This window comes from Meriones unguiculatus, chromosome 3, assembly GCF_030254825.1.
Source record: "Meriones unguiculatus strain TT.TT164.6M chromosome 3, Bangor_MerUng_6.1, whole genome shotgun sequence".
Taxonomy (NCBI): Eukaryota; Metazoa; Chordata; class Mammalia; order Rodentia; family Muridae; genus Meriones; species Meriones unguiculatus.
In genome coordinates this window covers 124,779,948-125,023,740 of record NC_083351.1, presented here as the reverse complement: position 1 = coordinate 125,023,740, position 243,793 = coordinate 124,779,948, and the positions used below count along the sequence as shown (strand labels likewise).

The 243,793-nt window shown below is 37.0% G+C and overlaps 1 protein-coding gene across 2 annotated transcripts; it reads right to left on the bottom strand.

Annotated features, from left to right (window-relative positions):
• Positions 1–17,812: 17,812 nt before the first annotated feature.
• Nipbl (NIPBL cohesin loading factor) lies at positions 17,813–186,868 on the bottom strand. Of its 2 annotated transcripts, none has more exons than XM_060380491.1 (47): positions 186,574–186,868; positions 118,769–118,910; positions 116,816–116,981; positions 114,022–114,149; positions 109,796–109,895; positions 108,970–109,121; positions 103,573–103,733; positions 102,780–102,876; positions 99,924–100,550; positions 91,738–93,378; positions 81,736–81,918; positions 77,144–77,341; positions 76,849–76,920; positions 76,678–76,767; positions 73,856–73,959; positions 71,452–71,538; positions 67,761–67,992; positions 66,398–66,549; positions 65,791–65,871; positions 65,183–65,283; positions 63,643–63,781; positions 61,898–61,980; positions 61,227–61,359; positions 60,479–60,622; positions 58,490–58,579; positions 56,011–56,225; positions 55,820–55,922; positions 55,166–55,264; positions 54,932–55,078; positions 53,968–54,102; positions 50,880–50,978; positions 49,335–49,388; positions 43,425–43,533; positions 42,091–42,227; positions 37,381–37,521; positions 37,078–37,171; positions 36,372–36,526; positions 35,399–35,489; positions 33,227–33,400; positions 32,684–32,874; positions 30,786–30,893; positions 30,097–30,297; positions 25,079–25,225; positions 23,135–23,409; positions 20,610–20,784; positions 19,324–19,512; positions 17,813–18,777 (listed from the first exon to the last, which is right to left on the bottom strand). In XM_060380491.1, exons 2-47 carry the CDS (start codon positions 118,830–118,832, stop codon positions 18,412–18,414), a joined length of 8,430 nt encoding a protein of 2,809 aa, XP_060236474.1. In that variant the 5' UTR covers positions 118,833–118,910; positions 186,574–186,868; the 3' UTR covers positions 17,813–18,411. The 2 variants fall into 2 exon arrangements, with proteins under 2 accessions (XP_060236474.1, XP_060236475.1); XM_060380492.1 differs by having other exon boundaries at positions 18,635–18,777; positions 19,283–19,512.
• Between the last annotated feature and the right edge of the window lie 56,925 nt (positions 186,869–243,793).

Genomic DNA, 243,793 nt, shown 5'->3' with positions numbered 1-243,793 from the left:
TTGAACAGCTCACCTCTGTAAGTTCAGTGTAAGGAATTACGGGGACTATGCCACAAGCAAGACCCCAGCTCCCACCTGACTGCATTAACGCAGAGGACAGCAGTTTCTGGCCAGATCTCACCTGCTTCCTATTGTTGCTCCTACAAATAAGGTTTTCATAGATTGTTGCTCTTACAAATAACGTTTCCAACAAATAAGGCTGTTTATATGTGACCCAGGGTTGTGTGGTTAAACACAGGCCATAGTCATGCGAAGCTTAAAGGATTTTCTAACTTTACAGAAAGAAAATTTCTAACCACTGACCTTAAGCGTAACCTCCACATAGAAACCACATGCTTCAATTTAGTGCCTTTCTCTAATGCTTAAAATGACAGATAGTCATCAGCAGCATCAGAGGAAAATCTGTAGCATGAAAGGGATAATCCCAATCCCAGAGGGAGAGGCTCAGTTTGTTGTGAGCGGAGCCATCCCTGGTCTGGAGGTCCTGGGTTCTATAGGAAAACAGGCTGAGCAAGCCATGTGGAGCAAGCTAGTAAGCAGCATCCCTCCATGGCCTCTGCCTCAGCTCCTGCCTCTTGCCTGCCATGCTTGAGTTCCTGTCCTGACTTCCTTTGATGATGAACTGTGATGTGGAAACATAAGCTGAATAAATCCTTTTCTCCCCAAGTTGTTTTGGTCATTGTTTCATCACAGCAACAGTAACCCTGACTACATATATCATGAGAACACAGAGTAGATTTCATGAGAGAATAGATGCACACAGGAGAGCTAGGAAAGAACCAACCATGGTAACTTGGGAAACAAGCACACCATGACATAAATAGAGGAGGAAGAAAAGAACAAACAATTGCAGGAAGTCTGAGAACCTTCAGTTTTAGCCCTGTCAATAGTCTGAACTGTCAACTAAAATATACAAACTAGCTGGTTATATTAAACAAGATCCAGTAATCTGCTGTGCCTGGGAAACATTCCTCAATGGCAAAGATACCCAAGAACTGAAAGTTAAAAAGGCATCAACATATCAAGAAAACAGAAGCCCAAACAAGCAGACATAGCTATTCTGACACTGTCAAGTGGGCTTCAAACCAAAGTTAGAAGAGATAAAAAGGCAACTAAGTATTATTAAAGCAGCCCTCTACCAAGAAGTTATAACAACTGTAGATTTATATGTACCAAACATCAGACTTTGAATTTCAAAATCCAAAACAAAACAAAAATACAGATACAATAATAACGGAGGTCTTTACATTTCTTATAATCAAGAGGTTCTCTAGAATAAACTCCAACAGAAAACCTCAGAGTTAATCTGTACCATAGATGAAGTGCACATATTAGATAGCTATAGAATATTCAACAAACAGTTAAGCTATATAAGCTTCTCAGTGGCTCATGGAACTTTCTCTGGCACAGACTACATTTTAAGCCATAAAGCAAGTCTTAGCAAATACAAAAGAGTTGAAATAACTTCTTGTTTCTCAACTACCAAGACTCACTCTAGGGAGCCATTATCACCCTGTTAAAACTAGATAAGGAGGCAACCACTCCATAGTGAGGGCAGATTGGCTGCTCCGTGGTTAAGAGCACTCGCTCTTGTAGAAGAGCCCAGTTTTGTTCTAGGCACCTGCAGAATGATTCACAATTTCTCATAACTACAGTTCCAGGGGATCTGATGCCTTCTCTTGGCCTCAAAGGCACATAAACACGCAGGCAGAACACCCACAGGCATAAAATAAAAATGAATTTAACATTAACAGCAAAAACTATGGCCCAATTTCCCTGATGAACATAGATGCAATTGAAAAAAAAAAACTTTCAAGCTGGATCAATAGCACATTGAAAAAGAGTATAACCATCACCAAGTTGGTTTCATTCAAGGCATGCAAGAATACTTCAACACATGCAAATCAATGTAATACAGTGTATAGATTCAGTCACAGAACCATGTTGATCCCAACAGTTGTAGAGGAGACCCCGAACAAAGATCAACACCCTTCACATTGAAACACTGGAAGAAGGGTTGTCTAGATGGCACAGTGAGCAGAGTAATTCTCACACACACACACACACACACACACACTATATATATATATATACATATATATATAATTTAGAACATTTTTAACTATTCTTTTTTAAGTAATTTATTAATTTTTATTTTTATGTGCATTAGGGTAAAGGTATCAGATCTGTTACAGTTGTGAGCTGCCATGTGGGTGCTGGGAATTGAACCTAGGTCCTTTGGAAGAGCAAACATAGCTCTTAACCATTGAGCCATCTCTCCAGACCCCAATTTAGGACATTTTTAAAGCTGAATAAAATTCAAAGTAATAAAGGCTGTGTATGACAAAATTAGAGCCAACAATTCTATTAAATGGGAAAAACAAAGCATTTGCTGTTTTAAGTCTTATGACAACAATAAGGTAAACAAAAGAAAGAGAAAGGCTACAAATAGGAAAGGGTCAAATATGCCCTATTTGTAGATGATGTGATCCTGTGTCTAAAAGACCCTACAGACTCCACCAGAAGATTTGAGCTCTGATGGATACGTTCAGCAGAGTGGTGGGATAAAAACTCACCAGTCTCTTCAGACCCAGTTAGGCCTCTATTGTGACAAAAACACTGACTTTTTAGTGTTTTAGCAAGCTGGGAAGGAAAAGGTTTATTTCATTTTACCTCTTACAGTTGGTCATAAAGGGAAGCCAGAGCAGGAACTCAAGGCAGAAGTTGGAGGCAGGAAGAAAATCAGAGTCCATGAGGATCACTGCTTACTGCCTTGCTCGTTATGTCTTAGAGATTTTACACATAAGCAAGGACCACCCATGTGAGCTGGGCCCTCCCCACATCAATCATCAATCAAGAAAACGATCCACAGATTTTCCTACAAGCCAACCTGATAGAGACAATTCCTCAACTGGGCTGCCTCTCCCCAGATGTGTCTAGGTTTGGCTTAAATTGACAAAACCAACAGCACACTTTCCTTTTTGCTCCTTTTTCCTTTTGATTTTTTGAGACAGCTATTTCTCACCCACTGCTGGCTGTCCTCAAGCTTGCCATGTAGACCAGGCTGGCTCTAAATTCACAAAGATTCTCTTGCCTCTGCCTCCTGATTAAAGACATGAGATTAAAGACATGGGATTAAAGACATGCTCCACCATGACCAGCTGGAGACAGGCAGTCATATAGAAAAGGCAGGCCTTAACTCATTTTGTAGTCAAGGCTGGCTTTGGACTGCTATCTCTGCCTTTATATCCCAAGGCTAAGACTCTAGGCCTCAGTACCACGCATGGCAATAAATAAAATAAAGTAAAAAATAAAACTAGTGTGGTTTTTCTAAGTATCAATAATGAACTTGCTGATTAAGAAATCAGGAAGAGCATCACATTCATAACAAAACTAAGCAGCAAGGTGAAGGTCTTACAGTGCAAACTTTAAAACACTGAAGAAAAAATTTGAAAAAGAAACTGGTAGATGGAAAGAGCCCTTCACTGACAAAATTGGCAGAATATTCTGTAAATGGCTATATTACTTGTTGCCAGGGTTCTCTAGAAGAAAAGAGTCAATGGGATGAATACACACACACACACACGTATACACACATGCATATGCACATGCACACTTGCCCACACATCTGTGTGAATTTATTAGGTCAAGTTTAAAATAGTAATAGCTAAACCATACCTGAGCTGCTGAGAACCTGGTTCTTGAGGCTGAATGCCTAAGCAGTCAATAGTCCCACCAGAGCTGTTTCTTACAGGGTGAGGGGACAGGGGACGCAGTCCATAAGGCAAGATGCCTTGGAAGTTGCTTCTGGCTCCAGACATTGGGGAGCTCTCCCATTGGTCTGTCATCCAAGATGAAGGCTTGTTGATGCGGTGCTGCTGGTGGTGAATGAACAGCAGCAGCAGGTGGATCAATGCCAGGCAAGATGGAGGCCAGCAAAAAGGGAGGCAAGCTGATCTGCCTTCTGCCACACATTCTACAGCTGGCTGCCAATGGAAGGTGCAGTCCACCATCCAGGTGAGCCTTCTGGCATCAATCAGGGCAGTCAGGCTACTTCTTCAGGTGAGGCTCCCTGTACAGGTGATTCTAATTTGTGGCAACTTGACATTGAAATCAACTACATTACTGACAGTGACCCAGAAATTCAATGCAGTCCTCATCAAAATTTTGACAGTTTGGGATGGAGAGATGGCTCAGAGGTTAAGAGCACTGGCTGTTCTTCCCAATGTCCCGAGTTCAATTCCCAGCAACCACATGGCGGCTCACAACCATCTATAATGAGATCTGGTGCCCTCTTCTGGTGTGCTGGTGTACATGCAGGCAGAATACTGTATATATAATAAATGAATAAATCTTAAAAAAATTCTGACATTTTTCTTAGGAATAGAAAAGTCACAAAAATTCATTATGCAGGCATAAAAGATCCCAAACAACCAAAGCAATCCTGAGCAGAAAGAGAAAGAGGTGTCATAACTGATCCATTCATAACAGAGTCAGAACAAAAGCAGCATGCTACCATCACAGAAATAAACACAGACCAGTGGGATACAGTAAAGGGGCTAGTAAAGGGGCCCCATTCACCTAAAGTCACCTGAGTTTTGACAAAGGATTTAAAAAACACACTTGTCAGGAAAAAAAAAAGCCTTTTCAATATATGGTTCCCAAACCCTGAATATTCACATATATAAGAATAAAATTATATCCCTATCATTTACCCTGAAGAAAAATCCAATCAAAATGAATCGAGGACATTGATAAAGACCCCAAACTCTGAAGCTGCTAGAGGACAACACAGGCAGAGTCCTAAGATGTGCACAAGTAAGGACTTCTTCACGAATTAATAGCCAAAATTGGCAACTGGAGGGCCAGAGAGATGACTCACTGGTTAAGAGCACTGATTGCTCTTCCAGAGGATCTGGGTTCGATTTCCAGCATGCGCGCGCGCGAGCACACACACGCACACACACACACACACACACACACACAGCAATTCACAACCATCTTTAACTCCTTTAACATCTTTAATTTAAGGGGATCTATCATCCTCTTCTGGTCTCCACAAGCAGCACTGGGCATGCAAGTGGTGCACAGATATACAAGCAGCAAAACCACTCATTTAGGATTCTGTGAAATGAAAAAGGTTCTGCATAGGGTGTAGTGAAGAGGCAACCTATAGAATGAGGGAAAATGTTTGTCAACTTTACATCTACAGGGTCTATAAAAACCCAAAAACTAAATGCAAAAACAAACTGGGCTCAGTGGTGCACACCTATAATCCCAGCACTTGGGGAGGCAGAGACAGGTGGATCTCTGTGAGTTTGAGGCCAGCCTGGTCTACAAAGTGAGTCCAGGACAGCCAAGGGTACACAGAGAACCCTGTCTTGAAAAACCAAAAACCAACCAACCAAACAAAAGACAAAAACAAAACAAACAAAAAAACAAACATAAAAACAAACAAATAAAAACCCATGTCACATCTAATTAATAAAACCTGTAAAGGAAGAAATACAAATGACTAGTGAATATGAAAAAAAAAAGCTCAATATTCCTAGATATCAGAAAATGCAAATTAAATTAAAACCCCAGTAACAAATAGCTATATGAAGAAAATAACTGATAACAAATGCTGGCAGGGATATAGGAAAAAAAGGAATCCTTATTCACTGCTGGTAGGAATCCAGACACTGTGGGATTTAGTGCAGATGTTTCTCGTCAGACTGAAAGCAGAACTACCATATGATCCGTCTGCGCAACTCCCACAGGATTCTAAACCAGCGTACTACAGGGAATTCCACATCCTGAAGTACCTGTCACACTAGTCAAGATATGGGGCCAGCTTAGATGTCCACAAACAGGTACATGCATAGAGTGTTCAAGAAGAATAAAATTCGGTATTTTCCAGGAAAATGGATGAAACTAGAAATCATGGTAAGCAAAGTAAGCCAGACAAAGAAAAGCAGCACACACAGAAGCAGCAAAAGAAAACACCTCTTTTTCTTGAGTATGGCTTACTTCGTTCAATGTGATTTCCAGTTCTGCACCACGAGCATGTGCGTGTGTATATATCGACATTAAAACCAATGGATATGTACAAAGTACAATCAATGACAAATACACATAAAAATGTCACAACAAACCCAGAGAGTGGTGGTGCATGCCTTTAATCCCAGCACTCAGGAGGTAGAGGCAGGCAGATCTGTGAGTCTGAGACCAGCCTGGTCTACAGAGTGAGTTCTAGGACATCCAGGGCTACACAGAGAAACCCTGTCTTGAAAAACAAAAACAAAAGAGAAAATTTCATAACAAAACTCATTCTTATGCAAGACAAGCCCAAAACTACAATGTTAAAAATGAAAACAAATCATAATGTTTAGAAAATGACAAAGGAAACCCTGTTCTACATCTGTCAGGTTGCTTGCATTGTAATAAGCATTTTTAGTTCTGATTGGTGGCTAGCCATGAGTTGAACATAAATTGTTTCCCATTTCCTGAGAGGGTTCGACCAACAGATTACAGGGAGAGCAGATCTGAGCCCACTTTCTCCAACGGTGCTTAGTGCTGACAGGGGAGCAGCCGTTTTTCCTGCTGAGCTGACCAGGTGAACATGTACCCAGGGAATGCTGGACTTTATGCAGGGGCATTCTCAGTGCAGATTTGGGGATGTTGGCAGCAAGCTTGGTAGGCTCAGGTCTGGTCTACAATATTTTGCCCATTCTTGCTTTCTTGACAATAAAGCCGTTCGACTACAGTTTATAATTGTAATCAGAGTTCTGAGACAGAGAGCCTCTGATTGCCCTGCTAGCTAAACCTGAGATGTGTGTTGTGTGTTGAGCTCAAGCCAAATAAAAATGAAAATTCTCTTTCAGATGTGAGGTGTTGCTTTCATAACTCACTGTGTATGAGGAGCAACCAGAGAATGAGAAAAAAAAATACTCCAAAATTTAAAATATAGCTGAAATGTAAACCATTTATAATAGACCATACAGTTAATTCTCTAAATAAAGTCCAGGATTCATGCATTATAAGTTTATTTCGTAGAAATATAGATAAATCAGTAGGAAAAGTTGCTTGGCACCAAGCCTAATGACCTGAGTTCAAACTCTAGTATCCACATTATAGGAGAGAATTGATCTCCATAATTGTCCACAGTTGTTCAGGGACAACTGATCTTCATGTGTGTGCCATGGCACATGTGTGCTCAAGCACACCTGCACACACACACACACACACACACACACACACACACACACACACACAAACGTAAAAAATAAGAACCAAAAAGGAACAGACATACTTATTCTATTTTTGGGTTTTTTGAGACAAGGTCCCCCTGTGAAGCCTTGCCTGTCCTAGAACTCATTCTGTAGACCAGGCTGAACTTGAATTCATAGAGAGCTCTTGCTTTTTAAAAAAATGAAAATCTAAATGTTATTTTTAAAAAATACAAACCCCAACTGTTCTATTTTACCAATAAAGACTCAGGCGTGTAGAGCATACCTGTCTTTCTGTTTCTGGTTAGCTCATTCAGGATGATCTTCTAGTTCCATCCATTTGCCTTCAAATTTCATGTTTTCTTTGTTTTTAATGGCTGGGTAGTATTCCACTGTGTAAATGTATCACAATTTCCATTCCTCCACTGAGGGTCATGTAGGTTGTTTCCAGATTCTTGTTATTACAAACAAAGCAGCTATGAACATAGTTGAGCGAATGTCCTTATTGAATGGTGGGGCATCTTTTGGCTATATGCCCAGGAGTGGTATAGCTGGGTCTTGAGATAGCACTATTCCCAATTTTCTGCGAAAGCATCAGATTGATTTCCAAAGTGGTTGTATGTTTGCACTCCCACCAGCAATGGAGGAGGGTTCCTCTTTCTCCACATCCAATCCAGCATGTGTTGTCACTTGAGTTCTTGATCTTAGCCATTCTGATTGGTGCAAGATGTAATCTCAGAGTTGTTTTGATTTGCATTTCCTTGATGACTAAGGATGCTGAGCATTTCTTTAAGTATTTCTCTGCCATTTGATATTCCTCTGTTGAGAATTCTCTGCTTAGCTCTGTACCCCAGTTTTTAATTGGATTAGGAAGACCTTAGGGAGGATGCTTAAATCTCATTTAGAATGGCAAACAGGATAGACACCTGAAGCAGTGGAAGACAGGGAACAGGATGGGAGCCTACTATAGAGGGTCCTCTGAAAGGCTCTACCCAACAGGTGATTGAAGGAGATGCTGAGACTCATGGCCAAACTTTGGATAGAGCAAAGGGATTTTACTGAAGAAGAGAGGGTTGGGGATAGAGGGTCATGGAGGGAACAGGAGCCCCACAAGGAGACCAACAAAGCAAAAAGTTCTGAGCCCAGGGGATTCTGCAGAGACTGATGCACCAGCTGAGGACCATGCATGGAGAGGACCTAGAACCCCTGCTCAGATGTGGCCAATTGGCAGCTCAGTCTCCATGTGGATCTCTGAGTGAGGGGAGCAGGGGCTGCCTCTATCATGTACTCGCTTGCCTACTCTTTGATCACTTATCCCTGGTGATGTGGCCTTGCCAGGCCACAGAGGAAGAGGATCCAGGTAGTCCTGATGAGACTTGATAAACTATGGGCAGATGGCAATGGCGGAGAACGCCCCCTTTCAGTGGACTATGGGAAGGGGATAGGGAGAAAGAAGGAAAGAAGGTGGGACTGGGGGTAGTTGAGGGAGGGGGCTTCAATCGGGATACATAATAAATTGTGAAAAAGAAAGTACCTGGCTGACCTTCCTTCTCAGCTCAGGTCTGAATGGAAAAAATCCAAAAGGCTCACCTGCATAAATGAAGCTCAGGAGGAAAAGGGCAAAAATCCCAAGGCCAGAGTCTTGCTAGTTCAAAGCTCAAAAAGTCCCAAAAGCTAGAGAGGTAGAGAGCTGAAGACTAAGCTAAAGCCAAAGAGCTAAAGCCCCTTCTACTTCTACATGCTATCTTAAATACCCTTCAACTCAAAGTCTCCTCCTAATCTTTAGTCCCCTGTCAGTTGGTTTCTTGCCCTGCCTCTTAAACTAGGTGAACTTTATTAAACTCTGTGTACAGAAAGCTATTGGATTAAAGGTGTGTGCTAGGGCTGGCCGCACCACACCAAAATTGCCTGTTTATAATAAACAGAAAGTTCTTGAATTAAAGGCAAATGATAGGGCTCAAACACACCAAACAAGAGACGGTGTTTTATCATTCACAATTTTGGGGTTCATAATGGGATCAAATATCCTGCAACAGAGATCCACCTGCCTCTGCCTTCTGAGTGCTGGGATAAAAGGCATGCACCACCACTGCCAGGTGACATAATGATTCTAATAAAGAGCGAGGTTCAAAGTGGTTGCCTCTATAGAGAAAAATCAGATGGAAGGAAAAGCATTAGTTTTTGTGTGTGTGTGTGTAAAAATTAAAAGAATTAACAGTACAAGGTTTATGCATGAATTAAAAGCATGTCTTCAGAGTTGCTATCTTAAAATCATTGAATATTACAAAGAGCTGGGTCTTCAAGTTGCTGCTGACTGTTTTAAGGCATGCAAAAATCACCACAACTTTTCTTCTGGGTAATATCGTCCTTTGATTTTTTTAAAATATTCTTTAAATAATGGTTGTTATCCACAGCTATTCTCTAGGTAAACCAGGGACTAGGTCATCTCATCTCCTATGTGGATCCACACCCAGGAAGACGTGTTTTAATCTTACCAGTGAAATTCAAATTTCCACCTCACAGCTATGAACTGAGGACCAAGCCTTCAACACACAAGCCTTTGAGGGATATTTAAGATAGAAATCCTGGGGCTGGAGTGATGGCTCAGTGGCTCCTGCAGAGGTGCTGCATTTGAGTCCCAGTAACCACATGGCATGGCTTATAATCACCTGCAACTCCAGCTCCAGGGGATCTAATACTCACTTGGCCTCTGTGGGAACTGCAGTCAAGTGCACATACCCACACATATACACTCATACTCACATAATTAGAATTTGAAAAAAAGCTTAAATAAAAGACCCAAGGTTTAGAGAGGTGTTTCTGTGGATAAGAGCACTTTTACAGATGACCTGTGCTCAGTTCACAGCACCCACATTGTGGCTCTCAACTATCCATGACTCCAGTTCCTGGTTTGATGTCCTCTTCTGACTTGCAATGGCACCAGGCATGCATGTGGCTCACAGATACATATGCAAGCAAAACACTAATATACATTAAAGAGAAGTGATTGTGAGCATCATGTAGTTACTGGGAATCAAATTCAGACCATAACACATCTATTTTTTTTTTTTTTATCCCCAAACTTGACACCCCATCATAATGAGTCTAAGAAATTAACTGACTGCTGAAGGGAAAATTCAGTGTGTATATACCTTCCCATTTCCCAGTATTGTTTGGTGTAAATGTCATTTTTATTTCCTCAGATAGGGGGGATGAGATGAGATTCATACCCAAGCTTTAAGTCCAGAGCATTTCCATCTAACTATCCCTAGGCCTGTGCCTGGAAGCTTCTGACCCCTGTACGTTCTAGTCTTCTGTAAACCCAGACTTTGAAGGCTTCACCTTCCAGCTTCCAACTGCTAACCTAGGCCTAGAATGTTTTCAGCCTCTGAGACTTACTTACCCTTTCTGGTTCTTTCTGGATTCTGGTTGTTTCAACTCAGCTGTTCTGGCTCAAAACTCCTCTCCAAGCTGACCAGTTCAAAGCAGCTTCTCTAAACTTCTCACTGAATTGCTCTGCTTGGAAAAGCTGCCCCTGAACTCCACAAACTAAACTGCACTCAACTGAACTGCAACAAACTACCAACAAACTAAACTACTCCCAAAGTCTCCTGCTCTCTTTCCTGTCTGTTCTCATGAGAGCTGGGCATATCCTATCTGACTCATTCTATCAAATCTTCCTCTGATTCATCACTTTGTCAGTCCCTCAATTAGATGTCACTGTTTGGGAGTAAAGGTGTGTACTAAAGGCGTGTCTGTGTTCCAGCCAGAGGAATTAAAAGTGTATACTAAGATGGTGTCTGTATTCCAGCTGGATTACACAGACCCAGGTTTTTGGGTGTGATCCCTTGCCAGAGCAGCCATGCTGCTGGATTTTATGCCTGTTGCTTTTCAGGCTTCATCTGAGGTCTAATTAGACATGGAATAAAAAGCCTTTCGGAACTCCTCAAAACCTCCAAACTACTTCAGTCCTACATACCTTTCTAGAATCTACTTTCTATTTAAGCAGTCAACTGAAATTAAATATTTGTGTACTTTGTGTTAATTCTCTGCCTCTTCTACAATAATGAAATTTTATTTGCTAATGTTTTCATAGCTCATACTCAGCAAATACTTGTCAAAGTGGAATGTGCAAAACTTAGAAATAACGAACCCAGCAGCAATACCAACTCATCCTCAGGACAAACTATTAGCACATAAGGAAAGAGTAAGCTTAGGTCTTTGCTCACTCCCTGACCTCTTCAACGCTAAGACTTTGCACTCATTGTCATACTCTACACTTTAGCCCCTACTCACTCTTAGAGAACTCATAACCATCTATTTCTGATGCATTATCACATGATCCAACTCCTGCTATTCTCATTACACTCTGCTTTTCCAAGTCATGGAGACTTGTGAACCTCAACCCTCCAATTTCCTCTTACTTTAGTTCTCCACAAAGTCCTGTCTCCATGACAAAGCAGCTGAAAACTATCGGAGAAAACAAACATAGACACGTAGCTTGGCATTACAATTGCTTAAGGGGAAGCCAGTGTTGACCTGCAACTCTGAGCATCCACACCTTATCAACCTTAATCAAGACTTTCCAGAGTCTTGATGTGGCATGCGAGGCCCTTTCCTGTCCCCTCCCTAGCTTCTCAGAATTTCACTTCTCCTGTTCTGCCATTCTTCTAAAGATTTTCATGCATTTCTTAATTACACCTCACATGCAATCTGCTTTTTGGTCTCACTCTCCTTGAAATCACTATCCTTGTTACAGTTTTCAACAGGAATAGAACACCTAGCATTTTCCATCTTCGTTTCATCAACACTATTTTTCCTCCACAAAGTTCTTTTTCTCCCATCAGACCTTAAATGCTGGCAGCCTCTGCAGTCCCGCCTTGGCTCCATGCTACTTTTCCCCTACTGCATGTGTACTGAGACTCACAAACACCGCATGGCCAAGGATTCCCATCTTAAAGTGCCATACATGTGTGGATCTTACATTTTGGCATCACCCAAATGTCCCACGGGTACAAACTTGGAGCATGTTGAAGCTGAACATTGCCATTTGTGCTAGAGGAACTTGCTAACTATCCTTGTTTTGATTTAACCCATTCAGACAACTGTCTAATTCGTTTTACTTTCTAAACATGTTTGTAACTCTGCCAGTCTTCTCATTTGATAGCACTGCCACCTGGGTCAGTGGCTGTCTTTGAGACTGTGATGTTCTTATCTTGACATCCTTAAATCTGTGTGTAGTAAACTGAGTTTTGATTTGCTCCAATTCCAGGCAAGGAATCTATCCCTTTAATTACTTTTACACATATATGGTCAAAAGATATATTACTATTAAAGTTGTTTAAATTGTCACAATGCATATCCTCTTTGTGAGAGGGTCTCATTATGTCTGTTTCCCAAGGGCTAGGATGGCAGAGTATGATACCCTAGCCAGGTTTTCCTTACTTGTTTTAGCTTCATCTTTTGATATTGAACTCCATACACACCCATTTCTCTATCAATATGCTGTTTCCATTCAAAGGCAGAATTCACTCTTCCATCTCCCCAAGTACAGCAAACACTAAAGGTCCACCTGTATAAACCATACAAGAAAGTTAGGGATTTAAGCTCTCACATAATATGCTAGGTGATTTTTATTTATGAAGCTTCATTTTACACTGTTTCAGAAACACATGGCTTCATTCTATGTCTTCTGACCTTAAACGTAACACTTGAAAAAAAAAATCCAAGTTTTAGTCCTCAATTACTAAATTAAAAAAACAGTAAAAACACATTTTACATTTTCCAATTATCTAATATTATGGCAGATACCACAAAAATCTGGGAAATGTAGATCTTTTTGGAAAAAAAGCAAAATTGCGGTTTAGTCATTAAGCAGCCTATATTTACAGCTTTATCAGGGAACTGAATAACCAATTTCCAAGATGGAGCTTCCTTGTACAGATCTGGGAGGAAGCCTCATACAGCATCTGGGTATCACATGACCTCATTCTCCTCATAAGAAATGCTTTTGTTATGATCTCTAAAATGACAAATTTGGAACCAGGTTGGGGTGACTGAATTTCTTGAAATTATGTGTATGATACAGAGCATGAATTAATTGCATTACTCAGTATGGATTAATTGTGCTACTGAGTATGGACTCATTCCACACTAAAGTGCTTTGCTAATGCATCAGATTCCTAAGACAAATTGTGAATGAAGAATGCTTAAGCAAGAATAAGCGATTTCTCAGCTATCTCCCTCATATATTCATATATATTTTAAAACTATGGAATAAAAAAATTCAGTATGGATTTAGGTTTTATGATAATATTCTTTTTCTGTGTAATTTCAAGATCTAAATGTGAGAAAGTTAAGCTTAAATTGATAAACTTATGTTGCCATTTCTTAGTGGAAGAAATGTGAAATTTCAGTTGAATAAATAGAAAATAACTGCTTCCAAGGTCATGACAGATTCAACAGTGTCTGAGAAAAGTCCCAAGTGAAAGGCTCAAAGTCACATTCCCCAGGAAGCAAAGCGCATGTGGACAATACTTATAAACCATAGTCTGAAATCCACTTACTCTCTATGCAGCAATTATCAACTCAGACATCCACCTGCCTCTGGCTGCAAGTGCTGGTATCCGGGTGCATGCTTGGTATTTGCGGTTCCAATGCAAAGAGCCAGATAACAACTGGACCTTGCTCACATTACAATTTCTACAGTACCTCTTTTCTAGTCATATAAGCTCAAGCATTAGTGAACTTGGAGATCTCTCAAACCTACAATCTAGTTAAGAAATAGAGAAAAACCACAAAATAACTATAGTGCTCCATTTAAAATGAACTATTTTCTTAATCCAAGAAAACACTATTCCTTTATGAACACATTTTGCAAGTAAAATAATAAAGATGAAGAGACCCAAATGTGTGAGGAAGTTGCATTTTCTTTTTGGCTGAGGTTTTACCGTTGTCTTGACCTGAGCTCATATGATCCTCCTGCCTCAGCCTCCTCAGAGTTGGGGCTGCAGGTGCTCATCATCCAGCCAGCTAGACAGTTAGAGACTCAGCACTAAGTGGTCACTTGCTAGCAAGAGTATTAAATTTAAAGATAACACAGTTATAAACAATGTGCCTACATTCTCTCAAGTGCCTGTGTGAGGTGATGTATGGCATATTTAAAAGTGGTCTGAAATTCAGTGTCTGAGATTGAGCACTGGGTACATGGAATTTCCTACCAATTTACTTTTTTAATTAAAAAAATTCTAAATAAGAAAAAATGGGGGGGGGACACAATGCCCTACTTTCAGCAGTTAAGCCACAGATTATTGTTAAAGGAATGGTGTTTGATGGTAGTCATTTATTGTCAATAGAAAACTTACACCATAGTGTAACTGAACCTAGGGCCTCCTAAGACAGGCTAGGCAAGTGCTTACACTATAGTGTACACTTTACTTCTGGCCTAGTTTTCTGAGCCAGGGTCTTGCTAAGTTGTTTGGGTTATCCTCAAGTGATATCCTTCTGTCTCAGTCTCCAGAGAAGACAAGATTATATGAGCTACTCACTAGGTTTTTAATGACCACTTAGTCAATACATTTCACAAACAGATTTGTTTGGTTAGATATATCATATCAAATTATCATTCAATTATTTTAATCCAGTTTCTCATAAAGGACCAGTAAAACAAGGGGTATGCTTAGGAAAAGAAATTCAAATTTAGTAAAAATCAATGTGCAATAAATATACTTACACTGATGATAGTTACATAGAGCATTAAACAAACTAGCCCAAAACGAACATGGCAAACAGTTTTTTTTTCCTTCCCCTTTATCCATGCGAGGCAGATTCTATGTTATGGCATAACAAAGATCACTGTAGAGCACGACTATCAAATGCTTCACATATTAGTATTTCATTTCCTGGAAGAATGAGTTGAGTTTTAAATGTGGCGAGTCACACTTTAATCCCAGCACCAGGGAGGCAGCAGTACATAGCCTGATCCCATCTGTACTAACAAGTAAGAGCTTATTCACACTAGTGACCAGGATTCTTTTGTGAAGCTAAAAGCGAGGGGATAGAAAAATGTCAGTTCCTTTGTTTACTTCCTACAATTAAACTCTGAGAAGCTCATTAGAGAAAACTCAGCTTCCGGGGCCGAGAAGATGGCTCATTTAAGTGTTTGTTAGACAAGCATAACAAGGTCCTGAGTTTGGGTCCCCGGCATGCATCTAAGAGCTTGACAGCACTCACCTGCCTACACACACACACACACACACACACACACACACACACACACACCTGCATATGTAATAAGCAAACAAATTAAAGAAAAATCTGTTTAACTTACCTGTCTTCATCAGACAAACCATTCAAAACTGCTGGTGTTTGAATTACTGGCAAACAAGTCAATCAGTCATACTTAGCAGTAAGCTATACGCTACTGAATTCTAGAAAACTGTATGGACTTCTCTATCATGTATATTTTTATATGGGCATCTTTTAAAAACTAGATATTCTTTGTTAAAATATTAAGATAATTTAAATGTGCTAAAATATAGATTAATGTGTCTAAAAAGAAGTATATTTAAAAAAAGTTTTCTTTTTGTTCAACAGGGTTTCACTATATAGCACTGGCTGGTCTAGGACTCACTCTGTAGACCAGGCTGGCCTTGAACATAGAAATCTGCCTGCTTCTGCCTTCCAGGTGCTGAAACTAAGGTGTTCAACCACTATGCCTAGTTGCAAACAGTTTCTCTTGGAGGGGTACTGCAGACAACACAGAGCCTCACACATGCCAAGAACACCATCTGTCCCGTTCTTAACCCTGAGCATTTCTATTAAAAATGTATCTTCAATACAAGTCAGTATGATTTACTAATCTATAGTTGTCAATAAACAAAGTAGATTAAGACTGGCTTTGTTTTAAATCCCCATATACTTGTAGTTAATTTTCTATGCTCGACTGCCAAGGCTGTAACTTCAGTGCTAAGTAAACACCTAAAAAGGGCCCCAACTTTCTGAAAGTTTCAGTTACACATTTAAGAGTCACACTATCATTATCCCATTTACATTACTAACTCCCCCAAATTCCAATAAATGGCAAACAGTAGCCAATCTCTGACCAATGTGACAGATATCTTTAGGATATTTGCTCTAAGGCTGACTTTCAATAGGACCCCAGCCAGGTATGGTTGTATGCCTGCAGTTCAAGTACCTGGGAGGATGAGATGGGGTGCTGAAGGTCAGCCTGGGCATCAAAGGTAGATCAAATGTAGCCAGCATGGGCTATATAGTGATGCAGTGTCTCAGAGAACAAAATGAAAACCCTTGTATTCCTACGGACAAGCTACCTTCAGGAAAGGGTGTCTTTTCCATAGGATCCTCAGCTTAATGCTTGCCACACATGTAAAGTAGTGTAGCATAGGCGTGCCAATTCCAGATTTCAATTCTGTTGAGACTAAATGCTCTATGCCTGTCATCCTCATCTTTAAAATGGGAACAAAATATTGCAGCATTTTTCAAGAAGTGAGTGATAGCAAGCATTGGCAGACACAAAGCACTTAAGAGTTGGCTTTTAAACTCACATTTTATTTAGTATTCTCTAGGCTGGATTTTTCTATCTTCTCTAGATGGTATTTTACCCTTACTTATAGAGTGCTGCTTTATAAGCTATCTCAGGTCTACTTTTGACTTAAACTCCAGGGAAAATGCACTCTAGCCTCCTCATAAAGAATTCAAAGAAGGGGGAAGAGCCATGTAGTCATGAAAGAACCAACATGGCCTTCAACAAGACTCTGAAAGACCCCACATAGGAAGTAGAGCATGGAGGTATTTTCATAGTATTTAATAGGAATTCACAAAGACGAATTTTTGTGGCAGTCACTCTTCCTCACAAACTGAGTTTGTTCATTTACTTGCTGGTATCATAAAATTTAATGTTTTTGAGGCCATTTTTTCCAAAGTCATTTAAAAATCAATACATATGTCCTTCTCCTAATTTAGTTGAGGTATTTGTAGTAACTAATCTATATGACAATTGTTCTGAAAACATGTATAAAACTCGTAGGCTACAAAATGGATATCCCCACTAGTAAAATCACTCTCAGCATTAAAAAATAGTGTGTCAAAATGTAGTGTGTTTAACTAGGAAGTATCATACTTATTTCAACTGTTTCTAAAATAACATGGCATCACTTTAAGAGAAATACTGTTTTTCCAAAATAGCGGGATTGTCACCTCTCCCCATGGTTTATAATGTAAGTATTAACACCATGACATCACTAGAAAGAAAAGGAAACATACAAGGGATAAACTATAGTTTCTTTTTATATCAAAATGTACTCTTGAAAATGTGTTTGGCACAGTGCTAAATCATATATAGTTAATACTAAATATTGCAGGATACAATAAAACCCTGGACTTGTTTACACCCTCTTATGGGAATGAAAATAATAGATACCAATTATTCAGAAGTCAGCCTGTACAAACTGTATAAACAATATTTTATGTTTTGCTTCGAAAACCAATGATATAATAAATTTTACATAAAAGACTGTAAAATAATATAAATGGATTTAAACAGATCTTTACAATAATAAATTCAAATGGAAACAGACAAGTAACAAAGAGAAGTAAAAAAATTTATTGCAGTATTCGCTCCACCAGATTGCCTGGGGATCCCTTTTCTTGTATTGTTTTCAGGGTGACCTAATACAACAAAATCTACATTTACAAAAACTCCTTCTGCAGATAGGTCATAGATACTGCATGCTTTTTTTTTCTCAACAGAATAAATTATATATCCAGGAGATTCTGCCATTTTACAGCCTGGAGAAAACAATGCTTCCCTGGAAACTGGGCTAAGCTAAAGAAAGCCATCCGCTGCTAGGTTCAACTCCAAGAACACTTTATTAAGAACATTAACAGACTAATTTCCAACATTCACTTGTTTATTTTTTAAACAGAAAGTTTTTTCCAAGATATAAACAATTTTGTTAAACTATAGTACAGTGGGAGTAAAAACGAACCGAGAGACGTTTCTGCTGCACAACAGCGAAGGGAGCTCCCACAAAAATGTCTGCCCAACATTCCTTCCTTTGTTCCTGCATCCCAGGTTCCACTCTTCAAAAAACTTTTTTTTTTTTGCCAGAATGTTGATATTTCAAGTTTTTTGCCTTTTAAAAAAATTCCTGTAAATTTGGCTGAATGTACAAATTCATTAGCTGGAAGTCCCATCCTTGGCGGCATACAGGGATCGTAAAGTCTGAACAACTTTATTAGTCAGCTTATTAGCACTCGTTAGAGCAATTTTTTTGTAAATAATGTCTGACTCTTTAATAGTGTCTACCCAAGGCACCAGTTTGCGGCCATCTCGGCGCTTAGCCTCCGTCCAGGAGCCACTGTAGGAGCCTGCCATCCACTGAACACTGAAGCCACTGCTGGTTTTCTGTACTACTCTTGCAATTTGTGGTCGATCTTTGTACTTTGGACAGCAAATAGCGATGACATCCATGACGTCAACACTTTCATTCATCTGTGCTGCCAACTCCGTAGAGTCTGAATTTCGTTTTGACCTTCTCAATGACTAAAACATTGGGAGGGGGGAAAAAAGACCAAGTGTTACACAAAAGAATTTTAGTGAAATTATTGTTTTTATTGCTTTTAATCCCTTGACGCCGGGAGTTGGGATTTCCCAGCACACTTCCATTGCCGGCAATGAGACGCACCGTGACCGCCAGCGCCAAGGGGTTAACATATACTTGTAAAACCATATAGCTTTTAATTTGTACCCGTGTCTTTACTCTTGATATATAAAATTATATATACATATAAACCATAAAGCTACATAAAACTTAGCAACAATAAAAAGGATAGCACACATTAATACAATTGAAAAAATTATTAACCCTTTTGCTGGATAAATCTCATTTCTGTTTTTTTATTATCTTTTATGTTAAACTTTCTACAAAAGGATGTATAAATGGTTAAGTAGAGAATCTCTATCTACAAAATGTTTTTTTTGTAAGTATTACATTACTTGGTGTACATTTAATAGACTGACACATATAAGCACATAAAAATCATTTTACGTAATACGCTGGGAAATACGCTGACTCCTCCTCCGCCTCACCCCTGAAGCGCCTCCTCCTCTATCCTCCCCATCACTTTCATCGTCTTCTGTCTCTGCTGCTGTGTTATTTTTAGGGCTGCCTCCTCCAAGTAGCGAGGTAATTGCTTTGTTCCGAGCATTTGTGCTAGCTGACACCTCTCCTTCTTCTTCTTCTTCATCAGGGTCTAGATGTTCCATGAGAAGTTTAAACTAAAAAAAGATTGAGAGTTTTAAGTAAATATTTTAAACATTACCATCAAATTCTTAGATGTTTTCTATGGCAGTCGTTCAGAGAGAGTAAAAAGAGACCATGGCTACTGTGCAAATCAGGGATTGGGAGTATTTTCTGTAAGGAGGCAAAATGACAAGCAATGTATCTGGGGTTGGTGGCCATATGGTCCCTGCCATAATTACAACTCCCACTGTTGTATGAAAGCATATAGACCGAATATGGCTGTTTCATTAAAATTTTAGGCAACTGGGTAGATTTGGTTCAAGACCCTTGTTTATTAAGAGGTGTGTCCAAGTCATCAAGCATTTAGGCAATAAGTATTGACAGACTATTGACTGTCTCAGTGCTGGAATTAAAGGCATGTACTGCCACAACGCAGGATTTTCTTTATTCTAGAACACTTTTGTTTTGGGATGGTAGTTTTTGAGACAAGGTCTTAAAAACCTGCTTGGAACTTGCTATACAGCCTAGGTTGTTCTTGAATTTACAATCCTCCTACCTCAGGCTCCTACGTGCTGGAGTTATAGGAAATACGCCACCAAGCCTGGATCTTTAAAGACATTTTAAAAAGGTGCACTTACTTATTTGTGTCACACACGCACAGCATCCAAGCATGTATGCAAGAAAAGCTGGGTGTGGTGGTACACACCTTTAATCTGAGCACCTAGGTAGGCTACAAAGGCATGTGATCCCTGAGAGTTCAAGGATAGCCCAGTATACATAGCAAGTTCCAGAACAGCCAGGACTACACAGAGAGATACCACTGAGAGAGAGGGAGAGATAGACAGACAGAGAGAATGAATATGAATGGAATGAATACAAGAAACAATTAGTAGCATGAAAGGAGACCAACAAAATGGCCATGAAATGTGAGAAATATAAGAGGAAGCTATTCATGGTTTTAACTTCTAAGACTATAAGCCATGTAACTGTTGAATAATCTGTTACTTGCTACAATAATTAGTAGATTGTTTACGAAGATAATGGAGCTATACTGCAGGGGTGCAATGGGAATGATAACCCTGACAGCCTGGGACACTGACTTTTTTTTAGTGCATCTCAGTTTGGTACTCACGTCTAGATACTGCCTTACTATGCTCCTCTTCACATCCTCCGTCAGTTTGGAGTTAGCCATGTCACTTCGCAGGAAGTCCAGTGTTTGTTTGGGATGGAAATGAACCCCTGTTTTTCGATTAATGGCTTTATCATACACTTTTGCAGATTCAGATGGAGAATATTTCTGAATTTTACTGTGTTGGAAATACAAAACCAGAGTTTTAAAAAAGTTCAGGTATGTTCTTTAACTGATTCTAATTCTTTCTTACTTAGTAATGACTCAAGTTTTAAATTATACAAATTTCAACCAATGAAAAGAGAAAAGAAAAAGCAAATATTAATATGAAGTTCTTTTGTTTTCATCAATGTCTATACTGATAGGGATGGAAAAAGATACGTGGCTCTTAGGAAGGAGCAGATCTGGAGAAACCCAATTACAAGTAAAAGTCATAATTTTAATGAAATTAGTTGCCCATGTCGTATTTCTACAGTGTGACTACAGTAATAAGGCAGCTTTCTTGCAATTGATTCCATTTAACTGTTTTGCCTGCTAACTTTTAATTCTTTTCTGCAAAAACAAATTTTAACATTTATTTGGGCACTTTTGCTGGTATGTGTGTTTACTTCAGCATTGGTGGAGGCCAGAGGACAATTTAAAGGAGTCATTTCTCTTCTTTCACTGTATGGGTCCTGTAGATTGAGTGTGGCTGGCCAGGCTTGCGTGTAAGCACTTTTATGCACAGAGTCATCTCACTGATCTTACTTCCTGTTTTACGTTTATTTAGTTATTACTATCTTGTGTATGTGTGTGTACATGCATGCCAAAGCACACATGTAGATGTCAGAGGGTAACTTGTGGGAGTCAGTTCTCTTTCCATCATGTTGGTTCTGGGGATGGACCTTTCATTGTCAGGCTCAGAGGTAAGTACCTCTTTATCCACTGAGCTATCCTAGCAGCCCCGAATTTTGACTTTTGCTTATTTACTGTCCACATGGTAACCAGAAAAAACTGCTTGTAAACCTGTTTCAGACTTTTAGTAACTGCTTAAAACTCTTTCCAGCTCCTTACCAATATCCCAGGTTGTCACAATGTTTCAAATTAGTTACCAATATCCAAGTATTTCTCTTAAACACTTAGATTTCTAGGGCTGGCAGCAGAGCTCAGGGAATACCTTGCACACTGCAAACAAGGCTCTGGCTTCATTTCTGGTGCTGTATTAAGACAGAGGGGCTGGATTCTTAGCACTTTTTGAAAACAGTGGGAGCTACGGCTTCATAGTGTAACCTCTCCTGTGATGAAAGCTGACAAATGAGAAATGTGCCTTATTGGTGTTAGAGATAGAACCCAGGGCTTTACACATGCAAACTACATGCTCCGTCACGAAGCTAAAGTTCAACAGTTACAGAAATGTTCATCTTCACATTAAAATGCCTTTTACATGAAAAATACTGTGTTGGCTGGTTTTGTGTCAACCTGACATAAGCCAGAGTCATTGGAAAAGTCATAGGAGGAAGCTTAAACTGAGAAAATCCCTCCAGAAGATCCATCTGTAGGTAAGTCCATTAGGCATTTTCTTAAGTTAGTCACTGATGTGGGAGGGTCCAGCCCATTGTGGGCTGTCCCTGGATGGGTGGTCCTGGGTCCCATAAGAAAGCAGACTGATCAAGCTATGAGCAGCAAACCAGTAAGCAACACCCTCCATGTCTCTGCATCAGCTCCAGTCTCCAGGTTCCTGCCTTGCTAGACTTCCTCAATGATGAACAGTAGTGTGGAAGAAGCCAAATAAACCTTTCTTCCAGCTGCTTTCGTCATGGTGTTTCATCACAGCAATAGTAACCCTAACTAAGACATATACTCTTTCCATTTGGTTGCTGATATTAATATTTGGCTTGGTGATTTTAAAAAGTATTTCTAAAATTTATATGTGGAATATGTGTTGTGCCTGCTGGCGCCAGAAAAAGCTGCCAGATTTGGAGATGGAGATACTTTGTGAGTGCTAGGAACTGAAGTTGAATCTTCTGTAAGAAGAGTAAGTGTTCTTAATCCCTAAGTTATCTTTCTAGCCCCTACGTGGTTATACTGTTTTTTTAAAAAATCCAAGGTTATGACTGTGAAGTGCTCTGAATCCCCTCAATGACTTCAGACAACACTATGTATCTTTACTTCACAAAGCCTATTTGGGATCCTATTAAGAATTCTAATGTAGTCAGTCTACATTTACTCCTATCAAAAAAGCACTTCACAACTGATAATTTGTGATATATTTTAAAAACAGACTGATATTCTAATAAAGCATTTCAATGGAAATCAATAAAATTAATAAGTCCTTTAAATCTTGAATGCACTGAGTAAAGTATGCTTTCCCTTCTTTTAGTATTGTAAAAAAAACCCAAAATAATGGTTTACAACAAAGAATACACAGCAATAAAACGACCCAAATCTGACCTCGCACCCACCTGTCCTGCAGGTTCATATGGTGCATGTCTTAACGTACTCTGAACAGAGTCTGTTTTTTTTTTTTCTTATTGCTTATGTAAGCTTACCTATCAGAAAATCCACAGAGATTCTTCAAATGTTGTTTTAACATAAGGAGTAATAAAATACCCTGGGAAACATTTGCAAATTCAATTAAAGGGGCTGAATTTTCTGGTAAACATTTCATCACTGAATTTATATCATCTTCTGAGTCTGAATCTGAATCCGAATCTACCCGCTTCCGAGACTTCCGAGGCCTGGCAACTTCTTCTTCACTCTCACTGGACTCGTTTTCTTTAGTAGGGGATGTTTTTCTCTCTTTCCTTTTGTCCTTTACCATAGACTGAAAGAAAAGAGGAAATTGTTCTCTTTCAAAAACAATAAAAACAAAATGCCGCTAACAAATGTAAGTATCCTCTATCTAACAGCTGCCAAAAGCTTCCTTTAGTAAGTAGTTGATAAGCCACTGACTTTCTATTAGCAACAAGAGATGTAAGCCTTAAGGAAAAGTTAGTCCTAAGACTAAATGATATTCAGCACCCACCCTACCTCCCCCATCCAAACAAGTTCTCTACAGCACTGAAAGAGAAATGACTTTCTCCAACGAAAGCAATGAGCTGGCTTAGTTATAAAAATATGACTTGCCACACATGCAAGCCAGTGCAGAATAACAACAGCACCTATACTTTAAGTGAGATTCTGATGGGCTTAAACAGCCCAATATCCATCAAATTATCCCTTTCAAGAGTTTTTATCAAGATAATATGCAACTTTTCACTTTCTTTGAAAGAGCTAATTAACAGTAGTGGAGGTCACAGAGAGAGAACCAAATTATAAGGCAATTATTAAAAATTTTAACTGTTGAGAAAGAATAGGAGACACACTTCTAAGTACATCCTTAAAAAATATGATAAAGAGATCATGACAGCTAAAACTGCTAGGAAATTACTAATTTCTCAAACTTTTTTGTGCACACTCATGCCAACTGTTAGAACAGATGCAGGGTGAGCTTTGGACTATGTAGCTGTAATAAGCTCAGGTAAAACCAGCACCTCTGGTCTGTGGTCCACAGAGATGGGTACTCCTTTGATTTCTTTAGGTTTCTAAGATAATTTCTCTCAGTTACTAGTTTCATTAGGCTGAGTTTTGAGTACTACAACTTTGTAAAATAAGATATAACTGGATTAGCAGGCATATAAAACTACTTCATTCAAGTTTAAAGAATGTATCATGCCTAATGCTATACCAGGTACTTTTATAATTAATTATATTCCTACTTCTGAGTCATGACAAAAAAGACAAACTTCATAAGAAATTTAGTAGAACTTTGAGGTACACATGCCAGCTCCAATAAGATGCTTGTGTTGAAGGATAAGGACATCAACAATTTGTTTCATTTCCACTTACACACCAGATATATGCCTATCCATACCTTTTTATGTGCAGCGTTATGACCTATTATAACACCAGAAAATTTACAAGAATAGTAATGGACTCATTACTATTGGGGTTCAAGTAGACACAGGAATGAATGAAAGAATGAATGAATGAAAACACTGTCACTTCTTAAAGTGAGACAAAAAAGTGGGATGACTTCTCAACAGAACAGCTGAAATATATGTAGAAAGTACCTAGAAACGTATGTAAAAATGGTTTTAGATCTGAATAGAAACAAAATAGCAACTCACTTCTCCCAACTCAAGTACAGCCAGATTTCAATAAGTTCATCTAAAGAAATTTTATAAACTTATAGAAAGAATAATGAGAAACAAAACAATAGAAACAGTGAGCTTGCACTTGGGCAGATGCATTTAAGAACAGCAATGTGCCGGTGTGGTGGTGCATGCCTTTAATCCCAACACTGGTAGACAGAGGCAGGTAGATCTCTTGAGTTTGAGGCCAACTTGGTTTTCAGCATGAGTTCTGGGACAGTCAGGGCTACACAGAAACAATCTGCTGTGAAAAAAACAAAACAAAACAAAACAAATTGATTAGCAACACGTGTCACTCACCTCCTTGAATGACTGTAACAGGTTACTCCCAGAAACAGAGAGGGTAATGTCTATGTGATGCATTATAAACAATGGCTCTTCCTGAGTCTGGTATGGAAAACAGGCTAGATTGTCTGCTATGTACAAGAGCATAGTCACTTCTGTTTTCTGCAAATTTTAAAAGAAGGTACACACGTTTAGTGGTAAGCTAGAAACCCACCCAAAGAACTTTTAGAAAAAATATCACAGGGCATTTTCACCTTATTTAGTATTGGAGAGAGATAAAGAGAAGTACAAAAGGTGAAAGACAAAGGAGGGAGTGAGAAGAAAACAAGCAAAGAGTCAGAAAGTAGACAACATGTAACAAGACAGAGACACTTCAGTAGGTTTCATAATGACCTCACCATACTACTGCAAGAAAAGGTAAAGTTTTTAAGTACAGCTAAGTAAAAAAATCTTTCGTTTTCTTATAGATTATATGAGACCTTTATGATAGATACATACTGTACCAGAAACTACACAGATGAAAACATAGTATTAGTCATGGTCTTCTAAAAGTTTAACACAAATGGCGATCATACAGTTACATACAGTTAATTTTCATCCTCTAAAAAAAGTATATGTAACAGACTATTAATATGTGGATTAACCCACACCTGATCATGCACTGATGAACTTGGTAGCGAACACCTTTAATCCCAGCACTGGGAGGCAGAGGCAGGAGGAGTTCTGTGACTTCAGGGTCAGCCTGATGTATGTGGTGATTTCTGGAATACCTAGAGCTACACAGTGAGGCCTGTCTCAAAAAACCAAAACCAAGCAAACCTAAAAGCTATGAAATACACAAAATCCAAGAGAAGTCACAGTTGACATTGTTGTTGTCTTTACACAGAAACCTAGGCTGCGACATGATGGGATGTGACCTAGCACCAGGGAGGCCGAGGCAGGAAGATCACTTGAGCTAAGGTGTTTAAGACCAGCCTAGGGAACACAGTGAGACACACACCCCAAATAAATAAGGAAGCAAAAAGGAAGATAGGTTATTTAAATTTATTTTTGAGATTCTAAAGAAAATCATAAAATTAGTAACCAAGGCAGTTATTTATAGATCTTCACCACTAAGCTTACTTACTTTCTGAGTCTTAACTTGGAAATTATTAACTTTCCTTTTTCTTTTTAAAATCTTCATGCATGCTCTGTGCATGCCTGAAGTGTATGAGGGGCAGATGACAACTGTGTGGCAGATGACAATTGTGAGTCTCTCTTTCTGCCTCTAGAGAGGTCCTAGGAATTTGATTCAGGTTGTCAGACATGCACAACAAAAGCTTTACCTGCTGAGCCACCTGACTAGCCCCTTTTGTTCTTTTCTTTTTCAGATTTATTTTACTTTAGGAGAATGGGTGTTTTGGCTGCATGTATATATGTGCCTGTGTGTGCCTGGCTCATTAGATCCCCTAGACCATGACTTGTGAATGATTGTGAGCTGCCATTTGGGTGTTGGGAATTGAGACCAGGTCCTCTGCATATAAGGGCTCTTAACCACTGAGACATCTCTCCAGTCCATTTCCTCTTTTTTATCTTTTCTTTGGCTACTGCCCAAAAGCTTAAGCTTGTCCTGATTTTCTGGGCTAGCCAGTACTGAAGCACACACCTTCATTCCCGGAACTCTAGGAGGCAGAGGAAAAGTATCAAAGTGAGTTTCAGGACAGCCAGGCCTACATAGTGAGACCCTATCTCTAAAAGCCAAGAGTTTCTGTCTGCCCAATAGAGCTGCAAAGCTGCATGCAGAGTCTCCTGTCGAGCCTTCCGGCTATCTTGGACCTAACTCCAAGGCTCGCTCTCCTCTTCTCAATCTCCTTCCTTCTAGCAGCTGCATGAGAACACAGTTTACCTGCCTACTGTTTTCTTCTCAAATCCTACAGAAATGGTGACCAAATGTCAAAACCCAAACCAAATTAGTAATTAAAACTATGTTATTTTCTCCTATCTACTCTCTCTACATCCAAATAACATAAAACATAACAGAAGCAACAAGAGCTCATAAGAGATGCAATAAATTTACTACTAATAAGAGACTCTCTTTTATTTTTACTTTGTTTCTTTTTAAAAAGATTTAATTTTTATGTGTGAGACTGTTTTGCCTGCTTGTACGTATGTCCACTATGTGCACGCTCGATACTCGGAAGCCAGAAGAGTGTGTTTAACTCCCTGAAACTGGAGTTATAGGTGGCTGTCAGCATCTTCATGGGTGCTGGGAACTGAACCCAGGTACTCTGCTAGAACATCAAGTACTCTTAATCACTCTCTAAGTCCTCAATCTATTTGTAAAGTTGTATACTGCTGTCTAAATATGAGGAAATACAGAACATGGAACTCCACTCCACCTTAAAAAAAAAAAAAAAATTCCTCTCTCCCTTCTCTGACCTCTTCTCTGACTGGCCTAAAATACTAGCATGTGGACTAGGCCAGCCTTGACCTTATGCTGATGACCATGGCCCTGCCTCTGAAGGCTGGCATCACTGGCATGAGCTACTACACCAAGCTTGCCTATCAGGTATTTTTTGTTTGTTGTGTGTTTTGTGTTTCAAGCCAGGGTTTCTCTGTGTAGCACTGGCTGTCCTGTACTTGCCGTCTCCCAGAGAGCCGCCTGACCCCGCCTCAACAAGCGCTGAGGTTGCAGGCGTGCGCCACACTGCCCAGCTACACCTATCAATCATAATACCATAATTTATACACTATTTTTCCCCACGTGTGAAAATTTCAGAACTGGGAAATCAAAATCCTAATAGTTCCTTTAGCGACAGCCACGTTATTTTCTCAGGTCCTCAGGACAAAAATATTCCAGTTATTTACTGTCTATTCTCACACAGTCTCAATTTATCCCTTCCCTACAATTATTTCTTCTTTGTTCTCCCTATACCGATTTTTTTTTTCTACTGTAGCCATAACAGATCACTTCCTATGACCTGTATTGTGAACACAATGCTGGAAAACCTGTGTTCCTAAAATGTTCTCTGCACATGCTGCCCATCATTTTGCTTAAACATTTTCGCAGTGTTCCAATGCTTGCAGCTGCCTCTGCTGTCTATTTGCGGTGCTCAAAAAGATTCGTTTGGTGATCTGCATACAGTACCCCCATCCTCCTCTACTCCATGTAGTGGATTTAAGGCATCTCATCTCTATAGGCCTTTGGTGACTTGTTCTTTTCCTGACATCCTGATAGGATGTGTACCTTTTCTGAAACCCTGTGTTGGAGGCCATCAGTGTAAAGCTGTGTGAGAGCTAGATTTCCAGTGTTAAAGGCTGTGATAATATAACACTCAAGTCAAATTATCAGAGATTATGCACTGAAATCACAGGAATGAGCCCCAGCTCAGCAAGGACTGGAGAAATCCCAATAGAAATCTTATTCAATATATGCTAACCATAATCATTATTTATTTTCCTAATTTGTATTTTTTCCTCTAAAACTGTAAATAAGCCCTTTGTAGGCAAAGTACCACATCATACCATCCACAGTCTTAGTAGTGTCATATGCAGTAAAAGCTGTACATAATATAGTGAGGATGATGAGGAAAATGTCAGGCATTTCTGAAATACAAACTTGGGACATTTATTTACCATGTCACATACAAATTTTTTTCATGTAGTACTTTAAAGAGAACACATGTAGTAAGGTATCCATGCTCTGGTAATTAAAATTTTAATTTACTATAAAACTGTCGAGTGATTAAAATATGAAAGATGTTCACATTGTTTATTTACAAGCTTCTATATAGAGAGGTAGTCCGTGTGCTCTACACAGACAGGTAGGTGTTACAGCTGTTATTACTATTTTATCTGGCAATGTTTTATACAATGGCTGGTACTGTAACAGGTACTAAAGAAGTATTTGTATAAAATAAATGAGTATGGGGCTGGAGAGATGGTTCAGAGGTTAAGAGCACTGGCTGCTCTTCCAGAGGTCATGAGTTCAATTCCCAGCAACCACATGGTGGCTCACAACCATCTATACTGAGATCTGGTGCCCTCTTCTGGCCTGCAGGTGTACATGCAGGCAGAACACTGTAAACATAATAAATAATGAATCTTAAAAAAAAAAAAAAAGAAAAAAAAGAAACCCTACAAAATAAATGAATATATAAAAAAATAAACCTAAAGAAGAGGGTTTTTTGCTTTCTTGACTAGTATGTTAACTTGTAAGTACATAAAAGTGTAATTTTCTTCATGAAGAAAACAAACACAAAAAACTTAGCAGCTAAAAATCTGTATTATTTTTAAGCCAGGTATTGATGCACGTCTTTAATCCCAGCATTTGGGAGGCAGAAGCAGGTGGATCTCCAGGTTTGAGGCCAGCCTGGTCTACACAGTGAGTTCCAGGAAAACCAGGGCTACACAGAGAAACCCTGTCTTGAAAAACCAAACCAAACCAACCAAAATCCTCTATTATTCTCTCATAATATTTAAGTCCCATAGAATGAAAGAAATAATCTTACGTATGTATACATGTATATATGGAATCTATTCCCAAAGTGACAGTTTGAACGCTGCAGTCAACTTTTGCCTACAAGAAACTGTTACTGCACTGGTGAGACAGTTTGGTAGATAGAGAGGCTTGCTGCCTTTCCTAATGACTTAAGTGCAATTCCTGGGATCCACGGTGGAAGAAGAGAAGTGACTCTCATAAGCTCTCCTCTATTTCCACACCCACAATGTGGCAACCCCCCTCAAAAAAAAAAAAAAAAATCAAAACTCCATAAAATAAATAATTAAATGTAAAAAAGTTAAGGAAAAAAGGTGATAAATTCCCAAGATATTCAGTATAGAAATAGAATTATATTTTATTCCTCAATACATTTTCTCATGTAAAATGCCCCCTTTGATTGTGACCATAAACTTTATAAGTAACTAGTAGAAGTTAAGGACACACTTAATATAGTCAATGACATTTATGAAAATGGTACTATTTTAAGTCATGGCTCCTTTAGCCACAGTTTCTAGGCCATTTATCTTTTCATGATAATAAAGTTTATGCTTACTGCTGTGTCATCAAAGAGGTTGAGTAAAGAAATAAGAAAGGCGCGTCTGTGTTGGCGATTCCCGCGGATCATGGAGTAAAGGTGTGAGCACAAAGCACTAGATGACTCGTCTTGTCTGAAGCCCCTTACAGGGTCTTTTAGGCATGTGTTGATTGCCTGCTGTACCTGGTAAGACATCTTCATGCCAGCCACTGCTTTCATCTGAAATTAATAAAGGCCTCTTTTGCGTTAGGGATAATGGATAATGAATAATGGATAAAGTATACCCTGAACAATACATCTAAAGCTAACTTCATTTGGTTTTCCTTATTCAAAGTAACAAAAAAATTACAGAAGGAAGTACTGCAATAATAGAGATCATCTATTGCAACCCCATCACTCTACACATACAAAAACAGACAACCAACCAACCAACCAACCAACAACAAAACAAAACAAAACAAAAAACAAGGTCTAGAAGTCACTGCTACCCAAAGTTCATATAGGTTCTACAATGCATGATTCCTAAGTCCTAATGTGCTGGGCTTCTTGGATTGTTTCCCTGGCACAATCTCAGAATAAATACCCTGGGGAATAAACTTGGTTATAAATTAAGAAAAATATTAAGCAAATGATTCTAAAATAAAGACCTAGAGGAAGTAGTGGTTTATTAAAACAATACATTCTGATAAACTATTAAAAGCACTTACATGAATGAATCCTGCATATTTTTTGTCTATTTCCACAAGCTGCTGATCAGCCTTGTTCCGCATAGCAGGTTCTGGATCTGTGCCCATGGCAATTAAATATGGAACACACTGGTAGAAAAAAAAAAAAAAAAAAAGAGGGCTTTATAAGACATTATAGCAGTAAAACTATATGCATCTCAACATGTCAAGCTTGTACATCAGAAATATAAAAATGTAGCAGTATAGATTTTCCTATGATTGCTATGTTTTAGTGTCCTTTTAAAAGCTCCCTTGATCACCTCCCGAGGGAGGAGCAGCCTTACCAGGCCACAAAGAAAGACAATGCAGCCAGTCCTGATGAGACCTGAGAGGCTAGGGTCAGAGGAAAGGGGAGGAGGACTTCCCCTATCAGTGGACTTGGAAAGGGGCATGGGAGAAGATGAGGAAGGGGGCTATAGCTGGGATACAAAGTGAATGAACTGTAATTAATAAAAAAATAAATAGGTGGGATTGGGAGGGAATAAAGGAGGGGGCTATAGCTGGGACACAAAATGAATAACCTGTAATTAATAAAAGAATAAAAATCTAATTAAAAAAATAAAGGAGCTGGCAAAAAGTTAGTTTTTCTTTGACTTAACTTAAAGCAAGGAAACACCAATTCCAACACAAATTTAAAATTATTTATAGGTTCCAGGTTAAAACTATCCATATAGGTGGCTCAATGGACAGGTTAATGGCTGTCAAGCCTGAGGACTCAAGTTTGATCAGAATCCATATGGTGGAAAAAGAATACCAAGTTCTGCAAGTTGTCCTCTGACAGACTCATATTCTCTACCTACCTGCCTACACACACACACACACACACACACACACACACACACACACACACACACTTCCTTTACCCACCAAACTGTCTTGTGGGTCCTGTCTCTGAATGTTTAAAAAAAAAAGGTGAAAGTCTCAATATGCTGCTCTATGTAGTAAAGTGATTTTAGCATCTGAGTGACAAAATAAAGAATATTTGTATTTGTGCTGTTAAGTAGACATTTAGATATATATTAGAAAATATCGGAAAAATTCATTTTCTTACATATCAGTGTGCATTAGAATAAGCTCTATGGAAGAGAAAGAAATAAACAACATTCTTTGGCAGTTTCGTAGCCTGTGGCCTTCCCATGACCATTTGACATTAGTTAATACGTCAGGAGAGAAAGACAGTTTTCAGGACCAGTAAACATTTTACGACATTATTTTTCATCTTTGTCATGCGAGGGTCAAATACATGACTTGAATATCTGAATATCATAGGCAAGCATTCTACTACTGAGTTACAAACCTGGCCCTTTATGCTATCATTTCAACTGTTCTGCGAAGTTCTTATAGCTGATGTTACTCCAATTTAAAATGAAAAATACAACTCAGATAACAGAATATCCTTTTTTTTGTGTTGGAGCAAAGCTTTACCCTATTTAGCTTACTACACTCCTAAATCTATTTAATTCCATTGATATTGCATATTGTCGACTGTCAGGGATCGAAGTAAAATTGGATTACAATGAATTTTATGAATGCTATGAGAAAAAAGAACATTTTCTATTGTTAGAGACTTTAAGTTTAACATAGAACCTTATAGATATATAGGTATTTTGTATCAATGGCAACATCACAGATTATCCAAAGTTCAGGAAGGCAAGGCAGGAGGATACTTAAACTCGTAAGTTGAGGACAGCCTGGGCAATGTTATAAGACTAACTCTTAGCAAAAGGAGGAGGAAAGAATAAGGGGAGGGAAAAGAAAAGTAGTAGCAGTAGTTTACAACACACATTTTACAAAGCAGAATAAAGAGTGACTGGTTTTCATCACGGGGTCATCAGTTACACTAGCTGCCAGTGAGGACTGCTATTATAAAACTCGCTTACCTGAACTGGGTGAATAAGACCTTGGTTTAGAGTCAGTGCAATCACATTTAGGGCAAAATGTCGAACACTTGACTGGGTGTGGAAAAAGGCCTCAAGCACCTGTTTCAGGTAAAGCTGCATGATGGAGCTACTCATCCCCGAGGAAACATCACCCATTTCTTTTAAGTCTTCCTGTTTTGCAACTTTCTTCCCTACAAAAGAGGTCAAACACATGTTACAATCATATTAACTTTGCTTACTACTCCTGACTGAGTCTACAACTCAAACCCACAAAATGGTACAGTTCATGGTCAAGCTCAACCTTTTTTCCTCAATTGTGTTAGAGGCTCTTTGAGAATTTATTAAGAACTGTAATCCTGCCTCTTCCTGGAAAGTGCTAATACTTGTAGACACCTAAAATTTTATAACTACTTTAGAGAGGTAGCTTAATAACTACTACTTAAACGAATCCTGTCATCCTTTCTAGGATGAGGAATGCACCTATCTGAAGTAAAGAAGAACATCCTAACTACCCTGTCAAGTAACAGCCATGTTTTCACTTACAGTCTCTGTCTGCTTGCTGCATTCGTGTATCTTCTTCTTGTAGGTAAGTCTGGAGGTTTTTTAACACTTGTATTTTCAAATTCACTGAGGAGTTCTTATCAGATAAAATATTATTATACAGATTCTTCACTTCTTGCTCAAACATTAGACTTGGATGCTGTATAAAGGCAAATCCTAAGAGAAAGGGGGAAATGTCTTTAGATATTCCTACTAAAGGTGAATATAACACAATGAAAATGTCAAATTATACAAAGAGCTCCTTATTTCAAAACTTTAAAACTTAAAATGACTGGAAGAATATGCGGGTGGCCTTACCTAGAGAAGCAATACAGCAGGTACTTCTTTCCCCATGAATTAAAAACAAGAAATTGCATTTCAAAGGAGAATTTCACACAAGAGGAAACCTTGAGGAGGGAGCAGGGCCTAGTGGCTAGGGGAGTGGATTAGGAGTCAGGAGTCTTGGGTTCTATTCCTGGCTCCACCACTGACTTGTAGTGTGACCTTGGGTGAGTCACACAATCTCTCTTTGCCTCAATTCTCCATCTGTAAAATGGGGACAATAATATTTACCGCCCGCCTACCTCAGAGGGATGTTGTCAGGACTTAAGATGTAATGTCTGCAAACATTTCCCTAATAGAAGGTACTACAGTGACAATGTAAAAATATTGAAATATATCCACTGATGAAGCAGAATTTAAAATAGAGCTAAAAAATTATCTTCCTAATTCTTTCTCAAATGGCCCTAAATTGAGGCCTTGATGCTAACTTATAACCACTAATTAATAAGTAGCAAAATGAAGTTATTATTAATGTACATCAGATAAATGTTTAATAAAAATTAAGACTCTTGATGACAGCAAGCATTATTAATACCCAAACCAAATCAGACAAAGTAGACAGTGATCAGGCAACTGGTCCAAGGTCACACAGGGTAATCATGTCCCACGTAACTTCTTATTGACTGTTCTACAGTGCTGTTTTTCTTAAATTAAAACTTCACTTATTGCTCTCTGAAACATCTGTAATACCACTGACTATGACATTCCATAAAACTTATTATCTACACTTAACATTTAAAGATATACACAAAGGTGAATTACACCACAAATTCTCCGGGAGATGATGTTACTGTTTGTACACTTAAGTACTTTTGTTTTCTCTTCTGGTTTGACAGAAGACTTCACTAGGCAGTCCTGGCTGTTCTGGGAATCACTATGAAGACCAGGCTGGGTCAAACTCAGAAATCCACCTGCCTCTCTGCCTCCCGAGTGCAGAGATTAAAAGCGTGCACAACCACACCTGGCTTATAAGTAATTAATGAAAGGAATAAGGAAGAATAATGCAACTATCTTTAAGTATTTATAAATACTGTCACATGATTTAATAGGGTTTGGATAACTCAGAATTCTTACCACTCACTTTTTTCCCAAATACTAATGTCAGTGACTACTCATGAATGCTAAATTACAAATCTTGACAATGCTATTAAAATACTTCTAAATAAATTAAGTTACTGAGTATTTTTATACTCAGTATATGTTCTTGTCTTTTATAAATAAGAAAAAATTTTATTACAGGCCTAAGGCATGAGTTCTAGATTTTGTTTTTTAAAAAAAGAATATTTAATTCAGGCACTTTAATACTTTCTTGTACCTAATTCTCTATACTCCAATTCATTTCCAGGAAAGCTGTACAGAGATACTTGCAAAACATGTTTTTATTACACCAGTGCTTCTGGAAAATTAATATGGACCAGGTATGTATCCCAACTGTTCCTGTAAGTAACAACACATTTGCAATGGAAAAAAACAATTCTAAGAAGTGCAAATTGCACAAAACTTTCAACATGTCCTTAGTCTTACAGTGCTTCAGTGAGCATTCTTAACGTAACTCTAGGAAGCGGGGAACAGTATTGCTATCTCCACTTTACTAACAATGAAACTGATGGAAGGAGAAGTGGCTTGATCAAAGTCACCTTGAAAGGCCACAGGCTGACGCAGGAACAGAATCCAGCTGTTCGTTTTAAACCCCAATGCTTCACTCTCCACAGCAGGTCATACAGCCAACAGAAACATGTCTAAATAAGCCACAACTTAGATTCACAATGGTCAAAAAGCTTACTCCACTCCTCAAAGACCTAAAAACTACTAAGAAATTTAGACTTAACTTACCTAGACCAATGATGGCTTTTGTTTGTACTTCTTCATCTGAGTGTTTCGTAAAATACATCAATAGCTCAAGTACTTTATCCTTTATGTTAACCTGCGGAGGGCATATTAAAGGTATTCAAGAAGAATACTCAATGCAAAGGTAAGTTTTCAAGTATGTGTTAAAGAATTACTTCTAAGGATGTGGTTATCTCCTGCCAACCTGCAGGATCTAGGGATAAAAGTCAGGTAGTGAGTCTTCTGTGCAAGTAGAAGCCCTCAATTTACCAGCCCTCAATTCTTAACTATTAGGAGAGAAAAAGCCTAAAAGAAAACAGTGACAATTTTCATGTGGACTCTGCTATGGCTGTAGTCAGCTGCAGAGCACTGGCCTGGTATAAATGCAAGGCACTAGGTTTGATTCACAACAATGGAAGAGTAAAAAAAAAAAAAAAAAAAAAAATCCATTTATTTTATTTAATTAATTTATTGAAGCTTATTAAACTTTTATTTGTATGCATATTGTGTGTGCTTTGTACTTGTGGAGGCCAGAAGTGGGTGTCAGATCCCTTCAAACTGGAATTACATAAGGCTGTGAGCTACCATGTGGGTGCTGGGAACCGAAACCAGGTCCTCTGGAAGAGCAGACAGTGCTTTTAACTGCTGAGCCATCTTTCCAGTCTCTCTATTTATTTTAGAATAGTGGCATTTGATGTGATAGTCTATGACATGTGCAACAGCCTGTTGTTCTAAATAGTGGGTCTATGTTAAGGAACTGATAAAATTGGTTGTGGAAACTCCAAATCTGTCACAGACCAGTAAGAAACTACTCACAGATCAACAGGAAGTCTAGACAATGACTTTGGACTAGCCCTCATTCCAAAATTCTCAGTAAAGTATTCGAACGCTACCTTCTTCCAAGATCATTATAGTGATTCTTAGCTCAGGGCCACATAAGTGTGTTCTACAGCAAACCAGGTAATACTATGATCTTTACCTTACTGTTGCCTTTAAAATCTTCCAGATCAAAATCAAAATGCCGACAGAGTGCTCCAACAGTGAAGAGGGACCTAAGAAGCGCTGGTTTATTTGTTAAAAGTGAAGTGTTATTTGGGTCTTCTTGGTGCTGACTTTTTAATTTTGAAATGGCACCTAGTAAAGATAAATACTAGTTATTTACAGTAACCTTTTTATCGCTGAATTATGTTTAAACAATTACTAATAAAATACAATTAGTTTTTATTAACAGTTTAAGGTATTGAATAAGTTTATAGTGTGTGTGTGTGTGTGTGTGTGTGTGTGTGTGTTTTCCCCCAAGACAGGGTTTCTCTGTGTAGCCTGCCTGTCCTGGAACAAGTTCTGTAGACCAGGCTGGCCATCAACTCCTGCCTCTGTCTCCAAGTGCTGGTACTAAAGGAGTGCACCACCATCTGGCTTGTGCGTACTCTTTAGAGCTAAAATAATGTAACCAAAAAAAAATTTTTTTTACTTTACTTAGGGGCCAGAAAGTTTACAGAGATACTTTTTTTTTTTTTTTAAAACAGAGATACTTTTAAACTAATGAGAATACAAATAACCCCAGAAAAATCCTGAGTGTGGACAAGACACACTTATTTCCTTATTGCTCTCCCTTATCAGATGTATTAATGATGTGGATGCACTTGAAGAAGTTAACAACTTGAAAGCTCAGGCACTGAACTTACCATAGTATCTATTGAAACAGGCCCACACAAATTTAAAATTTTGTGTCACTTTATTTACAACAGCCCCAAGACAGCTCACACAATGCTGTACTACCTAAAAGATAGAGAAAATGTTACTTTAAGAAAAACAAAACAAAACAACAAAAACCAAAACAAGGATGAAATATATGCATATTTTTTCCTTCTTATATATTTGTCTTGAAATGTAATAAAAGATCTTGGGATTTAATATTATATACCAATATTTTACAAATCATCACTTATGTACTACATACTAAAATACAGAGATGGTTAACTACTCACAGTCATGCCATATTTGATGATTAGCTTCATCAGATCTTCTTCAATAGTGGCAAGGAAAGTTTCACTTGGGTGTTCCATTAGTGGCACAACTAACTCAAGGATTTTTGCAACATTGCAGATAACCATGAAGTCATTTTGTGTCTGTAAGGATAAAATTAATGCTATCTTAAAAAGAAACTATGCCCTCCCAGCACCCTGTGTAGGAAAAGAGCAGCATCTGAGAGACCATTAGGAGTCTACATTTTAGCTCTCACACTAATTTACTATGTGACCGTGGGGCACTTACTAATGTTAAAGCTACTAATTTAAAAAAATTTGGGGTTTCATTTATGATTGTTTGCTTGATGTATGTCCGTGTACTATGTTGCTTGCAGCCAGTGCTCTTAAGTGTATTTTTCCCTAAAACAAAATGCAAGTCAATTCTAAACAAAATATTTAATTTTACCCAGTGTTTTGCAATGTCAAGAACATTTCTAGTAGGAACTGTCCAACGATTGGACAGAGACCAAAAGACGCTGTTGAACAACCCACAATACAAACAACAGATCTTACCAAGAGTGAATTATCCAGCTTTGTCAATAGGAGTTAGAAATCATGTGTTAAATATATTTTATTTAATAACTGTAGTTTTTACCCCAGAACTAGATAAAAGGCTTCTTAATTTTATCCTTACAGATTTTTCTTTGATTAAAAAAAGAAACCTAAGCACATGAAGACTCTTTTGATTTGATTTACTTTGTTATGTGTATCAGCAGTTTGCTTGTATGTATGTATGTATGTATGTATGTACCATGTGTACGTTTAGTGCCCATGGATGTCAGAAGAGGACATGGGATACCCTGGAACTGGACTAATCTACAGATGGCTGTGAACCACCATGTGGGCACTGGGAACTGAACCTGGGTCCTCTGGAAGAGCAGCCAGTACTCTTAACCACTGAGCATCTCTGCGGTAGCACAATAGTCTTTCTCCTACTTATTCTACAGTCAAGTTATTTCTCTCTCTAAAAACAACATTATTAGCTTCTTTGGGGTTGGGGATAAAAAAAACTAAGTTTTTTTTTTTTTTTTTATGTATGTCTTTAATCCAGTGAAGTCAAAGATAACTGGTATTTGTTTTTGGGAAAATTATTTTACTTGCTAAAACTTTCCTATACCACATCTATTTTTATTTTTGGGAGATGTATAAGATTTCAACATAAAAATTTAAAAGAAAGGTATGATGAATACTTTAAAAACAACAAACTCCTGGAGACACTGTCTTTCCATGGAGCCTTGGCTGTCCCGGAACTTTCTATGTAGATCAGGCTGGCCTTGAATTCAGAGATTTGCCTGCTTCTGCCTCCAGAGTGTTGTGATAAAAGGCACCTATCACTATGCCTGGTTAATACCTAAAATGTTAAAATTATTCAAAGAATTTTCAGACTTAAAAGGCACACAATTTAAAAAAAATAAAATAAAAGTTATATGAACACTCAATTTCTAAAACTGAATGTTGAGTTCAAATAGTAAATATCACACAAAAAAGAAAAAACAAAACAAAACAAACAAAAACCACTTAACTTTCTTGGAAGTGAAGTTACAAGGAATTGTTCCTTGACACCTGTGAGATTACCAAAGGGTACAAAACAAATGATTCCAATAGTCAGGGCTTTTCAAAAGGGCTAAAGATCATATCCAATGCTCCCAATCAAATAAAAAAATTAAACCAAGCTCATGAAGAAGAAATCAAAAACAACAAAAAAATTGGCTGGTGTGGTGGAGCAGGCCTGTAATCCCAGTACTCAGGGAGGCAGAGTCAGGCATATCTCCATGAGTTCGAGGACAGCCAGGCCTAGAAAGGGAGTCCAGGACAGTCAAGGTTACACAGAGAAACCCCATCTCGAAAAACCAAAACAACAACAACCCCCCCCAAATTTCCTCAGTGTTCCAGTAAGTCCATCCCTAAGAATCTAAGTCCATCCCTAAGAATCTGTACAATAAAATAAATGCAATAATGTTTTTAAGCGTACGTCAAGAGAATTATAATATACATTATATTCCAGACTCTAGAGGGAGAAAATGGCAGTGAATTACAATGCTGGGACTGAGGAGCTATGTGACAAGGGGTAAGCTATTTGTATTCACTATACTTTAATTTCCTTTTCTTTAAAAGGAAGAATAAATAGTGCTTGACAAACTTAATGAGATAATACATATAAAATTCTTCAAACTGTCTGATTATAGTGTTTTACAGATGTGAGTTAACTATTAGCTACAGATTATATATGAAGCTAAGTTATTTCTGGATCCTAAGGTGGAATTAGTTTCTTTTTTTTTTATGTCACTTTATTATTTTATTAAGTTTTTAAAAGAAAAATCACAATGCAGAGCATTAAGTTTCATTCTGTCATTTGCTAACAAAATTTGTTTCAGTAGAACCCATTCCCTCCATCTTCCTGTTCTCCTTAGTACCCTCTTCCACACAGCCTCCTTTCCACCTTGACATCTCATATGCCCTATTTCCCTCTATCCTCTTCCTTAGCTCATCTGTTTCCTTCTCTTGATCTCCTATATAGAAAGGAAATGCAAACAGCCTTGAAGCAAACCAACAAGTGAATAGATAATTTTAAAATGACATCTATATGCAATAGAATTTTATCCAGTTGTAAATAGATGAAATTTTCAGAAAAATAAAAACCATGTGGAGTATTATAATAATCCCGATAACTCAGATTCAGAAAGACAAAAACATTCTTTCTCCCATGAGCCCTAGCTTATGTTTCTTAGCATGTATATAAGCTGGAATGTGTACAGATAGGCTAAGCAAGTCTATACCTAGGACTAGAAAGGTGTCAAGGGCTTCCTACACACAGGTACATTTGTGTGCATGTACATGTGGCAAGTCTACTAGTATGTTACATATATTAAATACGATGTCTGCAAAGCTGTAAGCTGACCATTTAGGTCCTTTATTCTTGTTTGTCCAGTTACATACATTCCAAAATAGAAATAGTGGAACAGAAGGGAACATTGTTCTTTTTCTTGGATTGAGGGGGAAATCCTGTTTTGAGTTCTAAAAACCTTATTTTAAAGAACAGAGACCTTTCAGGGTTGGGTAATGGCAGGCAAGTGAAGGGGACTGGTCATGGGGGACCATTTATGTTTTTTTCTTATTCAACGTGTTTACATTTATTTAATTACTATTTCTTGCTTTCTTTTTCCATGGAATTAGTTTCTTGAAACAGTTTTTTTTTTTTACTTCTTATTCTCTATTACTTTTCTTGATCTTTAAAAATTTCTCAGTAAACCCTGATGTTTTCACATAAAATGTTAAATTAGGGAGGAATTGCTTAACACATTGTAACGGAAAAAAAAAAAACCCAAAACAATCTGCAACAAAACAAAATAAACCTAGAAGAGAAACCTATTAATCTTTATAAATAATGGAAACACAGTATATAAAAAAATTTAAGAGCAGTAAGCTTTTAGAACATTTTAAAATAAGAAATCACTATGAGGACCTCTCCTATCAGTGGATGTGGGGAGGGGCATGCGTGAAGAAGGGGGAGAGAGGGTGGGACCGGGAGGAGAGGAGGGAGGGGCTCATGGGGGGGATACAAAGTGAATAAAGTGTATTTAATAAAAAAAGAAAAAAAAAAGAAATCACTATGTTGTCATACATCCCCTTTCAAAAATATCATTTGATTTACACTATTACTTTTATTTAAGAAATGTTTTGTCATTTTTATTTAAGAGAATGTAGTGTATGCTAATATATCAATGTCTCTAATATATTAGATGTTCTATATTCAACATATTGCTCTATAATAAAAGTATTAAAAAATCTATTAGAAAAATGAACTGCAAATTAAGAATCCCAAATACATTAAGTTTCTTCAAGTTACAATTTCTGCTTTATTCACTGTTGGGTTCTTTTTTTTTTAATTTTTTAAAGTAATTTATTTAATTTTTATTTTATGTGCATTAGTATGAAGGTGTCAGATCCCTTGGAATTGCCGTTACGGACAGTTGTGAGCTTGCCACGTGGGTGCTGGGAAATGAACCCAGGTCCTTTGCAAGAGCAGAGAGCGCTTTTAACCACAGCCCCACACTTTTGGGTTCCTTTTTTTTTTTTTTTTTAAAGATTTATTTATTATTTATACAGTATTCTGCCTGCACAACAGAAGAGGGCACCAGATCTCATCATAGATGGTTGTGAGCCACCATGTGGTTGCTGGGAATTGAACTCAGGACCTTTGGAAGAACAGACAGTGCTCTTAACCTCTGAGCCATCTCTCCAGCCCCCCACTTTTGGGTTCTTAATAAGATCTGTATTAAACAGTTATAGAGGGGTAAGAATTAGCGTAAGAACTAGCAAAAGGATGTAGAAACTGAATTTTAATTATAATGTGTGAGAAAGCTGATGTTTTTAGAAAACCTGTAATAAGCATTTGAATATATATTTGAGTTGATGACACAGATTATCTGTCAGTGAGAACGGGACTAACACATGTGAATTATTACCTGTTGTATGCAAGAAGGAAAAAACAAACCACACAAGCAGGGTGTGGTGGTACATGCCTTTAATCTCAGCACTTGGGAGGCAGAAGCAGGCAGATTTCTATAGAGCGAGTTCCAAGACAGCCAGGGCTGTTGCACCTATAAACCCTTTACCAACAAACCAACCAATCAACCAATGAGCAAGCAAAAAGACAGCACTTATACTTACACTACATTTAGTGGTAAGGTATGGCTGCATAGTCATGGCATGTTTAACCATGAGTTGGGGTCTTATTTTGCTGAATAAGAACAAAGTGGTTATACAAGCTACCAATCTCCCAGAATTCACACCTTTGTTGTCTGAGTCTGAAAAACAAAAAAAGAGAGAAGATATTTGTAGTTACAAGTACCAATGAGAATATTAAATAATGGAAGAGACAAAAAATGAATTTGGATCAGTGCTTTATGCAGTTAAACAAAACACTGTTCAAAGGAGGCTAGTTAGGAGATAGTTTGGTTCTTAAAAAAATACTTATTTTTAGAGATTAGTAATGTTGAACATTAGCAGATATTAAAATCATCAATGAAGCCTATAATAAGAAAAATAGAAAAAGAAAAAAAAGAGGTACACATGGAAAATAGAAAAAAACGTACAGAAAAATGACAATAGGCCCTGTGTAAGAAAAGAATGGGCTGGAGATATGGCTCAGTGGTTAAAAGCACTGGCTGCTTTTCCAGAAGTTCTGAGTTCAATTCTCAGCAACCACATGGTGGCTCATAGGCATCTATAAGATCTTGTGCCGTCTTCTGGCACACATGCAGGCAGAACACTGTATACGTAATAAACAAATCTTTAAAAAAAAAAGAAAAAAGAAAACACCTGCAGTTCCCTTGGGTGGTATAAATGCCATCTCAGCTAGAGGCATTCAGTCCTAATGGAGTAACTGAGGGCTACTGCTGCTCTTCAATACGCACATCAGAAAATGGGAAGCGATAGTAATAGTCTGTGCTTTTAAGTAATAGGTACCAATTATACTTATGATTTTTAGTAATTACTGAGAACAGAGGATTTCAGATGGGACTGACAATTATATTAAAAATTTCAACAGATTAAAAACTAGGATTAAAAATATTCAACACATTATCAAACACGAAAATTAAGAGAATTTTGCAAAACTATAAATAATATTAGAAATACAGCATAATAGTAAAAAATATTTTAATATTTAATATAATTTCTTTCAAAGTTTTCTGTAATTTAAATAATACCAAATAGGTTTGTGATGACATTAAGAAAACATATTGGACTATGGACTTCATTCATATTCAATGACATCTAAAAGTACATATTGAAAGATGTGTAGAAGAGACAAGATTTACGCTTTTACTACACTGTTTTATCTAGTTAATCTTACAGTATAATTAAAATGAATCATCAAACATAAATTCATATCATGAAAACCAAATTACCCTTAAACACAATGTAGCTAATTATTAGGCAAGCAAAACTAGAGGTAAAACTGAGAAAAAGTCCAAAATAGACTAATATGTAAAATTTCTTACCAGCTAGAGATTCCTCATATTTAAGAATATGCTCAACTAGGTTATCAACAAGTTGAGTACAAGCCTTCTTCACAGGTTTATATGAGGAATCCTCTTCAGACTTCAACAACTATATATGTACACATATAAAAAAAAATCCCAGCAAAATTATTCATCAGGCAATAATAACATTCATTAAGTGCCAATAAGCATTTTCAGTTCTTAATATTAAAATACAAATAAAGCAAAAATACATGACATATTTAAAAATATCCTATATCAATAATTTGCAAAGGCAACAATTTTAGTATGAAGTATTTAAACTGCTGTGCATAGGGTCTGATATTAGAGAGATGCAGGAAAAGTAACTTTTCTCTTTCATGTCAGCCAGGTCCACAGAATATTACCCAGTGCTAGCTAAATTATTTTAAACAATAAATGTATCTGAATTATACATTAAGCTTTTAATTATAAAACATAATGACATATTCTTTGAGAGATTTCTTCTGCTTCATTCTTTGCCAAACCATTAAACTGTGCTTAAAAATACTATGAAGAACAATAAGGAGGATAGAGAGAAGCCTATCTCTAGTCAAAAAAGTAAAACCAATTCAATCTTACAACCACAGGCCACTGGAAAAGATGACATAAGGTCTATCTGTTCTGGTAATAATCATTAAGTGAATATTCCTAGGGATATTTTAAAAAGGCACTTCATTTCTGTGGATAGTTTCCCAGAGCTATCAGACATAACTTTCTGCAATAACATAAACACTGCATCTTCATGTTGTCTGACAGAGTTGCAACAAGTCATGAGGATCGTATGAGAGGAACTAAAATGATGTAAGACAAAAAATTCAAATTTAAAAAATGCATTATTTTACTTTTATTATCCATGCACTATTTTTACTATCCATACAAGATGCATGGACCAGGAAGCATTTACATACAAAGAGCACTGGGTTGCCTGCTTTTCTGAGTCTTAGTGCAGAAAAGTATAAGTTCCTTTCTTGCTGTTTGTATGTATGTATTTATGTATGTGTGTATGCATGCATGTACACATGCATTTATATGTATGTGAGTGTTTTGCTTTTAAGTATGTCTGTGTACCAAGTGCATGCTTGGTGCTCGTGGAGGTCAGTGGAAGGTGTTGGATCTCTAGGAACTGGAGTTTTGGGTGGCTGTAATTTGCCATTTGGGTGAAGGCCTGCACTACCATGTCGAACACTGGTAGTTTTTGTTTGTTTGTTTGCTTTTGAAATTTCCAACTTCAACAAAGGTAACTTGAGTAGTGTTTTGGGACTTGTGTTATTTCAGACAGTAGATTTTATTATTTCACTGCTATACAGCAAGTCCTCTTTGTATACTGCAAGCTATGTACTCAGTCTCTGGCTGAAGACTAACTCAGATGTTAATAATTGTATGTACTTATGTATGTATTCTAATTCACATACACAATTTTTTTGAATATGCATTTTGGAGTACAAATACTGGGCCACAACACATATGAATATTCAACTTTTAAAGAAAATATTATCAAATAGTATGTCCCAAAGTGATTGTATAGTACGAAAAAAAAAAAAAACCCTCTTATGTGAAATGCTTGAGACTAAAAGTCTTCTAGATTTTAGTATCTTTGCACAGAGCAAGGGAAGATACCTGGGCAAGGAACAGAAATCTAAATATTAAAACTCATTTAAGTTTCATCTACTCACATAAGTTGCTTGAAAGTAATTTTTATATGTTTTGAGTTTTGAGTTTCCAGGTGTGGAATTTTCTTTTTTCTATCTTGGTGTTTGAGACAGGCTCTGGCCATCCTGGAAGTCACTCTGTAGACTAGGCTGGCCTTTAAACTCACAGAGCTCTGCCCGCCTCTGCCTGCTGAGTGCTGGGACTAAAGGTGTGCACACTGCCACCAGAGCTGTGCAATTTTCAATCTGTGCAGTCACCCCAGTGCTCAAACATTTCCAACTTGGGAGTATCTCAGATTTTAGATTTCTAGAGGAGAAAGGCACAGCCTTAACTGAGTGGCATTGTTTACAGACACTATTGTTTTTGTTATTTAGATCTATTTGTTATTATTTTATGTGCATGAGTTTTTGCCTGCATGTATGTGTTTCTATCACCTGCATGTCTGGGGACTTCAGTGGTCAGAAGAGGGTGTCAGATTCTCTGGGACTGGAATTACAGATGGGTGTAAGCTGTCATGTGGATAACGGGACTTGAACTCAGGTCTTATGCAAAGATCAAGTCTCCTTAATTCTTTCTTTTCAACTGGGTGCCACTTGGGAGGCAGGGGCAGGAAGATCTTGAGTTTGAGGCCAGCTTGGTCTACAGAGCTGAGTTCCAGGACAGCCAGAGCTGCACAGAGAAACCCTGTTTTGAAGAGACAAACAAACAAACAAACAAACAAACCTCTCTCTTCTTTTGTGTTTGACATTCTTTCTAGGTAGCCTGTTGTATCTGAATTCAAGATCTTAATGTTTTTAATCCAAGCACTCTGAAAGCAGAGGCAGGCAGATCTTTTGTAGAGTTCCAGACCACCAGGTCTACACATTGAGACCCTGGCTTCAAAACAAAAACAAAAACAAACAAAAAAATTGGGGGGGGGGACTAGTTATAAGTGAACTCATATAGTATGCTTGCTTTGCACTCAGAAAACTTTTAACTTCAACTCCCAGCAACACAAAGGGAAACATGTTAATAGAATCTTAAAAACATAACATAAATTAGGAAAACGTATACAATATTCATAGCAATAACTCTTCTCAACAATTAATGTTAAGAACTTTTAGTTCTTAATTGAAGATGAACATATCACAAATACAGACAAGGGCTACATTTTACACTGTTCACTTGGCAAAATTTGAGAGATCAGATGATAAATATTAAGTGACAGAAAAGTTAATGAACTAAAGGCTAGAAATGTTGATTTGCGCTTGTTTATAAATATATAACAGAAATAATGATAACACTTTTCTGCAGAAGTCTTTCTTTCTCTAAAAATTGGTGTATGTGTGAATTTGAAGCTAACTAATTTAGTACTTTGATTCCCTAAGAAATTATTTCCCATATACTGATTGTTGATTTACAAAAAAAAAAAAAAAAAAAAAATCAATTCTATACAAATGTAAGTTTCTGAGATTTGTTAAATGGGACATATGCTCTATCTCTGGAAGTATGAGAATGTTCAGTGTGCTATGTACTCTCCATCCATGTATTCTAAGAAAGGTTTTGGGCCTCCGGGTGGGGAGAGTGAGTTCAGAGGAGCATTTATTGCTCTTCCAAAGGACCTGAGTTCAGTTTCCAGCACCCATGTTGGGAGACTCAAGCATCTTTAATACTAGCTTCAGGGGCTCCAATGCTTTCTCCTCTGGCACATGTGCACACATATACACACAATTTAAAAAGGAATCAGTCTTTAAAATTTCATTCATTAAATGAAACTGTTATATACTGAACTAATCACAAAGTCACAAGTAAATTAAACTGCTGTAATTAAAGTAGGACAATACAAAAAAGGAAACTGGACAACTAATTAAGCAGGACTAAAAAGCAAAGACAAAAACTAAGTGAAACTATCATTCAGAAACTACAGATCTGGCCACCTCTCTTTATTCTAGTTGGCTAAATAATAAATAGCAAAATTTTTATTTTTCTGTAGTAATCCTAAAAAAATACCAGTTACTTATTTAATAATTTCTTATAATCATAAGAAGAAATATGTGGTTTTAAAGGTTTTAGAAATGATTATGTCGTCTTTGGATTGGCTGACACAACTTTACTTGGAAGACTGCAAGGCTGTGTAATTCAAAACTACTTCTTTGATTTAGAAAAGAAATGCTCCCAAACAGATCTTAAAAAGAAAAGAAAAAAAAAAAAAAGAAAAAAAAAAAAAAAAAAAGAAACACGAATTACAAAAAGATCCTAAGATATTAGATAGGAAAAACAGGCCAATACCACAAATACATTTATGAGAATATTTTGAAATTTCAAAAGAATTAATTTGTCATTATACACTACCGTACCAAAATGGCTTAGGTCTAAAAAAAATTAACAGTACCAAGAAATCTTAAAAATATGGAGCAGGTAGAATGCTCACACATTGCTGGTAAAAATGTAAAAGAATTTAGACATTTTTGAAAAATACAGTTTAGCAGTTACTAAGTCACCATATGACCCAATAATCTTTTTTTTTTTTTTTTGAGACAGGGTTTATTCATGTAGCCTTGGCAAACTTGATATATATATATATATAAATAAACTTGACATATATATATATACACACACACATATACATACTACATATGTATATATTTTATATACGAATATATAAAATATTAATATATAAAATATTAAGGTCTGGAAATTAGTTCAGGGTAGAAATCGTCCTCCTTATGTATGAGGTTCAGGGTTTGATCCCTAGCACTGAACAAGTAAAAAAACCAGAATCTCTTCTTTAAATAAAGAAAAAAATGTCTCTGTCTCTCTCTCTTTCACACACACACACACACACACACACACACACACACACGTGTGTGTGGTAGTCAGAAGGATCTCTGACTCTAGAGTTTTGAAAGCAATCTTGAGGAAAAAAGTGAGATGTTGCCTCCAAAAAAGTAAAAAAGCGAAGGATTGGAAAAATGATTCAGCAGTAGAAGAACTGGCGAGTTTGACGACCGTGGTTCAAATCCTGAATACCCACAATAAAAGCTGAGCACATGTCTGTGACCTCAGCACTGACTGGTGGAGGAAATACGTGGAGATTGGGAGCTTGCTGGTTAGCCAGCCTAGGCAAATTGGTGAACTTCAGATCTGGTGGGCTCAAGAGAACAAGACTGAGAATGAAAGGACACTTAACATTCTCTTGTAACTTCCACACATACGCACACATCTTTATACCACACATACTGCCTATCTCCTACTCACGGACTGCAAACATGCTGATAACGCTTAGAGATGGGAGATGAATACTCTTATTTGAGAATTTCTGAAAGCACCAATTGTGGTTATATTTTGTAATATGCCCAATACTTATATATTTGTTATTTCTATATCTACTTATAGATCTCATAATACTCTTTACATCAGCAGATCTCAACCCATGGGTCCAGACCCCTTTGGGGGTCAGACATACCTGGCATGCCCAATATTTACATTACGATTCATAACTGTAGCAAAATTACAGTTATAAAGTAGCACAGAAGTAACTATGGTTTGTGGTCACCATAAAATGAATAACTGTATTAAATGGTCATAACATTAGGAAGGGTGAGAACCATTGCTCTAGATTAAAGGGATAAGAAAAAAAATTATCTGAGAACACAAGGAACTTCCCAGAGACTCATACTCCAACCAAGGACTATTCATGGAGATAACCTAGAACCCCTGCACAGATGTAGCACATGACAGTTCAGTATCCAAGTGGGTTACATAGTAATGGGAAGAGGGACTGTCTCTGACATAATCTGATTGGCCTGCTCTTTGATCACCTCCCCCTGAGGAGAGAGCAGCCTTACCAGGCCACAGAAGATGACAATGCAGCCACTCCTGATGTGATCTAATAGACTAAACTCAAAAGGAAGGAGAAGAGGACCTCCCCTATCAGTAGACTTGGGGAGGGGCATGCGTGAAGAAGAGGGAGGGAGGATGGGATCGGGAGGAGCTTATGGGGGATACAAAGTGAATAAAGTGTAATTAATAATAAATAAATAAATAAATGAAAAAATTATCTGAAAGTGGGGGTAGAACTTCAATGAGTAATTCAGGAAACTTTTTTAGAAACTGATTCAATAAGAAAATTAAAAGACATAGCTTAACATACTCAAATATGTTTTCCCTATTGAAACACAAATATTTAATAACTGAAAAATTCATTTAAAAATGCTAAAGACCCTTTATTAAATTTTATGTTATCAAATTTACACTCACATTTTGAAGGAGTTGCTCAAACCAGTCATATCCAGTATCTCTACATGCTGCAACCTAAGGCAAAAGATGATAAAACTATTAGGATAAAGCATTTATACATTATAAAGGCCGAGCAGGTTATATTGAAAAATATATATGCATATACATATATACATGTAATAAAGAGGACAAGACATTGAAATAGAGCAAGGAGGGGTACATGGGAAGGTTTGGAGGGAGAAAAGGGAAGAGAGAAAGGTTGAAATTGAATTACATCTCAAAATTTTAAAAAAGACATTTATTTTAAAACAGATATTTTAGTTATATTATGGCATGAAATATGTCTTTTTTAATTTGGAAGATTATAAAGTTAATTATTTTTCTCAGTAATGCAAAGACTTGTCAATTGGAAAACATTAAAAAATTAGTTTAATTATTAAAAAGACTAATATGGTATCAAATCATAAAAAATAGCTTATGCCATATTCTATCATAAAAATCTGTGAGGTTTTAAACAATGAAAATAAAAATGTTTCTTTTTTTGTTTATTTTATATTAATTATAGTTTATTTACCTTGTATACCAGCTGTAGACTCCTCCCTCATTCCCTCCCAATCCCACCCTCTCTTCCTCATCTCTTCCTTGCCCCTCTCTAAGTTCACTGATAGGGGAGGACCTCCTCCCCTTCCACCTGACCCTAGCTTATCAGGTCTCATCTGGACTGGCTGCAATGTCCTCTTCTGTGGCCTAGCTAGGCTGTTCCTCCCATGGGGGGTGGAGGTCAAAGAGCCAGCCACTGAGTTCATGTCAGAGACAGCTCCTGTTCCCCTTACTAAGGTAACCCACTTGGATACTGAACTGCCATGGGCTACATCTGAGCAGAGGTTCTAGGTTATATCCATACATGGTTCTTGGTTGGAGATACAGTCTCATAGAAGACCCCTGTGCCCAGATATATTTGGTCCTTGTGGAGCTCCTATCCTTTCCACATCATACTAACTCCCCGTTCTTTCATATGATTCTCTGCACTCTGCCCAAGGTTTGCTTATGAGTCTCAGTATCTGCTTTGATAGACTGCTAGGTAGAGTCTTTTAGAGGCCCTCCTGTCCTGTTTCTTGTTTTCTCCTACTCCCAATGTTTCTTAACCCTCCAGATGATAGATTTATTGCTAACAGTGAAAATGGAGATGATCATGTAACTGAGTATATAAAATAGCTAATATTCAATACACAGAAAGCATTCTGGGTCAGAAAATTATAGTTCAATTATGTAATAATAATAACTACTTAATGCTATGTGCAGGTTGCTAGCCCAGGAATATACAGCTCTCCTGTTTTTTCCCCTCTGTTTTCAATTATTGAAGAATAGGAAGACATCAGTATCAGTGCTTGTATGTATAGGAATCAAGAAATTGAACCATGTGCAGTCTCCTTTTACTTAAACCCCAGAAATAGATGGTAGGCACAGCTAGGTACTTCATCATTGCCTCTCCCCTTCAGAAGATGGAGTGGACTTCAACTAGCATTGCACTCACAGTGACCACACACTTGTGTCCATCCTTCTTACCACATCAGTGATGTTTAAGATTTTCCTTGTCATTGCTTCTTTGTCATTATGTGGAGTTGGAGTAAACCAGAGTTTTTGGAATGTTTCATTTACTAGTTTCTAGAAGAAAAAGAATACCAATCAATTACTAACAAAAACAGCAAACTTTTATGGCCCAACACAAAAGTATAGCTAGACAAAAGAAAATTTCAGGACTTTATTATAAATTTCCTCATGATTAAAACAACCAATTGATTTTCCGAATTATAAACTTTTCCAAATGGGTGATTTCAAATAATGGATGGGTAAAACTATGTTTAACCTACAGCTTCTGCATAAAATACTTAAAAAAAAAATAAATAAAAAGAAATGTCTGTTGTGAGCCTGTGTGCAAGCACCTGCAGGAGCCAGAGGAAGTTTTGGATCCTGTGGAAGTGGAGTACAGGTGGTTGAGAGCCACCTGGTACAGTGCTGGAAATCGAACCTGGGTTTTCTTTAAGAGCAGCAAACACACTGATAAGTCATCTCTCCAGCCCTTGAAATGTTTTTGATCAGACTAAAACCACTTTTATGGCTGTGTGTGTGTGTGTGTGTGTGTGTGTGTGTGAGAGAGAGAGAGAGAGAGAGAGAGAGAGAGAGAGAGAGAGGAGAGAGAGAGAGGAGAATACTCATTAGTGCACATAAGCAACCAACAGGAAGGACATCAGGTGTCTATCAGTGTGCCACCTCGCTGCCGTGAGACGCGATTCTCACTGAACTGGAAGCTGTTTTTGCTGGATCAGCTAGGCATTGAGCCCTCAGAGTCTGCCTATCTCTACCTGCCGAATGCTAGGGTTACAGGCACATCTTTTTATGTGTGTGCTGGGGATTTGAACTCAGGGCCTCATGTTTGCAAAACAAGTGTTCTTACCCACTGCTATTTACATAGCTTCCTTTTATTGTTTTAAAAGGGAGAAACGTGTGGGATAGTTTTCTATGAACCTGACAAAGCTAATATTATCAGAGAGGAGGGAACCTCAATTAAGAAAATATCTCCCGAGTTCTATAAGAAAGCAAGCAGAGGGAGCAAGCCAGTAAGCAGCAATCCTCCATGGCCTCAGCATGAGCTCATGTTTCCAGGTTCCTGCTCTGCGTGAAGTTCCTGTCCTGACCTCTTCCAAGGATGAACAGCAATGTAACTGTGAGCCAAATATGCCCTTTTCACCCCAAAGTGCCTTTGTTCATGGTGTTTCATCACAGCAATAGCAACCCTAACTAGGACAGAAATTGGTACCAGGAAAGTGGGGTACTGGTGTCACAGACCTGGCCGTGTTATTTGGCAGGAAGGACTTCAGAACTTTAGGCAAGTAAAGCCAGGGAGGCTTGACTTATGAAGTTTTAGAAGGAATGATGAAAGTACCTACTGACTCTATCAGGGCCATCTGCTTTTTTGAATTAAGAATGTGTGGTTCTGGGGCTGAAGAATCAGCCGCTACTAACAATATACCAGAACCACTGAAGAAAACCTTTGCTTTACTCAATTGATGTTGGTCAGCTGGCACTGAAAAACTGGCATTGATTGAAAAGAGAACAGCGCCAGGCTTGGTGGCCCATGCCTGCAATCCCAGCACTCAGAGAGGTAGAGGCAGGAGGATCACTGTGAGTTCGAAGCCAGCCTGGTCTATATGACGAGTCCAAGACAGAGCCAAGGATACAAAGAGAAACCCTGTCTTAAAAACAAAACAAACAAACAAAAAAACCCAAACAAACCCAAATGGTGAGACTATCATCACTGAGGTAGACTCTTTTGGAATGTGTTTCCTCAGAGTCAGCACTAGCAAGCACTGTACTCAGAGGCGGCCAAACTTAGTCATGTCTAAGGGTCTCCCAGGTTGTACTGGTTTTGAAGACATGAAGGGTCCACAGAAGAGCAGGTGAGGTCTGGCACTGTTAAGAGGCAAGGAGAGGCCTCTTGACAAAGTGTTCCCAGAGTAGCAGTAGCCCAGGACCAAAGGGGTGCTGGAGAAGAGTTAAGGTTTTGCACCGTGAAGACAGCCTATTGGTGAAAGTGCAGCTAAACTGCAGAAGACCCCAGCATTTTGAAGACACCAGTACCATGGGATGACTGCCAAGAGCAGCAGCAGCCATACAGTGGACCCAGCCTGAGTCTAGAAGAAAAGCTGTGTGTGTGTTGCAGCGTGGGGAACCTGAGATGCGACCAGACCCTTTGGAGGAGCCCAGAATATTGTGAGTAAGTCCGATATTAGAGATTGAGTGATTTACACTGGTGAAGTGTGGTTTTGCATTTATCTGATAGTTGACTCTGCCCTGGTTTTCCCTCTTGAAACTAGAAAGTATTTAACTTAATTTTGAGGCTTTCTACTTTAAGAGACTTTGAATTTTTTTTTTTTTAAAAGAGACTAAATTTTTAAAGTATTTGAATTTCTAAGACTGTGAGACTTTTTATGTTTGTAATGTGATGTTTCTATTTTGATGTGGTGTTTATATTAATGTGTTACCTTGAAGATGAACAAGAAAGTCAAGGTTGGGACTTTCCAGCGATTTGTTTATGTGGCAAGCTGACAAGGAGTCGACTCTGCCGGATAGTTTTACATCAGCTAGATACCAGGTAAAGTCCTCTGAGAGGAGAGAACCTCAATTAAGAAAATGCCCTATAGACTGTAGGCAAGTCTGTAACTGAAAACCAAGAGCATACTATTTAAAAAAATCAAGATAATTTCAATTTAGTTATTTTTTGGATAGAATACAGTTTGTATAGTTAAATACATAAACACTGTATTGGCAGAATAAATTGGAACATATCACATTTTATTACTATAACATCAAAAAACAAAATGAAAAAAAATCAGGCTCAATAAGCATCTAAATAATTTTAAACATTAAAAAAAAAGTTCAGACTGGAGAGATGGCTCAGAGGTTACGAGCACTGGCTGCTCTTCTGGAAGTCCTGAGTTCAATTCCCAGCAACCACATGGTCTCTCACAACTATCTATAATTAGATCTGGTGCCCTCTTCTGGAGTGCAGGTATACATGCAGACAGAACATTGTATATGTAATAAATAAATATAGCTTAAAAAGAAATTCTATATGATCAGATTTTCATCTTACCTTAATGCCCTCTTCATCATTGACTCTACGAATCATTTTTACACACATTTCTGTAATTTTTGGAAATGTCGGTTGTTCAATACAGATGTCTCTTAAAATCTTTATTACTCTTTTCCTGACACTGATACCAGTATCCTAAGAATAAAATGTATTTTCAAATGTTAGGAAAATCAGATGTTTTAGGTGTGTGAAATCTGACATAATGAAATTAAAGATTTCCTATAAGTATTCCCTATTTGTTAACTAAAAATTATGTTTCATATATTTTTAAAGTATGATACGTGAAAATATCTATAGTTAGTAATGAACTCAAGACCAGAGAATAAATTTAACGGATTTGAATAAGAAGATAAACTTTTAGAATAGTGTCTGCTATTTCAAAATATGTCTATGATGTAAACAACAAAGTGTTTAAACTAAGTCAAATAAAATTTTTGGCACTAACTACTCCTGTATATACTAATGGTAACAAATCCTTGTCATTGCAGTAATACAAAATTTTGTGTGCTAATGCATCTATGTATAGTTCTATAAGAAATCAACATGCTTGACGTGGGTGTTGTGTCTGTCATGGAAGTAATTCTTATACAGACAGACAGACAGACACACACACACACACACACACACACACACACACACACGCACATGCATACACATTCACTACAATGACCATGTAATTATTCTAGAGTCCTGTCCAAGAACAGTTGATTATCATGTATAATTACAATCAATTATTGATTACAAACTGGATAACATTAATTGAAAAATGGATTTTATTTTCACCAATGATTAAGTTTATAATGAGTAGCTTGCCTCTCTTCTTTAGAATAGTGCCATAGTTCACAAAATAGGTAATACATATAAAAAGGTAATTGGTATTTATACTTTTAGATTAATTTAAAACAAGGTGTGTTGTTTAAGGCAAATTATATTCATAAATTACTATAAAATATAAGAAAAATACCAATATTCTTTCAATCAGCATATCATAATACTGCTCAGCAAGCTGAGGTCGACAAAGGACAAATCGACCTAGTAATTCCACTGCTGCCTCTCGAACACTAGTGGAGTTATCCATTAATCGTCCATGAACTCCTCGCTGCATGTCAAGCTAAAGCAGAGTGAGAGAAATGTCATTTACAGCAGCAGAGATAAGCTTCAAATCTGAGGAGAAACGCAAAAAAAGTTCTGCTCTTACCCTTGCTAAAATACTGGGGTCTACAGCAACAACCTCAGACAAACACTTCATGGCTTTTGTTCGAACGGCAATTGCATTTTCACCAAGAACTCGTAGTATCTACCAAGCAAACATTAACATACTCATTCATTTTAAAATACTTAAAAATTAACAAAATATAGTATGAAAACATGAAAGAACCCTATCTACAACTTACTTTTATTTTTTGTGTGAGTAAACTATACATCACCTTACTGGTCCAAAATCTTAACTTAGAAAACTAGTACACCTGGAAACGCATACTGCATTTTGGGGTATTTTTCTTTTACCTTGGTATTTTCATTAAACGTACTGCTGGGTATACATTTAAGAACACAGAGCTCCACTAAAACCTATGTATAACTTTTATCAAAGACAGTATTATTTGCCATGACTTGATAACTGAACAATTTATTTCTATGTCATACCAACACATGCCCATTTGTTTATACAACAACATCAGTATGTAGAAGGCAGAATCACTCACTAAAGACACATGAACATCAAGGACAAGAGATAAGTGCTGCTTACACAATCCTTTAAAACTACCCTCAGCAATGATCACATACTGTCCACCATCTCCAAAAGTAACCAGAATTTAAAAAAAAAAAAAATCAGTCAGATCAATCAATTTACCTGTGTCAAATAAATATCAAAGCTCTGGGCAAACGGCCTCATAGAGGCCAAGTATCGAACAATCAAGCACGCATCATCATAGTCCACAGTATCAGAGTTCATCCTACAAGAGAAGGCACTAACTTTATAGGTTCTTTTGAATGGACATCCACGGTACAAACATATCTAACACTTTTTTCCCTGTATCTTACTTTAATGTGCTGAACTGAGAAGGTGTGGTTTTGATAATGCTTCTAAGAAACTTTTTCCGGTTCTCAGCTCTATGCATTATTTGACCAGTTGTCTCAATTTCTTTTGCGTGATGTGTTCCATCAGACGATTCTTCATCTTTTTGTGATTTCATTGCCTTTTCTGTTTCCAGAGTCGTGTCACGGAACCACTGGGCTATATAGAATTTACGAGAAAACTGGAAAGACATTAGACAGTTTGAGTTGATGCAATTAATAACATTTCTAATTAGGAATGGAAGGAGTAAGATCTTTAAAACAACCTCTATCAGACAGAAGCGGATTTAGAGACATAAAATTCTAAAATATCCTGACTTGCAGAATTTTTCATTTTTTACATTTAACTATAAATTTAATTGTTAATGTAAACGACTAATAAAAAAACTATTAAATATATAGTACTAGTACCAAATACTTAAGGTAGACATTCATATGACTCAGTAAGATTCAATGATAAAACTATTTGGAAAGTTTAGAATAAATGTATAAAAGACTGCCACCTGTTTTTAACTCTTGTCTCATCTGTGCAAGAAATACACAAGTTAATAAATACATGATTGAGCACTGCAGCCCTTCTATATATCTGTTCTATGACTAAAGATTAGAAATCTGTAGTCACAGAATGACTTATTGTAAATATACTTACCATATATTTTGTACATTAAGAATGTACACCAAAATTTTAATCTAGAAATAAAAAATTGTTAACAGGTAAAATAAAACAGGTTGTTGTAACTCTTTTATCACACCAGCTTAAAAGAAAGTTGAAAACAGCCCATTACGGGCACAGTATTACTTATGAACTTATGGCGGGCCTACAAAATGTACACATTGTATGTGTGACCTATAATATTCTGAATATATTAGTTTTCAAAGAATTATATAGATGTGACAGCTTCTTTGTATGTACTGCCAGATCATTTACAGCACCAGGTGGCCTATACTCATTTTTAGGATTTAGCCTAGACTTAAAGATAATCTATAAGCCAGGCTGTGGTGGCGCATACCTTTAATCCCAGCACCCAGGAGGCACAACAGGTGGATTTCTGAGTTTAAGGCTAGCCTGGTCTACAGAGTGAGTTTTAGGATAGCCAGGGATACACAAAAAAAACACTGTCTCAAAAATCCAAAAAAAGATGGTTGTTGCCGAAAAACTCAAGTGACAACACATAATGAAGAGGATGTGGAGAAAGGAGAACCCTCCTCTATTGCTGGTGGGAATGTAAACTTGTACAACCATTTTGGAAATCAATCTGGCGCTTCCTCAGACAATTAGGAATAGCGCTTCCTCAAGATTCCAGCTATACCACTCCTAGGCATATATCCAAAAGATGCTTAAGTATACAACAAGGAAATTTTGCTCAACCATGTTCATAGCAGCTTTATTCGTAATAGCCAGAATCTGGAAACAACCCAGATGTCCCTCAACTGAGGAACGGATATAGAAATTGTGGTACATTTACACAATGGAATACTACTCAGCAATTAAGAACAAGGAAATCATGAACTTTGCGGGGAAATGGTGGGAACTAGAAAAGATCATCCTGAGTGAGGTATCCCAGAAGCAGAAAGACACACATGATATATACTCACTTATCAGTGGATATTAGACATATAATATAGGATAATCATACTAAAATCTGTACACCCAAAGAAGCTATGCAAGAAGGAGGACCCTGGGTAAGGTGCTCAATCCTCATTCAGAAAGGCAAGTGGGACAGACATCAGAAGAGGGAGAAAGCAAGGAGGACAGGACATGATAGCCTACTACAGAGGGCCTCTGAAAGACTCTACCCTGCAGACTATCAAAGCAGATGCTGAGGCTCATAACCAAACTTTGGGCAGAGTGCAGGGAATCTTATGAAAGAACAGGGAAATAGTAAGACCTGGAGAAGAGAGGAGCTCCACAAGGAGAGCCACAGAACCAAAAAATCTGGGCCCAGGGGTCTTTTCTGAGACTGATACTCCAACCAAGGACCATTCATGGAGATAACCTAGAACCCCTGCACAGATGTAGCCTGTGGCAGTTCAGTCTCCAAATGGGCTTCCTAGTAAGGGGAACAGGGACTGTCTCTGACATGAACTCAGTGGCTGGCTCTTTGATCACTTCCCTCTGGAGAGGGGTGGGGGCAGCCTTATCAGGCCACAGAGGAAGACAATGCAGCCAGTCCTGATGAGACCTGAGAGGCTAGGGTCAGAGGAAAGGGGAGGAGGTACTCCCCTCCCAGTGGACTGGGGAAGGGGCATGAGGGAGGGAGCGTGAGATTGGAAGGGGATGAGGGTGGAGGCTACAGCTGGGATACAAAGTGAATAAATTGTAATAAACAAATAATTATATTAAAAAATCCAAAAAAGAAAGAAAAAATCTTTCATTTTCTTTCCCTCTAAGTTTTCAATTTACTTTTAAAACATAATTTAATTCAAAAGGCAAAATGAATCTCACCACTAGTGAAGGGTCAGTCTCAGTGTTCTCATCCAAATAATCAAGCAATGCCTTTTGCAATTGTTGGATTTCATCTTCTCCCCCGGAAACCTAGACCACAGTAACAACAACCACAAAATTAGCTTATTTGTCTGTTACTGATCCCTTACCTACTTCTGAAACAGCGTTTCACTATGGCTGGTTTCCAATTCGTGAATCTCTGCTCTAGCCTTCCAAATGAAGGGATTACAGAGAGTAATCGCTAAACTACTGCTGTGTTTTATAAATTGTGTAGACATAAATACAAACCTGACGGGAAAAAAAAAAATCAGAATGAAAACTTAAGGATAGTCATTATAAAGAAACAAAAATAGGATTTCTGAAAAACATAAACTGCTAATCTAAGTCTGGCTTTATGAACTCTATGCCATCTTAAGAAAGCTCATAAGTGGCCAATGTAAATATTATCACAAAAATGTCCTATCCAGGCCCTTCTATGGAATTTACATTAATAAAAATAAAAGATCATTTTTTTCCCCCGGAGTCTGGACTCACATATCTGAGTACTGTTTTGAACTTATTGTATATTTTTTACATTGTGAATGTACATCAAAATTTTAATCTATTAAATAAAAATGTTACCAGATATATGTACTACACATTCAGATAGCTTTATAGTGACTATGGAAGTAATACTTCAGATGTAGAAAGGGAGTGTGTTTGCAGGCTCTGGGAATACAACTGCATTTGCTTAGTGTGGATCTGGGGAATTTGAATTCAGATCCCCATGACTGCATGGTACTTTGTCACTGACTACCTCTCTAGTACTGTTCCCATCATTCTCTGAAGACTATTTCATGATATAACAGGCACTTTAGTGATTTCTTTTACTTTCAGTGTCTCATCTGTGGAATCTTTTATTTCTTCAAGGGAATCCTAGCCCTTTAACTAAAAAATAATAATAAGGTAGATAATAATTACAGAAAAACACCTGAACTGACCTCAGGCATCCACATGCTCATGCACACATGTAACCTTATGCCCATGTGCACACAAACTAGCAAGCACACAAACCACAAATAACATAACATATACCTCCTGCCTCACCCACGCGCAAAATAAAATACAGGGAAAAAGTAAAAAAGACACAAAAGTTAGCTCAAAAGGGGATCTGACTAGTCAAATATAAGAACAATTTGATTATTAAAATAATAATGGGTTGGAGAGATGGCTCAGTGGTTAGAAGTGCTTACTGTCTACTAGAGAACTGCAGTTCAGATCCCAGCACCCACATTTAGTGGCTCATAAATGTCCAAACTCCAGCTCCAAGGAATCCAATGAGCCTTTCTGTTCTATGTGGACACCTGCATTCATACGTATGCATACAAACTGACACAAATAAATAAAATAAAACCAATCTTACAAAAAAAAAAAGAGATGGTAATGGATTCTAATCTAAGTATTATACTCACCAGTAATATAGTAATAGGAAGTTTGCTTTTTATAGGGTATTATATAAATATTTATATATCATATTTGTATTTCTATATAAATTAATTAGTATATAAACATTTACGTGCCAATTCTTATTTGTACAAATATGTACCAAGCAGTAGCAGTCAAAATTGTCACTACTTCAGAAGATTTAACAATCTTTTGAAGACTGTTAAATCATTGACTATTCTATTTCTAGGGCTCTGGATTCAGCAAGGTGGACCTAAAATTTTATTATTATGACAAATTCTTGAGGACTGTCAATGCTGATGCTGCTTTTGCAGGCAATCACATTTTGAAAATCATAGCACTAGAGAATTAAGGGGGAAGGATGGCATAGGTAATGGACATTATGAATTCAAGGTTAGCCTGGAATATACTGAAGGCTCATCATACTCAGGGCCAAATAAAAAAACAAACTTTCCTTGAATCTATAAAAACTATTCTTCTCCCAGACCAAAAGCAAACACGCAAGCCAACTATTTATATATTATTTTAAATTCTTTATTTCAATACCTGTTTTAAAATTCGTTCTATCGACCCTTGATCCATCTTGCTGGTAACAGCATCTTTTCTTAGCCGTGCGGCAACAGTTCCAAGGTAATCAAGAGATGCCACTCTTAAAGCCATTTCCGTTGACTTATTACTAAACTGATGAACCTAAACATCAAAAGTAGGATATTGCTGGGTAAGAATTCATAAAGACAAAAATTCTGTTGCCTACAAACCATTATCATAGTTTCAGAATAGTACTATTGATTACATTTTACAGTTCACAAAGTTAGGTTTCAAAAGTTTTCTAACAATTTATATTATACAACACCACATATACTTTAAAATGAAAAGAGAGATCACAATTCTTTCCATTCCCATATTTTAATGAGGAATTAAAAGTGCCATATGATTTTAGAAATAATCTTTAAAAAATGACAAAATGTTAGTTGCATGCTTTCAAATGGGTAACTGCAATAACTTAGGACTCAATGTTGAGATGTTTTGAACCAATTAACATACCAAATACAACCCCCCACCCTGTAAAACCATCTTAAAAAGCACTGCTATTATATATATAATGAAGTGCTAAAATTTACATTTTTGTTTTCTACAGGTATCAACAATATAATGTACAGTTATACACATGCAAAAATAGATGCAATGTTCATGTTCTTACACATTTTTAAAGAATTCATCATCTGTGAATCAGAGTATATCCTCATTATGTTGTCTTCTAGTAATTAATAATCTTTAAATGCTATACTCTTACCAACAGTCTCCCTAACAAACTAAGGAGTAGTTCAGCAGCTGGCCACTCAGGCTTATTGACTGTTGAAAGAAGGTCTTGAACAAAATTTTCAAAAAGTGGTCTGTAATCTTCTTCACCTTGCTTACTACCACATCTAGTCAAAGAAAAACAATGAAAAAGATGTTAATTTACATAATGTTTGTAATTTTGTTAAAGAGAGATTCCCCTGTCCCTGCATATAGTAACAACGTATATAAGAGTACATTAAATAATATGAGGTCTAAACAAACAAACACAACCTATTTTGTAAATTACATTTTGCATCAGTTATAAAGAATATTAACTGATATTATCATTACTCTCGAAGTTATAACTCTTAAATTTTTTTTTCTATAGTTATCATTAATTCTCATAAAGCTTGAGTAACCTTTTTCCATAAACTTTGCTTTAGAAGTAGAATGCATCAAACTTTTGTAAATAAAAATTCTAGAAATCCAACAATACAGTACTTAAATTCTGGCGGTGTAACAGAAACAAATTCAAATATTTTTAGATTTTTAGCTCTCTTCCTCATTTTAAAAGTTCAAGTGTATTCAAGGTTTTGGTTATGGCAGGAAACTCGAATAACCTTATTCCTATATGGAACACTCCAAACTACGGAAAATAAAAACCACACCATTAATCTTACTTACTTTTTAAGGAAGATGGAAAGAAAGTTTTGGGCTGTTCTCATAGCTGTTTCATAAGAGTTAGTAATGACAACATCTTGATCAACCTAGAATGAAAAATTAAATTTATAAAGATAGAAGAAATAATAAATAAATGAGGCCAGCTGCTACTGCCATGCCACACTTTACAGAGATAATACAATCGAGTATTTAGATATGCTTCTTAACAAAATGGAGGAGCTAAAATTGGCAGACTAAACACATTTAAAAACATCACAAAGACATAGAAATGGTAGTGTTCATTTAAGTTTATTAAAATAATAATTCACGTAACTAAGAAATATACTATCAAGTAGTTTTTTAAAAATCATGATCATCATAACAAGAAGGAATGGAGTCAAAATACACAAACTATTTTTCATAATTGGAGATAATATAGTTCAGTGTTTGGATATTTGCCAGTATACCAGCTAAAACAGATAAATAATTCAATCATCAAAGAATACAGCAATTTCAAAGTTTATAAAACCACTATAACATAAACAAAAATTTGAACCTTTCAGTAGAAATTTAAAGATTAAGATACAAAAAGGCAGTCTACAGCTGAATCGATAAATACAGGAATGGGGTTAATCAGTAACAGTAACCAGAAAACTACAAAAAGAACATGTAGACCTTCGCAGTAACTATAATTAGAGCGATCAGAATACAGGAATGCAAATGCAACTATCACTGGGGTGAAAATATGGATAGCTTTCAGTAAAGTCAATGCATATAGCTTGTAATAATCTTGCTTCTAAGCACCTTAAAGAGACTCTTAGCTTTAGGTTATGATGGAATTGTTGTGTGTCAAACTCCAGGCAAAAAGAATCTAACAAAAAATGCTGATTAAAAAAATTAGCCATAAATATTAGTCACTATAATGTATGTGTAAATAATAAAATAAAACAAGCCTCTTCAAATCTCTCTATAAAAACAGAAGAAATAAACATATTCATGACAACAGTCACCAATGATCGAAAGGGAAGGTTAGATTCATCTAACCTGGAATGGAGAAAAACAAAGAGCCTCAATATTTTGAGCTACTTTGTTAATTTTGTGTGGAACATATGCTCTGCTTATACTACAGATCAATTATTCTTGTTTCTTTAGAATTTAAGTCAAACAATATAATCTAGAACTGGACATTGCAACACACAGCTTTAATCTTAGTTCTGGGGAGGTAAAGATTTCCTTGAGTTTAAGGCTAGCCTGGTCTATAGAGTGGGTTCCGGGTCAGGCAAAGCTACACTGTGAGACCCATCTCAAAAACAAAAGACGAACAAACCATCCCACAGATTCTAAAAATAAGTACTGACATAATGTATAAAACCAAAAGCAAACCTCACGTGTTATTTACTCATCAGAGAATATGAAGTCAGGTCCCATGTAAATTCCATATTAATTATATATATGCAAAGTAAATAAATGAAAAAAATTAAATGTACTCACATAGACACCGACTCTAATATTTACTCTGACATTCCATTCTCATTTGAGTTTTAAGCTGGTATAATGAGCCTGCTGGGTGTTGTCATGATATATGTGCTTTATGGTATATAGATTAAAAGTCAGAAAGAGAACTCATTTTCTGAGTTCTGTGTAATGCTCTAAAGAAACCTGAAACCCAGTCATAAATCCCTAATTAAGCATTTCAGTTTTAGAATTATGAAAAATGAAGGTGTCTCCAATCATTAAAGTACAAAGTTATAAAACCTTTATTTCCTTACTTTCTTGTTTGAGTCTTCTTCTGAATTAGGGTCCTTCTCTGATGATGGTAAATGAACTACACACTGAATAAGTTGTAAAACTAGAGCTGTAACCATCTGAATATACATAGGCTCTCCATCCACATCACTACTATTTAACCTTTAATAAAGAAGAAACAATTTCAGTCACTGAGTATGAAGGTCATCACATTTTATATGATCCATTACCACCTGATAGTTTCAATATGCTTTCTTTACCATCCATTAGTGCTCTATGTGGCCTCCAGGGTTTGGAATCAGGTTATCATGCTTGGTGGCAAGTGCTTTTACCCACTAAGGCATTTTGTCAATTCTCAATTCTCAATTATCTGTGCTAGAGCATGAGGTCTGTGACACTGATTACATAAACTCAATTTCCAAGTGTTTTTGTTCTATAGATACTGTAGAAATGTAAAAATTCATTTGTATGTTGAACACTCTTCTTCAGTTGAACAGATATTTATCAATGCACACTTATTTCAAAATATAAAAAAGATAAAAATAATTATTTTATGGAATCAACCAAAAAAATAACACTCCCTCCTTACCAGGCCAATGCATTTAACCATCAGGAATAATATAACTTATAATGTTGATGATTACTTATGACAACAAACAATAAAGTTGACTATAGCAGTGATTAACTCATTTATGAAGGTGCTTAGCAATTAAATAATATTTAGTCTGTGTCCGTTCTCTATGTTACTTTCTTTAAAGTAATTTATTTTCATGTGTATTGGTATTGACATTCTGCCTGAATATACACCTGTGTATCAAGCACGTGTCTGGTGCCTTTATATATGTATGGGTGTTTTGTGTGCATGTATATTTGTGCACCATGTGCATGCCTGATGCCTTGCAGAAGCCAGAGAGGGTGTTAAATCCCCTGAAACCAGGGTTTCAGATGGTTGTGAGCAATCATTTAAGTGATGGGAATCAAATGTGGAATCCTTTTCTGGAGGAGTAGCCAATGCTATTAACTGCTGAGCAAGCTCTTCTATATTGTTCTTAAAGCCATCTTTCAGCTCTCTAAAATACTACTGAATAGTTTAACACTGTCTAAGAGATTAAGTTCAACTTTCTTATTACTGCTCATAAAGTCCTTTTAAAACTGTCTCACGTCTTCTGAACCACATTTCTTAACATTTTTCATGTAACCTTTTTTTGACCTCTAGTGCTTAGAAATAATTTTGTTGTTGCAGATGAACGGAGAGATTGTGTTAGGAGTGCTCCTAAGCACATGTAAAGCACAGGGCAGCGCTGGACATGAAGACATTAACTGGTCCAAATGTTAATAGTGCTTAAACTGCCTCCAATCCTTTTATTTCAGGACCAATTAATTTCTTTAAGTCTCCTAATATGCTTTATTACTTCACAAGTCCAAGCTACCTATGCAGTTCTGATTGAAGTCCTTTGTTCATATAATCATTAAAAGATAATCCAGACAGAAGTGATGAAAAGTAAATATATGAGTTAAAATATAGCAGAGTTCTTCACTGTAGTTAAATTCTACTATAGTTACCTGAAATTCCTTAAACTTCTCTTGCTAGTTGGTAATCTTGCAAGTGAAGTAAAAATTTCTTCCAATATTAACTGCCTATGCTTTTCATATCTTGAGAATACCTGTTTAGTAATTATAAAATTACAAATTAAACTTACTATGGCAGAAAACAAAGGTATTATTATAAAATAAGGATAAAGATTTGTATTATCTGAAGAGAAACCAGAGCATACATGCTATTCAGAATAAAAATGTTTTCAACATGTTAAGCATTAACAACCTAAAGAAATATGTTCAAATTTTGTTATTAATTATCTAAGTGAGAGAGTATAAAGTTTTGTTTAGAGGATATGATACTTTGGACAGGTAAGTAAGACAAGATTTAAGAGATTAGAAATCATTCTGGCTTTAACCGTAATATTAAAGTAAGTTTTTTTTAAAATTCAATAAAAACAATCAATGAAAGTAAATCCTCAGTGAATGAAATCTAATAGGAGTAAAATTATCCTTATTTTGAAATAAACCTAATGGAAAACAGAAATGTGTCATAATTTTTGGAAGTTTAGAGCAAGTGAGGACAATCTTATTTCATTCGTGGGAAACTGAAATTATGAAGTGATTATACTTACTGCAGTGACTAACTTAATGGCACACAGTTGTAATTCACTGACATTTTCCACAAAAAATGGTGTTATTCCCATTGATGAAACCTGAAATTCAAGATCAATGATTTAGTCTTTGTCTCTAAGTTGACTTCACTAACATTGTACCTTAGTATATTCTAACAGTCATATTTCAAAACATCCAGAAGCATTTTTTCTGTGACCTAATTAGCATATTTCCTTCTATAGTTTTCTCAATCATATTAAATAATTTGCTGCAATTTCTCTAGTCTCTACATTTTAAACTTAATATTATAGGAGTTTAAGGATCAAAAACCATTTTATTTTCAGGGATGAAAATATCCCAACTTTAAAAAAAATTAACTTATTTTTCATAGACATTTAATGACCTTTATGTAGTTATTCTTCCCTATTCAGCTCAGGATGCTGCCTTTAAAATGCCAAGGAATCTACTTCTTCAATTTACATATGAAATTCTCTGAATGGGTATGTTAGTGTTTGTGTTGGTATTTCTACAGAGTGACCAAGATTACACTACACTGAAAAAGATTTTGTTGTGTCCAGAAATTTATAAAATGCTTCATAAAAACAAAATCAAAGAAACCAAACTCACCTGAAGAATCGTCGTGTCTGTAAGAAGCTGTATCTCTAGCAATTCTGATAAGCTGCTAACAATGTCACACACTTTGTTATAAAGCATTACTATTACTCTCTGCTTATGAGTAGAACATTTAGCCCTCTTGGCCTTTGAACTTAATAACCCTCCTAAAATAAAAAAAAATTCAAGATAAGAGAAACATTAACTTTCAACATCCTTCCATGGACGTTACTAGCACTATCTTCTAAACTGAAAGAGCACAAACATTTCAGGGTGCTGCATAAAAATACAGCAACAGCTAACGATGAGCATTAACTAAAAGACGACATCATTCCTCAGTAGTACTGTGCTGGAACATTCTCGTAACTCATTTATGGCACACTGCAGCGGTTACTGTACTGAATTTTTACCCCCCAATCAAGCAGGATAGTAAGATTATATTTCTCCTTTACATTACTTGGAATTATTAGACAGTAAGTACTAAAATGAGGGGATGCACATTCAACCATTTCACTGATTATACAATGCAGGCTATGATAAGAGTATACTCTTATCTTGAATCAACTCATTTTGCAGATAAATATTATTTTGAGCTAAATTAGAAGGTATATGGAACCAAAAACTATTATTATCTGGATTTTTTTTCTCTAACTGGAAAAAAAATTACTTCAATTATAAATATTGGTTGAGTATCACTTGTTTAAAGTTTTTCAGATTTTATAATACAAGCACAGATTCTACCACTTGAATATTTTTAATCTAAAAGTCATAAACTCTGGAAAGGCAAAGCTTTTCCTGCACCATGCTAGTCCTTGCAGCTTTTAAAGATTCACTTCAAATGTATGTGTACATATGTATATGCCGTGTGTCTGGGAGCCCGCAGAGGTTAGAAGAGGGCCTTAGATCCTACTGAACTGAGGGAAGAGTGGTAACTGCAAGGTGCCCAGTATGGGTCCTGGGAACCAAATTTAGTTTTCTAGAACAGAAAACACTCAACTGCTGAGCCATTTCTCTAGGCCCTCAAAGAGTTTTCAGACTTCAAAGCATTTTGGATTTTCTTTTTCTTTTTTTTTTTTTTGCATTTTGGATTTTCAACCTATAGATGCTAAAGTATTGTAATAGTTATTAAAGATTTTACATTCCAGTCAAATACAAAAATCAAAATCAATGTTCATTATAATATACATAATTTATTAATTTGGGCCAATTAAAATCATTGTATTCTAGTTTTCTAGTATTCTGAATTTTCACCTCACACTGAAAATTCACAATGGATAATTCTTATAGTATGCTAAAAAAAAAAAAAAAACAAAAAAAAAAACAAAAAACAAACAAACAAAAAAAAACACTCCACAAAGAAATAAAAGGGGAAACTAACCTCCATGTGGATCTAATCTGTAAACAGGGTCATACTGGGGATAGAGTGTGTTCTGTAAATGAAATTTAGTGTACTGTATAACTCTTTCAATTACATCTTCAATGTACACAGCTTTTGGCATGTTAGGAGATGTCATAATGTTGATAGTTGTAAGACAGGCATCTGCTGACTTTGTAACTCTCTCCATAATAAGGTCTCTCCACAGTCTTTCTTCTTCTTCAGTATCATTATTCTATAAAACAGATCATTGTTAATAAAGTGGAATAAAAGATACATACAGGTTTATAATATTAACTAAAAAAGATATATGCTTTTCATTGGTGGGAGGAACAATCTAGTATCTACAACTTTTTCAGAATAGTCTAGAACCATGTCTAGAACAAAGTACAAATAATGTATCCCTACAGCCAAGATTAAAATAATGCTTTTTGAGATAAGATCTCACTCTATAGCCCAGGCTGGCCCAAAATTGTCCAAGATGACCATGAACTTGTTGCTTCTGTCTCCTGAGTACTGGGGTTATAGGCATGCACCACCATGCTTGACTTAGGCAAGATTTTTGTTCATTATTTTTGTGTTGTTTTTGCTATTGTTTCAGCACTTTCAAATATTTCTTTCTATTGTATCACTAGATGATACTCCAATGGCAAAGCCATAGTTACCTTTATCTTTTGTGTGTTTCATCCAGATCTAAGATTTTAACTTAAACGATACTAAACATAAATTAATTTTGTGACTTGGGTATAAACATGATAATTAAGCTACTTGAGCACAAAGAAAGAATTAACAGGTATAGAGCTTTTATTAAAAAGTAGTAAAATGTTACTGACTTATTATTCCTAATACCTGTCTTTATTTGTTTATAAATAAGGTCTCATTATGCATCTCTGACAAGCCTGAAACTTGGTATGTAGTCTAGGCTGGCTTTGAACTGTCCCCGAGTGCTTCCATGCCCAGCCAAGTATCTTTCTTTTTTTAAAAGATTTATTTATTTATTTTATGTATTTGTGCTCTATCTGCATGTACACCTGCATGCCAGAAGGAGACATCATATCACATTATAGATGATTGTGAACCACCATGTGGTTGACTGGGAACTAAACTCCTGACCTCTAGAAGTGCAGCCAGTGCTCTTAGCCACTGAGCCATCTCTTTAGCCCTCAAATATCTTTTTTTTTTTTAAACACTAATTTTGAAACAGATTGAAAAGTAAATATACACAAAGCTGGTGGTATAGCTCTATGGTAGAAATGTGAACTTGATTCAGTCTCCAGGACTTCCTCCTCTATCTTCAAATTAGAAAGTGCAGTATGGCAATGCTTGCCCGTAATTCTAGGCCTTGGTAAGTTAAAACAGGAGGGTACTGTGTTTAAAGGCAAGTCTGGGCTACACAGCAAGTTTCAGTCCTGTCTGGGTTACACATCAAGATTCCCGTCCCAAAAACATTAGACTAGAGATATGCAAAGTACTTATGATCTGTCATTTTCTAAAACGGATGCTTTAGCAATTGATACAAGTCTTCCTTTTACTGTACACATTAGCAACTCGACATTACAATAAGGATGGATTGCTTTAGGCTTGCCAGAGTGTAAATCTTTCCATCACATTCTTTTTTTAAAACGAAATACAAACTTTATAGGAGTTCTTCTGAGTTTCGTCTGTGCAATTCACGCTCTATCACGTAACTACACTGCAATCACAGACTTCTTCTCTTCATTAAAATTTCTTGGTAAAGTGTCTTCCCCTTTTCCTATCTTCAAACACCTTGATTCAAAAACTGGTTAAAGATGTAGCACAGAGGATACAGTGTTCTGTTCAATACACGATACTGATTACATATACTCTCTTACTCTCTATCAAACAAAAATGCAAAATAAAAGTCCCTTCTTTGACTAGTTAAAAAGGGCACTAAATATAGATCAAATGAGCACATGCCTGCAATCCCATCACTCAGGAGGCGTGAACTAGAGAATGGAGAGTTCAAGGCCAACCTGGTTTATATGATACTCTTGTTTTAAAAAAAAAAAAATCATCAACAACAAAATCAGTTTGTCTAGTTATACTTAATAATCCAGAGAACATCACATTATTTTTCTATAGATTTTTTTATTTCATGAAGATCACAGGGAATCCTAAACAGTCTATAATAATTTTCTCATGAGACAAAAGTTTAGTGCATGTATTAAAGATAGACTTGTACATACATAGTCTATGAGAGAAGTACATATGTATCAAAAGTACTAAATAAGTGCTATTGCTTACTTGAGAATAGGTTTTTTAATGTTTTAGACACTTCAACAATAAATACACTACTTTTGTTATCAAGCCTGTTTTAAAGACAGAATATCCTTACATAGCCAAAACCAGCCTACAACTTGTCATCCTCTTGCCTCAGACTCCCAACTGATGGTATTCTAGACACATATCACAACATTATCCCCTTAGGCTTTTAAAAATGAAGTTAGCTTAAAACTTTCCACAAATTCTTATAGCTTCTATTACTTGCCTATCAGTATCTGTTTGCATTCACTGATGTTAAAAACGCCAAGGTGAGAGCACATGTGGTTTGTCAAGTGTACTACAACGGTAGGTAGATTACAGTCTACAACTGTAATCACATTGCATCTACTTTGATAGGATCAAGTTTAGATGCAGAAATCGGTAATTGATATCTATTTAGTTATAATGCCCTACTGTTTTAAGCACTTTGCAAAGTTATGATTCAATGTGTTAGCTATAGAAAGTTCCATTTGTCTTTGTTGTTCTTTGTGACAACTCTTTTTTGCACGTGTGTATACATGTTTGTGTGGAAAAGGGACAAGTGCATGTACGCCTGCCTAAAGTTGATGTCTTCCTTGATCATTCTCCATTTTACTTACATGAAGCAAGGTCTCTTGCTGAACCCAAAGTTTGCAAAATCTAGTTTCATTTGCCAGCTTACTAGGAATGTCCATCTCTCCTCCCAAGAGGAAATTACAGGCAGTCAGTCATGTTTGCCTGGCTTTTATGCTGATTCTGGGGTCACACTCTGGTTCTCACGTTTGTGAGGCAAGAACTATCTACTGAGCCATCTCCCCAGCCCTATGGTAACACTGTAAGTCAACAACTTACAGTAATATCAATAAACATAAAATTCTAGTAGAAATGTTAATGAGTGTAATTAGTAACATGTGGTAACAAACTTAAACAAAAGCTTGAATTTTCTGAGTAAATAAGGAGTTGTTTATGAAAAAACTGTATGCATCAAAGTGCTAATTAGCTTTCACTGTCAATCTGAAACATCCTAGAGAAACCTGAGAAGAAAGTCTCAATTAAGCAATTGTCTTTTATCATGTTGGTGTAGACATATCAGTAAGGGATAGTCTTGATTATTAACTGATGTACGACTCGGCCCACTGTGGGCACCACTTCTAGGCAGGTAGTCCTTGGCTGTAAATGAAAAAAAGCTGGCTAAGCAAGAGCCTGTGAGTTAAGTCAGTAAGCAGTACTCCTTCATGGTCTCTGCCTTTAGTTTCTGTTATGACTTCCTCCAATGATGATGGACTGTGACTTGAAGTACAAGATGAAATAAACCCTTTCCTCCCCACTAAGTTGGTTTTGGTCAGAGTATTTTTTATCAAACCAACATAAAGAAAACTAGGGCATTCAACAATATCAGGTGTAAAATTATTAATACAGGTCTTACACTTACATGATTTAACAAAGTGGAAAGCTTTGATCCATCCTGAATATTCTTCTCCAATATATTTAGGACTTTCACAGTTTTGTCAGTTGAAAGCTAAAAGGAAATACAAGTTGTTTTATCATTCATTGGTAAAATTTCGAATCACTCAAGAAACAAATCTAAATATTTGTTTTCTTCAGGCTGTGGAAGATGAAGTTTGCTCTTTAGAACCTCTACTCAATTCTGACCTAAAAGAGTTAATCATCTCTTTGTAAAGACAGATAATTGAACATGAAGTCAGCATGCGTGCATGTGCATGGTTCACAGCTCAACACTTATGCCATCTAGCTGGGCAAGACTGGGTTTATTCTGATGGCTTTTCCCTTTGGTCTTTGGCAAGGACCAAAGTGATTCAAAATGCACATGGAAACACACATACAAATGAAAGAGTTTTATCCAGGATTTTCTTACCATCCAGTGCTAAACATTAACCTGCAGGTTTGAAAATTCAAGACAGGAGAAAAGAAATCTAAGTACTTTGAACACCAACTATGAAACTGTGAGTGACAAAGCGAGAAATGTGGAAGGGCAGTGGTGGTGCACACCTTTAATCCCAGCACTAAGGAGAGAGAGGCACATGGATCTCTGAGTTCAAGACCAGTTTGGTCTAGAGTGAATTTTAGGACAGCCAGGGTTACACAGAGAAACCTTGTCTTGAAAAACCAAAAAATTAGGAACGTAAAGTAACGTTCTATTCACTGAATAGTATTTTTCAAGGTTTCTAGCATGCTGGCAGCACATAAACAAGCCAGAAAAGTCAAGCAGATTCAAAAAGAAATTAGCATTGTTTCTAGCTTGGTAACTTATGCTGGCTTACAAAAGACTGTTCCTCAGCATACTGCTTTAAATTATCTTGGAACATTAAAACAGATTTTTTGATAAAACGTCTAGATTTAGTCAGTAGTTAATAAATTTGCCTTCTGAAAGAGAAATATCAGCTGCATGTACTTACCAAACTTATAAAAAAATTAATGACTAAGGCTGGTACTGGTATCTCAAAAAAATGTTGAAATGGTCATACGTACAAAATTAATCAATATGTCTTTATATATATTACCAATACAACCTAGAAGCCCATTAATTCTTTCCTTTTAGATTCATTTATTTTTATTTATGTGTATCAGTGTTTTCTTGTGAAGAGGGCGCTGGATTTCCCTGAAAATGAGTAACAGAGGCTGAACTGCCATATGTGTGCTAGGAACCAAGCAGAGGCCCGCTGCAAGAATACTGAATGTTCTTAATGGCTGAGCCATCTCTCTAGCCCCACCTCTAAAATTTTAAGTTATTTATTTTTAAACAGATAAATTCTTGGTTCACTATAACGGAATTTCTAGCTTGAAAAGTCAATTTCATGGTTCCCCCGATTATTTGGAAAGTAGGTAATATTATTTGAAAAGTAGGTAATACCTTAGCAGTAAAAAAAAAAAAAAGTAATTGACCTTGAAGTTCAATACCGGGCCTCACTCATGGAAGGAGAGAACAAGTTGCCTGCCCTATGACCTCTACACTCATGCCACAGAGTATATGGATGTCCCCTGACCACACACAAAATAACAAACAAAAAAGGTAATTTAAAAATTAAAAACAAAACAACTACCAAAGTATTTTCCAGGCCATGTTAAAATTATGAAATTGAAAAACTAAGTAAATAGCCTTAAGGCATGTAGAATCAATTCCAATGTGAAGATAATTGTTACTAACTCTTACTAGTCTAGAAGGAATGTAGATTATAGACCAGGAAACTTAAAGACTAGAGACTGGTCATAAGAGGACTGTATCTGTATATACAGTCGGGCAGTTATTTAGAGGGTCAATGGTAGATGATAAATGCAATGGAAGGCTACCTCTTGATGTTGCTGTAACGGACAGAAGTTAGTATCACACCAGAAATAATTTGCTGTTCCATCAGTGGAATGAGATACCTTATTAACACAGAGCTTCTAGGAAAGAGGAATGACCAAAGCCTACAGCAATGATACTATAAATGTAACAGCAACTAACCAAACATTGCCACATTCTATTAGCACTGGAAATCATGTTGCTTTTACAATCCTAAGGGACTAAAGCAATGACAAAGAAAACTTTAGTTACCTCTACACTAAATAATGTAAATATTTGACAAAGTGAATCACAGTCCATGCTTCTATCAATGCATACATAATTTTGTTTAGAATAACCTGTAACCTCCTTTGGTAATAGATTTTTCTAAGACATAATTTATTTAGCTCTTAGATGATAATCATGAGTTTTCTTTTCAATATGTACTACTAACTTTGTAATTTACCCTGAAAACTTTAAATTAATTTCACATGCCATATACTAGAAAAATTTTACTTTATATTAGAAAAAAAGTTTTACTTTGCTGAGATACCTTGTCCATTATACCCATGGCTTTAATTTTAGCAGATTCACTCCCAAGTTCATTAAGCTGATGTTTTCCTAAGAGCAGTTCCTGAGGAATTTCATCATCATCACCTGAAAAATCAAGCCAATCAAAAACAGTTATGTTAAAGAAATAGCTAAAACTGCTAAGTTAATGAGCTTTTTAAATAAAATTCTGATCACTTATATATAAAAAAAAAAAAACCTTAAACAGTTTAAGAGGGTGCTGTAAATCTCATATAAGGTATAACTAACAGAGAAACTAGAGTTCTAAAAGGGGAAGACAGGCAGTTATCCTGTCTTTACTATTGTAACAGTGTTGACACTTGTCAATCATGCTCTCTGCCTCAGGGGCTGACCTGGATGAACTAAATCAACAATCTCTCATGCCCTCTGGCTTTTCTGTGGGTTCAGCCAGGAGGGTGACTGTTAGATCACAGAGGAGAGAGAGGTCAGGCTATTTCTATCCTCATTCTATCCTTCAAAGTTTTCTCCACTGCACTCATCCAAAAAGTACTGCTTTTTTAAAGGTAGGATATAAGTTTTTCTTACGGAGGGAGTTTTGAATAATTCTTTTAATTCACTTAATTCTTTTGGGGAAAAGGGTAATAAACAGCTCCATGACTATTAACCCTTAAGTTCTGGCACTATCTTGCCCAATATTTATAATTACTTTTTTTGATAATTTATTTAATTTTATTTTATGTGCATTAGTGTGAAGGTGTCAGATCCCTTGGAATTGGCTGTATAGACAATTGTGGGTGCTGGGAATTGAACCTGGGTCCTTTGGAAGAGAAGACAGTGCTCTTAATCACTGAACCATCTCTCCAACCCCTTATAATTACTTTTTTTAAAAATAATTATCTCTTTGGTAAATAATTCTTCTCCACAATATCCTAATTTGAGTTTCTGTTTTTGTGATTCTAAATTATATAGAAGACAATTTCTTAGCATAGAATTAAAGTTTTTGAAATGATGAAGCAGATATTCTAAATAATTCGAATAATGATACTTATACTTCTCAAAACTGTAAAAAAAAGTCAATACACCTTTTAAAAGTAACCTCCTATCAAAATATTGGAATCTGTATAGCTGTCACATACACACTAGTGCAGGTGGTATATGATGCCTTAGATAGGTCAAGCAATATATTCTTCTTTTTTCTTCTTTTGTTTTTTCAAGACATGTTTTTTTTTCTGGGCAGCCCTGGCCGTCCTAGAATTTGTTCTGTAGATTAGGCTGGCCTCCACCTCAGAGATCTGCCTGCCTCTGCCTCTTAAGTGCTGGGATTAAAGGCATGCACCACCATGCCTGGCTCAATCAAATGTTCTAATAAGTATTTTTAACATATGCTGTTATATTTACAGATATAATTTTTACATCTTAACAAACTAAATAAATATAACAATAGCTATCCTATGTTTTAGCTGGTGTTCTACTTTACAAATTGGATCCTCTAGGTTATATCCATACATGGTCCTTGGTTGAATGTCAGTCTCAGAAAAGACCCTGTGCCCAGATATATTTGGTCCTTGTGGAGCTCCTATCCTTTCCCCATCAGACTAACTCCCCTTCTTTCTTATGATTCCCTGTACTCTGCCAAAGGTTTGGTCATGAGTCTTTGCTTTGAAAACACTGCTAGTTAGAGTCTTTCAGATGCGCTCAGTAGACTCCTGTCATACGTTCAATGCACATCCCATCTGTCTTTCTAAACGAGGATTGATCATCTTAACCCATGTCCACTCAATTGATTATCTTTTTTAGGTGTATAGATTTCATTATGTTTATCATATCTTATAGGTCTATATAAGTGAGTATATCCCATGTTTGTCTTTCTCCTTCTGGGATATTTCACTCAGAATGATCTTTTCTAGATCCCACCATTTGCCTGCAAATTTCATGATTTCCTCCTTTTTGATTGCTGAGTAGTATTCCATTGTATAAAAATACCACAATTTCTGTACCCATTCCACCGTTGATGGACATCTGGGTTGTTTCCAGGTTCTGGCTATTACAAATAGAGCTGCTATCCTAGAACCTCCACTCAGATGTAGCCTGTGGTAGCTCAGTAACCAATTGGTTTCCCAAAGTGAGGGGAACAGGGACTATTTCTAACAGGAACTCAATGACTGGCTCTTTGGTCTCCCCACCCCCGAAGGGAGGAGCAGTCCTGTTAGGCCACAGAGGAGGGCTTTGCAGCCAGTCCTGAAGATACCTGATAAAACAGGATCAGATGAATGGGGAGGAGGTCCCCCCTATCAGTGGACTTGGAAAGGGGCATGGTGGAGATGAGGGAGGGAGGGAGGGACTGGGAGGGAATGAGGGATCGGGACACGGCTGGGATACAGAGTTAATAAAATGTAACTGATAAAAAAAATAAAAAAAAATTATTTAAAAAAACAAACAAACAAACAAATTGGATCCTCTGTTCTTTATACCAAAGGTTCAGGTCATGTTTTTTTATACCTAATATCCTTATACCTAATATATATAATATCCTTATATAGTTGACCACTTTAATGAATGAACTGATAAAGTGATACCTATATCTGCAAGTTTCTCACCATCTGGGGATACGCAGGAATCACATGCAGAAATACTTCCTGCCTGCTGTGGTACAGTGTTCTCAGGACTTAAGACAATTTAAGACCAATTTGGAGCCTATGTTTTACAGTAGTTTTAGTTTGATAACATGAACTCACACTAGATTTCAATTTTCTTAATAGTATAGGTTTTAAGACTGTATTTTCTAGAGTAACTTGCAAAAAAACTAGCTATAAAGGGATTAAAACATCTGTAAATTGATTTTACCAAATGCAGTAAAATCCATATCTTCTAAGTTATCCAAAATATTCTCTATTGAGGCTGTAAATCTCTTAAAAGTTGATGAATCCATCATTTCTGCAAGAGAGAAAAAAATTACGTTCACGTTCTAAGTAGGTAAGAAAAGTTGAATATTACAAAAGTTAAACTAAATGTTACCTTCGGGTGTTAGTTTTGGCTCATAAGCTTTCCTTTTCTTTTGTTTTTCTTTTTTCTTCATTTTTCTAGCAACTAAAATAAACAAAAAGAAACACTGAAACTCAAGAATGATAACAAAATATTTCCACTTGTATAGTTTCTGATCATTAAATGCTTAAACAACAATGACTGTAAATCTAAGTGTATACTTTTATTTTAATTAAAAATTAGATGTAGTTAATTAGCTTATAACATGATACAAATGTTCTTTAAAGTTAGAACCCAACATTGAAATCCACTGGAACTGATGAATTACCCTCACTAAGGCTGGGAGGAGGAGAGTAATCTTCCATATCAGAATCTGACGGACTTCGGTTTCGGTAACGACCACCACCTGAACTCCTCCTTCCTTCATGTGAGTGGCCACTTCTCCTATGATCCCCAGAGCTTCTTCTGTCACGCTCTTCATATTCCCAAGCTTTATCGTCATCTTTTTTATGCCGCTTCCTAGAGGCTAGAAGCAAATCCCCATGACAAATAATTTACCTCACTTTAAAAGACTGTTAAAACTTGTACTTTACAATGAACTACATCTGCATTCAGCTGGTCTATGAAAGTCTGAGCCATTCGTCTATCCAGAAGATTAAACTATGGCATAGAGAGGATATCATGAATTTTAGCATTATTCAATCTAAAACTAGAGATTTTTACATGAAGTCAGCTTGCTAATAAACCAATAGGAAGGTTCTGAGAATTAAAACACAGTGTACATTTCAGTGAAAGGTTTCAGCACATCAGTAAGTATACGTAGAATTCAGATTAATTAAGACTTATAAAACAACCTTTATTTAGAATTTGGTTAAAAAAACAACCACCATTTATATTTTTTGTGGGGAGAAGGGTTTGGGGGAAAATAATCAACTTTTCAGATAGTGTTACAGAATATACGTAACCAAGTTTTCCACCAATTAAGAGCTAAGTTATACTTACAACTTAGCAGTAAATTCCACAGACTGAAAACCTAATATTACAAACCTACAGAGATAGTATATATCAGAACTGCAAACAAGCACAAACTGAGAGAATTCTCTGACAATTAGCGTGCTAAACTCAAGGAAAGCTTCTAAGCTTACGCATTCTCCATAAGCATGTTTATATATATTACCTTCAAACTTCCCCCATCTTCCCAAAGTTTATATGCATTCTGCTAAAATCATCAATACTGACAGGAGCCTCTGTGGCAAACAATTTTATCTGACATATCAACTGATAAATTAAGTTGAAAATAATTCTGAGTTCTAGGAAACAGTTAACATTCAGTAAGAAAAATGACAGTTCTGCAGTGAAAGCTAGAGGGCAGTGCAAGCGAGAAATATACACTACACTTGTCTTTGGTGTAGGCACCACCAGTTAAAAACAAAGTAGGACTGACATGTCTGTCCTACCTTGAGATTATTAAAACAATATTTCAAATATTTACTGTTATTTTGTATGTGGTATGCATGTATTCGTGTAGCTTAGAAGGCGCTCTGTACAGTCAGTTCTCCCATATACCTTTCATGTGGGTTCTGGAGTTGAACGCAGGTTGCCAGGCTTGTGTGACATGTGCCTTTTCACTGGTGAATCATCTAGCTGGTCCCTCTACCAGTTATTATAGTGACAAGCTGCTGATGACAAAGATAAACTCTCTAGTCCATTTGGTTTTTTAACCCCTTCCTTCCTCTGACTGGCTTCTCTGAATTCCTAAGTATGATCAATACACAAATATTAAGACAAATCTCTTGAACCCACTATGTGGCTTAGATTTAATGATGTCAGTCTGGCTTACACACCCAATTTATATTTGTGTAGCTATCACTATGTGTGGGCAACAAATGTCTAAATCCTGGTAATCTTGCCCCATATGCTGCTATAATTATTCCTACTCATGCTCTGGTTTGTTTCCCGGTACTGAACTCTAGTATGGATAGAACAGGGTATTTGCTCTTAACTTCTTTAGGGCCTGTTTTGTCATAGAAAGAGTTGTTACTGAAAACAACTGTACATGAGTGAATATATTAAAATCTTTAACAATTTACTTCATAATTGGGTGTGAATTTGGTTTGGCTATAAAGTATGTGAGGGGAGGCAGGACCTCCTCCTCACATTTATAATTAGGGCATGCTCAAGAACACTGTTTAAACAACTTGTTTAATTTATTAGAGAGAAAAGGGGAGAGAGATTCACTGAGATGGGTCATGTGTTTTATATAATACCCATTAAACATTCTGCAACATTTCAACAGTTACGGAATTGTCTATCAAATAAGGATCTGTCAAGTAACAAACTTGCTCAGAAGGAAGCATGCTTTCATGTCAAGAAGGACACCTTATACTTTTGACCAAAACTACACAATCTACTTCACTCTTTTTATGTTTTAACTAATTAAAAAACTATATTCAGCCTTCAGTTCTATCACTAGAAATGTTTGATAAATCTTGTGGTTATTAGAAATTGTACAATAAGCTGCACTCATCATTCTTTATAAGCCTTAGAGCATCTTAATGTCCTATTCATTAAACTTTGGGCAGTTTGTGAAATAACTCCACAATGTTTATAACACACTGTTTGTTCCTTGAGGTTAGCAGGATTCCAATTTGTTGTCTAGCTTGTAATTTCTCTCTGCTCTAGAGAGAGCACAGAAAGGATAGGAGTGGAAATGAGAGATACATAAAGTATGAATTCAGTGTTTTCTACCTCCCCTTTCCGAATTTTAGTGTCCCATCTGACCCCATTTCCTTTATCTTCCGCCGCTAACTTTTCCAGGTACCAGTGACCTTATATTTGTACTTTGGTTGTTAAGTTCGTATCTGTTAAGTTCGACTTTCAAAGATACCCTTTAGCTATTTATTTAAATATTTATTTATTTACAACAAAACTATTCCCTTAAGCCTTAGATTTTATTTTAGTAAACCAATTTGATTAAACTGTTCATGTGGTACTTTTTAATTCTGTACTATGCACAAAATTTTGATTACCATTATAGCAAAATGCCAATTTAGTTCTTTATGTCAACTACCAATTAAACATTTTAACACTCAAATCAGTAGACCCTTGTTTTATACTTAACTAGATTGAAATAAAGCAAGTAAGACATTAAACTACTTGGATATTTTTAAAAAATATTCTACAGAAGAAAATCCTTTTTCTTAGCAGAGGTTAAAGCCTAAATTCTCTAAATAATATTAATATTAGCTTTCAATAAACTTGGGCACAGCTATAATGGCATCCATGGTTTTAGAGTGATGCTTTACACTTCCATAAAATGAGACAATATCTCTCATAACAGAAAGAAAAAAAAGGAATTGTGTCTACATTGATGACAAATGTATGGCTCAACTCTTCTATATTTTACAGTTAGTGTACATTTCTGATTATGTTATCCTTTCATTGTTCAGTAATTTCATAATCTGCACCAACTTAGCAATGCAGGCAGCCACGATCAAGCAACTAGAAATGAAGCGAAATTTATAATGAAGCTGCAAGTAAGGAGTTTAGAAATGATGAAAGAATAGGGGGAAGGAGAAGGAGTAGAGACAAGCAAATAAAAGGGACTGAGTTTCGGGCCCAACACGCTTCCTTTCTCTTCTTATTTTCCAGAGCTAACCATGTCCTTATATCAGCAAAATGTTTGATTATAATTTTAAAAACTTTAGCCACTTTAATATACTGTATTGTTAATACATCTCATGATAATACAAATTATAACAATCACACATATGTCAGATTATCTTTGTTGTATATTCCAATTTTAAAACTTAAAATTTGTTCAGTATCATAGTCTAGCTGAAGAGCTCACAATTTTAAAAGGATGAGTAAATGAACATTGATTAAAAACTTTGGAGGAGGTGAAGCGCTTCCATCGGCAATATACACTTAAAAATGGCAGCATGCATCTGTCCTTCCTGCCCTTGCTTGTCACACCTCAATCTACAGACACTAGGTGGAAAAAGTAGAACACTGGTGGTCTTCCCACTTCTTTTGGTCATTATGACTAAGTCAGTTGGCACACAAGTGAAGATCTCCCATAGTCTGTTTCCACTGAATGCCGTTTAAGTCAAACAAGGTTGCTGACCCCTCTTGGCTAGGCTCAATTCTCTTGCTCCAGAAGAAGGAAGATAGGGATAAAAGAGAAGAACTTTTTCAGTGGACCAGTAGGAAGACAGGCGAGGTATAGCAAGTCTAGTGCAAAGACAGGTGATCACAGTGTTGTAGAGAGGTAGCTGTGTAGTGAAGAAGCCAGCTCTGGAAAACAGTGAAACAAGGGAGGAATTCCAGGACACAGCTGGGCAAAAAGGAGAAGCCAGGTCCAAACCACACAGATAATTCACAATGTGGCTAAGCCATTCATAATTTAGTGATAGTATGGTTTTAAATATTTCTTTATCTGGCTATCTCCTACGTGTCCTTCCAGACTCAACTCAAGTGTCACCTCTTCCAGTAAGCATTCTCCGAACCCCCACTGATATTGATGCCAATGTGCTCCCACAGCACCCTTCATTGACTATCACATTGTACTACAATTCTTAATTACATATTTCCCCCCCAATAGATTGAGACTGTGAGATAGGGGATCACATTTTTATTTGTATTTTTTTTCCAATGCCTAATATATATCAGGAGTCCAGTACAGGTTAAATACAATAGACACATAATTTGTGTTTTCTCTTACTAATTACAACTCATCTAAATTTTTTCTTGGTGCCAACTGATCTCATCTTTCATACAATTTTAAAGTATAAAGAAAAAAAACTTGCTATACTAAGTAAGTTATTAAGAATTAAGGTAACTGTGCTCTTGTTAACCCCCAATTTATGTTACACATATTAATCTGCCTTTAATTCCTAAAAAGAGTTAAATGATACTTACATTCAAAAGCTTCATCACTATCATTATCTTCATCTGAACTGATTTCAGCATATTTTGGCTTTTCATTAACTGTGCTACGCTTGCGTTTGTTCATTTTCACACGTTCACAAAGTGGCATGGTAGATTCAATTTCTGCCAGGAGTTCAGGGGGCAATTCTTTTAACACTGATTGATCTATACTACCTATTAATGAAAGGCAAGAAAGAAATTTAAATCTGAAGATAAAAACTTTAAGCAAATTAGCACTATAAAAACAAATCGTTTTACAATCACAACTGAAATATTAAACCTAAACATAATAAACTTATATATGTATATAATTACATAATAACTAGAAAAATTGACTTTACTATTATAATAACAAAGATTACTCATATAGTCACTTTTCTAAAAGGTCCTGTTAGGCAAGCACTATACCATGAAGTAACATCTAAAGTCTTCACTTGGTCTACAGCAGGCCTCCATAGCCGGACACTAATGCAACTCTTCAGGAAACATGATAAGACAGAGGACACTTACCACCCCCTAAACGTCCTCTATAATCCTGACAGTTTGACAGTTGTCTGATGTTGGTGGGATAAGAGCTTTATACATCTTTACCTGTTACTGTCTATTTGAGAAGCAAATCAGTGCTTTCAGTATTACAAAAAAAAAAAAAAAAATTCTTGTAAGGACAAAACAGCAAACAATTAATTAAATATAACATTAATCTGTACAGTAGAATAATAGACCAAAATAGTAGACTTAAAATAGTAATTAAATTCAAGTCTATTGAAAAATAGTTTCACTTTCCCATAAAAGAATGACCAAAAAAAAAAAAAATCTATCAACAAACTATATTAAGAATCATTAACACTCTACCATGTAAACCTAGAGACATAAAGCATTCATATAGTTTCTATGAAGAAAAAGTTTGTCAGTATTATTTTGGCAATTTAAAAATAATGAAGAAATAGCAAACACAATTTTTTCAAGACAATTTATCCTTGATGACTAATAATGGTGATAGACGATTATACCTAATTTTATATACGCTTGTAAATCTTAGTATGGAAGACTAGAATTAATTACCTTACATGAAAGATTTTACAAAATGGGATCAAATAGTTCCTTACTGGTTTATAGCAGGAAACATTAGCACCTTATAGCCAACATTAACACAAACTCTTGGAACATTCAAATAATAGTCCTTATATAAAAGAAAATATAAATCACGGCAGAAAAATTGGTATCAAGATGTATTTCCTAGTTTATGAAGAATCTATGACATTACTATTTATGTTTATGACAATCTATGACACAGAATGCAACACCAAATTTGGGAATTGCTGTTTTGAAGGTTTTACGCAGTATTACAAAGGCTCTTGAAGTCCTCTTAGTCTTCTGCTTTGCTACTAACAGACAGCAAGGTTTCTGTGTAAGAAATGCAATATTAGTGAATGGCAGGGTAAAGAAGAAGACTTGGCTAGGGACTGAAATTCCCAGTGAGTGCACGGCTATGGAGAGTTCATGAATACAAAAGGCTAGCTTCAGAGAAAGAACTGTTGACACACGTTGAAGCACCAATTTGAGAAAAATAAAAATAGAAAACTGGGAGAAACACTAAATACTTTTGGCATAGAGGCTTGTAAATTGAGCCAAAAATATGTAAGTGAGCTATGTTGGTGAGCCGTCAGTATAATAGGAAAGAGGATTTCTTCATAATTCAGGACACAGGGCAAGGTCTTAATTTAAGGTAACAGAGGGGTACTGCACCAGTGTATAAAGCTGCCTTAATTCTGCTTAAAAATGTAGGTCTTAAATGCTGTCAGAGTAAACTGTGCAAGTGCGCTCTTTCTGATCACATCTAAGCAACAGTCTTGAAAGCAACAGAATTTAGCAATTATGAACTGCTACTGTGCCTTCTTTGTAATTTCTTATTTAAAAATTATTTTTAGGGGGTGGAGAGATGGCTCAGAGGTTAAGAGCACTGGATGCTCTTCCAAAAATCCTGAGCTCAATTTCCAGCAACCACATGGTGGCTCATAACCATCTATAGTGAGATCTGGTGCCCTCTTCTGCTGTGCTGGTGTACATGTAGGCAGAACACTGAATAATCAGTCAATCAATCAATCAATCTTTAAAAACTTATTTTTATGTAGTGACTGTGAGTGTGTAGGTGCACAAGCAGAAATATGCACACCACAGTGCATGCGTGGAGGTCAGAGGACAACTTCATTCTCTTCTTCCACTACTTGGTTCCTGGGGATTGAACTCAGGTTTTCAGGTTTGGTGTCAAGTACCTTTACCTGCAGTGCCATGTCACCAAGCCCTTATCCAGTAATTTTTAAGTTTTGACTAATAAGCAAGCTGCAAATTTAGTTTTATAGCTGTTTTTTTTCTTTCATGTAACTACGTAGCTTTGGTTGGCCTGGAGCTTGCTTGCTATGTGTATCAGGCTCGTCTCCATTTCATAGAGATCCATCTGCCATTGCCTCCCAAGTACTAGGATTAAAGGCAAGTCCCACCTCACTGGGAAGTTTTATGGTTCTAAGATTATTTTTAGTAACTCAGGTTCTCCTTCCAAGTTCCTTATGGATCTGTATCATCTTCTGACCTGTGCTCATTCAGACTCTGCTGAAAGTATAAAAATACAAATACAGCAAATAGTGTTCAAATTCTTTAGAAATTCCATGGTTGAATATTTATTTAATAAAATGAAAGAGCCACGCTAAACATTTTAGCCACTATAACTTTAAAATGTCCCCCCAAAGCAAGGAAATACAAAGAAAGAGCAGATCACACTGAAAGATAATTACAAAGACAGTTGGTACTGAAATAGCAATAGTATTTATAGTCATTAACAAAAAAATGTTTGCTGGCCTCCCATCAATATCATATTATATTTTATTTAAAACAAAACAAAGTGATGCCTATCGTGATGGTGGAATCAACACAAAACTAATCTGCAAAGCCTGGGTCATTATAAAGTCATCCGTTATTTTTTTGTGGGGAGTTACTGGGCATTGAAACTAGTATCTTGATCATGCCAGGCAGGTGTTCTTGTAAAGTGGCTTACTTAATAAAATAATAAAGACATATACCAAGAAATATGTACCAATTGAAAGATCGTACCAATTGAAAGATCACTGCTATAAATGACACAGGCTAATAATAATAATAATAATAATAATAATAATAATAATAATTCAGTGTCAGCATTATTTTAGTTTTCATTTTGATCCCAGTATTACAAAGATTTCAATGTTCAATTGCCAAATTACTACATGAAAAACTGTCAGAACATGTTTTCTGGTAAGTAATTATATAAATAACAACATACTACTCAAGACAGTAAAGTAGGAATTAGGAGTCATATGACCCTTTTTCTGCTATGTACATATAATGATAGGAATGAAGAGCAGCAGGAATATCCTAAATATATACTGCTTACAAACAATACATACACAAAGACATTTAAAAATTGTATTACATAATTTAGTAAAATTAGATTGGCCACATTTCTGAATATACAGTGTAGCTTTTATTACAACATTCAATTGTTCCTTATAACTGTACAAAGCAGAAGAAAACTGGTTTCTCATTTTTCAAAGATGAATATATCAAGCTTTGAAAGGTTAGTATTTAGATTTTGTATTCCACTATTTTCAGTACTATAATTTATAAAATGTGAATTAAAATGAGAACCTCAAAAAATTGAAACGTTAGAAGCCAGAAAATTTTGGTGGGAAAAGAAGGAAGTCCTATATATATTTAAGATATCCATTTATAGTACCACTTCAAGTAAATATTGAGACTCTTTCTATCAAGGTTACATGAAAAATTTTTTTTAGAATAAGAATTTAATATGTTAAAGATCATTTTTTTCATAAATAGAAGTTTTTATGAGAGTTACTTGATGGCGCTTCCTGTCATCAAATATACAATGGTAATATTACCAGAACTTGGTAAGTTTTAGAATCAGCATGAGACAGACTCTGAGCACCAGTGAGGGATTATTTAGATTAGGTCAGGGATATGTATGTATGTAGATGTGTAATGGGACTGACCTGATTGGGTAAATATGAGGTGGGAAGACCCTTCTGAAGACTGCTGTGGGCATTCCCAGGACTTGGGTCCTGGACTACAGATAAAGGAAAAGGCTAGGTGAGCACTAGCATTCTCTGCTCCTCCCTCCTGAAAGCTGCAATATGACTGGCTGGCTGCTCTAAGTTTGTACTATGTTGACTTCTCTGCAGTGATAGACTTGAACTAATCAGCTCTTCCTTCTTAAGAAGTTTGCTCAGAGTATTTTATCACAGCAACAGAAGACTAACTAAGACACATGCCTATTTCTTCATGTCTGAGAATTGTAAACTATACTGTGGGGTGACTTAAAATACAAATGGTTAAGTAGTAAGAACACCTTCAGCAAATGTTCATGTTTCTCACTGCAGGACTAAAACCGAGCCTATAACCTCCGGTATCCTAGAGCAAACACCATACAGGGCTCAGTCTCCAGCTCAGTACAGTTATTTAATTTGTATGAAAAAAGTTTCTATTCAACAAATCTCTTTACATTAATAATAACCACTGCATAAAATTTGACCAAACATTTCAACAAATAGAAATCATGGGCACAAAGTTAAAAACATATTCTAAAAATCACACTTAGCAAGTAGTTACAAGCGAGAATAACTTCTATAGCATTCTCCCAACACTTTCTAAAGATATCATCAATACTAAAATCTTTATGTGGGATTTTTGAAACATATATTATAAAACTGCTAAAATAAAACAAATTACTACTGTAGTATTATTAACAATTCATAGTATTAGTAAAGATCCTTGAAAGTATGATCTATTGTGAAGAACACACAATTGTCTAAAATTCAAACTATGCTACAAACTCACTCTCAGAAACAAGTCTCCACAGAAAGCTGAGTTCAAAGCACATCAACTAGATTAGATAGTTAAGAGCTTCAGTAAAAGATAGCAATTTAATGGTACCACTCAGTAGTTGGATGACTGCAAAAGATAACAAATACTAAGTACGTCTATAAGAACTGCTATCATCAGGCCACATGACACTGATTAAATCATTAGTAGCTGTTAGAACTACTAGATACATTCTAGAGTCCTACCCAGTAACTTAGGTTTTATAAGACAATCATAGATGGGACAGAGGAGGCAGCTCAGTAGATGAAGCTCTTGCCAGGTAAGTGTGAGGCCATTCTCAGATCTGAGTACTCATGTAAAAGAGCCAGGTGGCTCAACTACCTTATCAGTGCTTGAGAGGCAGGGACAAGTGATTTCTGAGGCAGACTGGCTAGTCAAACTAGTATAATAGGTAAGTGGGATCCAGGTTCAGTGAGAAACCATGCCTTAGTAAATAAAGTGAAGATCCATTACAGAAGACACCTGATATTAACCTCTGGCACCCACAACCAAAGCGCACACACAAGTGTTCTGTGCACATATGTGAACATGCATATGCACCCCCAAATTAAAACAGCACAGGATATTCTTGGAGGCACAGTATTAATAGTTGGAAGAAAGTTAGAGGGAAGGAGAAAAGAAAAAAAACACATCTGATAAAACAAGTGTTTTGGTATTTTACATACTGATATAAACATAAGAGATTAAAACTTTCTCCTCTGTATCACAGGAACAAAAGATAATGTTAAAAGGAAACAGGACAGCATGGAACCTATTGTACAAGGACTACAAATCAAAACAAGGCTGAGGAGAAGTGAATATATAAGAATATGAGTAGGTTTCTTTTGTATTACAACAGAAGTCAGGCAGATGCAGGGCAAAGAAAGTTAATACAAAGTTCAGGAAACAAGAATCTGGAAATTAAGTAGCTCTTGTTATAGAGTTTGTAGGAACATAAAAAGGTCAGTATATACTTTTTTTGTTGTTTGTTGTTGTTCTTGGTTTTTAGAAATAAGGTTTCTCTATGTAGCCCTGACTGTCCTGGAATTTATTCTGTAGACCAGGCTGGCCTCAAACTCACAAATCTGCCTGCCTCTGCTGGGATTAAAGGCATACACAACCACTGCCTGACTGATCTATACAGAAAAGCTTTTTCTGAACATAATAGTGACATAGTCCAATTCACTTATTAGGCACTTAAGATGCTCTTATTATGCATGATATCTAGATACTAAGGCTACATGCACATATATAACCTTAGTGGTCAAATGTAACAAGTATCAGTTTACATTCAGAATCTTCATATAAAGATTAAATTATGTCAGTAACCTTTATATATTGAAAATTTATTTGCCTAAAGCATATTCAAAGAACTTAGAATTATCCCAAACAATGAGTATTAACTATGTAAACATCCTCTCCTTACCCCTGGCCTCAGTGCTGGGATTCAAAGGTGCACCAGTATTGCTCAGGAAAGTTTTTAAAAAAGTTTTATTTTATTATTATTATTACTTGTGTGAGAGGGTTTCTCTGTGTAGCCTTGCTTGTCCTGGACTCGCTTTGTAGACCAGGCTAGACTTCAACTCAAAGAGATCCATCTGCCTCTGCCTCTCCAAATGCTGGGATTACAGGCATGCACCACTGTGCCCAGTTAAGTAAAATATTTTAAGGGTAATTTAAGGCTTTTCAACAAAGAAAAAGTTACTAAGAATTTTTGTGCTGGGACAAAATTAACTGTAAGTGTATCCCAGCAATATTCAAAATAGTTCTTCTTAAGTGCTTTAACTACAAATAATAAGAAAATTCAAAACTGTGTAACTGTGTAACTTAGTAGCAGAAATCTAAAATATACTGAAAAATAGACTACCACTAAAAATAGAACAAATGATATGGACTCTGAGATATAGCTCAACACCTCCCAATCTAATATGTTGTCTGGAAATAAATCTGAGATCTGAAAGATATTTTTTTAATAAAACTTTGACCAGGCTTAGGTAGTGGTGCACACCTTTAATCACAGCACTTGGGAGACAGACTGCAAGTAGATCTCTGTGAGATTGAGGCCAGCCTGGCTTACATGGTGAATTCTAGGACAGTTAGGGCTACATAGTGAGACCATGTCTCAGAAAATAAACAAACAAAATATCCCCAAAACTCTGCTTATTGCAATTGCAGATACATATTCACATATTCCCATATTAACATACATATATTACTCTGTAATAGGTAGTCACCTAGTCTATTTACTAACATGACCATTTCAAGCATACATTTATATTAGTATATGTATAAGAAGAAACATGCATTAAAAAGATGAAAAAAAAACCATGCAAAATAATATAGTTATTTATTATCAATTTGGCATAGCTCCCATTCTCCTTTTCAGTAAATGCTTCTGAGCCTTCTCACTGCCCCCATCATATACTCTTTTTGCTTGTTTTGTGTTTTTGAGACAGTGTCTCACTATGGAGCTAAGGAGCCTTGGCTGTTGTGGAACTCATTATGTACACCACGTTGGACTACAGCTCATAGAGACTCTCTTGCCTCTACAAGAAAGACCCTCTCTGCAGGACCTCATGATCTAGCTCTGGCTGGCCAGAAGCTCCCTATGTAAAGCAGGCTGGCCAACAGCTTGCTTAGATCCTTCTGTCCCTGCTGCCCAGGTGTAGAACACTGGGATCACAATGATTACACTATCACATCCACCTCTATACTCTTGTTAATGTTCTTTAGCAGCTGTACAAGACTTTGTTAGAACAGAGCTTAAAAAGCAAGACAGATGATGGAAGGAAGGGAGAAAAGGTGGTCTAGATCAAGGAAAGAAAATGGGATACCACTTTCCAATTCCTCTATTAAAATGAGAGAACATTATTTCTCAATTTTATATTTTTGGTGTGCGTGTGTGCATGTGAGCACAAACACATGCATGTGCCTATGATGTGTGTGTATACTTGCACGCTTGCCACAGTATTCATGTTAAGAAGGTGAGGAATATTTGTGGACTCGATTCTCTCCTTCCAAATTTATGGAGATTTGGGGACTCAAACACAGGCTAGAGGCTTGTGCATCAAGTGCCTTTATTCTCAGAGTCTTTTCACTGATTTTGTTTGTTTATTTTGTTTTTGTTTGTTCTGTTTTTGAAACAGGTGCTTGCTATATAGCCCTGGCTATCCTGGAACTCACTGTATAGACCAGTTTGTCCTGGAGCTTATGGAGATCTGTATGACTCTACTTTAGTGCTCAGATTAACGGTGTGCACCACCATGCTCAGCCCCTAAACTACATTCTTTATAAATACAAGCTGTCCCCAAAACTTTCACTGAGAAATATTTAAAGGAAGTCTTCACTTAGCATGGTGCTGCTTGCTTTTAATCCCAACAACTGGGAGACAGAGACAGGCAGATCTCTGAGTTGGAGGCTAGCTTGGTGTACAGAGTGAGTTTCAGGACAGCCAGCACTACAGAGAAACCTTGTTAGGAAAAACAAACAAACAAACAAACAAACAAAAAAACAAGCAACCAACCAAAACCAAACAGAAAAACCTAAACCAACAACAAACCCTATTAAACAAACTTCATTTAAAAGAAATAATTCTTGTGCCAGTCACATATTCTATACCTCTTTGTATTATTTTAAGAAGTAACTGCAAAGACACATTCAAGTTAAACAATAACCGTGACCTTTTAATTTGTAGTTCTGACTGCCCTAACAGAACCTAGAAGTGCACAAATATCAGTGAATTAGTAAGCAAGCTTTGTATTTGAGAAACAAAACAGAAGTAAAAAAAAAAAAAAAAAAAGATAATGTTTGGTACAAATCAAGTAAAAGTAAAACAGACTAGCCACAAATCACTTTGAATGAAGAGATTTTTGTAATAATAATTTCCTTGGTAAACAAGCTACAACAGTATGATACAAATAGTAATAATTATACCTTAGGTTTTGATTATACTGCAATGTTACACAGTTGAACTTTCTGTGATGATACAAATTTTCTCTACTATGCTGAACAATACAGTGGGCAACAGCCACATGTTACCACTAAGAAAAGATTTTAATATTTAATTTATATTAATTTCAACTAAAATAGCCAGAAGTCAATAGCCAATAGTCAGTACCATACTGGACAATAATTCTGGAGTTCATATATTTGTTTGTAAGTATAAAGTTAAGTTTTAAGTGAAGGTCACAAAATGAAAACCTAAAATCATATAAACTTTTGGCTCTACTGCCTTCAGAACTATAATTTATTTAGATTATATCAGAAGAAACACAGGCAAAGTAGGTCTTGCCACATAGCACCATTAAAAAACAAACAAACAAACAAAAAAACCCCCATACCATATTTTAAACACAGGTATACAAAGGAATACAAGATTTTATTTTATCTTCATAAACTAATTATATTGTCAACACTTAATTTTAGTCAGGTAATTAGAGAATTTAATTCAGCAACCATGCAAAAACAATACCAACTTCAACTCCACATACAAAAAATTTAAGAAGTAACATCATTCTTTACCTTTTTATATGTTTTAAGTTATAAAATCTATTTTCACAACTACCTGGCAGAAAACAACCTTTTACATAATTATAAATAATAAAAATTCAAATGATTTATTAATAATTAAATCATAAAGTCTATAAGGAAACATTGTAAGACAACTAAAATTTATAAACTTGGTCTTGTATACTATATATAATTTTACTGAGACACTAGAGATTAAGTACTTGATAGCAGAGTGTATCTCTATAGTCAAGGTATCTTTTTAGAGCTAAATACGTCTACCACAATAAATCATTTACTTGATTAACACACAGTTTTCAGAAATACCTAAAAGAACAGAGAAAGAATGTCTTTCTATACCAAGACAGAAAAAAAAATCATAACTATTATGACTAGTTCAAGTACAGGTAGGAGAAAAAAGTTTACTAAAATTTTTAATATATATTCCTGAAAAAAAAATTACTGTTGCTTTATATAAATGTTGCATTGTCATGTATCAGCTTTTTCAATTTTGTAGATTTCCATTGCTTATATTTAGCAAACATATAGAATACAATGACAGTGGAAGAGTATTCTTACCTTTACTTGACTTTGATGGCTTATTCTTGAGAGACTTAAGGGAACTTCTTGATTTATCCTCTCTATCTTTAATTAGCTTCTGGACATCATCCAGTGATAGTTTTTGCAGAACAACTACAGGCTTAGCTCCTTTGTTTAGATCTTCAACTAATCCCATTTTTTCTACTTTGTCTTTCTGCTCTCCTTTTGTGTCCATTTTCTTAGTTTCCTGAGTAATATTGCCATCTTTATCCCTCTTGATTTTTGGAATGACGAAATTTTTCAGTGCACCAGACCTGCCCCCCAACAAATAGCTTGGAAATTCAGCCTTATTGTCAGTGTGCGCTTTATTACTGTCTACTTTACTTCTGTTACCCTCTGTCCTTTTGTCATCTTTACTATTTGGTGACTTAAAACCAGGTCTTGATTTATGTGTATCTCCTTGTTTTACACGAGGGCTGTCTGGTCTTGATTTTTGTTCCCCAGAAGGTCTATCCCGTGAGTCCCCTGATTCATGCCTGTGTTTTCTTTCTAGCTTTTCAGTTTTTGAACCATCAGATTTAATGTTGTGTTCGTTTCTACTAGAAGATCTCAATGTTTCTGGTCTTCGAACCCTTGACTGATCCCCCCGATGTCGTTCTGACTCAGCCCTGTCATCTGATTTCTGTTTACTATCGTGGTCACGTCTTAGTGACTCAGATCGCCCATCAGGTCTCTGCTTTAAGGCTTCAGCTCTTTCTGATTTTAAGCGAGGTGAGTCAGATTTGATATCTTGTTTATGTTTAGACACATCAGGTTTTTTCTCTGTTGATGGCTTTCCAGAATCCCTCCTGTTTTCATGCCTATGTTTTGGGGTTTCAGGCCGACCTTCACCCTTTTGCTTTGGAGTTTCAGGCCGGCCTTCACCTTTCTGCTTTGGAGTTTCAGGCCGGCCTTCACCCTTTTGCTTTGGAGTCTCAGGTCGTCCATCACCCTTCTGTTTTGGGGTTTCAGGCCGACCTTCACCCTTTTGCTTTGGAGTTTCAGGCCGGCTTTCAGCTTTCTGCTTTGGGGTTTCAGGTCTTGATTTTGTTGTTTCTGACCTGGTATTATTTTGTTTGTTGTCATTTGGTTTTGTGTCACATAGTTTATTTTCATTCTGTTTAGGCTCAACTACAGTGCTCTCATTTTGTTTGGATTCTGTAGTTTTGTTCTCATTCTGTTTAAGTTCTTCTGTTTGGGTCTCAGTTTTAGTTTCTAACTTACTTTCATTTGACTTTGATTCCACCAGTTGGTTTTCATTTGGTTTAGAGTCTGACAACCTACTTTCATTTTGTTTCATTTCACTTTTTGAGAGCTCAGGATCAGACTTTTTTTTAGGAGTCTCAGGATGGTTTTCTGGTATAGACTTAAGACTTCCAACACTATCTTCCTGAAGAACAGAAATGGATGCATCATTACACTGTTTGGTTTCTTCAGGCTTTTTTATGGAGTCTGAATCCTGAGTTATAGAAGCCTGAGAGTCCACTCTTCCTGCCTGATGAAGATCAATGCTAACCATTAATGCTGGCCTTGACCCATTTCCCGTAGAACCCGTCTCCTGAGAAGCTGGTCTATTACCTCCTGTAGCACCCCCAGCCTCCTGTGGGTAAGAATCTTGTTTCCTTTTTTTCAAAGGCTTATCTGAAATTTAAAGATAAATATTCAATATCAGTAACAGAACAAATTCTTATCTTACTAAATTGTTTTTAATCATAAACTTTTTCAATGTATTGAATATAAATATGAGTACGCAGATATAAAACAGCATTGATGAATATCTTTAAAACTAAGATTTGAGGAGATCTGTATGTTTACTGAACTTCAATAATGGAGAATATTAAAAGTAATCAATAGCATTACTTAATAGCATTTTTTAAGTATGCAAGTATAAGAATACAAATGAATAGAACTTATAATAAACACATGGATTTGTTTATATATAAAAGACCCAAGTTGTTTTATAAGGCTAGCTGTAAGTCATATTTTTCATTGAAGATCATATTAACTGTTAAAAGAATTAAGAGTCCTAAATCTACCAAATACAAGTGGAAACACAATCTTTTACTAAATGTAAAACAGAAGAGAATAAAAATAAAAAGTAGATCTAATATCACTGAAAAAACATAAATGATGGGAAAGTAACAAAACACTCTGATTTTGCCATTATATTTTAATATAGAATTCAAATTCTCCAGGTGTTAACAATGCATGTGGAACTTAAAAGCTAATACAAAATATTTGAAGTAAAATCAAGTAAGAACTCTGTATCATGGACATACTCAGAAAGCATGGAAATTTTTTTTTTCTTAGATAAATCTTGTCTTTCTGTTTGTGTGGTTGAGTCAGGGTCTTGTTATATATATTAATCTGGGTTGGAACTTACAGTGTAACCCAGAGTGAACTCTGAACTCTGGATCCGCCTACCACAATTTCCTGAGCAGAATATTAGTATGTGCTTTACTTTACTTGGATAAATATTGCTTTGACTTCCATGGAAAAAATGTCTTTAGGCTTTTCATTCTAGTGGTTTATATTATTACCACTGTGAGGAAGGACAACTACTGTATTCTGAAATATAATGACAGATGTATACTAACACAAATCTACTATTCGATAGACTGTGCAGCACTTTTAGCAGCTACGTATGTCTATGTTTGTTTGATTCTAGTTTTTAAATAATTTGTTTAATTTTATGTGCACTGGTGTGAGGGTATCAGACCACCTGGAACTGGAGTTACATAGTTGTGAGCTGCCATGTGAGTGTTGGGAGTTGAACCCAGGTCCTTTGGAAGAGCAGACAGTGCTCTTAACCACTGAGCCATCTCTTCAGTTCCATTTGATTCTATTTTTAACTCAGATTTCCTGGTTCACTGCCTATGAACTGAATCTCTAGTTCTTAAGAACACTTAAGTAAGTTATAATACATTCTGGATTCTGTCTATTCAACTTGTTTGCCAAACTGTTTGACTATGTTTTAAGTCATTATTGGTTACTTTAAAAAGACAATTTGTAGATCCTCTGAATTATCCATCAATGGGATACATTATCATAAGGTTAAAACTTCAAAGTGATAGATGAAATAAAATCCTGAAAATATTTTTAAGTTTGTAATGCTTCGCTTATATATCAGTATTATATACCACTGTTTCATTATCAAAGACAGAGGAGCAGCTCATTCTTATTTAAAGTCTAACCAAATGTAATGAAAATGTACTTCAGGGCTGAAGATGGGTCAGTGGTAGAGTGCTTGCCTAGAACGTATGAGACAATACATTTCATCTTCATTGTTTTACTCCTATCCCAAATATCAGTACCACTATTTTAAAGAATAGGAGGTAATACTGGTTGATTATTCCTTATAAATGAAGTATTTGGGACGGAAGCATTTCTGATTTTGAGTTTTTCAGACTCAACATATAAACTGTTCTTTCTATTACGCAGAAGTAAAACCCATAGTCACACATGCTCCACTTCCAAAACAATATTAAGTTATTATCATTGTTACCATTACATTGTTTTCCCAAGTTCCAAAAAGCTTTCCAGATAAGACTGTATATGAAGTTCTTTGCATAAATGCCTAAGGAGAAAATTCTCAGAATACTAAAATTATGTTTTATAGAAGAATCCCTTTAAAACACTTTTACATAAGACAATTACTAGAACACAGAATGTCTTAATAAGCTTATCCTTTAAACCTTTATGACAAACAGAAATTCATATAACTTAAGACAACTTTATTTTCAAGGCAAAAGACTTTTCTTGTTGTTTGCTTATTTGTTTTTGTTTTTTTTTTGTTTTTTTTAGACAGGGTTTCTCTATACAGCCTTGGCTGTCTTGGAACTCACTCTGTAGACCAGGCTGGCCTCAAACTTAAGAGACCTGCCTGCTTCTGCCTCCAGAGTGCTGAGATTAAAGGCATATGCCACTATCACCTGGTACAGCAACAGACTTTGAATTTGTTGTCAAAATAGTAACTTATACATTTTTTCAGAACTAATATGATTAATTACAGGCATCTGAAGAATTTTGTTAAGTCTGTGATTCATTCTTTTACACACTTGCACATAGATACACACACTTTTATATACATGCATGCATACACAAAAACACACTTTTTTGGAAATAAACATTAGCTTAGCAGGTAGAGTTTTAAAGGTCTATGAATTGTAACAAAAATGATAATTTGTATATAAAGCAATGCAGTAAGACTATGAAAGATCTTACTTTTTCTATTATAAAGAAAATACTGTTTGGATACAAAGTTTTAAAATCAACCCTCTCTCTCCTGTGCATTCCCTTTCTTTCAGACAGTCTCATGCTGGTGTGAGTCTGGTTATGGTGCCCAGGCTAGCCTCAAATTTTTTTCTTCCTGCCTGCCCTCCCGACTATTGAGATTACAGGTATAGACCACCAAACTAGATCTGAATTTTTCATCTGTTGAAAAATACTTCACTTTTTCTATAAAACTAGCAAAAATTTTATCACAGTTGCAGGAGTTGGGTTACAGGAAGAATACTGATTTTTCTGATTTCAGCATCTAATTTGGTTCCCCACAGGTTTATCCCTGTAAAGAGACTCTACATACACAGCTCTGCCCACTTCTGTTGTGTCTTCCCTATATCATGACTTTCACCTAGTGGAAGCCCTCACGTCTAGAGTGATTTTAGTATCTGGAATACCAACGACCTTTAATTCCTCTTTGGTATAAGGAATCTTAACATTAGCTATCAGAATTTACCATATTCCTGAAAAAAAAAAAAGTGTACAAAGCATAATTTTGAAACCATTTGTCATCTAGCTGTGAATATTTTGAAAATAAGAGCCAAGCTTCTAAAAATTCTTATGCTTATAAAAAACAAACTGAACAGTTACTAAATATATTTTTAAATAAAAACTTAAAGCACTTACATCTGAAGTGCTTGGGACTGAAGCATTTCAGATTTTGAGTTTTTCAGACTTTCAAATATGTTCATGGACTTTGCTAGATGAACACACTTAATCTCAAAATATAAAATTCATAATACTCTGGAACCTGAAAATTTGATGCTTTTATATGAGAGCATTCTAGTTTTCTTTTTTGAGGGAGGAGGAGAATCAAAGATGCTCAATCTATACTTCTTATAAGAGTTACAGGCAGAGTATTTTAACAATATGACAAATATTAGAAAGATAGGCCATGTCTTACATTTGCCGATATGGAAAACAGACCATGGAAAAAATAAAATATACAAATATTCTAAAGAATTCCTTTAACAAAAAGAAAGCAGGAATATTCAGCACATGAAAGATGGAAACAATTCTGATAGGTCATCCTAGAAGCAAAATAAACAGTCTTTAAAATTAATGTATACAATTATAGATGCTACAAGTATGAGCAAGACAGACTGAAAAGAAACTTACTTTTGGAACAGTGCAACATTGGGTTGTACTCAGTCTTATAGTGAATGTCCTAGCAGGCAGAAAAGGTTCTGCCTCTGTGCAGAAGCAGGTAATAATATTAGGTTTAAGCACAACTGGGGTAAAATATATAAGACTAATATAAAAGACTAATTTCTTTTCTTGAATTCCAGTTATCAGCTTCTATATTTACTTATAAGATATAGGATTTTAGAGAAATCTTGCTCTCATAACAAGTAAATGTCACGGCAAACAACTCAGACCCTAGAAAGGGTCTACAACAAAACTACAGACTAGACAAGCAGTTCAGAGTGCTCCTTGTTACCAGCGATACAACAAAAGTTCTCAGAACCCTATTCTAGAATACATTAAAAGTCAACTTTAGAATTTAGTCTTAAAATAAAAAACAACAGACGAGATGATGAATAATTTCAGGTGAGTATTATATCTTTTCAGGGTGCACTTAACAAAATCAACCTTCAGAAGACTCACACTTTTATTTATAACCTTACCTACAACCTTGGAACACCGTAATACACAAGTTTAATCTCCCCAAATCTCCATATAATTTATCTATGGCATAATAGTAACTGGCATCAGAAAACAACTTAAAAGTGACAAGTGATTGATATGAAGTTTGTATGACCTACTTAATTTTTATAGTCACCATACGTGTGTGAACCTTCACTAACACTGTATGCTAGCTTTGATCTCTGAGTTTCAGTTACATTTGTTTTAGCTATATAACCACAGATTATGGAAAAACCTATTTAGATGATTCAAAGTAAAATATATATTACAATTTTCTGGAAGAATAAAAAACTGCAATTGCTTGGTTTTATTTTCCCAAAGAACTTAGGACTAAAAAGTAAGTTTACTAATAGGCAAATTATGCATAGTATTAATTACCTTTATCTTCACCCCACTTTTTAAAAATATTTCTTTTCTATGAATGAACGGGGCAACAGAACCCCTGGAACTAGAGTTATGAAAGGTTGTGAGCCACATGTAGGTTCAGGGACTCAAACTTTGCTGAGTCATTCTGTAGCACCTTCACTTCACTTAGAAAAAAAAATAAATCTTATTTTGTTTATGTGCGTGTACCTATGTTCATATGTGTACAGGTGCCTGCAGAAGACAGAAGAGGGCACTGAACCCCCTAGAACTATAGTTATAGGCATTTGTGAGTGCTAAGAACCAAACTCCAGTCCTCTGTAAGAACAGAATGTATTCTTATCCACTGAATCATTATTCAAGCCCCTCATTCCTCTTTTAAAAATAAAAACTCTGGTTTCAATAAATGTGATATAATGACAATACAGAGAAGGTAACAAAAGTATTTGCTATTTTTTGTTTTTGTTCCTTTCAGCAATACTAAAAATCATTTAAAAACAAACCCCCACTTTAATCCCCAGAACAGAATCTGCCATAATATAGATTAAATGTCACATAGAAATTTAGTTCTCTACATTACTACTATTTTTGGTCAAGCCAATCACAATTTTGAATATTTGCTGGAAGACTGTCACAGTAGTCACAAAATTTATGAAAATCAGTATTATCGAAAAGCTAAAAAACTTAACATGCACATATTTTAATAAGGTCAGAGGGTACAATGCACATTACAATCTATACTGAAACCCGTATCACATACTAAAGTAAAAAAAAGAATCAGTAATACTCTATTTTTAACAAAGGCTTATGACCAAAGTTTTCTAAATGCCAAAAAGAAAGACCATAAAAGACTCCAGTTCTCAACCCAGGAAAATAAGGAACCTATGGCTCCTATTTATGATTTAGACTTCAAAATTGTAATAATTTATAACTATATAATATCTGTTTTCAAAAATGTTAAAATTCATCATGACAGGAGAGATAACACGAACCTTTCAGTTTTTTTTTTAGTTATGAACCTATCACACAGAAGATAGGCAAATAGGAGTTCTAACTAATATCAGGAAATAAAATTAAACAACAAAGCATGCTTTAAATATGGATAACCAAATGTAGACACATTTGTAAATACATCAATTTCATAAGTTATTATTAGTTATTTCAGTAACTCATGCCATCTTGCTTAAAATTTTTCAGGGATTTTGTGTCTAGCATTCACAAAATAATTAAGCACTAGAGACTCACTTTTATTTGGTTATGAAGGATGAAATAAGCCTACAAGCCCATGATAAAAGTATACCTTCAAGCTGTGCCCTGCTATGTATTAGTCTGGTAAAAGAGAACACGTAAGTATAATCTCCATCAAAAGATCTTTGATCCTTAGGGTTTGTTATGTAATATTAGCTTAAAACTTTCCAAAATTTACTATAAAAAACCTGTATTATCAAAATAGAGTAATTTAAAACCAAATAATATGTAATTGTTTAATAAACATACATATAAGTTCTACTAAGACAAACCCCTTGTATTATTATTATTTTATTGTTGTTAGTCTCACTCTGTACTCCCAAATACTGAAATTACAAGTATCACCTATCACAACTGTATCTGCTTTGACATAATTAAATGGTAATGAATCTTGTTTTGTCAGAAAAAAAAATTATAGTGTGTAATTCTGTCAGGGTAACTCAGAGAAAATAAGTGCAATAATGAATGGTAATACTTATTTTAGTAGGAAAGTACAAATAAAGTTATAGTTTAAAATTGGTAATATGTGGTACAGAATTATCAAATCTAATAGAGTTGCTTTAGATAATGAACGGAATCCATGAGAAAAGATGTAAGGGTTAATCACACACATGCCCTGATGCTGAAGTAGTAAAGAGATTCCTTACCTTTATCTTGAACTTCCTTTGAGAAGCGTTCCCTTTCAATGGCTGATTCTCTCTCTATCCGTTCAATTTCAGCCAATGCGTCCAATTCCACCTCATCATATATCTGCCCCTGTTGCGACACCTGTTGCTGATTCTGTACTACAGAAGTCTGTGGTGGTTTTGTAGCAACTGAAGTGTTCTGTTGTAAAACAGGCACTTGATTTGCTGGAAGGAATGCTGTTTGTTCTTGCTGCGACAAACACTGAGCAGCATTTAGTGGGCGGTTTACGTCCTGTGGAGTAATGGGTGTTTTTGAAGTCTGTCCTGGATACTGCACATTAAAAGGAATATCATTTTCTGAAACATTGCTATTTTCCATACCAGATAGCATATCCTCTTGCTGGTCCATATCTGAAGATCTTACACGAGAAAGTCTTAACGTAAGTTTAGTAGAGTCCTTGGTTGGAGAACTAATTATATCATACATTGCAGCTTTCTCATTCTGGTCTTTTTCATCCTTGCCTAATTTCATTTTCTTCTGCTTTTTTTGTTTTCTCTCTGGAGAATCTAGCAAGATATCCGGAGGAACATCTCGGGGTGACGAACAAGGTAAAGACTGAGATTGTAGAATCAAAGGTGGTCTTGATCCTAGTAAAACAAACAATTCAGCAGAAATCAACAGCTGTGCCACTTCACATTTTATTTTAATATAATAAAAATATTAAGTGATAACACAGTTAACTTGAGTCAAATACTAAGAAATCACCCAATCCAAGTTATTTTGAAACTGTATCTTGAACTCTATAAAATATTTTATGTAACACTTCATTTAATTTTTGAGACAAAGACTCACGCTACCCTGGCTGGCCCTGAATCTGCTGGAAAACCAACAATGACGTAGAACTCCTGATATTTCTGTCAGCTTTCTAATGCTGGAATTACATGTGTGTACCGCCATGCTTGATTAATTCATTTATCTTGAGCATTATTTTCACAAATCTGCTAAAAAGAAAGCTAAGAATTTTTTATAAAGTTAAGTAGCTAGCAAGCAAAAAAGCTAGGGATCATATTTTTCTGTCTGAATTTTTACATGGTACTATGCTTTTCTACTTAGAGTTTATGTGGCAAATTATATAGACTTTTGAGAAAGCTATGAACTTTTTATAAACAATTTAAGCCAGGCACAGTGGCACACACCTGTAATCCCAGGATTCACATGAGACTACTCTGGCTGGAACTCATAGGCGGATCTCTGTGAGTTCGAGACCAGCCTGATTTACAAAGTGAGTCCAAGACAGCCAAGGCTACACAGAGAAACTGATGTTTAATGTATTTGTGCTTTTGTTTATGTTACTTCAATTTAAAGTTTTTTACTGTTTATCTATCTACCCACCATTTATCTTCCCTTAAGTGTCAGAAGAAAAGTGGACTGGTTATTTAGACTAACTATTACAGTTATCCCTATATATTTTGTTATCCCTTCCTGTAAGTCATAAGTAACTTCTTACCTTGACAAAATTTGAATGATAAATATCTGTGATGACTAATCTATAAATAGTTAACCTGGAAGTTGTCTTCTTTTTCAATAGCTGGGCTTTTAAACCACTCAAAACATATACATTTATTGAACTACAATACCATACAATGCTGCTGCTTTCTCAATGTTTTTTTTTTTTTAAGATTTATTTTTTTATTACTTATAAAGTATTCTGTCTGTATGTATGCATACACACTGGAAGGGACCACCAGATCTCATTATAGATGGTTATGAGCTACCATATGGTTGCTGGGAATTGAACTCTGGACCTTTGGAAGAACAACTAGTGCTCTTAAGCTCTGAGACATCTCTCCAGCCCTTACTCTGGTCTTTTTTAATGACTCTTGCCTAATTTCATTTTCTTTTCTTTTCTGTAAAGAATCTACTAAAACATCTGGTGAAAAATCCCGAAGAGATAGGTTCAGCCTCTGCTTTATAAAGAATGCCTTTGAGTTGAAACATTAACTGCAAATACAAAGTACTTTACCATATGGGGCAGAACAGCACTAGCAGATGCTGAGACTCATAGCCAAACTTTGGGCAGAGTGTAGGGAATCTCATGAAAGTAGGGGAGATAGAAAGACCTGGAGGGGATAGGAGCTCCACAAGGAGAACAACAGAAACAAGAAATCTGGGCCCTGGGGTCTTTTCTGAGACTGATATTCCAACCAAGGACCATTCATAGATATTACCTAGAACCCCTGCACAGATTTAGCCTATGGCAGCTCAATATCCAAGTGGGTTTCCCAGTAAAGGGAACAGGGACAGTCTCTGACATGAACTCAGTGGCTGGCTCTTTGATCACCTTCCCCTGATTGGGGAGCAGCCTTACCAGGCCACAGAGGAAGACAATGCATCCAGGCCTGATGAGACCTGATAGGCTAGGATCAGAGGGGAGGAGGACCTCCCCTCTCAGTGGACTTGGGGAGGGACATGGAAGGAGATGGACGAGGGAGGGGGCTACAGCTGGAATACAAAGTGAATAAACTGTAATTAATAAAAAAATAAATAAATTAAAAAAAGAAATTCACAAGGAAATGATACATTGTTAACTATCTTGCAACTTACTGCCTTTTTTCTAAAGATGTGGTCTCACCATGTAGCCTGGGCTGGCCTGGAACTCAGAGATCCACCTGTCTCTGCCTCCAAAGTGTTGGGAATTAAAGGTCAAAAAGAGGACACTGATTTCTAATGATAGAAATCTTGAAAAAGGAGAAAAGAAAAAGGAGCCTGTAGAGATTCATTAATATTGAAAAAAAAAGTCAATGAAAAAAAGCAGTAGCAAAACTGTTTAGTTCAATATATGAAATACACAGAAGAAATTCCAGTTATAAAAATACCTTTAGGAGTTCCATCACTTCCAGCAGGGGAACACACTGGCTGCGGCGATCTCAAAGGAAAAGATGCAGCATTCCTCATTGTTGAAGAATCTCCATCCTAACAATAAAACATAAAATTTCTACCTTGACTACTAGGAGATGCTTTATTGAAGTCTTAAAGAAAACTAATAAGAGATACAAATTAAATTCAACAGCATAATTCTGCACTTTCCTGATTTCGTCATGGTATATCTTAGAAGAACTGAAATTATATCCAAAAGAATCAATATATACACGGCAATGAATAAAGCAAACTGACACTACGAGTATGCTCCATTTTGGTTTGCCTTCTATAAAAGGAGATGTGAAGAGCACGCTATAAGGCTGTAAATGTCTTGAGAGCTGAGCCCACTATCATCGCTGTCATCTTTGGATATGGACAATTTACATAAAAGGGCAGTGACATTCACAATAAAAATTTTCTATATGTAAACTATTTTAATGAGAAAATATTAACTATGAAGAAAGGAAGAAGTCTAAACATATCTTAGGGGAAAAAAAAGCCAAATACTAACAAATAGAAGTTTGCTACTAACAAACAAAAGTTTGCATAAGTACCATTAAAACTGAAATTTAATCTCACTCTATGGATTAAGCCTTATGAGAACAGGAGCGATGGTGTTTATACCTAGACTCTCAGAATATAGTCTAATTCTCAAGGTAGAGCAGATATCCTTCACCTGTGCTATGAAAATGCTGGGCTACAAGACAGACATCAAACCATTACCACATTTGTAACTGACACATTACATACATCACTACTTAGCCTGTGCACCATGTGTAGGTAGTCGTCACTTGAGCCATGTCTAGGGTTGTCAGCATGATGATTAGCTGAGTTGCCAGATAATGGACCAGAAACTTTGTTATCATGGATGTTTCTCAAGCCACCGGCAACAATAGGACTTGATACCGATGCTGGAATAAAATAAAATTTAAAATATAAAAATTAACTAGATAAATTCTTAGAAAAAAGTTACAAGAATATTTAAACACAGAGAAATTACAAAAGATATAATGAACACTTACTTACTGATCCTTGACTACATAGCAAGTTTGAAGCCAGCATGAGCTAACTTAAGAGCCTGAGTCAACAAATCAAAACCAAACCAAAACAGCCACAAACACTGACTACAAATCTTAATACTGTGACAGCTGTCATTCAGATCCATTTTTAAAAGAACTGTACCATGTGTAACGGCAGGCATAAATACTGTTTTGACTATACTGTTCTAAATGGTCTGTGTATAAGTCCATTTATAACTTGTTTTTCATCTTTCAAACAGGGCCTCATGTAGCTCAGGATGGCCTCAAACCTGCTATGTAGCTGAGAATTTCTCTGAGCTTCTGATATTCCTTCTTATACCTCCTAACTTCTGGGATAACAAGCCTGAGTCACCTAGTCTTATACAGTGCTAAGGACAGAATCCAGGGCTTCATGAATGCTAGGCATATAACTTCTTTTTAAATTAGGTATTACGCTCTGGGTTTTCCATTTCTTATATATGGTCTTAAATGCATCTGTTTTAAACAATTACACATATTCTACTATATACCTACAAATGTATTTATTCACTTTTATATGGGAACAGTTAGATTATTTGAACTATTAGGCATCACTGGTGTTTATGACATATATACACTGAGTCTTTTTATAAATGTATAGATAGCTTCAAAGACTTAGACAAGTAATTAAGATTTCTAGTTATACACATTTGTAAATCTTTCTGAATGCTACCAAATAACTTCACAAATTACTTAAGTCTCTTAATTAATCAGTAATACATGAAAATTCTCACTGCTTATAGGTATCTACTTACCTACAAGTTTTGTTACTCTGAGGGTGAAAAATATTTTTGATAGTCATTTTACATTTCTTAATTAGTAGCAAAGTATTCCCTCTTTACTGAAGTCATACAAAATTTTTCTGTATTTTTGAAGTTTTATAAAAATAAAATTTATTTTAAGTATATTGTGGGTAAATAACCCAATTATGCTTCCTTTCCCAACTGTTGCAGCACAATTAGTTAAACAAAAACATTCCCCTATTATAAAACACTATTATGTACTATACAGTATATAATCATATATTATCCCGTTGAGACATGTATGAAGCTTTCATTTGCTTTGAGTATGTTTCTACACACTTTATCATACTGCAGGCCTTTAATTCCAGCACTTAAGAGGCAGAGACAGGCACACTGCTGTGAGTTAAGAGGCCAGCCTGCTCTACAAAGCAAGTCCAGGACAGCCAAAACTACACAAGAGACATCCTGCATTGAAAAACCAATCCCCACCCAAAAAAGCTCTGTAAAAGTGATAAAAATGTTTTTTTTTTTTTAATCTTTTAGCCCCCTTTATGGAAGTTTTAACCTACTGAGCAAAGTAAATAATTTATAAATTATGCAAATTGATCTCCAGAAAACTTGTATAAACTTTTATCCTTATTTAGAATGTAAAAGATTTATCAACTCCATATAAATTTTTATTTTTACTATATCTGTCTACTTGTTACTTCAAGTTAACCATTATTTTAAATAGCGTTAAACTTTTCTGTGTCTGTTGGTTATTTAATAAAAAAGCCTATTCATCTAGTTCATAAGTTAATTTTATATTTTTGTTCTCATAAAAATTAAGGTTAATCTTTTCCTCTTTTCTCAAATCTAGGTGTTCATTTTGCTCAGACATTGGTTTTTCTCATTGTCCTAACTATCAATTTGTACTTTTATTATATGATTTAAAAATGTACAGTTAGCCAGGTGTGCTGGTACATACCTATAATTCTAGTACTCAGGGAGGCAGAGGCAGGTGGATCTCTGTGAGTTTGAGGCCAGCCTGGTCTACAAAGTGAGTTTCAAGACAGCCAAAGCTACATAGAAAAACCTTGTCTCAGAAAAAAAAAAAAAAAAAAAAAAGTACAGTTTATCAATTTAAAGATTTTTTGTTGCAGGGATACAGCTATCATTTAAAAATTAGTAGACATCAACCAAGATTATTTATTAAATAAGTCATTCTTAGATACTGATTTTAAGGTATCATCTTTGAAATGAAAATTAAAACTATTACAGTATTCCAATAACCAGTATTAAAAAAAAATCTTAAAAACAGAATCACAGGATGCTAATATTGCTACAAGATAATGGAAAATAGGATATTTGTAGTATCTGCCCAGATTATTTAGTAATTACAAAGTAAAAAATACATTTAGATCAGTGAATACATCAGATGGTGATGCCATCAAAAAACTACAAATAGGCGCACAACCGGGCCCTATGTACTTCTGGATGTAATACATGACAAAGTATATATAACTTATGGAATATTCTTGCAAAAAAACACATAACAAATAAATCCGTTAAAACATTTCCAGATGATAAAAATATAAGGAATATGAGAACAAATTGAGCCATATTATGGTAAAACAGTGAAGTCTAGACTATGAGATATTTCAAAATCAGTAGAGATCGCTACCTCCCACCACATATAAATTAGAACGAGGCCTAGTTACATAGACCTGTAATCCAGGTACTCAGGAAGAAGGAAGGCAAGTTCAAGGCTTGCTTTGGAAACAGAACAAGTTTACTGCCAATTTGGGTAGATTAGATTCTGTCTCAAAATAATAAGTTTGGAACAATAGTTCAGTGGTAGAGTGTTTGCTTAGTACACATGACACTATACACTGAACCGCCAGCATCACACACAGAAAACAAAGCAAAATTAATACAATGAAGGAAAAAAAAAGTACAGAACTGGTTTTAGACTGAGAGCTGAGAGAGCTGGTGAGTTCATGCATACTTACTAACTCCAGTAGCAGATACTATGCTAAGAAGATCAGGGATTCAAGGGTAGCCTGATCTATACTTTAAAACCTTATCTCAAAGAGAAAAAAACTGGGATAAAAATATATATATAACATTTAAAAAACTAGTTTATATCTTGAAAAAGAATGTATGTATGTTAGAGACATATTATGACAAAACTGGTGAAAAAAATACAGGATGTGTGTTAGATGATGTTAGAAACTTTTTTAGAAGTAAAATAGTCTAGTGAGTACTTACTTAAACACCAGGCAGTGTAGAGCACAGTTTATTCCCAGCACTTGGGAGGTAGAGGCAGGTGGATCTCTGTGAGTTCAAGGCCAGCCTGATATACAAAGTGAGTTCCAAGATAGCCAAGCTATACAGAGAACCTTGTCTTGAAAAAAACAGACAGACAAAAAACCTCAACTAATCAACCAACAAATCAACCAAAAGAATGAAAAAAAAAATCTTTCTTGGATGGTGCTGATGAAGGGGTTCATTGGGCATGATGAGTTTTTTTCTCTATTGCTAATTTTTGTTGTTTTATTTTGTTTGCTTATTTGTTTGTTTTGAGACAGTTTCTCTGTGTAGCCTTGGCTGTCCTGGACTCACTTTGTAGACCAGGCTGGCCATGAACTTACAGCTATCCGCCCGCCTCTGCCTCCCTGAGTGCTGGAATTACAGATGTGCGTTACCGTGCCTGGAATTAAAATTTTAATATGAAGTTAAAAAACGTTTTTAATCTTAGCTTTCCCATTCTCTAAATTCTCCTATCACCAATTCTTTTCTGTCCTGCTAACTTACAGTGTATTTTGTGCTGGAGTAATACCTAGGAAATGCTAACCCCTGAGTTAGCATTTTTTTTCTCTCCACCCTTTTAAGTTCCTCTGGTGTCTAAGCATTCTAAGAAATGATCCATTACTGAACAGGGCCTTAAACTATATTTTTCCTTTGATTCATTTTGAAAAGTAAATCTATTTTGCTCAAAAAATGGGGAGGGATCTACCACCCAACACCATATGTGTATTTTCAAGCACAAAATTATGTACTTTTCTATATACAGCCCTACATGGCTGTTCATACGTTAAAAGTTCTCTTTGGGTTTTTGTCCTGACTTACTACATTTAAAATGTTCCCAAAGCAGGGACTGTCTCTGACATGCACTCAGTGGCTGGCTCTTTGATCACCTCCCCCTAGTGGGGGCGGGGAAGCCTTACCAGGCCACAGAGGAAGACAATGCAGCCAGTAGATGAGACCTGATAGGCAAGGTTCAGATAGAAGGGGAGGAGGACCTCCATCATGGACGAGGGGAGGGGCACAGGAGGAGACAAGGGAGGGGGCTGCAGCTGTGATACAAACTGAATAAACTGTAATAAATAAATAAAGAGAAAGAAAGAGAGACAGAAAGAAAAAGATAGATCTAGGGAAAAAATTAGTATTAAAATGTTCTCAATACCTTTATGTGCAAGATTATACTAATGCATAGCAAATGTTAAGATTACATTTATACACATGAAATATGTTCTGCACTTACATTCAGTACTTATTCCAAATATGTGATTTGCCTCCAAGTTTCTCTTCAAGTTAGTGTAAAATAATCTCAATATAACGTTATCTAGTTTTGAAAACTAGAAGTTGCTGTTTTGATAGATGACTAAAAGTTTGAATGTTAAAATGTTTTCAAATAAATTGAGTTTGGCTTTGTACATAAAAATAATAATAACAAGAATAACGGCAGCACAATATAATCAGCTTCACATATACAGAAACTAAAACTTGTTATTAATTATGGGAAACAAAACCACTGATATTTGTCTTTTTTTTTCCTTAATAATTTCTACTCTTTAAATACTTAAAGAGTATAAAAATTTGTACTGCTAATATATTATTTGGTAGTCATGAAACATTATAATCTTTAAAAGATAAATGATATATGCATATGTTATTGAGAATTGGCAATAAACTGAAATTAGTAATCCAATTCAGCAAATTCTGTATCCAAACCTTTAATTTTCTTTATTTATACATAAATATCTAACTAAAAGTTTTTCATAATATATACTTAATTAAAATACTATAAAAACTCAATTAGGAGTCCATAATTTCATGACAAAATAAAACTACATAGTAACCCAATCAAAGACCCAAAGGCAATGCCCTACTTACCCCAATGATAAATCACCAAAAATATAAATGTAATGTGTTTAAAAAAATTTAAGCCATAGTTAAATTTTTTTTTTTGCCAAGGTGTACATTATTATTTTAGTCCATGCTTAAAAATTATCTTTAAAATGAATGTGCTTGGAGGTAGAGCCAATATTTACAATTATTTAGGTAAACAACAACTTTCTTACCTTGCTGCATCTGTGGATGTGTTGTATAACTTGAAGGATGGGAATATGGCATGTATCCTGCAGGGCTCTGTGGGGCATATGGACTAGGCACTGGGCTATTTTGTTGTGGCATAAATCTGTTCCCAGAGCTTGTCTGTGGTGGCACAAACCGGCTAAAATCCAAAACCCAAATGAAGTATATCAGGAAAGAAATCAACAGGCTACTTCTTGAAATTTAAACATGACAAATTCTTTAAACTCCAATTTATATATTATAAAATTTACACAAACAGAAAACAGCAAAATAGCTCTATAACACATAAATTATTACTAATACTCATGAGTCACATCAAATAATTAAAAATTCACTCATGTTAACTACATAAAAAAATACCATTCTACTCAGGAATACTAATCAATGTCTCTTAAACTCTGTCTTCTAAATATTGTTATTTATATCAGTCTTACAAACATGCTACGTTCTTTTTTTTTTTTTTTTGGTGGTAGTACTGCTGGGAATTAACCCAATAAACCCAGGGCTTGATACATGGTAGGTGAGCACTCTGCCAGTGAGCTACATTACCACTACAAACACATCATTTACTTTATCAAGCTCATTTTCCATGTAAAATTCAATTTTTAATGTGGTAGCTCCTGTAGTAGTATATTGTAGTAAAACCACAAGAAACACTTTTAGATGAACGTTCATAGGATAACTAGGCGTGGAACTACTTATTTATATACAATTCATGAATATTTAAATGTATATACTTGATACTCAGAAGCATATTCATTTACCAAAGAACATAATATTTAATAAATGGCATATATGTAACTATCTATTTACCTGGAGGGGCTATGTGAGATAGTGGTTTGTTGGTAATTGGAAGATGCAGGACTACTGTGCATGGAATTCTGAGAAAGTTTATATTGAGACATCATCATTCCTGTGTAAAAGATAAAAAATTAAATATTATTTTCTTCTTACAACAAAAAGCCAACTCATGCTTTTAAAATTGTTTAAAAGTTCCTTTCGTCCAGAAACAGACTTGTTTTGAGAAGTACTATATGGCTACTAGGAAACCTAAATTTCAAGCACCATCAATTTTATAAAAACATAATTATAATGCCACTAGTCTAGTACTGGAAATAAAAGATGATGCTAGCTATTTTTATAGAGCTTGGAATTGAACACAGAGAACCATACACACTAGGCTGGTGCTTTAAAGACTGAGCTACATTCTCAATCTTATGTATATATTCTGGTATCATTTAGCCTTACAACTAAAAAAAGATTTTTAAACCAGTTCATCTAGCTATTGTTAAAACACTATATACTTTCTTTTAATATAGGCCTCTAACTGGTTTATTATTGTTGTTATTATATAGAAACATTTTAAACATATACTTCTCTTGTGCTTAGGAACTTAATTTCACAATGTTAATTGTTTCACACCTAAAGTTTTGTTATTAATTTACCTATGCTCCAAAGTTTGTGTTCCTGTAATTTCCACCCAAAATTCTATTTATAAAGCATAATTTTCCTATTTCTTCTTCTAAAATAACTTTTTGCTATTCAGTAGAGATTAAAAGAGTATTTAGTAAATGAAAACACGACGATAGCTTTCACTTTCTTTTTTTAAGGTTTATTTTTATTTTATTTATGTGTATGATTGTTTGTTTGCCTGTACATATGTGTACCACATGTGTGCCAGGTCTCCATGGAGGTCAGGACACTGGATTCCCTGGAATAGGAGTCAGACATTTGTCCGCAACTATATGGGTATTGGGAAACAAACATGGAGCATATGTAAAAAGCACCAAGTGCTGTAAACCACAGAGCTATCTCTCCAGCTACAGCTTTTTCTTCTATTTCTTTTAAATCTGGACATTGCTCTAACATGGTATTTGTTAGAAAATGTATCAGAAAAATTCAGTTAATTAAATCAGAGAGAAAATTCTGCAACTAACCCTGAATTTTCTTATATGACTTTCTGGGAACTGTAATTAATAAATTAACATTACTAAATTTCATTTTTTACTGACCTTCCATTAGAAATTCTCAAAGAGATGGTATATATGTTTACTTGCCAATAAGACTACAGAAGGCATTATAGTTCTACAGTCATGAGCAGGGTGAGATTAGGGCTCAAGATCACTTCAAAGACTATCACGAAGAATGTGAATCTCAGGACTTTCCATGTAAAACTCAGTACAAAGTAGTTTTATTCCATAACTTAATAATTTAATGACTATAATTACTGTTCCTGTTTGTCCTTTTCTTTTTTCTTTTTTTTTTGAATTGGGAAGGCAATACCATAAGACAGGAATTAGAATTTTTCTCCCTCTCAATTAACAGTCACCACTGAGGCAAAGCTGAAATTACTAGTTTGAAAATGGTGGCTATATAAATAAAGGGGCAAATAAAATCAGAACAGTTTCTTCACATGTTAATCAATTTACATTTAGCAACAAAAAGCTATCTTTTTAAGGATGAGAGTTGGTAAAGTACTTGTTCTGCTGCACAAATATGAGGGCTTGATTTGGAACCCCAGAATCCACATAAAATGCTGGCTGTGGCCACACTGAGAACCCTAGCACACTGGGGTAGTGGGTAAAGGGGAGTGGAGATAGGTGAGTCCCTGAAATTCAGTAGCCAGCTAGCCTAGGCTAGCCGATGAGAATCAGGTTCAGTTAGAGATTCTGTCTCAAAATAAAGTTTCAGAGTGACCACAGTGAAATGCATACACATAGGAACATACCCACAGCACAAATCCATAAAAAGTAACTTATAAAAATTTATTCTTATCTTAGGAAAATGCTTTGAAAAATGACAAGTACTAACAACCTATTTTTAAAATTCTACTTTATCTATTCAGAAGATAGGATATATAGTAAAAATAAATTTTAACTAACAATTATGCAGAATTAAACATAAAATAGATTAATTTTAAGGTGAATGCTGTAAAACTTTATTACAGTGATTTACTAATAAAATTCATATTAAAAAATATAAATTACAAAAACTATAATTAGTATTATTATCTTTAGATTATTTTACTTATCTAAAATTATATAGTCTCTTAATCTTATTAATTCTATTAGGCCTTCTTTTAAAGTTTTATTATTATTTAAAAAATTGTTTATGCATATGTTTTTGTGTGGGGGTTACGTACACCTGAATGCAACTATCTGCAGCGGCCAGAAGAGGGTGTGAGACCTTTTAGAAATGGAATAATAAAAAAAAAAAATTCATGGCACCCAAGGTTTTAATTAACTACTGAGCCATTTCTCCGGTTTCCTACTGTTTTTTAACCAGGCAATTTTATATTCTCTTTTAACTACAGTGCTTTTAGAATGCTTTACTTCCTTCCACCACCACTGTCTTCTAACTGCATTCTAGCTGACTGGTTCTAGTACACCCATAACCAGACTCTGCCTACCTGCTTTTAATTTGCTGAGAGGTAAGAGGAGAATAACTGAGTTGTGAGGAATGGGTAGGAAATATGTAACTGCTTTGACAAAATAAAACAAAAAAGAAAATTGGATTCATACAGAAAAATACAAACAAAATAAAAGGCAGTATTATTTAATAGTCACACAAAAAAAGCACTAACAAACAGAATGGAGCACTGCATTGCTGAAAGTAAATCAGAATGATTCTGACGATATTCTTACATACAGCTAATCAGTCAGCTAACTTCTGCCTTCGAGACTTGCCTAAACTACTTTAATACCAAGAGCCAAGGTTTAATTGGATTTACTAAACAGTTAAATTCCAGAAGACAATGCTTCTCTAGCTTGAAGCTACCACTTAGATACAACAATTGTATCTGTAATGGATACTAATTTTTTTTTTCAAACAAGATAATTTTCTATTTTATTTATTTTTTATTTTTTTCTTATCAGTTACATTTTATTAACTCTGTATCCCAGCCGTGTCCCGATCCCTCATTTCCTCCCAGTCCCTCCCTCCCTCCCTCATCTCCACCGTGCCCCTTTCCAAGTCCACTGATAGGGGGGACCTCCTCCCCATTCATCTGATCCTGTTTTATCAGGTATCTTCAGGACTGGCTGCAAAGCCCTCCTCTGTGGCCTAACAGGACTGCTCCTCCCTTTGGGGGTGGGGAGGCCAAAGAGCCAGTCATTGAGTTCCTGTTAGAAACAGTCCTTGTTCCCCTCACTTTGGGAAACCAATTGGTTACTGAGCTACCACAGGCTACATCTGAGTGGAGGTTCTAGGTTATATCCATACATGGTCCTTGGTTGAATGTCAGTCTCAGAAAAGACCCTGTGCCCAGATATATTTGGGCCTTGTGGAGCTCCTATTCTTTCCCCATCAGACTAACTCCCCTTCTTTCTTATGATTCCCTGTACTGGATACTAAATTTTTTATCACCCTTATAATACTTAGAATAAATCAAAGTTTAGTTACTAATAATATAAACTAATTTTTACTTGTAAGACAAAATGAGTATTATGTCAATCCATAGATAAGCATAAACATCATTAATAAAATACTTAATCATATATGTATAAAACACATGACCAAAAGTTTTTTATATATTTTCATTATTACATAAAGATTTCAGGCTGGAGAGATGGTTCAGAGGTTAAGAGCACTGGCTGCCCTTCCAGAGGACCTGGGTTCAATTCCTAGCACCCACATGGCAGCTCACAACTGTCTGTAGCTCCAGTTCCAGGGGATCTGACACTCTCACAGACATACATGCTGGCAAAACATTAATGCACATAAAATTAAATTTAAAACAATATACTGAAAGATTACGAACTTTCTGATTTTCTAAAAGCAAAATTTCTAAAGTTCACTTAAATACATTTCAAGATACCTCAAAAAACAAAACAAATAAACTCTCCAAGTTTTGTTTAATTCCACATTAAACCACAAGGATATTAACTATTAAGTTTCCTTCTCCCTCTTGGTGTGATTTAAAGTATAAACAGACATTTGTAAGTGACAAGCCAACTAGTTAAAGACACTTGAATTTAATAATGTATAAAACAGGTTCTGATACAGGATTCACAAATATGCACTATAAAAAAGAACCTCACCACTTTGTACATATCTGTTCTGCATGCTTTTCTCCCTGAAAACATTAGGACTCCTTGCCAGGACGGCCTGCAACAAGACCGGTATATCTCCTTCGGGATCATCACTGCCAAGGTTATCTTTCAGTTCTCTGGCATTGAAAAAAAAAAAAAAAATTATAACCATGATTGATTTCTTAAGATTTACAAATAAAAACGTGTGACTTCAGTAGCCCAAAGGTATGACTTTAATTACTTTTTTTGGGGGGAAGTGGGGGTTCGACTTTCAAAAATGCAATTTCCAGAAGTGAATTAACAAGGAATCCCTAGGCAACCCCTCCCCCCCCCTTTAGTTTTCTAGAGCATGGGGAAAGAAAAGCTGAAATTATGCTTTTATGGAACTATAAGTTTATTTAAGAATGCTTATGTTTTAATTTTAAGACAGTCTATTACATACTACTTAATAATTAAAAACACGGAAACGATGATGTTAAAACTCCTTTTTTTGGACTTGGAATATACTGACTATCCCTCATGCGTGACTTTCTTGGAATTGTTCTTCCAATGAAATATTCAATGCTGGCATACAGGTTATATGATTTTCCTATCTTATCCTGGGTTTTCAAATAAAACAATGGTGTGCAAAGTATAACCAAACAAGTGATAAACTAAAGTACCAATTCTCAGCAAACATCTAAATAATTAGCAAATTAAATTCGATATGCCTGTTTAGAAACAGTGTCTTAAATTTTACATTCTCCTATCCAAATACTACGGCCAACCCTGCCTAGCTTCTGAGGTCAGAGGGCATTGGGTGTGGTCATGGCGGTATGGTACTAGACTCAATTTTACTTTCTAAATATCACTTTTCAACATGGAGTAAGCTGAGAACTGATGTCTGAAAGTTGTCTCTGCAGCAACACACTTACTCATCCTGGCAAGTACATGGGCATGCAAGCATGTATGTATGCACAGAATCTCATTGTACCCAACAGTAAGAGTCAATAAATTCCAGGAAATAATCTTAAAGGAATTTCCTATAAAATAAATCCTAAGTTTTTATTTTCCTTTTTCCTACCTCCTTAAATAGTTAGAAAATACTGAAGCGTGTGCACAGCCATAAGCAGCTGTTAGCATCTAGACAATGAAATTTCTGGAGTGATTCAAATATGAACATTATACTTCCTTCTGGCTGTAAGCAATCAATTCTTAGTTTCTCCACCAGAAAAGCCACATTTAATAAGTAGTTCAACTGAGTCAATTTGGAAATTGTTCCCCAAATATGTACTGTATCTAATTTGCTTCCTCTTTGCTCTGAATAATGAATCTTTAAGTTTTAAAAATTAATTAAGAATGGAAGAGTATATAAATACTATTTTAACAGTAGGTTATAACAGGATAAAAGTGATAGGTCTTGAAAAAAATTGTTATTATATGTGTATATGATGTGTATGTGTGTATTTGCAGGTATGTACATGACAGAGATAAGGAGATCAGAGGACAACCTTGTTGAGTTAGTGCTCTACTTTCATTTTTATGTGTTTTCTAGGAACTGAACTCTGGACCATGCTCTTTATCCACTAAGCCATCTTGCTGGACCCAGATTTTACATTTAAATACATTTTTATGTTGTTAAGGTTATGAAATATGCATTGCTTTTATATGTTTAACAAACATATAAGTACACTCTTGTTAAGCTCAATTTTATTTTTAAATTCTCCTGTATGAAAAATAAACACCTATGTTCAACTGAAAAAGAATTACTTTACTTTCCATGTAATTAATTTTTGAGGTCTTGTACTCAGCATCATATTCCAGTGTCTAGACAATTTAATTTCTAACAATATTAGAACAGGAGTGATAAGTTTTATGAGCACATTTAAATCTTTGTGCAGATGATTCAAGATCATTTCTATAAGTTGAAAAGATCTACAAAGACATGCATGGCTCAAAACTGTTGTCACAAATTGACTATGGCCTACCTAATTCTCTTTAATGTTATATCAAAATTGGCTATACTCTCACTTGGTTATTGATGTTTTCTTTTTTCTTTTTTTGAGTCGAGGTTTCACTAAGTAGCCTTGGCTGGCCTGGAAATTGTTAGGTAGACCTAGCTGGCCTCAGATTGATAAAGATCTGCCTGTTTCTGTCTCCTGAGTACGAGGACTAATGGCATGTGCCACCAACTCCCAGATGGATAGTGACATTTAAAAAAAAAAAAAAAAGTATGAATCTGCATGATGGGTCCTAAGTAATTCTGGCCTTTGGGTGGCTAGGGGAGAGAAGGGCAGTAGGTCCAAGGCCAGGCTGGATTATAGGGTAAGACTCTCTTCATAACCAAAGGTAGGCTGGGGCTCTCGGGAGCTCTACTTATACCGTGCACACCTACCATGCATGAGACTGCATCTGACTGCCAGCACCAGACAACCTGTGCATGGAGGTGCACACATGGAACCAGACAACCTGTGCATGGAGGTACACACATGGAACCAGACAACCTGTGCATGGAGGTGCACACATGGAACCAGATAACCTGCACATGGAGGTGCACACATGGAACCTGCTCATGGAGGTACACACATGGAACACCCGCACTCAAGTAGCAGCAGAACAGAAGTTCTAGAACCTCATCAGCTGCACAGCAAGCTCAAGGCCAGCCTGGAATATGAGACCTGTCACAAATAACAATGAAAAAAAGAGAAACAGAACCCCTCAAAGTACAAATCTGAAATTTTGAAAATTACATTAAAAGGAATGTTTATTTTTCTTAGTAAGATCAAAACTTTTTAATTTTAGATGTAAAACTGAGTGTACTTACATGTGATCTGTTGATACCTGGTTGAGACTATGGACAAGCTGTGAAACCAAATTGTCATCCCTACAGGCCAAAAGGCAGTTCACCTCTTCTGCTATTCGTGAATTAAAGAGCAAGCTCTTTGTAGTTGTAGCAGGTAAAGGAGATGGAAGAGGCAGCTGGTTCAGGACTATTTAGAAAAAAAGCAGATTATTAGAAATTGACTGACTGTAAGAAGTCTTCACATACATGCGTTTTTAAGTAAACTGTCTAAAAACAATTGTTAAGTATCAATGTGACAAATGACTGAAAAACATTACTTTGCTCTCTGAAAAAAATAACAACCAACCCAAGAAACCACCCTTTTACCACAGGCCATTATAGACTATATTATTAGGGATTGGTTTCTTCATATTCATGCTTATCTTTCATTTAAATTTTATTAACTAAATAAAGCACAACTTTGAGAAAGGTTGGAAAGCAGCTTATCTATAAGATGGATCAGTAGCACTCTTAGAAAATTAAACCAAAAACAATACCTGATTCTACATTACACTGACAAACATTTTTAAAAGCTTGAGCATAGACAGAAACAAACAGCTCAGAGTAGTAGAATACTCAGAGTACAACATTCCTGAAGAACAATGAAGAATTCTTGTCATAAATTCCTAGCTAGTTCTTTTTTTATTCTACTCTAATTAGTAAACAAACAAATAAATATTTTGCACTTAAATTCAACTATTTAATATAAGCACATTTAATGGAAATGTGTTTATTTGCCTAAAAGTTAAGAAATCCAACTAAAATACAGGTATCATGCTTTTGAGTTAATTTTGAAACCACATCACAGTATAATTATCATACTGCTCATGGCATAGTTTTCATTAATAAAACCACAAATTAATCATTAATAAATCAATCATTAATAAAACCACAAAATACTCAATTACAGTATGATTGAGTTTACCAGGAAGAAAAGCATTAAAAAATATAAGTATACCAGATATGAAAGGCAGAAGACCCAAAGAGAAGTCTAGCGGCATAAATAATTTTCCGTCCATACACATTTGTGCTTTTGTCTTAAAACAAACAACAAAAACTAAAGCCTATTATCAAAGTTTTCTTGCAGAGTAATGATAATCCAACTACCCACTTTCTAGTGATTCGAGTTTCCTAGACTCAACTGAAAACATACACAAGCAAAACTCAGGGAGGGACTGAATACAGATGAAAACAGTTCTGGAAGCCACTTAAGTTATTTTTGAGTAGATTATTACAAAGTTCCATAATGCTATAGAAAAAGCTATTTTTTTTCATTTGTTTTTCTTTTTTATCCTTCCTTCTGTCTCTACTCCTATACTTAAAGTAGGATGACAAAGGGACAAATATTTGGGCAGATTCTGCATCAATACCCAAGAAAAAGAATAGTTGTGTTTATAAAAACAAAAATCCTTAAAATTTTGTTTTAATTAAATTTCCAAGTATTGAAAATAATTTTTTTAACTCAGAGTAAGGTAGGCTCTCGTATTGATGATTAGCTCGTATCTGTAACAAACTCTTAACACATAATTCAACATGATATTAAAAAAAAAAAAACCAAAAACAGTACCACCAGAATTTAAGTAAGACGAGCTGTCAAATTCTCATGTAAAAAAAAAAATTCTCATGTAAATGCGTTCTTTAAAAGTCCTTATTCTTGTTTGTTAACCCATGTTTCTTTTTCAGTTTTAGCATTTCTTAAATCTTTGTATAATTTTTTTTAATTTCTTATTTTTAAGGTCTTTACAAATTATCACACTACCATTTCCTTAGGGGTCCACAAAAGGAAACAAATTTATGAATTAGGTGGCAACATTAACTTTTCGATTCCTTTACACCAATCAAACATATTATATTTTCTGTTATTTATGACATTAAAGATAATTTTGTGTCGCTAAAAACAACAGAACTTAAATCAAATAAATTATCCAAACTTACGGTCCGTGAGACTAGCAATCCCCGCAAGAGTAGTTATGGGGACATGGGGCATATCCCCATTCATCCTGAAGTTCTGGAATGGTGTTGCCTATGAAGTATTTAGTTCAGGTGCCAGCTGTCATTACTTCCCATTTCCCAAACTCTGCAATACACACACACAAAGAGAAAATAACACAATTATCCATGGAATTGTGAAAAATATATGACTAGCAGAGCGGTGCTTAATCATTTAGAAACAAACAAAAAAAATCTCAGCTTCTATTTGTTCAACGTGTTTAACAAGTTACCCATTAATACCACTTGCTATACACTAAGCACTGTAAAATGCTTTGTATACATTAAAATTTAGGCCTTACAACAACCTAGGTACAGCAGAGTACTATTGTTTTCTTAATATTACTAATAAGAAAGTTACTGGGAGTTTAAAGTAACTAGTGGAGCTGGAATTCAAATGGTGCGATCTGGCTCCAGAATCTGTTTCTTAACTTCTGGTCTACACACTGCTAGAGTAGGTTACTCTCTGCATCATAAACACTCCATAAACAGTAATTTCTTTCTGAACTCTAAAGCTATACAATTTTTACTTAATTATCTGGCTTCAGGTTTTTGTCTAGTTAATTCTCTTTTCACTCTTTTTAAAAAATGATTTATTTATTACATATACATGGTTGTGAGCCACCGTGTAATTGAACTCAGGACCTCTGGAAGAGTAGACAGTGCTCTTAACCTCTGAGCCATTTCTCCAGCTCCCACTTTTCACTCTTTTAAATAGGCTTTACTCTTCTACCAAGACAATCTCATCAGAATCTCCTGATTTCTTGTGTTTTCTTGTGTGTGTGAGTCAGTATCTCCTTAAGATAGTATCCTTTATTCCAAATCCTTCAATTCACTCCACAGATCAATTTCACTCCACAGCTATTTTAACTTAGAATAACTATGAATTTATGACATTTGTTGCCTGAAATTCTCTTGGTAAACCACTATATATTACTTTGTGACACATCTGATGTGTCCCTTACCCAGTTTGTTACGTTGTTACTTATTATTTGTTCATGTCGTGTACATATGTAATATGTATTGGTGTGTGCCTGCCATGCTCTTTGTACAGGTCAGAGCATAATCTGCAGATGTCAATTCTCTACTTCTACCATGTGGGTGTTGGAACTCAGGATCTCAGGTTTGGGGTTGGTGCTTTCCCCCTGCTGAGCCATCTCACTAGTTAGCCAGGTTAGTCTCAAACTCATGATTTTTCTATGCATGCTCTTAAGTTCTTGAATTACAGTCAGATGTCAAGTCACATGTGGCTTGTTTTATATCATTTTTGCATGATTACCTGATTTTCATCCCCTTTAGTCTTCCTAACTGACTGTACATTACTAATAAAAATCAATCGTACAGCTGGGTATGGTGGCACACTCCCAGCACTTGGGAGGCAGAGGCAGGCAGATTTTTGTGAGTTCATGGCCAGCTTGCTCTTCAAAAGGAGTCCAGGACAGTCAGGACTACACAGAGAAACAAAGCCTCAAAACAAACAAACAAACTTAAAATCAATATGCAACCACATAAAAAGCCAGGGAAAAGTATAAACTAGTGTTTTCTCACACTCCTTTCTTTAAGAAAAAAAATATTTTTATGTATGATTGTGCCTGTGTGTATGCTTACCATATGAGTGTCTGGTGCTAATAGAGATCAGAAGAGGGTGTTGGATCAGAACCTGAACTGCCAAATGGTTGTGAACCACCATTTGGGTGCTAGAAACTGAATCTGAGTCTCTTGCAAAAACAGCAAGTGATCCTAATTGCTGAGCCAAAATCCCAACTCCTTTACTGTTCTTTGCAAATAATTGGTTCAAGTATTTAGTATTTTGATAAAATTCACCCTCTTTCTCTAAAAATAAATGTATCACACATACATAAAAGATACTCTGAAAAACGGAACATTTCCCTCTTTGAGTAACCCAGAATTTTTTTTCATCTTAGTTTTAACTTATGGCTTCAGTTATGTTTTTGTATGTAGGATAATATAACATTTCAATAATCTGTGCATTAATTAAAACATGCTTTTATTAAATTACTTTAGTATATCCTACACCAATTATGGCACAGGCCTAAATTAGAAAACTAAATTGTTTAGTTTTTATTATATATTATTATTGAAGTTGGTTTTTCTTTTTCAGTACTGGAACTGAAACCTATGCCTCAAGCAAGCCTCCACCACTGAGCTATACCTCTCAGAAACTGTTTCTAGTTTAAATGTTTCCAATTTCAACACTGTACTTGTTAGTTACTTTTAAGAGAACCTCTAATTTGAGTTTTATAAATGGCTTCTTGATATAAATGGCTTCCCTTATTCATACATCTTATTGACTTTGAAAGCAAAATGGTTCAGCAAGTAAAGGCAAGTGCCCAAAAGCTTGAGTACGTGAGTTCCAGTGAGGTCCTTGCCTGGAACTCACATAGTTGAAGAAGAGATCTAACTCATGTTGTTCTCTGATATGCACACATGCTGTAGCCCAAGTATGTGTGCGCGCACACACACACACACACACACTCCAAAAGAAAAAAAAATTGAAGTAGATATGTAGTACTAAGAGTCGCACATTTTAAATTATAAATATAGGTAAAAAAGCTAGGTAAAATATAGATGTATGTCTTGGCAGTTCCAAAGTAAACATCCATAGGACCACCAAACAGAACGGTATCACCTAATTCCTTCTAGATGTAATAGCTACCTTATCTTGTAACCTTTTCTTATATTCTTTCAATAATTTTATATGTATATACTTTATTAATGGGCAGCTAAGTAACAATCCCCCCCTTTCCTTAATGGGTAACTAAAAAAATTTGTCAGTAGAAACCTACTGAAAGAAATAGCACAAGAAACAATAGTGAAAAGATGTTAATTACTATTGCTTATACTCCTGTCCTTCTGCTCCAATGTGGACTTCCCTTGTTAATCAATGTGATACTCTAAGAATGAGCAACACATTTATCATCAACATCAAATTTTAGAAATTAAAATCTGATACAGGTCACTAAAAAGCAATGTGTTTGTTTTAAGTTTATGCCAATAGGAAAATTCCAATGTACCTTTAGTAATTACTGGAAAGAAAGAAAATGCGTATTATGTACAGAACATCACACAGATATTTTGTTCCTCACTTACAGTATATTATTGTACAAGTCAATCACCATATTTATGCAGTCTTGAATCAAATGGGAACTTACACCAAGGAGAGGTTCTACTGGGGAAGGACCTGATTTATTCTGTTTTGCTAAGTAACATATACAACAAATCCAACCTCAAGCTAAGAATTTTAGCCTAAAAATGACCATATCAAATAATAACAATAAAACCAAGCATAAGATTGTATTTCTTTTTTAGTGGTATGCATGCATTTACATACTCTGACATCATTTCAAACTGGAATCAAAGAAAAGGGAGAGGACACAACAGTATTTATATAGGCAGCAACGCTTTAACTACATAGTCAACGCATGATTACAGACACAGAATATGCTGCATTGTTCAACTATGTTAATTTCACAGGAATCCAAAAGTATGAAGACAAGGATTTGGTTGAAACAGACTTAGAATTTTAAGTATAGCCCCAGATTTCATAAAAGTAATTTGTGAAATGTTACTTTCTTTTAGAAAGGGATAAGTCTATGAAGAAACAGCACTCCTAGGTTAAGAGCACCAACTGGTCTTCCAGAAGATCCAAGAGTGCTCCCCAACACCCACAGGTGGCTCACAATCATCTGTAAATCCAGTTTCATAAGATACATTCTGAGTGTGAGGTCAGCCTAACCTACATGAGACCCTATCTTTAAAAAAAGGGTGTGTGTGTGTGTGAATAATGTGACGTAATAGCTGGCACACAATATGAAAGTTAATACCGTTACTACGGTGTGGAGGATATCTTTGGGAGAAAAAAGGAAGAAGAGATGAATTCAGACCTACATACCAGAAATAAATAATGCTAATATAAAATAGGAAAAAAAATGATACCAATAAATGAATCAACAAAATGCTAAGAAATAACAAATCTTGAGATTGGTTTGTGGTTTAATTAAAAGGTTGCTTAATTATGGGAAGATACTACCTAGTAATTTAGCATACTGTAATGAGTCTGAAGGAACTTGTAAGCACTTGCCAAGAATTTTTTTGAAAGACTCATTTTTAATTCATTTAATTTCCCTTCAAACTTTATGATTCACTCATGCAAGCAAAATAAATGCAAATAAAACTTATTAGAAAAAGTTAAAATAATATTGAAATTGGTATGGGTCTACACTAAAATATCTGATGGCAGACAGATTTTTGTGGAAGACTTATATCTTATAGCAAAGCCTGAAATGTGCATGGAATCTTGCCTCAAGAATCTCCCTTTTAAAACATATCCTCAGCACAGCTGGGGAGATAAGCCAGTCTGTGAAGTGCCTGCAGCACAACCATAAGGACCTGAACTTAACCTCAGCACTTGTATAAAAACAAAATAAAACAAACAAAAACACATCTTGTATGGGGGCTAGAAACATGCTCAATTGTTAAGAGCATTTGCTGCTCTTTCAGAGGACCTGAGGTAGGTTCCAAGCACCTCTCTTCCAGCTTCCAGACACATGCGCATAGTCCACCCCACCCCACCTCAACCACGTTCTTTTTAAAAGCCTGGTATGGTAGAGTACACTTACATTTCAGTGCTGAGGAGGTAGAGATAGGATTCCTGGGACTAGCTGGCCAACCTACACAGGCAACAAGAGATCATATCTATATAATTTTTAAAGTTGGCCTGTGTGAGGTGGAACATCATCCCAGCACTCAGAAGGCAGAGGCATGTGGAACCCAGTGAGTCTGAGGTCAGGCTAATTTATATTGAAAGGACGAAGAAAGGAAGGAGGGAGAGACGAGGAAGAGATGGAGGGAAAAGCCAAAGGTTATCTTCTGACTTCCATATGTGCAGATGTGCATACTCACACCCACAAGCATATGCCCTGAAGAATTCATCATATACATGGCTCAAAACATTTGCACAGATATAGCAACACAACATTGAAAGGTTATGTAGTGAAAATGGGCAGAAAAGATATTTGATGTTTACTGAACAGATACTACATAATAAATTGCTTTAAAGCACTTATCTAATCTTTGATGAGTAGCCTGATAGCTAGAGAAGATAAGAATTTGCCTGAGGAAAAAGAATTTGTCTGAGGTCATAGACCGGGAGCTAAGTCCAGGTTATCAAACACATAAACATTTTGCATAACTAAAATGTATAATCAACACTGTCATAACATATAGCTAAAGAAGAGGAAAAAAACTGGGTATTTAAATCTTCTACTGGGCAACCACAGACAAATTATTTAAAATTCTGTACCTCAATTCCTTATCTCTATAAGAGGCAGGCAATTATTCTAATTTTGTTGTGAGAATGAGATGAATTAATACATGTAACGATGTAAAGTACCTAGGTTTGTACTTGGAATTAGTTTCAATGAACGTGTATTGCTATTTACAATATACTTTTCTGTATTTTGCTTATTATGCCATTTCAGAGTATCACATTTATATACATATTTTAAATATACATACATACACACACAAATATGGTGCATTCTTTTTCTAATCTTGTTGAAAGTTATTTTTGATCAATAATTCACAGAAATCTATACAAGTATTCCTTAAGTTATACATGGCATCTAACACAAGAAACATTTCAACACTATTTGGTCCTTCATGATGAAATTTCTAATGTCAATTTTGTGTCACAGAAACTCTGCTAGGCAAACAAAAGCAACTGTACCACATGTCAAAGAAACAGAATATGATGGATAAACATGCTGACAAGAGCATACAATGTTGCTTCTCTCCTTTCCATATTGAGAAAAACAAACTCAAGATTTCACTTAGGAATAATATAATAATTAAAACTGAGAGGGAAGACTATATTTTAGTATACAATGTTGGACTTAAATAGTCTAGATTAAAATGTCATTGTAATATTTAACTAGAGATTTTTAAAGTACAAAGATGGTGGTTAAGAAATGGACAGTTACTGAGAATTAGAGTTATTGACCAGTCTGTCCAAGGCCTTTGTACAATCAAGGGCAGCACGACAAAAATAACATATCTTTCATATCCCCGCCCCCAAAATGAAGGTTAGTTCAGTACGTAATTTATACACAACACAACTATTAAATAGGACAACTATTAAATAAAATATAGAATATTAATTTTATTTAATATTAAATTATATTAATATTAAATAATATTTATTATTAAATATTAACTATATCTCGTTAAGATTATTAATGTTTATATTTATTAACATTATTTATACATAATACTAATATTCATTAATAGTATTAAATATAGCCAATATTTAGTAATATTAAATAACATTTATCAATATTAATGCTATAAATTGATTAATAATTAATGATATCGATATTATTTAATAGTTATTAATATTAAATAATAGTGATATTAAATAATATTAATTTTATTTAATATTACAATATTAAATAAAAATATAGATTTTCTGCATTGACACGATTCTACAAGGGGAAAATTCCATACCTCACATCCTGTGACAGCGAGTTATAACACGGGCATATCTGGGCTAGTAAGATAGCTGGCTGAGCCTGTGGAAGCCTGAGTTTGATCCTGTGTGAAGGTCGAATAGAACTGAGTCCACCAAGCTTCCTCTGACCTCCTTACATGTGCCATAGCACACATGCTTGGCATACAGAGATACAATGGACTAAATAAGTAAAGCACAGGCAGATAAAAAATATTGTTTAAAATTATCTTCAAGCTGTGTGCATATGATATATGAAACATAATGAGCTTTATGATTAGACTTGGGTCTCATCCTCAAAGTACCTCACTACGTGTTTATAAATACTCCCAAACTAAAATGAAACAAAACAAACACACACCACATTCAACATCAAAAGCCACAACTCCTCTGATATCAAGCATTTTGGATCAGAGCTACTAAACCAGCAAAAACAGAAGCAAGAGGAAGGTAATACTGCAGTAGGATGTTTGTTTTTAAGTACTTCTTAGCTGCCAGGTACCCCCACCCACACACCCTGATTGTAACATAAGTTTATCATAATGATCATCTTTATTTCTCCGATCAAAACTCAAGTCTTAGGACCCAAATAGTCTGTAGCTACAGGGTAGTTAAGCAGAGGTAAGATCTGAACTTGAGTGTTCCTAATCTTTTTTTTAACACACACTTATTTATTTATTTATTTATTTATTTATTTATTTATTATTTAGGCAGTCTTCTGCCTGCATGTATGCCTGCATGCCAGAAGAGGGCACCAGATCTCATTATAAATAAATGGTTGTGAGCCACCATGTGGTGGGTTGGGAATTGAACTCAGGACCTCTGGATGAGCAGCCAGTGCTCTTAACCACTGAGCCATCTCTCCAGACGTGTTCCTAGTCTTTCATGGTTAAGTCTGCCTGCCTGCCTGTCTAACTACGTATTTATCTATTATCTATCCATCCATCTACCCTCCCACCAATCCACCTTGGATATAGGATTTCCTTATGTAGCGCAGGCTGGCCTTGAACTCATAACCTTCCTGCTTCAGTCTTACTAAGTGCTAGGATTACAGACCTTTGGTACCACAATCCATGTGTTTCTAAGCCAATTTTATATTCTTGGGCACATAAAAAAGCTATAAAGCAAGGACACATGATATACCACACTGTTATGTCAACAACAACAAGAAAGCCAATAAAGATACAAAAAACTAAATAAATAAAAATTTCTCAAAAGCTAAGTACTTGTTTAAGTCCTCAGAGAAAAGTAGAGCATAGCTGTTGGTATAATGTTCTTTTGGAATGTATACAATTGACCCTTGTTCATTCAAATGTTGATTTCTCTACCCCACTATCTGGTTTCAATCCACACATTGCATTGTGACACCTCAGGTTTGTGTAAACATGCCACCCATTTGTTCTGTTTTGTCAATAAAACAACCAGCCACAATGCAGAGCAATGGAGAGAATAGGGCAGAACATCCTGGTCCAGATGGGAGGAGAAGGAAGCGAGTGAGCGGGAGGAGTAGGAGAGCGAAGATCGCAGGACAGCACTTGAAACCAGGAGGAAAGATGAACAGGACCTAAGATTTGACTAAAAGCAACTACAATGGGTAAAATCTGAATGGTGGGAAGCTATGAGGGCTTGGAGGTTTAGGATGGAGTAACTATTGCCCAGCATTGTGTTAGAAATAACCACTGCTTAGCTAAAAGATAAATCAATGATAAATATTAATAACCCATAACATCTAGCCAAAGAATAAAAGACAAATGTCTGATCCTGTAATTCAAAATCTTTATACTATGTGATTATAAGATTATTTTCATTTTTGACTCAAATTTCATAAATACGGACAATTTAACTAATTGATGCTTTTCTTTCTTAATGTATATTTTGGGGGCAGGTGTAGGAACGGTCCAAAACTAGCACCTTTAGGACTAGGGAGATGGCTCAATTGGTAAAGCTCTTGCCTGCCTGTAAGCCCAGCCCTGGGTTAGGTATATATGGCAAGCTGAAAGGTAAATGAGAGAACCTGCTTCAAAAAGTGGGAGAAGTGACTAAAGAAGACATCTCCACATCAACCTCTAGTCTCCACACACATCTGCACAGGCAGGACATACTCACACATACACCCCCCATGTATTTTATTATTTTAGTAAATATTACATTTAACTCTATAAATGTCCTTAAATCCATTTGGGATATATGCGGGATATAAATCTTCAAAAGCTACAGAGGTTAGGAGAATAAATTTGATGTTGTACTACTTAATCCATTTCACTTTGATCAAACTACCTTCAGATTCTGTTTGTCTACCTGCTACTCAAGAACAGAATTTTTTCACATTCTATTCATTCAAGGATGAATGGATCTTCCTCAAATCCTAGCTCAAAATCAAAGTATCAATCAGCATCCCCCGTGAAAATCTACGTCCTTTCAAACATTTCTGCTTCTTTAAAATTTCAAACTACCACCATTAAGTAAAAAAAGCATGAAATGGAACAAAGCTACTTTGGGACTTTGTTTCATTTGAGAAATCTCCTGCAGCCACCATAGTAAATACTAAGAATGTGTATACATGCCTCAATTATGTACCTCTCTATCATCCTATGTATAATGAAATGTACACATACAATATAGGGAAAAGTTACCTGATTTACCTAAGCAAATCAGGTTAGGATTTGTAATTTTCCAAAAGCAGTCTATAAAATAAAGTTGTGCTTGATAAGAAATAAAACAGTAAAAATTTGCTTTGATTTTTTTTCCTGTTTTCCTCCAATTATTCATGTGAATTGACTTTAACTATTGATCATTGGATAGAGTTAGGACTCAGTAGTTAGACAAAGCCTAATCAATCTCAATATACAAGTATACAAACTATATCAGGAAAAATAAAGCTCCAAAAAACAATCCTGAATCACTGAATGATAACTGTAAAATTTATAGAGTGGAGTTTTGGGATGTAGCTCAGTATGTGGAGTGGATGCTGGGCATACATGAAGCCCAGGGTTTCATCTCTAGCACCTTGTAAAGGAGCGTAGTAAGCACATGATAGTAATCCCAGCACTTGTAAGTACAGGCAGAAGGAATGGAAGTTCAAGGAAGCCTCTGCTATGCAGGGCTATATGAGACCCTGTATCAAAATAAATACATAAATAAAAAATTAAAGATTTCATTAAAGAAATGTCAAGCTGTTATTAGGGTTTGGTTTGCGAGTCTATCTTCTCAAGATAAAAATAAAAAATAATTTCTCTTTTCAATGATGCAAAAGAAATAGCCTGTCTCTAAGATCTGCTCCCCTAAATTAAGACTATCTTAAAAGGTTGTTTCTTAAACAGAGATAGTATTTGGAAATGTAAAATAAAACCATTATTTTATTTCTTTCTAAATAAGTTTTGGTTTTAAATGTGTAACAGTAAGACATATCTCTCAGGTTTGGAATAAAACATGATTGGACAATATAAAATTTAATCTGTAATCAAAGAACTCCACAAGAGGGCACACTTTCTACTACTATAAGTGGGAAAGTTAAAAACTCAGACTTAAACTACTGTAAGGAAAACTGGCCAAGTTTTATTTTTCCAAACTGATGACTCAACATCATTAGAAAGCAAGGATGATGAAGCATGCAATGTTTTGTTTAATCACTCACACAGTGAAGCCTCCCCCCTCCCTGACATGCACAAAATTGAAGAAAAATTTGGATATATAGCAACTTCTATATTAATGTCTTAGCCTTGGTATCTCTGGTGACAATTGCCTGTTTTAGGGTCCCCCTCTCTGCTCCACCTCCTCCCCTTCTTATTTTTTTGAGATCCTCAATATTTGGCTCAAGCTAGCCTTTAAATCAAGGGTGTACTGTCATGCCCATCTCTGGCCTACAAACCTTTACAAAAAATTGTGCCTACTTTGATTTTTGATACTAATATGACACAGACCTATGAGTAACTCATTAACTCAGTGTGACAACAAATGGTATGAGATTCTGATATTTTAGTAAATTCTAGTTAAAGAGGTAAGATCAAAGGCTGGATAAACAGCTTAGCAGTTAAAAGCAATGGTTGTTCTCCCAGAAGACCCCACTTTGATTCCCAGCATTCACATGAAGGGTTACAATCATCTGTAACTCCAGTTCCAGGGACCTAATTCCCTCTTCTGGTTTCCATGGGCAGTAGGTGCATACAAGGTGCACAGACATACATGCATACAAAACATCTATATACATTTCAGAGCATTAAGAAAATTACCTGCAAAAAAACAAAACAAAATAAAACAAAAAAAAAACAAATTGAAAAGCACACAGACTATGTATGACAAGACCATCATAGACAACAAATGCATAATCTATATCTTAACGTCTTTTCTTCCTCTAAAGGTATCATTCAAGTAATCCTTTTGTGTTGATTTTTCTTCTTACTGAATCATTCTAATCACCATAAAATACCTACTTGGTGTTAATGTTCCCTGCTGCCAATGAAATAAAACGAAAGCTTGATCCTCCAAATCCGGCTTACTAGCTCTGCTTATTTTCACAAAGTTCTTCATCAGTCTAGCCCCACCCCAACTTTTCTTGAACCCACAACGCTATATATTCATTCACATAATTTCTCCAAATATCTCACCATAGTCAGATATCACAATGACACTGTTATATTCAATGAACAAGCAAGCCTCAGATCCCACATAATTTATCAACACAACTGACTACTCTGAATAATTCTTCCCCTTATCTCCCCCAAACAATATAAACTTCTGGGATTAAAGGTGTGTGTCATCAGACCCCGCTTGCTTATTTTCTTGATTCTTTTTTGAGTTCTTCGTGTGTTCTGAATATTAATCCTCATTCAGATGCATAGCAAAAATTCTGGGCTTCTCTATGGACTTCTCTTATGTGCTCCTCTTAAGAGTCCTACTTTGCTCCCTGTGCCTCTTCCTGCCCTCATTCCCCTATAGATCTCCTTCAGTCTCCAGTTTAAAAAAACAACACAAACAAAAATCAGCACTTATACTATGCTGATAACTCCAGTTAGTACCCACAACTCTGATTTCTGCTCACTTCAAGTGCCTAATCAACAATTTCTGCTTTGATTTATATACATATGAAATATATATTTGCAAATATTTTCTCTTGGTGTTTTGTTCAGCTTTTCATTCTCTCAACATTATTCTTTGAAGAGCTGAATATTAATTTGATGATGAAGCCTAATTTAACAATTTGTTTTGTAAATTGTACTTCTTCGTGTTACAAGAACTTTCTACTTAATATAAATTAATAATTTCTCCCCCTTTTCTTGTAGTTTTATGTAATGTGAGGTATAAAATAATTTTTGTTTTGGATATTAATACCCAGGTGTTAGTACATCAACATTTGATAAAAACACCCTTCTTTTCAGACTGATCAGTTTCTATGCTGTTGCAACCACTCAGTATCCAAATGTCGAGTGTGTCCTACTTCTTGATTTTCTCCTTTAAATATCATATTATTTTGATTACTATCACTTTGTAGTGGATTTTGCAATTAGGTACAATTACTCTATATTGTAAAAATGGAGTAATTGAAAAATTAGTCTGGTTCTGGGGTTCTTATAGCTACATATAGATTATAATCATTTTGACAATTTCTATATGTTCTCTGAGATTATAATAAATATATATTTACATATATACTAATCTGAATAGAAGTGACATGTTAATATTGAGTCTTATGATCTACAATGTGTATCTCTTGGTTAATATCCATTTTAAATTGCTCTTATCAATGAAGTCTAAATACACTTTTTTTTTCTTTTTTTTTTTTTTTTCTGGAGTAGTGAGTGGTTCATGCACTTTAGCCCTAGTACTTAGAAGGCAGAAGAGTGGCAGAAGGACTACAAGCTCAAGGAGAACCTGGGCTACATATCAAGGTCTTGTTTTAGACAACAAACAGAATTTCCAGAAGGTCTCATGTTTGTGGGGCAAACCAGATGACTTGAGTGAGTATGTGTGTGTATGTGTGTATGTATGTATGGTTTTAAATGTTCTTGGTTATTAGTAATTTCCTTAGTCTAAGATATATGGTAGATAATTCATTTTTTAATGGCGAAATGGTCAAGAAAGAAAAGCTTGTCACATGACAGAGAATTTTAGTTGTAAAAGAAATCTAAGCAAGAATTAGGAGTACAGAAAAGAGAGATAAAAAAGACATCTCAAATTATGTTTAAAAAGTATTTTTTGTTTATGTTATCTTTTGAAGTAGAATCTTCTGATCTTCTGCCTCCTTAGTGCTAGAATTACAGGATTTTACCACCTAGCTTTCAAATTATGTTTTGACACAAAAGTAAACTAAACAAAATGCTTTCCATTTAAACTGTAATACTAAATTATCTGGACTCAACAAAGTATTTTAACTTCTCTTTACCAGAATCAGGTTATATTAAGTTTACTTAATTCTGGACAAGTTTTGTAGTTCTTACAAGTTTTGCTAATTTTTTGTTAATTTTCTGAGTGTGAAACTCCAGCGCCTATGGGGAAACTGAAGGCCTACATTTAAAAAAAAAAATGAAATTAGACCTCTATCTCTGGCCAACACAAAAACCAACTACAAATAATCAAAGACCTCAATGTGGAAGCTCAACCATGGAGACTGCTAGAAGACATAGGAGTAGCCTGAGAACTGCCTCTAACTGTACTTGGAATACATAAGCAAGCTGCCATGGGAGAGAAGAACTCAATAATAAAACATAGAGAAAATATAGGTGTAGATAAGTACTTCCTGACTAAGACTCCATTTGCCCAGAAATTAAGGCCTACACTTGACAAACAGAATCTCATATAACTAGAGAGCTCTGTGCAGCAACGGAACCAAGTAAAGAGGAAGTCCATAGAGAAGCCCAGAATTTTTGCTATGCATCTGAATGAGGATTAATATTCAGAACACACGAAGAACTCAAAAAAGAATCAAGAAAATAAGCAAGCGGGATCTGATGACACACACCTTTAATCCCAGAACTCAGGAGGCAGAGTCTCAGAACTCAGGAGGCAGAGGCAGGGCTAGCCTGGTCTAAAAGTTCCTGAACAGCCAGAGCTACATAGTAAGACCCTGTCTCAACAAAACAAAGGAAACAAACAAAACAAGATAAAAAGAAAAGAAACAACTCAATTAAAAAGTGGGCTATATACAGATTGGGAAAGAATCTTCACTAACCCTTTACTACTTTGAGATTTCATGTTATCCAGTTCAGATTTTAAAAAACAAACAAACAAACAAACAAACAAACAAAAAAAAACAGCTGGAAACAAACACTGGCAAGAGTGTGAGGAAAAGGACCAATTACTGTTAGTAGGATTGAAAACTGGTGGAGAATCCCTTGATAATCTTCAAAAAACTAAAAACTGGATCTACCCTATGACCCAGCTGTACTCCTCTTCAGCGAATGCCCACTGCACTTGACATTCCACCCCAAAGATACTTATTTGGCCATGTTCTCTCTCCTCCTATCCTCTTGTCCATCCTATCTCATCTCTCCCTTGTTGGGTGGTCTTGTGTACGCTATATTCAGATGCTGATTTGTGTACCCAGAGATCTGTTGCAGTCCAGATGTAAGCGTTGTCATTTCTAGGAAGAATCTCCTGTCTCAATGTTGTGTAAAAATTGTTCTCCATCATCTCGGATAGGTTAATAAGGAGCTAATCAACTTATAGCTGGGCAAGAGAGGAAAGGAGACACGATTTCTGATTCCAGGTAAGAGGTCCCAGGTGGAGCAGAGAGATCAATATCTGCCCAGCGGTAGTGCTTTAAAGCTTATTAATAAATACAACAGATCTTTGTGCCATTATTTAGGCGCTAGAATGAGAGTAGAAAAAAAAACATACAATATTTTTTACACTCCCTCCCCCCTCCAAAAGACAGGGTTCCACTATGTAGTCCTGGATGGCCTAGCCTATGTGGACCAGGTTGGTCTTGAACTCACAGAGATCTACCTGCCTGTGCTTCCCAAGTGCTGAGATTAAAGAAGTGTGCCACAACACCTGGCCGAATTTTCTTTCTTATTTGTGGATCCTAACTCTGAATTCATAAATGTGAGTACATAATCCAGAATAGTCAGAGATATGAGTAAAGGAAATAGGGACCTCAATGGGGGTAGCTATACAGAAGGAATAGAAAGACTCAGGTGCAATGATGGAAATGAAAAAGATTGGGGAGAGGAAAAGGATGGCAATATATACAGATGGGGGGGGGATAACACCAAGGAAGTTTGAAAAAGCCGTAATGAATCATTATTTTTTTATGTTTAGCTAAAATCAGACACAAACAAATATTATTATGTAAAACTTATCATATATTTATATGATATACAGTCTTTCCATTCAGGAACTTTATCAGGTATAGGAGTTGTGCTGTAGATGCATCATTTGGGACTGGGTTCTATCACTCTGTATTTTGATTGGCTGTGGTTTTTTATAATGGTCTCTGTTGCAAAGAGAAGTTTCCTTGCTGAGGGATGAGAAATACATTCATTCAGCTAGATCCTGAAAAAGAATGTAATATACATATATGTATATATATATAAAACAAAGTAATGCCATGCGAGGTGACAATATTCCTTCCCAAAGCCACAGACTAACAAAAACTCCAGGGCCAAGTATGGGAAATTTCCTTTTGAATTGTTGGTCAGGAGTCCAAAGGACACCCCAGACAATATAGGTTACTACCACTGCCCTTGATTGCCTCTGATAAATTGAAGGTTAGATTCTATTTCTGAATACACCACACATTTTGAACACAACGAAGCTTACAACTAAAAAACTTTTCTGCTCCAAAAAGGCAAAAAAGGAAAGCTGCTATAAATGTGATTCAAGGAGGCCAGGCTCTATCCCAAGGAGGCAGTCACATTTGGCAGTGATGTACATGTGGTCTGGCTTTAGAGTCATGACGGATAAAAAAGTAAAAGGGTTGTGAAATCATCTATAGTTAAGGAGAGCTGCTGAGGCATTTGCATGCAGCTGTACAAGTGAAGCCTGGGTTGAGCTGGAGACACCCAAGACGTTAGGGGTGCCAGAGCTGTGAGGTATCTGCCAAGGAGAGCTGCACACAGGGAATGGAACCAGCCTAAGACAGAAAGTGTGATGCAGGCAGTAAAGCTGGGAAACCATCTAAGCCTTTTGACAACAGACATGGAGGGAGCTCAGGGGCTGGAGTTTGCCCTGCTGGATTTCAGAATTGCTTTGGTCCAGTACTTCCTCAGAGTGTCCCTAGTACTCCTTTATGGAATGGTGACATATATTCTGTGCCTGGGTGTGTTGGAAGTATGCAATTGCTTTTTGATTTTACAAGAGGTTACACTGAAGAGATTACCTCAAATCTCAGAAAATATTTGGACTTTTAACTTAAAGCCAAGCGTGATGGCACATGCTTGTATTCCTAGCACTCAGGAACAGAAGCAGAAGAGTTCAAGTTCAGCCTGTACTACATGAGACCTTGTCTTAAGAAATAGTTAGTTTGAATTGCAATAAATGTGTCTGTTAAATTAGAAAGGGCTTTAAGCCCTTGAAAAGAAAAGTGATTTTCTAGAAGTTTGAAATCAACTGCTTCAAAATAAACTTTAAAGAACAGACCTAAATGTTAAGTGTATACCCTTAAATACTTCTGAAATGAAACCTGGACATGAACATTCATAGAAGTTTTGGCTGTGGTATCTCGAAACTAGAAACATCAACATCCTTCAGTGCAGCTAAATATGGCGGTTCCACATCAGGGAATGAATGATGTTACTCAAGAATAAAAAGCAACAAATTATAGAGACACAGAGTAACTTGGAAATCTCAAGGAACTTATGCTGAGTGGAAAAATGCCACTCTAGAAGCTACGTGATTCTTATTTAACATGAGGAACACTGTAGTAATGAGACAGAAAACAGATTGGTATTTGCTGGTGTTTAATGACACAGAGCTTAGGTGTATTGCTACAGAAGAGCACAAGAGCTCAGTTCTTCCAATACCTGAGTAAGTCTGTCAAGTGTCATGGTGTACAGGTACACACACACACACACACACACACACACTATTTAGAGGCCCCCCCCAAAAAAAATAGTGCCATCGTGGCTGGCTAAGCCAAACAAGCTCTGAAACTGAAATTGTCACAGTTCAAATTGCATTAATATACGCAAGCTACTGAACTTAGTAGCTTGGCAACCGAGTGTATTACAGAGTATCTATAGTCTACCCTCAGAATGTCACTGTTGACTGGGACTTGAGGCTCACTGCTATACTTAGGACAGAGTAACATAGTACTTACATATCACTAGTTCAGTAAGAGATCAAAATTCAGAAATCAAAGCATGGTTTCAGCTAAATGCATGATGCATATTACTTTAAGACCACCACAAAAATCAAAAGCCCTTAAATTGCATCACCAAAAACTGGAGACTGGGAGGCTAGGGAGATGGCTCAGTGTTTAAGACCACTGCTGTTCTTCCAGAAGAAGAACAGCTCACAACTGTCTGTACCTCCTGCTCCAGGGGATCCAACACTCATAGACACATGCAGTCAAAACATCAAGGTACATAAAATAAAAATAAATGAATTATAAAAAAAAATTGGAGACTGTTTCTATAAGCTTTTATGTTGAGCAAAATCAAAAGTTTAGACTAGTAGATTTAGAAGTCTGTAGTATATCTAACAGGCAGAATATTTTTAAATTGTTTTAACATATTTCAGGTGGAGGAGATAATTTTGATATGAATTTAAACATGTGAGAAACTACTACAATCTTTACTAAGAATTACCAAATGTTTACACTATGCCTCCCCTATTGTAATATTCAATCTCTTTCCTCTTGTTCTATGTGCCCAGAAGCAATACACGTTTATCTACTGAACCATCTGAAAGTGAATGGGAGCCGCCAAACTCCACTTCTCTAAATATTTTGTATGTACCAGCTTAGAACAACAATCTCTAATCTAGAACCACAGGCAGGCTAGACATTTTGGTCTCCTAGAAATTGCAGAGGCACAAATGAGCAAGCCCAATCCTGCAAATGTTTTCCAAGCTTTCCGTCATGTCATGCCCACTTACTTTAGTGGCAACTGTAAGACCTGTGGCCAAACTGAAAGTCAAGGGCAGGGAAACAATTCCTGCTTTTGCGGAAGTAGGAGAAATGAACCTAGACAGTAACATGCCAAAGAGCTTGGTTATAGAGAAGAACAAAGAACTGGGGCTATTCTTGAAATTCTTTGTATATGGACGCTGAGCTTTAAAGCTCCAAAGCTTTAAAAGAAAACTGTACTTAAAAAAAGTCTTCATGTGACTCTGATACATACTAAAATCTGAAAGTCACTGGGTTCCACAGCTTGCAACACCAAAAAACAAAAAACAAATAAAACACAAAACCATATGTTACCAATAATTTCCCCAAATAATACCAATGTTGTTGATGCATGCACCATACTATTGAGAAAGAGAAGAAAAAATTCTGGTGAAATGTCGTTTGTAATGTTATTTGAAAGCTTGATAGAGAAGCAGGAAAAGCAAGTGAAAAAACAGATATAAAACTGCTTAACAGGCTTAAGACTCAGATGGACAGAACTACACATAGTTAAAAACAGATAGGAAACATCATCACAGAAAAGTGTATGTGTTACATTAACGTAGTTCAAACGTTAGTGAAAGCTACAGGAAGACACAAGGATTTTATGATAAACAACAACAACAACAACAAAATAGACCTGGAATTAGAACCTACTCTATGGCCACATCATGGAAGATGTGGACAGCAACAAACTGTATGCAGGAAGATTATGTAGGAAATATATCAATGAAGCAATGAGACCTGTAAAGACAAGTGAAGATGTCAGCAAGAAGAACTGGATAGATAAAGACCAAACTTGGTGGCCACTGGATGTGGAGAAAAAGCATCTCAGACAACTTTAGATGAATAAAAAATTCTGGCAAAACATGTATCTGAATAAAAAAATAAAAATAAAAATGATACACAGAAAAGCACATAATATTATTCTACAAAGACCCAAATATTAATACTCAAAGGAAAATCAATTTTCCTACTTAGCAAGACAAAGAAACATCTGTTCATAAAATTATCTATATCAGCAACTGTTCAAAAGTGTACTTTTTCTAAGATACTATAAGCTGAGAGGTATTTATCCAGTAAGTTCTTATAAAGAACTGGGACTTGGGGCTGGAGAGATAGCTCAGGGATTAAAAGCACCAGGTGGTCTTAAAGAATACTGGGGTTCCATCCAATTTATAAAATCAGTGCTACTACACATAAATGTTGTATGTAACGTACATAAATTAAAAAATTTAAAAGCCAAAAAGATTATTAGGCAATGTTTCATAATGTTCTTATTGTTTAATACCCTACAAATTTATCCTTGCAGGAAAATATTATATATGAACAAATTTACCAGGCTGGCTAGCTAAACGTAACATATAGCCCATATTCTGAAGTATACATGGGAGAACAAATTTTATCTACTGGGGAGCCTTATACCTTGCTAGTTACTTATATTATCTTTCTTCATTTATTGTTCAAAATAGCTCAATAGGTAAAACAAATTTCAAACAAACTATCCAAACGTAAAAGTAGAACTTAACATTAACATTAAAATCTGTTTATCACTCAGAATAACAAAAGCAACTGAAACAGCTTTTACAATAAAAAGGACAATCTCATATTTAATATCAGACATACTAACTAAAAACTACATTGAAGCAGCAAGGTTTTAAATCTTACCCGCCATATAAGTGACAAACAGCTCTTGCTTAAGACTGGCAAAACAGGCGCTATCACTACTGGTTAGAAGTAAAATGGAGTTTGACGTAGAAATATTTAACAAAATTACATATATATGTAAGCGAGGCATAGTGGACCATGCTATACTGCTGTAATCACTGCTACACAACGACCAGACAGAAGAACTGTACGTTCAAGCACAACCTGGGCAGCATATCCTTAACTCTCCCTTACCCTTCTCCCTTCCTTGGATTTTTTTCTGAGATAGTCTTAATAATGTCACCAAGGGGCCTGATTTTGTGACCTTTATACCTCAGTCTCTAGGATGTAGGGATTTCATGTGTGGTACCATATCCAACTTATGTAAACAACATAATGCATAAGAATCTGAAATAGGCACTGAAATATTATAAAACAGTTAATCTCTCTCTCTGACACATACAAACACACACCTGAAAAGACCAATATAGAATAATTTCTAAGACATATTAACTATAAAAAGCAACATATTACAAAGTATACACAGAATGTGACTCTTTTCTCTAATGAAGGAGAATTAGATAGGCTTGATTTAAAAAAAGCTTAAAATTAATAAGATAGATATTTATAAGTAAGGTAGGAAAAAAAGATCAACGAGACTCAAGGTGTAGCTTAATATTACTTTGATTTTTTTGAACTATCTATGTTAGAAATTCTCAAAAGTTAACATAAATAGAAGAAGCAAACCCTACAACCAAACACAAATAGCAACAAATGAACTTAACTATATTATTACTATTACAAAGAAAAAAATTAATTCCAGGAACTCTGAAAACAGTATTCTGACTATCCATTTCTGGGTTCAGTAAGTTGAAATATATAGACTCCTTTCCTCTCACATTGCTGTACTGGGAATAAATAAATGTGAATTTATTATAAGGAAGGATATATATCTAGATGAGATGATACTGGATATAAAAGAGCCTATATCTAATGGTGAAATTATAGACAAAGAAGGTGAGATAAGACAGAGGAGTTATAAAGCGCCAAGAGAAGCAATACCTGGAGCCACCAGAAACTAGAAAATTTCCTTTTCTAGGAACTGAGAGGGAAAATACAACTTGGTTTTGGGCCTTTGGCCCTTAAAACTGAGAGGACACATTTCTCCATTCTTAGTCAACTGAATTTGTACGAATTTGTTATGCCAGCCCCAGAAAGCTATATTCTAGCCCTGTTCTAGAATATATTCTAAGGACAAATAAGTAAAAAGAAAATTAGAAGCTTGCCCAGTCAGCTTTGTATTAGCAATGGTGTTGATATAGCAATTCTAACACAACGCTGTGTCTTAGAAGATAGGAGAAGTTGTTTTTTTTTTTTCTTTTCAAGAGTAAACCTATAACTGGAACCTAATGGCTAGAACTGACAAGATGGAAGAAGTCCTAGGTAGCTATGAAAAGACCCATTTTTAAAATGACAGGTTATAAGAACAGAAAACAGTGGTATGTTTTTAAAAGAATGAAAGCAGAGACTAAATAAATTCATACAAATGTAATGCACAGCTGAAAATAGGAGGAAGTGAAGTCAAGACAAAGTTGTTGTTTTTTTTTTTAAATCATCAGGGTGCTTGCATATTAGACAAGTGCTCTAGCATTACCTCTAGCCTAGAACCAAATTTTTATCTCAAAATCAAAGTCTCAGAAGAGAACAAATCAAAACAAAAATCCAAAACAAAAATCCAAAACAAAATTACTCTATTATTACATATTATCCAAATCAACAGACAATGGATAATTAAGTTAAAAAATACCTTTCACATAGAATAAATTGATATTACAATAACACAGACATATTTGACCAAACTAAATACAGAGTTTTACTAGTTCAAGACCTAATTTTACATTAGAAATAATAATTATGTATCTTTGAGTATAGTAGTATACATCTATAATCTCAACACTTGGGGAGGTAAGGCAGGAGGATAATGAGATCAAGGTCAACCTGGCCTATACAAGATGATTAGAAAATAAAAGCAACACATTTATGAACTACTTAAGGAAAATATGTCATTATTACTTCTGATATAATGGGTAAACTAGCAGTTTGTGAGTAACTCTGAAACAGACGTAACAGAAGTTAGTAAAGGTTATGACATTACACTTAGGCAGAGGTAAACTTCACTGGATACCAATATGGATACTAATTCTGGGCAAATTCCCAGAACTGACAATACCATAAATTTAAAGATTCAAAGTAACCAGAATTATCAATAAAATGAATAAAATATTTTTGATTATTTAGAAAATAAATCATTAAAAAATAGCTCTCATGAGTGATCCTTGGCTCGAGTATCAGTCACAGAAAAGACCCCTGTGCCCAGACTTCTTAGATCTGTTGCTGTCCTTGTGGGGCTCCTGTCTTCTCCAGGTCTTACTATCTCCCACTTCTTTCCTAAGATTTCCTGCACTCTGCCCAAAGTTTGGTTATGAGTCTCAGCATCTGCCTTGATAGCCTGCATGGTAGAGCCTTTCAGAGGCCCTCTTTGGCAGGCTCCTGCCTGTTCCCTGTTTTTTTTTCCCTCCTCCGATGTCCATCCTCTTTGCCTTTTTGAATGGGGACTGAGCTGGCCTAGAATCCCTGCACAGAGGTAGCCCATGGCAGTTCAGTGTCCAAGTGGGTTCCATAGTAATGGGGACAGGGACTGTCTCTGACAGGAACTAATTGGCCTGCTCTTTGATTACCTTCCCCTGAGCGGGGAGCAGCCTTACCAGGCCACAGAGGAAGATAATGCAGCCACTCCAGATGAGACCTGATAGACTAGGACCAGAGGGAAGATGATTGGGAGAGGGACATGGCTGGAGAAGAGGAAAGAAGGGTGGGATTGTGAGGGGAAGAGAGAGGGAGCTACAGGGGGGGACACAAAGCGAATAAACTGCAATTAATAAAAATAATTAATAAAATATAGCTCTCATTCTAGATAAATCCACTTGAACTTTCATCAAAGGAACTATTTACCCCAATGCTATAATGGAATAAATTCAACTCTGAAAGTAGTTGTAATAAATTAAGACAGGACTTCTAAATAAACTCAAAGTGGTTTTAAAAAGATCTTCACAGGAACATGGCACCCTGAAAGAATATTTAACACAAAATATGGTAGTGAAAAAAATGGAAGGACTAAGTACAATCATACAATATCAATAATCACACTAAATAGTAATAGACTAACCATACTATTCAAAAAGCAAAAATACTGTACATACTTCTACAAAAAAAACCATATATAGAGTAACAATATGAAAGTTGGAGTGGCTATATTAATAGCATACAAAATGGACCTTAAGACAGAGAATTTAAATTAAAGACAAAGAAGGATATTTCATAATGACAAAAGAATCAATATATCAGGAAAATATAGCATTTATAAGTATATTAAAAATAAAATTAAAGTCATGGTAGCACATGACTTTAATCCCAGCACTCAAGGAAGCAGAGGCAGGCGGGTTTCTGTGAGTATGAGGCCAGCCTGATTTACAAAGTGAGTCCCAGACAGCCAAGGCTACACAGAGAAACCCTGTCTTGAAAAAAACCAACCAACCAACCAACATCAAAAAACAAAACAGGACCAAAAAAAAACAAAAAAAAAAAAAAACAAAAAAAAAAAACCCAACCAACCAACCAACCAACCAAACAAAAAAAACCCTTAATGATGAAAAAGAATGAGAGAAAAATCTGATAGGAATGACTTCAATAACACTAACAACCCACTCAATCTAACTTCTGAACATTTTAGCATACACATTACTTTTAACAAAAGTTAAAAGGGAGGGGCACGTGTGGAGAAGGGGGAGGAAGGGAGGGATAAGGGGGATCTAGAGGGGAGATACAAAGTAAATAAAGTGTAATTAAAAATAAAATAAAATTTTAAAAAAGAAAAAATAAAGCTAAAAAAGAAAAAAAAAGTGCACCATAATATTTTCCACATGTTAAGCCACAAACTAAATCTCAACACATTTATAAGTGAGACATTTTAAAAAGTGTGACAACAAAAGAATGAAATAAAAAGCCATTAAAAAAAGGAAATCTAGGAAAACCCACCAAAGAAGAAATTACAGTAGAAATTAAATATTTTGAACTGAGTAAAAACACAACACATCAAACCTTACGTGATGCTAAGGCAATGTTCATAGGAAAATTCATGGCTTTAACTGCCTATCCAGAGTATGCATCCCTTTTAATGAGCTACATCCTCAGCCATCAACATGTTTTAGGAAAGTCATAAATCATTATAAGCTTCCAAACTTTGAGAAACTAGTAAAAGAGAAACTTAAGACTGAAGGGAGAAGGAAAAAAAAAAAAAGTAACACAAGTGGAAAACAGAATAGAAACAACAGAAAATTTAAAAGTTGGGATTTAAAAACAACCCCTTAAACCTTAGAATTCCTTTGACAGAATGGCCAAGAAAACAAAAAAGCAAACACAAATTACCAAAAGCAGGAACAAAGACAACTATTAACCTTTTCAAATTAAAAAATAGTACTGTAAACAATTTTAAACAATTTAGACAACTTATAAAGAATTCTTAAAATGACAAATTACAAAATCTGACTCAACGAGAAAGAAAATCTAAATAAATCTGAATATAGCAAATAAGGAAATTGAATGAACTGCTCATCCATACCAGGAAAAGCCCAGGAATAACTAGTTTCACCAACGAAGGTTATAAAACAAATAAGCAGCAGTAATTTTTAAATATCTCTTTCAGAAAATATAAGGCAATACTAACTTTCATGAAGCCAGTACTGGCACAGCAAAGCCAGGCAAAAACTTAACAAAACTACAATCCAATAGCCCTCATGAAATCTGACATAAAACTGTCTAAAAAAAAAAAATTAGCAACAGATGAACCGATGACTAAATTGTCTATGCCTAAAGCATAATTTTTTAAAAAAATCTGTTGTAACCTCAGAATGCTGTTTCCTTTAATGTTCTATAAAATAAGAAGGAAAGTTTAGAAGCACGACTCACTTTAATTGATAATAACTGAAGATACTAAAGGTCAAAATAATAACTTGTTATAACAGAGAGCTTATAAATAACTGTCAGAAGTTATAATTGTGTCATACACACACACTATAAAACACCTTAAGTACAATGATGCTTTATGTACTTCTTTAAAGCAGTCTACAAAACAATTGAATTCTACATTGTCTTTCTTAAAATGTCTAGAAAAGTTTCTAGAAACACAAAGCAGATAAGTAGAAGATAGGAAAGTTACAAAATAGGTATTTTCAGAACACAAGTTTAAGGAGTGGTGGTGGTGTGACAGAGATAGTTTAGTAAAGAGCACTGGCTGCTCTTTCAAAGGATCAGGGTTCAATTCCCAGTACCTACATAGAGGCTCACAACTATCTGTATCTTTAGGCCCAGGGAACCCATGCCCCCTGTATCCTCCAAAAGCACCAGGCATTCATGTGGTGTACATATATGCAGGCAAAACACTCATACATTAAAAAAAAAAAGTATAGCTTATAGTATGAGCTAGCTTATTTTCCACAGCTCCAGGACCAAACAATTCATCTTCTTTAGTACACTTTGAGAACAATTGCTCTATTACTGTTATTCCAGAATTGAATTGTACTCTCATTTAAAAGCTTTAATTCTGATTTCTAATTCCATTTACATATATACACATATATAAAGTTTGAATTCTGCTATTTCTTACTGTCTTGCTTTTCTAGGCTCTTTAAATCAGAAATAATCTTTCAAATCTTCAATCAGTTTCTGATATAGTAGTTTTCTAACAAAAGTTTATGTTGTTTGGGTAGGCAAAAACAAACTTAGGCAAAAGAAAGAAGGTATTTTCACAATACTAAAAATTTGTTTTTTTTTTTTTTTTTGGTGGAAGGGTCTCAACTATGTATCCCTGGAAACCAGACTGGCCTCAAACTCCTAAAGATATGATCTGTCTGTCTGTCTCTGGAGCATGAATGCTGGGACTGAAGGCACTTGCCACTAATCCTAGCAAGAATCTGCATTTTAATATGAGAGGAAGTAGATTACGATACTTCACAGAAAGTAAAACTTTTTCTTCATGAGTAAAATAAAAACACATACAGTTATTGACTAGTAAGAAGTCCAAGAAGTGGTAATCAGTTTGTATTATATACATTGTTAGAATTCACAGATCTGTATTAAGCTTCATTAGAGGTTTATCTAGCTTAGATGTGTCTGGCTTTGGATTTACTTATTAACCAATATGAAGTGCACTGCAATGCAGAGTAAAATCCTGCTTCTTAGGCTTAGATTTTGCCATCCAAGTCCTTCCAGATGTTGTGCTTAACTATCAAACATGTTTGTTCTCTTACAACTCACAGCCATGTAGTGCCCTATGTTCGTGTTTCTCAGATACGAGAGCTACAGACTGCTCACTGATTGACAAGTTCCTTCAGGCAACATTTTACAATTGTTTAAGACTACTCTTCTCCAACATATCTTTAGTCCAGTTGAGGCGGTACTGCTCCTTTAGAGAATGCATGTGCTCAGTAATCTTTTACAAAATTTAGGAAGCTAGCTTATTTTAAACTATACTTTGCTATCATTATCTGTGTGTGTGCGTGTTGTGCACACATGTATGTACATGCACTTCACTACCAAGTAACTTCAGTTGTGGGGATCCAACCCTCTCTTCTGACTAGCATGCATGTGGTACTACTTACATACATCCAGGCATTCGCTTATAATTTAAAAAATCCCTATAAATTTGATACTCTTAAAACAGAAAGAAGTTTATTTTTTAATCTTAAAGAACTTTCAGAATTTTACCTTTCTGGTGAATTTGAAAATATGAAATAATAATAATAATAAAAAGAAATGCTGAAAAAAACAGGGATTGGTTGAGACTGGCATATATAAAGGAGGACTAGAAACTGCAAATGACTTAGTAACTGTAATAAAACTTGCAGCTACAATAATTTTGCTTAGAAAGCTCCGTGTGGTTGCAGACACAGGAAACTCTAAAGTCAACCATACCTCATGAAAGGAAGGAAAGAAAAGTAAGCAGTCACTAAGGAAGATTTTCAAGCCAAAACCACTTTCAGACTGCCTCTCCCAAGATGGCTTAACCACTTGCCTACAATATAACTTCTGCCTGTGCAACTGGAAACAGCGTTGTTAACAAATTAGTGTTTGTTAGACATTTCAGATATTTTTTACTTAGACTATTACCATATATGTAATTACTCATTACACATTTCTATACAGATTTTCACAGGCAACTTTAATCAGAACAGCTGTCTCCCAACTGACTTATTTACTTGCTCTATTTTAACATTAAAACCATTGCAGTGTTACTCTTCAGAAATCCTAGTTAAGTTTAGGCAATTTCATGCTTCCACTGTATCTGAAATGTACTTGTAACTGTATTTATACTATATGTAATTATTTATAAAAGTCTGAGTTTCACATTAGATTATATACAATTTAGTTATAAACACACTATTCCTTATTTTAACATATTTAGTGCCCACAATGCCACTTAGTTTTGAACAATAAATGTTACACTGAACTGCTGACCAAAGTTCTTTCTACACACATTTTACAAAACAAACTGGCTTTTAAGAAAACCACTTACCAGTTCCTACAAAGGAGACTAGGGAAACGAACGACTCACTCTTCAAAGTACTGCTGTGCGAGCCTGCAGATCTAAGTTCAGATCCCTAGCACCCACGTAAGACATGGAAAAAGGCAGGTGTGATTGCACATGCCTGTAAGCCTAGCCATGGAGAGGAAGAAACAAGAGGATATCCAGAACTCAATGGCCAGCTCATCTTGATGAACTGATGAGTTCCAGGGACCCTATCTTACAATGTAAAATAGAGATAGATATAGGGGGTGCCCAATATTAACCTCTGTTCTCCACATGAACATATACATATATATAAAACACAAAACAACACACTTAGCAGGAGTATCTAATCAAGAACTTTTTTTATCTACATTTGAAATTTATGCTTGAGGTATATATTCATACACTAACATATATATATATATATATATATATATATATACACACAAATATGCACATACTAATATTAAGGAAAAGATACCTAACTCAAGAACCCACTGTGATGATGAAATTCCTCAAAACAAGTGAATATAAGAATAGGTCTTAATACACATGATATGCAATCACTTATAAGCACATATGAGACATGTACAGGATAACATATTATAATCCACAGGCCCAAAGAAGCTAAGTAAGCAAGAAGGACCCAAGGGAGGATGCTGGAATGTCACTCAGAAGGGGGAATAGAATAGACAGCAGTAGTGGGAACAGGGGTGGGGTGGGAGTGAGGGTGGGGATCAGATGTGGGGAGAACTGGGGTAGGAGGTGAGAGGGCTGGGAACAAGAAGGGAAACTGAGGGGGGAACATCTCTTTGTCAAGCTGGAGGCCTTTGACAGGGTAGGTTCCTGGGAGGATATGGTGTGACTCTAGCTGAGACTCCTAGCACAGAGGGACGGGACAGAACATGGAGACTGGAGTGACCACCTCCTACCCAGGCAGAACTCCTAGTGGAGGGAGGGGAACAACAACCCACAAAACCTTTGGTCTAAAACTTACTCTACGTACACGAAGTGCAGGGATAAAGAAGGAACAGAGTTTTCCGGGAGGCTCCAGCCAAGCATGGGGAGGAGCTCTGAAGGCTCTGTGGAAGTGTTGAGGGACAGACGGAAGAACCTGGAGGAGACAGGAACCCCACAAAAAGACCAACAAAAACAACTAAACTAGAGCCACGGGGTTTACAGAGACTGAGACACCAACTAAGGAGCATGCATGATCTGGACCTAGGGTCCTTGCGCATATGTGGGTCAATGGGCGGCTTAGTCTTCATGTGGGTGGCTTGGTGAAGGGAGTGGGGGAGGGCTGTTTCTAACATGGACTTCTATTACCTGCTTTTGGCTCATATCCCTTCCCTTGCCTTGCTTAGTCTCAGTGCATGAGGATATGCTCACTCCTGATGTGACTTGATGTGTTGGAGAGGGTTGATAAGGGGTGGGTGGGGCTCCCCTTTTCTGGGGGGAAGGAAAAGTAGAAGGAATAAGAGGAGGAGGGGGAACTGGAAGGAGAGGGGAAGCTGCCTTTGGGATGTAAAGTAAATTAACTTAAATTCAAAAAATTATTTGGAAAAACAGAATAGGCTTTAAACAAGAAAAGCCCCTACCTTCTCTTAGGCACCTCCCCACCTCACTTGGTCTTTCCATTTAAGTGCTGCACTCTGATTATGTCTAATGCAGCTCCTTAGTCAGTCTTTTCTATCCTTGATAATCCTAGGTAGATTTACACAGCAACCAGCAATTTTATTAAAATAGACTGTTCTTTCTATCTGCTCAAAAACCTTGCAAGAACTTGAAAAAGGTACAATCTTTAATATTTACAAGTTTGCCTATACGTTTTCATATTTCTTCACCAAAACTACACTTGATATTGCGTTTTCCCTCTCAGCAAAATACAAGTCTTTATCTTATTTCATAAAAATATTATTTATAATGTACAAAAGTTATACAAGTTGATGAGTGAGAAGAGACATAATAACTATTCAGAAATTAAGAGTCTAGAGTAGAAGACTCTTAATCTTTCCTTGAATCTCATCTCTACAAATTCTTTTGGTTTATTTTGCTTGCTTTGTTTTGTTTTTCAAGACAAGGCTTCTCTGTGTAGTCTTGGCTGTCCTGGACTTGCTTTGTAGACCAGGCTGGCCTGAAACTCACAGAGATCCACCTGCCTCTGCCTCCCTGAGTACTGGGATTAAAGGCACCACCACACCCAGCTATCTTTTGATTTATTTTAAAGTCTTTTTTTTTTTAAAGGCTGTATGTGTGCGCGCGCACGCGCAATTGCCCAGGAAGGCTAGAAGGGAGCTACGGGTTCATTAGTGCTTGAGTTACAGGTGGCTGATTGTAAACTACCCAACATGGGTGCTGCGATGTGAACTCAGATTCTCTGGAGAGTACTACAAGATCTTAACCACTGAGGCATGTTTCTATTCCCTCATATCTAAAACATCATAAGCTCAGGATATGAGATGAAAGTATGTATAGTATTACAGTATTAACCAAGAAGCAGGTATTAGAGGGAGTTTTTACATATTTAGAATAAAAAGGATTCTAGTTTTAATGATAACAAAACCAACTTCATCTTTCAAATCAAACCAATAAATGTTTTGGTTGAGCTTTTTAAAAAAAAATCAACTCCAGTTATAGATGTTCTGATTCTAACAAGTGCTTAAATTTGTCAGTAGCAGGAGAAAAAAAAAAGAAAAAGAAATCACTGGCACTCCTTATAATCAATTCAGTTTTCACTTGAATTTATACAATCTAAAATTGGTGTGATTCATGGTGGCAGATTAAAAACAGCTACACATTTTTGCTATTCCTCACTGAAGTAGTCTAATTTTCCTCTTTGATTCTGGGTTGACCTTTGTGACTTGCATGGCAAATAAAATACCGTGGAAACATTCTCTGCGATTCCAGAAATATTAAATGACCATGAAACAGCTATGTAGCTGATTCTACACACAGGTGTTGCAGCTGACATACCTAGCCTTCTTGGGGATATCTCCATCAAGGTAGCATTTATATATCTGTCTGAAACCAGCCTGGACACACTCACTCAGTCAGCCAGTACTTCATGCAGCCACCATCAAAATCACATAGGCAAAGCTAAGCACCAACTGAATTTCTGATCAACAGAAGTATGAGATATAATAAAATGGTTGCTATTTTAAGCCACAGTAAATTCTGGGGTTAGTGTGTTACACAGCAACAGACACTGGAAGCAAGTAGTTTTCAAAGATACTTTACCAAGTGTTAAATAGTAAGGGGTACATGAAGTGAGTTTAAAAAGTAAGCTGGGAAATAGAGCTGAGGCTGTTTTTCATATATACTGTGGGCCTGGGATATGGGGAAACAACTTCGCTTTTATAACTGAGTCATTAATGAACTGGACCAGTATAGGTAGAAGAAAATATTTATAAACCTAGCATCATCAGCAGAGCAAGAAGTTAAAATATATCTATGACACAGAACGTGGGCAATAGGACATGAAATACTGTGTCCCTGACAGAAGAAAAAGAGAAAAGCAACAAATGTAACTAGAATAAACAGACAAGGATATAACAAATGTGTATACCTTCTCTTAATTCAGTATCAAGATTCAAACAATGTAGAATTATGGCAAGAACACAGGCTTTAAAATGATAATTCAGTCACTAGTAGTTGAACAACTTGAAGCTATTAGTTTCTTTGATGGCATCCCTAAATACTAAGTGAAGACAAATAGTACTGAGTGCACATATTTTTAAAAGATTAGACATGAAATCAATAAGAGAAAGATTCTGAATAAATATTAACAGTTGTGAGATAAATGCGATAAGGAAGAAAAAGCTGTTTTAAATTATTAATACAACGACCATTAATAAGCAGCATCTGTTGAGTACTTCTATTAATTGTATTTTATAAATGTTAATCCTACTACATTCCTGGTGGCCAGAGATTCAAATTTATGAAATGCCTGGGTAAACAACCAAACTAATTGTTCAACAGCAATATAAAATATGAGAGATATGAGCATATAGAAAATTGATGTATTAGAAAAAAAAATTTCATAGTTGATAAGAAAAGCAGCTAACACCTCTGTAAATTATTACCTCTTTTACACACATAATTTTCATTCTAATCATACAAAAAACATGTACTCATTAAAAAAAAAAACTTACTGAATTGTCTAGGTGCTAAACATTGTGAACTCAGTTATATCATACGGTTTCCTTGACCCTTGACCTAATCAACTTGAGGCTGTTGCAGAATACAGGCCTTTTCAAAGATGTTAAGTAATTTTCTCAAAGTCACACAGCTTAAAGGAAACATATGAACCCAAATATAACTCTAGACCTATGTTCTTAACTGCTATTCTTAATGCCTCAAAAGCAATATTTAAAATTAAAAAATTTCCACAATTCCTGAGCACTAAAAAGTGAATAAAAAACGGATGTTATCCCAAAATCTCAGCAACTTATGGTTGTCTACTAACTGACGTAGTTTAATAAAGCTCTTAAGCTATCATATTGCCAGACAAGAATGAGTATTGGGAGTGATGTGACCATAGAGACGAAATCATTAACAACAACAACAAATATATAAAGATGGAACAAAACTATACGAGGGGCTCACAGAGACTGCATGTATGGGATGGGTGTAGGCCCCTACATATATGTAGAGGATGTGCAGCTTGATCACAGTGTGGGTTAACAATCTGAGTGTGGCCCGTCTCTGATTCTGCTGCCTGCCTCTAGATCTCTTTCCCCTAGCTGGGCTGCCTTGTCTGGCCTCAGTTGGAGAAGATGTGCTTAGTCCTGCTGTGACTTGATGTACCAGGGTGGGTTGGTACCCATGGGGGCCTCCTATTGGGAAGAGGAAAATCAGGGACAGGAGTATGACAGCAGAACTGGGAGGAGAGGAGGGAGGGGGCTAAAATCAGGCTGTAAAGTGATTAAATTAATAAATTAATGAAAAAACCACATAATCCAACAATAAAAAATTTTATCTTTGTGCAAAGGAAAATATGAGTGGGCAAATTATAATGATGCCACCTACAGGAAAATTAATAGATGCAGACAAGTAATTTAGAACTTATAAACAATTCTTAACCACTTTTATTAGGAATTAATTCAGAATGAAAGTTAATCACCAACAAAATATTTAAACTGGATCATGTCCTACCTATTATAAGGCTAAAACTGTCCAGGATTTGATTTGAAATGCATGTGTAACAACATATATGGACTTTCTACAAATGTGAACCTACACTGGGAATATTGACTAGGTCTTACCTTTTATTAATACATAATATCATTAAGAAAACTTATTCAGGCCTATCAGTTGATTTCTAAGAATACAGACCCTACATAGAAAGTCAAATAGATGTAAACTGACTTAAAGGGCCAATGAGATAGTTCAGTAGGTAAAGAGGCTTGTACAAGCTTGGTAGCCTAGAACCCATGTAAAGGTGGAAGGAGAGAATCAATGGCACCAAGCTGTCTCTAACCTCCACATACACATTGTGGCAGGCACATCATAACCAACCAACCTTCCCTACCTCCTCCTGCAAATAAATTTTGAATAAAAGAAACCTAACTTCCACAGCTGCAGAAAAAGCTTTCCAGTTACTAGAAATAACGACTAATAGATAATATATGTAAGTTAGTCATGAAAAAAAAAAAAATAAAAACCTTGCCTCATAAAAATGACATCACTTGAAGCAGCATTACCAGGCCACAAAAGAAGACAACGTAGGCATTCCTGATGAGACCTAACTGACTAGGGTCAGAAGGAAGGAAAAGAAGACCTCCCCTATCAGTGGACTTGGGGAGGGGTATGCATGCAGAGGGTGGAGGAAGGGAGGGATTGGGATGGGAGGAGGGAGGGAACCATAGGGGGGATACAAAGGGAATAAAGTATAATTAATAAAGAATTTTTAAAAATGTAACTAATAATAAAAAAATTAAAAAATATATTAAAAAATGACATCACTGTCCCATAGAAGTGAGTTTTAAAATTGGTTACAACAAATCTTATCCTTAAAATGTACTTCCCTTTAACTTCATCTATAGATATTATTGGAAAGTACCTACAGTACTTAAAGGTGGGTGAAAATGAAATGAAATGAACTTGTAAAAAAGAACTGTGTCAAATGGTATTATCTACTTTTATTAGGAACTTCAAATTTGGAAAAAGTAAATAGAAAAGAAAAGATGAGGACATGGTGGTATACACCTTTTATCCCAGCACTCAGCAGGCAGAGGCAGAGGGATCTCTTGTGAGTTCCAGGTTAGCCTGAGCTATACCCAGGCCAGAAGCTAGAGCTTACAAGGTGAAAATCTATTTAAAAAAAAAAAAAAAAAAAAAAAAAAAAAGACAACTACTACAAACAAAATGACAATAGTTGAGAATGGCTGTTTTAAACATATTTTTCTGGTAGAGATAAAAATGATGAATTGGAAACCATGGATTTTCTTTTATTTCGTACTTAATAAAAATATACTTTCCCTCAAATTCAATGTAGATGTATTATGTAGTCAAGATCACAAATAGAAATGGGTTGTGTGAAAAGTCAACCATGTCATAAAACTTTATTATAGTTTAAAAAACAAAATTATAGTAGTAATGGCTATTATCAACAGACTTAAAATCTGTAAACAATTTCTTGAGATGAACTACAGTAGATGACATGGACCAACGTGGCCCAGATTCCTACCAACAGGACCATGTAACCTACTTTGATTAATGGGTTGTGGGTGGAAGTGATCTGTCATTTCATGACTAAAATATTTAAAAGTCAAAGGAAGACCCACAGCTGTTTATTTTCCTATGGCATGCTGATGCCCTCGATGCCCAGCTGAAGATACGATCAGAAACAATTAACAGTGTGGCTTTTTGAGATACTGTGTGGAGCACATTATTCCTTGGCCAAATGTCAGGGTTACTGACATTGTAGGGTTAACTTACTTTAGTCTAACTAAAACAGAGTTTGTCAATAACAATTCTAGTCCATATGCTTAGTAGGTTTACCTGAATAGATAAGAATCCCGTGATGTGCCCACAGCTTTTACAGTGGATACTGTACGGTCTGCCTTTCTATAGTCAACCCAGAAGGGCCTAGCATGCAGTAAATACAATCGTCTTTAATCTCTAATACTCAACCACATATGTTAAGAAAACTAGGCTGGATGTAGTGCCAGGTGCCTGGAGTTCCAGCACTTGGAAAGCTGGCTCACTTGACTATAGAGGTTTCAACCTTGACTGAACACTACAGATACAACCTATGGCAACTCTATCCTAAGAAAGCAGTAGTTCTCCTTTGTAACAATAAATGGTCACACTAAATTTAAGACTGACACTATTTTCTAATATACAGTTTACATTCAAATTTTCCCATCTGTCCCAAAGATGTATTGGTAATCAAAAATCAACCAATCAAGGATCAACTTGTATTTAATTGTTATGTCTCTTTCAGTCTCCTTGAATCTGGAACAGTTTTTCTATCTTTTTTCAAGATGCTGACATTTGTGAAGCATTAGTATCACATCTTCTGGATCAGTGGGTACAAGAAGAGAAGACAGGGGAGATAGAATGAGTGAGTTAAAGCTACTTTTCATGATTTCTACCACTACCACTAGCCTTTCCTACTTTGAACCTACATGTTGATCACTCTCAGCTTTAGCCAGAGAAATACAACCTGTGAACTACCAGACTTCTATGACTGTTTTATACACAATTCAAACTGCTTATGTTCAAAACCCATGTCAGCCACAAAAGTTACTGCTGCCTCCCCCCCATCTCAAATGTCAGCATTTCATCCAGTATGCTAAGGGTAGTAAGGAAACTTGCTCCTGCTTTACCCCATACATGAAGTAAGACACCAAGAAGCCTGTTAAGTTTTTAATCTACATTTCTTAAAGATATTCTCTATACTTAAAGATATCCTACTATACTGTGTTTGTTCTGGAATCTTAAGAGTTTCTTTTCTCCTTTTCAGTAGTCTATCTAGCTGGGTTCCTGTCTTTTAGTCTTATCATCCAGAGCTAGCTTCTTCACTATGTCAGAGTAACTTATCTAAAAACAAGCTTGACCAAATGACTTCCTCATAGAAATCCCTCAATGGCTCCTCTTTTTTTTTTTTATTTTTTATTTTTTTTAAATAATTTTATTTGAATTTTTTTTTTCAATGCAGTTTATTCAGGAACCTTGAACAATCCTCGGACCCTGGTTTGGAAAGCCAGCCCACAGCTTAAATGGCCTCTGGGTAGCCAACCCAGGCGTGCCACGTGGGCAATGCAGATAGGTCCACATACATGGAAGCAAGCCAGATCCTCAGCCTTAGCCAAATGTGGAATTGTTCGTGACAGAGAGCACTCACCATCGGGAAGGTGGAAGGCGGAAACCAGCTCCATCTTTAAGGCATAGCATTCCGCAGCTCTCTACAGTTCCCCCTTTTTGTTTTAGACACATCAGGCAAGAGTAGAGGTCTGATCTCTGATATTAGAAATAAATTGGGACTTTGTACCGATGTTCATTTAGGTGTCATCCACCCAAAGAGCATCAGACCCACCTGATACCTTTTTCTCAGAGGCGGGACCTGGGGCATCAACCCACATGCAATCAGACATGCTCTTCTCTGGGTCCAAAGCGGCTGACCCTGAGTGCAGTGCTTAGCCTCGCATCCTGAGCATAACATTTTAGCTTTTTATGGTATCCAATCATGCTTGGGGAGAATGTTCTGCTTCAATGGCTGTAAAGGCCTGAATGATCATGGCTGCATCACACTGTTGTGAGACTCTAATCTTGCATATATACCACAGGCAAACCAAGGAGACCAACACCAGAAGGCCTGTTAACACTCCCATGCCCGCCCATTCCTTCAGATGATTCATGGCTGCAGCAATCCATGTTGATAATCCTGTGGCTAGTCCTGCGTCCACTCTGGTAGAATTTACTGTGACAATGGCCACTCTCAGCTGCTCCATCGTAGTATCGAATTCTCCAGTCTCAATGGCTCCTCTTAAGGCATAGGATAAAGTCAAACTGCATTTCCTATCTATATCTCTACTAACTGACAAGTACTGCTGCTGCTGTCTTTAGTACACTGTTTTTCTAACTCTTGTCATTACATATCACCTTTATAGTCTGCTTATTTTTTGTTGGGGCAAAAGATTATTTCAGAGGGAGAATAATTATATTTGAAGTTCATTAGCTTTCCCCCAGTTAAATCTCAAAATAATTTAATGAGAAAATATTTAATAAGCCTCTACACTATATGGAAGGTGTTGTATTAAGTACTGTAAAAGATACAAAAGAAGTTTTGTACCCTAGGAAAGTCTAGGAAGAATTTCTAGCATAGAATATGAACATAATTTAAAACAAACAAACAAACCATATAATTACATTATGCGGTAGAAAAGTACAAGATTCATAAAATGACTTCATTAACCGTATCTTTATTAAAACTGAAAAGATGAAAGATATTAATTGGATACAAATTCAGAACCCAATGAATTTGTTAGGTTCTGAATTAGCCCTTTTTACAATGTCTCCCAATGGGACATTTACTAACAAAAACCAGTAATTCTCAACCTGTGCGTAATAATTTCTTTGGGGTCCAACCACCCTTGCATAGGGGTCGCATATCGGGTATCCTGTATATCAGATATTTACACTAAGATTGATAAAAGTAGCAAAATTACATTTATGAAGTAGCATTGAAAACAATTTTATGGTTGGGGGTCACCACAACATGAGAAACTGTATTAAAGAGTCACAGAATTAGGAAGGTTGAGAACCACTGAACTAACAAGTTTCTAGCATGTTTTCTAGATTCTTCATAGGATGTCTTCATAGGATGCTTCTAGACATGTGAATATAGGAATCTTTTTCTTGTTAGCTGAGCCAAGAATTTTTCTTTTTTATTTTTTTATTTTTTTTATTTTTTTTTATCAGTTACATTTTATTAACTCTGTATCCCAGCCGTGTCCCGATCCCTCATTCCCTCCCAGTCCCTCAATGAGAAAAGAGAAAGCAGGGCTGGTATAATGATTAGTGTTAACTGTCAACAGGACAAGAGTCTAGAGTTGCCTGGGAGATGGGTACCTGGGCATACCTCACAGGGATTATCTTCAGTGCACCATCCACTCTCAATGGTGCCAAATCTTTGGTTGGAATCTGGACTGGGTAACTAGAGAAAAAAGGTCAAGCAACAGCATGCATTCATTGCTCTCTGCTTCCTGACTTTGGATGCAATACGCCAGCTTTTCCAAGCTCCTGCTGCCTTAACTTTCTTGCTGTGATAAACTAAACCTTGGAACTGTGAGCTAAAATGAACTCTATCTTTCCTGAGTTGCCTTTGCCAGAGTATTTTTATCATAGCAACAGGAAAAGAAAAAGCTAGAGAAATGGCTAAGTTGGCAAAGTGCTTGCCATGAAAGCTTGAGGTCAGACTTCTGTCCCTCAAAATGCACATTTCAGAAAAAGTCAGGTACAGTAATGTTCATTTACAATCCTAGCACAGGGAGACAGGGGCAAGGAGGATCTCTTGAGCTTGCTGACCAACTAGTCTAGCCAAATCAGCGAGTTCCAGGTTCAATAAGAGACTGTCTCAAAGATTAGGTGAAGAACTGAGGAATGTACATGCTGTCAACTTTGAACCTTTACAAAAAATGTGCAGATGTGCACAGACATCCATACTTTCACATGCACACATACAACACAAACACACAGGAAAATAGCAAATGAATAAAATAAGCCAATAGTTAAAGATACTTAAAAAATACAGAATTCTCTATCTCAAATACAGTTTACTATGTAGATTTCTAGCTTAAATGTATCTATTTTAATTTTTGGCTTCAATTCATTCTGCTAGTTTGCTAATATTCTCTCAAAACTAGTTCAGTGTTCTACCTTTATAATAACTGTATTTCAAGACAGATTACCAGCACTTAGGTGTAGTAATATCAGCTCCCACGTCTCCCTTTTTCTTTACTTGAATTCCCTATGACCAAAAAAAGACAAGAGCTGGGGAGATGGCTATGTGGGTTAACTGTTTGCAGTGAAAATAGAAGAACCTAAGTTTGGATCCCTAGAACTCATATAAAGCTACTCGTATACAGTAGTAGTTGTTCCAAAGTTCCTCCTCTGAGATGGGAGGAGGAAACAGGAATTCCTGAAAATTTGGGGGATGGCTTATATAGTGGCAAACCAGAGGTACTGTCTTAAACAAGACAAGGACCAACACCTGACTTATGCATATGGGACATATGCAATGTGTATACATGTGCACAGACAGACACACATCTGTAAGATACTGTTCAGTGGTAGGAGCTTTTGCTTGTGCAGAAGGCCATGAATATGACAATCAGTGCTGAAAAATTAAAAGTTCTTTCTTTGTAGAGTGGAGAGGTACAAACTAGTAAAGCAATTATCTTTTTCAATCAACATATAGCATTTAATTTCCTCTGTGTACATCCGCATAGGTAGGTGGGGTATTTCTGTTGTTGGTTAGCTGATTTTCTTTTCAGTTTATAATTATTTTAGCTAGTATTTTACCAATAATACTGTAAATGAACTTCCTAGCAAATGACTTTTGATGGCCCTCAAATTTTCTTAAGGCTATATTCTTAGAAGTAGGGCTCATGAGAAATGCTTACTTTAAATTTTGACAGAAAGAGTAGAGGACAAAATTATCCTCCAAAATTACTGGACTCATAATTCTTCTGAAATTTTTTAAATTATCAGCCTTGGAGAGGGGAGAAAAAGAGAGAGAGAGAGAGCGCAACAAAGGCCTGATATCTGTTTCTCTAACTCACTGACATATGAAAATGAAATTCACCTAGTAGGCAGGGGTGGAGGGAGTCGAGCAAACATCAACTGAAGTTTTTTCAAGATACTAAAACAATTCTCAATAGAAGGTGGTTCTTGCTCAGCAACCTCAAGAAAGACTAGAGGGTGTTTTGGGACTTAGTATCTCAGGGTTCCAATTAGCCATACTGAATGACACATTAAACCACACAACTAGAATGCACTATTTTAAATGGAACTTACCTGAAGGAATAAGGAAACTGAAATTAGAGCTTAAAGGTTATTTTCCAATCCTAAAGTCCTTCAGTAACTTACGAAAGGCTACCTTTAATATCTATTTCTTAAAATAAGAATTTCCTTTTGCAAATAACTGTATGTTTTAATTACTTTTCTAATGCTGTGAAAAGATACACCATGACCAAGGTAATTCACAGAAGAAAGAACTTATTGGAAAATTGCTTACCTTGGGGGGAGAAGGAGAGGAGGAGTGGGGACAAGGAGTGAGGACTAACTGGGAAGGGCATGGGCTTTCATAACCTCAGAGCCCACCCCTGGTGACACACCTCCTCCAACAAGCCACACCTCTTAATCCTTCCTAAATAGTTCTACCAACTGAAGACCAAACTTATCTAACAACTTACAGTTATAAAACCATAAAGATACTAATTGATTTTTAATAGATAAAAATTTAAAGCTCTATTTTTATTTTTAATTCTTGTGTGTGTGTGTGTGTGTGTGTGTACGCAACTGATTGAAGTTAAGGGTGGAGGCTAGATTTCAGATCCTCCTGGATTTGGAATTACAGGTTACCTGACATGGGTGCTAGAATTGTCCTCAGCAAAAGTAGGACAAGCGCTTAACCACTGAGTCATCTCTGTAGTCCTTAGAAAAATTACTTTTGAGCCATCTGTCTAGTCCCTGGAATAATTCTTCTGAAATAAAGATATCACTATGCTTAAATCCGTCATTTAGCAGTTTAGAACCTTGCCAAGAGTATCACATCACCTTTGAGTTTGTTAGAAATGCAAACTGTCAGACCCTACTCCAGATCTGAGTCACAAACTTGCTTCATTTAACAAGTTTGAGAGTAATTGCAAAGCAGTGCTTTTTTAATTTTTTTTTTTTTGTTACCTACTTGAATGGCTGGAAAAACTAAAGCAAAATAGACTCCTAAGAGGAACCCACTTCTACTAGTCACCACATTGTATGTGTACGTCATTTTTTTTTTACCAGAGCCAAGGTGCTGGGAAAGATAGCACAGCTGCTTCAGAGCTCCTTTGCAAGCATGAGTACCTGAGCTCAATGCCTAGATTCAATGTTTAAAAAAAGCTCTGTATGGTGATGCATACATGTAATCTCAGAGTTGGGGAGGCAGATATTCCTAGGGCTTGCTGACCAGCTAGTTTAACCTTTGTGGAGAGTTCCATGTCAATGAGGTGATATCCTTAATGGTGCCTGAGAAACAACATTCAAAGCTGTTCTCTAGCCTTAACACCCGTATCCACACCCACATGAACATGTATAGAAAAAAGAAAATACAGCCAAATCTAAAGTTATACTACAGAATGTCTTTAGGGTTAAAGAAGAAATTCATTCATATTTCTCATGGACTTATTTTCACATACCAAAACACCTTAAAACCAATCACTTCACCAACAACCAAAGTTCTAGAAAACACTAAAGACCTATCAATCTCCAACCCAATGCCTTTTTCAATGGCTATATTTAGAAATAACTCTTAGACATAGTAGCTACTGAAGACTTAGTAAGAAATTTCAATGAAGTAAAATTTCAAGTTATGGTCAAATCAGTTTAACCAGGGTAAATGGCTAAAAGGAAAATATTGGTAGACTAATCTATGTGATCAAAATTTCACCTGATTTTATTCTCTAAGTCAATTAAGATACTAAAAGTAAAACAAAATCTGGCAAGAAAAAAAATTTTGACAGTACTGAATGTTGAACCTAGGTGTTCAGGCAGGACTGACAACACTGTGCTACCGCCTGACTACACCCTCTGTTTCATTCATACATTCACTGCACATGCACACATGCACATGCATGTGGAAGCAGGCCAGAGGTCAATGCTAGATTATCTTTCTCAATTACTTGTCATCTTATTTTCTGACTGAACCAGGAGCTTAATTTGGCTAGTCCAGATGGCCAGTAAGTTCCAAGGGTTTGTCTATTTCTGCTTCCCTCCAAGTACCGGAGACACAACAACTATAACCATACTCCACTTTTGTGTGGATATGAGGAATCTGAACTCAGGTCTTCACTTTCACAATAAGCTCTTTTCTAACTGAAATGTCTCTCGAGCCTCCGATAAGTCATTTTTAGTATTAGTGTCGTAAGACATCCCCAAAAAATCATATGACAGCCCAAGAATGACTGCAACAAGCTCAGCTTTCCTGGTCTACATGAACTGTGAGATAACAAATACTGTTTTAAGCTGTTTAATATTGGTGAAACTTGCTATACAACAACTGATAACCAACCACCACAGGATTTAAGATGTTTTGTTTAGTGAAGTAGCTTAGGTTGCCTCTGAATTCATGCTTACAACATCTCCTCCCTGAGAGTCAGCATTTTGAGTGCTGGGTTTATTAGAGAATACTATCACACATGCTGAAGATTTCCATTTAAGAGCATCTATATACTATCCTTACGGGTTTTTGTTTGTTTGTCTGGCCATGCTGGAAATTTTTTAAATCTTTAAAAAAAAGTACTTTATCTATGGAATCTGTAGTGGTTTGAATAATGAATGTCCCCCATAGTCTTGGGCATCTGAATATTTGGTCCACAGTTGGTGGTGATGTCTGGCTAGGTTTAAAAGGTATGGTCTTCCTGGAGGAAGTTATGTCACTGGGTGTGTTGACTTGTAGAGTCTAAAGAATTGGACCATTTTTTAGTTCGTTATCTCTGCTTATGGTTCAAATGGAGCTTCTGCTGTTTGCTGCCATGCCTCCCAACCAATGGACTCTTATCTCTCTGGAACCATAGTCCAAATAAACTCTTTTTTCCCTAAGTTGTTGTTGTTGTCGTCATTGGGTTTTATCATAGTAATAGAAAAATAACCAATCCTTACATAATCCTTATCCTTACATTAGAATTATTATATTTATGAGCACTTCTATGTGCATTATTTCAACTGAATCTTAGGAACAATTGTATGTGGTCTGTGAAAAAAATAGATATAATTTACTTTTACCCTTTATTTAAGAATTTTATAGTTTAATTTACTTTTTATACAGAAATTCTTTAAATTTTTTTCATTCTCATGTATCTGGCTATTTCTTTCATTATTTTGATCTCTCCTCTTTTAAAGTTTCCTCCCCCAAAATAAAGATGTGAGAAAATTTTTTCCATATGGCGTGCGCACGAACACACAAACACACACACACACACGTACTCAAGATCACTTGAGATATGAAAGTAGGAATAGGACCAGCTATGAAGTGTGTGGCAGGAGTGTGGAGCAGGTATGGAAATGGGAATAAAAAAAAAGAGAGAAGGGAATATGAACAATACAAAGAAATTGTCAAAAAAAAGAAAAGAAAATACTAATAGCAACACTGGCTTATTATAGTATCTCCTCAAATGTTCACCCTGCAAAAAACAGCAGCCTATAGTATTGCCCAAGGAAAGGAGTAGCATAAAACCAAAAAGCAATATTTAAGTAAATGTTTCACCATTCATCTGAAGTCTATTTTTAGCCGGTCTTTATTCACTTCAAATGTTTACTGAGCAGCTAATAAGTTTCAGAAACCACGCTTGATATGGATTAAGATGAGAAGGAGAGAGTATTCACTGCATCCTTTCCTGCTCTCAAGGATTCCTGGGCTGGGAAAGCAGGGGACTATGACATGATATAACAGGTGTTACAATACAGGGAAGAGAGAGAGGAGAGAGGAAAAGATGAAAAAAAGAGAGTGGGTCCTACTTAAAAAAGATAAAGGTGGCATTTAAAAAGATGCAATTATCTTGGAATTTAAAGAAACTAACACAAATTTGTTAGGTTTCCTGCCAAACAGAGAAAAACCACTATTCCAAAGCAGAGCGAGGGAAAAGTCATGCTGAAATACAAATAAAAATTTATATAGTTTCTTTCATCGAAAGACTTAAAGCTAGGGATAATCTCTTCAGAATTTCAATCACACACAAACACACACAAAAATAAACAAAACACAGTTAGCATGTGTACTGTATGTATACTGTAGTGTGTTTGAGGTACTAGTATTAAAGCAGAATAAAATATTACACGTCTGGAATCAAGGAACTTAATAGTCTCACAGAACCAAAGAGCATGCATCATTCATTGTTAATTACAGTGCCCCCGAACTGCTTATGAAACTTGCTCATCTAATCACTTTGTCATCATTGGTTTCTGATGTATAGAGGTAATCTTAAATTTATAACTCAAAGAATTGTAATGAAACTTGATAAAAGTCCCATTATTGCTATGATTATTATTATCCTATTTTTTGTAACTCTAAGACATTTATTACAAAAACTGGTATAGACTAATGTGCAATTAAATTTTATCACACATTTATTTAATTTTTCAGCTTGAACTTCTGGTACATCCTTAGTATTAGTGATTTTGGCCACTATCTATGGAGATCCTTCATTGTCTGGGTGGTTTAAGAACATGACTTGTCACGCCAGGCACAGTGGTGCATGCCTGTAATTCCAGCACTCACTCAGGGAGGCATAGGCAGGCACATCTCTGTGAGTTCAAGGCCACCACGGTTTACAAAACAAATCCAGGACAGCCAAGGCTACACAGAGAACATAGCCTCAAAAACAAACAAACAAACAAACAAACAACCCATGACTTGTCAATGAGCATTTCCAATGTTTTCTTTACTAGCAGTAGGGCTTACAACTAACATTCATGCTGTGTCCCGTTTTGTCATTTTGGGTTTAAACTCACCACTAGAGGCAGACTTTGAAAAACTTGCTTTCCTTGAGGCTCCAAATGCTTCATGGCTTGTAAAACATAACCATCTGCAAACTCCTTAGCAGCAATGGTTAATCTGACTGCTACCACTATACTGGCACAACTGCACTCCCCAGCCAGGCGCTGTGCATTTGTTCCAGCCTAAGCCAACCATCACCACCATAATTATTAATACAGAAGTAATTAGAAGTTTTTAGTAAATACATTTTCTAAATCATACAGAAACAGGAGGATTTCTGTTTAAGTTATGCATTCTATAAACAAAACACATGTATGACTGATGTAATTATTAACTAAGGCATGAAGTACCTCTACTCTATCACATTATTTAAAAAATAAAAGAGTAATGAAAATAGGTTCTAATCCACTCCACCTGATGATACAGCCTAGGATGACTTTCTTTGAGTACCAGCAGTTTTCTCACTCTGCATATATGCATGCTTTAGAAGCACTTTTCATAAACAGGGCTGGATAGTTGGCTTGGGGTTAAGAACACTTGTGACTTTTGCAGGGGACCTGAGTTCAGATTCCACTACCCAAATGGTAGCTCACAAGCATCTCAAACTCCAGTTCTAGAGGAGGACCTGACACCCTCTTCTGACCTCTGAAGGTACCAGGCAAACATGTGGTACATATACATGTATGTATGTACAACACCCATACATACAAAATAAATATATTTTTTAAAAGTAATATTCGGTAACAGAAAAAGACTTAACTAATTCACTTTGAGCCTAAAATATAAAAATGATAACTAAGAAGGTGATTTAGAGTAGAGCAGATATTTCAAATGATATGAAGAATGGACTATGTAGTTGTTAATGGGGGAAAAAAAGGCAAATCAGGTTGCCTGAAGTTACACACACACACACACACACACACACACACACACAATCATAGAAAGGATAATTGACATTTAAAACCAGAAAAGAATCAGGCGAGTCTTTCTTACAAGATCTAGAAAACAATGTTTTGGAGGTAGTCTATTATTAAACCTACTTAAAATTTCATTTTTAATAGTTTTGATTTATTATCATTCTTATGGAATATATGTATGTATGTATGTATGATGTATATGTGTATGTAAGCAAGCACATGTATATTATGGCATGCATGTGGGGGTCAGAGAACAAACACTGGGAGATGGCTCTCTTCTACCTTTAAATCACCAGGATTGTTCAGAAAATTCAATTACATGCTTAGCTACCTTGTTGGTTCCTTAAAAACTCATTTTTAGGGGACCATGACACCCAAATTTTTAGAAATTTCTTTTAGCTAAATTTAGTCCTCTGAAATTCCAAACATTTAACAAACAAATTCAGTAAGTAACAATGATTGTACCAAAAAGAAAGGTATGGCACAAATAAAGCAAACTAAAAAATTTTCATCAATATTCAATTAAAAATCCCACAATAATAATTAATCTTTAATATATTTAAGACAATTAAGTTATATTTTTATGCAAGCAAGATTTAAAGTATACCGAACACAGTATTCAACACAGGAAACAACTGGAGTTAACTCTTTCAACTTCTACCTATTCCTTTCTTAATTTCCTAAAACTACAAAAAGGGCTCTTCTAGAACTTCTTTTACCAAGTTATTTGCTTCTGGTTGCAAATATTGACTCTAAGTTTCAAACGATCTTCTCAAAGAGATGATCAAGAACACTTGAAATTGTGACTAATTCAACAGTATTAAAGTAATGGGCAAATTGTATAGCTAATGTGTCAAAATACAATGATGTGAAAGTTTTCTAAATAAAATCAAACTTAGATTTTCAATTCTGCATTAAATTTTATTTAATGTGGTTTGAGGATCTAAAAAGTACTATAACCAACTTCAGCATAAGCTCCGTAAAGGTCACAGAGAAGCAATCAATGATTGTATAGCAAGTACAAGCTCAAGGCTAGATTTTGGAATCTGAAAATTTAAGCTTCAAATTCAACCTCCTATTTTTAAGCTGTACCTTTTAGCAAATTACTAATATCCTAAATTCCCATTTCTTCATCACTAAAATAGAAATTCAATTCCTGAGGTTAAGGGTATTAAATATGAGAATCAACATGTTAAATACATTTGACAAATGGCTTTTTGTTTGTTTGTTTGGTTTTGGTTTTTTGAGACAGGGTTTCTCTGTGTAACAGCTCTGGCTCTCCTGGGACTCACTCTGTAGACCAGGCTGGTCTTGAACTCACAAAGATCTGTCAGCCTCAGCCTCCCAAGTGCTGGGATTAAAGACATGGGCCACCACCACCAGGCTTGTAAAAAGGAGAAAAGGCACAAATTACCCTACCGATCTGTCTCTATTACAGATCTAAAAGTCAGTGAAAAGAGTAACAATATCATTGGAATGGAAACAACAACTTGCTTCGGGACTCTGAGTAAAGATTTTTCATTTTATTTAAACCTTGATCAACAGAATATATTATAAGCTAGCCAGAGTTTTATTATTTCCCTAGCAGCTGGTCAGTTAGACATCTTTTTATGTATTTGTATGTCATTTAGTTAGCTATCTATTCCTGTAATAAATACTTAAGATTGCTCATTATTGGCAAAAAAAATAAAAACCCAAAAAACAACCCCCCCAAATATATTGCTTTTAAACACCAGAGTCCTGTTGCATTCAAATAACAGCAAATGGACATGCTGACATGACTCAGTGGCTACAATTTTCCCTACATCATCTAATCTTACTCTTTATATGTGCACAAGCTTGTTTCAGGTCACAAAGGAGTAGGACTAGGCAAACAAGAAAACTGTCTCATAATTATTGCTGGCTGGCAAAGAAGTATAACACATTTCCAATAGAAAACTGAAAAAAATAAGTTGAAAGAAATTAAGGCTTAAGAAAGGAAAGCCAACGGCCCTTTGCTCACTGATGGGAGATGCCCTATGGTAATGATGGCATTCTTCCTACAAACAGATCTACAGATAACTATCCATAACCAAATCATAGCTACATGTTTTATAAAAACTGATTTGACCTTATAATTCCTATGAACATAAAGGACATCCATAAGGACAGTCATATAGGTCAAAGTAATAAAACTGAGTCCAAAACAAATTCTCTGATATATGTTCAACTGGGCCCTCAGGGATATTAGGAAACTAATCTACCAATAAATCATGCCCCAGCCCTAATTATGCCTTACTATTTCTTTTAAAAATATCAACTGTATTTTTATTTATTTTGTTTGTGTTTGGGCATATGTGTACCATAACATATGCCTGTGGGTCAGAAAAAATAACTTGTAAGTTGGCCTTCTCCACTATGTGGGTCTCAGGGATCAAACTCAGGTCATTAAGCTCAATGTCAGGCAACTTTACCTACCAAGCCATCTTACTAGCCTGGCATTATTTAATTTTTGTTATGGTGAGACCTTATTTCATAAAAAAAATAACAAACAAGGCATATCCATGCTATAAAATATTATTCAGCAACAAAAAGAAACGCAGTATTGAGGATGGGGAGATGGTGCAGAGGGAAGAGTACTTGTTGATCACCTGCACTCATGTGAAAATCGCGTGGAACCAAAGTTTTGTTGGGGCAAAACCAAGAAGACTGCTGGCTGCTAGACAACCTAGCTCCAGGTCCAGTGAGAGACCCTGTCTTAAGAGAGTAAGTCAGAGTGATAGAGCAGGACAGTCAATATTCTTCTCTGGCCTGTGTGTACATGTATGGACATAGGCAGCCACAACCAAATTTGTGCATCTAGAACATGTACACAAACATGCAAATAAAAAGTAAGAAAGGAATATAACCCTGACATATTCTGTAGCATGGATGATAAAGTAGAAAAAGCCAGACATAAAAGCCACTTGCTGTGTTTCTGATTATAAAAAGAGAGGTAGAGTGGAGGCTGTCAAGGATTGGGCCAGGAGGAAATCAGAATGACTGCTGATAAGTATGGAACTTCTTTTGGAGTAATGAAAATGCTCTGGAACTAGAGTCATGATGAGTGCCCAGTTTGTGAATATAGTTATCTCCCTTTATCTGTGGTTTCATTTCCCTCAGTTTCAGTTACATGTGGTCAACTGCAATTTGAAATGATTAAAAGGATGAAATTTTACAAATAATTCCTATGTTTTAAATTCTGTGTTACTGTTCTAAGTGTACCAACCTAATCTGTCTCCCTGTCCAACCAGGAAAATAAACCTTTTTTTTTTTTTTTTTTTTTTTTTTTTTTTGTCCCATGTAGCCATGCTGTATACATTACATTCTAAATGACATTACTTAGAAGCTATCTTGATTTTTGGATCAACATGAGTTACCTCAGTGTTTCTGTTCAAATTAACACTATTATTTTACTTAACAACCACCCCCAAACAAGACTAAAGATGGTAGCTACTCAAGTACACTAAGCGAAGCTACATGATGCTTCCTCTAAGAAACAGCTCTTAGGTGTGGTGGTGCTTATCTGTAATACCAGCACCCAGAAGGCAGAGGCAGGTGGATCTACTAACAAACAAACAACAAAACGGAAGCGAGATCTTTATCATCACAAGAGTGAGACAAAATATTTTGACCACATTGGTGTAACTTTTATTAGTTTGTTATAAATGTTCTATTTACCTCTTAATGATTTATTGTGCCTCATTTACAAATTAAACACTATCATAGGTATGTATATAAAAGAAAAAGCATCTATAGAGTTCAGTACAATCAATGGTTTTAGAATGGGGGTTCTTGAAACATATCCTTCATGGGTAAGGGCAACTATTATACACTAAAAACCACTATTGTATAATAAAAACTATTTGCAAGAATAAATTTTACAGTTTGTAGGAATGTTAGACATTTTTCAAACTAGTCCAGATGAGCTGTATCAGTTAAAAACAAACAAAAAACACTTGCTAGGAGCCTGATTCAGACAAAACATTTTTACCAAGAACCACAGCCCTCACACACTATACTCTGAGTGAAAAGGCAAGACACACAGGTGACAATCTTACCTTGATGTATGATCTATTAAAAACAAAACAAAACAAAACAAAACAAAAAACTGTGACAGGCTGGGGAGATGACTCAGTTTATAAAGTGTGTGCTTTGTAAGCATGAGGACCTGAGTTCAACTCCTAGAATCCATGTTAAGCCCAGTTTGTGGTAGTTGGTACATTGTAGCCCAAACTGGAGTGGAGAGGCAGAAAAAGGTGTACACCAGAGGCTCAGCTGGCTAGTCCACCTAGCCAAAATACTTGTACGTGGGTGTGCATGTGTGTACGTTTAGTGAGAGACACTGACTTGAGGCCATGCCTCAAAAAATTAAGGAAAATAAGGAGAAACAGAAGATATTCAAAATCAATCTCTTGCCTTCACATGTGCACACACAGATGAACAAACATGAGTACACACACATTCATACACCACTGACAACCCAAAAGTGAGGAGCCAACACATAACTTATTTAAGGAGAAGACAAAAAAGATCATACAAATTGGGAAAGACGGAAAATGAGAAAATATTTTGATCTTGGTGTGTGTCACCTTCCCTAGTAATAAAGAAATAAAGTCATAATAGAAGAAGGGCTTGGATAGCTAAGGAAAACAGGATGTAAAAGTTTTAAATTAAGAATTGTAAGCTGAGAGCTTACAAAATGAGTTATCAAGTGTAGAGAGTAGATACAATTATTCATCTTTCAGATTACTAAAAATACATATGTGAGAACATAATAGCACCTTAGAAAGCATATTTATATTAAATGTGAGCTAAACCCAGCCTCATATAAGTAATTATTACTTGGGATACTCAAACTAGGGTGTAACAGCTAAGCTGTGTTGTAAAGGCATGTTTACCCAATACTGGAGTAACTTAGTCATTTACTTATTTTATTCTGTTTTAAGACAAGGTCTCACTATGTAGCCGCGCTTGGCCTATAACTTGCTTTACTGACTAGGGTCGCCTTGAACTCTCAAGAGACCAACATGCCTCTGCCTTCAGAGTACTTGGATTAAAGGCATATGGCACCATGCCTGAAGGATTTAATCAATTCTCATCAAATACTTTCCTTTCTAATAATCTATTTAAGTGTCACAAATTAGCATATTTCTGTTTGAAAAATGTGCAACACTATATTATTTAAAGTAAATGCAGAAAGCTTGCTGCGAACTGACCAAAAGGACAAATATTTGCTGAAGAATTAGTCTAAGATGTATACAACACGCTTCTATGCAGCCAGGGTACTTTTAAGTAGTCTATATCTAGTATGTGCGATACACTTGAATATTTAGAATATTCTTTTAAAATATATGATACTTTTAGAAACAACAATCAGTTCCAATTTTATTTTGCACATACCAGCTTGTCTTCATGTTCTGTTGTATTTTTTTCACAAATTTCCCCCAAATGCACTTAAAAGTACCTGCCACCCCAACTCTTTCCTCAATTAGATGGCTTAAGAATAATCAAGCAATTCCCTTTATTTTTCAAAAATAAACACATCTCTCCCTTCTATCACTAGCTGCTCACATGATTTCCCTACCCTTTTACACTTCTCAGCTGAGATTCTGTTGTTGCTGGGGTTTTTTTTGTTTGTTTGTTTTTTAAATAAAATCAAATAAGGTGCCATGCAGGCTAACAACTTCCTGAACAGAACACCAACAGCATAGGCTCTAAGATCAACAATCAATAAATGGGACCTCATGAAACTGAAAAGCTTCTGTAAAGCAAAGGACACTGTCGTCAGAACAAAACGACAGTGTACAGACTGGGAAAGGATCTTCACCAACCTTGTATCTGACAGAGGGCTAATATCCAGAATATATAAAGAACTCAAGAAGTTAAAAAGCAACAAAACAAGTAATCAAGTTAAAAAAAAATGGGGTACGGAGCTAAACAGAGAATTCTCTGTAGAAGAATATAGAATGGCAGAGAAACACTTGAAGAGATGTTCAACATCCTTAGTGATCACAGAAATGTAACTCAAAACAACCCTGAGATTTCACCTTACACCCATCAGAGTGACGAAGATCAAAAACTCAAGTGACAACACATGCTGGAGAGGATGTGGAGAAAGGGGAACCCTCCTCTATTGCTGGTGGGAATGTAAACTTGTACAACCACTTTGGAAGTCATCTGGTGCTTTCTCAGAAAATTAGGAACAGTGCTTCTTCAAGATCCAGCTATACCACTCCTAGGCATATATCCAAAAGATGCTCAAGTACACAATAAGGACATTTGCTCAAGCATGTTTGTAGCAGCTTTATTTGTAATAGCCAGAACCTGGAAACAACCCAGACAGCCCTCAGCTGAGGAATGGATACAGAAATTGTGGTACATTTACACAATGGAATACTACTCAGCAATTAAAAACAACGAAATCATGAAATTTGCTGGCAAATCATGGGATCTAGAAAAGATCATCCTGAGTCAGGTATCCCAGAAGCAGAAAGACACACGTGGTATATACTCACTTATAAGTAGATATTAAACATATAAACATACTAAAATCTGTACATCTAAAGAAGCCAAGCAAGGAGGACCCTGGGTAAAATGATCATCAATCCTCACTCAGAAAGACAAATGGGACAGACATCGGAAGAGGGAGAAAACAGGGAGCAGGACAGGAGCCTACCACAGAGGGCCTCTGAAAGACTCTACCCAGTAGGGTATCAAAGCAGATGCTGAGAATCACAACCAAACTTTGGGCAGAGTACAGGGAACCTTATGAAAGAAGGGGGAGACAGAAAGATCTTGAGGGGACAGGAGCTCCACAAGGAGAACAACAGAACCAAGAAATCTGGGCCCAGGGGTCTTCTCTGAGACTCCAAACAAGGACTATGCATGGTGATAATCTAGAACCCCTGCAGATGTAGCCCATGGCAGCTTAGTATCTAAGTGGGTTTCCTAGTAAAGGGAATGGGGAGGGACTGTCTCTGACATGAACTCAGTGGCTGGCCCTTTGATCACCTCCCCCTAATGGGGGAGCAGTCTTCCCAGGTCACAGAGGAAGACAAGGCAGCCAGTCCTGATGATACCTGATAGGCTAGGGTCAGATGGAGGAGGACCTCCCCTCTCAGTGGACTTGGGGAGGGGCATGGAAGGAGATGGACAAGGGAGGGAGCTACAGCTGGAATACAAAGTGAATAAACTGTAATTAATATAAAAAATACATTTAAAAAAACAGGTGCTGCATGGGCCTAGAGAGATGCCTCAGTTATTAAGAACACTTGCTACTCTTGTACATGTCCTGTGTTCCCAGCACCTGTTTTCAGGTGGCTTCCAACAACTTCAGGGGACCTGACACTCTTTTGGTCTCTTGAAGCCCCTGTATAGATATGATATATATGTGGACAAGCAGGAGCATTGTTAAAATCAACTGGTCAATTATTTCTGATGAATCAATTTAGTTGCTTTAAAATTATTCCTGAATTTATTCCTCTCCTTCCTTCTCTGCCTGTGGATCAGGAGGTAGCTCTCAGCCACTGCACCATCATGCCTGCTGCCATGCTCCCCACCATGATAATGGACTTAAGGCTCTGATACTATAAGCAAGCAAGCACCAATTAAAAGCTGTCTTTCATAAGAGTAGCCTTGGTCACAGTGTTTCTTCATAGCAATAGAAGAGTGGTTAACACATCCCTTATGAACTAAGTAACAGTTCTCACTATAATATGCCATTATATGTATGATTCAGTAAAAACAGAAGGGGCAGTTTTGAGTTTATGCTAAGTAAGCAAAATACAGGAAATGCCTAAAAGTGTGCTACTATGCTAAGTGCATGGCAATATAGTCAATATACTTGGAAATTAAGCATTAGAAAAATATAGTACCATTATCTTTTGTAATTTAAACCATACTAAATAAAAAATACATATATACAAATACAGCCTACTATAATGCATTTCTTCATTATCCACTTTACTTACATATAGTCACTGAATACCTGAATACATAGGGGTTTTTTTCTCTGTGTTCTCAGAATCTTAACTGAACACCCAATCAACTCTCACTGGCCTCCTTCTCATTACTAACCAAGATTTAAAGAGTGAAAACTGTCAATAATTTCTCAATCTCTATTACTGTTAATGAAAACTATACTATTCAGGGCACTTCACCCATGCATGTACATGTGGAGATCTAAGGTCCCTTTATCATGATCCACTTTATTTTTTGAGGCAGGGTTTCTCAATAAACCTGGAGCTTGTTGATTCAGCTAAACTAGTTGGCCAGTGAACTTCCAGGGTCAGGATCCACCTGTCAGTGATGAAGTAATAGATGTACACCACTGCTGCTGGCTTTAAAGTATATGTTGAGAATGTGGACTTAGGTCCTCATGCTAGCACAGCAAGAACTTTACCTGCTGAGCTATCCCTCTGCATCCCAGTATACACATTTCTCCACAATCTGTGTCCTGCCCTTTCTGTGGCTTTGAATCTTTTTGGTACCACTTTTTCAAGCCTATGCCATCGGCAGTTTCCAAACTATTGCTCCAGGCTCACAAGTTTAAGTAAAGTCTATGGTTTACTTACCACTCTCTTAGAAAGGCTTTCCTGACTTACTTTCCTACTACACTCATGTAAATTAGGTTCAACAGCCAGTCTCTCTCTCCCTCCCCTATCCCATGCTCCTACTGTACCTACTTTCTGTTTATCTTGATCACAGCACTATATCACATAAAAATGTTCATTTACCCATCTATCTATAAACTTTATTTCTCTCTCCCTCCCCTATCCCATGCTCCTACTGTACCTACTTTCTGTTTATCTTGATCACAGCACTATATCACATAAAAATGTTCATTTACCCATCTATCTATAAACTTTATTAGACCGTAAGATCTTTGTAGGCAGGCAGGCAGGCTGAAGGCTTTTATTTCAGCGTTTCCAATGCCTGCAGTTTCTGAGTTGAAACAGAAGACATACTTAATGTTTGATGGCCAGGGAGAATGGAAACTAGATCGAAACTATGTACATGTCACACTAAATATTTAGTATTTCAAAAGCTAAGAGTAAGTAACATGGGTTGGTAAGATCAAGCCTGGCAACCTAAATTAACGATCTGGGACCCACATACTAAAGGAGAGAATGAATTTCTCCAAGCTGGTCACACACACATGCCACAACACATATGTGCCCAAACAAACAAATGTACTAAATAAACAAAAATACAACTTAAAAATTAAAAATAAAAGACTAAGTAATAGGTCTTTCCTAGAAACTGACTTTTGTGTCCACTACATTACAGTTGTCGCTTTTACTACTTTAGGCAGATAAAAGATTGATTATTCCTTAAAAGCAAACTATATAAACAATCACACTTTTATTTTTTAATCTAATTTTCTTGACTAGTCCATAGACTCCTAAAACCGAAGACAGTTTAATGAAGAAACTAGTCTGAGTTAATAACTGGTCTACGTGTTGCATGGCTAGTAACTAAACTAAATTGACACAAATTTCACTCCATATCTTTAAATGATATATGCAGTTTGGAAAATCATGATTTTTTTTTTTTACCATCAAAAATTTAAATATTGGAAACAGCCACAATATTGGGGGAAGAAAAAAATTTAAATGACCTAAAAATAATCTTAATAGACTCAGAGCATTCTACATGAAAAACTAATTTTCTCTATGAATCAAGAATCAAAGAAAATAGATTATGGCAGGGCAAACTATTATTGGAGTTACATATTAAGAACCATAAAAATGTTCTTTTTTTTTGGCTTTGTGTTGACTGAATTCTATTCTAATGAATAAAGGCCTGAAAAGGGGACCCCTCCCCAAACTGTATGGATAAATATGCTCTCTGCCTCATATAAATTATTTTATTTATAATAAAAAAGTAAAAACAAATAAAATATTCAATAGTGAAATGAAAAGTTATAGCTCATCTACCAACAAATTAACAGGTAGCATCTGAAATACAATGAATATAACATAAGGAACTAGGAAAGTCTTTATGATATGTTCCTAAAATAACATATGTTTACTTACAGTGCATACATAATGTGTAGTACATATTAGCTACATGTACTGCTATGTACTCATATAACTATTGTTATTGAATAATCTTCGAGAAAAATGAAGTGTTAATCTATAGTATTCCACATTTTTCAATAGCATAAGAAATTGTCAAATTCCTTCTAAAATGAAAAAAATAAGCACCTTGAGAAATCTTCAACTGTAATAATCTTGAAAATTTTCAAGCACCAAACTTACAATTTTTAGCTTTATCGAACATAACAGAATTCTATAAGCAGTTCTGGCTTTTGAGAAAATTAAGAGAATGAAGAAAAATGAAAATATCTTTAGATGAAAGTATCAGATTTTGTTAAAGTATTTAAATACTGCAGATAGCAACATAATTCAACAGCTAGTTACCATATCAGAAATCCAGACACTGAAGTTCACCCTAGAGCAGCCAAAAGCTTTTATCTGAGCCATTTCTAAGTTCCAGTTTTAAGACTCCTACATCTGAAGACAGAAGGCAGTACGATGAACACTGACATACCCTAGGAACCGTGAATAATTAGGTAAGATTTAAAGCTATAAGAAATACTTCTCTTTCACCACCAACACCCTCCAATTCCTAATATGCACAGACGGATTGTACAGATCATTTTAGCCTGGAGACAATCAATTTGTCTTTTTAAAATGCATATTGGGACAAACCAATAAAAAAATGGGCTATAGATCTGTTAAGAGAATCCACAAAAAAATATTAATTGCTAATAAACACTTTAAAGTGTTCTCTATCATTAGCCATCAGAGAAATAAAAGTTAAAACCCAGTCAGAATGGCCAGAATCAAGACATAAATGTTTGAGGCATCAGTGTATACATAGTATGTAACCAAGGTTGAAGGACTACCTTGGAATAAAAATATTTAAAAGGGGAAGAGAGGAAGAGCTGTGTGTGTGTGTGTGTGTGTGTGTGTGTGTCTTGTGTATCTGTGTACCTGTTCACGTGTATGGGTATATATATATGTGCAAACTCATGCACATGGAAGTCAGAGTTTGAACATGGGTGTCCTCTTCAGTAGCTTTCCAGTTTACATTTTGAGAGAGGGCCTCTCACTAAACCGTGAAGTCACTGATTTTACTAAACTGACTAGCTAGTGAGCTCCAGTATTCCCGGTGCTGAAATCCCACACATGTTTTGCCAAGGTCCTCCACAAGCACTTTACTGACTAAGCCATTTTCTCAGTCCTAAGAACTATTTAGGAAAAGTTTCCAAAAGCGCACAGAATAGAGGCATAAATCTACAACCCCACCAAGAGGAGGGTCTGTGTTCAAGATTAGCCTGAACTACACAGTCATTCACTATGTCTCTCTCTCTCTCTCTCTCTCTCTCTCTCTCTCTCTCTCTCTCTCTCTCACACACACACACACACACACGAGGAAGGGGTTCAGCCTGAGGTGGGGGTGGGGGCCAGAAGCTAGAGACCTTGCCGAGCAGTTAAGAGCATTTGCTGTTTTTGTAGAAGACCTGAGCCTGGTTCCCAGCACCCATGCCTAATGGCTCACAACTGCCTGTAACTCCAGCTCTTCTTCTGGCCTCTGTGAAAACTGCATGTACATATCCACACATAAAATATTTTTTCAATGAAAGAGAAAAAACACAGAGAAGTAACAAGAGGATTCCTAAACCCTAAAGAGGAAGCTATTTCAAAACCAGAGTTGGGGTGGGGAGGTCAAATTAAATAGGCAGAGAACAGCTTGTATCATTATCTGCCTCCATTCTGAGTAAATGGCACTGTTTCTCCAACTTTAATCTTTACAAGAAGAATATAAATGTTCTTCTCTGTAACATATGCTTTATTTTTAACATACATTTATAAATGTTAAACAAAATGTAAACTATCAGGTGTGGTGAGTGATGCCTGTAATCCCAGCACTTGGGAGATGAAGCAGGAGGATCGCTTCACGAGGTCAGCATGGGTTATATACTGAGTTCCAGGTCAGCCAGAACAGCACAGTAATGACCCTGTCTCAAAACCAAACAAACAGCTGGAGAGATGGCTCCAGGGCTGCTCTCATAGAAAAACCATGTCTCAACAAGGAGGATTCCCAGGACACACATGGTGGCTCACAAATGTCTGTAACTTCAGTTCCAAGGGAGCCACTGCCCTGTTCTGGACTCCACTTGTACCAGGCATGCACATGGTGCAAACACACGTAAGCACGTATTTACAAAATAAAAACTTTTAAAAACAAAAAAGTAAGTTCAATTTTTAGTTAATTACTACACCATCCTTCTTGTCTAGAGCCTACATCCTAAAAGTTTAAAATACATGATGTTAATGTCCTACTTGGTAAGGCAATCTAACTGAATGTTCTAATATAAACAAATGCCATTTAATAATAATGCAAATTATACTAGACTTGAGGAGGTAATGGGTAAAAACTGGTCAAGTACAACATTCAATAATAAAGCCACCAGCCAGGTATGGCGGCGTATGCCTGTAATCCCAGCACTTGGGGAGGCAGAGGAAGGCAGATCTCTGTGAAGGTTGAGGCCAACCTGGTTTACAAAGGGAGTCCAAGAGAGCCAAGGCTACACAGAGAAACCCTGTCTCAAAAAAACAAAACAAAATAAAGCTACTGCTAAGCTCTGTTTAAAATATTATTTTAAAAATATTATCCACACTGTTTAAAATATTATTTTGATAATACTCTTTCACAAGCAAAATATCCAAGAGTACGTTAAATACAAATTCAAAATGCAGTCGCCAACTAACTATTGACATACATTAACAACATGAATGAATCCCAAAAGCCTTCTGTTAAGTGAAAGAAATAAGACACACAAATGTTTTATATACCGTATGATTCCATTTATATGATCTTGTAGAAAAGGTCAAAGCTGTAAGAATAAAATCAGACTGTACTGCTAAGGGCTGGGATAGAATTTACAAAACTTTACAAAGGGACACAAGGATACTTTTCAGAGTAACGTTAATACTCTGCCTGTAGTAGTGGTGGGTGACACAGAATTAATGCTCACCAAAACTCATCTAACTGAACTGAATCTAAGAATGACTTTTATGGCATAAATTATCTCAATAAGTCTAACTTAATTTTTTAATGCAGCTATCAAATCATTATTTCAGTTGAAGAGCATTTTATATGTAGTAATGTATTTCTCATCAAAACCTAATCCGCTTTACGTAATAGTTGAGCTAGCAAAAAAACTTTAAAACCAAGTTTCTTAAAATAAAGAAGTAATAAGATAACTTTCTTTTAATAAACCCTACTATATTACACCCAACTCTACAGTCCAAAGATACAGAAACAAGGGGGGAAAAAACCCAAAAGACACAAACAAACAACAACAAACTTTCTTATGCTACAGAGTCCTGACAGCTGAAAAGAAATTCTGTAATTTTTATATGATTTATTTTTATATTCAAGTTATATTACACATGCAGTACTAGGGATGCATGTAAATAAAAAGCTCTTATCCCAGAGGTAAAAAGACCTGCAGGCAAGAAAACAGTATTTTGAAAGTGACTGAAATAGAACTTGCCACTGCTACTTGCAGATTTAGAAACAGATCTTTAAAAACTATACATACAAGAGCAGTATCTCAGTAGTTTAGTGATTAAAGGAAAAAGAACAAAAAAAAAAATGAGAAGAAAGGACAGAAGTAAAGATATAGCTCAAATTCAACTAAACAATTCAACAAAACTACCAAATGCCTAAAGCAGGAAGGCCACACACCATACAGTGAACAGACATAGAAACAAATTATTTTCTCTACAGGTATGTTATAAACTGTACAAATGCTATGAAATGTAATAAATGATCAAGGAAACATTCACAGAAGGCTTTACTCTTCACAAAAAACACCCAATGCCTTAACATTTTGAAAAGCAAAACATGTATAGACAAGTGGGAACACTAGATAAACATTTCCATGGATAATGTCAATGATTTTCTACCACCAATATTTTAAACTTGTTTGTATCTATATTCCACATGCTATGCAAAAATCTTATTCAGGCAGAGAATGAATGGATTAGCAGAGGTAAAGTATTTATATCATATGTGGCTTTCAGGATAATCTGAACAGGGGCTTTTAAGATACTGCATTCCTAGAAGGAAGGAAGGAATATTAGCTTGTAGGATTATTACATCTCAACTTTCAGTCTCAAGAGTTGTCCGCTAAGGCACAGGTAGAGAATCCTAAAGAAAATGCCCTTTGTGTCACTTTTTTTAAAGAAGAGAACTATGACTTATCATGAGCATGCCTAAGTTAACCCATGTCAAATTTCAATGTGACCATTACCAAGGAAAAACTAAACTCCATATATATATATATATATAGCCTACCCCTGACGATCACTTTCTTTAACTGAAATTGGCAAACCATAATACTATCCGATAAAGTAAAAGAATGATTTAAATAGCTTCTTCAACTGTGGTTCCTTTCTGACTCCATAAGGAATCAGGTAACTGAACATGTGTGCTGTGAAAACGTTACAACAACAAAAGGTTTTCTGTACATACAACAACCAAACATGAATTCAGAACCACATGTGGATGACACTGGACGTGTTTCCTCCAGTGCTCACCTGTGCTGCTTCACTCAACTTTACTCAGCCTCGATTCTAAACTCAGCACACTGTATGCACTGAGCATGCCATCACGCCACACACAATCCCAGAATAATATATTCTATAAAATGCAGTTTTGAGTGCACATTAAAGTTTTCTGTGGTATAGAAGCAAAATAGTTTGACCATGGAAAACAAAGACTTCTAATATTTCCATACCACATTCCTCAGTTTGCAAGTACTAAATTTGTTTATCTTTGTAGTCTAACATAGAGTGTTAGATTTTTAAAATTACTACTTGAGTTGCTACCTTGAATTTTGTAACTAGTCATTATCTGAGTTTTGGCTTGGGACTATACACAAATTTCCAACAACTAACACTAAAAATATTTCTACCATTCTGTACTACATATGTATGTGAAGAGGTGGTCCTGGCATGATTATAAAATGTAAATATTGATCAACTCTAAGAAAGAGCTGAAGAGGGCTGTGTGTGGTGATACACTCCTTTAGTACCAGCACTCAGGACACAGAGTCAAGGAAGAAGAGCCAAGCAGATCTCCTTTGAGTTTGAGGCCAGCCTGGTCAACGTAGTGAATTCCAGGTCAACTAGGGCTACTTAGTGAGAACTTGTCTTTAAAACAAAAACAAACAAAACAAAATAAAACAATGCACTACAAGCCTGAAGATACTACATCTTGTAGTATCAAATATGCTGGAAAGATTTAATCCTTTCTATAAAAAACAACAAGTATATATATATCACGTTAGCATGCAAATTTCCTTTAGTCTTTAATGAATGGGAAAATGATGTATGCATGTCAAAGAATTGTTTCAAAATAAATTTTGTTTATTATTTTTCACTTATTTATTTTTATTTTAATGTGAAGGCATTTGCCTGCATTTATGTTTGTGCAACACATGCTTACAGTGCCTATGTGTAGGGCATTGGATCTCCTCAGACTAGAGTTACAGATAGCTCTGAGCTGCCACATGGGTGCTCTTTATCTCTGAGCCATCTCTCCAGCCCAAATATTTACAATTTATTATCGGTAAATGTTTGATTTACATACCTATATACCCTAGGGTCACATAGTAATTTCTTGGCAAAAAAAAAAAAAAGTCATGGAAGAGTGGAAGAAGTTCAAGAATTCCTGCTTTATAATTCTTAAAGGGTTTCTACGTAAGCAGTACTGGATAACACAGTGACATTATTTCCTTGCTGTGACTGGTTTCAAAGACTTTTTTTTGGTTTTGAAAATAACAAATAACATAAATACCAAACATTAAGCTTAAGATTTTAACATAAACCATGTCTTAAGTTTTAATGCTGCTTTAGTATTGTTAGATTTAAAGTCTCTAGAAGAATATGTGTTTTTTTAAAAGTAATGATCACATATAAACAAGCATGCATTTCACCTACATAAGACAGCATGATTCTTTGGAATGGCGAAGACAACCTAAATGAATCTAGTATTTCAAATTTCTGTCACAGCTTTGAAGTTTCTCAGGAGAGTGAAAATAAAATTGTTTTAATAAATTAATTTCTGCATGTCCCAAGTGTTTCCTTTCTTACAAAAGGCAAATAGAAATAAAAGGTAACTTTAGAGTTTAATGTATCCATGCTAAATGATGTTTGACACAGCTGGATGGCAAAAGCCAATTTACCTACACAATTTATTTTAGAAATTTAATGTATTCAGGGCAAAATTTTGATGCTTATCATTTCCATATAGCAATTAAAAACTCAATAGTCATAAAATAAAATAGATCTGACATGTATAGAGCTACTCTATATATGTAATTTAAATACATGATTCATGTATTTAAAAAGTATCCTTATTTAAATGCATATGTTATAAGTATAAATGACATATAGTAACAAAGTATTTTATAAGTCTATAATCTAGTAAAAAGTAAGCTATAGATGATCAAAACGTAACTCTTCTCTTTTGAAGAGGCTAGGTATATAGCCTCCTCCAGTGATAAGAACACATGCTTAGTATCATGGGCCCTGGATCAGATCCCAAACACAACACACACAAATTATTTTGAAACTCTTTATGAGCTATACAAGAAAAAAATAGTCTATTTTATAACCAAGCCTGCTCTTTTTATGAAAAATTACAGTATACAATTTCAAGCTGAAGAGATGGCTCAATGGTTAAGAGCACCAGCTTCTCTTCCACAGAACCCCTATCTGATTCCCAGCACCCACGAACAGCCCACAACAGGCTGTTTTCAGTTCTAGAAATCCAAAACCTTCTTCTGTGGGAACCAGGAATGCTCACGATGCATGAACATACACGCAGGCAAAACACCCAGACACATAAATTTTTTTTTAAACTTTTGAAGAGGCAAGTTGGAAGAATGCAAAGACTAGAGGTATTTTAGAATTAGACATCTTCGAGTTGGAATTCTCTTAACACTCGTTAGGTCTACCACCCCAGAACAGATTTTTTAAACATGTTAAATTTCTGTTTCCATATCTGTAAAACAAGAATATTCTGGCTTAACTGAGTAACTGGGCAGTTTTAAAATCATGATACACAGTATAGTGGATAAAGTACCAACACTGTAATTCCTTTTCTACTTTTCACACTCAACTGAGCTTGAGCTAGTCACTTAAATCACCCTATAAGTTAGTTTTATAGTATGTCAACCTCAAGGAATTGAGAAAACCTCCAGAAGAGTTTCTGGCACATGAAAACCATTCAATACTGCCACATACTACCAGGTGTGGTGGAGCAAACCTGCCATTCCAGCACTTGTAGGAAAAGACAAGAGGATCCAGGCCATTCTGGTCTATACAGTACATTCTGGGCCAGCCAAGAGTACACACACCACCACCACCACCACCAACAACAACAAAACAAAAACCCAAAACAACAAAGTATTACAAAATCAAAAGGTACAGCACCTGACTGAAAAAAAAACTAAATTTTAGTTCTCTTTTTATATTGAACTCAAATCCACCTTATAAAAATAAAAATCATACCACTTGGAAGGCAGAGACAGATGGATCTCTTTAAGTTTGAGGCCAGCCTGGTCTACAAACTGAGGCCCAGGACATGCAGGGCTACACAGAAAGAAACCAGATAGATAAATAGATAGATAGACAGACAGACAGACAGACAGACAGCTGGGTAGCTGGAGATAGAGAGATGACAAATGTTCACCATAACGGATTTTATTTTAGATAGACTACTTTAGTGCTGGGTGTGGTAGTGCAGGCCCTTACTCCAGCACTGGGGAGGCGGAGGATCAGCTTGGTCAACACAGGGAGTTTCAGGCAAAGCTATATATTCTTGAGAAGGAATATGAAAAAGAAAATGGAGAAAAGGAAAAATTGGGAAGGGGTTACAATCTCAAATGCTTTGCTGGATTCTTGGTTTTTTGTTTTGTTTTTCTTTTTGTTTTTTGAGACAGGGTTTCTCTGTATATCCTTAGTTGTCCTGGGACTTGACTTGTAGCCCAGGCTGGCCTTGAACTCACAGAGATCCACCTGCCTCTGCCTCCTGAGTGCTGGGATTAAAAGCCTGAGCCACTGACCAGCTGCTTTGTTGGAACTGTGAAAAAGGATCTCCCTGCTGGCTATGGTGATGTATACCTTTAATCCTAGCATTCAGAGACAGAGGTCTCTGTGAGTCAGTTCCCAGCTGCATAATGAGACCCTGCCTAAAACAAAACAAAATTCCCACAAAGTTTTGTAAAGGCAACAGTTCTTGAACAAGTACACAATCAAGTGGATGATTTTGAAAAGATCAACATTTGACAACTACATAAATGCTAGCATTAAAAAAAAAATTAGTCGTAATAATTTATAGTTTAGCTTCTATGCTAGTTATTTGGCCACTCACACTTTTAAGAATGAAATAATTCTAAAGTTATGCTTTCCTTTCTGAAAAGAGATACTATGACAATTTCATCCATATATATATATGTATGTATTTTAAAAAGCCTTAAGAGGAGGAAAAAATGCACAGACCACTTAAAAAAATTAAAAAGCTAGTTAAAACTTCATTTCAAAAATAGTATATGTATAGGACATAAATTCTATCTTCTTAAACTGACATAATTACTTTGACAATATAGCTTATGAATGTTGAGTCAATTGAGAAATCAAAGGAATGCATGACTTTTACAAAACTAAAGAAGTAGAAACTTGGACTCTATTAAAAACAAATGGATGTCAGGCTAATTACTCATGAACTATATAACTATGATCAATTTCTACATCTTCCCAGCCTCAGCTTCCTTATCTGTAAATTATGGGTAACTGTTTCTACTTTACATATTCTTTAGAGTTAAGTAATATTATTGGAGACATACTTAACACAATTCCTGGCAAATAGGCAATCAAAACCTTATGGGGAAAATCTTAGTTGGCAATACCCTTATTATTAAGTAACCTTTCTAAATACCACTTTGGGCCTAAAAAGGATAATGCAATCTCATAAAATTCAATTCATTAAAGTTAACTCTAGATTTCTGCCAAAACAAAATCAGACAAACTACAAATATCTAAAATCACTTTTATTAATTAATTTACTTGGGCAAAATATTCTAATCATATAAAATATCCCTTAAAATAAGAATGATGGCATTGAGTGGACAGAATGGGTTTTTTTTTTAAGTTGCTTTAAAATCAAGTAGACACACTAAGACTCCACTTTAAAAAATAAAACGTAAACAACTCAGAAAATTTACGTATCATTTGCTACAAATATAATCACTTAAAGTCCTTAAATAAGTGTATAGCAAAATATAATCAGTAGTTTGAACATATACACCAATGTGTGTCAGAGTATGTTCATACCAAGAAAATACAACAAAACAAAACAAAACAGATACCATATCTTTTTTAAAATTAAAAAAAAAAGGAGAAATAATCTTGAACTCAGACAATTCAAAAAAAGTAAAAAATGGTATATTATTACCACTAAGGAATACAGGGTTTGGTGACCAGAGTGCAGACATTTCTTAGAGAAACATAATCTAGTAAAAAGAAAAAGTATTAAGTATCAGGAAATCCCCTTAACTCAATCATTATATCACTTGGTCTCTGAGTGTGAAGTTTTCTATTAAAAAAAAAAAATCATGGCAGTTATACCTCTCATGTAAACATAAGAACATCTATAAATGGATTCAGATCAGATTGAAAATTCTAAAAACAAGAATTATTATTATAAAAGACAATTGCTGAAAACAGCACAGTTTAAAATGAGCTCTGAAGTTTTTAAGAGCATAAATTTACGATCAAAGCAAGCAGTATGCTTAGAATATTAAAATAAGCATCTTCAGTTTAACAATTTATTACCAGAGTTCTATAAAAGTACCTTGATAAACAGAATTAAATTACATTTCTCTCAAAGTAATTTACCCCAGACCTCCCAATGACTCAATACAGAAGTAAAGTATTAGTTTAAATTTTTAGAAATACTTTCAATGTACGCTTTTCTTAATAAGCAATAGTTAAATAACACTAAACTCAAAGTTAGCTTTTATTTTTTTGTTATGTTTTATTCTGAGGAAGTAAAAAAATATAATAAATCTAATACAGACATGTCAGATGTTTCTATGACAGTCTGATGACAGAGTAGTATAGAAAATTAAATAAGAAATTAACAGGAAGCCTGTAAAGTACATTTTTTAGTTCAGTAGTCTGGTTAAAATAAAGAAACTTCCACATGTCAACTGGTATAGCTCTGCACATATTTTAAAATTTTAGTATCAATCACTACGCAGAACCAAAATTGTTTACTACCATAGTAAAAGTCTTCATTTTTCATCCTTATTGAAAAACCTCAATCTTTTTTCAAATTCACTACTCTTTTCCTTCCTAAGTGTGGGCAGCAGTAAAGTAATTTCTAGCACAGGGTCAAAAGTACATTCAGATATCTTTAGTAAACAAATGGGTGAATGGCTTTAGAAAGCATCCCAATATACTTCTTAAAAATGCTGAAAGTAGTTATGTATTTAATTTTAACTTTGATTTATTAGATTTTCATTATTTACATTAAAATTATTTTTCTTTGCAAGTTACACAAGTTATCTGTAGCTGCATACTCATGAAAAACAGTAAGTCATAAGGTTGAGGTTAGGCTTACTAGGAGATGTTGGGTAGAGGGACTATTCCTCCAAATACTGTAACTAGAATTTTAAAATGACCAGAATGTTTAGTGGTTGTATCTTTTCACAGAATTAAAGAGAGGAAGAAGAGCACAAGGTTTATCACTGGTGAATATCTCAACCAATGCAGGTGACATCCAACCTTGCATGAAACAAATTATTCTCTCCAACTAAATTATCCAGACTATGAAATTCAAGGATTGAGTTTTCTCTTTTAAAACCAACGTATTTATTTAACCTTAGCCAAACAAAAATATTTTCCAATTACTTTAAAGAACTGTTTATCCTGTCTTCTCAAAGCATCACTAGCTGAACGTTACTTACAAATTACAAAATAGGAAGAACTGGAATAAAAAAGAGAGGAAAGGACTAACTGTAATCTAATTCCAAAGACTTAAGAAAAAAATGTCAATCACATACACTGATATCTTTTAGACTGATCCAAATATCTGCATAAGGCTCCTTGTAACTTGTAAAACTGTAAATATAAAGTTGCCTCTGTTTAGGAAAACAAATCGAGAAAAACTCTTTTTTCTATTATCTTTCATAGAAATAGGTTCATCTCTTGACATACAGTTCCTTTTTAATAATAATTTTAAAAAAGTTGAAAAGATAATCACAGAGCCCTTCAAACATTGAATGACGCCTTTACCCAACCCTTTACACGCCCCCGCCCCCAAACACCAAACCCTCTGCTTTCTCAGGACGGGAAGTCTTCCTCACTTCAGCATTCCCTCCTGGCATACCCCTGCCACCAACCCCCCTTCACCCCCGCAGGCCTGAGGCCCCGTAGCAAACAGAGTCTAACAGGAGCAGGCAGCACAAAGACAGGAATGGGAGATTAGTGGGAGGGAGGGAGGCCGGGATTGGGGCTCAGCAGGAGCCTCGGGCTTTTTAAAATTCAAACTGCTCCCCGACCAATACAAATCACGGACACGCTACTGACTACTACACGGATTTATAGCATTAAAAACATGCCTAGTACGTGACAGCTATATTAACTTCACTCTTCTTAACATTTATCCATACGTTTGCAGGAAAGGTGGAGCAATTTTTTGTAAGCACGTTAAACTCAAAAATAACCCGCAGAAAAAGTTACTTGCTCAACAGTGACAAAACTTAAGACAGAAAACATTTGAACCAATAATTAACCATTATTATTAAAACATTATTGAGCACTGTTGCTTCTTTCTAACAAATAAGTTTTCCTTCAGCGAATATGAAACAAAATATCAAACAGGACATTCCTTTTACTGTGCAATTTCTAAATCTGAGAACTTTAAAAAAGGTATTTCCGTCTTACACCAACCTCCATTACCAAAGCCGACAGAAACAAACTCCCAACATCTAACTTACTCGTGAACTAGAACTTGTTAAGATACAGAACTGGTATTTTTCTCCAGCATTTACAGACACATTTGACCTATTAAAATGACACCTCGCTCATTACACAGTCAAACATCATGGTACAAACAGCCAATGACAATCCTGGAACCTCACGAAGATCTGCCCTGATAAGAAAGGATGGCACCTTCTACGTGTTTGTTTGTTTTTTTCCAAACCTACCAAAGATTTCAAGTGTAACTTAACTTCCATCCTCTGAAAGAAAATAGGTCCCATCCTTATCTCGGCATAAACTCAGAACACTTACAATTCTTTGTATGCCTGCACAGGCTTAGGCTAGAAAGCACCTGAGTGTTTTACGTACAGTCGTTTGAAATTATCCTTACATAACACATACAAACACAAAGTGGCAGAGTAAACCTGTCAAGTACTTTATACTTATCTTTGAATAAGTATTCAAAGCAACACACACTGTCAAACAACATAAAAAGGTCTTGGGGCGAGGGCTGCAGTGTCTCCAGCTCTATGGCTTTCTAATATTAAATATACATGCGGACGGTTTAATCCTTTTACAAAGAAAACGAGTCTTTATTAACTTTCAAGCCTCCAAACAAGTTTTGCAGAGCATTACTTCGGCGGCCGTGTCTGAGTATTTACATTTGTTTCACTAACTGAAACTACTTCCTCCCTTCATGGGGTCACAGGGGGAAGAAGGGGGGTTGTTTGTTTCACTGGGACGTTCCCCACTCCCGGACCGGGAAAGTTGTAAATATGGGGACGATCAGGGCACATTCGCTGATAGTTGTATTGTTTCCGCCTCCTCACTAGCTCCGGCTCGTCTCCCGGGCGAGGCCTGTCACCGAGCAGCAGTCGCTCCGCTCAGCCCGGAGCTCTCCTAATCCCCGAGCTCAAGTAGATTCCGCTGGCCCGCGGCCTGCACTCTCCGCCGGGCCTACGCCTCCCCGACCGCCCCGGCAGGAGCCCGGTGCCCGTCACCGAAGCCAGCCGGGAAGAGGGTGCGAGACCGCCGCCACCCCGGGGTGGCTGCCGCCGGGGAGGAACGAACTCTCGACTCGCCCCGTGGAAGAGACCCGGGGCCGCTGAGGAAACGGCGGGGAGGGGAGCGAGGAGGAGAAACGCTGAGGACCTGGCGCCGGCGCCGCCGCCGCCGCCGAAATAAAGAGCAGGAATTTACCTGGGCGAATCGGCGTCTGAATCCGAGCGCAGGCCGAGGCCGCTGTGGCGAGAGACTATAATCCGGGCCGGGAGGGGGGGTGGCTACGGCTCCTCTTCCGTCTCCTCAGTGCGGGGAACATGTAGAGCCGGGGGGAGACCAGCCGAGAAGACAAATCGCCGCTGCTGCTTCCTCCTCCTCCTCCTTCTCCCACATAGAAACACTCACAAACACCCGAGCGGGGGCCCGAGCTACCGGGGGGGCATCGCCGCGGGCCCGGGAAGCGATCCTCCTGTCGGCGGGGGCGTCCCTCCCTGCGGCTGGCTGGTGTCGGGTGAGTCGGTACCGACGGAGGGAGGGGGGGGAGGGCGGGCGGGGGAAGGAGCCCTGTGTGTGTGTGTCTCTCTCTCTCGTTCCGTCTCTCCCTCTCAGAACAAAATGCCGACCGGAAGTGCAGCTGCAGGAATGACTCCCTCCGCCGGCGCCAAACACTAACAACCACCCCCTCTTCCCCACTCCACTTCCGCCGCCGCCGCCGCCGCTCGGGCCGGCCGCGCTGCCTCCGCGCGCCAGCTCCCCCGGGCCCGGCTCGTCTCTGCGCGCCCGTCCCGCGCTGGCCAGCCGCGGACGCCGCCTGGGCCGTCGCTCCTGCGGGGCGGCTTCCGCGCCGCCGCTCGCTCGGGCGGCCGGCTGGATGATTTTCTTTTTCTTTTTTTTTCCTGGAGGGCGACAGCAGCCGGGCGCTGGTCCGGTGTGGTGGCGCGCGGCCGGGCTCGCTCGCTCGGCCCGCGCCCGGGCGCCCCGGGCCTCCTAGGCCGCAGACGGCGGCGAGCGGAGGCGGCCTCCCCCCGGGGACGCCGAGCTCGGGTGGCCGGCCGGGCCCCGCCGAGCGCGCACCGTGCCAGCGTCGTCCCTGCTGCCTGCCGCGGCGGATGGATGGATGGATCGCGCGCCTCCCGCGCTCGGGGCGGCCGGTCTCTGCGCCCGTCTGTGTTATTTCTGCGAAGAGGACGGTTCTCGGAGGAGAAGGCCCCCAGCCTGGCCGAGTTGGAGTCGCGATCGTGGTGCCATGAATTTCTGGAAATACACGGCCGCAGCTGCTGGACTGGTCTTTTTTTTTTTTTTTTTCCTGGAGATGGTTTTGATTCCTCCCTGATAGTCGGGCTGAGGCCTGTAGGCGACGCTGTGCGAGCGAGGAGCCCGTCGCCCGGCCCCGGCCTTCTGGGTGTGGGTGGAGCCGGGGCCATCCGAACGCCGGGCACCGGAGCCCGAGACCGGCGCGCTTCCACCGTGGTTTTCCTCTTTATGTTTGAAACTCAGAGGCCCTGGACAAGGCTGGAGTGCAGAAATGTGAATGTGCATACCGTACCGTGCCCGTTTGTAGTGTCTTTGGGAAACAGGATGGCTTGTCGCTATACAGTTTCCTCTGTAGCGATGGGGGTGGGAGGGCATCATCAGGTAAAAATTGCCGGTAGGTAAGCTGGTTTTACGCAGGAGGAGACGTGCTGGTATTGGGTTTTTTGGTTTTTTTTTAATGAATTAAGTTGTCAGCGTTAATGTACAGATGTCCCACAAGTATGGGACAGCTCGCCTACAGGTTATTCCTTTGCTTTAGAAGTCACGGGGGAAGGGCGGGCCGGGGCAGGGGGGTAAGATGTTAAGATTTTGTCATTCCTGCTCTCTAGACACTAGATGACTATCTAGACCAGAAGGAAGTCAGGGCCGTAACTTCGGCCTAAAGAGTCCTTCAAGAAGGGGGGAGGGGAGAAGGACCGGACCTGGCGTCTTTGCAAATAGAACTATTCCTCAACGTGCTTCTGCCGTCCCTGTCCCCAGAGTAGCGGTGAGACTTTCGCCCGACTTCAGGATTTTGCTCAGACGTCACGTGGGTGCCTCCGTCTCTTCTATTTACCTTCCAGCTTGGAGGCTTCATTCTCATTTTATCCTCCGGGCTTTCTGTCTTGTCTTACTCTTTCCCCAGTGGCCTGTCAGCTTCAGGAGATGAAGTTTAGCTTTCCTTCTCCGCTGTTATGCACCCCGCACTGGGGATGCCTCTGACACCCTCCTCCCTCATTTTTTAACTCTATCTACCCTTTTATATGAGCTTATATATACCTAACAGAACTTTATGAAAGAATGTGAAAACAAGAAAAATGTGTAAGCGGAACCAAGGTAAGTTTACTAGAGGTCAGGAAAAAGATCTTTTTCTAGACATTCCAAAGTTCACAAAAGTGATGATTGCTTTTAGGTTTCTCTAGATAGCAGGGCAGAGGCCAGTGCATTTGTTATTCATATGACCTTACCTACAGTGGGCTAATTCATTTTGCTCTAGTGAGCCGCAAATCTAGAATACATGGCTATTTTGACTGAACCGAAGTCTAAGAATTTATTTGGCTCAGATCAAATACAGCACTACTGGAAAAGTTCATTCAGCAAGTTTCCTAAGTTTTCTGAATTAAGGGTTCTGTGAAAGATGAGGGCAAGCTTAGTGTTGGTATTTTATTCAACACTGGGATTGATGCTTATTTCATTTACTTACGTTATTGAAGCACTTGATATACTAATTAACTTGAAGTGATTTTTGAAAACTACAAATGTAAGAAATTTTATTTTATAGTAGCTGGAAAAGTAGATCTTATAAATTAAGTATAGCTAGAAGCTGTATAGTAAAGGCTTTGGTTTGTTTTTTTATATTTCATTTACAGATTTTTTTGGACAAGAATATAGTTTAATAGCTATTTTACACCCATTAACATAAATAATTAAATATTTAGTATAGTCAGTAATCTGCTCTGTATTGCTCAATTTTGAGAACAGATTTAAGTAAGTTACAAATGGCTTCGAATATTTTTCACTCAGTTTCAAAATGCCAGCATTTCATTTTCCTCATGGAAACACACTTACCATCCTGTGTACATTCTTGAATTGTGCATGCCTCACTAAAGACAGTTGATACATTTGGTACAAAGTCTTGACATGGTTGCAGCATTTAATCCAAACTTAAATTTTTGTAATTTATTTTTGTGTGTGTATGTTTATGTGTGAGAGTGCATACAGAAGCTGTCCACCTTAATTTTTAAGAGGGTTTCTTGCTGAGTCTTGAGCATCTGTGAATAGGGTAATCTAACTAGTTGAAAAGTCCCAGGGATCCGCCTCTCTTAGCTTCCCCAGTGCTGGTGTCACATATGTGCGCCACCATGTCCAGCTTGCTGGGGACTGAAATCAGGTCCTCGTGTTTGTGTTTTACCAGCTGAGCAATCTCCCTAGCACCCAAAATTAATAACTTTAATTTATTCCCTCAATATATATTGAAGATTTATTAGGTGCTAATCAGCCCTTTTCTAGGCACTTTATATAAAATAAAATGATGAAAGCATACAAGGGCTCCCTTTCTTTGAAGGTTTTTCTGAAAGCAGAATTAAGTAATTTCAGTGCTTACGAGACTTTCCTCACAGAGTCAGTTAGGATTTGGCTTGCCTGAAGTTAAGATCTTTGCTGTTTGGAGACAGCCACTCACTGCCTAGCTGTCTGGTGTGCACCACCACACAACGGTTCAAACTGAGGTCTTCGCATTGTCTGAGCGTGAGCTTTTCTTGATCTTGTTGTCTGTTTGCTTAACACCTGTCTTCCTCAGCAGTGCTAGTTTGTTTTGCTTCTTCATTTTTAACTTATCTCTAAAATTAGACTTTTGCACCTTGCAAAAGTGAGTTTCTTGGATCGGTTATTTGCTGGAAATGTTCATGTATATTCCTGTTTGTATTTTTAATCTTTGAGTTACAGAAGTTACACAACATTTTAATAGATTTTAACTGTTGGAAAAAAATTGGTAAAGCTGATGGATTTTATATTTTAATGAATATTTGTCTTCAGTATATCTGCAATTTGCCTTAAAGTGATAAGAATAAAGGATTTTAGAAAATTATCTTTTCACTATTAATGCCTGACAGTAAACCTTATTTATATATTTATCTCTAATAGGAACACATTTTTTAAAAAGGGAGAAAAACAGTGACTAAAAAGGAAATAGTTTATTTATGTCTTGTAGATTATTTTATAATAGATTAAAAATTATCTCACATTCAGGACAACTACATTACACTTAGGATGACTTAAGCTTTGCTGAAGAGTTAAGAATGCCGACTTTGAGGGTAGAACTTAAATATGCTACTATTTTAGCTTTTATGGATTTGTTAAAAGATTTTTATTTGTGTGTGTGTGTGTATGAGAGAGGGTATCCTCACAAGTCAGGACAGTTGTAGCCCCTCAAGTTAGAGTACAAGTGTTGTATCTTGCCTGGTTGGGTGCCATGGCTGCTGGGAACCAAACCTCTGGAAGAGCAGGAAGCACCTTCAACTGCTAAGCCACCACTCTCGCCTTATTTTAGTTTGCTTTTGTATCTTTGTCTTTTGTTTTTGTCTTTTTTGAGGCAGGGTCTCACTGTGTAGATCTGGCCTGGAATTCATTGTGTAAACTAGGGTAGCCACAGTCTCACAGATCCACCTGCCTCTGCCTCTGGAGTGCTGGGATTAAAGGCATACCCCTCACGTCATATTTCATGGTTTTGAAGTAAATGCCTTAATTAAATTTATGGCAGTATTATCTGGAACCCATTGGTATATTTTATCCATTTTTTGCTAAAATTATAGAAGTGAAATTTTCTCCTGCGACTATCTCTATTTGTTTTTACCTACCATAATTTTCAAGAATAAACTTTATTTTATTAATCCTACTCACTTATAATTAAGAATTTTCACTAAATCTATAGATCTATATCATCTGTTTATAATCTTGTGTCATAACCAGCTTATTTTTTGTGTGTATAGCTTTGCTTTATGTTTCTAAACTAGAGTAGCCAGTTACATATTATACTAAGTTTCATAAGTCTACTTCTGAAATATTTCAAAGTAAAGTTATTTGAGATCATAAATCTTCATTAAAACCCAATCTACATGGAACCAAATACTGGCTATGAACCAGAGAGTTGAAGAACAGTTGGGCTTTACTACTGGCTTAATCTATACTCTCACTGGTTAAAAAGACATTATCTGTGAAGGAAGAATGCAAGATGTGTTTTAAAGTCTGCAAAATCTACAGTAGATAAGAGGGAGGCTTCTGGGAGTTGTTTTCACTGCTGTTTGGAGTGGGTTACATTGTAATCAAAGCACCTGCTGTAGACCAGCATTTAACACTGCAGGCTATGCACCATTATCATAAATTTAAATGACCATCCTAAAGTCATAAAAATAACATAGAAGGTGAGGACAGCATTTTTATTTAAAATATTGAAAATATGAATCTAAGTGCATCGCAGATGGTAAAGGTGTATGGGTTTTTGGTGGTTGGTTGGTTGGCTGGTTGATTTTTTGGTTTTGGTTTTCGAGACAGGATTTCTCTTACACTGACTGGCTGTCCTGGAGCTTGCTCTATAGACCAGGCTGGCCTCAAATTCTGAGATAGAGCCACCTTGTTTGTATATGTGTGTGTTACTAAATCATTTTAAAATGTATATTCCTTACAGTGAGTTATAAACAAAAGGGGGATTTTTTTGTGTGTGTGTGTTTCTTTAAAACAAAACAAAGTTAAGATTTTTGTTACTATTCCCCCTAGAAAATGGGGGTCAGGGAAGGAATATCAGAATGCTGCCTATAAAACATTGAATTATAGGAGGCACACTACATATTTTAAAGATTTGATACTCATTTCAGAAAGGTATATTAGGGTAAAGAACAAGAAATAAAAATGTTGATTAAAACGAGGTGGCCTTCCTAGGCTGTGGAGAAAGAGGATCCAGACAGTCCTGATGAGACCTGATGGGCTAGGGTCAGATAGGCTCCCCTATCAGTGGACAATGGAAGGAAGGGGGTGGGTCAGAGGGAAGGAGGGTAGGACGGGGAGGAGAAGGAGGGGGCTACAGTGAGGATACAAAGTAAATGAATTGTAATTAATAATAACAAAGTTTTAAAAAGTGTTAATTTCCATTCAAGCTATACAGAGAGAGCATTTTCCTAATGGATCTACAGTGACTATTACCAGCCTGTTCTGGTGCATTTTGTAAGTTAACATTTAATTCAGCAAAATTATAAATGTGGGACAAATGTAAGATTCCTCTTCCATTCCTTCCCGATTTTTCTTAACTTTTATACCTGTAGTCATAAGAACACAAATTGCCATCTTTCACAGGGTAATTATCTTAAGAATAAGTTACGTTTTAAAATGATAAAAACTTGTTCCCATTTAAAAACAACTATTCAATAGGCTTTTTTATATTGCATAAGCAAAAAACTTACTAATTTTGATTTGTTATCCAACTTGTTTATTTAAATAAGTGTGCCTAAAATTCTGTGCAGAAACTTAAAAGAGAAAACTAATTGTGAACAGAATTAAGAGAAGTATGTAATGAAAAAATACATATACCTCAAAGAAAATAAGGATTCTCTCATGCTGAGAGTCTTAATAAAATGTAAACATCCCATTACTCTTTCATCTTATTTACTCTATATAGGCTTCAGTATTTTATTGTTGGGGTCTCTTAGATAATAAAAGAGACTTAAAAAACATTGTATGTTGTATATCAAGAACCTGTTTCAAAAACCAAACCATGAACAGTTTTTTTTGTAAGCTTCTGATGCTGGATTCCTTTCAGTGACAGGTTCATTAAAACCTACTTTTTTTTTTAAAGTGGCTAAGCACTTTTTTTTATCAGAGATATATTGATCAAATTGGACCAAAGTCTATGTGCTCCATAAAGTTTTAACCAATATAATAAATGCCCTGTAAACTATGAATACTACTACTAGCCAGCAGGGGGAGTGAGTTGGTCTTGAAAGGTAAGCTTAGGAAGACCACATGACTTCCTGTTTTGAATTTAACTGTTATGGCAGCTGTTTTAGTTTATTTTGCCTTTGTTTTTATTGTTTGTTTTTTTTTTTTTTTCCAGAGCTGAGGACGGAACCCAGGGCCTTGTGCTTGCTAGGCAAGCAGTCTACCATTGAGCTGAATCCCCAATCCCCTGTTTTAGTTTAGTGTATCAAAAAGAGACAAAGGCTACTAGTGTATCAGATGTGGATATGATGGCATATTTAACCATCCAAATTACCTTATAGGGAGCAAATTAAGAAGAAGAAAATATACAAAAACTCAAATATTTTATGTTAAATAATTAGAAACAACTCAAGGAAAAATAGTAGCATAAAAGATAATCTTTTTTGATTCACTTAAGATTAAATTTATAAAAGATAAACTTTTAAAAACTACAAAAGTAAAGTGTGTAAACATCAAGACACTGATTTTTTTAACTCTGGGTAGTGAAATGTGAATCAAAACAAAGCAAAGAGAACCAATAATGAAGCAGAGGAAGTTTAAATAGAAATATGGAAGTGGAAATGTCACAGTATTAGAGACTGATAAGCAAAGAGAAAACAGTAACTTAGAGCCATTGCAAATTGCTATGCAGATGTCAGTCACCATTTCTTAGTACTTTTCGTTTAAAGGTGAAATTGAGTTCTAAATAGACACATTTTTAAAATGAAAATAAGGTAAAAAACTTGTCAGTTTTTATGTACATTTTGATAAATTTCGCTAGAGTATAGAGTTGTTTCATTATCTGTTATAAACAACAAATAATGCAATATTAGCTTTGTAAGACTTATTTGGGATGTATAACAATGATAAGGAAAAACTTAAATGTCTCCCAGGAGTCTCAAAATGCCTAATAAGTAATTATATATTGGATTAATAGATATGATCTATTTATCGTTATTTCAAGTGGAGCTCTAAGACCTGGGTTTTAACTAACTGCATCAAAATAAACTTGAAGACCCAAACACTGTTGAACTTAACAATGAGCTGAATTGTAGCCCAGTCATTGACCTAATGTAATAGTTCAGAAATGCTGTCTGAACTTTCAGACAATGGATCCAGGCAAGTTTTAGCCAAAAGTATATTAGCTAGTCTTTATTCATTAAGAAAATTTATTCCTTGAGCTCTTAACTACTTTCATATCATACAAAACATCTTTATTATAAGTCATTGAAAATTTGGACATTTCTGCAAAATTATATGTGCCACTAATTCTGAAGAAATGGTTCTTTGGAAGAGAGCATTTAACATTGGAACTAGAGATACTATTGGTAGAATATTTTGAAGTCAGTTCTTTTGTAATGCTCTGTTGTAATATTTTGTTATGTATGTACCTGATTAAGTCTGTTTTAATTATGACAGTGAGTCTGAGACAAAACTCATCTCATGTCCTTCCTACAGGAATTTCATATAATAAAAAAAAAACAAACAAATAAACAAAAAAAAAAAACCCAAACACCAGATACTCCTAGTTAAGCACACATGGTTCCTTCAGACAGATTGTGATGGGTGTGAGCTAAAGAATGATACGAACACCCTAACCTTTTGAAAATAATATTTAAAATTTTTTCTAATGGTCTGCACATGGGGAAATCACTAGAATAGTTTTTAATAGGTACATTAATAAAGTAGTAATAATCATTTTAATTATGAACCATTTCCTTAATACATATCAAAGTCTAATAAAATATTTCTTATCACTTCAGTCAGTATTTCAGAATACATAGTATACATATATTTTATCTAATTTTAACTTAATAATTTCATACAAACTATAACTTACAACCAAAAAAGAAAAAAAAAAGAGAAAAGGAAAGAAAATAGCTCATACCTTGTCTTATTCTGGAAAAACTAAAAGTGACATGACTATTAATACAGTGACTTCTGGTGAACAAAAGCAGGACAAATGAGTATAGTATTTATTTTTCCCTAAAAAAAAAAAATCAATGGGGGGATACAAAATAAAGTGTAATTAATAAAAAAAATGTTTACCTTAAAAAAAAAAAGAATTGTAATGTTCCACTGGAGAAATTCCCTTTTGATGAGTATGTATTGTCTCTTTTTATTACCTCTGAGTTGTTTGAAGTTTGTCAGCTATTAAAATGGCTACACTACCAAAAAAAAAAAATACAAAAGTTTAATTGGAAATGTTAACCACAACAGAAATGCTGTTTCAAGTATTGTTCCTCAGATATTTTAAATATTTTCCCTTTGGAAAACACACAAAGACCTAGGGCTGAATGAGAAAAGATTAAAATTGTTTTTAGTTGTCATGTTTTTGATTCATCCACTTCTCTGTCTTCCTTCACTGCTTCCAAAGTCATTTGTTCAAAGCAGTGTCTGTATTGCCTTGTTTTTATCCTGACACCCCCTTTCTCTTATACATTCGGATATTCTTCCAAACTTTTGCGTAATGCAAGGGGAAAAAAGGCCTCTCGTTTTACTTGATAGTACTTTATACATGCAAAGATAATGTAAAAATTGTTTTTGCAGGGGTATAAGGGTATAAGTGATACAATGCAAAAGTAGTTTTTAAAAATTTACCAGCTTTTCCCTGGTGCTGGTGGCACATGCCTTTAATCCCAGTAGTCACAAGGTTGAGGCGAGCAGATCTTTGAATTCAAGGCCAACTTGGTCTACAGAGTGAGTTCCAGGACTGCCAGGACTACACAGAGAAACCCTGTCTCTAAAAACAAAACAAACAAAAAATTACCATCTCTCTTTAAAATTTTTTTGAATGTTGATTGTAGCCAGGAATTCAAAATTGGCAGAGCCTCTTATTTAATTTGTATTTACATTAGATCTAGCTGCTGTAAGAACACCATAGTTGGGAATGCTAGCTCTTTAAGGAGTGCTCACCTGAAAACTAATTTGAAAATCATTATGTAACATATCTTTGTATTACTCTTCAGAATGGAAAGAGTTAAGCATGCCTCTGAATAAATAGGTCTCCTATATTTTGAGGACTATTGTGTTAATGAAAAAATATGAAAATATGGATTTGTAGATTCAGATTAGGAAGATGCAGATTTTTGTGTGAATGAACAAGATGGGTGTGGAGGTGCACATCTGTAATCCTAGAATTTGAGGCAGAAGAATCATGAGTTCAAGGCCAGCCTGAGAGATGGCTTAGCAGTTAAGAGCACTGCTCTTCCAGAGATCCTGAGTTCAATTCCCGGCAACCTATATGGTGGCTCATAACCATCAATAATGTGAACTGATGTCCTCTTCTGGAATGCAAGTGTAAATTCAGATAGAGTCCTCATATACATAAAATAAATAAAACAAAAACAAGGCCAGCCTGAGCTACAGCATAAGACCCTATCTCAAACAACAGCCGTTACAAAAGAAGATGTAATCAAACAATAGTATGAAGCTCTTGACCTTGTGGTCACTGAGCACATGTGGAACATCTGTATACCGTGGTGCTTCTCAACCGGTGGGTTGTGATCCCATTGGCGTCACATATTAGGTATTTACATTGAGGTTCATAACAGTAGCAAAGTTACAGTGAAGTATGATGGGGGCCACCATAATATGAGAAATTATACTAAAGGGTCACAGCATTAAGAAGTGTGAACCACTGATGTACTGGGGAGTGGGAGATGAGTAATTGTTTCTTTTCTCATAGCTGACAACACAAATTATTATCCAGTGCATTTAAAACAAGTGATAAGGGGCTGGAGAGATGGCTCAGTGGTTAAGAGCCTGTCTGCTCTTCCAAAGGTCCTTGGTTCAATTCCCAGCAGCCACATGGTGCCTCACAATCATCTATAATAAGATCTGGTGCCCTCTTCTGGCATGCAGGTGTACATGCAAATAGAGCACTCATACATCAAATAAATAAATCTTTTTTTTTTTAAACCTGATAAGTTGCATCAGAAGTACCGTGAAATTACTGAGGCTAATGAAAGTTTTAATAAAGCTGCAACAGTGGTAAAATCTGAATGTTATTGAAGTCATTTCCAAATAGCTGACAGTGTGTGTGTGTGTGTGTGTGTGTGTGTGTGTGTGTATGCATAAGCTGAAAGCCAGTTTGGATATAACAGAATAAGTAAAGAGGCTGAAGTGTGGTACTGTAGCTAAAAGGGTGGCTTTTAGTGCCACAGGTAAATTTGAAAACTTTGCATTTTTGAGTCGCAGCACAGTAACATTAGAAAGAATTGCTAGTTACATTACCCAGACAAGATAAGGAAAATGTGGCAAGCTGAGAAATTACATGCAATTGCAAAATATGAATTCAGTTATTTAAATTACTTACATTCTTTGACATACTGCTTTTTTACCTGAACTTTTGTTACAACCATATTGCAGACCAAAACAACCAAACAAAAACTACTTAGGCCATGGGCTGAAAATAGGTGAGAGAGAATGGAGAAAGAGGAATCAGTAAGAAATTAATGTAATCATTTGTCCAAATCACATATGAAGGCCAGGCTATAAGAACTGAGCTGAAATGTAGGTAGCAGGAAGATATGAGAGAGAAAACAGAATCAAACACAAATCAATATATATGTAAGAGAAAGAATTAGGAAGTTAAGTGTTATCGATTCTGCCACCTTAGCGCTCTAGATCAATGGTTCTCACCAGTGGGTCTCTACCCTTTTGGGGTTGCATATCAGATATTTACATTACAGTTCATAACTAGCAAAATAACAGTTGTGAAGTAGCAATGAAATAATTTTATGGTTGGGTCACCACAACATGAGAATGTGTATTAAAGGGCGGAAACATTGGGAAGGTGGAGAACGGTTGCTCTAGAGGCTCACTGGTGTACTTGAGATAGATGTAGGATCAAGTGTAGGCTTAGAGCAGGGAGAATAAATTTGATGTAACAAAACGGAAATTTAGCTAGGTGTGGTAGCACACACCCTGATCCCATTGCTCGGGAAGCAGGGGCAGGCGAGTTCGAGGCCAGTCTTGTCCACTAAGTGAGTTCTAAGACATCCAGGGAAACACAGAGAAACTGTGTCTGGAAAAACTGAAGATAGAAAAGTTAAACTTGAAATGCCTGTGGGCTCACAGGCTGTCTGGCTGGGTAGCTGGGAATGCACGTAGATAACCAAGAAACTGCTAGATACTGAGACAGGAGTCATCTTCATACATGTGCTAATTGAAACTACAAGGTTGAACACAGGAAGTATAAAAATAAGAGAAGTATAAGGGACACTTGCTATGGCTTAATAATTTTTCTCTCAAAAAACATTTTAGAAAAAAACTTTTATTGTATTCATTGAAGTATTTCAGAGCTGGGCTCTAATCAAGAACCTGCAAACTCTAACCTCACCTAATTCTGAGAGTTACTCAATTACTGTGTCTTTTACATTTTGCTTGAAAAACATTAGATCAGGAAAACAAGTGGATTTCCTAAGAAAGCAAGAGGCTAACACTTTATTCTGTATCTAATTACTAACATTAAGTGAGACTTTGAATCTAGATCTAGACAATTTAGCTACACCTTCCTAACTTTCCAGTTAGAGTTTTTAGTTGCAATCCAGCCTACACATCCACCTGGCTATTTATTACTGCCTTATCTTTGTCACTTGACTTCTGTTTTTCTTGCTGCCAGCCCTCTCATTACAGCTATCCAGTGCTTGTTAGGTTCTACCTTCTCTGCACATTTTAGCTCTTTCAAGTCAAAGATAATAATCCCATTGTTTTGATTATTCTTGTTGCCCATTGGTAAGGGAGATTAGAATGAGTGGAAGTGAAGATTGTGCCAGATTGTAGAGGATTTGTTTTTCAGTAGTAAACCGTCAAAAAACCATGTGTCTAGGCTGGTGAGATGGCTCAGGAGTAGTGATGTACTTGCTCTGCAGGCCTGGCATCTATTCTGGAACCACTGAAAGGTGCATAGAGAAAGCTGACTCCAAAAGGTTGTCCTTTGACCTCCATTCACATACCATCACATGTTCACCCCCACACATACATGGATGGCCACATATGTTTTAAATCATATAAAAATGGGATTATAGTCAATTTATCTATTCAAAAGTATTGAGTTTTGATGTATTCTAAAGTAGTAAATCAGCTTATATGTATATATGCTTATAAATTTGCATATATATGCAAAATTAAGGGATGAGTATTAGTTAATTTGAAAGGCAATACTGACATACAGAAGATAAGATTTTGCTCAAGAACCAAGGAGCTGTTCAGCATGTAGCACTAGCTACATAGCATATGCAAAGACTAGGACCCTTACCTCGTGCCTTTTATGAAAATTTAACTCAAAAATCAATGACATATACAAAATGAAAATCTAAAACCCTTAGAAGAAAACAAGTAAAGTTTTATGACTTTGGATTTGGCAAAGGATTCTTGAATATGAAAACAAAAGCATTGGTTACTCGAGTTTATACTGGTTTCATCAAAACCTTAAACTCTTAATTTATATTTCAAGGGCCACCCATACTACAAAACAGAACAGAAAAAACAAACTGCAGAATAGGAAAGAATAGCACCTACAGTCATATACAGGATCTGTATGTAATATAGAAAGAGCTGAACAAAAATAAAATAATTTGATTTTAAATTAGGCAAGGAGTCTGGACTATCAGATACTGTTCAAAGAAAAAAATGCAAGTATCCAATAAGAGCATGGAAAGATGTTTGGCTTCATCAGTCACTCAAAATGGGACAGCATTACAGTAGTACAGCATTAAAAGTAGTGGTAGAGAGAAATCGGAGCAACTGAAAACCTCAGGTACTACCTTAGGATAATAAATGGTATAGCCAGTTTGGAAAAGAGTCTGGCAGTTCTTCAAACAATTGAACATTTAGTTCCATGTGACATTGAAATTCGAGAGAAATGAAAGTGTGCATCCACATAGAAATTTGTGCAAAAAAAAAAAATGCAGCATTATTTACAACAACTGGAAGTGAAAGCAAAGAACTATGAACCTACAAATGTCCATAAACAAAATGTGACATATCTCTACCATGGAATATTTGTCCATGAAAAGGAATGAATATGGATGCATTTTGCAACACTACTGTGAAGTGGAAGGAGCTAGTCAAAATTTTTCATATCTTTCATTCACAGAACTGCCAGGAGACACCTGTAGACAGAACAGCATTCTGTACAGAGAAAAAGTATATTAGTGGATGTTAAAGCTGCTGTTGGGAGGAGGGGCAGACAAAGGGGATAAGCTACAGGTGTTCCTCTTGAAATTATGAGAATGTTCTAAAATTGACTTGTGATGGTCAGAGATCTGTGTAAATATGAAAAAAACTGAGTTGTACCCTTTAAAAGGTTGAGTCGTATACTGTATTAATTCTATCTCAATAAAAGTGGTTAAAGCCAAACAAGGACTTCATACACACACAGAGCCTACCAGAATCCCAGCCAATCCAAGTTTATGTTCTCAAAGTGACTCTTGGATTTGACTTCATAGGTCAGGAAAGGGAATAGATAAGAACATATTTGGAAGACTCAAATAATGCAAGAGAATAGCCACAGAGCCATACGTGTTGTGTATATTCATCTTCAAAATCCCAGGAACACTATACGTTCTTAGTGAGCACTGTTTGCTTTCAATTTAATCAGTTGCTCTTGAAGTAGAACCATGTTGACAAAGCAGATGCTTAGAAAACTCAAACACTAAAGTCAGCTGCAGAAACTTACAGCATAATTCAAGCTAATGAAAATTTGAGCATTTATTTTGAAATTTGTATTTTATTTCTAGCAAATGGCTCAGCAGTTATTTTCATCCTGTGATCCTATTTCATACAGGGCAGTTCTGGAATGGAACAAAAATGCACATACCAAGTAACTCTACCCATCCGCCATGTTCTGATTGGAATATTAAGAATGAGTGCCCACACAAATTCATCAGCTCTTAAAGTTTTTTCCTCTACAGGTCAAGTTTAGTGAATGCAACACCTTCCTTGCAGCGTCCAGCAGATATAATCACATCAGATACCTGGGCTTAGACAAAGTTTGGTGCTTAGTGGTTGTTGGTACAGGCTTGTAACCCCAGCTAGTATGATGTCTGGGGTGTCTTGTAGTCAAGTTCTAGACCTGCCTGTGATATAGAAAAGTTCAGTAGCAGCAAAGGAAATTTAAAGAGACCTTGTCTCAAAATAAAAAGTAAAAAGAAGGGTAGGCACGTGGTTCAGTGTTTGTGTAGTGTGCATGAAACACTGGGTTCAACCTACTGAGAAAAAACAAAAACATAGCTGGTGTGGTAGCAGACGTTTCTGTCCTCAGAATCTCGGACTCGGGAGGTAGAGGCAGGAGGATTGGGAGTTCAAAGGCTACCTCCTCTATATAACAAGTTCAAAGTAAAGCAGAACTACATGAGACTGTTTGAGCCTAAAACAGTAAGTGTGATTCTTTAGTAACTGAGTTTTAGTAACTGAGATCTGAAGCAGGTAGCATCAGTGTAACTCTTGCAAGATTTCACAGTCTAGTTGTCTTGCAGTAAAATGAAGTAACTCTAATGCATTAAAAATAGCACAAGACCTATCAGTAAAAACAATAATCTCAACAAGAAATCTGTGGATGCTTCAGAAAGAACTTTGTAAAGCTATATCGGGAACTGGAGAAGCCTGGAAGAACTGTTCTTGAATTAATTTATAGCTTCTTCCTCATAGAAATAAAAAAATGATTCCAGAATTTTAAATCATACAAGAAAAAGATACTTCTCAAAAGAATTGTAGATTCTCTAAATATAAACTAAATAATTGCAATATGATTGCCTTAAGGATTTACAGACAATTAAAAGATACTTCATTATATAAGCCAAAAGGAGAGATAGAATATTTAATATACGATATTGAGAAATAGCAAGAAACCTTAAAATCTCTATCCTCCCTTCTTCCTATCACCAATTTGTAGGTGTGTGTGTGTGAGAAGGGATGGGGAAATGGGGTATTTACTGGGAATTCAGCCCAGGCCTTCCTGCATGCTAAACCAGTGCCCCAACACTGAGCTCTTCATCTTATCTTCTAAGCATCTGTTGATTTTGATATTTTTGTTTCCAGAAATACCAACTTAGTCATATGTAGTTATGATTACTTAGTAAATACAGTGGAAGTCCTAAATTTTTAAATGTGAAAATGCTGAATTATTTACAATTATAGATTTGGATAGATAACAGAACTCAGGATATGAGCAAAATGGCTGCCATCAATCTCCCCTACCATTACTATAATAGCTTACTCACTGGGCTGGCTTCTGGCATCCACAATGATTCTCCTACTGTCACAATGATCTTCTCAAAACATAAATTTGATAGTAATTTTGTTGCTTAAAACTCTTCAACGGCTCGTGTTACTTTAAAGATAGAGATTAGATCCTTCAAAACATCTCGAGGCTCCGCATTAACTGCCTCTCCAGCCTCGTCTCACAGCCATCTTACATCTTTTCTACAGCTGCTCAGTCCTCTTTCCCATCATGCCGATGACTCATATTTTTTTTCAGGTCACTGACCTCAATTTGTATTTAGATATTAAGGTGTGATTATTTTATTTATGTCTGTCTATATACTCTAAAGCATAAAGTTCCACTAAGCGGGGCAATATATGGCTTGCCAGCACCAGACAGAATATGTTTGATAAATACAGAGTGACTGCCCCAATTAAAAACCATAAAGGAATCTAAATTATCACACAAAGTAAATTAGAAAATCGGAGTTTTAAAATGAAAAACCAAACAGCTCACTTAAAACTTATTTGGGGCAAATTAATAGAACTCTAGATATGGTTATTTTATTTTTAGCTTTGTTATTACTACATCTGGATACATGAATGAGTATGCATGCTACTGCTCACACATGGAGGGAAGAGGACAATGTGTGAGGGTCTGTTCTCCCCTCCCATGTTTGAACTGGTCCTGGGCTTGAACTCAGGTCTTCAGGCTTCATGGCAAGTGTCTTTACCTGTGAGCCATATTGCTGGCCACAGGAAATACTTTTTAAACAAATAATTTTATAAAAACTCATAAGAGAACTGATAAGCACTGCTTACAATATCAAACAACAACAACAAAAAGACTTAAATGTCTATCAACTGAGTCTTTAAAGAAATGTGTCATATCTTTAAAAGATGCTGTTAGGAAACTAATAACAATCTAGTGTAAAAGTAGAAAAGCATCATCCATAAGGACAATTTTCATCATTTAAAGGTTGGTCAGAAAGAACCAGAAAATGTTATTTGTAAGGTGTGGGTCCTCTGTCTCTGACATGGACTCTTGCCTGCTTTCTAATCCCTTTCCCCTGGTGGGGCTACCATGCCAGGTCTCAGGGGAAGAGGACTTGCTCAGTCCTGATGGAACTTGATGAGCTGGGGTGGGTGGGTAAGGGGGTGCTCCTCTTTTCTGAGGAATAGCAGAAGGAGGAGGGGGAAAAAGAGGAAGAGAGGGTGGAACTGGGAAGAGAGAATGGAAGGGGCTAAGATCAGGATGTAAAGTGAATGAATGGATGAATGAATGAATAAATGAATAAATAAATGATGTGAGTTCAAAGTCATTTTCTTCTTCATACTTTCTATATCCACAATCTTTATAGTTGACCAAGAACAACCAACCAAAAGACAGACTTGTAAATTACTAAGGAATTACTCTGAGACATTGCTGAGTCCAACCAGCTCATCAAACTTTAACAATGTGGAAAATTGTCCATGTTTTATAGTTTCAGAATTTAAAAGTAATTTAAAATTACCTGCTACATTTTATTAGACCAATAAAATCCCAAGGCTAAACTTCAACCCCCAAATTATTCAATGTGTTTATGTATGTGTACCTGTATGTGCCAACATACACAGGTGTGCACACACATGTGGGAGCCAGGAAAGAATGCTGGCGTCCTGCTCTGTCCTTGTCTACTCATTCCTTTGAGACAGAACCTCTCACCCTGCTGTAGGCTGGCAGCCAGCAGGCTCCAGTGATCCTCCTGTCTCCTTCCTCACAGCATTGGGCTACAGGCCCATGTGGGGCCACTTCCAGGTTTTGTTTTTGTTAAGCAGTGCAAGAGTTTGAACTCGGGTCCTTGTGCTTGCTTGCAGAACAAGCTCTCTCACCTACTGAGCCATTTCTCCAGCATCCTCACCCCCAAGTCTCAAAATAGAAACTAAAGAATATCCTCAAAGAGTCACAATCTTAATTCAATAGAAGTAAGAATCTACCATAATAACTGTTTTCGAGAACGTAGTGAAGATGTGGCTCCATTAACATATAACATCACACATTAAGTCGGAAGATGCACAATGCTTTCCTCAGATGCCCACAACACTCTCCTGTGTGTGTAGAATACACAGTTTTCTATAAATGTTTTCATAAAAACTCTGTGGATATTTGGCGAGATCTCTGTTGTCTTAAGATTTTTTTTTTCTTTTTTGTGGTGGCATTTGCCTTCAATCCCACCACTTGGAAGGCAGAGGCAGACAGAGATCGCTGTGAGACTGGGAGACAGCCTGGCCCAGGTAGAGAGTTCCAGGCCAGCCAGGGCTATGTAGTGAGGCTTGTCACAAAAGTAAACAAAACCTCCCTACACCTTACTGCTTTATGCCTGATGGCTACTTCTGCAACTGCACCTTCCAGTGGTGAAAGGCAGAGCCGAGTCTCGCTGCTTGGTGCCCTGTACCAAGCACCAAAAGGGCACCAACATGGTGCAGTTAGCAGTCTACCTAAAGCCTCAGGTCTTTAACTCATACAAAGAATTAGTTAAAAACTGAACGGTTCAGATCTAAAACATGAGGAATTTCTACCAAATATGTGAATGGATGAGAATCTTAGTTTTTAAACTATGAATTTTTTATTTAAAATGAGGATAAATTGAGTTGTAATTTAAAAATTATAGACTAAGCCAGGCGGGGTGGCACAGGCCTATAATTCCAGCACTCAGGATGCAGAGACAAGCAGATCGAGGCCAGCCTGGTCTACAAAGAGAGTTCACGATGGTCAAGGCTACACAGAGAAACCCTGTCTCGAAGGAAAAATAGACAACATAAAAAAAATAATAGGCCAAGGAATCTAGCATTTCTTGGATTACAGGTCAAATATAATCAAAATTGTTCTAAGTGAACAATTAGCTTTAGTGATATAGGTAAGTAGATGTTTATGGTAAGTGCTTACTAGGGTCTTTCCTCGGCTCCTTGGTAGCCTGTGTGGGACTTCATACACAGACATACACACACTTCCACACTGCCTAAAAGCAGTTTTGATTACCTGTGGACGGCAGAGGGTGGGAGATGGCTCAGTGGAGAAGAGCGCTTGCTGTGCAAGCATAGGAACCTGAGTCTGAGCCATCAACACTCATGTAAGAGCCAGACATGAGTGTGCTTGCCTGTAACCGCAGCGTCTGGGGGAGGGGAAAAAAAGCAGCAGATCCTCAAAGCTCCCTTGGCCAGCCTAGCTCCACTGGTGAGCTCCTGGTTCAGAGAGAGATACTCTAATGGCAGTAAATTGGTGAGTGACGGGAAGCCAATCAGTGCTGTGCTCTGGGTACTGCATGCATGTGCATGCACACTTGACATGCATCACACATCAAACAGCACACATAACCACCACTCACACACTTTTTATAAGTACATGCATAGCTACATAAGTAAACGTCACCAACACAGTGAGTACAGACTTAAAAACAATTTCTTTAAAGCCAGGCATGGTGAGATACACTTGTAATCTCAGCACTTAAAAGGCAGAAGGATCAGGAGTTCAAGGCTAGCCTTGACTACCCAGTGAGTTTGAGCTATGCTCTCACACTTTAACAAACAAGACCTAACTCTTCTTACTACAGTTCAGTGTGGCCCCTCAAGAGTAAAACATTAGTATCCTCTTCTGAACTCTGACACTCCCTTTTCAACTGTCTTACAAATAAAAGTAAACTTCCCTCTTATTACTACCCTGACATAAAAAACCAACATGGACTACACAGGACCCAGGGACACATACCTGAAATCCCATCACTCAGGAGGCCAGAGCTGGAACATCACTGGTGGTAACATATTTGCCTGTGCTGTGCAGTGAGTTCCAGGTCAGTCTAGATGATGCTATAACACTAATCTCAGTAAACATGCACACACACACACACACACACACACACACACACACACACACACATACACAAGCTGAAGTGATCCTTAGATTGCCAGGCATCTCTCCTCGTAGACACAGACAAATCAACAGACCATGGAAGACCATTTGTTCCAAAGAACAATATTACTGTCTTTTGTACAGACAAGGATTTCACCATGTTCCCAGTAAGAATTAGGAGCAGCACCACATTTTTTTGTACCACCATATTATTTGTACTTTGCTTATCTGCAGATTCACTATCTATCTATCTATCTATCTATCTATCTATCTATCTATCTATCTATCTATCTATAGTCTAGATAACTATATACTAGACTATGATATCTTTTATGATAGTCTGGTATATAGTTCAGTCATGTTCAACTAGATCAATAAATCGCAGAAGTAGCAGTTAAACAGACAAAAAAACAAGCCAACCCTACAGGCTATAGATACACAGTAGATCTAAATACTGTGACACCTAGAAAGAGCCCTCACACACAGCACCCATGACTTCCCTCTTTACATGTTGCCTACCCCCCAACCAGCACTGCTAGACTAGACATTTGTTTTTACTAGGGATTAAGTCGCTGAGAACATCATGCGGGCATGCTGAAAGGCAGAGCTGAAAATTTTGCTGTTTCACTTCTTCCCACTAGCTTGGCAATACACATCGCAGCACAGATGCTGGATGCAGCTCTTCTATTCCAAGACAGTCACGGAACTTTCTCAGCCTCCATTCTCTCGTTAGTACTTAGAAATTATTAATTGTGGCAAGTGTGCATGGCTGAGGGCAAAAGGAAAGGAATCAATTATTGTAAGATTTTAGCGCAATACCTATCATAAAATCAACTCTAAATAAATGCATGCTATTATTGGAAAGTTTTAATTTTGAAACATTTCAAAATATTTTGAAAAGTGTATTTTTAAGTCCTTAAAAGTGATACGTAAGAATTTTTTAAGTGTTTCTCCTCTCCTCAAAAAAAAAAAAAGTTACTAGTCACCTTTCACAGATTTTTCTGAAACGTTCCATTTTACTGAAATTAGAAACTAAGAAATCATATTGGCTTTACTAAGAAATTAATATGTCGTGACTAAAGTGTTACACAACGGTGCCCCTTTCCGTGATGAATAAGCTGGAAAGTCACAAAGAGTTTATAAGAAAGGGGAAAATAGGCTGGCTGAGTCTTAATAAATCATTATCACACAAAATTCTTAGACTATATATAGCTACTTGCATTCAAATGATCACACAGAATGTACACTGTAGCATTAGTCCTTATTTGCTCTAGGAAAACTAGTCATAGTAAGATCTAGCTTAAATGAAGCAGCTACAAATATTTTTCAAATCTACATTGGCTAAAAAGCAAAAGACAAAATGATTTGCTCACTAGAGTAAGAAAATAGTCTGAATCCCAATGTCTACATTTCCATTTCCATCCTGCCACTAACACCCTGACTGCTTTAAAGTTAATCTTCCTGCTAATTTGTTTAAATCGAAAATGAGACAAGAAAAGTAATTTCTAAAGTCCTTTCCTTGGAGGCAGCATATGAAAAAAGGCATTAATTTAAGAATAACATTTATGCTCACATCCTTACTCTGTAACTTCTAGTTTTTTTATCTTTGAGAAAAAAAAATAAAATAAAATCTCATTGGGCTTTTCAGTGAAAAGCAAATGAGATAAAACATGTAAAGTCCAAGCACAAAGGCGATGATGGAAATTTCATCTTTCCCATCGAGCTTATATTTTCTTTTCTTTTCTTGTAAGGACCCAACAGTTTTCTTCTTGGACTCAGTTTCAGTTCAATTATTTTAATCAGAAGCTTCTCTATGTTGTGTGTCTTTTCATTCTGTAATGCAACGACAAAGTAATTTACAAAACAAAAATTATGTTATTTATAATATTTGTACAAAAAGAATAGCCCTGTCCATTGTCGGGGTGGGATGGTGGCTCTTTCTAGAAGTCTTTAGATTTACCCTGTATCTGTACGCCTGTGGGAGATTCCTTTTAACTTCTGTTTTTGCAATATATTAATTTTATTTGAACTATATAATAAACTATATCATAAAAGTGAATACATATATCTATAGATAGGCAAAGTACAAATAACATATAGAGTGTGCCTATAATGCTACTCCTAATCTTTCTGGGAACTGGCAAAATCTTTGTCAGTATATTAAAAACAGTAATATTGTTCTTAGGAAACAAATAGTCTGCTGGGGTAAATGCCGGGCATATAAATTTCCCTCTCCTATTGTCCACACCTCCTGGAGTTGAATAGCCTATTTACAGTATTACAGCTTGCCCAGCACTGACCTTCTGAACCCCTTAGCAGGGATGAAGTCCCAAAGCAAGGGCCCTGTCACTTTTAACAGTTGTAGAGAATTCCTGAAGAGAGGAAAGGAATGAGTGCTGGTATGCCTGAAAGGAAACAATCTAGAGAGACGTGGTAACATTAGAGAGTACCCTAAGCGTTTAAGAGTGGAAAGCGGTGCTGCCTTCCTACCAGAGCTTGCATTCAAACTGCTCTCCACGGGGAATTCTGGTTGAAGCAAGGAAGGTGGTCCCAACTTAACATCCCAGCTCAGATTCACTTAGAGCATTGCAAGTGCTTGCTTGCTGTGAATTGTTGTGTTGATTCCATTGGTGATGATGAAGTACTTTTGCTATATAGGGGACTGAAAAAGTTGCAAGCTCCTTGTCTGGAAAAATGGAACAGTCCAGCAATGGTTGTAGATTGGGTGGGGATGAAACAGTCCAGGGGCCATCAGCGCAGTCCCAGACCAGCTCCCTGATTTAAGTCAAGGAACACATGGAGTTTCAAATTAGAGTAAAATAAAGACAACTCTCTCATGTTAAAAAAAAAATCTACCTTAGTAGATATATCTTAAATATAATTCATAAAAAAAGAAAAAACTTAAAAAAGAAATTGTTATACTTAAATTCCAACGAACCATTTCTGTTTTTACATTTCACATAATTGATGACGTAAGTTGTGGGGTTGTTTCAAGAGCATTTTTCTCATTCTGAAGCACTAGGTATGAAGAAAAGATTGCAAGCCCCCGTTCTAGTTGATGGCATTGAAGATGCATATGCGTACTATGCTACCATGTGTTTATAGAAAGTATTTCAAAACAACAACAACAACCACGGGAAGTACTTGCGTTTCACTTTGCCCCGGTTTTAATTTATAGCACATCGTCATTGCTTCTACCATCAAAGCAATTCACAGAGGTGTAAAAGAGAAGATAAAATCACACAAAATCTCATAGTTCAGAGATAGCCACTTCTAAAATGTTGCCAGTTTTACAGCTATCTTATTACACACACACATACACATAGGGTTTTGTATGACCGGTCAAGCCAAAAGCATAACATTTTGCACACCACTTTTAGAGAACTAAAATGTTGTGAACATGTAATGTCTTTAAGGGTGGGTCTGTTGTTTTTATGTAGCTGTGCAGTAGAACCGAGCAATAGATTATAAATCAGGCACTGTTAAAGGACAGATGGTTTTCAAAACGTTCATCAGCATGAGGTAATGGTAGAGAACAGCCATCTTCAAGTGCTTTCTCATACGGGTATCACCTAAGAACAGAACCCTACACCAGAAATTGCTGTATCAAAGTATGCTATCTACTTTAAAACCGGTTAGTATTTTTAAACTGCTCCCTTCAGAAACATAAATTTACAGTTCCGCAAAGCCTGAATGTAACCCTATAATTCATGTGTGTAGTACCAGCAGAGGCTAGAAGAAAGTGTTAAATACCCCGAGTCTAGACTTACAGACAACTAAGCGTTGCCATGTGGGTGCTGGGAACTAAACCCAGGTCCTCTGGAAGAGCAGCCAGGGCCCTTAAACTCTTCAGCCTCCTTTTCCCGAATGTCCATGCTTAACACATAACACTATAGCAAGTCCGTTTCATTTCTGATAAATCGAAAGGATCTCCTTCCTTCCTCTCTTCATTCTTCTTTCTTCCTCTCTCTCCTTTCCTTTCCTCTATCCCTCTCTCTCTTCCTTCCTTTGTTCCCTCATTCTTTTTCCTTTACTAATAAGTTGAAAATATTTTGTTATACTTATTGTCCATTTTTATTCATCTTCTGATACTGTTTATGGCACTAACATATTTTTGCGTCATATTTCTGCCTCAAAATTGTACAAACTATATTGTAACTATTACATTTTATTTATATTCACAAATATGATTGTCTTTTCCAATTTATTTCTACTTTATCTTTTGTTGAATATTTTAAGTACTTATTTAAAGTTATCAAATGTGTTTATTTTTATAAGCCTTACTATTTAGTTGTGGGACTATATTTTAAAATTTTTTCCTTGTGTTTACTTATGGATTGAGGTGCATGCACAGGCCTGACTACACATGGGCGCCATGACATGTGTTGAAGTCAGAAGACAACTTGAAGGAATCCGTTCTCTCCTTCCACCAAATGGGTCCCAAGGATTGAAGTCAGATCACCAAGCTTGGCAATAATGCCTTTATCCTCTACGCCATCTTGACAGCCTCAGGCATATATTTTTAAAATGTGAATAGCCAATGAATACAGTGACTAGCCCCATCTGCTGTCGCACACCTTTCACCCCAGACCTCAGGAAGCAGCAGCAGGCAGATCTCTGTGAGCCTAAGCCCAGCCTGGTTTCCACAGCAAGGTCCAGGCCAGCCTTGTCTACATAGCGACACCCTATCTTAAACAAACACCAATCACCTCAAAAAAGAACACAATGAATGACAAAATGCACCTCTTTCCTAGCAGCTTCAGAGGTACAGTGGATCTTTGGTAGGTAACCTGACTTACTTACCATCTCCAAAAGTAGTTTGTTAAAGTTCTTCTAAGTTACAATCTAACAATATTCTAACTAGAAAGCAATTGCAGTTCAATCCTGTCTAAGAGTTGGCTTACAAAGAGCAAGAGATTTTCCCATCATTCTACTTAGACCTATGCAGATTCTAGACTACTCAAAGAAGGCACCCTGCTTTGAAACCTCCAACTTTAGAAACTATGCCAGGCTTTAGAACCCTTCACACAAAATTTTATTCTTTTTTTTTATAATTTATTTTATTTTATGTGCATCAGTGAGAAGGTGGCAGATCCCTTGGAACTGGAGTTACAAACAGTTGTGAGCTGCCATGTGGGCGCTGGGAATTGAACCCGGATGCTTTGGAAGAGCAGACAGTGCCCTTAACCACTGAGCCATCTCTCCAGCACAAAATTTTATTCTAATAACTGTTAGCAGGTCTGTGCCACCTTGTCCTCAGAAACTAACAGTCACTACTAGTAATTGTCACTTTTAGAATCATTCTGTAACTCTTTTTTTTTTTTGAGTAAAAGGTTCTTTTTTATTTTTTATTAATTACAGTTTATCACTTTGTATCCCCCATAAGCCCCTCCCTCCTCCCCTGCTGATCCCACCCTCCCTCCCCCTTCTTTGTGCATGCCCCTCCCCAAGTCCACTGATAGGGGAGGTCCTCCTCTCCTTCCTTCTGATCTTAGTCTATCAGATCTCATCAGGAGTGGCTGCATTGTCATCTTCTGTGGCCTGGTAAGACTGCTCCCCCTCAGGGGAGGTGATCAAAGAGCAGGCCAATCATATTATGTCAGAGACAGTCCCTCTTCCCATTACTATGGAACCCACTTGGACACTAAACTGCCATGGACTACATCTGTGCAGGGGTTCTAGGTTATCTCCATGAATAGTCCTTGGTTGGAGTATGAGTCTCTGGGAAGTTCCCTGTGTTCAAATTTTCTGGTTCTGTTGCTGTCCTTGTGGGGTTCCTGTTCTCTTCAGATCTTACTATTTCCCACTTCTTACATAAGATTCCATGCACTCTGCCCAACAGTTGGCCATAAGTCTCAGTGTATGCTTTGGCAGTCTGCAGGGCAGAGTCTTTCAGAGGCCCTCTGTGGCAGGTTCCTAGGTTGTTTCCTGTTTTCTTCTTCTTCTGATGTCTATCCTCTTTGACTTTCGAGATGGGGATTGAGCATTTTAGTCAAGGTCCTCTCTCTTAATTAGTTTCTTTAGATGTACAGGTTTTAGTAGGTTTATCCTATGTTATATGTCTGCACATGCTGGAGAGGTTGTGGAGAAAGGGGAACCTTCCTCCACTGCTGGTGGGAATGTAAACTTGTACAACCACTCTGGAAAGCAATCTGGTGCTTTCTCAGATAACTAGGAATAATGCTTCCTCAAGATCCAGCCATACCACTCCTAGGCATTTATCCAAAAGGAGCTCAAGTACACAATAAAGACATTTACTCAACCATGTTTGTGGCAGCTTTATTTGTAATAGCCAGAAGCTGGAAACAGCCCAGATGCCCCTCATCTGAAGAATGGATGCAGAAGTTGTGGTACATCTATACAATGGAGTACTACTCTGAAATGAAAAATAAGGAAATCATGAAATTTGCAGGTAAATGGTGGGACCTGGAAAGGATCATCCTGAGTGAGTTGTCCCAGAAGCAGAGAGAGACACACGGTATATACTCACTCATTCTGTAACTTTTATTGCTTAGTACTGTGTTATTCTCCAAAGAGAGAAGGCCATTAATCTTGTGCATTCATTCATCCTGTCTCAACTTTATCAGTTTGGACTTCCTGATTGTTAATATCAGTTGTCAACTTGACGGGATTCACAGTCACTGAGGAGACAAGCCTCTGTGCATGCTCGTGAGGGATTATCTAGATTATATGAATTGATGTTTGGCAAACCCAAATGCACACAGCACTGTTCTCCAGACTTGGGTCCTGGGACGAACATAAGAAGAAGAAAGTGAGCCGAGAGCTGGAACTCCGCACTTTCTGTTTCCTGACTGCAGATGTGATGCTAACAGCTGCCCCAGGCTCCTGATGCCATGACTGCTCTGCAGTGCTCAGCTATATTTTTGAGCTGTGAGTCCAAGTAAGCCCTTTCTCTCCCTTACGTGGCTTTTGTCAGGGTATTTTGACACAGCAATAGGAAAAGTAACCAAGACTGTATTTTAGCTTAACAAACATAAAAGAGAAGTTTATTATTATTATTTAAAAATATATTTCTTTGAATTGTCAAATCTAAGGATGCTATTTTCTGTGCATTTTGAATGAATTCGAGAAATGAATCACAATAAAATTTGGCTCCTAGAAAGGTTTACAAGAAAGAAAATTTATCATGATAATTTTTTTTTAGTATTTTAGAAAAAAAAGTGTTTTTTTAATTGGAAGAACTAGAATAAGCTCATTCTTTTAAAATAAAGGAAATGTTCATTTTGAGCAGAAAAATAAAAATACAAAACATAATCCTGTGTCATAATTCTCAGATTTAACTCCCTTTTCATCTTTGCAGAGATTTTTACAGAGCTCATGAAATTTAGAATTGGGCCTACAATATGCTTACTTTCCACACTGGTGCTAGAACGATCATTTAAGAATACAAGCTTAAAACCCGCTTACGTGGATCTCCAGTCTTTAACTGCTTTTCAGTTCTTCCATAACCTGACATTTTTCTACTGCTCCAGTGAGGGCACTGCTACTAACGCTGCTAGCATTCCCTTAGTTCAGCGAGTCTGTTGTCTTTGCTATCTTAGTATGTATTTCTTCTGCCTAAAAGAGCTTTCTTGTACAGATATTGCCCCAGTAGATCTTAAAATATTTTGTAAATGTTAAAATATTTTGTACTTTGATGTAGGTGTGCAAAGGGAAATCTGTAAAGTGAGTTGGCTAAAGGATACACAGGTACACAGGATCAGTTTTGATGTTCTGCAGCAAATAGTGATGACAAAGATTTGTAGTAAAGCTGTTGTGTTTTATGAAGAATCAGAAAAGAGATGCTCAAAGGCTCTAAACAGCAACACCAAAATGATAAGAGAAGGAAATACTAATTACCCTGGTTGGATCAGTTTGTGGTTTCATGTATTAAAATATGCTGTGTCCTATTAATATGTAAAATCAATACACGATAATACACAACGGCAATAATCCAGAGAACACGTTAAGAAAAATGATAGAAAAACGTTGACTAATGTCTTGTATAAACAAAGGTGCCTAAAACTTAGTTTCACAGTAAAGCCACTTCTAGGTGGAAAACTCTGCCTACCTCTACTTTATTTGGTGGTGTTAGTTTTTCAGGACTATGCTTTAAGTAGGTCACAGCAATGTATTTTAACTTAAGAATTACATTTAAATATATAACTTTTAATGAGCCCGGGGCATTTCTAGTAAAAGCAGTTCAATGATTATATGAGAAGGGCCAGTAAGAGCAAATTTCTGCTCAACAATCAGAAACTCGCCCATCATTAGGAAAGAAGAGACTTGAGAGAAGAGAGAGCAGAGGTAGGACATGTTCTTGGAAAGGAGACAGAAGATAAACTTTGTCTACTTGATGGTTTCTTGGATTAACCTAGGAGCAAAATCCTAGGATCAGTATCATTTTTCTACATAATTATGAAACAGTTTTATTAGTTTACTTTTCAATTGCTCTGTAAGCAATTGAATTTGATATTTATTGGATATTGGATATTTATTCTATTAAGTAGATAAAAATAAACTTTCAAAAGTTCTGAGACTATAAAAATTTTTAAGTTTCTTTTTTTTTTCTTTTTTGGTTTTTCAAGATAGTGTTTCTTTTGGTGTAGCCCAGGCTCTCCTAAAACTCACTTTGTAGACAAGCTGGCCTTGAACTCAGAGATCCATTTGCCTCTGCCTCCCAGTGCACTACCACAATCCGACATTAAATTATCTAATTTATTTGACAAAAACTTACTGAACACCTAACTAATATTTGTGGATTAACCTCTTGAAGAGCTGGGAGTGCAGTGGTCATCACTGTTGATTTTATAGTCTAGTGAGAGAATAAATAAATAAGAACAGAAATATTTAATACCAGTGTGATAAGAGGAGCAAAAGCATGGAAGGTGGAGAATGACAGCAGACAATCATGGAAATCCTGCCTGTGAAGATAGGCACTAGAAGAAGAGCATGAGTGACATGAGGGATGACTTCCAGGATGCAGCTTTCTACTCAGAGAGAAAACAGGATAAAAACCCAGGTAAGTAGGAACTTTATGTACTGAAGGAACCAGAAAGCAGACAGTTTTGTTTCTAGAAAAACGAACAACCAACCAATCCCTGTTCTCTCAGAACTTATGTAATACTAGGTGGAAAAAAAGACACAAAAAACTAATAAACCATCACATAAAGACATTCCTGGTGGTGATAAATACTGTGAAAGCGTCTGGAGAAGAAAAAAAAAAAAAAGATGTGTGCTATTTCAGATAAGGTGGTATAAAAAGTCTCCTTAAAGGAAATAATTTTAAACAGGACTTTGAATAAAGTGAAGAGTAAAACCATACAAATAGTTGTGAAGAATTTCTTAGCTGGACAGGAAGTACAAAGGCCTAGAGAGGCATAGAGGAAAGCAAAGCTGGAGAAGAGCTAGCAAGGAGGAAGTAGGTGGCAGATTAGGTTGGAAGCCTAGCTAGGGACAATGGTGCTTGAGGCTTTCTTGTGTTTGGCTTATCCTCGGTGAGGTGGTGTGCCGGTGCCTACCTGGACAGTTTTGTCTTCCCAGCATCCATCTTCATAAATCTAAATTTCTAAATTAATTCAAGAGCATCTCTGAACCCATCTTTAGAATAAGCATCAAGGAGAAGCATGTAAAACTCAAGTCCCATGTATCATGGTAGTTGGGCTGGCCACCTCAAGATATCAGTACTTTGCTTACATGATATTATCCATAAAAGCCATCTTGATAAACTTTATTTCCTAAATCCACAAAGTTATAACAATTGAAGTAGGTCAGAAGAAGGAGAAGATGAACATGAAGATGAGGAAGAAGAAGAAGGAGGAGGAGGAGGAGGAGGAAGAGGAGAAGGAAGAGGAGGAGGAGGAGGAGGAGAAGAAGAAGAAGAAGAGATGACTGAAGAGAGAAAAGGAAATAGTACATATAATTGCACAAACATAGAAGCTGGAGGTGTTGGAAATGATAAAAGTGTGTGTGTGAGACAGAAGGGACCCGTTGAAGAGTGGACAGAAGTCAGTTCCATTGCTCACTCACCCTGAGCTCTTGACAAGGTATGGTTGCCTGAAGAAAGAGTCTCTACAGATGAGGATGGCACACAGTAGAACCTCCACTCTAGTTCCCACCTCCAAGTTTTCACCGTGCTTGAGTTCCTGTACGGCTCCCTTCAGCAGCGGACCGTGCTGTGGAACTGTAAATTGAAACAAACCCTTTCTCCCAAGTCACTTTTGGTCATGTTTTATCACAACAATAAATATTCTAACTAGGCCAAAGGGTGAATATGGTAAAGTATATGATAAACTAGTATGAGTACGTGAAAATATAGTAATGAAACTCATAACTATACACAATGAAAACACACACACAAGTGGAGGGTGACAGGGTGAAATGTTCTTTGCCTCACATTTCTAAGTTGGAACTAGGGCTGAAGAGGCAATGGCATTCAGCCCTAGCCGGTCTCAGCAGATAGCAGAGCAGCGAAAACAGACTGCAATTCCCCAGAAAGAAACAACAGCGAGGGGCTGAACACAATTTGAAATCAGTGTGATAATGGCAACAATAACTTTAAAATGTAAAATATGTCATGTTCTGAACTAAATGTTTTATGTATGTTAGCTTGCTCAGTCCTTAACACTGTAAAATAGTTGCTACTGAATTCTCCACTGTGTAGAAAAGAAAATTAAGCCTCAGAAAGATTAAATGCCTAGTCTAATAGTTGTCAACCTAGGAAGAAAATTTATTTGCAATTGCCTTACCATGCTCACTGGTCTTTTCGTCATTTTGTTGCACTGTGCTGTCCCTGGAGAGGCAGAAGTTTCCAAATCGCTGTGTTCCTCATTACTCCATTCTCACCACAGGTTTGGGCAAGTATCATAAACATGATCATTGAGAAAGGCCTGTGGGCACAAACCCCTAAACTGTATCTCCTTTACTGCTAATATAAGATCGGATTTGGGTAACTAATTAATGAGTGGTGTGGTTTGAATGAGAATGGCTCCTGGAGACTCACATATTTGAATGCTTGGTGTAACTGGGAAAGATTAGGAGGCGAGGCCTTGCTGGAGATTGTGGTCACTGGCAGCGGGCTTTGAGGATTCAAAAGTCCACATCATTCCCATTTAACTAAATAACTCTCTCTCTTGCTCTCTCTCTCTCTCTCTCTCTCTCTCTCTCTGTCTGTCTGTCTCATGCCTGTTCCTCACCATGATGGTCACAAACGAACTCTCTGAAACCCCTTGAAAGCCTTAATTAAATGCTTCCTTCTAGAAGTTGCTGTGGTTATGCTGTCTCTTCATGGAAGCAGAACAGTAACTAAGACAACAGATTTCATAAGCTACTTGAAAGCAGAAGACCCATGAGGCTGCTAGAGTGGCTCAGTGGTCCTGCGCAGAAGGCCTGGATCTGGTTCTCAGCACCCACATAGCAGCTCACAACCTTCTGGACCTCCAGCTCCAGAGTTTCCAATGCCTTCCCCTCGCCTCCCTGGGTACCAGTTGTACACATAGCTACCTATGGGCAAAAGACTCACACACATAGATCTTAAATTTAAAACACAAAACAAAACAAAAACAAATTTGAATCCAGCCAGACACAGTCAAATGTCCAGGATTTTTTTCTGAGAAAAAAATGTTTACATTTCTGAGAAAGTTATTTGCCCTGTCTGAATACCAGTTCTATAACCATATCCTGTAAGCTATAAGTGCCCGGATTAAAGTAAGAGCATGGGCACACAGGAGGAACTGGAACAGGGAGAGGGAAGAATGGAAATGATGTAAATACATTACTCATGTATGGAATTCTAAAAAATAATAAAAGTATGAAAAAGTGAGATCATGAGTTTGACAGTGCCAGGCCTCTAGTAAATGCTCAGGACTATAAATGAAAGAGAAGTGGATTAAATGGTATAACAATGTCAAATTTCCCAACCTTTTTCAGCATAATTCCTTGTACTCTAATCCAGAATGCCACTCATGGTCCTGGACTTGAGGAAGTTGGTAACAATTTCTTTTCTCTCTGACAAGCTCAAGTATTTCCCTCAGTCAAGATGGGAGAAACTTTGACCTTAAGAGTAGAGACTTACATGAGTGATTATATACCATGTGCATCCTTCTGCTTCTGGGATAGCTCACCCAGGATGATCTTTTCCAGATCCCACCATTTACCTGCAAATTTCATTATTTTCTTGTTTTTTATTGCTGAGTAATATTCCATTATGTAGATGTACCACAATTTCTGTATCCATTCCTCCACTGAGGGGCATCTGGGCTGTTTCCAGCTTCTGGCTATTACAAATAAGGCTGCTTCAAACATGGTTCAGCAAATGTCCTTATTGTGTACTTGAGCCTTTTTTGGGTATTTGCCTAGGAGTGGTATAGCTGGATCTTGAGGAAGCTCTATTCCTATTTGTCTGAGGAAGCTCCAGATTGCTTTCCAGAGTGGTTGTACAAGTTTACATTCCCACCAGCAGTGGAGGAGGGTTCCCCTTTCTCCACAACCTCTCCAGCTTGTGTTGTCACTTGAGTTTTTGATCTTAGCCATTCTGATGGGTGTAAGGTGAAATCTTAGGGTCGTTTTGATTTGCATTTCCCTTATGACTAAGAACGTTGAACATTTCTTTAAGTGTTTCTCTGCCATTCGATATTCCTCTATTGAGAATTGTCTGTTTAGCTCTGTACTCCATTTTTCAATTGGATTACTTGATTTGTTGCTGTTTAACTTCTTGAGTTCTTTATATATACTGGAGATTAGTAGGATAAACCTACTAAAATCTGTACACCTAAAGAAACTAATCAAGAGGGAGGACTCTTGCTAAAATGCTCAATCCCTATCCAGAAAGGCAAAGAGGATGGACATCAGAAGAAGGAGAAAAGAGGGAACAAGTCAGGAGCCTGACATAAAGGACCTCTGAAAGGCTCTGCCCTGCAGACTATCAATGCAGACACTGAGACTTATGGCCATCCTTTGGACAGAGTGCAGGGAATCTTAGGAAAGAAGTGGGAAGCAGTAAGATCTGGAGAGGACAGGAACTCCACAAGGAGAGCAACAGAACCAAAAAAATCTGAGCACAGGGGTCTTTCCTGAGACTCATACTCCAACCAAGGACTATGCATGGAGATAACCTAAGACCCCTGCACAGATGTAGCCCATGGCAGTTCAGTATCCAAGTGGGTTCCATTGTAATAGGAACAAGGACTGTCTCTGACATGAACTGATTGGCCTGCTCTTTGATCACCTCCCCCTGAGGGGGAAGCAGCATTACCAGGCCACAGAAGAAGACAATGCAGCCACTCCTGATGAGACCTAATTGACTAGGTTCAGAAGGAAGGAAAAGAAGACCTCCCCTATCAGTGGACTTGGGGAGGGGCATGCATGCAGAGGGTGGAGGAAGGGAGGGATTGGGATAGGCGGAGGGAGGGAACCACAGGGGGGATACAAAGTGAATACAGTGTAATTAATAAAGAATTAAAAAAAGAGTAGAGACTTCTGAGTTCTAGACAGGACTTGTTTTCAAACTCAAGTTACACACATTTACATTTTGTTTTGCCTTTAAAAGCACAGGGCACTTCCATTATTTTGTGGAAATTCTAATAAAAATTCAGTAAGACAAATTAGTACTTTTCAACCCTTTGAAAAAAATAAACCCCTTCAGAATACAATAATTTTTAAATAAAAGTAATGTCAACAGTTGGGTGTATGCATATAGACATGACTTGAGAAAGGGAGTCTGGTCCCAGGTAAAGATTTCTTTCTGTATCAGAACCTCAGCTTTTAAAGAAAGTTCATCAACGGGCACAGGCACCCAGCAAGGCATGCGAGTAACCAGCTAGTAAATTTACTAGCATTCCAGCATTGGGCAAAAAAGCAAGTATCATTACCACAATTACTTGGCTCTATCTGGCTAATAATGAATAAAAATGGGGGATATAAACAAACAGGTGTGGGCTTATAGGGAAATATTATGGGAAGCCTTAACCCCCTCGTTGGATCATCCTGCATCAGTTCTAGAACTAGCAGTGGTGGTGTCCGAGGTCTGAGTAGGTTCAGGAGACCATTGCCCCCAGGGGCGAGACGTGTTCCATGTAAATTGACTAACTTCATGTTTTCCTCCACTTTTGAAAGTCATTTAAGGTTCTTAAATTATTTTTTTCCCTTTTTTTTTAATTTTCATCAATTACACTTTATTCATTCTGCATCCCCCATAATCCCCTCCCTCCTCCCCTCCCAATCCCACCCTCCCTCCTCCCTCTGCATGCATGCCACTCCCCAAGTCCACTGATGCCCGTTGATGCCCCTCACGCTATGACTCTCTTCAGACAGAAAAGGGATCTTGGAATTACAGCCGCCATTGTTACTGCCATCTCATTGGCGGCTGTTGGTGCTACCACTGCGGCATTAGCCAGGAGTCATACTGTGAAGACTGCTCAGACCTTGAATAATCTTTTAGCCAATGTAGCTCATGCTTTAGATGTACAAAAAGGAATTAATGCTCAACTAAAAGGAGGCTTGATGGTGTTCAATCAGAGGATTGACCTCATGCAGGAGCAAATTGATACCCTATGGCAAATCGCTCAACTTGGCTGTCAATGAAAGTATGCTGGACTTTGAGTCACTAGCATACAACATGAGAATTTTCCCTGTGCTGCAAATCTGTCTAAACAATTGTCTAGCTATATTTTAGGTAATTGGACTGGAGAATTTGATACTACGATGGAGCAGCTGAGAGTGGCCATTGTCACATAGAAGAACGTGGATACTCATGTGTTACCACCCCTAAATGGAACATCTATACCAAGCCCTCTACTCCAAAGGCCCAAGGAACACAGAAGAAGAGGAGTCAGAAATTCTGTAAGAGCCAGAGTTTCTTATTGTAGAAAGAGAGAACCTGAGAACTCTCTAGACATGTCCATTGAACCTCCATCATCAATACTGAGACTGAAACAAAAAACAAAGAGCATGCATGGACTGGTCCTAGGCCCCTGCACACATATAGCAGATGCATAGCTTGGTCTTCATGTGGATCCCAACAACTGGAGCAGGAATCATCTCTGACTCTGATACCTTCCTTTGGATCCCATTCTCCTAACCTGGTTGCCTTGTCTGGCCTCAGTGGGAGAGGATATGCCTAGTTCTGCCTGACTTACTACAAGTGCTGGTTGTTATCCATGGGAGACTGCCTCCTTCTCTGTGGAGGAGAGAGAAGGATGGGAAGGGGTGTGTGTGTGTGAGGTGAGGAATGGGAGGAGAGAAGGGGGACCACAATCAGGATGTAAAGGGAATAAACAAATAAATTTAAAATAAAAAAACAAACAAACAAAAAAGAAAGCTCATCATCTCTACTGCACATCTTTCTATAAGGACTGATGACATACATGGCAATTAACTAGTTGCCTAGAGAATTAAAATACGTAGTCTACCTCCTCAATCTCTTCTAATACAAGGGAGAGCATGGATATACTGTGAAAATTGATGTAAATTCAAGTAGTAGATAGTAATAAATACAAAAGTGGAAGAAATTTCATTTGGCATCTCGTTAAAGGATTCCCACATAAGTGTTAACAGTAATAGGTGTATGGGTTAATCCTGTATCTCTGAGAACGGACAGTATGAAGAGATAGAATCTCATGCTATAACAAGACCTGTGTATTCATTTGTTGTGTGTTTATTGAGCACCATTTATGGAAGGCACCCAGAGAGCAAAGCGGCATGTATGTATACATCCAGACTATAATGTAATTGTGCAGTACACAGTCTATACTACTGTCTCTAATGATCCTGCAGTAAAGATATGACAGTGAATAGGTTCCTACTCACGTGGTTCATGCTAGAATTAAACATGGGGAGAATACTAATAGGTAAATAAAACAAATGAGAACTTTTACAGCCATCATGGTTATGAAGGCAATAATGCAACAAGAGACAGTGGTGTGGCGTGCAGGGCAGGAGCAGGATCACCGAGAGTGACTGATACTTTTCTTTAAAGAAAGTATCAATCAGGCAAAGCCTTCAAAGTTATTTTATAATATCTTCAAAATTCAGCCCAGGCTGGCAGAGACAACCATGCAGTTCTAGATCTTATTTCTGTTGGCTTTTGAGACCTGCTTTTCTCTGTAGTGACGGTGCAATATCAGTATCTTGGATTGGCTCTGCCATGACTTCCTGATTCTTGACATTTTCAAACCTGTAACTCCGGAATTGCTGATACCAGAAATGGATGCTTAGCCTGGTTCTGTCAAGCCTGTTCTGTGTCTAACACTGTCCTGATGCTACAGATTTGGTGTGACGCCCAGTGATTATTTAGACTTCTCTGCATTAGAAGAGAATTCTATTTTATAGAAAAGCATCATTAAGTGGAAGAAGATCCTCAACTCTCCACAGCATATTTAGATCGACATGTGGGAAACAGATGCAGAGAATGGAAGGCATGGCTAGTTATTATATCTACTTCTGGCTATTTGCTGCTTGGTACCAGAATACACAGAAGAAAACCGTTTTTGAATGTGAGAAGGAAAATATTATCTTGGCTTCTGTCCTTGCTTTTTAGGGAAAAGTTAATAATTTTGCCACAAGCCAGGGCTTGACGTTTTAAGTAGACTGGGCACAACGCCATGTGCTCAGGAGGCAGGGGTAGGGAGAAAGGACGGGGTGAATTTCCAAAGGTCGCCTTATCCTTTCCTTCCTAGCTACCTTGAAAACCTCAACAGCTTTTTAACATTTTTATTTTACCTTTGAGGGCAAACTGCAGGTATATTCTCACAGGCTGAATCTAACCTTGAAGATAGGTCTGGTTTGCCCAGCTGGTGTTAAAAGTTCTTTTGAATAAGGGTTTGAACCTTCTTTCATAGAAAAATTCAACTTTCCAGCTTCCTTTCAAAAGCACACACTGATCCACACTGAGAGATCTTCTTCCGTGGCACCTTGTGGCTAAGTCAGCCTTCAGAAAGGCTGTGCATTTTCTATTGGGACACAGCAATTGCCCATGGCCTGTTTGTTTTATGTAGTAGATACGTCTGCCCTTATCTGGACATTGGAGTTTAGCAGACCCTTATAACACAATGTACGTCTCTGTCCTTTGACTTCTATGGGGTTTCTAGGGGCCAGGAATCTCTTATTGTCTTCTTGGTTCTTAGGCTTCCTAATGACTAAGGTAAGGGGGTAGACTGCTGGTTATGTGGTTTGGGTACTTGTGAAGACTCAGTGCAACTCAAAGGTAGAGCAAGAGGGAGAATTATGACCGGAGTAGCCTGTAGGGATGATGCGGGTGGGGGCATATAAGAGATGACCTGGAAGAACTTCCTATTTGGATAGTTTGATCAACTATGTTTGCTGAGGACACCTTGGCAAGAAACTGAATGCGTGCAAAGGTTTTTTTTTTTTCTTTTTTGCTACAGGAAATAATAAAACGAAAGTGGTAATTGACCATTGGATTGTTTCTAGAACCTGTTTGTAAGATGGCTTGTTGTAGTCATCTGAGATCTTACCACTTCCTGCAGAAACATAGGAACATGACTCACCTTCTTAACTCACTCCCACGAAAGGCTCCAGTGGATAATACTGCGTAGGGTTTGACTTTGTCTTCCTAGAGACCACACGAGACATTTAGATGTGCTGAAAAGAAAAGCCAACCATATGAGACACACGTGTCAACTTTTTGCTGTTGTCGTTTCGCTTTGTTCCCAAAACTCTAGAAGCTCCTGAGGAGAATGCCCACAATATGGAAGAAGCAGAAATATCAGGCTAATGCCTGAGTAAGGTGAATGGCATAGTGAAAAATGAACATAACAGTATCTGATAGAGTTTCAAGGTATATTATTGTAAAGTTTAAATCTATACAATTATTTGGAAAGTCTTTGCTTTCAATTGCCATTTATTTTCATTAAAATTTTCCAATTATCCTGCCTCAGCCTTCCAAGTTCTAGGAAATAGAAAAGGATCATTGAGGAGGATTTGCCAGGTATGCCAGTAGTAAGAGTTTATTATTGTTTTGTCTAAAAATGTTTGACACAATTAAATTGCTTATAAGGCAAAGGCTGATTTAATGTAAAGTCTAGATTTGATATCAAATTAGTCTTTTTTTGTTTTGGTTTGGTTTTTGTTTTTGAGACATGGTTTCTCTATGTAGCCTTGGCTGTCTTGGACTCTCTTTGTAGACCAGGCTGTCTTCGAATAGAGATCTGCCTGCCTCTGCCTCCCTGAGTGCTGGGATTATAGGCATATGCCACCGTACCTGGCTTATCAAATTAATCTTATGACAAAATCCATGTGACAAATTTGCCAACAGCCTTAATTGTACTGTGTCACCTGGCTTTGGGGCAACAGTAGGAATATGACAAAAATTAAATAAATGTATGAGTTAGTATTTGTTTTATGTTAGGAGGCTGGCTTAATGTAGTAAAATGAAGAAAAGGATGAGGGTGTGTGGACAGGAAAGGAGTTAGGACCATCAAGGAGAACTGAGCAGTTCAGTAAGTTATTTCCAGTATACCTGGAAGAACTCCCAGAGCACCTGGCCTGACCTCCAGGGATCTCTGGACCACTTTGGCCTGACCTCCCACGGTGCCTGGAGCACAGCGGCCTGACCTTCTGGGCACCCTGAGCACCCTGGCCTGACCTCCCCAGACATCTGCAACACTCAGTCCGGCGTTCTGCAACATTCTTGCTAATGGGCCTGCTTCCAAACCCAGGAATTTGGCAAAGGTGTGGGAACAATGTAAAGAGTGTATCTTCCCTGATGAGAGCAAACCTGACAACTTGGTTCTTAAGACTCCTGACAGACAGGGTGCAGTCATGGTTAAATAATATAGGTATAAACAGTTGATATCTTCATGAAAGGGACTGTGAATCACAGTCTCCTTTCCTGCCCTCAGATAAATCTAAATGGTAAAATAAAGAAGGGCTAGCTACCTTCCGCCCAGTTTTCAAGTCCTGGGCTGGCTTTAGACATATTTCCTGTTTCCTTGGGCCTTCAGTGGAGAGGCACTGCAGTTGGATAAAGTCTTTTCTTCCCTTGATAACATCATATTCACCGCAGATAGCTGTGGGAAAGAAAGAATGGTCTCTGCTGACAGGGTGAAGAATGACCCAAGAACACAGTTTAATTTCCACTAGGAAACAAAGAAGACATTCTTTGTACTAAAAACAAACAAACAAACAAACAAAACCTGAGCCTTCTTAGATATTTGGGTATCTTTTCTTAAGACAAAGCTCAGAAATCAACTTGTTTCCCAACACTTTCAGCCTTGCCTTCAGTTATCTGCTTGAACCTATTAAATCTGCTCTCATGATAAGGCTCTTTGCACCCCCGCCCCTATTTTATTTAACACTGTATGCTTTGGAGCTATGACCATTCTCGGTAAACTGTCTATAGCTTCAGCCTTCTCTAAGATTCCTCTTTCCTGCCTTGCTGAAGCCTGGCTCTCGCCTGACTCTAGTATGATACTATCAAGTGGTAAGATGCTATTTCCTCCCTACAAGCAGCCTTGAGGTTGTGAGTATGTGTGCTCTCAGTTTCTTATCATCCCTTTTAGAATGTCCTCACTCACTCATCCCTAAGAAGCCCCAACATGTGAGTCCACAGTCATTAAAACGAGTCTTCCACCACCTGCGGTGTTATTGCTTCTGTCTGGTAGACCTGTGGCTTATGGTCCTTTGTCCTTTTCTTTTCTATTTATTCTTTTTTAAAAATTTAATTTATTTTTTATTAATTACAATTTATTCACCAAGCTGTAGCTCCCTCCCTCATCCTATCCCAATCCTACCTTCCCTCCTTCTTCTCCTCCCATGCCTCTCCCCTAGTCCACTGATAGGGGAGGTCCTCCACCCCTTCCCTCTGACCCTAGCCTATCAGGTCTCATCTGAACTAGCTGCATTGTCTTCCTTTGTGTCCTGGTAAGGCTGCACCTCCATTAGGGGACGGTGACCAAAGAGCCAGCCACTGAGTTTTCTTTTTACTTTTTCTTTCCATCACCCACACTCTTTTCCTTCCTTTTGAAAATGGACATGTAAATTTGTTTCCAGTTTTATTGGCATATAATTAACAAAAGTGTATATTTTCAAAGTATAAAATATGACATTTGGGTATATACATATTATAAACAACTGCCATACCAACTAATTAGCATATCAATCACATATTAATAATTTTATTTTATAGTAATAATAATATCTGCTCAGTATATTTAAAGTATACAGTACTTTTAACTCTAGATACTGTGTTGTATGTCACATCTCCAGAATTTACTCATCTTATGACTTCCAATTTATGCCTTTGGCCAACGCCTCCCCATTTGCCCACACTGCTTCTTCATTTCTTGATTGTCATCTTCTGACCTACCATACACTCCTCCTGTCTCAATTCTGGTTAAGTCCTTAAGTCCTGGTGTTTGTAAATATGAGCATGATACCCCCAATCCCGGACACTTAGATCCTTGAACACATCTTCTCCATAATTTTTGTTTACCTCAATAATCTTGAGATCTGATTCCCATCAAATCTATAATATACCTTCTTATTCCAATAATCACAACAGCTCCATCATATCACCTGTCTGCATACTGCTCACTGACAGCTTCTCTACCTAGCTCTTCTACATCACTACCAACAAGCTCTGGGCTGGAGCTTAGTCCATTGGTCCTACTACTTTGTAGCTGTCTTGCCTACTCCTGTTGATCAGTTTCCCTTCCTCCCTTAGCTGAAATTCCCCTAGAATCACTAAAATCACTCACTTTCATGCATTCTCAGATCCTGTTATCACTCTTGAGTCATAAGCTCAGTATGGCAAAAATCACAACATTGGTTAACTCATCTGTTGTCTTCCACACAACAACACATAGGTGTAGGAATGTGCTTACCAGCCTCCCTTCCCCCATTAAAGCACCGAACCTCAAGTGGACTGTTTGTGATTTCTGAGAATTGCCCTATTGTCCCCTGCTCTTACAGATGACAATGTCACACCTGCTTTTCTCTTCTCGAGTGCCCACGAACTCCTTGCAAGTGAGGTCTCTCGAAGAAAGCATTATTTTTTAGGTGCACAGGCTGGGTTCCTTCTAAAATCTAATCTCATCCTTGTAAATTTCCAGTGAGTGTTCCCTATCTTCTCTACTGTTATAGTTTGAACATTTGCTCCCACTAAAATTCATGTTCATGTTTAATTGCCATTGTAATAATATCAAGAGACAGAATCATTAAGGGGATAGTTAGGTCATGGGGGCTTTGCCTTGATGGCCAGACTCGATGTTATAAAAGGGTGAATTTAGACCTCATTTGCCCCCTTACACCATGAGATAGCAGAAAGAAGCTCCTTGACAAGTGACTTCCTAGCCTCCAGAATGGTGAGCCTATAAATTATCTTCACTGGGAATTTCTTAGTCTCAGGTGTTCTGTTTGAGCATGCGTAATGGAATAAGACACATTAGCAAAATTTTCCCCCTCTCTACAATCATTCCCATTAACATACATCCTATATTGTTCTCTAATCTTTTATTTGGAAATATTTATTGATTATCTATTATTTACATTTATGAGGGAGCTGAAGATGTGAGAAAGAGAAAAAGATGATTGTATAACACCCCCATAAACCAGGAGAAAGATTCTGTAAGGAATACGTAGGGTTAAAGTTTATAGCATAATGAATTATATAGTACTTTAATACTATCTGCAAATTTCCATAATACTAGCTTTTCATTGACTAGGTGATGTGTGTTATGGGGGACATTTTGCTCATAGTAAAACACTTTATGAGGCTTTACACAATTTCTGTCACTAGAAGTGATAGCTATGAGCTTACTTTTGAATTCTCATGCAGAATGTCTCACTATTTTCTTACAGAGAAAAAGTCTTAGTTTTAAATTAAAGTTGGGGTAATAATGATTGTTAGGAGATTTTTTTAATGCTAATAAATGTATCGAATGGCAGACCCTGGCGCGGGGTTTTCCCATAGTTTGTTCATTTGATCCTCTTGGCAATCTTGTGAGGCAGATACTGTTTCCTTAACTGACAGGTAGATAAATGTGAAGTAGGATTTTTTTTTAATCTTTAATAAAAATTTTCCCCATGAGCTTTATAAAATTTTAACTTTGAGTATAAAAACATACAGATTCTAGTTTGTATAGTCAAACAATGAAAAAAAGCAGCATGCATACTAAAAAAATCATATGCACTTGGAAATGGATGCCTTCTTATGAAAGAGAACGTGATAGTGGCTTCAGTGGAGTTACTTGCCAATGGATTCTGCATAATGCCAGAATCAGAACAATGACAGACCAATTTAGCCAACAAATAGCCAGGGGATACAAGGGCAAAGATGTGAAAGAGGGAAGGGGCTCTCAGTTAAGATGCTGTGTCTGTGTGTGGGGAGTGAGACAGTGTCATGTCTACGAGCCTGGCTTCAGCCAAGGATGATGCTGGATCCTCGATCCTCCCACATCACATGCTGTAATAGGCATCCATTACCATACCTGTTGCTCTGCTGGAGATTGGATTCAGGGCTTTTGCATGTTGGGTATTAGATTACGCCGATCTTCTCTTTTCGTTTCCAGTTGTATATTTTTTTGGAAAAGCTGGTAAAAGAGTACAGTGAAAATACTATTTGCAAAGATTATAAAATCGTTAATGTTCTGTCATTCTTGCTATTCTCTATTTATTTGATTCATTTTCAAAGTAATTGCTGGCACTAAGGATGCAGCTCGGTGATAGAGCAAATGCTCAGCACGTAGGACCTTTGGTTCTATTCTAAACACACACACACACATACATACACACACACAGAAAGAGAGAGAGAGAGAGAGAGAGAGAGAACATAAACACCCTATGCTATAGCACATATTTCTCAAGGACAAGAGAATTATTCATAATAAAAATGTGTCATGCTTAAACTGAACATGAAATTATCCTTATTATTATCTTCTGTGTAGTCTATGTTCACAGTATTCCAACTGTCCCAATAACATCTTGCACATACCATTCCTTTTCCCCATCTTATTCACAATTCATACACAGCTCCCTCACAGCATTTGATTGAAAAAAATCTCAAGAATACTTACTAATCTAGAACACTTTCCCAGACTTTCCTGTCTTTCATAATGTTCACTTCACAGAAGTATCTAGGTCAGTTGTGTTTTTGTTTTTGTTTGCTTGTTTGTTTTAGTCTGTTCCTTTATTTAGATTAACCCTGTGCTTTTTTTCTCATGATTAGATTTACATTAAGCATTTTAGCAGGAATACCAAGTAGATGACATTGAAACTAGTCTGTACTAGATATTAGATTTACTCAATAAGTTATATAAGTATTTTTCATTTCAGAATTAAATACACTTTTTAAAAATTTATTAAAATATTTATTTGGCTCACTCTTCTAGAGGCTTAGATTCTAATTAGAGCATCTGTTCAGCACCCAGTGAGGGCTTTCTTTCTTTCTTTCTTTCTTATTTATTTATTTATTTTTGTTTTTCGAAACAGGGTTCCTCTGTGTAGCCTTGGCTGTCCAGGAGTAGCTTTGCAGATGGCCTGTTTCTGCCTCCCTGAGTACTGGGATTACAGGCATGAGCCACCACACCCAACGTCACTGAGGGCTTTTTATGCTGCCGGACAACACAGGAGAGACTGTCCTGCAGTAAGACATAGCTTGTCCTCAGGTATCTCTTCCTCTTACAAAGTCAGTCATGCCACCATGGGAGCCCCAACCTCATTACCTCATCTAATTCTAATTACTCTCTCAGAGCCTCATGATCAAATACCAACAACCCTGAATTTGGGAATCAAGTTTCCAACACGTAAACTTTGGAGGAATACATTCAAACTATAACAATGATTAAGTTTACTACCATAGATCTCAAGGTGTTCAGGTAAGTCAGGGATTCTCATTTTTGCCATGAGCTCGAACAAATGCATTTCTCCTGGTTGTCTTATGTTCTCCACTATATCTCTGAATTGGTTATTTTATTTGGCATTCTGACTCTGGAATGAAATGTATATTTGAAATATTTATTTTCAGAGCCAACAAGACAGCTCAGGGCTTGCCTCCAAGCCTGATGACCTGAGTTCAATTCCAGAGCCCTCATCTAGAAAAAGAAAATTTCTCCAAGTTGTCCTTTGAGCTTCACAGATGCACTATTGCATACACACACACACACACACACACACACACACACAAATAAATAAATAAATGTAATCAAATATTTGTTTTCGTTAGTAAGTAAAACTTTACTCAGAACTTAAATATGAGATAAAATTTTATGCTATATAATTATCTCAAGTGATAAGTCCTTTGCATATTAGAAATGGATTAATACACGCTTTTAATGTTTTTTATTTTATTTTATTTTATTTTATTTTATTTTATTTTATTTTATTTTATGTGTGTCAGTGTTTTGCCTGTCTATATGTATGTGCAGAGTTGAGTGTGCCTTGTGTCCACAGAGACCAAAAGAGCATGTCAGATCCCCTGGAACTGCGGTTTCTGATGGTCCGGAGCCTTCATGTGGGTGCTAGAACTTGAACCTGGGTCGCCTGAAGGGTCAACAAGTGCTCTAAAATACTGAGTCATCTCTCCAATCTCCTAATATACCAGTTTTTAAGAATAAGAATAGTGTGGCTTCAAAATATGAATGTAATTGGTTTAAATTATTTACATATTTATTATGCATAAAACAATTAGTTCACTTTTTGTCTAGATGATAAAATTCTAATAACGTGAGACTTATTTTTAGTAAATTTTGTTGGAAGGTAGTGTAAAGCTACCTAAAGGTTGTTTGGGCTGAATTGCTAAAACTGCTAGCTGTGGAAATGAGAATCAGAGGAAACCTCCTGAAACAGGGTCAACATCTCCACAAATTTTTAACGCATGTTTTGACAAAGTCATAGCTACTATTTATTGAGTACATGCCAAATCTTTTTATATGTATCTTCTGTAATTAGTACAATAACTTAGGAGGGAAATATAATTACTACAATTTGTTGACTAGGAACAAAAGACAAATTATTATGCTAATAAAAAATAAGGAAATCATGAAATTTGCAGGTAAATGGTGGGACCTGGAAAGGATCATCCTGAGTGAGTTGTCCCAGAAGCAAAAAGACACACACGGTATATATTCATTCAACATAGGATATTCAACAACATAGGATAAACCCACTAAAATCTATACATCTAAACAAACTAAGCAAAAGAGAGGACCCTAACTAAAACGCTCAATCCCCATCCTGAAAGGCAAAGAGGATGGACATCAGAAGAAGAAGAAAACAGGAAATAACCTAGAAACCTGCTACAGAGGGCCTCTGAAAGCCAGAAGAAGAAAACAGGAAACAACCTAGGAACCTGCCACAGAGGGCCTCTGAAAGCCTCTGCCCTGCAGACTATCAAAGCAGATGCTGAACCTGATGGGCAACTGTCGGGCAGAGTGAATGGAATTTTATGTAGGAAGTGGGAAATAGCAAAAGCTGGAGAGGACAGGAACGCCACAAGGAGAGCAGCAGAACAAGAAAATTTGGACACAGGGAACTTCCCAGAGACTCATACTACAACCAAGGACTATTCATGGAGATAACCTAGAACCCCTGCATAGATGTAGCCCATGGCAGTTTAGTGTCCAAGTGGGTTACATAGTGAAGGGAAGAGGGACTGCCTCTGACATAATCTGATTGGCCTGCTCTTTGATCACCTCCCCCTGAGGGGGAGCAGCCTTACCAGGCCACAGAAGATGACAATGCAGCCACTCCTGATGTGATCTGATAGATTAAGATCAGAAGGAAGGAGAGGAGGACCTCCCCTATCAGTGGACTTGGGGAGGAGCATGCATGCAGAAAGGGGAAGAAGGGTGGGATCGGGAGGGGAGGAGGGAGGGGCTTATGGGGGGATACAAAATGAATAAAGTGTAATTAATAATAATAATAACAAAGTAAAAAATTAGTATGCTAAATCCCTTCAGTTTTATTAGTCAAAAATGTTATATTTTATTGTGATGATGGATGCTAGAGTATATTCAAAATTCCAAGTGGTGTCTGTGTGCACGTATGTGCAGGTACACATGCTTTTCTGCCAGAGCCCATCAGCATATTCGAACAGTTCCTGATCAGGGACTGAGGATTAAAAGAAAATAAAAAACTAACACACTACACACGAGATCAGTTGAGAGGGATGCCAGTAGAAACATGTTCCTAATAAGAATAATAAGCTGAGTCCTATAACACTCTGTAAAAGTGACTTAACAGATGACCTCTTATCAGAATACCAAGCCTGAGAAACATTCACAGGAACCATAATAAAAGGATGTCCAACAACCAGAGCCTGTTGTCCATTTGAAAGCTTAAAAATAGAGTTTGTTAGTTTATATTGATGGCAAGAAACAAGTTTGAATCTTGTATAAAAATGTTAACATTTCCAAACAACAAAGCATAAGGGGAGTTTATACAGGCAGTTACAGGGCCTCCCAAGAGTTTCTGTGGCAAGCTTCTAAATACAGGTCTGCTGAAAACCAAAGTCCTATTAGAGTCAGTCTTCTTTCCCATTGTTCCCGATTTTGTTGAGACTTGTTCTGATTACCATACCAATCAAGTATGTATCTGTCTGTTCCAGTCACATTGTATCTAAAAAGTTTCTCTGCACAAAATCTTCGGAGAGCAGAATGTAGCAAAGGTGGGTCAGGAACATAAGCCCAATGCAACTCTCCATTCATTCTCAGGACAGAATTCATTATTGTCAGCAGCAGGAGCATCCTTCTTCTGGTCTCACACAAATTGCACCAACCTTTCTGGGATTTACCTGGCTCCTTCAGAGTCCTGCTGAAAAACACAAACATGCCCTCTTCCCTGTATTAATACAGGGTCTGGCCCTGCCATATTCCAGTATCAGCTCTTTTCATTTCACTTGGGCATAATTATCTTTGGTTTTAGGGTGCCACAATCCACAGCTGCAGAACAGCCTTGTATATCCACATTCAAAATATTTAAAATAAATAGGGCATGATTAAGATAATTCTGTGGCATTTGGGGATATAACTTCAATTTTTTATTTTTTGCAATTAAAACATATCCAATGACCAATAATCTATAACCAAGACATATTGAACATGGTAAATTTATCCATTCAAAACAGACAAAACACCTTGCTATTTGTTGAATCTAATTTTTACGACCACGGAAGCTTTGTAGCAGAATTAACCATTAACTTTTTTTACTGGAAAAACTGAGAAGCTGTCTCCCCACCAACCTCTTGCTTGAGTGATTTTAGCTGTTGCTTGACACTGCTTAGCAAAATTTGACTTCTATAATAAATGATCTTCTTTGGTCAAACATTCTCTTGCTAATTGCTTCCAGTCCCTTGGGCAAAGAGCCTCAGTAGACAAGGACTCTAACAGAGCTTGTGTAAAAGGTACTGTAGGACCACATTAAAAGATATAGGAGCATGGACTCTCACTGTATTACCCTGTCTATCAGGTTGGTATAGAACTAGAAAACCATAAAACTCAGTTTAGCTGTGTAGCTTGTTCTTCCTCCAACTCTGCAAGTGCATCAAGTTTTAAGTCATTCTCAAAATCTTCTCCTAACAAGAAATTATTGTCATTAGGAGGGACATGTAACTCTTCGGGAGGAGCTGATGGTTTAATCTCATTTTGTCCCGAAGCCTCCCATCTTTCTTTCCTCTTTCTCTCTAACTCAGACAGTTTCACTTTCTCAGTCCTGTGCCACATATACAGACTATTTCTAATTAAATTCCACACAAAAAATATGAGGCTATTACCTTGTCCCATTTTTACTGTCAAATTTTACTTACTGCACCCTTTTCTCTTCAGTTTATGATCCAAGTTGCCAACACCATGATGTCTTTCACTGCTTCCCCATATCTCAAGGCCCTGTTTGGGTGTTAGGCCTCCACCACTTACTGCCTGTGGGGTCTTTCCAAATCTAGTAAACAGAGTCAAACAGTTCCTGAGTGGGGAGTGAGGATAAAAAGAAAATAAAAAAATAACACACTACTCTGGAGACCAGTTCGAGAGGGCTGCCATTAGAAACTGTCACACCTGGTTTATTCCACAACTCCTTTTCATAGTCAGAGCAAAGTATCTCCATACAATGAAGGGGTTCATCGAGAAGCCAAATTTTGTTTACCTTGACCACATGTGTGTGTGATCCTCACACAAACAAAAGGAAATGAACTTGGCAAAAACATCCTGCCTATCCCTGTCTCCAGGTGAAGTCCAGGGTGAAAACATGTTTTTCCACTGAGGGCTCTCCACACTGTTCCATGAAAAAAAAAATAGAACAAACTTAAACTTGTTTCTGTATAAACTATTTTTGGTTGTTCTTGGTAGAGGATAATAATTCTGAAAATAGTTATATTTTTATTGTTATATATTTTATTGTCATTTAATTTTTCAATGAATAGCATTAATTTGTTATAATATAAATAATTATGCCAATAACCAAAAGGATTAAAAGAACAAAGGTGCTAATAACAATCTCATACTTAATTGTAATTGTTTTTATTTCTTCAGATAATGGCATGAGATGCGAGACTTACCCAAGCTTTATGAATACACGGCATGCTACCCAGTGTGTTTCTATCAAACTATCCCTAGGCTTAGTCCTGGAAGCTTCTAGTCTCTGTACAATCTACTTTTCTATAAGCCTAGGCCTTGAAGGCTTCAGCTTCTAGCCTCTGTCTGCTAACCTAGAATGTTTTCAGCTTCAAGACTTACTGCTGAATAAGCTCACCCTTTCTAGTTCTTTCTGAACTCTGGCTGGCTGGCTCAATTCAACTACTCTTCTCTAAGCTGACTGATTCAAACTAGCTTCCTCCACTTTTCACTAAACTGCTCAGGTTGGAAAAACTGCCTCTGGACTTTATGAACTAAACTGCACAAACTCAATTGCACTCAACTCTACTGTACTGAACTCTACTGTACTCCGGAACTCTACTGTAGTGTCTCCACTATCTCTGTGTGTATGTGTGTGCTGCTCTTAAGTGGCTTCTATTTCCTGTCCTCTGAATCATTTTGTCAAAACCTTTTCTGATTCTTTGTCTGTCATTACTTTGTCCCTCAATTAGACATCATTGTTTTAGATTAAAGGTATGTACTAAAGGTGTGTCTCTTCACAGCCATAGAACAGAAGCTAAGACAACTTATAAGAGTCAAGTGGCTGTTTCAGCTAGGAAATCTATATAGCAAAGCTTTAGTTGTACAAAGGCTATCATGTACAAAGGATTTGCAAATAGAAGTAATTCTTACTTCTATTTGATCATAATTTTTGTGTATTTGTGTGAATAACTTCCCTACATTTGATAATGTAACCAGTTGGTAGCTGGGGGGAAAGCATACATAGATAACATTTGTTTGGATATAGCCACTAAGCCACTGAGAGGGGATTTCTTCCAATGTTTGGCTAAGTAATTTGAGGACAATAGGCCTAAGGAGGAGCTTATGGACATGCCATACATGCCCCAGGGATCACACAGAAAAGCAGGGTAAAATGTGATGAAACTGCTGTAATCCGACTCACTTATTTAATGTGATGATTTCAGAACTGTGATAAGAGGCAGACAAAATGTGGTGTCAGATTCAAAGCAAAGTGTGGGTGATCTGCCTTGTGTTCAACTTGTTGATACCTGATGAAACTATTTTTCCACAAGCAAGACTGACGAGCAGATGGTGCGAATCAGGCCAATTAGGTGCTAAGCTTCTCAAAGTGTTTCGCTGAGTGACATCTTCCGGCTGGCTTACTGCTAGCACTCATCTTAAGCTTCGAGTTTCTGGGGTGTGAGTGCATTAATACTATGGTCACTAGGTTTTTCATTTTAAGAAAACAAATTCAAAGGCCTCAACATAAAACCAGACACACTAAATCTGTTAGAAGATAAAGTAGGGAAGAGCCTTGAACTCATTGGCACAGGAGACAACTTCCTGAACAGAACACCAACAGCACTGGCTCTAAGACCAACAATCAATAAACCCTTCTCCATTGCTGGTGGGAATGTAAGCTTGTATAACCATTTTGGAAATCAATCTGGCACTTTCTCAGACAATTAGGAATAGTGCTGCCTCAAGATCCAGCTATCCCACTCCTAGGCATAGATCCAAAATATGCTCAAGTATACAACAAGGACATTTGCTCAACCATATTTGTAGTAGCTTTATTCATATTAGCCAGAACCTGGAAACAACCCAGATGTCCATCAACTGAAGAATGGAAATTGTGGTACATCTACACAATGGAATACTACTCAGCAATTAAAAACAAGGAAATCATTAAATTTGCAGGCAAATGGTAGGAACTAGAAAAGATCATTCTTACTGAGGTATCCCGGAAGCAGAAAGATACACATGGTATATACTCACTTATAAGTGGATATTAGACATATAATATAGGATAAACATACTAAAATCTGTACAGTTAAAGAAGCTAATCAAGAAGGAAGACCCTGGGTAATATGATCAATCCTCACTCAGAAAGGCAAATGGGATGGACATCAGAAGAGGGAGAGAACAGGGAACAGGACAGGAGCCTACCACAGAGGGCCTCTGAAAGACTCTGCCCTGCAGGGTATCAAAGCAGATGCTGAGGCTCATAGCCAAACTTTGGGCAGTGTGCAGGGAGTCTTATGAAAGAAGGGGGAGATAGAAAGACCTGGAGGGGCAGGAGCTCCACAAGGAGAGCAGCAGAACCAAGAAATCTGGGCCCCAGGGTCTTTTCTGAGATTGATACTCCAGCCAAGGACGACTCACGGAGATGGCCTGGAACTCCTGCACAGAGGTAGACCATGGCAGTTCAGTGTCCAAGTGGGTTCCAAAGTAATGGGAACAGGGACTGTCTCTGACAGGAACTGATTGGCCTGCTCTTTGATCACTTACCCCAGACGGGGGAGCAGCCTTACCAGGCCGAAGAGGAAGACAATGCAGCCAGTCCTGATGAGACCTGATAAGCTCAGGTCAGAGGGAAGGGGAGGAAGACCTCCCCTATCAGTGGACTGGGGTAGGGGCATGGGAGGAGATGAGGGCAGGAGGGTGAGATTGGGAGGGAATGAGGGAGGTGTCTATAGCTGGGATACAAAGTAAATAAACTTAATATTTTAAAAAAAGAATACAAATTCAAGTAAAGTAAACACAAAGCCTTTCCCTCCCAGTTCCCAAGCAAGTATGTGAAGCTGAGTCATATGAGTCTCTGAGACTAGGAAGGGAGACAGATCAGTCAAGGTGATTAGTCTCTAGTAACTAAGGCATGAAGGAATTTCTATCATCTATAATACAAACTAGGAATACACACACAAAGTAAATGAACGTTACAGGTGGAGTGGAGCGATATTGTCCTGTTTGGGCTCATGAATGATCTTTAATTGTTTTCTTCATGTTAGTTTTGTATTTTATTTGTTTTGGGTGCTGGGATCTGAATGCAGGTTTTGAGGATGCTAGTCAACCTCTCTGCTTTGGAGCTGTATCCATAGCTCTGGTTTCCATTCTATTCTTAAATTTTACTTTTTACTTACCCTTACTTCAAAAACCTTTTAAAAATCACTGATAACTTGTGCCTACCCTATTCATCCTTCCTTAGACTCTGACTGCCCTTCCCTCCTACCATGTCTCTTAGATGATTGCCATCCTCCAGTCTGTTCTTACCATTCCTCTGCCTTTTGAAGATAGACAATCATACTTTTAGTTGCTGAGTTATGTGAAAAAGTACTTGCCTGCATGTGTACCGTGTATACCGTGTGTGTGTGTGTGTGTGTGTGTGTGTGTGTGTGTGTGTGGTACCTGTGGAGAGCACAAGAGATAGTTTTGGATCCCTGGAACTGGTGGTTATGTGCTGCCATGAGGGATCCGGGAATCAAACCCAGGTTCTCTGCAAATGTACTTAACTGCTGAGCCATCTTTCTAGCCCCTAAAAGCATATTTTATACTTACACATTAAAAATAATTTTATTACAGATATATGTAATTGGGTGTTTAATTCTGTGTATTGTTGGGCCTTATGGAAAGAGTGCTTTGTTGAAAGGAAATCATGTAAAAGAACAAATTAATACAAAGAAGGTGTTGAAAGGGACTTGCTTTTCTTCCATTCAACATTAGTTATTAATATTACTAATGCTTTTCTTCCATTCAACATTAGTAATATTAATAACTAATGTTGAATGGACACGCTATGCAGGAAGCCAAGGTTCATTCATCTTCACTGTTCGGAGCACAAACACTATTCTGTTTAACAAGGGGTGTCGAGTTGTTTCTGATGTTGGCAACAATGTTCTGGAAGTTCTGTCTTCTCAAGCACAGAGAGAAGCCTTTTTCTGAAATGTTCAGGAGCTGAAGTGTTGTTTTGTAAGACAAGTGTGGCCAACTTTATAAGAGAACATTACGTTTGTTTCTAGTTTTACCTTTTTATATAAAATTAATGCCAAATTGTTTTATAAGTGACTGCATTCAGCCATGAAAAAGCATTCTATTGACTCACATATTTCTCAATATGCTTAACTTTTTCCTTTCTAGAAATACTAAGTTAGTTAATCATATAAGAAGCTTTGAATTCTGCCTACAAATCTGTCTTTTACATTGTATCCGTTTTAGCTTTGCATGTTTACTTCCCCAAGTTAATAGGTGGCTTTAAATATTTTAGTTAGTAGTTACATAGCTTTGCCGAAAACCTCATCGTTTGCTCATCGTTTCTCCTTGTATCCATACACTTTGTTGACTGATTTTCCATCTTTTCCAATATGTCCTTTAAATAATAATTTTTTCCGTGAAGGCCTGTGAGTAGCGACTGCTTAGTGCTGATGTGTGGGTCAGGTATCCAGTGTTGGATAATAAGCCGTAAAACACTTAATGGCTCTACACACTAATTATTGGCCCATAAGTAGGTGTTTTGTTCAGAATTCAGTTGGGACAGTGTGTCTCTGCACCATATGTGATACACTGGGTGGCTGAACTGAGCCCAACCTGGTTCTTTCATGTGACTGGCTAGTTGGTGTCAGCTGTCAGCTGGGTACACAGATAGGTCTGGAGGACTAGGTTCCTCTCATGGCCAACTCACACGAGATCCATGTCTAAGAACAGGTAGATGGTTGCCATTTATGGCCTTGTCTCAGAAGCTAATCTTCTGCTAAGTTATAAAAGCCCAAATAGTCTCAAAGGGAGGGACCACCCTTACTGGGTTTGCAAAGGACAGCAAAAACTACCAGCCATTAAATAACAAAAACAAACAAACAAACAAAAAAACAAAGGAACAAACCAAAAACATTCCCCCCAGGCTATGGACCAAGAAACACTTTGTTGGTGTTAGTCTTTTATCAGTCAGGGGCAGAGCAGATGACAGTCCTTCCCTTGCTCATCCTAGCTTGATGCCTGTCTTGGCGGCCAAAGCGGTCTTACGCTTTGGCCTCTCTGCCTTCAGGAGGAGGAAGGCAGAGAGACCTGTGGCCCCCATGCCAGCCACAGACCTGCCCTCCAGCGCATGCCGCAGGCGGGCCATCGACCACCTGCTAACCACTCCATGCAGTACCAACAGAGGATGGCACCAGGGGCCTGCCACGTGGCCAGCCTGCAGCGGGGACATCTCAGTGTGCGAGTACGCGGTGGTCAGATGGGAGAGAAGAGCAGCTTCAGCATTACAAACAGAGATGAAACAGGAGACTTGAGGGTGGAGAAGAGTAGCCTGTAGTGAGTGGCCAGCCTCCTCCCCCCACCTGAGATCATAGTGAGGCCCCAGACCAAGCTGCCGCGGAGGGCCATGTCTGAGGCCGTGGCTACGCAGCAGCAGGGGTCAGTATCCTTGTCTGTTGCTCCTATTACCACTCGAGCCCTGGTTGGTGCAGTGGCCTGGACCACTTGTACTTCCGGCGACTGTGCATAACCGGCCCCGCCCCTCATTGGATGTGGTGCTCTAAAAGAGCCTGCTCCATCTCTTACCTGTGGCAGCCTGGGCGCCTCACCTAGGCAGCACAGCAGAGCTGGCCCTGGTGGCGGGGTGTGTGTGAGCCGCCCCAGAGGTGTGAGTGTGGGAGATCACTGGTCAGCCATGGGGTGGCGCAGGCATAGAGGTGATGCCCTCCCTTAACTCCTCCTCACTTCCAGCAGTCGGGAAAGCTGCCCCCAGGGTCATCAGCTTGGGAGAGCTAGCCCGGTCCCGCACCAGCTGCAGCACTCACTGGACAGCACTGCAGAGCTGACCACCCTGGTGGCAGGGCACAGGTGAACCATCTCCAGAGCGAGAGCACTGGAGACTGGCCTGCCCCTCATCTGCGGTGAGGTGATGTGGATGTGGGGGTGATGATTTCCCCTTCCCTGGCAACCATGCCACCTGCAGCAAGGAGAAATGGCCTTGGGGTCATGAGAGCCGGTAAGCTGGCCCTGTCCATTGCTGGCGAGCCCCGCAACTTTGCCTGGGCTGCGCAGTAGTTCTGGCCCTGGTTGAGGGGGAGTGGGTGAGCCACACCCAAGGACAGATTGAAGGAGAGCTGACCCCGACACTTATCTGCCATGAGGTTCCCTGGGTAGGTGGGGTGGGGGTTGGGGAGGAAATGCCCTCCATCCCCTTGACCCTCACCACCTGAGGCAGTGGGGAGAACTGACCCTTGTCTGGGCAGCAGAGGAGTGTTGGCCCTGGTCTAGGGGGTGCAGGTGAGCCAGCCCCAAGAATGAGAGCAAGGTGGTGCTGGTTCTGCCACTTGTCTGCTGTGGTAGCGTGGGTGTGGGGACCTCACCCCCGGCCATCAGAGGCAGCTGGAAGAACTGGCCCTGAGGTTATAAGAGCAGGAGAGCTGACCCAGCTCCTCACCGGCAGCAGCACTCAGGAGAACAGGCCCAGCTCCTTGCCTGGGCAACACAGCGGAGCTGGCTCTGGAGGGAGCTGGCCCTGAGGGCGTGAGACCAGGAGAGTTGACCCTGCCTCCTGATGATGGTGGCCTCAGGTGGCCTAGCTGGAGCAGTGCTGAGAGCTTGACCTGGTGGTGCTGACCAGGGAGAGCTGGCGAACTGACCAGCTCATCGGTAGATGAGAGCTCTGAATTGGCTCACCCGACATCTATATCATCCGCCAACTGTTGGAATGTGTGAAACGGCCAGTCCCGGTGTTCCAAAGCTGCAGGATCTCTACGACACGGGGCAGCAACAGGATAGGATGAAGCAGTCCCGATGGGGATCCAATGCTGATGGTGTCACACAGCCACCAGACCAGTGACACTTGCAAGTGAAGATGTGTGGACAGAGGGCTATACTGTGAGACACCACAGCTTCCACGCTGAGATGTTTTCTGTGCTTTGGTCTTGTGTGTGTGTGTGTGTGTGTGTGTGTGTTTTATTTGGGGGGGCTGCAAGGATGAAGAGCAGGTATGAGGGGATTCGGAGATGAAGGGACTGTGGTGCATGACGTGAAACTCACAAAGAATCAATTAAAAAAAATACAATGTAAGAGGTTGGCGAAATGGTTCTGTAGGTAAAGGCGCTTGAAGCCAAGCCAGATGATAAGAGTTTGATCCCCAAGGCTCATAGAGTAGAAGGAGAGAACAAATTCCTGCAAGTTGTCCTCTAACCCTATAGGCACACATATTCGAATGTGTGCGAGCGCACGTGCTCCCCCACCATGCCACAAAAGAAAAATATCTATAATAAGTTTAACAGCACAATATAAAGATATGTATTTTCAATATTTGTATTTAGATTCTAGAAAATTCTAGTCACTCTCTCTGGACTTTGTTTCTAGAGTTTGTTTTAACACGTGCAGTAAAATTTCAATCTATTCAGGACATAGCTTAACTTTTCACATATTTTTTTCGCATGCTGTGTTAAGGGTTGATTCTAAAGCATTTTTTTCCCTGTGTAAAGGAAATTTTAGTGACTATGGTTTTCAAGACCAGGGCCATGTATGTAGCTCAGGCTGGCCTTGAACTTCTAATTCTCCAATCTTACTTTCCTCGGCGCTGGGAATACAGGTGTGTGCCATTAAACCCAGCAATGGCTAGCTGCTGTTTTCTAAAATTATTTCTGGGCTAGGTGCAGTGGCACATACCTGTAATCCTAGCATTCAGGGAGGCAGAGGCAGGCGGATCGCTGTGAATTTGAGGCCAGCCTGGTCAACAAAGCGAGTCCAGGACAGCCAGGGCTACACAGAGAAACCCTGTCTCAAAAAGCCAAAAACAAATAAATAGATAAATAAAATTATTTCTGAAATTGCTAATTGTTTTGATTTAAAAGTCCACCTGCTCATGTTTGACTTCTCCCCACTTTTTTTTAGAATTTTTCTTTTATTGGTGCTTATTCTTTCATCATCTTTAAAGATATAACTTGAACTTCCAAGGACTTTGCTGATTGCTATTTTTTCCATTTCTTTAGGGGTGAATCTTCAGCTGGTTGACTTTCATGTTAGTTCTGCTAACAGTGTTTGTTATGTGACTGTTATTATTATTATTATTATAGATTCATCTTCATTGGAAATCATACTTTCTTCCTGTGTTTCTTTGAGTTAATCTTTTCTAATAGTTTTGGAGTTGATAACATCTCTTCCTGACCCTGAGTTTTACGCTTTAGAACACAGTTTTGTATTGGTAAACTGGTTCTCTTAGGAACAACTAACACGCACTGTCCCTGAGCGTTTCCCTAGCCTGGTCATTGACTTGTGGCTCCCTGTTACTGTGAGGACTGGCCTCAAGTTCGGTGTTCATGGAATGAGTCTGGCCACCGAGTCACTTCTGCATTACTCTGACAAAATATCTGACATGAACAGGTTAAGCCAGAAAGGATTTATTTGGCTGTAGGGTTTTAGCGTTTTTGGTCTTGTGGCAGCAAGGGCATAGCAGAGCCGCCTATATATGTAGGCTGACCACCAAGAAACAGAAAGCCGAGAATGGACTGGGAACCAGGTATAACCTTCAAAGTTGTGTTCTGGTGACTTATTTCCTCAACGAGGCCTCCCCTCCTGAAATTTTCACCCCTCCAAATAGTCCCATTAGCTTGAAATGAAATATACGCCGAGCCTGTTGGGGAACATTTCACAGCCAAGCCACACCAGCTAGGAGAGCACTTTGAATTCTCGTCTATTTGAATGAGGTCATTTGTGCCATTTGAATTCCTGGTGCCCACTGCTCATGTCCAGGCCTAAAGCCCAGACCCTGCTTACTGCTGCTCTGTTTTGTTCCGCAGAGATGACGCTTGCATTTGTGTAATCCTTGCTTAAAGTCGAGGCGGGTACTATTTCCATTTAAAGATGCCTCATTAGCTTGCAGTACTGCCTTTACTAAGTGAGGTTGTATTTGTTGTGTCCAAAGGACTCTTTCTTGTTCTGGGATAGACATCTGTCTTATTGTTTTGGCATGAAAGGGTCCTTTATTACAACCATAAAGGTAGCCACATTTCTTAACACCCTTTCTTACCAGTTAAGAGACTGA

Bases quoted from the DNA above. Each gene is read 5' to 3' on its own strand.
- Nipbl (XM_060380491.1), bottom strand. From the start codon at position 118,832: ATGAATGGGGATATGCCCCATGTCCCCATAACTACTCTTGCGGGGATT. The intron at 71,539-73,855 runs GTATCTCAGCAA...ATTTCCTTTTAG, and splicing joins CCATGGGTATAATGGACAAG to CTTTCAACTGACAAAACTGT. The intron at 67,993-71,451 runs GTAAGTGTAAGA...TCTGTTTTATAG, and splicing joins TTTCCACTTTGTTAAATCAT to AATAATGATACTGAAGAAGA.